Source organism: Triturus cristatus, chromosome 7 (assembly GCF_964204655.1).
Source record: "Triturus cristatus chromosome 7, aTriCri1.1, whole genome shotgun sequence".
In the NCBI taxonomy this organism is placed as follows: domain Eukaryota; kingdom Metazoa; phylum Chordata; class Amphibia; order Caudata; family Salamandridae; genus Triturus; species Triturus cristatus.
In genome coordinates this window covers 1,277,535,551-1,277,809,419 of record NC_140590.1, presented here as the reverse complement: position 1 = coordinate 1,277,809,419, position 273,869 = coordinate 1,277,535,551, and the positions used below count along the sequence as shown (strand labels likewise).

The 273,869-nt window shown below is 45.2% G+C and overlaps 1 protein-coding gene across 1 annotated transcript; it reads left to right on the top strand.

Moving 5' to 3' along the window:
• Positions 1 to 148,226: 148,226 nt before the first annotated feature.
• TLCD3B (TLC domain containing 3B) lies at positions 148,227 to 258,010 on the top strand. The gene is made up of 5 exons (XM_085618815.1): positions 148,227 to 149,059; positions 156,401 to 156,484; positions 229,202 to 229,415; positions 244,898 to 244,993; positions 245,834 to 258,010. Exons 1-5 carry the CDS (start codon positions 148,935 to 148,937, stop codon positions 246,194 to 246,196), a joined length of 882 nt encoding a protein of 293 aa, XP_085474941.1. The 5' UTR covers positions 148,227 to 148,934; the 3' UTR covers positions 246,197 to 258,010.
• The last annotated feature ends 15,859 nt before the right edge of the window (positions 258,011 to 273,869 follow it).

Here is a 273,869-nt window from a genome sequence, read left to right as displayed (position 1 = left end):
TGTTCATCTCCACTAAACTGTTTAAAAGCCAGTATCAGCCTTTCATAAAAAGCATGAACTGATTCTTTTGCTTCCTGATGTGTCCGATCTATCTTAACCCAGTCTGTTTCTTTAGGGGGTACGTTATTCTTCAGGAACACAATAACCTGCTCGTACTTCTTCATGACCTCCGGGTCTGGTGCTCCAGTTTTCTGATCTCTTGGATACTCCTTAGCAGGCCAATCTACAACTATTTTGCACTCTGCCCACAAGTCTGCTGGAACAATTATATCAAACAGACTATTCAGGTCAATCCACAGCACCTTTGACAATTTCACAAACCTGTCTACCTGCCTATACCACTCGACGGGCTTTTCTCTCAATCGAGGGAAATCATTCGTAAATGACAAAATATCCTGTCTAGTCCATGGGACATGTACATATCCTCCTCCAGGAATTTCTCTCATAGGATAAGCATCCACTGTTTTTTCCTTTTCTCTCATGGGAAATGCTGAATAAGTCCTGTCCACCGAGTCTTCCCTTTTCTTGTACCACCTATCCTTCCATTTTTCCACATCACCCCATTTTCGCAATAAGGAAATCATTTCCTTAATCTGCCCTGTTCTACCAACATCATTTAAATTCTCAATGTCTTTGTCAGAGAAGTCCACCCTGTAAGGCTTCTGCAAAGCTTTCACCTTATCCATATCAGCTCCCATTTCACTCGCTATTCCTTTCAACCTGTCATGTGTACTCTTAGCCCTCCAGGTAATACTCTTGCACATGAATAACAACTCTCCATCATGATGATTTTTCAACATCTCTGTAGGAATTGTCCCTGCTATGAGTTCCTCCAGTTCTATGCGTAACCTAGCTACATCCACTGCCTGTGAATCTTTATCCTTCTTTTGGAGAACTTTCAACCAATCATTCAAATCCTCAGCCGTTATTTCTGTAGATCTTTTCACTGTAGTCACTCGTTCTGCCATCCTCTGTGGTTCTAAAATTGATCTTTCTAAACAACCAGTATTCAATCCTGAATTAGGCTGTACATCTGACCCTCCACCACATGTGTCATGTCTCAGCTGTCTCAAATTATTTTCTTCCATTCTCATTCCTGACTCTCCCTAAGAACCAACCAAACCATTTCCTACATATGGAACTGTCAAACCATTTTCACCCATTCTTTGCTTATCAAAAATAGGCATAACCGGACCTATGGTTACAGGCACTGTAACAGCTTCTAGATTCTTCGTTAATTCTCTGATCTTTTCTGTCAACTCAGATGTTGTTCTTGCTAACTCCCTTGTTTTCTCATCCCCGATTGCACTCTCTCTCTCTCGCTCTCTCTCTCTCACTCTTTCCGTGAAAGAGCTACCACTTTTCAAATCAGGTGTCGCAACTTCTGTGTTAATGATCTGCAAAGTATCTCTTATTGGAGTAGCAACTGGTGTCCTCACTTCTGGTTCTGGTCTATATGGAGGTGGTCTCTTGTAAATCATGTCATCCAAGACTTCATCCTCATAATCATTAGCCCCATACCTTCTCAATTCTGCATCAGGTACCTTTCCTGCACCTTTCCTCCCTTCTGCTTCCTCAACAGTTCTCATAGGATATAATCCCTCTGACATACTAGCATCTCGCCATCTCCTCATTCGATCATGATGAGTTTCACGATCATATTTCCTCCCAAAAATATACCTATAATTGCCTCCACTCCTCTGCTTTTCTCGCTCATGCACCTCATCTTCCCATTCCACCAATGCCTCAAACTGTGTCGGCCTTGGTCTAGGCTCTAGACACATCATCTTTTCCCGTAAATTTCTCAACACGGCCAAATTAAATGAACCATGTTCCGGGAACGCTAAAACACCATCCTCTTTAGTGTACTTAGCCCAATTGTCTAACCAAATACAGGTATGATACCCATATTTCGCAACCATAAAGGATGCAGGAGTTCTTGTCGGAGGTAGCAATTCGCCTTCTCTAGTTATTATGTCCTTATCCTTGTCGAACCACTTTTTAATTTTACCGAACAAGGATTTCTTTTTCTTTTCCTCCGTTTGATAATACATTTTCACGTTTACTACAACCCTCTAGTCCTTTCCGCAACTGTACGATCTTTTGTCCAATAACAGCGCGACTCACACTAACGCACCAATCCTGGAGCGTCAACGTCACTCTGTACTCCTTCCAATCCCTGCGCGGCTCACACCAACGCACCAATCACAGCGCGAGCACTATTCTAATCCACTGTCCAATCACAGCGCGGTCTTGTCTGACGTCAGTAGTCGCTGCAGTCGCTTCTACTCTGTCTTCTGTCACTCGTCTACCCCTCCTTTACAAAGCCTTCTCAGTAGACTTCGTTTCAGATTCTACAAAATCTATTAGTTACAACATATAAACATCTCCATTGTCTGCTTCGCTAACCATAGAATAGTAAAGAAAAAATCTTTCTCACAAGAATCCTGCTTCTCTCTAGAACAGCGCTTACCTCTGCTCCACTACGGAATTATTACTCTCGTTGACACAGTAGCACATCCCTCTACTCTGCCCTTCTAACATGCATCCAATAACTGTTTCCTCTAGGAAGGCTCCAAAGAGTCTCACAATTAACTAAATGCTCATACATTCACGCACTTTCACACCAGAAAATGTAGCACATCCACACAGAATCCTGCCTTTCCCGAGAACAGCGAACAGTCTGTCCCACTACAGAATTATAACACACGTTAACCAAGCAGCTCTTACCTCTGCCCAGTTCTTCAAACAAGCTCAGAGAATACCTATTACTTCTCCAGCAGTAAGCTTTAACGGCAAACCTTACGGATCCCTGGGACTTAAGACCAGAGTTTCACAGATAACCTTCGCTACCATACACACTCCTCTTATACAGGAAATATGTCTCTAATAGTAACACACGGCGATGTCACTGATTCCGTACCCAGACAATGCGACGCACAACTTCAATTGTCACACGCTTTTCCCTGCATACGTACAGGGCCAACAATCCCGTCTTTCCCGAGAGCAGCACTCACTTCCCTCTGCCCTACTATGGAACCGTCACCAGCTCCCTACGTTCCAGAAGCCGTACACACTACATAGAACTCAATACGACGACTTCAACATATGATGTTAGTACATGAATCAACATCAATCAATAAATCAATAAATCCAAAAGCCTATGTACAAGCAATCTATCAGATCAAGACAATAATCAAAACCATCATACTGCTACCAGGAAACGGAAACTGCTGCAGATCGGAGCATACAAATTCTCCCTACTTCCACGGACAGAGTAATTCCACATCTTTGACTAGGCCAGATTGAACAATCTTAATTAAAAGAAACACAAAACAACGTTACCACATCGTAATGATTATACAGTGTTAATTCCCACTAATACCCTTATGTGTATGTAATTACCTAGCCATCTGCGACATAAAAAAGCATTAAAGCACGTTATTTTAAAGCGCAAACACGAAACAAATAGCACTTTAGTAACACTTATTTTATTAATTTGCTCACCAACTTAGTTCACGTATTAATAAAGCAACATAAATGCATCCCCACGTGTAATTCTTTCATTAGTAAGGTTTATTAGTCAAAACTTCAACAAAATTAATATCTAGTAATTTTAATTTATGACATATGCTGATAGTCGGGTTTTGACAGAAAACCCTGTTCCAGCAACAGCACCTGCCGACATGGCCGCTCGGAAGTGCAGGCGGTTCGAGCTAGTTTTCGGGCTTCTGCTTCTGGCAGTTTGTGCCCACCCCGGCCACCGATACAACAGGCGTCGCCTGCAGGCAGGATGACATTGAAAAATGTAGAGTAGGGCAAGGACTGCAGGAAGGCTAGCAGAGCTTCAATGCTACACGGCCGTCTTGGTTAGCAGCTTGTACCAAGTGACCGCATCTAGGTTTTCTCAGGATGGAATTCTCCCTCATGCATGCGCCCTTTCACAACTGCGCATACTGCTGAGTATTGGTGCTTAGTTCCTATGGCAGGCTGGGCAGACCCATCAGTTTATTTTGATGTAAACATAGTAATCTAGAGGCATTATTTCATTAGGCAGAGGATATTCTTGTTTGCACTGCAGAAATGCTTGTGTTTATAGTGTAGAGTTAAATCTGTAATCTGCATCTGTTGCGGTGAGTGGGCTAGCCCATTGTATCCATCGTGGATGTAATGCTTAAGCGTTTGGAACACTTGCCCCAGTGACTGCCTCTAAGGTCTGCACCGGGGTGACGACAATAATGCGTTTATCCTCAGCCAATGCTCTCTACCACACCACAGCAGTCTGTACCATCGTTAGAATTTTTTCTGTAGGTACAAAACACATTTCAGCATTGGTGTAGTAATGAGATTTATATGCAATTGGTACTGTGTCAACTACATTGAACATGACGTAAGTGTACCCTGATGCCCCTATGATGACACGGATCACCAGATTCGTTGTGTTTACACGTGTGTGTTAATGTTAGGAAGCTATCATTTCAGCTTGTATGTAATGTAAGATATTTGTGTGATTCCGAGTCCAGTGTGTATTGGAAAAGTCAGGATGCCTTGAGTCGTAGAATGGTTTTAACCATTTTGTGTAATCTGGCATGTATGGTCTGCGAAAATTGAGGTATCCCAATATGGATTGCAGCCTTTTCAACATAGCTGGAGGTTGTAGAAGCACACACTTCTCTAGGAAGTATATTGCACGGCTTTTGCCTTCACTTGACAACTTATATCCTAGAAAAAAGACATTGAGATGGGCAATTGTTTATTTTTTTAATGTTACATTTGTAGCCCTCATGAGCAAATCCCAGAATTATGCGATCTACTCTTGTCATCATCCGTTTGGTAAATGTAATCGACATAGGACAATGCCTGGTCATCAAAATTTTGTAAAAGTCCTGTTACCCTGACTGAAAACAGCCCTGGGCTGTTCTTATACCTTTTTGGAAAACGGCAGAACTGTCTTTGAGAACCGAACGCGCTGAATGTGGTCAAATATCTACTTCCAGGTGCTATATTTTGGCAGAAAAATCCATTTGAGATATCAAGTGCTGTTTTGTATTTTCTCTGCACTATGTTGTTCATTAGTATGGTGCTATGTGCATTTTGTACTGCAAATGGGCAAGTAGCTGTGCTTAAGTGTCTGTAGTCTAATACTTGATGATATGAATAGTCTGATTTTAATACGGGAAACAAAGGATTTTTCATGGATGAGGTGCAACTTTGTATTACACCTCGGTATTCAAATTGTTTTAGGATTTCCCTAACTTGTTTTTTAGCTTCACGGTTAATAGAGTATTGTCTTTGAGGTTATGGGGGCTGTCATCAGTGGTATATCATGAAAAGGGGAACCGTCATCCCACCCCACATGGTTGCGGTATAACGCAGGAGTTAGTGCTAACGCCCACTCCTTGGCATATTAATGTTTAACCGATTCTGGAACGAGGTCGGAATAGTCACGAAAAATTACTATTTCCTGTTTGAGTAAGGTAATCCATTATGAAATCAGGTGGCCAATACTTTTCAGCCAAAAGAATGTCTTCTACATGAGTTAAGTCCTCCCAAAAGAGAACACTGATGACCTGTGTATGTCCCACTCCAATTGGAGTTGCATTTCATATAACTGATATGGGACACTTATCTTAGTATCTGGCGTTGCCCCCGTGATATACTCACTCAGCGCTACTCCCATCAGACAATCCATCAGGTTCTGGTGAACTATTGTAACTTCTGCTGCATTGTCACTACCCATTCTCCGCTCAGAAGCTGAGCCCTCAAAATCCGTGGAATGCCTGACCTTAAGTCTGGCTAAGTTCTTCTTTTTGAATTGAGGTTTTGATGTTTTAGGTTTGTCTTCCTGTTTAATGTTGTAGTCAGATGAGCATTGTGAGTCCTTATTTGGTTTCACGTGCTCCTCCCATCTGCGCTCTGACCGTCCACCTCTCTCCTAACATTTGTCGGACGTCTCCTGAAAGGAAAAAAATAATGAACGTGTATCAGTATCCTGAAACCTGTCAGGCAATCTAATATCATCACGGGGTTCAGAGATTTTAACTTTTTTCAGTGGCTTCCTGTCGAGGAGACCCACTCTGTGATAAAAAAAATCTTTCTTTTTCCTATTATATCACTTCTTCTTCATAGAAGAACCGGGTGCTTGCTTAGAGTTATCCTTTTCAGAATTACTCTTTGATTGTGCTTCCAAATTATCTCTGCCCAGGGTAGCATAAGTTTCTTTGATAATTTTCAGTAATTTGTACTCCTTTTGTGCAGGAGCCAAATCCCCTATCCCCTTTATGTTACTTAACATGATGGTGGACACTGCGGCTAAATTGCCCATCAGTTTCCTTCCCACGTCCAGGGCAAGTGCTGCCCAGTACTCATTCTAGATCTGTTTCAGCACTTCAGGCAAAACAACCAGTGAAGGGGTACTGTGTGTTCTACAGTAAAGACTGCACCCCATGTTGTGCAGTCTTCCGCAGGGGGGAACCATCCCCATCGGCAAGCAAATTGTTAATATCCTGTGTTTTTATATGTGGGCCCATATGGTGGAACACCACTTCAGGCTGGCTTATTTTCTGTGCAATCCAGGACTGAATCTTCTCCTGCCTGGTGGGAACCTTGCCAAATATTGTATTCAGTGTTTGTGGGCTGATGACCAGTGTAGCCAATGGTGGCGGTGCAGCTTGAGCAGCCCGCGCAGGGTTAAGTGTTAATGTTTGCATAACAAACTGTGTCAAGCATCTGTATATTGTTACTAAATGTTTGTATAATGTTTGCACCTTAGCTGATGATAAATTATCAACATTAGGATGCAGTGTGTATCTGGCTAAGACTGGCCAAGATGGTCCCTCATTGCTGAGGGGACCTAGTCTAACGTTTTCTGTTGTGTGTGGGAGGTCATCATTAAACCAATTTATATGTTCTTGGTAAGTTAGAGTTATTTCTATTTCTTTATATGGTGTATAATTATCTGGAATTTCGTCTTCTTTGTAGGTGTTAAATAATTGTGTTACGTTATCTGCAGCTGGGAATGTAACCCATGATTAGAACACCTCTGTCCTACTGCTTAATGGGCCTCAACCACAAAGGAGACATCTCCACCCCTATGTGTGAGACAATATTGTAGTACCCTCTCAGTAACTGCATGTCTGCAGTCCTCAGCAATGATGAGTGCTGCAGTCTCTTCATCTCCAGACACTATTGTAAATGATTTTCAGAGAGGGTAACACAATGGTAATTAGATCCGTTTAAGAGTCCAAGCTTTTACAACCTACAGCCAATACATAGGATTTACCACTCAGCTGACGAGGATATTCCCTACTACCACAGACGTCTCCAGTTAGGAGGTAAGAAGGGGTCTCTGAGAAGGCTTGATTGAACTACTAAGGTGATCCATAAAAATAAGAACCCAACCAAGTTAGACGGTGCCATGTCGTGTAGTTTCCACTCTACAGTAGGAACTGCACATTTGTGGATGGCATAAACGTTGGGATGGTGCCAGACTGATTTCAAGCACTCCCCCAGGATATGTTGTGCTATAGGCCAGCTAGCTCACAGTGCCACTGTAAGCACCCCTAAACCTAGATAAGTAGTAAATGGTTCTGGCAACCACTGAACATAACAACCCTGATTACCCTTGAATCTGGGTAACAGATCTAGAGCCCTTTTGCTCAGTCACTCATGCTCTCTTTCGCTCAGAGAAATATACAAAGAATACACAGAGGGGCATTTTCAATATGTATTGAACCGCCGTGATTCTTGTATATTAATTATATGTGCGGCCATGATCAATAGACACAAGCAAATGAGAATGATTAGAAGTATGAGGACAGTGAACAGAATGAAAAGTTCCACCAACATGCTAAAACAATGTTTACATGCAAGCATATAAAACAATATAGAAATCTGGCATACTCTTACCATGTGTCCCTTAAGCTAAGCATCTAGGGTGTGTGTGTGTTCTGCCAAGAATCCCCTTATTGGACGAACCGACCACCATTAGCTGAAGGGAAAGAATGTATGACCCTGTCTGGGTCACGAACTGGACATTCCTTGCAGAGGGATCAGCAAGCAGCTGGGCTGAGTGTTTCACGTGTGAGACCTCGCAATATAAGCAAGCGCTCCTCTGCCAAAACCAATAAATGCTTGTTTATTTATAACTGAAAGCATCCTTGCCTTCAGCCGAGATTCTAGTCAGGCTGCCATTGTTTATGTACTATAGATAGCTATGTCGCCGCATGAAGGAAAACAAGCAATCACATTTGCACAATATATGTGTAGACCTTGTACACAATGTTCAAGGTAGCATGATAATGTTCTTTGCGAAGTTGATTTTTTAAGCAAGTATAGTTTCTTGGAATCATCTAATCCCCAATGTCATGGATGCAATTGTGTATCAAAAATCATTGTGTGATTGAGAAGGCAACTTACAAAAATTGTGTGCAAGGAGAAATGGCAGTGTTTCCCTCTAGGTACAACAGGGACACATGACAATACTGTAGTTGCGGGATCGACATCAGGTCCAAGTTGGTAATGTAGTAGACAAATGAATAGCTAAGTATGTGATGCTGCAGAGGACCTCGACTCGGTCATCTGACAGTTTCGCCCATGTTGTCTCAAGCCCGATGCAATGAAAATGATTGGACAGGCATCAGCATCAATATTGATCTTCTCAGGCCAGTACCGGAGGACAAATTCATAGGACTAAAGTGCTGCTGGCCATCCAGTTTCATATACCTCCTCTCTTGTTGTTGTTTGTTCCTTAAGGTGAGTATGGTGCCCTATAAGTTTCTGATGAACTCTACAGTGACAGCCTTTTCAAGGCAAGGAATTCCACCTTGGGCATTTCAGAAATCTTTGCGCTGTGGCAGCCATCGACTGCCAAAGGCAGAAGGACCTACAGCTTACATTTCTCCTTGATACAACTCTGCTAACAATAATTTGCAATTGGCATCAATATGCTTGAGGTAGAGTTAACTAGGATCTATGAAAGACAGAACTAGTGTTGTTCACAACTTATATCGCAAGGTGAAGAAGGACTCTTCACTACTAGATGACTTTAAAGAGTGTTCTTACCTTGCATTGGCCTGGTGGAGTATTTTTCTGTTTGTTTTACTGTGTTCATGGTTACTTCAGTTCGGTAAGTAGGCTGCAGATTTTGGAAAATCCAGGGAACAACATAGTGCTGTCTGAAGTCCATGAAGTTATGCAGCTCTTTCAGAGTTGTTGAGAAGGTCCTAACTACTGAGTGTTTCCACCTTTGTTTAGCCCACATCTATATCATGATTGAACGCACTGTGGCTGACATCTGATAATGGGATGAAGTACTGGCATTTGGCCCATGCCAGTTGAGTGCTTGCTCCTTCCTTCAAGTAGTTGGGAACCTTCTGTAACCCCTGCTCACATCCATCCAGTGTTCTATCAAAGACCATTATGTAATTAAGGTACACCAACCCTTCCAGAAAGTTCACGTGAACTATTATAATTATCCATGTTCATCGGAAAGGCTTGCAGAGGCCCAGCAGGCAGCTGGTCTTTCTTCAAGACTGTCTTACAATAGCCGCTCCTCAAATATTATCCTGAAATACAGCAAAATCAATCCACATTTTAGAGTGTGTCGTGCAAATGTTGCATGGTCACTACTGGGAACGGACCTGCTCCTCATTATTCTATAGTTCATGCAAACTTTAAACCTGTTGTTTTTCTTATGGTCCATGCTGTCTTCACATCACTATGTCCTTCACATCTGCTGGGGCCTGGCTTGTAGATCAGTCTCTGATTACAGCATTTTTGTTCAACCAAATGTTATGCTTGACCCCAGTGGCCTCTGCAAGTTAACTTTTGCATTGTGTTCTATTGTATTGTATTGCATTGTAATGCTGATATATCACTTCATACTCTGAGGAGGCTGCAAAGCCCAGATTGAGAAAAGATCAGCTCTCTGGACCAGCTCTTGTAAAGACTTTCCTTTATAGATTATAGCATTAAGGTTTCACCAAAGTTGAATTGATCGAGTTGAACTTTGGTAATCATTCAATCAATACATTTATAGAGCGCATCTTGCCACCCGAGAGGGTGTCCAGGCGCCTTGTGAGAAGTAGCTGCTATATGAGCCACCATGACAATCTAGTTCAGGTTTGCCAGTCAGGTCTCATTGGGCAGTGTTTTGGATCTCTTGGTGAGTTTTAGTTATGTATTTATTAAGAGAGCTTGTATGGTGCAACAGCTTCCCAACACGGGGTTTCCCGGAGTGTAGGCAACAAATAAGACCAATCAGTCCAGAGGATCAGAAAATCCATGTTTTCAGTTGTCTGTGGAAGGAGAGCAAAGAGGTGAAAGATCTGAGATGTTCAGAAAGGGTATTCCAGAGTTTAGGGCCTAGATACCCAAAAGGGCGATAACCCATGCACAACAGTTTGATTCTGGGAACAGTACACAGAGAAAGGAACGCCGGCAACAAGCAAGTTGGTAAGCAGTTATCAGACTGGTAATTTGGTGAGGAGCAATTCCTGTCCTTGCTTTAAAACCATAAAATAACACCTTAAAATGTGGCTATGGGCACTGTGGCAGTGGTCTGTGGTCTATGGAACATGGTGTCTAGATGCCTGTTGGAAGTTCATCCATCCCTGGAGTCTCCTGCAGAATGGCGAGCTTGTAGCCACTTCACATCTGAGATACTGCTCTATGATCATATAGCACACCTTATCAGGAAGTATGATTGGCTGTCCTTTTGGTATGACTTTACCCTGAGTCCAGATACTGGTGCTGCCCACTTCGCCTCCCTCCAGAGGTCTGCTCACCAGCGTATAGGAAACATATACAGATATTTGATTTAGTGCAGTCCGGTCAGTTATCTTCACAGTGATCTTGTCCAAAAATGATGTATTAGGCCTAATTAAGCACTGGTCTTTTTCCTAATCTCCTTTCTAGTTGCAGATAGGCGACAACGGACCTCATATACAAAGCAATTTTATGATTGCAAAGGTAAAATCAGAGCCTTTTTGACTGCAAAATGGCACGTTTAAATGTACAACACCGGAATTGCATTTCAATAACACATTACCAAATCTCAATTTGGGTTTGCCAGTAAATATCTAATCAGTATTTGTAAGTGGCTGTAAAGGGCGTCCCTTCCAAATACCGATTCCTTAAGTTATGTATTAATGTTTTGCAACAAAAATACAGTTGCAAAACATTAATATTTTACTACCAAATCATAGCTGGGGGTAGCCTTTCTCAAATGGGAATGGGTCACCAAGTGATCCCTCCACCTTTGTGCAGTGGAGAATAGTGACTTGTGTATTTTTAGTGCTACAACATCCCAGTCTGGTCTGTGACAGACAGCACTAGAAACATGTAAGTTATAATTTAAAACATGCATTACTCACAGTATAAGATAGGCTGCTACAAAATATACAAAATGTTTTAGGATAAAAAATTGCTTGTAGAGGGGTGAAAGTGACGCAGAATAAAAATTCCAGAATAGCTGCATGACACCATTTGGCCCCTATCCAGTGTGCCGTGCTCAACCCTGCTGGTATTGACTCCTCCGCAAGTAACTTCATGACAGGACCTCGTTGGTCAAAGTTCTATAAAGGAGGCATTTTTAAGGTGAACCCGAAAGCCTTTCTACTGTCAACAGCATAGGACAGCAAAGAGTGACAGGAAAGGGGTCACAGAGCAAGCCAAAGCTTGGACTTAGTGAGCAAAGAGTGAGAGAAAAGCAGTCATAAAGCTCAACCAAATGTAGAGCAAAATATAAGAGAGCAAGAGTTACAGGAAACTGGTCACAGGAAGTTAAAAAGAGTGTAAACTTGACATTAAAATGTGGGCAATTCATGGGTAACAAGCAACGGTCATGGCAAATTGATTCAGAAATATCACCCACCTTAATAAATAGTACACAAGGGAGCAGCATGTGCAGAGTAACGCAATTGGAGGCTGCACTGAGAAGTAGCAGTCAAACACAGAATAACATAAAATCGCATGAAGCAGAGAGCGTAAAGAGATGTCATATAAAGAGTTTGCAGGTGTGAAATTGAGAATTTCACAGATGGCAAAGAAGTGCTATGGATCTGCAGGGGGCTCAGAGGAGTACTGGGGTGAAGGTGGCTTAAAGGGACCACAGGGGATACAGAAGGGTGAGAGGAGGACTGAGCCTGGGTGGGTTCGTAGAGTCCTGGCAGAGGGTAGGAATGATGAGGCATCGGGGATGGGGGCGGATAGAGGGGCCTGACGCTGTATTGGGTGGGTGCTACCAGTTAATACCGGGGTGAGAGGAACATCAAGGAGTACTGGGTGTACCACTGCAACTGCAGTTGTTGCAGAGGAATCATAGGCTGGTTGCTACATGGGGGTGATAGAGGTCAGAGGTAGCAAGACAAGACATATACTGACCCAAATCAGCATCCGCGAAGTTCGTCTTCAACTCTGCCTCTCACGTTTGAAGCAACTGATGGGAAACAGCTTCATAGACATAGAAAGGCGACTCTTCGTTACCTAATGAAAGTGATTATTTCAAGCTAGTGGCAGACTCAGCTGAAAGTGCTTTTAAGGTTTCGCCTGACCCAGCACATGCGCTGGCGAGACTTTTTGTGTGGGCTCAAAAAAATGCTACAATGGCCAACCTAGAGCTACAGTGCAGGTGCGCGGGCGCGCGCTTAGGAGCAGAGGCTGGCAAACCTCGTCATGCTCATTAAGCGCCCGCGATCACTTTCACCCGCGATCACTTTCGCGGCGCCCCTTTGATGTTCTCGTTCAAAGAACATCAAACATCAAAGAACATGTTGTTGTGTTAATGCTTTGCTGTGCCCGTTTGACTTACAATGTGCTTTCTCTTTCCACAAACTCGATGTTTGTGTTCCTTTATTTTGAGATGCTTTTAGTATTACTGTCACACACACAACCACACGCACAACCACACAACCACGCACACACACATGCACACACACAACCACAACCACACACGCACAACCACACATACAACCACACACACACACAACCACACACACACACACACAACCACACACACACACAACCACACCCACAACCACACACACACAACAACCACACAACCACACACACAACCACACACACAAAACCACACACACAACCACAACCACACACACAACCACACGCACAACCACACAACCACACCCACAACCACACACACAACCACACACACACAGCCCCACACACACACACAACCACACCCAACTACACACACAACCACACACAGAACCACACACACACAACCACACACTCACAACCACACACACAACCACACACACAAACACACACACAACCACACACACAACCACACACACACAACCACACACAACCACACACACAACCACACACACAACCACACCAAGCATTGGCACAGCCAATAGGTCTCACCTTTGGGACCTTATAAGTGTTTAGCCACGCAACAGTTGATATGATTGCACCAAGGATATTGTGCTGCATAACTAAATACTTAGAAGGTCCCAAAAGCGAGACCTATTGGCTATGCCAATGCTTGTTCTTTCATGGCGGCCGTCTTGGAAAGGTGCAGTCACACAGTGAAAAAGAATGCCACCGTAGTAACCTACACCACTGTACTCCTGTCTCCCATAACAATTAGCGCATTTCTATGAGTCTTTGCCCGACAGACTGTTTTATAGCCGTTAATTCAGGCTTTGTTTGTCACTGTCGCTTGGTGGACTTCTTAATAAGTTCAGCACGGCTAGAACTCATGTATGCATTTTAAAATTTTGATTAATTCTAAACAGGCTGAAACACAACCACCAAGTAAAAATAAATGATCTAGAAAGTGTTAAAGAAACGAAAAACAATAGTAATCATCAGTGGAGAGCGGGGTGACCCGCAGGAGCGAGGGAGGAAGTCGGGCAGAGCAGCGAATGCTGCAGTAGGAGGAGTGAGGAAGTGTTGCCGCCTGTTTAATGCATTCCTTAATCTGTATATACTTAAATTGGTTTCTATTATCTTTCCGTAGCTTTGTACTAAGCCTGTAAATGAGAAAGTCTCTACGTTGTTGTACAGGTCTGCTATCCTATCAATTCCGTCTTGTGCCCAGTTTTCACCCATTGCGTCATAAAATGCAACCGGAAAGAGGGACGAATGCCATAAAGGTGTATATCTGTTGTACCTTGAGATTTTCAGCAGTCTGCCAACCTTCGTATAAATCTTCCATGCTGCCTTTATGTACTTGAAACGGCTCTTCTTATAATAACAGGGTTTTAATTGTCTGAGGAAGACCCTCTGTGCCTCTTTTCCAATAGCTAAATGATAAATGGAGGGTAGATCTAAGTTGTTAATAGTAGAACTATCCGGTATAAGCAAAGTACCCCTCTCTTGTAGTGCAGTAGCCAAATAATAAAACAAGTTCGAGCCAGCCCATCCCCCCTCTTTCCTGAGAGGGCGTCAGAGTTTTCAGCTCCTGTCGGGTTTTTTGGTAATTCCATATAAAATTGGAAACATAGCATTCAGCTTTTTCGTGGTTGTATCTACTAATTCTAGGGGAATTGAGCGAAACAAATACAACAATTTAGGGAAGATTAACATTTTTAATACATTGGATCTCCCTGTATTGTTAGATGCAGCTTATCTAAGCGTCTTAATTCCGTACTTATATCATCGAGTACCAGATCTAGATTAATGGGCCACATCGCGTCCATGGTAAAACTTATCTTCACCCCCAGATAAGTGGCTGTTTCAAATTTCTGAGGATCTTGAACATTGCATTGCCGCGAGCAGACTATTTGAGTCTTTCCTTTATTCAAGAGGTACCCGGATTTGTTCCCGAAATTCTCCGCCATTCTTTCGACCTTTTTAATTGTCTGCTAAGGTTCTGTTATAATAATAGCGATATCATCCACATACACCAAGACCTTGGTGTCACACTTGTTAGTTGTTACTGGTTTAATTTACTTGATTTTGTAAAATCTGGTTGATAAATAGGTCTATATACATAGCGAAGAGAATTGGGGAGCCTTGGTATCCCTGCCTCGTCCCTCTAGCTACCTCAATTTTCCCCGATGTGTTACCCATCATTTGTAGTCGAGCATAGGGTTTATAGGACATTGCTTGGATAGCAGTGATAAGTCGGGGACCAAACCCCCTTTATGGCAAAACTCCCCAAAGATACTGCCATGACACCCGATCAAAAACTTTTTTGGCATCTAGGAGGATCACAGCCATATCACCACCAGTTGCTTCAGCTATATCCAATAATGAGATAACTCGCCTGATATGGTCTGTGGTCCCCGGTACAAAACCATGCTGCCACGGTGAGACCAGCGTGCCTATAATCCTTAGCGGCCAATTGGCTAAAACTTTTGAGTATATTTTGGCATCAGAGTTTATCAAAGAGATAGGAGGATGGTATGAGACAGGTAATTCCCCACTTTAACAAACGTCACAATATCCGTTCCCTGCCATGAGGAAGGTGAGATCCGATTATACTGTACATCTAAAAAAAGATTATATATTTTCAGAGCTAATTCATGTTGGTGCAGCTCATATAACTCTAGGGGTACTTTGTTCGGAACAGCAACCTTCCCAGAAGTTAAGGAGCCAAGAGCATCCATAATCTCTTTTAGTGCAAGCTCTTCCTCCATCTCCTGATACACTGCCTCATCGATTCTTTTAGGTTTCTGCCATCTAACATCTTCAGCCCTTATATTAGAGCTAGGAGGGTCAGCCTGGTACAGTTTCTTATAAAATTGCTCAAAAACGCACATCATCTCCGCTGGCCTCGTCTCACATCGACCATCACTGTATAATTTTAGTTATATTATTTCTGACAGCTCTCTGTCTTGTGAGTAGGGCCAGCAACCTTCCCTCTGACTCCCCATATTCATTCATCTCTCTTTCATGCGCTTGATATGTTTGGCCCACTTTTTCCTGAAAATAGCTATTAATCACTGTCTTTATTATAACTAATTTCACTGTGTACTCCCTTAGTTCATCCTCCTTCCCCCCCTTGCTAATCAAGTTCATATGTTCTATTTCTGAATATGTCAGCCTTTCTATCAATGAATTAACCTCATCCTTCTGCTGCTTTCGTTGCTGGCCCACAAAACTGATGACCTCCCCCCTCAGTCCTGCTTTAAAGGAATACCATACTACCCTATGTGAGGCACTGTATTGGTTCATATAAAAACATTTGGTTACCCAATGCTTAATATATACAAGAAAGTCTTCATTGGTTAGCAGCTTCCTATCAAATGACCAGTTGCTCTGCATCACACCTACTCCTTTCCCTGTCATTTCTAGAAGTAGCAGATTATGATCTGAAAAAAGTTTTGGAAATGTTATAATCTCGATCTCAATGAGCATGTTAATTGAAGTCAAAAAGTAGTCTAAGTGAACAATTTTTTTGTGGGGGTGGGAGAAGTAAGTGTAACTGGGATCAGGGGAGTTCTCAGCTATCCAGACATCAGCCAAACCATGACTTTCCTTAAAGGCAGTCAATGCCCAATATACTTGGGGCTTCCTCCCACTATATTTTTGTGTTCTTACATTAGTAACTTCAAGATGTATATTCAAGTCACCACAAATTTTCAGGGGGTCTGGCCAGGAGGCTAACTCCATCTCTAGATCTTCCCAGATTTTTGGCTCATCCTGGCTCGACCCATATACAGTCCCTATTGTCAATCCAGTAATGAATGAGACTAATGCCCAGCGCCCCCACTTATCTGCTAATGTACGCTTTGCTACTCCAGTATTGTGTTTAATATGTATGGCTACCCCTCTTATCGTGGAGGTCTGTGTAGAGCATATTGCCAGCTCATATCCCCTTATACAAACGGAGTCCTTGTTACACAAAGGAATGCGTGTCTCTTGTAGGCAGATTATGTCTGGGTTGATAGCTTTTAGCATCTCATATACTTTGATTCTTTTATTCTTGTAATTCAGCCCCCCCACGTTCACCGAGCAGATCCTAGGTTTAGCCATGTTTATATAGGAAAAACATCCACCTAAACCATATTACTCTAGCATTCCTTGCTTGGTCATCTTTTTTTGCTTTCTCTTTCTGTTTTTCCCCTTTTATTCTGCACCCACCCCCCCTCCTCGACCACCCCGACTGCTCCCCAGCCCCCAAACCCTCCACCCCGAGCTTCCCCTCCTCTTGCGCTCAATTGGAAGCTACCAGACCTTGAGGTCTGTGAGGGTGATGAAGATGCACTACAGCAAGACCAGTGAGACCCCCTTCATATAAGCCCAATTTGAGCTATTCCTAAATCCCCCCTGCAGCATGTTTGTTGAAATGAAAAAAGAGAGAAACATAGAGAGAAGAAAAACACACATTAGTAAGCTCCATTATTACCCTTCTTAAATACCCACTTGAGTACTAATCCTAAATCTTAGCCTGCTAGACAATTTGCCTTGTTCGGGCTACCGTCTCTCCTATCCACTAAGTTCAGCCCAATATTCCTTTGCTTTAATCTCTGATGTGAAAAAGTGAGTCCGGTTGCCAATTATCACTTTCAGCTGTGCTGGGTTCATCAGATAAACCTGCGCCCCCTTTGCCTGAAATGGGTTAATCATCTGCCATAGTTGCCAGTGTCTCTCGACAGTTACGTAGCAAAAGTCAGGTCGGGCAAAGAATGCAATGCCAGCCACCTTGCGCTTGTTTTCCGGTCTTACTTTCTCGAAAATATTCTGCCTAAGAAGGTAGTTTCCAAAAAAGACTAAGACAGACCTGGGCTTTGTATCAGGTCCGGCTGGCTGGTTCAGGGTAGGAGGGACCCAGTAGGCACGCTGAATCTCCTGAGCCCAGTTCCATCCTTCCAGATCTGGAAATGCCCTTCTCAATAAATCGACCATATAGAGGTGCATACCCTCCTTGTTCTCAGGAATACCTAGAAACCACAAGTTGTTCCAATGTTGACGATTTTCCTGGTCTTCAAGTTTCCATCGTATGTCAACCAGTCTGGCCTCATGCGACTCTGTCTGGCCCTGGGCACCCGCTAGGTCCACCTCCAGGGCTCCGGTTCAAGACTCCAAGTCTAATAGCCACTCCCTGATATTACTGCATACCTTTGCAACTTTCCATACAGTGCCTTCCACCTTGTGGATAGCAGTTTGAGAACGGCGGCTATAGTGCCTTGTTTCTTCACAGTGTGACATAATACATTGTAGGATGGCATCTAATGTTGAAGTGGCACTGCCCTCAGAGTCAAAAGCTTTACCCCCAGCAATTCCCACAAGCTGATTAGTTGGAGAGTAATCCCAATTCAGATCTTTTTCTTTCTTTTTGGTTTTGCCTGATCGCCCTGTCTTCCAATCAGCTTTGCGCAGGGTAGCAGCAGAATACATCCCGCTTGTGTCAGGTATTGCTTTTAAACGTGCCAGTAATGTAGACTGGTAAAACAATGATACTATATTATCAAGTGCCCAGTTTAGAAGCAGTGAGTGAAGAGACTGTGGAAGTGTAGCTGGTTTCTCAATCGCTTTATAGCTAGGACGGTCAGCAATGTTATGACCTATGGATAGTTTGCACTGTACAAATCCTGTTTCATTCATTCATTCATTTGTTTACTGTGCAAATAATACGAGAGGCAAGCGAGTGGCTGAATAGCACCAGCACTGGCTGAAAAGTGGCTGGGCATTCCAAAACTAAATAAATTAAAACATTGTGAAGCAAACTAATGAAATGGGACCTAAGAAAAGTCTTAGAGAAACTAATCAACCAGTGCCTCACTAACCACATCAGCAGCCACTAGCTCCTCAACACCACACAGACCGGATTCAGGCCCAACCACAGTACAGACACAGCACTCATAATCGCCACAGACGACATCTGTGGGATCCTTGACAAAGGAGACATGGCAGCCCTAAATCTCCTGGACCTCTCTGGAGCATTTGACACGGTCTCACAGCCCATCCTCCTTAGACCCCTGCAAACCACTGGCATCCAAGGACCTGTTCTCCGCTGTATCTGCTCTTTCTTGATGGATAGAACACTAGATGTTGCCTGGCACCTTACTCCTTGGAAGCCTGCAAACTCATCTGACTAACCACTCCGACATCTCCACTGTGCAGGACTCCAACTTGCATACATCCCACGCATTTACAGAACCAGATCAAGAGGAGGGCATTCTCTTACATGGCTCCCAAAGCATGAAATGACTTCTCACTCCACACAGAGCATCCTCCTTCTTGATTTCCACAAGAAGCTGAAAACCTGGCTTTTTAATTAACCAAACTTCCTTAGCCACACATCACATAGTTACAAAGTAACGGTAGCACTTGCATTTGACAGGGGAGTGCAAACTGCCATTACCTCCCATGAAATACCTTCAGACCTGGCACTTATATTTTTCACAAATTAAGCCCACTCAATTAGGTCAATATCAGGGTACATGATTTCATTTTATGGGGTATGATTTAAAGATGCAGGTTAAGGAATGATCCCCTAAAATGTGCCCTGTGACTCATTCACCCACACTCCACTACTAATGTCTTCTCTGCATAAGCAAAGTGTCCTGAAAAGTAATAATGGAAACTTTTCCACTCTACATCATTTAAACTCAATTAAATCCATGTCAGTTCTGACTTCCTAGCTCCTATAATGTGTTGACACCTGGCCGTTTTTTTTTGCCAGCATGACTGGTATTTTTATGCCTCAGCAGGAAACAAGATAAGCAACATTTTCAAAATCCTGTATTTTATCCCCTTTAAATAGGAATTATAAGCAGAAAGCACTTCAAAATATGTTCTGGAGCTGCCTTGATGATCGCTGACCGATAATTAAAGGAAACAAAGAAAGTAAAGCCATGTTAAAAATTAGAGCTGGGCAAGCCGCTGAAATCTCGAGCGAGGCTCGAGCCTGAAGCCTGGCTCGGACTCTGGCTCAGCTTGAAGTTCCATTGAAACTTCAAGCCCATTGCGAGCCGAGCTTTCATGTGGCTTCTGCCTGCAACACCCGCTCTACCCTCATGACAAAGTAAAAACAAGCATTTGCAATGCAATAGGTCTCGCATTTACGCGAGTTTAAGCTATTGGCATTGTAAATGCCAATGCCTTTTATTTATGTTTTTAAAACCAAAACATTAACCCGTTGCGTGCTTCTGTCGGCCAACGGCCGTTGCGAGCACTACCTCCGTAGTGCTGCGAACGTCCGTTGGCCGACGCGGCCCCGCCCACGCAATCGAACGTCCGCACCGCGGCGGATTTTGAGGCGCGCTTAAGTGGTTAATAAAAGGCATTGTCATTTACAATGCCAATAGCTCAAACTCACGTAAATGCGAGACCTATTGCATTGCAAATGCTTGCTGTTGTCCAGTGTCTACCCAGCCTGTAGTTACTGTGCAGTAGGAGTGATGTTTTGCTATTTTAAGAAAATATCAAGTCATAGAAAGCGTTCATCTCCAAATGCATTTGATGTGCTTGTCTGGCTTTTGCTCCCCTATTCCCTCCTCCTTTCCCTCCCACCTTCCCCACCGAGGGACCCCTAATCTAGAGCCTTGTTTTCCAAGGAGGGCAAACATTCTTAAAAATACACACCCGACATATAGTCTGCGCATGCCTTTGTATTAATAATAATTCTGCTAAAGTTTGTGCCCTTATGTGTAGCGCTCAGACTGCTAACTGGCATAATCGACACTGAACAAAAATCTTAAATAAACACATAAAACGTTAACCGTAGCAGGCCTGCCTTTCACGACTTTAGTCCAATTGCCCATTAAATATATCGCCCTCTTCTTAGCTTTATTTGGATTAAATGCTTTTTATTTCAGTTTTTCAGTGCTGACTTTACATAGTTTATTTAAACAGTACGGATGCTGTGTTCTGAACCTCCCACTCCTTAAGAGAAGCCCGCGGTACCAAAGTTAGGCTCACCCTTACAGAAGCAGTGACGCCAGTACAGGCTGCTTTCATTCTGGCCCTGCAGTCGCCCTTTCTTTATTTTGTTTTTTAGTCTGAACTTCAGCCCAGTGTCATTGGCAGATGCAGCAAATCTGACTCCTGTGTTTTGCTTCTGTGTTGGGGAGTGGAGGAGGAGGGACAGTAGCAACCAGCTGTTATTTTGTAGTTTGCAGGTGCAAGTGGATGTGTTGAGGGGGAGGGCAGCATAGGTAGGCGGCAGTATTTTGTATTTGCTGAGGAAGCCATGTAGAGGTAGGGGAGGACAGCAGGACTCAAGTGGTATAACATGTTATCTAATTTTCTGACTCACACTTCTGTAGTTTAGTTGCGGTATGTGATGTCCAAATGCATCTAAGTTACGCATGCAAGGATGTGACCTGAGTGAGAATGTTACGTATAGTATGTGCACCTTCCACTTTTGTTAGTGAATCCTAGCTAGACCTATTGCATTGCAAATGCTTGTTAACACATTCATCGAGCAACCGCGAGGCCCTGTCCCGCTGGCACCCCAGAGGCAGACTCTAGTGCCAGTATGAACCCCAGCCTGAGGTTCGGTCCCAGTCCAACTCCAGCCACAGGGCCACTTCATTTGGAAGCACTCTTTAATCGCTTTAATAAATAAAGACACACTAAACCAAGTAAGCGGTGAAACCCTTTCCGTGCAGTCTGAAATGGTGATGCGAGATCCTTCTGTGGCAGGGCAGATCATGTGCCGAGGCAGTAAATCACCGTGACAGGCGCCTGTCACCCGAGGTCGCAGAGTTCTTTAAATACCCAGCCTTCTACACTGCAGAGGCATGTATGACACCCCAGGCTATTGTGCCAAGTCCAGCATGGTTCAGAACAAGCCATTTTGAATCTCGTAATCAATCACTGTCTGGAGGTCCTTGGGTTTAAAAAAATATATATATATTCAATCTTTAGAAGCGTGTAATGCAGCTGGCTGTATTTTACGTACATAATCCAAACGTATATGAATATGCATTGAAACCTACTGTGGCCTACACGCACTATTGTCTTATTCATGTGATATTGAACCACCGACATTTTTCAGCAGAGATCCGTGAGTCAGCTGACGGTATAATCTCATACTCTTGCGGCGGGTTCATCATCCTGCCAAGGTCGGTAACCCTTGGTGTGGATTCAGGTACTGGATCGCTGCTATGAAAAGGACTGGGAAATTGCGTAATCGGCTGCAGGAATACATTGCTTTAATTTTTTTTTTTAATTAAGCAGGACTGGCTGCTCCCCTTATGGCCTTTCCAAGAAACAACAAGGATCGGTGGTAGAGACAGCCCAGAGCTGGCAGTGCTAAAAGGTGGGGAGGGGGGTACTGGCCCTAGCAGAGAGCGGAAAATATGAATGAGACCGAAGGAAGAAAAGTCGAGTGTGGCCGCTGGGTGGCACCCTTGAGGTACAGGAAAAGCGCCGTACTCATTACAGCACTTTGATGCTGCTGAAAGACTTGTTGCCATTGACAGACGATTTTTTTTTACCTATTCACAAAAACAAGTTTGACCGACGTCACTTTTCAAAGCTCGATGTTTTGCTGCATTTGCTTAGCTGTGGCGCCGCAGAAAGCTAGCAGCAGATGATAATGTCATCTACTGCACTCGAACAATAAAGTTAGATTTAGTGCGCCGCCAGCACAGACCCTGACAAAACTCCCTGGTTATAAGAAGTGGTGTAAATACATAAAGGTACGTATGCTCACGTGCACGCACGCACACAGAGTGAATATTGAACACACATCTCCACATGTGGCACTGCTGCCTGCGCTGAAAGGTTTTTTTGTAAACGAGGAAGCATGCCCTGATGGCGGGGATGATGCGTGTCTGAACTACAACACCCAGAAGGCATTTTCAAACACAGAGGGAAGGAAGTTTTCACCTGATCCGGTATAAAAGTTAGTTAGCGGCCCTTATCACAGAGCAATTTAGATAACACCAATGACGGCACGTATTGCCTTATGGTCTACGTTTTCTATGCTGGTGAGCGCCGTTAATTACGTCAGTGCCCCTCAGTGGTTGAAAAGTTGCAGTCATATTTATGTTGTGAAATGTTCCGGTTTTTGTTTTAAAAATCTGTTCACCCCATCTCTCTGCGTGATATTTGATAGTGGGGGTGACAGGTCTTGCAAACTCGATATTCATTCTCTAGCAAAACAATGAACTGTCACTGCATCACGTCGTTCAATAAGCTAGGACCTTACCATCCTGAGAGTGGCTCTGTGTTGCTGCCGTGAGTGGGTTGAAGGGTTCCGCCTCCATCTCTGGTCAGCATGCGATGAAATACCACCAAAAAACAGAAAGTAGTTGGAAGAATTGTCGAGTCGCAAATGTTTGTTCTGTCGTCGAAAAGCGAGATACATACGTAACAAAAGGTTGAAATCCTAAGTTTAGATAAAATATGAGAGTAAAAAATCCAAGGAACTGCTGCAAACCAGGAACGGAAAAATAAAGTCTAATGGAAACTGAAACCAAGGCTGCCCTGCAAAATGCACTGACAACGGACCTTATCTTTAGGGAGGGCCATCTGTTTCTAATTAGAAACAGATGGCCCTTCCTAAAGATAAGAAAGTGCTTCACGACAGAAGGAAAGCAGGAGAGCCAGTCCGGGTGGGCCAGACAAAAAAGTCAAAATGAGGCACCACAGAAAGCTTATTTCCAATGGCAGCCCACCGTTTACCATAAACGGTGACGCAAGCCAATAGAAATAAGGGGCGGGGCTTCAAGCTCTTTTCTCAAACTCCTCATTAGCAATAAATCTCGCCGAGCGAGCTGCGCATGTGCGCAGAAACGCTAGGCGAGACCTAACGAGCATTAATAAATGAGGTAAATAATAAAAGACAGATATATACCCATTTAAAAGCTGATTTGCATACAGTGAAACCAGAAAACCTGCATTATTCGCAGCTTTCCCCACCTAACCAAATCATGCGATCTTAGACAAATATTTTATATTACCGATCCTACTTTTTATTTTCTATCACATATAAAACCACCATCAAATACGTACGTTCCAGAATACTAGCTGTACAAAAACCTATTGTGTTTGATTTATTAGACCATTGATGCTTAAACGTATGGCCCAGGGGCCACATGCAACCATCCTGACCTTTACATGTGGCGTCATGGTCAACAGCAGCAAGGGGCTGCTGTTCACTCGACTAAGCACTAACAATAACAATATGTTAAATAAAAATGGAAGCATTAATTTAAAGGTTAGTTGTTGCTAAAGAAAATAAGTAACTAGGGAGTCCTGCACCACTTAGTTTTAGCAGCACCTTCATTTTAAAGTCATCTTGCAGCTAAAGTGCAATAATATGACCAACTCTCTTCAAAATTCTAAAAGTGTATTTAATTAACATGCAGAATGTTTTCCCCTTAGCACAGCAGAATATATCAATGCATTGAGAAAAATACATTTAAAATCGGTAGTTTGTTTTCAGACATGAATTTAGAAACAATATTGCTTCCCCCCATCCTGACAACAATACCAATAGTGAACTAACGAAGCAAGTCTGTTGTTATGTGCACTCTTTGGGTGGCTTGGGTTCGTATTATATATGAACAAAATAATAGTTTATTAAATCAAAAACTGGAGAAGGTTTTGTACAGCAGACGTCCTAAAGTCACGTATTTCGAGGTTCTCTATATGCGATAACCCCAAAAAGCTTATTATGTCCCTCCTCAAGCAATCCACTATGTATTGCAGTACCCAGATCATATTTTATTCCTGTCATGCCAGCCAGAGCCTGGTATCTCTTGTTTCAGTTACAGTATCCAGAGTCCCCCTGCAGTGCATCTGTCTGTCGCCCTTGATATATGTCCCTTGGGTATGCTTACTTTGCAAAGGGACTGATTTGGAGGAAAGAGTGGTCCTCAGAGGAATAAACAGATCCTCCTCAAGAAGTAAATGGCCTTAGTAGGGATAAGTAAATAATTCAAATGAGGATGAACTCCAGAATGATATCGCCAGCCCATGGATCATGACTGAGGGACGAGAGAGGGTATTAAAGTCTTTGTAGCCCAATGGTTGTTTTGCCTGACAAAGGGCACACTCCTGGTTTGATCACCCAGGCCAACCTATTGCCATTCTGGGCTTGACAAAGGTCCACAAGAGCTGTCGAAAAAACACACATATTTCCAAGGCTCCAGCAGCCTTAGAAATCTTTTTCAATGTGAGTATTCGGCTGAAAGAGCAGGATAGAAAAGCTTTGTGAACTACTGTGAACTTCTGTCTGGACAAGTACTATGCCAGGGGAGGGATACAAAAGAGGACATATGAGGAAAAGGCCAGAGAGTGCTGCGAGTCCATGGCAGTCTTTCAGGATGAGAGCCACCCTAAGTCAGCGGCAGTGCGCTGTAAGGGGCTAGGATTTGTGTGCCACTTATGACCCTTCAACAAAAAAGACATATCACCCCTCACCACAAAGAGCATATCATTATATATGATATTTATTTCATTGTATGGAATATACATGAACTCTCTTTTAAGTATAAGCCAGGTTGTCAATGATTATATAACATCAGAGACTGAAACCTGTGGGGGTGGAGTGTTGACGCTGTGATAATTCTCCCGCCAGCAGGCCCACATTAACCAAATGTCATTACCCACACCATGTGGCAACCAGCCATTTTCAAATTATAGCAACATGAATTCAACAATGAATGCTACCGAGCAACAATCTTGCTGTTGAATTTTTATCATCCCCCAAAATATCTACATAGAGCATTTTGTATATAATAATCCAAAGCTATTTAATTGGGATCACCTTCTGGGCCAGGGGTTTCATATAATTCTGGCAACTCATTGTACCTTCCGGTCAAAAGTGCCTCGACATGACATTAGCACATGGCTTAAGGTCTGACCCAAAACAAAATTAAACGGACACAAAAGGCGAAATGCGTTGTGGATTCGTTGCTGGCTTTGATCATCATGCCCACGTATTCCGCTTTTCGGTGACTTACATTCTAAGAATTTTTGCAACTACTTAAAGAAAGACCCATTTGTCTACGTTTTAAGTACTGGAATGTTATTACTGGAGGCCAGGCAAGATGCAGATAGAATAATCTTTTTGAAACCTAGCACCCTATGTCACATATATGTAAATGTCATGAAGTTTTTCTGGTCTTCTTTTATTGGGCAGACAGAGGCATTGGCATCAAACCAAGTGTTTCTCTATCAACGGTGTGGCTAAAGACAGAGGTACATATAACAAGAATATCTTCCTATTTTACCGGGTTTATTTTAGCCCAACTGAGTTATAATCAGTTTATCAGACTTGGAAGGATGAATAGCTGAACGAGCCCTGGCAGGATTCAGACCTGTGTGCTGGAGGATATATGGAAGTCAGCAACGGGAATTTGACTCACTGTGTCATCTTATAGTTTACAGTGCTATTGCACGCTTTTGCATACTATTTCATAAAGTAGAAAATATAAAGTTAGAGGACCATATGCTCTTTGCCAAATTTCTAGGTGGCTATCTCAATGGTTGCCATATAGCAGTTGAAAATAAATTACACATCACCTAGTTTGAAGCTGTTCGATCTCTGTGCCCTTTTCTTTCTCAAGTTTGCAGTGTGCTTCTCTCTGTGTCTTGAACTTCTCTTCCATGGCTTGCTCTGCCCTAATCTCTTGGTCTTTCAATAGTTTTTCGAGTTCATGAACTCTGTAAATATCTTGTCATCAGGAAGCTCCAAGGCTTCCAGCAATTAGCGCCTCCCATGCAGCCTTTACATTTGCCAAGTAACCATTTACACACATTTGCATTTCTTTGGGGAAGCAGACACCCTGAGCTTATTTCTTTCAGCTGTCTGACCCTCCCTGCGGAATGCAGCACAGGAGACTCCCCTGCACTTCAGCTGGTAAATCTAAATTGTGGAAAATAACTTATGGTATTTATCTGACAAGCTAAAATTACGGACAAATGCTGTCCGTTAAGACATTCATCACGGACAACGGACAGAAGAGCTCATTTACGGACAGTCCGTGAAATTTACAGACGGTTGGTCACCCTACTTACGGCCAATACCTCCCAATCCTGCATGACATTCACCTAGCTGTCATCAATTAGGGCCACAGTCACATAACAGACTGATGTTTTTGGCCCCACAGAAAATGTTTCATTACCCGTGTAATAGACCATCAGGTTGCTCTGTCTATAAGAATCTAGGCCACATGTAGGGTTCAAATGACAACTGTCTTGCCTGTTCACTAATGGCGCTGTCACCAGGGTGTGGGCGGTTGCTTTTAATAAACACTTCTGGGTGCAGTACTATAATGTGACATATTACTGTCAAACCTTCTACATGTTAAAGAAATATACGTTTTTTTAAAAAAAAATCTGGAGACATAAGCATATTTTACATGATGTCTGTTGTGTGATTTTCATGCCCAACATTTTCATGGATTAGCTCGTGCACAGGCTCTACCAGCCAAGTCAGACCCTTAGTAGGGACAAGTAAATAATTCAGATGAGGATGAACTCCAGAATGGCATCGCCAGCCCATGGATTATGACTGAGGGACGAGAGAGGGAATTAAAGTCTTTGTAGCCCAATGGTTGTTCAGCTTCGGCTTGGCTCACCCTGTTAATTTATAGGCTCGCCCACCTCTATTAAAAATGAATACTCACGATTTTATGTTAAATTCTATTTGAGTACCATGTGCAGTATCTTGAAACATGAGCATCTGATCGGTATTGTTTACTGGGAAATGTTGCTCTTCTACTACTCTATTTGAATAATTGTTTAGCTTTTTATGGTGCCAAATACAGCCCAGAATCGCTTGAAGCACTGGGATAAGGGCCTATATTTTTTTGTTTCCTTGATGTCTTATGTTTGTCCTAGGAGCCTTGTTCCCTCATTTGCTTAGAAAGAGGCCCTGAGCTCCGTAGCTTGTTTCAGATGCAAATATCTTCTCCGCGGCGTCGGCTCCTCTCCAGCCTCCTGACACACACCTAAAGGTGATAAGTCCTGCGCCACTTCCTCTTCCCGCACTCTTTCGACCCCCTTCGACCATGCTCGCCCCTATTGCCATGGGCGCTCTCTTCTTCCCCGGGCTGTATGTCCTAACCCAGGCCTGTCTGACGGCATTACCCGGAAGCACGCGGGCGCAGGCCGCTACGGCCTCGTGCAGGTAAGCACGCAAGGAAGAGCAAGCTTCAGTTAACTGCCGCCGCGCGAGCTGCCTAACGTGACGTCATCCTTTTATATACCCCTATTAGCGTTAGAGGTCTAAAGGCATTTTTAACTCCTTAAGAGTGAATTGGCACGACTTTTAACGACAAAAGAATCAAAGAATGATGTTATAGGAAAACTGTATTTTAACAACCAAGGTAGTTTTAGAATTGTACTATTGCACTATCATTTTGGTTTCCCTAACCCAGAGGTCGAAGTGGGCGAGAAATATCGAGAATGGCTAATGGCTATTCCAAGATATTTTAATTTGTTTTGCATTTAGAGGTCTCAATATTTTTCTGAAAAAAGAACTATTCCAGAACGATTTTCACCCTGGCTCGACCTACTAAAAGCTGAGGGGAAATGGTGATGACCTATACAGTGTGATACATAGCTGCCAAGTTTTCACAGTGCTTATGTGTAACATTTTCAAGGTTTCATAGTACTAATGAGTGACAGTCAGCCACTAAATCTGTGACACTTAGAGTGACACTTTTTTGCAAGCCAAACCAGGCAATTTAGTCCATGGAAACAAATAAACACAATAAATTACACTAATTTGAGCAAGAACAAGCTTGGAACTGCTCCAAAGCGCCTGAATTAGAAAGGCACTATCCTACTGCCCTTTGCAAGATGATCCTACTGTTAAAGGTTGTATACCCACAATCTACTCGCATCCTACTTGATTTTTCACTTGTGATCCCTGCAGCTGTTCGCAGAACCACAGTCAAATTGCATGAACAGTGCAAAATTGCCAGACCATGTTCGGCTACGGAACACCGTATTGCTCGATCTGCAATTCAACTCCTTTCCTCATTGTAATCAGTAACTTCAGTGCTTAATTTGTAAAAAATTAAGTGCCAGGGCTCTCTTTAGGAGGTTACTGCAGCTTGCACCACAGACTGCCCCTGCCAGCGCTGCCAGTGATGATAACAACTCAACTATTAACCATCGCACTTCTACAAGTGTGACAATTTGGGCTATTTCAATCCCCCGAAGCTATAAGAATGACTTGGGTGGCAGGTAATAGTCATTTTTGATGTATAATGAATTAATACTTAACTGTTGTTGGGGGCATCTCTAAAATGGCCAGACACACCGCCACCTCGTGGTAAACTGTCACAAGCACCAGTGCTGACAATTAAGTGCCGGTGCCAAGCACTGGAAACCACGGTCTCAAATTAAGCACTGAACTTATTTCGTGATGTCTCCCTAAACACATACATCACTGACTCTAGGTCTTGCTCTGCAGGGTAACAGGCCACTTACCAACTCTGCTGGGAATATCCTGCCTTGAGCTGACGCCGTACTAGTAGTTTTTAAGCTGCAGTGGGGAACTTACGCTGCTGCCAGCTGCTCTGCTCAGCACTGCTCACAGACAGTGCTCTGCTCAAGTCAATGGGGCAGTCCCTAGACCTCGGTGCTCTGACCGGAGCAGAAAGGGCGAATGTTCTCAGCAGTAGACGTTGCACTGAGTGAGCTTGTCCGTGTCATGGTTTCTCAGACTGTGCTGTGTCTTTTAAAGACAGCGCTCACATTGACAGGAAACAAATCAAGTTGTTCATCTGATTCTGGGCTCTGCAATGTGTCGCAGTGATGTGTTCCAGGGGCCTGGCAGGTCTTATAAAAACCATCCTGCCTGGTGCTAGTCATGCGCCTACCATTTAACACCTGACTAGCACTGGCACCGAGACTGGATCGCACCGTGTGGAACAGACCTGCCACTCTGCAGGCACACCAAGGAAAACAAGCATTTGCAATGCAATAGGTCTCGCATTGGCGAGTGTTTGAGCTATTGGCATTTGTGACGGGATTGTGGTGACAGAGACGGACGACCAGGCTAGATAGGTATCGAGGGCTTTATTTCAGGATGTTGACTAGATAGTCCTGACCTCGTAAATACACAGAAAGAAAAGAGAGACCGATTTGTCCGGATGGCCAAGCACAGTTCTGGTTCAGCTGTCAGGGTCTGGTCTGGTACGGGAATCCGGAACGTAACGGGGCCAGGATCCTCAATCCGGTTTCACCATAAAATAAAGAAAAGAAACCAAGGGTTAGGACGGTCGCCTTATCAAGCGTGAACAAGGGCCGGGAGTGAGGGACACCGTGTGCAACTCTGTCAATTCTGCTGTTTTAGAAGACGTGCTGACGTGCTCAGGGAGGGGTGTATATACAGGCAGTGAGGAATATATACACAGGGGATGTCAGGGCACGCGGTGTCACAGAGACAGGGGGCTCCTTTTACCCACCCAGCCCGCAACTTTGCCCCGTACCTGCTCAAGCCATGCTCCTCCCCTGGGAACGTGGCGGGCGGTTCGTGGAAACGTTGGCCTCCTGGCTCGCCAAGCTCCTCTCCCGGTGTTTTCTCCTCGGGTGCTGCTGTCTCTCCTTCCGTCCACTCGTCGCGATTCGCCTTCCTCCTCCACTCTGGTTCTCTGTTCTCCTCCCGGGAAACGCCGTTCGTCGTCTTCTGGGTTTCCCTGTGCTTTGAAGGTCCATCCCCTGTGACGTCGTCCAGGGGAGGGGTTTCGGTCCACTGGAAGGCTGCATTAAAGGAACCTTGCCCTTTTTCTTGTATCCAGTCTTGCGGAGCGAAAGGGGTCCACTCGTCCGTCAGAAGGTTTTCCTCAGGTGGCTGTAAGGGGATAGAAGGGGGCAGATAAGCGTCGGGTGACCAGCAGTTCCACGATGTCCTTACCGCCTCGGGTATGTCACCTGCCCCGTCACAGCATTGTAAATACCAATCCCTTTTATTTATTGTAGGAGAGTAGGGTCTGCTATCCTATGGTCACCCCAAATTTTTGCTTTTTGCTTCACTGGTTTTTGACATATTGAGGCTGTGGGCCTGCTAATCAGACCCCCAGCCTGCTGTTCTCTCTAACTAAATTGACACTATCCACCCTAGGTGCATAACCAATTGGAAGTGGATCACCCTGTGAGCCCCTGTACCAGTGTACACTAGGTACCCAGGGCATTGGTGTATCTAAGGCCTGCCAGGGGCTGAAGCATGTATTATGCCACCCCAGGCTTGGCCTAACAAATTTGACAGAACTGGCTGATCACTCAGCTGGGGTAAGTTGGTGTAACCACCTCTTACTTAGGTGTAGTATACCTATACCTAACCTTAAATGGGACACATGTTAACCTATAAGTCACTCCTATGGCAGGCCTTAACAATCCTGAAGGCAGAGTGCTTGGTGCCATGTGAGTTGGTGCTCTGGCATGAGCTGAGCCTGTCTGCAGTGGTCGGAACCACTTCCTTCTACTGTTTCCAGATACCGTCATACCATATACTCTTAAGTGCATTATGAACCTCGCGGTTAAATGCTATCTTTGGTTTGGCTTTATCAAAACATGTCGAGTAAGGTGTCATACGAATTGGAATACTAACCCCTCGCCAATTCTGGCGACGGGGTTAGCATTCCACCCTTCTAGAGGGACACGACATGTACAGTACCTGAAACCCGGGTAAAATCAGACATAGCCTCAGCTCCACAAAATGGATGCTGCCACCACAGACACAAGTCTGCCCTCCTGCTGCTGGAAGTCCTTCCAGCTTGGGAGACGTGGACAAAGGGTTTCCTGCCAGGGGAGGTGCGAGCACCACCCCAGACAGGATTTTGTGTATTGGTCAGGTAGGGCTTGAATGGAATGAGACATGCCTGAGGCTCACAAGGAGCCTCGGTGCATATGCCAGTTCAAACCGGTCCTGGGGCACACCAGCCCCGGACCTGGGGCGAGCTGGACAAAGGATTGGGGGTGTAACCACCCCCCTTCCTGGTCCCACCCTTAGGGAGGGACCTAGCAGGTAGTCCGGCCCCTAGAATCCGCTTAAAGGTAGGAGCTGTGTCCTAAGACTTCAGACATCCTGGAATCAACTTAACCACAAGAAGAAGACGGGAACTTCGACGCTCTGCTGCACAGAGGACTGAAGGAAATCTCCCCTATGGTCAGGGAGTGACCATCTTGCTAACGCAAGCACCAACCAGCTATTGAACGTCTGCTTTGCCGCCGCCTCCTGCCGGAGCCCGAGCCCAGAGCCCGACAAGACCTGGACCTCCAGACCTCTCACCACCCGATCCACAGTCCCTGCAAAGAAGGAACCCGTGGAGGCACCGAGACACGTGGAGCCAGCCATCTTGAAAGACCGACGACAAGCTGCAAGCGCAACAACAGAGGCTCCCTCCAAGTTGTGCTTTGGGTCCTGAGAAGCCCAACCACCGAGCAGCATCTGCACCAAAGGTGAGCCCTCCAGCATCTCCATGATCTGCGTGGGGCCCCTCGGCACTTTGCATCTCGACGCGCCTGCCCGGTCCCTGGCCCGTTGGCTAGTGGCCATTTTGGCGACCTATTTTGAAATCAACGACACTGGTCTGGTTGCTCCAGACTGGCCCTAGCTGCTCTCCAAAAGAGCAGCCCCTCTGACCTTGCTGGTCAGAACAATCAGCTTTCTTGAACTTCCACGACTCCTGCCTTTGCCAAGGCTTGTTTGCTTCTTTCGAGTCGCCGACACCGCCGACAGCGAGAGCCTGCGTGGGACAGCTCGTGACTCGACTCCTGGACGTCGTCGACCTTCAGGGACCACGTGGCTGCGGAGACAAGCTACACTTCACCACCTGTTTGCACCCGACATCGCCTGGTACCTACCTGGTGCCACGCCGGTCACTGGCTAGTGACTGTGAACACTATCTCCTCTGCTTTCAGGTCTTCTACAACTCCGATCCACTCTTGGATCCACCGCATCTCTTCTGGACCGACCGCCTGCAGCATCTTTGTCATCAGGCTCCATTGAATCGATAGAAGATAGCTTTTGTCTAACTACTTACAGTATTTGAGGCTGTTTTGGATTTATTGACATGGAAAATAAAACTTGAAGAAAGAATAAAAACAACTTAAGAAACCAAACAAGAAGAATTGTTGTGAATTGTTGCTTCCCTGGATATCTCTGTTTTTTTGTTGTTTTTATGATTGTAAAAAAGTACTGGTGAGGACCAGTAACCAGGATACTTAGCACCGGGCAAAAATTCTGTTACCCAAATTGTGTAAGCACAGTGGCACATGAGCACATCCTCCTCTCTATTGCAAATCAGAAACAGCCATGCTGGACTGGTAACAAAACAAGCATTTACAATGCAATGGTCTCGGCATTGTTAAAGTTACAGCTATTGGCATTGCTCATGACATTATTTTTGTTTATGTTGGAGTGGTGGAGAATACTCCATGGTTCCTGATGGCGGAGAATACGCCATGGTCCCCAATATTCGCAACCCCGCAAACACAGAGGAGAGTGCCTACCAGTGGTGTCTCCTTGTCGTTATCTCAGGATCAACTGTCAACACGAAGCGCCCCGGCTGGAGTTTCTATGGACAACAGGCAAGAGGGCCAGGGACTGACAACATCTCCCGGAGCCATAGGTTTGGTCTTCTGCCCAACCCGGCCCCCAGTCAGAGACTAAGAGACTTTGTTTGCTTGGCTAAAGTGTTGAGACTTTCATTCATTATGCCAATATTCTGAAATAAGGGAGGGTTAGAGTGCCACCCGGCCTCCACACTACAAAGTATCCACCACTGCACGCCGAAGGTCGGGCTCGGCCCGAGGTTATAAATATATGGACATTAGGTCCCTCGTGGTCTCTTGTCGATACCTTCATCCACAGTGCACGTCTGTGTTTGTTCGGAGGATATAGCCTAACAACGCGGCCAGGCACAGGCTCGCCCGCTACACACAGTAAATTCCCAATACTATTTTAAATTAATGCACTTCGACTGACGGTCAACACTGGCACGTGAGCTGCAATTAACATGCCCAAAAGCGCCTGTAGAGCTACAAAAAAAACCTAAAAAATGGGGAATTGGCCCATCTAGGACCACCCGATGCCCAGTTTCTACACCAAACGCTGCATAGGTTAATATTAAGGACACAATTCGGAAGTTATGCTGTCCATGTCGCACAATGCTTGGGTTGCCATTTCCATTAATTTTCAAAGACAGCTCAGCGAGATATTACGGTTTATAAAAGTGCCACGAGTACTGTTTGGTTCTTTTGTTGCGGACTTAAAAAAATAAAAATAAAGACCAGGACGTTTTAAAACACTAGAACTCTGTGATCGCAATGTGAATTGTGGGGTCTGTCTTCCATATCTTTTGAGTTAAGTCTTTCTTCCTCTGTCAATAGTAGTTTATTTATGGGGTGTACGTCTCTTTTCTATGTCTGTGACCACGCTCTTCGCCTGAACTTAACAGACACGTGGCTCGGTTCGAATTAGTTTCCCTCGTGCTCGTTTATCCAGCTTGCCGCTGTACACCGCCAGCAGTCGCGCGAGTGAGCCCAGGTACTGTGCCAGTCTACAGGAACACCCGCAGATACCTGTTACCGCTTGCCTCTCCGAATTGCCACCGCAGGCAGCGATCCCCCCCCTGTCTTTGACATCATGGTGAAGAACACGCCAAAAAAACAAGGCAAGAGAAAAAACCTAGACCCACCTGAAGAAATAAGAAATACACTCACACAAACTCAGACACACTAGGAAATATACACACACAAAAACAGACACACTAGGAAATACACACACACAGGAGCCCGAGCAAGCAACTGGAGCAAGGAGGTGGCCAGCCAGGGAGGAGGTTATGGAGGGCTGGAGTGGTGGAGCGAGGGGAAGAGTGTGTGCAGGAGGCAGCTGGGGAGGGAGAGACAGAAAAAGCAGCGGTGAAGGCGCGAGGTTATCGGGGTGTTTTGAGTTAGGGTGATGTTCATGACGCCATGAACACCACCGCCTTTCTCCGAGGTCAAGCAGAAATGCCTCGGAGAAACGCAGCGGCATTTTCAGATTAGGGGCGTGTTTTTCTTTCTCTCCTCTTGCCATTGGCTGGAATGTTTACATTCCAGAGGAGAGAAAGAAAGTAAAAAACACGCGCCCGAATCCGAAAAAGACGGGGCTTAAATGGACAGATGCCCCTCTCCTCCAATGGCTGGCCTCCGTTTAGGAAGCCAGCCAATGAAGAAGAGGGGCGGGTTCAAGCCCCATACCTAAAAACATTAAATTAAAGCACACTGTGGAGGTAGGCAGCTCGAACATTCGTTACTTCAGCGGTTAAAAATGCAAGCAATAAAGAACATGGGTGCACAGCTATTTTGCTGATCAGAAGTGCATAGAGTAGCGCAAATATAGGATTCTTAGAAGACTGCAATACGTGCACGAATGAGAAACAGCTGAGACCAGATAGTAGCGTGAGATGAGTGAAGGACCTCAAAACCCGCAGTGACAGAGATAGTGCGCGACCATCTGTTGGCACAGACGTCTGCCTGCGAAAAATGCTAAGAGCACAGACAAATACGAACGACGGCCGTGTGTCTCACCTGCTGCCGTGGAATCCGCGCTGCAACGGGTGGGTGCGGTGGCATGAGGAGAGTTGGCAGTCAAAATCACTAACATCAAATAACAGTGTCCCGCCGCCACCCTCCTCGCTGGTGCTTCCCCGGCGCTGAGACATCAGCGGAAAAGGCTCTTCTGGTGCCAGAAACTTCTCGTACAACGCCTCCGACATCTCGTACCCTGGCTGGTATGCAATCTGGGCCACCTACAGCCAGGGCTCAAGACAGGCTCCTCCGGCACAGGAATGACAGAGCCGGTCGCCGATGTAAACAGAAGAAAGATGGCGAAATTGGGCTCTGCGCTAGTGAGTGTGCGCGAGTAGCGCTCTTCCCGGCCCCGCCTTTTCCGGCGCATTTAAAGGGGTGCCCAGTGCAAAGCCTTGGCCTGTCATTGCTGAAAGAAGTCTTTGTCATCATGCTTCAAGAGGCAGCGGGCATATCTTATACAATCATCGCCATTAAAGTTAGGGTGATGTTCATGACGCCATGAACACCACCGCCATTCTCCGAGGTCAAGCAGAAATTCCTCGGAGAAACGCAGCGGCATTTTTGGATTGGGGGGCATGTTTTTCTTTCTCTCCTCTTCCCATTGGCTGGAATATTTACATTCCAGAGGAGAGAAAGAAAGTAAAAAAAACGCCCCCGAATCCGAAAAAGACGGGTCTTAAACGGACAGACGCCCCTCTCCTCTAATGGCTGGCCTCCGTTTAGGAAGCCAGTCAATGGAGAAGAGGGGCGGGTCAAGACCCGTACTAAAAAACGTTAAATCTCACGAGCGAGACTGCGCAAGCGCAGCCTTCGCTAGCCGAGACCTAAAAAGGGATGGCACGTGGAGTACATCTTCACGGCCATCATTAAGCTGAGAAAATATATCCATTGCAGTGAGGTATGGACTGCATCTCTAGACCTAGCAACGGAAAACCTGAATTAAAATCCAGCCTTCAGCAATACAAAAAATACACGACACTAGGCAAATCATTTCACTCTCTCTAAACAAAACTGCCAGTATGCAAAAAACAGCTGTACTGCCGATGAAATGCGACAGGCTGGAAGACAACGCAGTTTACCTTGGAACCGGATATTTAGGTGATATTTTTACTTGAAACACTTGAAGAAATTACCCTGATTCTGGAGAAATTACTTCACCCCCCTACATAACAAATTCATCTGAAATAAGTACTACCAGGATTCCATGGGTGCAGTGTTTTAAACGGAGGTAATCTGGTATTGTACGACAAAAAAAAGCATAGCATTGGAGCTCCCAGGACAGACAGTTAACATATAATGGCTGTAAACAACTATGAAGTGTACATTAAAAACATAAGCAAAAGCTGACAAGGACTGTTAGAGTCGGTCTACCACATGGCAGCATACAAGTGTGATCCCCTTTTCGTCACAAACTTGAGTTGACTCTTCACAAATAAATGAAAAGCAAAGGACCATACAGTGAGGCTTCTATGTAGCTCCAGAAAGCCGTGGACATACTTTAGGAGCAGGAAGAAAGTGCAACTCTGGTGCACCTTAGATCCTAGAGAGCCGAGTTAAAATCCCAGCCTTTGAATGGATTATTGCAGCCAAACTCCATCTAACCTGCTCCATATTGTAAAAAAATAGCAGCAGAACAATTAAGCATCTGGCGAGGCAGACCATAGACATGGGGCATAAAAGATTCAGGAAGCCACTCGGATAGGTGAAAGGGAGAGACTTGAAACTTTCTACCTACAGTACAAGAAAAACAGACAGAAACCATAGCGTAAGACCGGTCACTTATGCCACCGGGGTCTTGTCTATGCTTTGTAGGACTATAAACATACAGAAAGAACAGCTCTTCGACTCCCAAAATGACACTCTCAAAGGTAGGATAGTACAAGTGGAATTAAACGCTGTACTGCAGTGCTAAACAATGGTGCAGCCTACTTACCGAGATAGAGAACCAGCCATGCGCACCCTTTAGTGAGTGAGGCAAACTTGGACAGCTGGCAGAGCATTCCTCCTCTGAGAGGCTGCAGGACCCGCAGACAGACAAAGGGAGACCGCATTTATATGCGCCAGCAGCAGAGCAGGGAATGGGAGCCAGTGACGGCAAAGAAAGAAAGAATACTTTTAGAAGGGACGGCGAAAACAAAAAGTAATTGATTTTTTAAAATAATACATATAGTAATTTCCAAATTGGCATCTGATAAACGGTATCTATCTAGTTAGGCCTACTTTTAAAGCCCAAACACAATTCTTTTCGACAGAGGAAAAAATGTCTCTAAGCCCCTCTTGCCTCTGCTGTTCTACAGAGCGCGCCACGATTACATGACATATCTATACATATGTATTACTTTGATGATCACAGCCAGAAAGATTAGTCACTGGAAAAACAGACCCAGGCACCGCAGGACCCAGAAACGCAAGGCCTGGAAAAACACAAACCTCGAAATAGCTAGGGTGGCTCCGGCAAACACTAACAGCAGTATCTGCAGCGCCCGCTCTGGCTAGCATCAAGCACGGAAAACAAGAGCATTCCTCCGGCATTACTGGACCAACGCAGGGTTGTCCTGCTGCCACGAACCTGCCTCGTTCTCGGGGCCCGGAAGAGATAGCAGCCTCTTCCTGACCCACCTACATTGGTCGACATTTCATAAATCATTGCACCACAATCCTCGTAAAAATGGCGCCAAGCTAAACTGCAGGCCGAGAGGTCTACACAGTGGTGTAACAAAACTTAAAATAAAAGGAAAGCGGCAAGTTAACAAAGCGAATGCGGGGAGTTATAGAAAGTGAAAGCACACTATGCGCGCGTTCTGTTATGACGCTGTCATTTCACCCGTACAACATACGCGTGCACATGACCTGTCCAGCGCGTGCACATGCCCTGTCTGGGCAGGCACGCTGAAGGAAGACAGGGAGAGAACCAAACATGCTTCCCTCCCAATAGAAAGCACAGATTTGGCAGGCGTGCCAATAAGAAGCATGGGTGGAGCTTCCACCCTCGCTTCGCACGCCAAAGCGGCGACAATAAGATCTTACCAGGAGCGGGCAGCGCATGCGCTGCGTCGCTAGGCGAGACCTAACAAAGCTGTTGACCACCCACAGTTAGCACACATAGAAGATGTTGTTTTTTTATGTGGGACGCGCCGCTGTGATGGGTCACGTGAGGCCTCCGGGCTGAGTGGTGACATGATTCAGTGCAGCCCTGAGGCTGCAGCGGTGCTATAATTTTGTGAGCGAGTATGTAGCAGCCATGGCCTCTGAATTTGCGAATCAACTGTGTATGCACGATCAGTCTCAGGCCACTGTACCACAGTGAGCACTCTGACAGCAGCACACTTGTGCTGCTAATTCAGCCCTTCTCATCGGTCACTGCGCAGACGACTGATACACTCATGCATGGTCTGTCAGAGCTGCCCCTGCTGCAACGCACTGCTGCGTGAGGACTGGGAGCCGGCTGCCAGCCCTAACTGCCTACCGGTATGCAAACACTCATGGCATGCTCCTGACAGCCCTGTCACAGCCGCCTGGCTACCACAGCGCAGGCTCTGGCCTCTACCTGACACTGTGCAGCCCTCCCTGGCTACCCCAACATTGATGCTGTCTCACAGTGAGTGTCTCGGACCACGTTGCAGTGCAGTGCGACCGCCGCACAGTAGTAACTTTATGCTACCTGCTATTAGTTTACCCAGGCTCAGCGCAAGTAGATGGTCCAGGAGCTAAAATTGTTTGATAATGCATTTTAATGCAGTGATGCTGACCACCACATTAAAATGCATTAGTCTAATGCCTGATGCATGGCATTTTGCAGGCCTGGTGATAGAAAAGTAGTACACAGAGAGGTAAAGAAGCAACTAAGCCGCTGCAACCAGAGCATTTCTGAAATTACAGTACCTGAAATACTGTTCACTACCTAGGTATGTCCTCTGATTTCAAGTAGGCTAAAACTGCCCTGGAGATAAAAGCAATTTGCAACAAACCTGAACCAAACAAGCATTGGCAAAGCCATTAGTTCTCCCCTATGCAAGAGCGATTGGCTTTGCCATGTTGTACACCAGTGTGGCTGCTGTTTATTGTGGCTAAAAGTTGGTGGAATAGAGAAGAGTGGCATGGGGTGTCATACAGTGGAATGGCGAAAAGTGTTGTATATTGGCGTGGCTTAGAGTAGAGTGGACTGGTGAAGAGTGCATTGACATAGAGTTGCAGAGTATAGTGGCATAGAGTGCAGCGGCATAGAAATCAGTGGAATACAATGCAGAATTGTAGAATGCAATGGCACAGAGTAGAGTGCTGCCTAGTAGAGTGCAGTGGTTAAGTCTATTGACGTAGACTGTTGAAGAGTATAGTGGCTTTGAGTGCAGCAGCAAAGAATTCATCAGCATACAATGCAGCATAGTAGAATACCATGGTGTAGATTACAGTGGTGCATAGTACAGTATAGTAGAGTATAGTGGTGCAGAGTAGAGTAGAGTGGCATTGAGTTTAATGGTATAGAATGCAGTGGCGTAGAGTGGCGTAGGGTAGAGTGGCATAGAGTGCAGTGATGTAGAGTGGTGCAGAGTAGAGTATAGTGGCATGCAATGGTGCAGAGTCAAGTGCTGCAGAGTTCAGGGCAACATAGAGTGGCATAGAGTGCACTGGCGCAGAGTAGAGAGCAGTAGTGTAAACCACAGTGGTGCAGAGTAGAGTGCAGTGGCGAGTGGTGCAGAGTGAAGTAGAGTGGCATAGAGTAGATTGTTTCAGAGTAGAGTGAAGTGGAACAGGTACAGTGAAGTGGCGTAGAGTGGAGTGGTGCATGGTAGAGTGCAGTGGCATAGAGTAATGGTTTAATATGGCGTAAAGTGCAGTGAGATGGAGTGCAGTGGTGCAGAGTAGAGTGCAAGGACATTGAGTGGAGTCACATTGAGTGATGTGGGAAAGAGTGCAGTGTTACAGAGTGGAGTAGAGTGCAGTTGTGCAGAGTAGAGTGGAGTGGCCTTGTCTGGAGTGGTGTAGATTGCAGTGGCGTAGAGTGTATTTTCATAGAGTAGAGTGGCACCCAGTGGAGTAGAGTGGCGTAGAGTCAAGTGGCTTAGAGTGAAGTGGCGTAGAGTGGAGTGTTGCAGAGTGGAGTAGAGTGCAGTGGCACAGTGTAAAGTGGAGTAGTGAAGAGTACAGTGCAGTGGCTTGGAGTAGTGCAGAGTAGAGTGGAGTGGCGTAGAGTGGAGTATGCATTGTGTGGCAGCACACTGACATTACGGACAACGCATTTTCATTTGAAATAACCATTACATTTGCACAGACATACAGTTTTACTAATAAAACGAAACCACGCACAAATGATAATATGTGGAAATGGTATCGCCTAGTGTATTGATTTGTTTTGATCATATTAAATTATTTGTGTCCAACACACTTCAGAAAGAACAAAAAAATTGCTATATTTGTGCTTTGCTAATTCTGATATATTCTGAAATGCTTGCACAGTTCATTTAAGTGTTGTTGTGTGCTAGAAAAACAACCTTTTCCTCTACTCCCAGTATCCAGGAAGATTGTCACATAAATCCTCTCACTTTGAAGTCAGAGAAAGAAAAGTAAACACCAAGCTCCCTCAGAAGACTGAGACTGACATTTGACCTCTGTCTTTGAATGCACAGCAAATGTGACAAGATAAAAACAAGATTTACAGGCCTGTTTACAGAAAGGAGCACTTGTGGAAGATTAGAAGGAGAGGTAGTGTAAATAAGGTTTGCTCCTTGGGAGGGACGAACTGAACCTGGACAGCCTGAAACACATGCAAAAAGAACAATTAATGGACAGAAAGTTGAACAATGTGAAACATTCACCCCAGTCCAGAGATCTGGACCTAATCTATCGTTTCTTTTTTCTCCCCATGCCATTCCAGTTTAAACCCAGCCATATGCAAATCAGTCTTGAGCCTGTTCCCCATGGGAACAGTCCAGCCTGAAATGCCAGGCCAGGTTTTGCCTGGACTGGAAAACAAGCTTCCTATGACCTGTTTCAGGGTTTCACCCCTCATCAGCCAGGTTAGCTTGACTCCAGTGGCATGGAGAGCACAGGACCGACGTCTGGGCATACACATCCCACTCGAGGAAGACAAATGGAAAAAAAACAGTTTATGGACTGAATGTTGAACAATGTCAAACATTCACCCCGGTACAGAGATCTGGGCATAAGCCATAGTTTTATTTGCTCTCCATGCCATTCCAGTTTAAACCCAGCCATATGCAAATCAGTCTTGGCCCTGTCCCCCATGGGAACAGTCAAGTCCGAACTGCCAGATTCTCCCTGGACTGAAAAACAAGCATCCTAGGACCGGTTTCAGGGTTTCACCCCTTATCAGTCAGGCTAGCTTGACTCCAGTGGCATGGAGAGCACTGGACCCACGTCTGGTCATACCCATCCCACTCAGGTGAAAAATGCAAAAAGATAAATTGATGGACAGAATGTTGAACATTGTCAAACATTCACCCCAGTACAGAGATCTGGGCCTAATCCATATTTTTTTTGCTCCCCATGCCATGGCTGGGTCTGAACTGGGGTGGCGAAGTGAGCAAAAGAACGATGATGGATTCAACCCAGATTTGTGACTGGGGGTGGGTGTCTGAAAGGTTTCAGCACTCCGTCCATCATCTCCTTGTGTTTGCTTTGTTCACCCTTAGTTTGCACGGTATACCCAGACTTGGGTCCCTTGCTCACTTTGCCACTGACTTCAAGCTAGCCTGGCTGATGAAGGGTGTTACTCCAAAAGCGGTCCCAGGATGCTTGTTTACAGTCCAGGGAAGACCTGGCTTGGCAGTTCGTGCTGGACTGTTCCCAAGAGGAAGAGGGTTAAGACTTATTTGCGTATGGCTGTATCTGAACTGGGGTGGCGGTGTGAGCTAAAGAACGATGATGAATTCAACCCAGATCTGTAACTAGAGGTGAGTGTCTGAAAAGTTTCAGCGCTCCGCCCATCATCTCTTTGTGTTTGCTTTCTTTGCACTAAGTTGGCAGGGTATTCCCAGATGTGGGTCGCTTGCTCACTTTGTCACTGTATTCAAGCTAGCCTGGCTGATGAGGGGTGTTCCCCGAGGCCGGTCTCAGGATGCTTGTTTCTGGTCCATGGAAGACCAAGCTTGGCAGTTCAGGCTGGACTGCTCCCGTGAGGAAGAGGGTCAAGACTGATTTGCATATGCTGGGTCTTAACTAGGGTGGCGATGTGAGTTAAAGCACGATGATGGATTCAACCCAGATCTGTAACGGGGGTGAGTGTCTGAAAAGTTTCAGCGCACTGTTCATCATCTCCTTGTGTTTGCTTCAGATTAAAACAAAGCCAGCAAATAGAAAGCCTGAAATTGTGAGTTAAAAACCACATAGCCATTGGTAGGCAACGGGCAGAATGCATTCCCAGGGAAGCTTTCTGAATGTTCCTGATATGGCTTTAGAAAACCAGATAGGCTTTGACCTAAAAAGGAGACAGAAAATCAAAGAAATAGGGAAAAATATGCAGAAATTATTCAAAAGAGGGCACATGAAAGGTGAAATAGAAACACAGAACAAAGGCCACAGAAAAAGTAATGAAATTGAACAGAAACTAGTAGAGTAGGATGAAAAGAGAATTAATAAAAAAAGAGAAATTAGCAACCAAAAACCTAAGGAAGAGGGATTAAAGTATTGAAAGATAAAAATGACCTACATAAGACTGCAAAACAGTACAAAATAAAGACCTTTTTAATGGCCCATAATTTGCAGGTCAGTGTGAGGTAGTTTAGAAGGTTGATAGTCTGCAGAGAGCCTATGTTGTCAGTAGGCTACAGATTATACTTACATTCACAAAACACACTGGGTGAATGTACCTACTGCACGGATCTATGTGTACCCCACAACCAGACAGATTGTGATGCCAACAAGAAAGCTCAGAGGGATTACGCACCCACTGAAGACGTGTGTGTCGTTCATTGTTCACAGGTTCCAATCATAATGAGATAGGTCACTGGGTTACCGCACCTACAGGAACAACCTGTGTGTAACCTACATGTTAATGGTTCCAATCCTAGTAAGCTAACTCCCTTCCAGCAACACACTGACAGTGTTCATTCTGTGACTAGTGGATAAACTAAGTTTGTAGTCGGACCAAATCAGCAGTTACGTGAACAGTGAAAGGTCAGGAAAACATGATAATTTGCTTCTTTCATTTAAGCCTACAGCCCCGCCTCAACATCCAACGACCCCACTCCACCCAAAGCTTCTCTAATTGCCCTCAAGATCACAGTTCCTTTACTTTAAGCCCCCCAGACACTGTCCTAATCACCTAGCATTCCGTTTGTAGCATTCCGTTTGTAGACTCGGTGGTGGTTGTGATTTGAAATTGACACACATGTTCACCTTTGTTTTGCACTTTTATTACTCCATACTGTTAAAATGTAATGCACATTTGAAGCTGGGAAGGTTGATTGTGTGTCGTCATTATGCCTGGACTATGTCACTATGTGGATATTTCTTATATCGAAATAAAGCCTATGATGATGATGATGAAAATGTGTAGATAACATTCACAGTAGGATGGGGGCATTGTCTAAAAGGGCAGCAGTTCTTAACCTTTTGACTTCTGTGGACTCCCATGAATCACTACTGGAAGCCGAGTACTGCTGCCTAAACCATTTGTATGATTTGAACCTAAAAAATACACAAAATTACAGAAACAAGTGTACATCAAACCAGTGCAGAAATTATGAAATATTTTATTTAGATCCCACACAAAAAGGTATGCAAAAATCAAAAATGGTATTTGTAATTGGAATATTGAAGCCTTTCAAAATGTACTTTCAAGTCTAAGAGATGAAGTATTCTGCTAGACTCTAGCATATTACTTTTTTATTTGCTCCCGATGCATGCGCTCGTTGTGTCGATGCATACCAGTGCCTCTTTTTAGGCCACCAATCATCCACACTAGATTCAGTTTGCTCTAATTGCACTGCTCCTGTGAATGAAGATAAGGAAAACAGCAGTATGTTGCAGTCTCCAATTTCACATGTTTTCACATTTACCGAGCGTTTTAAAATGTTACATTTTTAGTTTTGCTTATGTATGTATAAATATACTTTATTAATCTGATAATACTATTACATTTTCTAAGCAGCGCAGGCCCCCTGACCAGTTATCGTGGACACCCAGGGGTCCACGGACGACAGGTTAAGAACCTCTGTAATAGATCATTAATGTTTTTCATTACAGATAGATGCACATGCAAAATGTAGCGTCATCCCCCTTATGTTGTACATTTGATGATGTTCCTGACTGACGGTGTTGTAAAGAGTGAAATTAATGCATTTATCTGTCCACTGCACCCTGCTACCAACTGAAGCACACGTGGAGTGTAGAATGCTTGTGTAAGGATTGTACTATTATCGTTGTGTGCTATTACAGAATAAGGGATTATTTAGGGATAGAGATGCTGTAATCTGTTTCACAAGGCAGCAGAGAGGCATGTACTCAGCTGCCCAGGTAGACTACATCCCGCCATATTTATAGCTTTCCCCCTGTTTGGCAGATATACCTATGCTAAATGAACTCTTGATGGACAGAATAGACGTGGGTCCCGTGCTCACTACGCCACTGGAGTCAAGCTATCCTGGCCGAAGAGGAGTGAAACCCCGAAACCGGTCCTAGGATGCTTGATTCCGGTCCAGGGAAGACATGGCTTGGCAGTTCGGGCTGGACTGTTCCCATGAGGCAAAGGGTCAAGACTGATTTGCATATGGCCATGTCAGAACTGGGGTGGCGTGGTGAGCAAAATAACAATGGATTAAACCCAGATCTGTGACTGGGGGTGAATGTTTTGCGAATGTGCAACATTCCGTCCTTCATCTTGTGTGTTTTGCTGTTCGCCCTATGTGGGAAGGGTATGCCCAGACGTGGGTCCCGTGCTCACTATGCCACTGGAGTCAAGCTATCCTGGCCGAAGAGGAGTGAAACCCCGAAACCGGTCCTAGGATGCATGATTCCGGTCCAGGGAAGACATGGCTTGGCAGTTCGGGCTGGACTGTTCCCATGAGGCAAAGGGTCAAGACTGATTTGCATATGGCCATGTTAGAACTGGGGTGGCGTGGTGAGCAAAATAATGATGGATTAAACCCAGATCTGTGACTGGGGGTGAATGTTTTGTCAATGTGCAACATTCCGTCCATCATCTTGTGTGTTTTGATATACCTATGCTGTCAGAGGTGCTGTCACCCCAGCGGCTCCTCTCAAGGCAGTGAACGTTTGTTCAGCGGCCACCTTGTTTCATGCGGCCGCTCAGCAAACTTTATTATTTGTCAAAAATAAATTCCCAAAAGAGGAGTTTCTTTCTGAAAAACAAAATACTAATGACACTGACACCCCGGATGTTTTCAACTGGGGTGCAGGTATCATTTATGTTTTTTTCTGCTGGGGATAGTGAGGCTTTTCCTGGTGGACCCGAAAGAAAAAAGTACAACTGGAAGTCCGCCATAAGTTGGACTGATATTTGGAGGTCCTTACACTCAACGCCCAAGTTCCTTGGGATGTTGGTGTAAGTCTGGCTGTGCCGCCCGGCAGAAACAAGACTGTCTGTCTAACTGTAAATAGAGCAGGCCGGCAGTTTGGTGGACAGGGCGCTCCTACATGTTTGTGGTGGAGAAGCCTCTCTGCAAAACTCTAAATGAGACCCTAATTTATAGGCAAATTATAGAGTGTGAGACTGTGGCCAACAACGTCTCATTGAGCCCTGGTTCAAGAAGCAGTAGGTCTCTTTTGTTGTTTTGAAATTCAAGATCGTTCAGAATATCATAAGACAAGGCGCTGGGCTGATCGAGTGGTTCTTCCACAGTCACAGCCCTCCTATCCCACTTACTGAATGAACCACGTGTCTCTGTAATTCATTTTTAGTCCAGTGTTTCAATCCACTTATAGGATAATTCACTGTCAAGTGTAAAGTGTGAAAACAGATGGCCATTTTTGCAATTGCGCTGATTATATGACTTATGCGCATATTAGAATTGATTTCATTTTGATCAATCCCGCCACAATAAAATGTCTGTGCTTGTTTTAACACCAGGGTCTGTATGGCCTCTTTACTGTCTGCATGATGCTTCTATATGGCCTACTCTGCCTAGTGCATAGCCACTCACTGTCTGTGCAGTTCACCACTCTTGCTCTTTAGACAGTATGTCACTGCCACTCTCTTATTGGTGGGCAGGCCTGCAATTCTTGGCCCTAAGTTAGGGGTCAGCCTTGGCCTTAGCAGCCAAAGCATGAGCTGGGCCATCCCAAGATTTGGCATGTAAATCAAGCTACAAATGTCATGTAAAAGTTTGATTAAAACTCTTTGAAATGTCCTCAAACATATTGTGTTAATATATGCAAGTGCTACAGTCTCATGCCTTAGATTATATCAGTGCATTTATGGCATTTATTGAAACTATTTTTTATTCTATAAATATACGTCAAGAATACCTCTGTGCTCTGACGACATTGCTATAAATCTGCCAAGGAAATGATCTGCACAGATTAGGCGTCCAATAGTGTTATATATGAAGCAATAATATTACTTCATGAAATAAATTACTTCAACGTGCTCTCAAATTTGACTCTCCAGAAAAATGAGGCCCTGTGAAGTAAAAAGGCTATCCTAGGATCACACAATTTGGCCACATGGAGAACATAGAATTTGAGCCCATGTTTCCTGGTAACAAATTATGCTGTTCAGCCTCTGCCTGGATATGTCCTTCAATTTCAATGTCAGCATTCAGCAGATTAGTACAATATGTTCAATAAATACAAACATCACATTACATCAGTCTGCCACTAGAATAAAAAGAAGCCTTTTGTAGAAAAAAGTACAATATTTTAGGAAAACATGAAATTGTGTTGTTAAGCTAATATTGTTGGCTTCCGCTCACTTAACTAACAGATTGATTTCAGTCGAGGATCAGCAAGTCAATGATGACAGATAAATCGGTTAGCAAAATCAGCGGCCTTGGAGATCCCACAGAGAGTGATCTTCTATAAGTCTTCATTAGGCCTGGGCGAAAATTTCGTCCGTTCGCGGAAATTGCGATAATTTGACATTTTCGCGTTCCGCGGAGAGCGCGAAAATGTCAAAAATTCCGGTTTCCGCAGCTTGGCGATAATTTGTTTCTTGCTCGCGCTGTAAAATAATACATTCTCACGCGCGCGCGATCGCCTTACCTGAATCCCTGCGTTCGCCAACAAGCTTTCTTGATCCGGTCGCGTTCTCCATGAGATGTTGTATTGTTTTTAGCCATTTGCGCTGTCTCGCGACAGTTCGCGCCCGCAGTGACGTCATGCGTCGCGCGATCATGTCTTTCTTCTCGTGATCTTGCACCGCGAGACAACTCAAAACAACATGGCCTCGCCCGCAAGCAACCACATGGGTAAGTTGGCGACCCGCAACCATGCAGAAAATCTCGCGAACATGCCAGAAAAAAACTTCCGCATCTTCGCGATATTTCCGCTTGTTTGCGATAATTTTAAACATTTTCGCAGTAATTTGCGAAAGTTAATTTCGCAAATTCCGCCCACCCCTAGTCTTCATACAGGTGAAGTGCAGCTGGGCACGAAGAGAGATTCATTTACATGTTCTACTTTTAGACCAAGCAGCAAAGCAGATTTTACATTACCGCTCAGTTGTCCTTCCATTATCATGTTTTGTGTTTTAAAAACACCATCAGGGAGACCATGGCATAGTGCCTGGGGTACCCAGCTCTATTTTAATGCCATTCACCATGGGACAAAAGGCAGACACCGGGCCGAGCATTTGGTTCGAACCAGGCTGCAGCCTTGCTTGGCTATCTTTGCTCTCAGTACCTGCACAGTGCTTCACTCTCAAGGGGTGGAAGGAAGAAGAGGGGCAAGGGAGTAGCCAAAAAATTAAAATACCCCACACTTCAAACCAAAGTTTTTACAGCACCAAGCAAACAAAGCAAGTCATCACGACCCTCCTCAGAAGAGCTGTCTTGTCTTTCATCCAAGAATCTATCCATTCATTCTTCCATTCACCTGCTGCTATTCACATTTTCACCTTTAAATTCTGTCAACCATTCATTTATTCATCTTTCATTCAGTCTTTCACCATCCATCACCAAAATTATCCATCCAATCTTTCACTTACACATCTCTCCATCCACCCTTTCACTCACTCATCCATCCATCACCCTTTCATCTATTCATCCTCTCTTTTATTCACTCATTCTTTCACTCGTCCATCCACCCTTTCATCCGTCCATCTACCCTTTCACTCACATGCTTATCCATCCGCTCTTTCACTCACTCAACCAACTAACCATCCACCCGTTCACGTTATGTATGAGCCGTTTTCTGCGGGGTTGCAGGCAGAAGAGGCCCATCAAGAAACTCACCCCCGCTGTAGCTGCTAAAGCAGGGGGGTCACTACGCTCCTGGTGGTAAGTAATTTAAACACGAATGTGAAAACTTGCAGTAAGCAGGCTTACAGCACATACCTCAATAAAGGCTATATCAGGGGTTATGCCACTGAGCCCAACAGAGTAACTTAAATAAGCAGTGTCATATTGCCTACAATACCCACACTAGTCTAAACCAGAGCCTTAGAGCTATAAAATATACAGTTAGCACTAATGTGGAAAATGAAGAAAAGCTTTCGCCCTGTTTTCATTGTGTAAAGTTCATCTGACCAGATTTACTGTGGTGTTATTCATTAGGTTTTATCCAAGATTACAGCAGAGCCCGTTTAACAGCTGAACTGGTGGTGCTCTGGAGGCCAGACAACCAATACTGAGTGACCTTTAACCCAGGTGCCAAGTGTGAACAGCAATAAATTACTTTTATGGTTTCATTCAAAGCGTCAGAGAGCTGCTTACATTGAAGCTTTCACTGTTGTCTCTGGCTGCAGCCAATGGGAATCTGAAATATGTTACGACACCCAGTGCCACATACCTAGGAAAGGAGCCCTAGGGGTTGCAATCCTACACAGGCCACTCACAAATAGCAAAAATAAGCCAGTAGACTACAGACCCCAAGGAGCCAATCAATCAATCAGGGAATTGTGAAGCGCGCCACTCACCTGTGGGGGTCTCAAGGCGCCTTGGGATGCAGCTGTGAGTCAGCCGTAGAGCCAGGTCTTGAGGCTCTTCCTGAAGGTGTGCAGAGTGGGGGTGCATCTGATGTTGATCGGGAGCTTGCTTCAGGCCTTTGCAGCGATGTAGGAGAAGGCTCTTTCACCCGGATGCACGGGTTTCAGCGAGGGCGAGGTCGCGAGAGCAGAGGTCTCTCTTGGGTACGTGGATGGAAACTCTGTGCCTCGTGCATACAGTTATCACATTTAAATTGAACTGGTGAGTTTAACTCCCTGCAAACTAATCTTTGCAGGGAGTTAAACTCCCTGCATAGGGTCCACCTACGCCAACCCCACTCCAGCTGATAAAGTGGGGGGTTGGCGACGCTGCTGAAGACAGGCATTCTCATACATCGCTCCTAAAGCATAGAACAGCCTCCCACTCCACATCAGAGCCTCATCCTCTCTTCTTGAATTCTGCAAGAAGCAGAAGATCTGGCTTTTCAATTAACCATCCTACCATAGGCTAGGGACACACACCTGCTCAGAGCCAGGATACCCTCGCTGGTTATATTGTGCTTTACAAATACACATAACATAAGAAGGACAAAGAATGACAAAACAGACACAGAAAATCCGAAGTGCCCTGGAAGTATTGCCCAAGCGGCCCACCCCAGCGGGAGAAGCAAGGTATTGGCCTGTGCAGGCAAGAACAGCCAGGTGAAAGGGTCAAGGGGTCATCTGGTGCAGCTGTGGAAATATGGATTTTTCTGGTCAGTTATGTCCCCTATCTTGGACCCCAACGGTTCTATGTGCATGTTACAAGTACATGTATATCCCCTCCAGTTCCAGTCATGAAGACGCAAACACATGTGCGTCCACCGTCAACATGTCCTCTGTCAGATCCGCCATGAATAGGCCGGATATTCCATTCCTAAGTATGAAAAGCCACCGGCTTTATATGGTTCACCTATGCCATTTTACAGTCCAGGCAAGTAGGCCCTGATTCTGTCATCAAGCTTTTCTTGCCTTCTGCCTCTGAAACCTCCAGTCTGAGCCTGCATCTGTGACCATGAACTTTGTCTCATTCTCTGCGCGGCTCACGAAGCCTGACATCAGCCTATTCTCTGCCAAGAACTGTATTTCACCTTCGAGTTATCTGCTCCCCCCTCAGCCGATGCATTCCTGTCTAGTAGTTTAAGTAAACATTCTTCCAGCTACCGAGCAAAAGGCCCGGCTTCTCTGTCTTTATACAAGTAATTCATAGCCCTGTTACTATGGAAGATTCCTGCCTCCGCATTTAGTGTAGACACTTAGACGCTTGTACACGCACACACAGTCAGTATAGAATAGATTCTGTCCGAGAGTCCTTCTTTTTTGGATAACATAGTTCTTTAAACATAGGATGTTAGATATGATTTGGGATTAGGTTGACTTGACCCCCCAGACTTCTTGTCTCCACATGTAGAGCTAAATGTCAAGTCCCCTTCACCCCCTAGTTGCACGTCAATCACACGTCATGCTGCTGCGCGCGCATCTATGCCAAGTATTATCTTATAGATCCACCTATATATGACATCATAACCAATTATGTTCCTTTTTACTCCTTATTACACCCATTTTCGGTTACGCATATAAATCGTCATTTTCCTTATCAATTGTTACGCCTACTGGATTCGCTTCATTGTAATGTATGTACTATAAAAGTCATTTCTTGTCAATAATGTATGTACTTCACTTCCTGAACCTCCGTGGTGATGGAACTTGGAGCAACCGATTATAATCGTTCATTGGAATAAAGCCCATTCCGAACCTCTAATACCACGGATTCTGCCTCTCATTTTACTGAGCTGTTTTATTATGTTTCCGTATCAAATTAAGTCCCGGTAAAGGAAAATTATTTACCACATGAATGGCGCCCGAATAGGGACACTTTCTCATCTCACGCGCCGGCGGTGAGTTGCAGGCCCGGTCTCCTGCCACAGCTGGACGGACAATAACGCGTACCAGCAGGATTTCCTGTATCTCCCTCCGGTCAAGCGGGGGCGACTGAGGCTGCGATCAACACCCAGACGAGGCGGTGAGAAGTGCGAAGTATCCCGACCAGAGCCTAGCTGAGAGAGCAAGATCCGAGGTATACAGAGGCCCACCAGTTTCCGAAGTCCCAAGTCGCGTCCAGTTTTCGACGAGTCGAGTCGAGTCCAGTCCGGTCCAAGTCCAGTTTCCGAGGCCTTCCGTTTCCGAAGCTACCCGGTGAGTACCATTGCTGGGGAGGCATTTCTGACGTGCACATAGGTTGTGCCGGTCAAGACGGGTTTGGGTACACAAATCCGGTCTGCACTGTTTTAGCAGTGTATATGTACTGTTTAGCAGTATATCAAGTATTCCGAAGTATCTAGTTATTGTCAAAAATTATGCTTGGTGATTAGTTATGCAGACGATCATCATTGTTGGTTATTTTAAAGGTTAAAAAATGTTTAATGTTTAATGTTTAATGTGTTAAACGTCCTGCATATTGTGGTATGAATGGTTGTTCATTATAGTGCTTTTGTACTAAGTGTGTTCAAGATTAAGTATCAGATCAGTTCTCAATATGCCGCTCTTTTCAAAATTAAGACAGATCACAACAAGAAAAGGGGTACTCGAAGAAGCCGTTCCTATTCCTCCTAGGGACACTCCGGGGTACTTCATGTATCATAAACATGGCTTAGATGCTATATTATTTCTTGATTTATGGGTAGACTACACCAAGGAATTACCAGAAAGTCAGAGGTGGCCCACAGCGGGAACCTGGGATGCAGAGTGCATCATGAAAGTCGAGGAAGAGTTATGGAAAAGGAAAGTCAGACAATCACAGAAAGATGCCGTTGAGTTATGGCGTAAAGAATCTCATAGACGTACAGAAAAAGCACGTAGACAGGAAGAGAAGAGTAAAGAGAATTCCAATGAAGTCCGAGAAAATCTATTAATTGAGGAAGGTATCCGAGTGAAAACAGAACAAGTAGACAGACAAAGGAATGCCCTTATGAATGGTATGTATCCCCTTCTGGCCGAAGGATTACCTAAAGCTACTCCAGAAATACCGAAAGACTTGCCGCCCCCATTATTTCCAATAAAGGTACATCCTAAGGGGCATCCTAGAACCGCAGAAGATGTTTTTCTTTCTTCATATTTAGATGACGCAGCTCCCGAGTATGCTAATTCCGCCCCACATAGACCACCTATCAGGGAGGTTCAACGCCAAGATCCGGTACCCGTATCTCTACAGCAACGAGTTCCGGCAAGCACATCTGTTTCTACATCTGTTCCCACAGCTGCTTCTATAGCTGTGTCCACACCTATAATTGCTGTGTCACGTTCGACGAATCCTTTCACGCCCGACACCCCAGATGGGGCTACGGGAGGTGCTAGCAACATCTTTTCTACGCCACCCAGAATAAATAAACTTACTTTTCAAGAGTCAGCACATTCACGTACACCCAAACTCATAAATGCCCGTACGCTTAAGGAACTTCTGATAGATTGTAGATATGACCCTGTGCCCGGAAAAGAGGACGAAATGACCCTGGCATCATTACGTATCAGACGAGCCGCAGTGTACTTAGGGAAGTTACCAGGAATGACTGCGCATCTAGATAAAATATACCATTTTGTCCAAACAGGGCGAGATCCAGAATGTATTAACAGAGCTATGGAATACCAGAAAGTGGAGATACAGGGGGAACTGTTACGTTTCCTCATAAATTGTGTAATCAGAAATGAAGACCGACCGGGGGTAGACCCGGAAGCAATGCAAATTCTTACCAGATGGAGCCAGAATATATCAGAAGGTAGACATGATAAACAAAATTGTATAATAGCCATGTGCCGAAAGATCCGTAAGGAAATAGAACGCCTACACGAAGAAAGATTAGCGGTAGATGAGTTCGAACAAAACGAGGAGGAAGGATCAGGACTGCCCACAGGACAGTCAGACACTATAGCCTATGTAGGTAGAGGAAGATCTTGTAATAGTAATAGATGTCCTATTGACCCGATACGTCCGATATGTCCAGACAATAACAGGGGTTTCCCAACACCCATAGTCCATATAAGGTCTAACGAGCATTCGTTCCAAGTCGCCGACAAACTACTCCGAGAACGAAGGGGTTATCATTTCCTCGATTCTATGGATGAACAAGATTTAGCTAGGGCAGCTGTCCATTGGGTGGACAGTCCCGGAAAATATAGTGATGATACAGTAGCACGCACGTTTTTGAATCTCACCCCAGATGAACAGCGGTTAGCTGGGATTTATATGATTCAACAACTCATTATACTATATCAGAGTCAGCATTCGGACCCTGGTCCCTTACCTGACATATTGACTGAATTGCTTATGAATAAATGGAGAGGTTCAGGTACTAAATTAATTAAAGAAATTCTAGAATCAAGAAAGCAGTATATTCTTTTTGTATGTTCAGAACATGTTTCATTACCCGTCAAGGAAAGAACCACGTATTACATGGATAGACAGAATCCTTTACGAGAAGTACACCCAATAAAAGGCGAGGACAATGAGTTTAAACGCGTATTTGTATATACGCCCATATCGAAAATAGAATTGTTAGAAATGAAGAAAGTGGTACCCAGTCATGACAAAGACCCAGCGGGTTTTCACCGAGAAATTAAAGACATGTTACTCATGGGAGAGTATACCTATCCCGACATTATGACAATATTAAAGGTATTGATGCCTGCTGGCATTTATGAGAAACTCAAGGAAAAAGAGTGGGAGGTAGGAGACCAAAAGATAGAATGGTCAGTATTGGAAGCAGAAGAAAAGGCCCGAACTGCAGGAGCAGGACTTGGGGATAAAACTAAAGCACTACCAGGTTTATTAGTACAGGTACTGCCACGTTTATTAACTATGAAAAAGGAAGATTGGGGTACAATTTCAGCCTGTAAACAGAAGCAAGATGAAGACACTAGTGATTACTATGCCCGATTTGAAAAATGTTTTGGTATAAATAGTGGCCTAAAAGCAAGTAGCGAATCATACCCACATCTGTTTGTAACAAAATTAGTAGAAAATGCTCTACCCCAAGTAAAGAATAGAGTATTAAAATTCGAGAGTACCTGGCAAGGTAACACTCCATCACAAATGTTACAAATGTTACAATACCATCACAATAGAATTAGAGAGGAACAAGAACATGAACACAGACGCATGAAAGACACGAAAATGAAAATGCTAGTTTCTCAGACAGTTCCAGCTGAAGGACATAAGAAGGGTATGACACATTCCGGTGATTCAGCAGGACCTGTAAAAGGGACATGCAATTATTGTAAAAAGCCAGGTCATTACGTACACGATTGTCCAGTTTTGAAACATAATATCGCCATAGGTAAAACACAAGAGAGACCACGGCCACCTAGACAGGACCAGAATGAACAAGGAGCTCCGCAGCATGCACAGTCCATGCCAGCCGCACAACAGCCAATACAGTTTGTGCCAGCTGCACCACCGTTGCCTGTTGCTGCCACACAGACAACAACACGACAAATGTATCAGACCGCACAGTATGAATATCCTGAGTACCAGCGTTACGCATGAAAAAGCCTAGAGAGGGAAGTTGACTTACCCCTTATTGAAATCCCAGTAGATCAAGAAGGACCTTATATACATAGTGAATTATTAGGCCAAGACAGAAAATTTTTACTCGATACAGGGGCAAGTCGAACGACCATAAAACGTAGTGAAGTTCCAGGGGCACCCCTCTCAGGCTCACAGAATATTTCCCTTGGTTTTTCAGGAAAACCTATTGTTAATGAAGTGTCACAGCCTCTCCCACTTACGATAGGACCTTTGACCCGAACTACCGATTTACTGCTTACTAAATCATGTCCCGAAAATCTGTTAGGAATAAAAACGCTGAAAGCTCTAGGAGCCATAATATGTTGTTCTCCGGAAGGAGTAAGATTGTTTTTACGTGATTTTAACCCCTTCGGTGCTCATGACGGAACGGTTCCGTCATGAGCCACGGTTGAGCTGTGCTCATGACGGAACCGTTCCGTCATGACCACGCCCGCGCAAGATTCCGTCAGCACAGCGGCGGAATCTGCGCAGCATGGAAGGGGTTAAAGGTCATTATGTGTCTAGAGACATGGATCCCCGATTGCAGACTTTACCTACACATCTATGGGCACAAGGCCCCACTGATGTCGGATGCATGAATATTACACCATATCGAGTCACATTAAAGGCAGGAGTGGTACTACCACGAATGCGACAATACAAGTTACCACCAGATGCTGTAGTGGCTTTACTACAAATCATTGACGAGCTCATTGCCCAAGGAGTGGTTGTGGAAACAGACTCCAATGTATGTAATTCACCGATAATTCCGATTCTTAAACGAACAGATCCAAAGGCCCCGCCAGTATATCGATTGGTTATTGATCTGCGCGAATTAAACAAATGCATTGTGCCACAATTTCCTGTGGTCCCAGATATCTCGTCATTACTGACAGCCATTGATTCCGAAGCAACATTCTTTACTGTAATTGATCTCAAAAATGCCTTTTTCAGCGTCCCAATAGATCCGGAAAGCCAATATTTGTTCGGATTTAGTTTAAATGGGCGTAGCTTTAAATTCTCACGCGCACCTCAAGGATTTACAGAAAGCCCCAGCATCTATAGCCAAGCACTGAAACGAGAACTTGACAGTATCCACATGCCAGTTAACACTGCTCTGCTTCAATACGTCGATGATCTGTTGATCACCGCGAGAAGTGAATCGGAATGTGAGAAAGCATCACTGACAGTTTTACAATTTCTAGCCGAAAAGGGGCACAAGGTGTCCCCTTCTAAGCTGCAATTCTGTGTCCAGCGAGTTATTTATCTTGGACACTCGCTGTCCAAGGAGGGAAGGCAGCTTACACCCGACCGCATTCAGTTAATAGCTAACATGCCAATACTCAAGACACAAAAGGAAGTACGGGCTTTCATAGGCCTCACTTCCTACTGTAGACAGTGGATCCCGCAATACGCATTTCTAGCAAAACCACTCATTCAGTTGACAACACAGGAGGCAGCCACATCGACTGTTCTCCCTTGGACCCAGGAACATACACAAGCTTTTGAAAGCCTAAAGAAAGCTTTATGTCAAGCACCTGTTTTAGCAACACCATGTTACAGAAAACAGTTTACACTCTTTGTTACAGAACGCGAAGGTACTGCCTTGTCAGTACTCACACAGGAACAAGCAGGAGCACACAAACCATGTGCTTATTTTTCTAGTACATTAGATCCCGTAGCTCAGGCTTTGCCTGCATGCCTAAAATCAGTGGCAGCGACAGCTTTAGCAATCAGACAAAGCGATGCCATAGTGTTAGGACATCCATTGACAGTTCAAGTACCACATGCAGTAGAGGTTCTTGTAAATAGAACGCAAACACAACACTTGACTATAGCGCGACTTACAGGGTACGAACTTACATTGTTCCAGCCACATATAGAAATCAGACGCTGTAACACATTGAATCCTGCCACACTTTTGCCAGTAACCGGAACAGACCCACTAGCCCATGACTGTATTGAAGTTATTACTATAACGACGAAACCCAGACAAGACTTAACCGATGTCCCATTGTCAGACCCAGACCTGACATTGTATGTAGATGGTTCATGTATGAGAACAAATACAGGAGAATTAGTGGCTGCTTACGCAGTCACAACAGATACTGAAGTCATTGAAACTAATCGTATAAATACTTTGTCAGCTCAAGCCGCAGAGCTCATCGCTCTGACACAAGCCTGTATTCAAGCCACAAATAAAAAAGTCAACATATACACTGATTCACGTTATGCATTCGGAGTTGTACATGACTTCGGCGTGCTGTGGCGAGAGAGAGGTTATTTAACTTCCCACGGTGCCCACATTCAGCACGGACCCCTCATTCATGCCTTATTAGATGCAATACATCTACCGACTGCAATATCAATTATGAAATGTAAAGCTCATACGAAAGTTACTGATATCATTTCTCAAGGCAATGATCTAGCCGACAGAACAGCTAAACAGACTGCTCAAACCCAAACATCCGACATGACAAAGACAATAGTCCCGATGCCGACACATTGTATGACAGTTAAAGATCCTACCCTTGACGTAATTGACATACAGACACATGCTACACCAGACGAAATAAAGAAATGGACTGAATTAGGAGGGATCCAAACGGACCAAGGATGGATGATGAAGGAAAAGTCCGTGTGGTTCCTTCCGGATTCAATGGTCCAAGTTATAGTTAACACTATACATAGTCCAGCACACCTAGGAGAAAAAGCTATGCTAGATAGCATTCAACACATTTGGTTCAATAAACATTTACGAGCAGCAGCCAAACAAAAGGTCCGCACCTGTATGATCTGTTGCCAGTTCAACCCAGGAAAAAGTGTTCCCGTAGAACAAGGTGGATTTCATCCTCCTAATCACCCTTTTGAAGTCCTCCAGATGGATTATATCCAGATGGAACGATGTCGAGGATTCAAATATGTTCTCGTAGTTGTATGTGCTCTGTCCCGCTGGACGGAGGCGTACCCGGTTTCAGATTACACTGCCCCGACTACTGCCAAACAGTTGGTTCGAGAATTCTTCCCACGATACGGTTTACCACGTGTTGTTCACTCAGATAACGGCCAGCCGTTCTCATCCGAATTAATGAAACATGTTTCACTTCTGTTAGGTTATCAGTGGAAATTCCACTGTGTCCGACACCCCGAAGCAGCAGGTCTCGTAGAAAGACATAATCAGACACTGAAAATTAGATTGTCCAAAATATGCAGGGAGAAAGGTGTCGACTGGGTAGTAGCACTACCAGTTGCACTCTTTTTCACAAGAATGGTCGCACACTCTCGAACAGGGCTATCGCCGTATGAGGTGATCTTCGGCAGACCACCAAATATGTGGGGGACGCCTATACCACGCAAAATAACTGATATTGACTGTAATATGCTGACAGATTACTTGGCTTCCTTGATGTCTGCACTACAATCTTGTCGTTCACAGGTAGCTGCAGCCTTTCCCGACAATACTGAGGTGAAACCCCATGATGTAATTCCGGGGGACCTCGTCTTTGTGAGGAATTTCGACCGAAAGACTCAGCTGGAGCCCAGGTGGAAGACACCCAAGTTGGTTTTACTGACCACAAGGACAGCCGTGAAGATCGAGGGCAAGAAAGGATGGATTCATTCAAGCCATATCAAGAAATTTCATGGACTTTCTGCAGATGTAAACAGCCCACTTCGTGTGTCTTCACCCATTGACTCAAAACTTCCTCTTGTTGAACAGAGCAACTCTGAACACTATAAACTAAAGCTTAGGCCCAACCAGTCGAGCAATTTGATTGTTTAAGTCCTCTCCAAGGTGAAGCGGTTGAATTGTCTCTGACATGTATACCTTGGACCTGAGTAGAGAAAGCACCCGGAAAATGTTGAAACGACAGGCGTATTGTAAATCACTGCGTAGCCATTGCATAGTGACATTATTAATCTTGTTTTTCTTGAGTCTTTTAATAATTACTGCAAGTATATTGTTGCACATATATTACCCTATTGCCAGAAATGTTTACAATGTTACTGCTGAACATTCTTTTAGTGACTTACCTCCGCATGAATTGTCTTATAGACTTGCGCTGCGCAATAACACTTTCATTAGTATGTTACATCATTCCCATCAGACTAGTAATGCAACTAATTGTTGGGTGTGTGGCCGGCTCCCTCCCTATCAGAATTATGAAGGAGTCTTGCCTTTCTTTCCACATCCGTTTACACATAATGGCTCCTGTGGAGCATGGTTTAGTTTAATCAATTCCATAGACTCAGACACAGCAGTTTACCAAGATCATTGGGTATGGGGAAACCTGAACCTAGTATTACTCAAGGTCTGCTACCCTGACAAGGAGGGTCGCCCCAAAAGAACAGGAACTGATCTAGAAAATGAAGTATATGGATTAGGTAACTTCACACCTAATCTCATGATTCTGAATGTTGAATCCGAAGTTGAACTAATTTTGCCCACCAAGTCAGTATTCCCAGCGAAAGGTGAATTGTGTGTAAGAAAAGTTGGTTCCATACATATGGGCCATAGTAAATGCACTACTACAGTAGAATTCAGTGATCAAGGCAAATCTTCATTTAGAGCTTATCGCCACTCCTACTTTATATGTGGTCAGACTGCATATATACGTCTACCTCTAGATTGGGATGGTACCTGCTACATTGCATTCCTTTTGCCACCTGTTTTCCTAGCTCCTCCTGATTATTATAGAAATATTCATTTAGTACACAACAGAGAGCGGAGAGATCTCCCAATTGTCGATTACACTGAAACAGCATGGGAAAAATACACAGATTTCAATAAAGGCATCTTTCCCTATATAGGTACTGTTACTAATAGTAAGCTGATACGTAGATTAACTAGAACCCTTGAAGCAGTAGTGAACGAAACTATTTCCGCCTTAGGCAATTTAACAGAAGAGCAGTCTGCTATGCGGATTGTTGTGCTTCAAAATCGTCTTGTCCTTGACGTCATCCTGGCTGATAGGGGCGGAGCTTGTAGGGTCATCGGATCAAGCTGCTGCGTATTCATACCAGAAAATTCGCCATCTGTATATAAAGCTATAACTCGCCTTCACAAGATTGTAAGCCAGATACACCAGAATCCAGGCACCTGGACTTGGTCCGGTTGGTTTTGGAGTGTGATATCAGCCTGGGGATGGAGAGTTCTATCCTTCCTAGGTATTGGCCTTCTCATACTATTCAGTTGCTGTCTATGTCTACAATGTGGACCAGCGATCTGTGGCCTGTGTGCCACATCGTGTATTCCACCACCAAGATCTCATTCGTCACGGAAGAAGAAAGAAGAACAAATGATGTTATACGAACAGATCAATGGATTAATGAAGATTGATATCTCTTGACGGGCAAGTAGGGGACAAGGAGGGAATGTGGAAATATGGATTTTTCTGGTCAGTTATGTCCCCTATCTTGGACCCCAACGGTTCTATGTGCATGTTACAAGTACATGTATATCCCCTCCAGTTCCAGTCATGAAGACGCAAACACATGTGCGTCCACCGTCAACATGTCCTCTGTCAGATCCGCCATGAATAGGCCGGATATTCCATTCCTAAGTATGAAAAGCCACCGGCTTTATATGGTTCACCTATGCCATTTTACAGTCCAGGCAAGTAGGCCCTGATTCTGTCATCAAGCTTTTCTTGCCTTCTGCCTCTGAAACCTCCAGTCTGAGCCTGCATCTGTGACCATGAACTTTGTCTCATTCTCTGCGCGGCTCACGAAGCCTGACATCAGCCTATTCTCTGCCAAGAACTGTATTTCACCTTCGAGTTATCTGCTCCCCCCTCAGCCGATGCATTCCTGTCTAGTAGTTTAAGTAAACATTCTTCCAGCTACCGAGCAAAAGGCCCGGCTTCTCTGTCTTTATACAAGTAATTCATAGCCCTGTTACTATGGAAGATTCCTGCCTCCGCATTTAGTGTAGACACTTAGACGCTTGTACACGCACACACAGTCAGTATAGAATAGATTCTGTCCGAGAGTCCTTCTTTTTTGGATAACATAGTTCTTTAAACATAGGATGTTAGATATGATTTGGGATTAGGTTGACTTGACCCCCCAGACTTCTTGTCTCCACATGTAGAGCTAAATGTCAAGTCCCCTTCACCCCCTAGTTGCACGTCAATCACACGTCATGCTGCTGCGCGCGCTTCTATGCCAAGTATTATCTTATAGATCCACCTATATATGACATCATAACCAATTATGTTCCTTTTTACTCCTTATTACACCCATTTTCGGTTACGCATATAAATCGTCATTTTCCTTATCAATTGTTACGCCTACTGGATTCGCTTCATTGTAATGTATGTACTATAAAAGTCATTTCTTGTCAATAATGTATGTACTTCACTTCCTGAACCTCCGTGGTGATGGAACTTGGAGCAACCGATTATAATCGTTCATTGGAATAAAGCCCATTCCGAACCTCTAATACCACGGATTCTGCCTCTCATTTTACTGAGCTGTTTTATTATGTTTCCGTATCAAATTAAGTCCCGGTAAAGGAAAATTATTTACCACACAGCTTGCAGATTTGAGTTTAGCTGCAAGCTGCCTAGCTTGCTTACTGACATTGTTTTCACCTTTTGTACTACTTCAATATCATCTTTTAATCAGCATTCATATTTGCTGTTACCCTACTTACTTTGAGAGGTCCCAAGGTACCTTGGATGAGGTGTTTGCTGTCTCCACTCAGCACATAGTGGTCTATGCTTTCCCCAGCAACAAGCCCCTTAGAGATTGATCAGGTCAAGAATATACATGCTGGTAAAAGCGACTGAACCCATAGCTTACACTATGTGGAAGGGACAATAAAGACAGAGGTGACAGAAGTAGCAGAGATAACGAAGAGAATTGGCAAATCGATGGAGGGTGATCAACATCCCATAACCTTCCTTCCGACCATATTTCAGCATAATTTATTCACTTAATAAACTGAGTCACAGCAAGGAATACATTTACCTTCTTTGACACCTACATTGTTAATTAATCCAAAAACAATTGCTCTAAAGAAAATTAGGGCCCATTTACAAATTTAAAGGAAGCCTGCCATAAAGGCCAGCCTAATAGCTAAAATCTTTGAAATTAATAGTTATGACAAAAGCCAAGTAAAACCAATACTACCCAAGGAAATAAACAAACTCAGCAAAGGAGGCATCAGAGATCCAAAAGCGGTCATCCCGTTTAGACTCATCGAGAGCCCAAGACAAATCAAATCAAAGCCTGTGATTGTGTCCTAGCAGAGGTGCACAAAGTCCTGCCTAACCCAAAACAGTATATTTATTTTCCTCTAAATAGATTCTCACGCAAGATGCAAGGTAGGATGCTGAGTTTTATCACCACCAAGCATTACTTACACAGTGGTTCTCTATTCGAGTCTAGGAACGTGGAACAAATTCAGAGAGTTAATAAAGAAAATTCTCCCTTTCACTTAGATGAGGAAGAAATGGCACTGATGGAAACCTGCCTCTCCCTTTCCCTGCCCCCCCTTCCCCAATATTAAAAAGGAGCAGTCATTTATACAAGATCAGACCAACAAAATAAGCAAACTGCCAAAGCCATGCTCTTGCTCATGAAATAGAAATGGACACAATTGCTGGGTTCTTTTTTGTATTTCAATTATTTATTGTCATTTTAGCATAAGCCAACATTCCAACAGGAGATAATGCACCATATATCGTTACACAGTATCAGAGATGGAACTTCAGAAATGATAGAAGAGGGGAGGAGGATAAGGGCTGCCACCAATGTGGCATCTAACCAAGCCCAACCAGTTGGTGGATATCTAAAACAATAATATAAAAGTTGTCTGGCAGAAATGTATTGCAAGCTTCCCATGACAAACTTACCCCACTCATAGCATGTCCTGGTACTCAGCGCACAAGAGGACATAATATCAGCAATCCAACACGGGCACTATCTACGCTAGAAACCTGCCCCACTCTTCATCAAACTGTTGCATTTGGTCATTCAATCTGTAGATGATCTTTGCGTACAAGGCCACTGCGTGCATGTTTGTCAACGTGTGCGATAAAGCAGTATAACATTGAGATTCCAGTGTCGTAAAATCCTTACTTTAGCCACCAGCAGGGCAGTTACAACCTACTAACAGGTATGATGGGGCATTGGGGGGCGGATGCACGTGTCGTGTAAGATAGCTATTCTCTCCATCAGTGAGATAGAACCCCTAAATTAATTTTAATTGCGTCCTACAGTTTCCTTTAAAAATGTGAGAGCATTGAGCATTCACAAACAACATATACTATATCGCAGTGTGGCTTATGACACCTCCAGCAGTTAGAATCCTTAGACATGTGTGCCTAAGACCTCGTGCTGGAAACCAATGCCATTGATGTAAGACTTTATAATAGCTAAGTTTAAGATGTGCTCCTCTCAGTGTCTTGCCATGGTTCTCCAGGATGTGAGATCATTTCTTGCCTATGCCCTCAAGCTGTGCGCTGCTGATGGAGAGAAGCCACATTTTGTAAAGTTCATCAATCAGGGTTGAATACAAACCAGATCAAATCCCTCTGTGATCTTATGAGTGTGTGATGTATTGTCGAATAGGATCTGTGGAAACAGCAGATGGTCAGTCCACTAAATCCAATGTTGGGAACATGGGAAATTTTGTTTTTGCACATGGGTCTGAAATGCAAATATGTCCCCAATTGCAGGTATCTTAACAACCCCCCCCCCCCCCCAAGTCCACGATGAATGAGCAGATCACGATCTGCACCAAATTACAGGCCATGTAGTTAGCATCGACAAGAGAATTGGCAAAGTGGAGGAAATTGTTGCAAATTCTCTAGTAAATTTATTGACTAAACCTAAAATCTGGAACTGCTCAGCCATCTTAACAGAACTACCAAAAGTAATCAATACAATGCTAGAAAACTGCAGGGGGGCATCAAGAAATTCCAAAGGACCTTTAGCCCACCACTTATCAACACCACACCCAATATGTCCCCAGAAGATACAGCGAAGAGAAGCCGCTTAAAAAACATTAACTAAGAGCAGCAGAAAACCTGCCAAGAAGATGAGTTTTACACCTCCTGTAGCACGAAACCCTGGAAGAAAAAATGCTTGTATAAAACAAAACTTGAAATACTGGCGAGGAGTGTAAAACACAGGAGCTCAACAAGAAGTTAAGGAAAAAGATTACAGCATCCCTGCCCGCAAACCCTGATGATTAGGATGGAAAATGGGAAGCAATGGTAACATTTTAGTGAACATTTTCTGGGCTGCTGTGGGACACAATATGTCAGCTGCACACACTCATTAAAAGGATCCTGACTGGCCCTAGGGGAGATACCACCATGCCCCATAAGTTCAAGAAAATAAGTAATGAGCAAGGAAAGTCTCTGGCTTCTGTCCCAAACTTTGGCAGAACCTGCAAACTACCTCTTGCAGAATAAATCACACAGCTACGTAAAACTCCAGGTGAACTGTCTAGCACAGCAGATACTCAGCATCACAGTACGCAACCCAGAAGAAGAATGCTTGAATGCAGGCTTTCGGAGAGCAGACACCATAGGTGATCACAACTTTAAAGGCTAGAAGCTGAGAATTTCCCCCCAATTGCATCAAACTTTAAAAGCTAAGGCAACACACAATTTACTAAGCAGCATGAGGGGAACTCTGGTGCCCAGAATGGGGCAGGGGCGTCGAAATTTAACCTTACAAATACAAATTTCCCCCTCTCTAAAGAGGGGTCCGCGGATCATCACGGGCCCAAAATGGACCAGGTCAACAAGACAAAGGTTGTTTATATACAAGCCATAATTATATTATGGAGGGAAAAGAAGCTATGAAAGACTGAAAAAATGCCATTATTTTCACGCCTCTTTATCTCCCTAGAGGTCCCTTGACATTCTCAACAGGGGTAACATGTCGATATTAATCAGATCCCTGCTTGCTTTGTAAGGTGAAACCTCAGACGACATCATGTCAGTAGGGTTCCTGGAAAAACGACTGCCAGAAGGGTAGCATCATCTGAGACCCTTTGGTCAAAATGATACTGTCTCATGAACAGACTTTGTAGAACTGGGGTATAAAACCAGCCCGAATATAAATGAACAATTTCCCATTGTACTAGAACAACCAGAGAAACGGATAGGGCACATAAAAACGAGGTTGCTTACAGGTTCACATGGGACTCTAGCTCAAATGTAGCAATTATGGAAGATTTGGCGAACATTAAGGTAGAACTGCGCCTTGGAAACGGGGAGAAGGGAATTGTAGCCCCAGGCAAACCATATAGTCTCATAACCAAGCCTTACACACACACAAATTAAATACACATTTGTAACAAGTAGTATCCAGGTCACAAAGTCCATTTGTATTAAATATCCGTTCTTTATTGGTCCTGTGCTTTCAGCCAACACGTGTGTCATCGATGGGCGTCTTGCCCCATGACTTCATCAAGACTCATAATTCAGGCACGTAGCTTCCTTGTGTCCTGTAACTCTCAGAACCGAGACACATTCATGTGTCCAGTAAAGTATCCAAATATCCTTGGTGTAAGTATACCACAATGAAAACCCCACTCTGGCCGTGCATGAAATCCAGCACATACACTCGATTGCAATATCGAAAAGGGCCATATCGCATGTAAGCCGCACTCAGTACATGCAGGCAGCCTCAGCGTGTGCACCTCGGAAAATGGCGCCGCTTCCATTCTCTACATGACTTTCATAGATCTGAAGGCAGCATTTTACTTGGTCACCATAACTCATCTGATCACCCCTGCGCAAACCATAACTCCCTGATGATCTATGTGCTATCTTCACCACAATACAACAGTCAGATACAGAAAAAGGAGCAATGCACAACCAATTTTCCATTCAAAGTGGGCATTTGCGAGGGGTGTGTGGTGGCACCATGGTTATGCAGTCTGTACATAAAGGATGTGGTTCATTACCTGCTCTACTTGAACTTCGACGCCCAAAAGTAGAAAGCAAAAAAACACAGAATGTCCTGTTCACCATCAACGCAGTGCTTATACCACAGATGGAGCTGGCCGTGCACCAACTCCTGCAAAAAGTTACCTCAACCTCAAAAAACGTACTGGCCATGCAAGCAAAACGAAGTCTACCATCATGAATCAAAACAATGCCCGGGGAGAATAGCCGGACTCAATCCAATTCCTCTGGAGCAAGTTCACTCAGATATAGGAGGTAACCACAAGTGAACATTTGATTAAACAAAGGGGAACAAAGATGTCTTCTGAGCCAGAATGTGGGAGCTGTACTACAATCTATGAACAAAATCAGAGGAACATCATTGAAAACAATTTAAGAAACCTACAGGATTAAAACAGCAGCATTGACTCTGTATGTTCCAGATATCGTGGGCTTACAGAAGTAGCGGAGCTTCAAAAGATAGAAAAACGCTTTCCAAGCGCTGTTCGACTTCTGGGCCCAGGCCCACCGAAAGGACACCTTATGTTTTGAACTAGGATGTCAGGTTCTCAAATCCTCAGAGACGTACGATGCTCTATGGGTTCCACCTCCTGATAGCTCAAAAGGCCTGATTGGTATACACAGACACTATCGAGAGATCAGGTGAGGGAAGGAAAGGAAGGGGACAGCAGGGAGGGAGATCTGTGAAAACAAAACATATGCAGTTCAATACCTAACCAATCTCCTCTGAGCACAGTGCAGTCAATGTCCCTTATCTTATCATAGACTTGTGCCCCCTTATACCTGTAAAGGAAAAGAACGTTGCCATTGAGATGAATAACCTCTGAGAAGCCACGGGCCTGTCTTGTTCTATAATTGGAAGAGCACAGTTACAACAGGTTCCACACAGAGATAATGATACAGAGGAGATCGGGGAGGAGTGGTGCAACCAGGCTTGGTTACTATCGGGGCATACCTAGCACTCCACAGCCACCGCCCTCTGGGGTAAGGAGCTAACTTCCACGGAGCTCTACCGGACCCTGAGATGCAAGACGAGAAGTAAAACAGGACGTTAGCGATACCCTCTGTAGATTTTGAGAGCACCCACTGGACTGTAGCGTATCAAAGAACCATTCCACTGAGACTACTCCTTTTATAGCATGTATAAGTTCGGAACTCTCAGATTCACCCTTAGCACCACCCGGTGCTAGCATCCAAAGGCAATATATAAGGCACATAAAATGAGGCAATGTACCGGTTGTCTGGGGCCAAACGGCATTGGAAGCATACAGCTCAGCACTCCAGAAAACCTATCTTTATGTAAGTCACGATACTGGTTCTGCCACAGCGGAGGGGACCTTCCTGGTCCACAGCAAGGGGTAGTAAGTAGCAAGCCTGCATGAGTCGACTACGACTCGTCCAACAGGCCCGCACCGCTTCCCCCCTGGCTTCAACAAAGTGTTTCACTTCCACCCCTGTCGACCAAGGGCAGTGTCAGGCTAGCAAAAGGGAGGAGAAATCTCCCGTGCAACAGCGTCAGTTTCACAATTAAGAGGAATGACTTCCTTCCCCCGTATAATCACATACAGTTATTACGAGAATCACAGGCTCAATTAACAGGTCGATATTCTGGTGCAACCGCACCCCTACCAGTACTCGGCGTTTCGTCCGTCCGACTGGAATCAGCAGCGCCGCTCTTCGGGAACCCGGAAGCATTTCTGGATTCCCCGGCGAGCGTCCTGACGTCAGCGCTGGCGTCCGGACAGTGGGAATCATGGGAAATGTAGTTTTTCTAGGTTCTCCGACGCGCTGGGGCTACGGAAGTCGTCAGTGGTCTTGGACGGCTACGGTGGCTCCTGACAGTACATCCCTCCCCCGCAGAACACTGACAGAGACAAGGTTTCGTAGGGAATCTTTTGTGGAATAAATTAGTGTACCTTGGTGCGTGTACTCCTGATGCCGGCTCCCAAGAGTCCTCCTCGGAGCCATAACCCTTCCATGCCACCAGATACCACAGCTTAACCCTGTGAATTTTTGAGTCCAAGATACCTCGTACCTCATATTCAGGTTCTTCATTGATTAATACAGGAACGGTTCCCTTCTTGGGTGCTGTTTGGGAGGGTTTTAGGAGTGACACATGAAAAGCGGGGTGGATACGGAGAGAAGAGGGTAAGGCTAATTTAACCACAACGGGATTGATTAATTTAACCACTCGGTAGGGCCCGATGTATTTAGGATTGAATATACTATATCGTTTGAATCTGATATGTTTCGTAGACAGCCAGACGTAGTCCCCTATTTTATACACCGGCCCTGGTCTTCTACGCTTATCTGCATAGGCCTTGTATGTGATTTTAGCTGCACTAAGTTATTTTTGTACTTCCCTAAGTGTCTTTTGTATACTGGATATTCTATCCTGGACTGCGGGCACTACGTTAGTCTCTAATGGCATCACTAAGGGGGTGAACCTGGGATGAAAACCGTATGAGCAAAAAAACGGGAAGTGCTTTGTGGAACTATGTATGGCGCTATTATTGGCTGCCTCTGCCACCCACAGTTTATCCACCCACTCTTCTGTTGTGACTTGAACATAGCAGCGGAGGTATTGTTTTAGGTCTTGATTTACCCGCTCTGTTTGCCCATCTGTCTGGGGGTGGAAGCTGGTAGAGATGTTCTGGACTATACCCAGCGCTGAACACCATGTCCTCCAAAAGTGGGCTGTGAATTGGGACCCCCTGTCTGACACTATGTACCTGGGCAACCCGTGTAATCGTACTACATGTATCAAGAGTAAGTGTGCCAAAGTACCGGCCGAGGGTATGGTTTTACAGTCGACAAAATGGGCCATTTTCGTAAGGTAGTCCACTACTACCATTATCACTGTGTGTCCTTTGTCCTCCGGCATTCCTACGATAAAATCTACGGAGATGTTGTCCCAAGGTTGTACAGGAGTAGGAAGGGGATGTAACAACCCGGCTTGCTTGGCGTGACTGATCTTCATCTGATTACAGACCTCGCGGGCTTTTATCCACTTTGTAATGTCTGTTCTTAAAGAAGGCCACCAGAATTGTCTGAGGATTCTGTCGAGGGTTTTGGTCACTCCATTATGCCCGGCACAGGGAAGGGAATGGCACCACTCAAACGCTCGTTTGCGAAGTGCTACAATTGGCAGCAGTAGTTGCTTCCCCCGAATAGGTAAACCTTCCTTTACCTACAAATCTGGGTTTTTCTTTAGCCAGGCAATCCATTTTCCAGTGTGGAAGTTTTTCGCCACACTCCGCAGAAATGCATCAGTATAGGTAACCCCAATCAGATTATGAGATGGTATGATGGCTCTTTTGGGGTTGATCGCAGCGGAAGATGCTGTGGTTTGCCGGGTTAAGGCATCAGCCTTTTTGTTATCCTTTCCAGGTCTGTATGTCACCACAAAATTGAAGCCAGCAAAAAACAGAGTCCATCGCAATTGTCTGTGGCTGAGGTGTCTGGCAGCCGTCATGAATTGGAGATTCCGGTGATCGGTGTAAACAGTAACAAGGTGTCGAGCCCCTTGTAAGTGGTGTCTCCAATCCATGAACGCTTCCTTGATGGCAAGCAGTTCTTTCTCCGCAATGGTATAATTGCATTCGGCGCTGTTCAGCTTTTTGGACATAAAGGCCACCGGATGTAGCTGTCCCGTCTCCTTATGCCTTTGAGAGAGCACTGCTCCCACCGCAGTATCCGAGGCATCTGCTTCCACCGTGAATGGTCTGTCAGGATCCGCATGCACGAGTACGGGGGCCGACGCAAATGCTCGCTTCAGGGCCTCAAACCCTTTCTGTGCGGCGTCTGTCCATTGAAAGGCTGACTTCTTTCTTAGAAGTTGTGTCAGGGGGGATGCCAGGTCTGAAAAGCGATCGATGAACCGCCGGTAAAAATTGGCAAATCCAATAAAGCATTGTATGTCCCGGATGTTCATGGGACGGGGCCATTCCAATACTGCCTTCACCTTTCTTTCCGACATTTCCTGTCCTTCGGGGGTCAACATTACTCCAAGGAATTCAACAGATGTTACGGTAAATTCGCATTTGCTGATCTTGCAGTATAAGCTGTGCCTTCAAGATGGTCTTTACATGGTGAGCATGGATCTCTCGTCTGGATGAATAGATCAGGATATCATCGATATAAACCACCACGTATTTATCCAGATGTTCCTTTAAGACGTCATTCAAGAAATATTGGAACGCAGCTGGAGCGTTGCACACCCCGAAGGGCATAACTAGGTATTCATATAGACCGAACCTGGTCTTAAACGCGGTCTTCCATTCGTCTCCGCTTCGCATGCGGACCAAATGGTACGCTCCTTTTAGGTCCAACCGCGTGTAGATCACTGCCTCCTTCACTTGTTCCAGCAATACGTTTATGAGGGGCAACGGGTATCGGTTCTTGATGGTTACTGCGTTTAAGGAGCGATAGTCCACACACGCGCGGAGCTCGCCGTTTGCCTTCGGTATAAAAAATAACGGTGAGGCCGCTGGCGACTTGGAATCCCGTATAAACCCTAATTTCAGGTACTTATCCAAGTACTCGCGAAGGTGCTGTGTCTCGGGTTCGGTTAATGCATACACTCTCCCGGTGGGAACGACGGCCCCGGGTTCAAGGTCTATATGGCAGTCGTAAGACCGATGCGGGGGTAGTATCTCTGCCTCTTTCTCGTCGAATACCCCTGCATACTCCTGGTATTCATCTGGAAGACTTACTTCATGCTCTTCTGCGGTGGCAATGTGGTGGCATCGCACCAGTGATGTCGCTGGATTGTCTTGATGAGGCGTACAATGTTTTTAGCAATATTGAGAAGCGAAACGAAGGGTTCTGGTCTCCCAATCTATTACAGATTGTGAGTACGTAGCGAGGGCAATCCGAGTATCACCCCATATTGTGGGGCTTGGATGATGTTAAAATTCAAGCGTTCTACGTGGGTAGTTCCGGTCCTCACCCTGAGGTCCCCGGTGTGCCGACTGATGGGTCCCGATGATAACGGTCTCCCATCGACCGCAAACACGGCTTCGGGCGTGTCTTGCTCTAGCAAGGTGATCCCCATAGAGTCCGCCTGACATTGGTCCATAAACAGCCTGTAGCTCCAGAATCTATCATGGCTTGGACAAGGTGCCATCTGTCTTGTAGTTCCACGCCTATCTTTAGATAGAGATGGTTGTTTTTTCCCACGGAATTGTTGTCAAGAGAAGGGATGACGACATGGCTTGAAGGGATCCCTTCTGTCTTCTTCAAGCATGGTAGTTTTCCGACGGTGGCCTCGCAATGGTTGCCGCAGTCTTTCGATATTCCTCCCTCATGGGTCTCGAACGAAGAGAGCATTCCTTGAGGAAATGCCCCTTCTTGCCGCAGTAGAGGCACAGCCCTTTCTTCCTTCTATAATCGCGCTCCTCTGACGTCAAAGGTGCCCGAACTGCTCCTATTTCCATGGGCTCCGGCTTAGACCCCGAAGAGCTGTATGATGGGCGAGCTGAGTCTCCCCGATAACCTGGTCTATCTCTTTTCTTTTGGTCTCCTTTTCGTTCGCTCAACCTGTGGTCTAATCTTAATACCAACTGGATAAGTTCTTCGCAGGAGTGAGGTTGGGGGTCAATTTGGGCCAACACATCCTTCATGTCTTCTTTTAGGCCCTGATGAAATATGGCCGCTTGTTTAGCTTCAGGCCACTCCGTCTCCGTGACCAGGCGTCGGAAATCATTAAGATAGGCTATCAGCTCTGGGTTGCCTTGCTTTAAACTTAACAGTTCTCGGTCTGCGGAGAGAGTGGCCGCTCTGCGATTGAAGGTTCTTTCAAATGCCGCCAGAAACGCCTCCCAATCGTACATCAGCGGATCGTCCCTTTTTACTAATGGAACTGCCCATTGTGCGGCGTCTCCTATTAAATAAGAAATTAGAAAGACTACCCGGGACTGGTTAGAGCCAAAGGCCTTGGGCCTACACGAGAAGTGTAGTAAGATTTGTGTCAGGAATACTTGTACCTTCTCCGGGTCCCCATTAAAGCGTTCAGGAGAGGCCAAAGGAATCGGGGTAGGGACTTCCACAACCACCGAAGGGAGGGCCGAACCTGAAGGAGTCCCTATGCTAAATGGGTTTCTCTGCATCCGATCTACTTGTGCCTGAAGCGCTGCTGTCTCTGCCCTAGAGGCGCTTAACTCGCTTTGCACGACGGCCAAGGCGGCCATCACATCGTCTAAGGTGGCCATGGCACCGTACGTCCGGGAGGATGTGTTTAATCTTGGGCTGCTGATTCTGTCAGGTCCTCAAATCCTCGGAGACGTACGATGCTATATGGGTTCCACCTCCTGATAGCTCAAAAGGCCTGATTGGTATACACAGACACTATCGAGAGATCAGGTGAGGGAAGGAAAGGAAGGGGACAGCAGGGAGGGAGATCTGTGAAAACAAAACATATGCAGTTCAATACCTAACCAATCTCCTCTGAGCACAGTGCAGTCAATGTCCCTTATCTTATCATAGACTTGTGCCCCCTTATACCTGTAAAGGAAAAGAACGTTGCCATTGAGATGAATAACCTCTGAGAAGCCACGGGCCTGTCTTGTTCTATAATTGGAAGAGCACAGTTACAACAGGTTCCACACAGAGATAATGATACAGAGGAGATCGGGGAGGAGTGGTGCAACCAGGCTTGGTTACTATCGGGGCATACCTAGCACTCCACAGCCACCGCCCTCTGGGGTAAGGAGCTAACTTCCACGGAGCTCTACCAGACCCTGAGATGCAAGACGAGAAGTAAAACAGGACGTTAGCGATACCCTCTGTAGATTTTGAGAGCACCCACTGGCATGTAGCGTATCAAAGAACCATTCCACTGAGACTACTCCTTTTATAGCATGTATAAGTTCGGAACTCTCAGATTCACCCTTAGCACCACCCGGTGCTAGCATCCAAAGGCAATATATAAGGCACATAAAATGAGGCAATGTACCGGTTGTCTGGGGCCAAATGGCATTGGAAGCATACAGCTCAGCACTCCAGAAAACCTATCTTTATGTAAGTCACGATACTGGTTCTGCCACAGCGGAGGGGACGTTCCTGGTCCACAGCAAGGGGTAGTAAGTAGCAAGCCTGCATGAGTCGACTACGACTCGTCCAACAGGCCCGCACCGCTTCCCCCCTGGCTTCAACAAAGTGTTTCACTTCCACCCCTGTCGACCAAGGGCAGTGTCAGGCTAGCAAAAGGGAGGAGAAATCTCCCGTGCAACAGCGTCAGTTTCACAACTAAGAGGAATTACTTCCTTCCCCCGTATAATCACATACAGTTATTACGAGAATCACAGGCTCAATTAACAGGTCGATATTCTGGTGCAACCGCACCCCTACCAGTACTCGGCGTTTCGTCCGTCCGACTGGAATCAGCAGCGCCGCTCTTCGGGAACCCGGAAGCATTTCTGGATTCCCCAGCGAGCGTCCTGACGTCAGCGCTGGCGTCCGGACAGCGGGAATCATGGGAAATGTAGTTTGTCTAGGTTCTCCGACGCGCTGGGGCTACGGAAGTCGTCAGTGGTCTTGGACGGCTACGGTGGCTCCTGACATAGGACTAAACAGCCTGCAAGAACTATTTATTACTAACTGAGTGGCAAGAGAAACTATTGGTGCTCGCCTCTTGAGTCTGTTATTATCAGTAATTGTTCCAAAGTAATAACTAGTATTTGCAATGCAATAGGTCTCGCATTTACCAGAGTTTCGTAAATGCGACACCTGTTGCATTACAAATGCTAGTTTGTAAAAACCCTCATGCGACACTTTAACTTTATTGTCTGCCGCGCCTCTTTCTTCAGACGAGCCCTGTCTAAAGAAAGGGGCTTGGCCGCCATTAAAGTGAAAGCGTGGTATGGGGCACTTTTACAAAAAAAAGCATTTGTTTGGCAAGTTATTGTGTCTATTGTAATGCACAGGGTAGAGTCAGTCACTATATATGTAAAGTCTTAATACTATCTCAGTGAAATAGGTGCCCCAGCACCTACGCTAATCGCAACAATGGATACCATGTCTCACTCAAAGTACACATATATTATTATAAGTTGTATACTCGTTCAAACCCTAGCTTCAATTCAGGTCAGTATATCTCCAATATTTCTAAAAGTGATGTGTTAGGGGCCTATCACCTTACTCAGGTAAAACATCTCTAAAAGCCAGGGTGTGGTAGCATGAACAGAAGTCTAATTTAGGAGGGCAACAGTAATGATCACCCTTGCTGAGACATTATCCGGAAAAGAAACACATTGTAGCACAGTTGAGATTTCAGATTGCAGAATAAATAAGAACATCAACCAGTGAAACAAGAACAGCCACTTTGCAGAAATAAACAAAATAGATAAATATATTAGAAATGTTGAGGCCAAAGGGTATCAATGACCATTAAGACCTAATATGTTTTTATAAATGTAGCCTTTGAGGTTTTGATGAAAATGATTTGTAAGTAAAAAAGAATCTGTGATTAATTGGGAATATATGCCATAGACCATTGTTGGGCTGCTCCCCTCCGTCTTGTTTTTAATCATTGTTCTGTGCCCTTAAGAAGGTGTGTGGTCACCTGACCACTCGACACCGAGGCGCGCGTTGGCACCTGCGCTACAGTTGTACTGACACCAGAAGAAGCCTATACTGTATTTATGTGATGTGCTCTTCCCCTTATTCTTATGATTGACGGATGATCCATAGGTAAACTTTGTGTACAGGAACGTATGTCCTCCTGGGTACGCAGATCCATTAGTCTAGGTTGCGCGCATATATAAATACGTCATCTGATGTTATACAAAGATATTGTACTGACTTGAGCATCTCTAGAGGGTGTCTATATGATTTAATATGGTGCTGTACAATGCTCGTTATACATGTGTTTCAATGTTTTTCTTTTTAAATATGATATGGAAAGTATGAGTGTTATGTATGCAGTTTGATAGTGTGAAGCGAATTATCGCTCTCTTGGTGGATTGGGGGTTGTGGCAGTCAGAATATATAAAAGTGTATGATTAAATTATTATTCAATATCTGTATACAAGTTTTAAATAACTAACAGAAATAGAGATTTTTTCTACTGTATCAAGTTGTTGTGATGTTCCATTTAACTTATGACTCGATTTGACAGCGTCCTTTGGAGGCAGGTTGTTTTGTTTCTCTTCTGGTGTAAATATGCACCATCCTTAGTGTTGGGCGGTTTACCAAAAATATTTGTTTTTGAGGGTTTATAGCATATTGCATGATACATTACATATGTTTTCCTGCGTACAATGGAGATTTGATCCCAGAAATATTATATAGGCTCGAATCAGAACAGCCATATGCAAATTAGTCTTTGACTTTTCCAATTGTAGCAGGGCCAATTCTGATTTGCAAATGTCTGGACTCTTTCTGGAGTGGTATATTGGGTGAAAAAATGATGTATTGGAATGTGGCCCATATGATCGTCTTTGGCTGAGATCGGTTCATGCATTCTTTCCATCACTTAGTTCTTTGTTGTAGTAGATGCCCTAAGGTGATGAGTATTCTCAGACATGGGGCCTGTGTTATATGTGACACAGGACGTGAGCTATAAATCACTGATGAAGTGAATGAAAACCAATCTGGGGTTGCTTGTCTTCCTATCTACATAGAACCTTGCCTTATAGTTCGGGCTTCATTGCTCCTTTTGGAGAAGGCTTAAGACTAATTGGTTTATGGCTTGTCGCTGGAGTGGCATAGTGGGGAAAAATGATGGATTGGAATGCGGTCTTCAGGGATTGAGAGTGACAGGTTAGTTCAAGCATTGCTTAACTTACTTTCCTCTCTATTACTGTAGACTCCCTAAGTGTGATGGATATGCCTAGACACAAGTCACTTTCTCACTGTGCCACAGGACTTTAGGTGTTCTTCACATTTACAAGGCCTATGTTTGGAGGTGCTTGTCCTCCTGACTACAGGGTACCTGGTCTTGGGCTGCTTGTCTTCCCGACTGGCAGGCCTGGCAGTTTGAGCTGGTGTGTTACTGTTGGAGCTGATCCAACACTTATTTGCATATGGCTGGTCTCTGGAATGGCATAGAGGTGAAGGACAATGGATTATAGTTAGGGCTCCCAGTTTTATAGTATTTATTTTTTTGACATTTCCATCTGTATTTATCCATATTTATTTTTTGCTACTTTTATCTGTATTTATCCAAATGTGTTTTAGATTTTGCTGTGAAAAAATGAAGCTCAAATTAGTATATTTCCACATTAATTTAACTGATAAACATGCATTTGTGCTTGAATGCCTGCTTCAATGCTATGAACACCTGCAGAAGATAAATCAATGCACTTTCAGTATCGACCTTGCACGTATCCTCTGCTGTTTAAGCCTCTTTACTAAAATTATTTTCTTTTTTAACCCCCTTACCTATCAATCTCCACAGCTAGTGGCCTGGACGTCATATTTAGAATTATCAAAAAGCAATCCAATTTCCATTTTTATCTGCATTTAAAAATAAATACAGACAAGAAAATAAATGTTTTTCTGTCTGTATTAATCTATGGAAATCAGTAAAAACGGAAAACAGGGAGCCCTAATTATAATGTGACCCCATGCCATTGCCTATGACTCAGATTAAATCAAGCATTCCTTCCATCACGTTCTTTTTTGTTGTGGAACACATATTCAAAGAGTCCACGATGAATCCATGTCTGCACTAGCAGATTCAAGAGGAACATATGGAATCATCTCATCTGTCCAACTGCTAAACCTTAGGTGAAAGTGCATCATGCAGACGGACATTGATCAAAAATCAAATCTAAAATACGCTTGATTCGATTTAAAAACAATTAAATCATAAAAGCACATCATAAAAACACAGACTTAAAAACATGATGTATCAATCCATGTAAGAACATCAAAAATAGAATACAGATTTCTTTAAACACCCCTAACGTGAATAAAATCGAAAATCAGTTACGCTGGGCGCTGATTACATTGAGTTTCTAGATTTAACCACCCCTTTTAAAAATATAGCTATATGGCCAGTACTGATTTCATCATTCAAATATTGCAGTTTAATGAATGCAGGTTGACACTGTCTCAGACCATGTGATTTTAAAATGGGTATGATCCATCTCTTCCTGATAATGATGTAAAACTTACAGAAAAATATGACATGTATTGTCGACTGTGAGGAGATGTCATCGCACGGGCATGGGCACAAAAGGGTGAACAACCATTACAACGCAACTTTTACAACGCACTACCATTACAACGAAACTGTTACAACGCAAATGCTGTGACAACGCATGCCATTACAACGCAAGTCTTTACATCGACTTGCACTAGATGGCGTGCTAACATTAAAAATAGTGTAGTTTACTATCCAAACACCTTCCCTACTGCAACGTGGACTGGAGTTAGAATAGTAAATTACCCTTTTTTAATGTTAGCACGCCATCTACTGCAAGTCGATGTAAAGACTTGCGTTGTAAAGACTTGCGTTGTCACAGCATTTGCGTTGTAAAAAATTCGTTGTAACAGCATGCGTTGTAAAAGCATGCGTTGTAACATCATACATCCGCACAAAAGATGTGACCAATCATTAATTTGGGGGAATGAAACCATGTTATGAAAATTGCCTAGACGCAAACGCGTCAAAAGCATCCTAGCGTATATACTCAAATTAAAAGACAGATAAGGTTGTAACCCTGGTTCGGTCTGGATCAGTTGATTAGCACTGACCGTTGATTTCATAATGTTAGAGGAAAATCTAAGCCTCTGCAGATGACTAAAGCATAGGGACTTTAACTCCTTTCTCGTAATTGAAGTCAAACGGTCAGGTTTATCAAAAAACTCGGGATGACCCATGTCATACAGGCTTTTTTTGACATATACCAACCAGGGAATACGTAAAACCCCTTGTAAATTCAGACAGTCGTTTATCACATCCCGGTTGAGACTGGTGGAAATACCATTCCAGACTTTATGCCACAATAATATTGGCTGTATTTTTATTAAGTCGGACACATATGGTAGTCCCAGTTCGGCGTGACAAACATACGTAGCGGTGCTGGCTGGGACAGCTAAAAGACATTTTAAAAAACTGTTCTCGATTTTCAGAATAGACTCTACACTTGCATAGCCCCAAATGCCAGCTCCATACAGTGCAGTTGAAATGCATTTGGCCTTGTAAATTGTCAGTAGATCCTTAATGGGACGCTTGCCTAGCTTCCTAGCAAAATTTAAAAGAGCTCCCACGGCTTTGGCAAGGAGCAATTTTCTGGAATTGATAGATGGAGCCCACGAACCACTATTTTCAAACACAATACCCAAATAAGAGAAGGACTTGGCAAATTCCAACCTGTTGTTACCAATAAAAATATCACGGCACTTGGTAGAAGGCTTAGTGCATTTCATTGTAAAAGTTTTGGCGATATTTACATTTAGGTCTAAATTAGACATATACAACACAAAACTCGTGACTAGTCTCTGCAGGCCTAGTGGTGTACGAGCTATTAAAACTGCGTCATCAGCATATAAAAGTACGCCAATAGACCGTTTCCCAACAATGGGTATATCTAGACAATCCCTAGATAGGGTATCCCCCAGGCTATTTATATAGAGGGTAAACAGGAATGGTGCTAGTACGCACCCCTGCCTTACCCCCTTTCTGACAGGGAAATTATCACTGAGTTCTCCTGTTCTCCCATAGCGAACCCTACCCCGGGCATCAAGGTATGATTGTTTTAAGAAATTAATTAAAGGGGTTTCCACCCCCATGGCCTCCAGTATGCTCCACAACTTCTGATGGTTAACACCATCAAAAGCCGAACTCAAATCGACAAAACACAGGTATAAACTCCCCTTTTTTGCCTGTGTATATTTCCCCAATAGGAGGCATACGTTCAAACTCTGCTCCACAGTGCCAAGACCTTGGCGAAAGCCGTACTGAAGCTCAGAAATTACACCGGCATTCTCTGCCCACATTTGCAGTCTATTTAAAATAACGCGCCCGGCTACCTTCACTAGAGAATCTAGCAATGAAATAGGTCTATAACAAGCCGGGTCGTTACTAACGCCCTTCTTAAATATCGGGACAAGAATTGATCCCGTCCAGGTTGGAGGGAGGCCGCAAGTACAACAGGCCCGTAGGACCAGAGTAAGCAGTGGGCCCCACAACAGGGGGCAAGATTTAAATAAGTCCACAGGTATACTATCTGGTCCTGGGGCTGTTCCGCCCTTGCTTGCATTAATGGCCAAGATTACCTCCTCCGTGTTAAAATCAATATCGATTGGGAGGAAGTTAGACAGAGCAGGTCCGGGATAATCACCCTGGGGGTGTCATCATGATTACAATATAATCTAGAGAAATGAGACACCCATTGATCCTCCCCAATCGAAATTTCAATGCTGGGTAATTTTTGTGTAGCAAGAAACGGAGCGTTGACCGCCCTCCAGAACCCTTTTGTATCCTTGATGGCTGAAGCTTGCTTTAGCGCCTGCCATAGGTCATTCCTTATGACCTCCTTTCGCTCTTTTAGGGACTTTTTATACGCCTCCCTGGCCCTTTTGATGGCTTCCTGATCTTTCATGGGCTGGTGTAGGAAGGCTATCAAGGCTGCATGCGCCTTACTACACCAATGGTCAAACCAGCCTGGCCTATCTTTAAAAGATCTTTGAGGATCTGATCTTAAGTTAGTTTGTATGGCCTGTGTAATTTTACAGAAGGAGTTAATGATACTGAAGTCCAAGGCGGTCTCATCTTGACAGACAAAAAAATCTGTTTTACAACTAGTCAAAAGTGACTTAGTTAACTGAAGTGAATCTATTCCTGCCCATTTAATAGTGTAGCTATTAACCCTATTGATGGCAATATCTTGTGAGGCCTGTGTTTTTTAGATAGCACGTTAGCTGGCAAATCCAAAATAACTCTCAGAGGATAATGGTCACTGAAGGCAACTGGATAAATTTTAAAATTAGATATCCTACCAGCATGTCTGTTTGATATTAATAAAAAAATCTATGGTTGAGCACAACCTACGGCCGTTGAAAGTATGACTAAATGGGGAGGCAGGTGAACATAGATCATTGGCAAAACCCAAATCCTGGGTAAACTTAATTAAATTTAAATGATCCCCAAACGGAGTATGCAGGAAATGGGAGATATCTTTCTCATCGCCAGACAATAAACCACAATTACCGTCTGCTGCATGTGGACAAGGTCCCAAATTAAAGTCACCAACCCACATTATACAAAAATCCTTGTTATTACCCCTTTGTGCTTTATCCAAGGCCTTCTGTAGCTGATTTAATACTACCTCAGATGCCGAGTTAGGTATATTATTGTAAAAATTAACAAGAACAATACAATGTGTGCTATCAATGCTCAACTTCAGGACCTGAAAATAGGTATTAGATTCGGAGAGATCTATCTTGCTCAAATTCATCCTATGGGATAAAGATATACTTAAGCCTCCCCTATTCCTCCCACGATTAGAAGGTACGGCCGGCGTAAAAAAAGATTTGAACCCATTGATGTGCTGTACCACGTCCATCCAAGTTTCTTGGAAACATAAGATATCAAAGTTATATATGAAGTCTAACCAGGCGGGATCAGCTAGTTCAGTAGCTAGTCCCGCCAGGTTCCAAGAAAGAATATTCACTAGGCTAGGCCTAGGCTCACCCTGAGCAACAGACTCAGTACAGACAGCTATATTATTAGTAGCATTGGGTGAAGGGGCCAAACTAAAAAATAAAGATGGATGTAACGTGTTCACATTACACAGCTGTGTTCCCTTGGTGATATTACCAGCGACATCACTAGATGACGGCACCAATCGATAACCCCAGTCCACCATAAGAATAAGTATCGGGAATAGCAGACCTCGGGCTAAGGATGTCATGAACAGGTAAATGAGTCAGTCTATACCATCCAGGGATGGCAGGATATCAAATCTATTGTGCTGAAGTACTGGGTTTTTCAGAACCAACCCAGCGGTGCCAGGGGACACACCCGAAGACTTCGAGTTCTTCCTGTTTCGGACCACAGAAACACAGAGTCTTCTAGGTGAAGTCAAAGATCGTATTTATTGGCTGCAGACCAATCACAGGTATCCGAGAAGTACAACACGGTGTATGTTCTCAGGAGACTGCTCCCAACCAAAAACCAGTCTGTTCTTATATACAGAATATTACGCTCTGGGCAACACCGCCCCTATTTTACAAGTGGTCGTTCACATATTTTCGCTTCAAAGAAAGAGCACAGTCATGATGATAATCCCACATTTCAGCTCGGTCAGCACATAATTATTTACCCAGCGAGGCTCAGAACCCTCATCAGATTTCAGCAGACCCCAATAAAACGGACACCTCTTCCTCGTAAAACAAGCCATAAAGTAGGAAACAGAGTCAGGTGTGAAAGGGATTAGTCAAAAGTCGTGTGGGATACACGACTTTATGATGTGTTGGGCCCTGATGCTAATCCCATAAGGCCGCAGTAAAAGAAACCGGCCGGGCAGGACTGACCTCGGGCAGCGGAGTCAGTTTGCATAGGTCACAAAGAAGTCAAAGAAAGATTGTATGTCCTTTAGGCCTAGGCATGGCCTCAATGCAGCCTATGTGAGGGCAACCACAAAATGGTTACCCTTTTTAAAATGGAACCCGAGGGTTCGACATGTAATATCGTATACACGGTGAATTCATCGGTGACATATGACGAAGACACTCATACATACCGCATTAGTCATTTGCGGTTCGCTGATACCAAAATCGGCAGGGTAGGACCATGCTACCAACATGGTTCCGAAATTTACAGTACCACAGACCCTCCTTTTGCCCTTACATAGGCAATAACTATATTCATACTAATCTGAGTCCAGGTCTATATTCATGAAGTCATGAAGATGTTGCTGTAGCATCCTCCTATTGCTTAGTTCGTCCCTTGATACAGGTCTCCTTACACATGATGTAACACAGAGGCTACACATTACAGGAGCACACTGTACACATAGACAGAACAGGAAAAGAATGGCTAAGATCGTCCCAGTGACTATTAGAATCTTCCATCCCCAAGCTGATATCAGTCCCCAGAACCACCCCATCATCGACCAATCTCCTTTATCCACATGGATGGATTCGGAAATCTTATGCAGTTTGGAGATGGCTTGATAGACTGTCGGAGCGTTATCTGGTATGAAAATACAACAGCTTGATTGGATAACCTTACATACCCCACCACGGTCTGCAAGTATGACATCTAGAACCATACAGTTCTGCAACGTCATGAGGCGATCTGCTTGGAGCTCAGCTGTCAAGTTACCAAGGGTACCAGCCGTTACATTAACAGTGGTTTCAACTACACGAGTCAGTTGTCTCAGGTTCCTACTATTGACCATTGGTCCCCAAAACGGCAGGAAACCCAGGAAAAAGTCTCCCGCTTCCTGACCGGCAGTATCCTCCTTACTAACAACGCCTCTCACAACTCTGGTCTTGTGATAATCAGAGGCGGCAGTAAATGACGGCGGTAGCAAATTTGCAACATAACACGTGCCCGAGAAATCAGGGGGCAACCATGTATATGCTCGATCATTACAAACAAAGTATGTACCTTGGCAGCCAAAAACGCAGGGGAAAACTGTGATGGGAAAATGTATGTTTCAGCACAGTCACTCTTCCCTAATTGAGCTCTTGGATTCTGACCATTACCTTGTAAACAGAACCGACCTATGTGGGGTACGACCCAAATCGGGGATGAACTTTTATGCTGTTTCTCGCCCAGACTAATGCTATACCCCGTCGCGTTCCAACACACATAAGCTCGCAACTCATCCTTGGGAATAGATGAATATGCATTGATATCTCTGCTCATATCAGCAACTCCTTTCATCAAGGCCTTATTGTTCGTGCTAGGTCTAGTGGAACGCGGTGGTCGCGGGGAGTAGGTTTCAAGCGCAAAAAGAAACATAGTCTGGTATGCCCATGATGACCCATTATAGCTAAACGGCAACACTAGATATGGGATACCCCTATTAATGGTATGCGGCATCAAACCACACACCCAGCAATTTGTCGTATTCATAACTATTTGATGCTGGTGCAGAAGTTGAATAAATGAATTGTTTACGAACTCAGAACGTCTAGCTTGTTCGTGTTCAGGCAGAGGGTGGAAAGAGTGTGAGGAAACAGTAGGAGGAGGTATGGGCTGTATAGTAGGTGCAAACGGCACTTGAAAAGACAATAATACATAACCTACAGAAAACATCATCATGCTAAATAGGACAAACAGACATAATATTACAAAACGTTTGCTATTCGTTACTTTACATATTCTGCTCTTAAAATTTATTTCCTCAGCGGGTCTCTTTATCTCAAAAAACTCCATCCTCTAATCGTGCTGTTCGTGGCGGGTGAGTGTCTTCTGCTAAGGAGTACACCTGTCAGTCCAGGGAACGCCCTAGACCAACCAGACCATTGACCTAACGTCTCCGGCTTGTACCCCAAAGTCTTGGCACCGGGACCCTGCAGCTGAACCCGGATGGCGGTTAGAAAAAGCAAAAATAAGAACGTTTTTCAGATGGAAGAGAGAGCCGCACTTCTCAAAAAATATCAAAGAAAAATAATTTTTATTTGTCCATAGTTCTCGGCCTCAGATTGTAGCGACTTCTTGTAGGTACTGTTTGGTCTTGAAACAAGAGGTCAGGGTCTGTAGTGTCCAATTGAATTGACGGTGTCACAGTGTCTTGCAAGAGTTCATCGCTTTCCTTCTCAGAAAGTGTTCCTTTTACTCGTGCATCGCTAAACGGCAGAAAACGAGGCACAATCTCAGTCTCTGAGTCAGCGATCCCTTCCTGGACCCACTGGTCGTAAGGCAAAGGCAAAGGGACCCTCTTACAGTGAACGCCGTGTATCCAGTTATTTTTCCCTTTTACTCGAACAGCCGATCTCGTAGAAAGAAGGACGAGATGGGGGCCGGTCCATCGGGGCTCGTCATTTTTCGTCCGCTGAAAGTTTTTGACCAGCACCCATGACCCAGGATTAATGGGATGTCCTGGAGCTTCAGAGACCTGAGGCAGAGTATCATGCACCTGTTGGTGTAAAACACGCAATTTAGCCGTCAATTCATACAAATAATCAAGCAGTACTGGGTGTTCGATCTCACTGAATTATGTAGGCCTTGGCACTCCCCATATATTGGCCGGGCGGCCAAACACGATTTCGTAGGGACTAAGTCCCACTCGTGAATGCACAGTCATTCTTGTCGATAGGAGTGCTAAGGGCAGAGCGTCAGGCCATTTAAGACCAGAACTCGCTTGGATCTTGGCTAATTTGAGCTTCAATGTGCCATTGTAACACTCTACTAGTCCAGCTGATTGGGGGTGATTTGCAGCGTGGAATTTCTGCTTTATACCTAGTCCCTCACATACATTCTTCATCACTCGTCCCACAAATTCACTCCCATTATCACTCCATATCATTCTTGGCATTCCAAACCTAGGGAAGAATTCTTTGACAAGGGCTTTAGCTGTGGATAAGGCAGTATTGTCTTTTAGGGGATATGCTTCTATCCACCTTGAAAAAGCGCAGACAACAACAAGTACATATTTCAAATTGTTGCACCTTTCCATGTGGATGAAATCTAGCTGCAAAACCTCAAACGGATACGTTGGAGGCGCAAAATGACCAGCTGGAGTTGGGGTTCCCCTACCAGGATTGTATTTCAAACATACCATGCAATTTTTGACCACATTCTCTGCACACTTGGGAATTCCAGCATTCTGCCATACTGGAGCTAGCAACTTACAAATCCCTTTCACACTGATATGCGCCATTCCATGTGCCATTGTGACCACTGGAAGCACATATGCATCAGGTAACAACCATCGCCGGTGTTCTGACAAATCAATCCAACAACCATTTTCATCCAATTTACCCTTACTTTCTTTCCACATGCTCAATTCTTTCTCTGTGGCTTCAGCTTGGCGGGACTTCACACTCTCTATCGTGTCTTCACACATTCCAACATCACCAACCCATCTTGCAGGGCCTGCAACATACATTCGATTCGTCACATCTTTTGCTGTTTCTTTCGCGATTTCGTCAGCAAATGCATTACCACGACCAACATCATCAATAACCTTCTTGTGTGCACTGCATTTCACTATCGCAACTTGTAATGGTAAGGTCAACGACTCAAGGAGATCATTCACCAACTGACCATTCTGAATCTTAGTTCCATGCGAAGTCAGGAACCCACGTTCTTTCCACAAGCGCCCAAAACTATGGGCCACGCCAAAGGCATACTGACTGTCAGGATATATGTTCACTTTCATTCCTTTCGACAACACGAATGCTCTTGTAAGTGCAATTAATTCTGCTGCTTGAGCCGAATTATGTGGTATACGTGCAGTTTCAACAATCGTGTGCAAAGTCGTGACAGCATATGCAGCAGTCATATCACCATTCGGAAGCTTGAAACACGAGCCATCCACCCATAAGGTACCATCACACTCAACCAGGGGAGTATCTTTAAGATCCACTCTCCCTTTTGTTTCGTCTTCTGTTCTGAACAGACAATCATGCTGTTCAATCTCATCTGTGTCTGCTGAAATCGGCAGTAAAGTAGCTGGATTCAACGTGTTGCACCTCTTTATGTGCACATGACTCGCTAGCAGTATCAACTCATAACCTGACAATCGAGCACTAGTTAAGTGCTGTGTCTTGGTCCTGTTTAATAACGTGTCCACTGCGTGTGGCACCATCACAATCAACGTGTTGTTCATTACTAACCCAGCAGACTGTCGCATAGAAACAGCTGCTGCCGCTGTGGCTCTCAAACAACTTGGCAATGCCTTGGCTACCAGATCCAAAGTCAACGAAAAATACGCGCATGGACGCTGTCTGTCTCCAAAAGACTGTGTCAGCACTGACAACGCACAACCTTCTTTCTCGTGAACATACAATGTAAAAGGTTTACTGTAGTCGGGGGTACCCAATACAGGAGCCGAACATAATGCCTTACGTAATTCCGAAAAACTTTTCTGACACTCTTCAGACCATGGGACGGGATTCGGTGTATCTTTACATGTTAATGCTATCAAAGGTTTTGCCAGCAAAGAAAAACTCGGGATCCACTGCCTACAGTATGAAGTAATACCCAAGAAAGCACGCACTTCTCTCTGTGTTCTTGGCACGCTCAATTGTGCAATGGCCTGAATTCTTTCTGGGGTCAGTTTCCTTCCCTCCTTCGACAAGAGATGACCTAAGTAGGTCACTTCTTGTCGACAATATTGCAGTTTTGAGAGAGACACTTTGTGATGAAAGGCAGACAAATGACGCAACAATGACAATGTAGCTTCTTTACAAATCTCCTCAGTATCCGCGGCGATTAGTAAATCGTCAACATACTGAATAAGGGTAGCACCACTAGGTAAGACAATTGTATCAAGCTGCGCCTTTAAAGCCTGACTGTATATTGATGGACTTTCACAGTAGCCCTGCGGAGCGCGTTTAAAGCGGAAGCTGCGACCTCCTAAACTAAAACCAAAAATATCCCTGCTTTCCTCTGCAATCGGAATGCTAAAGAAAGCATTCTTTAAATCAATCACTGAGAACCAAGCAGCGGAAGCTGGGATCATAGTTAACAAGGCAGTTATATCAGGGACAACTGGAAACTGTGGCACAACTATCTTATTGACCTCTCTAAGATCGATCACAAATCTGTAAACAGGTGGCTGAGAAGTGTCAGTGCGTTTTAAAACAGGCAGAACCGGACTATTGCAAACGTTGCCTCTTGTCTCTTCGATTACATCCTTTTCAATCAAGTCATAGATGATCGCTAACAACGCTTTCTCACCTTCATTAGAGATCTTGTACTGGGGAATGCGTGGCAATGTAACATTGGCTTTCAGAGTGACCACATATGGCGGTATTTCCAAGAGACCCACATCGTTAGGACCAGTAGCCCAAAGGACATCCGGAAGAGACGACAATTCAGCTGGCAGTTTATTCTTCGACAAATACATTGGAGAAATCACTTCCCTACCCAGTGTAAGTTGTACTCCCGAGGGGGAACAATATAATGTCGCATGTAATCTCTTTAACAAATCCAATCCTAACAGATTTTCACCACAACCTGTCGTTAGGATAAGGGGTGATTTCAGCTCACGAGGTCCAACAGAAAGGGGCATAGGACTAGAGATCGGGTTCCTAACCGGGGCGCCAGAAAAACCTACTGAAACATTCATTTCGCCAGACAAAGGCGCGCCAGGGAGTTTTGAGTGCATAATTGAACTCTCTGCAGCACCAGTATCCAATAGAAAAGGCTCTGATACACCCGCTGTAGTCACCTTGACATACGGTCCACTCTGGTCCACTGGCACTGAAACAACTCCCTCTCTCTGTCTATGGCTGTCCTAGTAATCATTACCTTCCGCATTTCCATCTTCTGCATAATAGTCGTTATTATAGTACTGAGCTGTCCCACTAGTTACATTGGCCTGCTGATCAAAACTGTTCATCGTATTTTGAGGCGGAAGAGGACGCGCGTTCTGGGGAACATTCCCACGCACTCTACCTCTAGGAGCTTGCTGACCACCTCTACCTCTCGCGCCATAAGCATTATTCGTGCGCTGCAACAATATAGGACAACTATACTTAAAATGACCTTCTTGTTTGCAATACGAACATTGATTGGGACCCACAGGAACACGCAGTTGGGAATACCCGAACCTTTGCGAGTTACTCTGAAACTGTTGGGGTTGTTGATAGTTACTCTGACCTTGCTTATAGTTATTCTGATCTCCACGTGGCGGGTAAGCCTGCTGTAAAAGAACCTTCGTCTTTAATTCTTTTGTTTTCTTGTCTGCTCTATCCTTCTCATCTTTATCCCTATTTTCGTAATACTGTGCAGTAGCCAGTATTTGCGCTGATGAGGAAACAGCCCAAGAACTCTCTGAATCTTTTAATTTCTTACACAACTCGGGAAGCAAATTATGCACAAATTTGTCAACAAATAACCGTTGACCACTTTCCGTACTCATGTCTTGACCACTGTGGTCGATAAATGTTTCTTCAAACCTGGTGAAGAAATCAGACACTGTTTCGTCTTTCTTTTGTTTGCATGCGGATAATTTATCCCAATTCACACGCATCGCTGGCATTAAAGTCTTCATGTAGGTAATAATTCTACCAGGGAGTTCTGCTACTAAGGGCTCAGGTTTCGCACCACCAACTTGTCTAGTGTCTGTAGCAGTGATATTAGCCCATGTGCCACATAGTTCTGCAGCATGATCTGCATTACGAATCAACCCCCACAAAGGCTGCGGAACAACATTCCCGAACAACATATCTATGTCAGCTAGGTTCATGACACACGATTCTGCAGTCTGTGATAACTCCTTATAATATCCTGCGGGGTTTTTACGGGGGTCAGGTAATGTCTGCTTAAGGGCTAAAACTTCTGATCGCTTCCAAGGAACATGTACCCAAACACGCTGGAAATGAGCTGGCATAGCAGCAATACCGTTAGCGGCATCAGCCGCAACCGCGTCCTTCCATACCGGAGGGACTTCTCTCATAGGGTATTGTCTAACCTTCCTATCAGAGGAGTCACGTTCAAACAGTGACTGAGAAGGATCCTCGATCCTGAAAGACAATAATGTCGCAACTGCTTTCCCAACATCGGGACCCACAATCGTACCTTTTCCAAATTCAAACCGTACATGACACAATTCCTGCGGACTTAAGTCCAAACCATGATCTTCCAATTCCTCACAGAGGAATACACACATTTTCTCGAAAACGTATCTCTGTTTTGGTGCTTCCCATTGAGAAAAACATTTACAACAGACTCTACATCATATCTTGAAGGAAAAACAATCCATTTATATGCCATGCGGTCTAATACTTCTTTCTCTTCAGAACCTGGCAGCTGACTACGCAACTGCGTACGTTGTGAACCAGGGGTCGTACTAGATGACCCAAAGAGAGGCGATATAAAACTGGTGACCGCACTAGCTATTCATTGTCGTGTAGAAGGAGAAGTTGAGGCAAGAACAGGGGGAAAGTCAGAGGGAAGAAAAACAGGTGCAGATACAGGTACAGGGGTCGTATCAGGAAGAGCGCCGAGGGAGGCAGCTGATGTACTAGGTAAAGTCGCAGGAAGCGCGGAAGAGATAGGCAGCGAAACCGGCAGCCCTTGAGAGGGCTGCGCCGTAGGCATAGGAGCCGGATGAGGGGGAGCTGGCGGCTGCGGGAAAGCTTGCGGCAAATTAACTAGAGGCCGTACATTTAAAGGCTGCGGAGGCGCTGTAGCACTCTGCGCATACGGGGGTGGCGAACTCAGCAAATGTGACATTAGGGGATCTTTCTCCTTTTCTTCTGACGCATCTTGCTGAAGGGGCGGCAAAACTGGGTAGCATTTATCAATCACTAATTTATGTTGCCTGTGCAGCTGCTCATTCATCTGTTCTTCTTCATTATCTTTGAACTGTAAGGCTGCTTGCATTATCGACATACCTTTCTCTCTTTTATTTTTCTTGGCTAATTTAATTTCTTTCTGTTTGGCTTCCTTTCGCCATAGGCGGAAAGAATCAAACATCGCCGGCCAGGCTTTCTTTTCAAATAATTTAACTTCTAAGTTATCTAGGATTTCTGTGTCGAAACTACCATTCTGGGGCCATTTTAAAACACCATCCTTCCTGGTGTATCGGATCCATACTTCATTATACGCAATGGGGCCTACGCCATGTTTCACATAAAGCTCATACGTTGGAGTTCCAATTGGAGGAACCGGACACGAATCCTCTAATCGGGAGTCCCTATTACAACCCTAAAAAAAATTTTTGCCAAATATACTAGAACCAGGCATCGTCGCTCACTAGTCTAGTTTCAAACTTCAAAGGATTATCGAATACGATAGTCTCGTGAATACACGAGTCCTTCGGCTTTGGCACTTGCAAGTTCCAAATCAAAGCGATCCCGAAGGGATACCAAACCAAACTAAAGACTGGGAGACGCTCCACTTATACTTAACTGAGGTATCGATGACGTCACCAGAAGACTCGTTAAATCGTTTCGCTCTACCAAATCATCAAGGGTCCAAAACAGGGCGATAGTCAGGGCAGCAGTACTTTGTAGCCGTCGGGACGCGGAGAACCTCGCAGTAAAGACTTTCGGACCACGTCGACATGCAGGGGTCGATGAAGTGGCGGCCTTCCTCCAGAATTTTCACACGAAGCTCCTCACGAACCTCTGGCTTGGACCGGTACCGCTGAAATCGTCCCGAGTTGGGCGCCAACTGAAGTACTGGGTTTTTCAGAACCAACCCAGCGGTGCCAGGGGACACACCCGAAGACTTCGAGTTCTTCCTGTTTCGGACCACAGAAACACAGAGTCTTCTAGGTGAAGTCAAAGATCGTATTTATTGGCTGCAGACCAATCACAGGTATCCGAGAAGTACAATACGGTGTATGTTCTCAGGAGACTGCTCCCAACCAAAAAACAGTCTTTTCTTATATACAGAATATTACGCTCTGAGCAACACCGCCCCTATTTTACAAGTGGTCGTTCACATATTTTCGCTTCAGAGAAAGAGCACAGTCATGATGATAATCCCACATTTCAGCTCGGTCAGCACATAATTATTTACCCAGCGAGGCTCAGAACCCTCATCAGATATCAGCAGACCCCAATAAAACGGACACCTCTTCCTCGTAAAACAAGCCATAAAGTAGGAAACAGAGTCAGGTGTGAAAGGGATTAGTCAAAAGTCGCGTGGGATACACGACTTTATGATGTGTTGGGCCCTGATGCTAATCCCATAAGGCCGCAGTAAAAGAAACCGGCCGGGCAGGACTGACCTCAGGCAGCGGAGTCAGTTTGCATAGGTCACAAAGAAGTCAAAGAAAGATTGCGTGTCCTTTAGGCCTAGGCATGGCCTCAATGCAGCCTATGTGAGGGCAACCACAAAATGGTTACCCTTTTTAAAATGGAACCCGAGGGTTCGACATGTAATATCATATACACGGTGAATTCATCGGTGACATATGACGAAGACACTCATACATACCGCATTAGTCATTTGCGGTTCGCTGATACCAAAATCGGCAGGGTAGGACCATGCTACCAACATGGTTCTGAAATTTACAGTACCACAGTGCAAAGGTACCATAAAACCTTCATGTGTGTTAGAATTGTTAGGCCTCTGCCTTCGGGAGGGATTGACATAATTCATTGGGGGATAAAAGAAACCAAGGGGCAATACATTTATGCCATTATCGACAATAAAAACATTACCAAGTCTACGTAGAATCTCCTGACATTGATCAAAAGCACGTTTGTTTACAACTGAATGACTGAAAAAGAAAAGAATCAGGTATTAGGCATGGCCAAGTCAAAGTCCGAACCTCAGCTGTGTTAAGATGTTATCCAAAGGAAGCTGTGCATTTGCAATTCTCCTCAAACTTCACTGAGCTGAAGCAGTTTTGGAAGCGTGGGGCAGAATTCCTCCCAGAATATGTGAGAGACTAGGAAACTCTTCCAGTAACGGTTTACTTCAAAGTTATTACTGCTGAAGGGGTTACTGAATCATGGGGTGCTCTTTTTTCACACATAAGTCGTGTACATTCTCTGACTTTTTTATGTAATAAATAATCGCAAAATTAATTGTATGTGTTATTTGTCACAGGAGGTTAGATGTATCCCCTGTTAAAACTTAGTGCTGAACAAATATTTTAATTTCTAAAATCATGGGATCATAAAAAGGTGTACTAACATTTTCACACTACAGTACATACCATCCAGAACTAGCTAACCTAACCATACCATGCCCACAGTAAATTAACATTGCATCAAAACCATACAATTGAGTAAAGATGCCTCAAAATACAATATAAGAAAAACTGTACAATCAAGCAGAACAAGACACACTTTATTGCCCTTCACACATATTAATGAACATAATATTCCACAGAGACCCAGGACAGGGTCTAGCTGGCCACTAGCCACTAGAATTCACTAAACAGTGAACTAGTCAGTTCTAATCTTGCAGATCATTGTGTGATAGTCAGTGGCGGCTCCTCCGCTATGGTGGAGGAGCATCGCCTCACTGCTTTTAAGCAGTGCGAAGAAGAAGCATAAAATGATAATAAATTTAAGTTATAAGTGCACAGTGACTGTTTGGTTGGCCCTCTTGGGCCACCCAAACCAGTCATGCGCACTTTCCACGTTCTCCATGCAGACTGCATTACAACCTGCGTGAAGAACAAGCCCAGGATGCTCACAACTAATCACAACGAGAGGGGAAGCGGGATTCGGCGCAAAGGTACGTTTATTCTTTAAAAAAAAAAAAAAAATAGTTTGCTGGACCCCCTTTCGTGCCACCCGCAAGCCATGCCGGCCGCCACTGGGGAAAGTATTCACCCCTCAACAGCATGGACATCAGTTATGCCCCTTGGAACTGCTTTTGCAACCCCAGGATCAGAGGTGGTGAAATCAGTACCAAAACATGCCTTGAAAAATGCACTTGCCCCCTCGCTATGAGCTGACCCAGAACGCAAACCACGTATATTATACCTGCCCTACAACAGTTTGCCTAATTCAAGGTGAAAATCTCCTGTAAAACGAAATGGACAAGACCCAAGGGAGACAAAGAACAGCTATTCTGATTGGCTGGTTGATGCTCCATCTCAAACTTCAGAGACCGCATTGAAATCAGCCAATCACAGGGCTGCTTCCACTGTGTTTTCCAAGCACTATCTGCATATCTGTGTATTGCTCCTTCCCACTGGCTGATTCATCCAGTGAGGGTGGGACACGCAGCTCTGGAAGCACACAAGCAACTTCCAGCTGTTGCTCCATGCAGCGCCTCCCTGCTCAGCTCAGCTCAGCACTCTGGTTATGGTGGCAATGTCATGCTGCGGCTGGGATCCGGCTTATGAAGAACCTGCAGCGCATGCACCTTACATCAGCTGGCAGACTCCTCCCACCCAAGCACCTGACAGCCTTGATACCTACAGGCCCCAGGTAAACTGAAAGCGTGGTACGAGAATTTAAAACAAAGTGTGTGCTGGGTGCGTGGGAGACCACCTTCATGCCTGACAGACCCTGTCCCTTCTTGCTGCCAGCGATCTACCTGCATAGATTATCGCAAGAGTATATAAGGAGCGGTGACCAAATGGGCCTTATGCTTCGGCCGTCCATGAAAACTGCTTATTTGTTTCTGTGCCTATTATTGTATGCGGTGACCTTTTTTTTTTCCTCAATATCCTACTGATCAATGGTGAGCTCGCAAGTATTTTTAGCTATTTCAGTGACATCACTTGAGGCTTGATTTTATGTTTGTTATCTGTGGAAGAATAAGACTAACTCATAGCTGAGTCAGCAATGAAACTGTAGGAAGTCTGGGTCGGCGCCCCACGGTGTCTATGCAGAGCCATTTCCTGGGTGTAGGCACAACTACTTTGAAAAGTGCGAGTGAATAAAAAAGCATCACAGGGAAGACACTTTGGGCCATATGTAGGTAGCTAAATACCGGTCGGTAACGGCCGAAATTTGGTAAATCTCACATTACCGACCGGTATTTAGGCGATTGAGATGTAGGAGGCCAAAAAGTAGGATTCGGTAATTATGAATTGGTAAATACCGATTCATCTTTACCGAATTCTAAATTACCGAATCGGAATTACCAAATTCTTATTTACCGAATCGGTAAATAGGAAATGGTAAAACGAGAAAAGAGATGTAGGTAAATTCGGTATTACCGAATTTCATGAAATTCGGTATTTAAGAGTCGGTATTTAACACTGAGTGAAAGCAGGTGGTAATCAGCTACAGTGCATATAAGCAATCCCAAAATGCAACAGCGTGATCACCATGGCGGCTCTCTATGTGATTGCAAGGCGCCTACGTCTACAGGCAGCAGGTGTGAGGATTTGGAGACGGGAGGAGCGCATTTACAGACAGCGCATCACACTCTTCCAACAGACTGAGGCTGAGATACATGAAAGGTACAGGCTACACCCCCAAACCATCATGGACCTGATAAGGGACTTGCACCCACTCCTGGACCATCCAACAACAAGGGCGCACGCCATACCACCACATGTGCAGGTGCTGTGTAGCCTCCATCTACTCGCATCTGGCAGTTACCAGGGGGTGATAGCTGCGGTAGGCGGGGTATCCCAGAGTTGCCTGTCCCGTTTCTTCAGGAAGTTCCTGGATGCCATGATGCAGAGAATGCAACACTACATTAGCTTCCCAAACACACAGGCTGAACTGCTGAAAACCAAGACAGACTTCTACCAGATGGCACAGACATTCCAATCTGCATCGATGGCACACACATTCCAATCTGCCCACCAGCAGCCACTGAGTATATCTACAGGAACAGAAAGTCCACCCACTCCATCTGCGATGCTGCCAACATAATTACTGACATCGTAGCCAAATTTCCTGGGAGCACCCACGACTCATACATCTTCCAGAACAGTGGGATCTACACACGCCTGGTTGCGGGAGAATTTGGAGAAGGATACCTGCTAGGGAAATCACTGTGACACTCCGTTATACTTACCGCAGATGAATGTGTATTGGTGTATGTGACTAATGGCACCCTCTTTCTCACCTAGGCGATAGTGCATATGCCGTGCGGTCATTTATCCTCACTCCCTACCTACACCCATCAACCCTGAGTGAGAGACGATACAATGTGGCACACAAATCAACACGCAACGTGGTGGAGCGCACGTTTGGACTATTGAAAAGCAGGTTCCGCTGCCTCCACAAGAGCGGAGGCGCACGCCAGTACACACCCATCATCTGCTGCAAGATCATTGCTACTTGTGCAATGCTGCACAACCTTGCCACAAAGAAAGGTACAGAAGTGGAAATAACAGATTTTGAGGAGAATGATGATGATTTTGCACAGCCAGAGCCCAACGCAGCAGGAGTGCCAGCAGCAACAGATGGGAGAGAGAGACGGGCAGAGATCACATGCAACTATTTCTAAGTAAGTAAGGAGACACAGCCAGTTGTTGGATGCAATGACGTAGTTTTAATTTGTGGGCACTACGCCACAACACAAACAGCCAAATTGGGCTATCAAATTGGTGACATCCATTGTAGGAAGTCATGGGTTACTTCACCCAACTCTGTCCTGACAGTGTGTGCTGCATCAGCGTCTGCGGCCACGCACTACAGTGCGGGATGCCAGTGACTGATTGTCCTAACTGGCTGTGGGACCAGTGGCAGCCCCATGCCGTCTGCTGCTCCTCCGTGTGTCTGTGACAGGGGGAGTAATGCTGCTCCGACTGGTCGTGTCCTCGCTGTCCACAACATCCACAGCACCAGTATTGGCAGACTGGCTCGTCAGCAGCACCTCAAGAGCAGTGGTCACCTTAACCAGCCCCCTAGAAACATCAGTGCTGCAGTGCGCAAGCCCCTCCTGCATGGCCACGGAGCGCCTGCAGAGCAGAGAAGTGACAGTAGCTAGTCGGTTCACTGCCCTCGTATGGTGCTCCATTTTCTGCCTCTCCCTTCGCCGTGTTGCTCTGTCCTCATCCATTTTACTGCACAGCAGCATCACAGACTGGGACATGTCCCGCATGCCCGCAGCCATCTCCCTCATGCCCTCAGCCATTGAGGAAATGCCCCTGTCAATGTTCCTCATTTTATCATTGAGGCACTTCATTTGTCGTTGTACCGACTGTATTGCCTTGCCTTGTAGGCGCTGCACCTTCACCATGTTTGCCTCCAGCCCTCCGAAGACACCATGGCTCTCACCCTGTGGAGGTGGACTGCTCCCATGAGCCCTGCGGCGGCGTCTGGCACCTGTGTGTGCTCTCTCAATGGTGGACAGCACACCAGCATTGCTATCATCCAGTGGCACAGTGGTTGATTCATCCCCCCTCGAGTCTTCTGAGGAGGACTCGGACACATGCAGTCTGGCAACAGCACGCCTCCTAGGTCTCACCACTGCAGGTGGTGTTGATGCTGGTGAGGCTAGCAGTAGTGGCGATGCTGGCTGTGGTGGCGTGGCTGGCTGTGGTGGTGAGGATGGCTGTGGTGGTGAGGCTGGCTGTGGTGGTGAGGCTGGCTGTGGTGGTGTTGTGTGCCCTGCACTCGTGGTGGCCTTCTCGGTGATGTGCTTCCGGGGTGCCCTCTCTCCCTTCTCCTGAGCAGTCCTGCGCGATGTCTCGCCTGTGGACAGAAACTATACATTAGCTCAGTGTACCTGCAGCCCTGCATTGCTCACATCATAATACATTTCTGCAACACTATCTGATTGTCCTTTGCCTGATTATCGCAGATGTGTGTCACATGCCTTGTTGTTCGGTGCGATTCCTGTCATGATAGGGGTTTCCCTGACTACATCACCCATAATGCATTGCTAGTCTGAACAAAAACCAGTACTGGAGTGGGAATCACATTGCCCAATTGGGGATTTGGGATAGGGGAAGGGGAGGCACAATGCTGCGCATGCTTCTTACCTTTTATGTTAGAAGCTCTGGCTGAGCTGTCTGCATCCCCAATCCCAACGACACTTTCAGGCTCTATCGTGGACTCCACGAGCTGCTCAAGTTCTGTCAGGGCAGGTGCCCTCTTCCTTCCTCCTCCTGTCTGGCTGGCCTGTTTTTTTCAGATCAGCCATCTTCCTCTTGGTGATGATCCAGATGTCATACCACCGCTTCTTCAGCACATCAATGTCCCGGGGGGTCACTCCAATGGCATTTACCTGCGACTGGATTCCTTGCCAGATCCTTCGTTTTTCCGATTCTGCAACTTGCAGGGACTGCTTTCCAAAAAGCTTATTGTGCTGTTTCACCACCTCCTCCACAAGTACCTGCAGTTCCTTCAGGCTGAATTTCATTTTCCTCTTCCTTTCACCTCCATCTGTGTCCTGGCTGGCCATTGTGCAGGATCAGTTGACAATGTTCAGGCACTGGCTCTGTTGCACTCCTCAGCACTCCCAGCCTCTTCAGAGGGTTCTGATTGTGTGCACCTGCCTGGGTGTGGCCACTGCCTGGTTGGGAGGGGTGTGGGTTGCACATGATTGGCTGATTCCTCAATTGATGTGTTTTTGAAAATCCGATTCGGTAAATTCCGAATCGGTAAATACAGATTCGGTAAATACCGAATCGGTATATACCGATTCGGTAAATACCGATTCTGGAATACCGGTCGGTATTGTGGAATCGGTAACCATTTTCCGAATTTTACCGAATCGGTAACATTTCCCGAACAATTAGGTACATTTCTAAATACCGATTCGGTAAAATTCGGTATTTATGAATCGGTAAATTTAACTTACCTACATATGGCCCTTAATGTTTTAAAGTCCAGAGTGTGAAACTATACTCAGACGTGTCAACATGCACAAAGCATGTTACCTATCAGAAAAAAAGTATTAATGCACAAAGAGCATAAGAACACACACATAGTAACGTAAATACACTTGGTATATAGAACCACAATTATAATTAAGGCTCCCGGATTTCCGTTTAAACGGATTTTTAGACATAAATACAGACGGAAAAATATTTTTGTTCCGTCTGTATTTATAAATAGAAATGGAAAAATACGACCAAACTGAAATCAGAGAATTGTTTGGCCATCTGTGCTCCAGCCAAGTGGTTACCTCGCAGCGCCGCTCTTCCTGATTTCAGTTTCTGACTGCCCACATTAACACCTGCTGGGCCATTAATCTTTGGTTATGCGCGGGAAATTTGTTCCAATGAGGGTCTTGTATTGACCTCTGGCCTGACCTCCATAGCCCTTTTGTTTCACTGTTTGCTCTTTATTTAGGCTGGGGACGCGCTAAGTAGCTAATGCAAGACCAGTAGAGATGAGTTGATTGCAGGATAGATTGTGAGGATCGGTAGGGTGACAAAGCATTAAAAAACTCGTTCAATCCAATCTCTTACCTGTGGCTTCAGTTATTTTCTTCTTTTTTTTTTAAACTGCTTATTGGAAGTGTGGCAATAATAAGTAATTAACCAAATGGTCACTGGGTCTCGAAAACTTATTTATTAAAAGCAATACACAACATAGAAGTTAACACCTATAAACAATATTTACACAAAAGATTGTAAATTAAATTATGTTCATATTCATAGCATTGTTCTGTAAGTCCGTGGCTTCCCACACTAAAATAAACAATGTTTATGCTTGAGCCCATACAATGAAGAAACTGATACGTAAGGATTTGTTCAAGTTGACAGAGTGGAAGCCTGCGAACAAAACATACAATTATTTGGCATGGCATTAGTTCTTAAAGATTCTGAAACTGTCATTTTGAAAATGAATTTCATATTCTACCAATACCCCTCAGTAAAGCTTTTCCAATGGCTGCTCCTTAAAAGGACAAAAAATACTTTCTGCACACAGAGTGCTTCTGCCAAAGTAACAACCATAAGAACTTCCATTTTCCTGTAGAAGCTGCGCGTGTGGTTTTGCGACCCTTTTATCCTTAGACATGTTTGGATTTTCACAGATTCATCTGTGTTTTTCTAAATGTTCGTTGGTAATAGTCAGTTGATTAAGTCTTGCTCTGTAGTAACCATTTACGTTACGGCACGGTATGGGCCTGTAAAATCCGATTTTTTTTCCCCATGTAAAACGTGTCTCATTGCCATTTGGATCCCTCCTTGCAAGTAATATTAAGAGCTGGATAACATGGAGCATATGCTGTATAATTTGCGCATTTAAATGGTTCTTGTGTTGTGTAACTTATTTCCGGATCTTTGCAAATATATTGTCCAAGCCTGGGCTCCTCGCACTTAAAGGACTCTGTAGTTGCAACGGGCGCTACAATGAAACTGAAAAAGCATTAGAATTTTAACACTGGCCACATCCAGGCGATCACCATGACGTACTGTGCTAGGTATGCAAGCACCACCAATCTCCATTCAGTTTCTGGTCGGTCAGCCACAAAGTGCCATTCCAAAGACGCCTTCTGACGGAAAAGCTTATGGAGGGTGCAGTCTGTGTGCTGAGCCACAGTACGCGGGGGTGGAGGGGAAAAAATAAATCGATGAAGCCTTAGATGCACTCTAGTTGTTGTCGGAAACGGATGATACTACTATCTCGCTTCAGGGCAGAGTCGAGGTCTGGTGACTGAGAGGCAGCGTCGGTGCAGAGCTTTCGATTACCTCTCATGCTCCTATGGAAGACTGGGAAGTGCTACAGGCAAATTCCTGACCAGTGGCCCTGAGTCACTTTGAAAAACAAAAATACATCTTTTGAATGTGACTCAAAAAGGGCTAAAAGACCGGCAGCATAAACACAGTAGGCGGAGAAAAGACAAAGGTGTTGGCATGATACTTTATAGATCCTTGGTGGTCAGAAATAAGAGCCCGCTGCCTCAAAGGAGTATGTTCGCTCGCTCAGCTCTGGACAGCAACTTGCACCACAGAGCATGCTGTAGAGAGGCGCATGGAACTGGCAATAAGAGCAAGGAGGCACCCATAATATCTCAATTATCATGAAAACTGTCAGCTCTTTCATGCCTTCTTTGGCCAGGTCACTGACAGTGCACAGGTGCACTCGTCTAAAGTCTAAGGGGCAGATTTATGAGGCCCTTGCGCCTCATTTACGCCGCCGTTGCGTCACTTTTCTGACGCAGCGGCGGCGCAAATCCTGCGCCATGGTGCGGGGTATTCATAACGTGACGCATCTGGGAGATGCGTCACGTTGTGAAGCTCTGCGCCACATATAGGCGTTCCGGCGCGGGGGGGGGGGCGTTCCGGCGCAGGAACGCCTCCTAAAAGTGGCTGAGTGAAATCTACAAGATTTCACTCAGTCACTGTTGAGCCCATGCTGCGTCAAAACCCGGCGCCTGCTTGAAGCAGGCGTAAGGATTGACGCAGCATTAGCAAGAGAGGGCCCCCCAGACCATTGCTGCAGCTGCGTCGCGCCTGCGACGCACCTCCAGCAATGCGCCACTTTTACGGCACAGATGCGTGACGCATCTGTGCCACTTTTGCCCCATGGTGCGCCGCATTATAAATGCGGCGCATCCATGATGGCGGAGCTGGGGCGCAAAATAACTGGCGCATCCCTGCTGATATGCAGGGATGCGTCAGTTATTATAAATCTGCCCCTAAATGTGTTTACATCTAATAAGAATTGCTAGTGACCTAGTGTTTTCATTATTGTAACACAGCAGCAGCTCACGAATGTATCGTATTCACTTAAATTGGCTTATATATAAATATAGCTAAACCTATAACAACCGTGTGCACGGTCTATTTAAATAAACGTGGAAAAATACTAGCTCCAGAGTCTTATCTTGCTTGCACCAAAAATAAATGCGGATATATACAGATAAAATGACAAAAAAATAAATATGGATAAATACAGACGGAAATGTTAAAAAAATAAATACCATAAAACCGGGAGCTCTAATTATAATGAATAGGTCTCTTTTGTATTCACCCTATGCTACAAGTGAAATACTTCACAAACCTAAGGAATTAAGGAGTAGAAAGACTGGTTGCCACCAAGGTTATCTTATATTTGTCAAGCAATACTACATTAAACTTTCTCCAGACGCGATCAGAAGAGAAGGTCCAGATCCATGCACACTTTTCAAGTTAATCTGGACTCATCACTTAAATTCCATTTAGAATAATTGAATGTAAATGTCAGGGGTGGTTGCTATCAGGGAAAAGTGCTGGGGCAGCGCGGGGGACAATAACAAAAAAGAAAAGAAAACTTACCTGCAGCCTTGGTGCTCTTGTGCTTCTGGTGCACAGGCTCCCATACTCCCCTGGCCAAATCCAGACACTGCTCCCATACTGGTAATACTATTATCCAGCATGAGAGAAGCGGCAGAATAGGTCTGAGTGGTCTGGTTTTGCGTTTCCACAGGGACTGGGAGCCTGTGCCAGCTCAGGTTGGAGTTTGAAGTAAACTAAGGGAGCATGTCTATTTGGCCGTCCTAAGACAGCTGGCCAAACCAACATGTGCACTTGCAGTACCCACCACTCCTCCTCCATGCTTGTTGATGTCCTCATGATGGCCCCGCCCCCAAGAGTCGGCTCCAGCTCAGTGATGGAAAAATAAAAGGATTAATAAAATTGTTTTATGATCATTTCATTTTTCATGCTTTCACCTGCTGACTCCAGCGGTGGGGCGCCGCTCCTCTGCCATAACGGAGGAGCCACAGCTGGTAAATGGACGTCGGAATTGGTTCTGACCATTTTAGGCCTAGCTTGGACACCCAAGGTTATTATGGACAACTGATATCTGTGATGTGAGCATATCCTGACTTGAACCTTGCAGGGACTCCTGTAGCAGCATCTGAATTGTCTGCTGCCTGTTTCTTGGCAGCAGCCCTGTAAGTTTATTGAATGCAAGAAAAGCCAACTCCTTTAAATAATCCTTGTATTCAGTCTGCAGAGCTTTCCTTTGTCTATAGGGTGCGTGCTGGTAACTCCTTTTGCAGCGTTGATTCCCCCATAAGTAACAGCCCTGCAGGCCCCATGCACATCAGACACGCAACTTGACAAGGATTCCCATGTTAGCACTACTCAGTCTCTTTGTCGAATTGTTAGGAAAGTAGTTCACAGATCACTCGCAAAGGGTGCATGAAACTAGGAGGTACTCTCTGTCCCAATATTGCACTTAATATTCCAGAACCAGATTGTCATTAACCAGCACATGATATAATGGTGCAGCACTACCTAAATAGACTCTCTGCCTATACAGAGGCTGCATTATTGAAAGAAAGGGAAGCCTCACAGAGCACTGAAACTTTTAAAGACCACTGCTGCAGACGCACGGCTATGATCCATTCATACGAGGAGGATTCCTGTCTTTCAATGCAAAATGTATACATTGTCTCACTGGTCCACAAAAGGAAATTTCCCTTTCTGCTTTTTAATTTGAAAAAACATTCGCTTTTGGGTACACAACAATCATTTGTGACAGGGACTGAATCATCTCAAGCGGGTATGCTAATTAGCAAGATGACTTGAGAACATGATCTTACTTCTTATACAACCCAAACCTAGGTGCGGAGCAATGGAGCACTGTAAATTCAGTGTTGCATCAGTCATTGCACACAAACCCAACAGATATCTAAAATAAGCCAGACCCAAATGTTATGATATGTGTATTTGCATAGCACAAAACTCACTCGGGACGGTATCCTGGTTCTGAAGTTGAAGCTGTAAGTGCTGAACCAGAGTCAGGGCTAGGTGAAGAGCCGGGCCTTTAGTTTCTTGTAGAATTCAAGAAGGAGGTGGTTCTGATGTGCAGGCACAGGTAGTTCCAGGCTCTAGGAGCAAGGTATTAGGAGGCACGACCGCCGGATCTGGTTCTGAGCATGTGGGAGATGTGTGCGAGTAGGAGTCTGGTTGAGCAGAGGTGTCTAGTATGTTAGTGAAAATTTAGATGGGTGTTGAGGTATGTGGGTGAATGTTGTGTAAGGTTTTTATGTGTGCATGAGGAGTTTGAAGAGTGCTCGTTTGTGGAACAGGAGCCAGTGGAGGTTTTTGAGGTGCAAGGTGATGCGAGTACAGGCTGGAAGGCTGAACCTGACCACTGAGTTTTGTATGGTCTGGAGTCTTCTGGTCAGTTGAGGGTTGATTCCAACATAGAGTGGATTGCCATAGTCCTCATTGCTAGTGATGAGGGCTTGGGTGACAGGTCTGTGAGTGTTGGCAGGGAGCCATTTTAAGATCTTTTACGAGATTGTGAATTAAACATTACTAATGTCTGTGGTTGCTAGAGTGTCTGAGTCACTCAATTTCTTCCCTTCAACAGATTTTGCCTTGCAGCCTATAACTTTGTTAGCCATTTCCCTACCCATCTTTCTGAAATCCTCCCTCTGCATATCTCACCCACCATCTTTTCTCTTCAGCAAATCCATTGGCACATATGTGATAATCGCTCTGTGAGCTCTAAATAGAGGCCAGGGACTGGATAAGCATACAATTTGAACACTTTTAGGACCCACTGACAGGCACTGTGAGAAACTTGCACATTCCTCAGCTTCAACACTTTTGTTGTCAGTTGTGCCTCGTAATGGACACCCACCCACAATCGGACCTCACCCAGATTCCTGGAGACGGCTCACTTCAAAGTATGAACTACACAAACAACATGTGCCATACAACAAAACGACAGAAATATAGTTGGTGAAAGCAAATATACCCTTAGGGAATTCAAGATGAAGTAAAACTTTTGAAATCTAAATAGGCACTCTTAAAAAATAAGTCAGTCTTTTGCCAATTTATTACATTAATATAAGGTCCTGTAGGGACCATTTCAGAGTTCCTTTTACACTATTTCTGTTTGCAATTAATATAGTGGACTACAGCTTGTTGGAAATAGCTTGGCTGCTAATATATATATATATTTTTAAATGTCTGAGACCAGATCATGTGTCACCTGCATTACAGTTGGATCAAGTAGATAATTCAAGTCACTAGACCTCTTGCACAGCAACATTTTTAAGATTTATCGAGGCATGCAAGAACAAGTGGACGCCTCACCTTTGTGACCTCTTTGTTTTCTGCCCATTTTGATCATATTGGTTGTGAATGTTAGTGTTATTCACTATTAGTGAAATACAAATTGGAGCACCAGGAACTGGAATGGGACATTTGCTGGCATCTGAGGTAAGTAAAATAAAATGTTTTTAAATGCATTCTGTTTGTATGTAGGTGAGTGAGTGTGTTTGTGCCACAGAGAGCTATGTATGTGTGAGCTTGGGCGATTCAGTGCATGACAGATAGCGAATGAGACTAAGTGAGATGAGTGTGTGTCAGAGTCAGTGAAAAAAAATTAGAGTATGAAGGGAGTAAGAGTGAACATAAGGGATTGAGCAAGTAAAAGTGAATATGAGTGTGAATCAATGAGCCAGTGAGTGAGAATGAGTGAGAAAAAGTGCTAGTGAGGGATAATGAGTGAGTGCAAGGGTAAGTAAGAATGAATGACAGCAGGTAAGTGTGAGTGGGAATGAGTGTGAATGAGCAATCTGAGCAGGAATGAGCATCTGGTGATAAACTTGTGAGTCTGCATTTCATCCTGCCGTACAATTCTTGGCTTACAAATGCACTCATAGCAAATGATGGTGATGGCATACTGGAGGCAGCTGTACGCAGGCTCCTGTGGCAAAATACTCATACAGGCATCTGGGGACAACTATGGCAAAATGCTGGCATACTGGTGGTAATTCTTGGCATACGACACCTGCGAAAAGACACTGGTGCTGTCATACTGGAGGAAATTATTGCCATGGAGGCACCCTTGGCAAAATGATGGCATTGGTATATTGGTGATAATTCTTTTTTTTAACAGATTTTATTGATTTTTATCAACAGTACAGTGAGATTTTCACTATTTGAAAATTACTTTGTACATTACAAGCTCTTTAATAAAGAAACTATTTCTGCTATATTGTCTTATTTTTTGTCCTCATTCACCTCAGGCTTTGATGACTTTTTTCCTAGCCAGTCCTCTGCAAAGGAGGAGACCACAGACCCCCGCCATGGGTACAGAAAAGAAAGGCGCTGGGTCAAAAACACCATCCTCCTTCTGGTATATCTCTCTCAGACAGCGTCCGATTTTTCGGCGGCTGCATAAAGTGTACTGGGAGGCCCTTGCAGCTGAATCGGAGAGTTCTGTTAGCATAATCATAGGACAGGGGATACTTCTTATTATCTTCTTACTATCCTTAAGCCACTCATTGGCTTCGGTTAGCCCCTGCCCAATTTTGCAATATATCCCAGAATCTTTTCTTCTTTTTGGGCCCATTTCCCAACAAGTCCATTCTTGACATATAAAACATGGACTCTAACCGTTCTGCATGCTGTGGCGGTGTTTCGTTTATCCAGTTACAACAGATCTCCCTTCTGGCAAGCAATAAAGCAAAGAAAAAAAAGTTCCTAGTTACTCCTGAGACACCTTCCTTCACCCCAAAGATAATTTGTGTGAGGCTTACCTTATTTGTATTCCCAAAATACCTGTGAGCGTTGATTTAACTTCAAGCCAAAAACTTTGTATTTGCATGCATTGAAAAAACATATGTACATCTGTCGCTGTTTCCAGTCCACACTTTGCACAGGGAACCGGTTTTCCTTTCCCCATTTTGGACAGCTTCGCAGGTGTTATATATGCGCTACGAAGTGAGAAAAAATGGTTCTTTTAAAAAAAGCAGACTTGACAATAGTATAAAGTGTACGCATCGATACTTCCCAAATATGTTGTAAATTGCAGCTCGGCAAGCATCTTCCCTATAGATCTTCTACCAGGGTGAATTCTCAGTTGATGGTGTCCTGTAAATCCCAGTACCAGAAGGAGACTTCTTTCACACCTGGGGGTTTGCTGGCAAAATGTTCCTCCAGATCGTTGGCTACACCCAATGGTGTTTTTCGAGCCTGCGCCTAGCTCTTGGGTTGCACATACTTAAATGTTGTCCTTCATAAGAACTTTTATCTAACTCCATACGATTGGCTATCCGTCCTGTGTAATCTCACCCCAGACAAGTACACCCGTCTCACTCATTGATAAAGCCAACTTATCCTTAAGGCATTCAGGTGTCCCTGGAGAATCCCAGATTGGGGCAGAGAGGGAATAGTAATCTACTTTGAGCCGCCTTCTTATCATATACCACATTGTAGTAAGTGCTTGTGGTGCTTTTAGCTTAATCTTCTTGAAAATGTTTGGGTCCCCAAACTTTAAAAGAAAACCACTGGTATCCCCTTCAACTAGCTTTTATCGTTGCAGTGAAGTTAACTCCGACATGGGTATCATCTGGTGTTCTAAAAAGTATTCAAGAGTTGGTAATTTGGAAAGCCCATGCGTATAACTGGATATCCGGTAATGATAGTCCCCATTTCTCTCTCCGTCTCCGCAACTTTTTCCAAGATATCCGGACCCCTTTATATGCCCAGATAAAAGAGTTTATTGCCTGTTGGATTTTGTCTATTGTTAATTTGTCAAAATGAAGAGGTATGGTGTTGAATAGATAAGTGATTTTTGGCAAAATCACCATCTTGACAAAGTTAACTCGTCTGAAAATCATAAGGGGAAGATGTATCCAGCTCTTCAATAACTGCACTATTTCCCTATAAATTCTCAGTAGGTTAATTTCCGGGATTTTATTTATATCTTCCACAATTCTAATCCCTAAGTATTTCATATCCTTTTTAACCAACGGGTTATATACCCTCTGATTCCAAACCATAATATCTGCTTTGGCCTCCTTTACGTGGTAGCCTGAAATTCTACCAAACCCCATGGCTATTTGTAAAGTGGGAGATAATGCGGCCGCTAGGTCAGAAGTGAAAATTACCAGATCGTCCGCATATAAAGCAACTTTCTTCTCTCCCAAGTCCCCCAACAGAATGCGGGGGTGTTAGTTGTCATCCTTAATTTCTGGGCAAAGGGCTCTATGTATAGATTAAATAACAGAGGGGACAAAGGGCATCCCTGCCTTATGCCCCTTGAGATTTTGAAAGGGGCAGTTAGATTCCCGTTTACTAGAACTCTCACCGTGGGGTTTTGATATATTAATTGTACCGACCTACATAATTTATCCCCTAGCTCCAGTCTCTTCAGGACCACTAGCAGATAAGACCACCTGACCCTGTTGAAGGCCTTGGAGGCGTCTAGCATAATAACAGCGAGGGGGGCATAATAAACTGTGGCCATATAGATTACCCCAATGAGCCCATATGTTAATTCATGAATGTGCCTCCCCTTAATAAATCCCTTCTGGTCATTATGGATTATCCCCCCAGCAACCTTGCGTAGTCTCCCCGCCAGGATGGTGGTAAAGATTTTATAGTCCGCGTTCAATAGGGATATCGGCCTACATGATTCACTGTTAGCGGGGTCCTTGCCAGGTTTTAGGATAAGGGAAATTGTCGCTTCATTCCATGATCTTGGAAGTTGCATCCCATTATCTAAGATCTCTCTAATTACCTCTGTCATAAAGGGAATTAAGACTACCCCCACCCCCCCAGGACTTCATAAAATTCCCCTGGTATCCCATCCGGTCCAGCGGCTTTCCCACCCTTAGATGTTTGTATGGCCTTCCTCACTTCTGCATCTGTTACATCTTGGTTAAGACTCTCTTTTTGCTCTTGATCCAAAGGCTTCTCAGACTCTGCTAACCAAGCTACCGCCTCTTCCTCTGAGACCTCCTCCTCTTCAGAGTAAAGATCTCAGAAATATTCAAAGAAGGCCTCTTCCACTTCAGAGCCATTTGTTAACATTACGTTGGACTGCCCCAGCTTAATTCCACTGATGTTTCTATTTTGCTCAGTCTTAATTTTCCAGGCTAATAGCTTCCCTTCTCCCTCCCTGTACTCAAAGTGGGCTAGCTTGCTTGCATCCCATCTTTTCTTAATCCTGGTTTGTAGGGTTTCTTCCACTTGGTTTTTAAGTACTATCAATCTCTCTTCCCTTTGGGTATTACTGCCCGTGTTCATAATTCTATCTGTTTCTGTTGTTCTTATTTCAGCCTCTAATTTGCTCAACTCTTGTCTGTATTGTCTATTCCTATGGCTGAGTATGCTTGTAATCCTACCTCTAATAAAGGCTTTCATCGCATTCCACACTATTCCCATTGGGGCGGAACCGCAATTAATCTGAAAGAACTCACCTACATCTATCTTTAGGGCATCCATTGTTTCTGTTTCTGAAAAAATGGTGCAATCTAAAGTCCACCTTTTAGCTTTGTGTCGACTATCCTTCCTGAATATTAGTAATATTGCTGAGTGGTGAGATAAAAGTGCGGGAAGATATTTGATGTCTAACGCCTCTTGTTTGAGATTCGCTTCTACCAGAAAATAGTTGATCCTTGATCTATGCCAGTATTTTTTACTATGGAATGATGAGCCTTGGGTTTTCCCTCCATAAGTCGCTAAGAGCGTGCTGCCTCATTATAGATCTCAAAAAAACCTGGGATTTCGGAGTGGGTATAGCCTTACTATTACAGGATTTATCCAACTTTGGATCCATGATGATATTAAAATCTCTTGCCATTATTACAGGGCCTGGGAAGTCTAGTAAGTTCATAAATACTGATTTGAAAGGTTCACAGTCATCCTGGTTTGTGCCATAATATCCTACTAAGGTTAGTGGATGGCCACTATAATCCATCTGCCGGATTTATCCACCTGTGTACTTAATAACCTCACGCACCCTCCTTGTTTTTTAACGACTATTACTACCCTGCTTATGTTAGCTGTCTGTTCTGTGTACCCTACCTGCTGTACCCTTCTCTGTTTTTTTAAACAACTTCATACATTCTTCTTTGACTAAATGGGTTTCCTGTAAAATTAGAATTTGTGCTGGGGAATCTTTAAGGTATTGTAGGATCCTATCTCTTCTACCCCTTGTGCGAAGCCCGTTTTTTCCCACATGCTCCCCACCCAGTGCTCTCTACCCCCCCAGAGAACCCCTCCCTACTTCCTACTGGACCTAACACAGTTCCCATTTTCTTCCGAGCCCCTTGTTGCACACCACCGCCTATAATTACACAAATTAAAACACCATCCCTATACCCCCTCACTTTATCTCCTACTCCTACATTTCTTGTGTTATATGTCAGTCTCTGTGTACCTCCCCCCTTCTTAATGACTTCAAGGATATCATTGTCCTCTCTAACAGTTTTCAGAAAGTGCATTTTGTTTTTATGCATGACTCTGAGGGCAGCTGGAAATGTCAGCTGTGCTGAGGCTCCTGTTTTCCAGACGTCCTTGAGACGCTTTCCGAGTTCCCACTGTCTGTCCAGGGTAACCCGGGCCAGGTCTGACCTCATTTCAAAGGAGAAATCCTTCCCTCTTAGGGTTTTCATTTTCAGTGAACCCAGGAGTATTTTTTCTTTCAGGATGTACATTTGGAAATTGAGGAGGTTGTTCCGTGGCTTCGCTCTATTCTGGTTTCCCCTAAATGGATCGATGTGTATTCACTGAATGTCCTGTTCTATTGCTGCCTCGCTTTCTTCTATCTGGAGAGTGTCCTTTATTAATGATGCCACAAATGATTTCAAGTTGTCCCCCTCTCGTCGCTTGGGAACATTCAGTATATGCAAGTTGTTTTTCCAATAATTATTTTCCAAATGTTCCACCTTCTCCTGCAGTGCCTGCTCCACCCTCTGCAGTGCTACTATCTCCTTCTTACTGTCATTTAGGTCTGCCCTTAGTTCGCCAACACTAATTTCCAGTGTCTGTGTTCTCGCTGACAAGGAGTCTATTTTTTTCTCTAGAACCTTGCAAAAGTTCCGTAACTCGCTCTGGTTTACCTCAGATACCGCAAAACCTTTTCTAATGACTCCAGAGAGTGAGGCAAACATATCCTCTAGCGAACCACCCCCAGCCCGGGCACCAGTGGTACCAGCGTCTTTTTCCTGGTTGCCACGGTTTTTGGGGGACCCTTCTGAAGAGGGAGTACCCCTGTCACTATCCAACGCATTTCCATCCTTACGGGCCTCCCCTCTCTCACCTTTCGCACCTGCCACCCCCTCCTGATGTGCTTTCTATTCGAGGCTTCATCAAATGGGCAGTCTCCCCCTGGTCAAGCATTTCTGGATTCCTAGGTTGCCTCTCCATGTCCTTTTCCTTACCTTTAAGGGCAACTACAGGTGGGAGAACCTTAAAAAAGGCCTGCAGGGAGGGGGTAACTTCAATTTTGCGACTTAGAATCTCACTCCTGCTTTTTCCACCCATCCGTACTTTCTGGGAATCCTGGTCCACTGCTCTCTTAGTTCTGGGTCCCTCTGTGCTATCTTTGAGAGAAAGAGGCATAATATAACCTTAGTCAAGAGAGGGGGGCCACTTGCTTCTGGTTTCAAAGCTCTCTCCGTTGGAGTAACAATAGGCCCTTCTACCGACCTACACCCTTGCTCCTGCTACATCCCCACTAGCACATTAGGCCTTGAGGACTCCAGACAGTCTTCCCCTGTGGCAGCCTTACCAGATTTCTCTTCAGCTTTCCTCCTGCTACCGCAGGGACCCACTCCCCCACTCCTTTTGTCCCACGAAGCAGTCTCTGCGGGGAATCCTGTTGCACCCAGATCCCAGATTGCCGCCTGGGGAGCAGCGCTTGTGCTGACGCTGCTCCCACTACACCGAGAAGACCTTGCGACGCAGCCCTGCGGCTCTTCCGCAGCTCCAGGACGGCGCGAGATCAGCGGCTTCCCCCGCTCTGCCTCCGCAGCGAGATACCCCTCCACGACGCCTCCGGGATCGGACTCTGAACAGGTGACTCCATGAAGCACATACGATACAGATAGGTGGGGGGTCATTAAATGAAGGCGGTGGCTGTGGCGGTGGCAGGGGTGGTGCGCTTCAGCGGGACCTCGCGACCGACAAAACTAGCGGTCGCCATGTTCTCCCATAGAATCCCCACTCGGAGTCAAGAGCCACAAAACCTTGCGAGTTTCCGATGCGCCCATGTCTGCTATATTGTCAATGCAATATGAGGAGTAGGACCTCTGACCTCTGATCTGAGATCTGCTCTCTCCCCAGCAGCACCGCTGTGCCTTGCCTCGCCACTGACTATGTTTTCACCTCCCCTGCCTGGGGTTCGAGGCCGCTGCACTCCCCCCCCCATTCTGCATGTTCATATTAATCTGAATAATCAACTAATAGTAATCTTATTAATTTGTTTGTAGTGAAAGACTTACCAATTATATTAACAAAAGAATTACACATGGGAATTGCACTTTGCATGGCTAAACTAATTGTATACTAACATATGTATGCATACTAATAGTAGAAAATTAGAATATTGCATGATATATGTTGCTTATGTGATATAATTTTAAGTTGCGCATCATTTAGTGAGTATAAACGCTTTGAATGTTGCAATACTGCTAGATAAATACTTACACATAAGGGAATTAGTGAGGGTTTAACATTTTATTAGCCATTTCTATGTTTTAATTACGTTTTTGTGTTTGTTTTGCTTAAGTTGACCATTTCGGCCTAATCCAGGATGGCTGAATGAGACGTTTAACGTGACTGCTCCTGACACACGAGGTTCTGGGTGAAATGCGCATGCGTCACTGCCAGCAACAATGGCCTAGTCCTGACCCCAGGAGATGATGTTCTTGTCAAGGACACTCTGGGAGCTTCGCCAACAATAATACAATGAACTGTCTTAAAACCGGAACCAGCAAGTGCGATGACTTCATTTTGCGGACTATGTGAGAACTTTACCGCTTGACCCCATGTCCACCAATGAGGACTTTCTAAAACCCCAATCTTGATACATTTTTACATTAATTTCATTATAAAAGTAGGTAGGGAAATGAACTAAAAAGCTCTTCCATCTTTGACGAACTCGATTTCCTGACGTTATGCTGACGGAGAGGACGGTGACACTGCTGGACAGCTGTTATCCTGAATCTTTGAGAGACTGAATTGCGGCCTGACTTTGATGAATCCAAAGGTTTTTTCCCGACTTGACTGACTTAGAGGACGACTATTAGCCAGATTAGGTAAATATGATGTTCCATGGTTTGGATGATGATTTCTAACAATTTGCAATTTTCTTAGATAAATGATATTTGATAAATTGATAAATGTGTTGTGTTAATTATTTGAAGAAGAAAACTAGAATAAAGAGTAGAGTATAGATAACTGAATGGTTCCACTAAACTACAAAACAACTAAATGATTCATCTCCTAATGAGGGGAATATCACAAGGTTGGAGTTAATAGTATTCAATGCATTTAGGGTTTTAGGTAAAGATATTCCTTTCATGTCAGCGTTTGGAAACTTATTCCTCTAGGGAAGCAGATCAATGAAGTATGAGTGTTGGTGTTATGGGCCCCACCAATGAATGTCATTGAGTGAATTTGTTATTGTGGTATTTGGTCTGTGACGAAGGGGGGATTTGATGTTCCATGCTGCAACAGTTTTTCTGGTAGCAGAGTTATGGTTTTTATTGTTTTGGTTTGGTGACTATAGCTTGTAAATTGCTTATTGATTATTGGTTAATGGTTTATGTACTAACACTCTATGTTGAGTCGCGTCAAGTTTTATGTTGTTTGCATGGCTTCTGGGATGTAGGAAGTCGGAAGTTTGTAATGGTTCCGTAGTAGAGCAGAGGTAAGCGCTGCTCTCGGGAAAGACGGAATTGTTGTTGCCCTGTAGGTAAACAGGGAGAAACGTGTAACGATTGAAGTTGCATGACGCATTGTCTGGGTTCGATTCGGTGACATCATCGTGTGTTGCCATTAGAGACATTTTCTGTGTGAGAGAAGTGTATATGATAGCGAAGGTCACCTGTGAAATTTTGGTCTTAGGTACCAGGAGTCCAAATGGCATTCCGATAACGCTTATCATTGGAAAGGTAACAGGTGTTCTCTGAGCTTGCTAGAAGGACAAAGTAGAGGGAAGCGCTGCTTTGTTAACGTATGTTATAATTCTGTAGTAGGACAGACTGTTCGCTGTTCTCGGGAAAGACAGGATTCTGTGTGAATGTACTACATTTTCTAGTGTGAAAGTGCGTGAATGTAATGGCATTCAGGTTAATTGTGAAACTCTTGTTTTATTTCTCAGGAGCATTGGGTCTCCAACTATGTGTCTTAATTCTGGAGAAATGGTTAGGTAATGCTTGTTAGAAGGGTAAGGTAGAGGGATGTGCTACTTTATCAACGGAAGCAACGATTCCGTAGTAGGGTAGAGGTAAGCGCTGCTCTTGGGAAAGGCGGAATTCTCGTGAGAAAGGTCTATTGCTATTTCTTGGTTAGCGAAGCGGACAATGGTGGTGTTTTGATGTTGTTACTAACAGAATTGTAAATTTGAAACAAAAACTTACCGAGTGGATTTTGTAAAGGAGGGGTAGACAGGAGCAGGAGCTGCGGCAGCGGCTGCTGACGTCGGAACGACCGCGCTGGGATTGGACAGTCGGTCAGAAATTTAAAACGCTCTGGATTGGTGCGTTAGTGTGCGCCGCGCTAGGATTGGAGAATTGTAAAAGTGACGTAGACGCTCCGTATTGGTGCGTTAGTGTGATTCGCGTTGCAATTGGACAGAATAGCGGTACAGTTGTAAAGAGAGATTAGTGATGCATGGAAAGAAAGGAAAATGTATTACGATCCACCAGAAAAGGAGAAAAAGTCTTGGTTTGGTAGAATTAGAAAGTGGTTTAAGAAGGACAAACCGATTGTAACTAGGGAAGAACAGTTACTTCCTCCACCGAAAACCCCTGCATCCATGGTTGCGAAATATGGATATCACACCTGTATTTGGTTAGATAATTGGGTCAAGTATACCGAAAAGGACGGAGTGTTGGCTTTTCCAGAACATGGTTCATTTAATTTGGCAGTTTTGAGAAATTTGAGAGAGAAAATGATGAATTTAGATCCAAGACCTAGACCGACACAATTTGAAGCATTGACGGAGTGGGAAGACGAGATGCATAACCGAGAAAGACAGAGAAATGGTAGAGGATATAGATATATGTTTGGCAGGTCATACAGACATGAGACGCATGATGATCGAATGAGAAGGTGGCGGAATGCGAGTATGACTGAGGGTTTGTTTCCCATAAGAACTGCAGGAGAGAATGAAGGAAGAAAGTGTGTAGAAAAGAGGCATAATGTGGAATCGAGAGGGTATGGAATGAATGAGTCAGAGGATGATGTTCTTGATGACATGTTCTATAAAAATCCACCCCCATATCGACCAGAACCAGAAATATTAACCCCAAGTGCCCCAATGAAAGAAACAGTACGAATCATAAAATCGGAACCAGAGTTCCAAGATTTGGGAAGAAACAATTCCATTAGAGAGGTAGAGAAGAAGTCCGGAGGTAAAATAAATGAAGAAAATTCAGCAGAACTAGCAAAAACGACCCTAGAATTAACAGAGAAAATAAGAGAATTGACTAAAAATCTGGAAGCGGTAACAGTTCCAGTAACGATAGGTCCAGTAATGCCTATTTTTGATAAACAGAAAGATAGTGAACACTGTTTGACGGTCCCTTATAAAAGTAATAAACCGTTTGAACAACCAAGAATGAGTCAGAATGAGAATCCATGGAGACAGACTATGAGTATGATTGAACCAAATTTTTCAAATAACCCGTTTGTAGGCCAAAACTGTGCAGAAAGGCGTATGACAATAGTGGAGTCCATATCAGAAACACAAAAGGATTTTGGACAAGGAAATGTAGAGAAGTCAGTAGGACCATCTACAGAGGAATTGAGTGAATGGTTGAGAAGCTTGCAGAAGAAAGACAAAGAATCTCAGTCAATAGATGTGGCCAAACTACAAATGGTACTGGAAGAATTAATAGTAGGAACTATCCCTACGGAAAAGTTAAAGACTTACCAAGATGAGGAGTTGTTATTTCTGTGTAAAAGCGTAACATGGAGAGCAAAAAGTCTTCATGAAAGATTAGAAGAAGTGGCAAATGAAATGGGTATTGATATTGAAAAGGTAAAAGCTCTACAGAAACCATATCGGGTAGATTTCACTGATAAAGACATTGAAAACATGAATATCACAGGACGAAAAGGTCAGATTAAGGAGATAATTATTTTGTTGAGAAAATGGGGAGATGTGGACAAATGGAAAAGTAGATGGTATCGTAAACGAGATGAAGTTTCAGACAAAACTTTTTCAGCTTTCCCTGTCAGAGAAAAAGAGAAGGTTGTGACAGAATGCCCTAAGAGAGAGATTCCAGATGTGGGAGGTGGATCCGGCAAGTGGCACGAGAGGCTTTGCTGTACACGTAGTTATGGTAGCTACTTGCGACAAGCTTGGGTGGGTCGTTAGGGTGGGGGGATATGTTGGGGGGGTTGCTGGGGGCAGGGGCGGGGGGCATATTGGTTATGTCACACACTGGTAGTGGATTAATCCTGTGGATGGGCTACCTCGCAGCACAGATGCTGATGGGGTGACTGCTGTACTGTTGTGGTTAGTTTGCTGGACTGGTTACTACCCTACGCACTGACTTGGCTGGAGGGCTGGGTAACGGGTAAGGGGATTGACTGTATTATGTTTTGCAACTCAATAAAAGTCTGTTTTAAAAACAAAATGAGAGAGATTCCAGGAGGAGGATATGTATACGTCCCATGGACTAGGCAAGATATTTTGTCATTTACGAATGACTTCCCTCGACTACGTGAAAAACCCGTCGAGTGGTACAGACAGGTGGACAGATTTGTAAAATTATCCAAAGTATTGTGGATTGATCTAAATAGTTTGTTTGACATAATAGTAACAGTAGATCTATGGACAGAGTGCAAAATCATGATAGATTGGCCGACGCAGGAATACCCAAGGGATCCAAAAACAGGGGCTCCAGACCCCGAGGTAATGAAAAAATACGAACAGGTCATGACATTTTTGAAAAACAAGGTACCTCCTAAAGAGACAGACTGGGTAAAAATTGATAGAACACATCAGGAAAGCAAAGAGTCAATACATGCCTATTATGAGAGATTAATTTTGGCCTTTAAACAATTTAGTGGAGATGAAAATCTAAGTGAAAAGGGTTTGAGTCATTTTGTATACGGATTCGTATATGGTCTTCGTCCAGAAATTAGTGAGATGATAAAGCAGCATACTGTAGACTGGCAAAATAAGAAAATAGACGAAGTACTGAGACATGCTAAATATTTCAGTGATGAAATTGAAGCAAAACAGCGAAAATTGAAAAAAAAGGCTATGTGGGCACAAGTAAAGGTAGCATATAGACAGGAAGCTCAATTAGCAGAACAAGCAGGGTCAAGACCAAAATTTAATCCTGGGAAAGGTAAAGGAAATATCGAGGAAGCTAAAAAGAAATTTCCGTGTCATAATTGCGGTAGGATAGGGCATTGGAAATCCGAGTGTAAATGTCCTCCAAGTACTAACGATGAAAATGCATCATTGAATCCACAGGTGCAGAATGAGGTGAGTGGTCAACAGCAACGACAACAGCAGGTTGTAACACAACAGAATCAGGTGCCAAAACCACCTTTTCCACAGAACAAAAATTGCCAGAAGTATAGTAAAGAGAATGGATTCTACAACGAAGAACAGGTAAATAAGCCGCCACGCGCTAGCGCTGCTTCGCAGTATTGGCTGCAACGCGATGAAAGTGATTCAGAAGAGTGTTATTGACGGTGCCGAAGGGAGGAAAAGGAGTGCGTGCTTGGCGCAACTCTAGAAGTAGACCAGACAGGCCCATTTGTAGATGGAAAAGTTAATAATGAAAAAATTACTTTCCTAGTTGATACTGGTGCTACTCGATCAACTGTTAGATCAGCTGATGTTAAGAATCTTCCTCTCTCGGATGAAACGATCCAAGTAGTTGGTGTATCCAACAGACAGATTAAAACTTACCTTACAGAACCAGTGAAAGTTAGCATAGGGAAATTCTCTGAAATGCACCGATTTGTCGTGTGCGACACCAGTCTTGTGAACTTGTTAGGTAGAGATTTATTGTGCAAGATGAACTGCACTATATTTTGTACTCCAGATGGAATAGCCTTTGAAACACTAGATGATGGTGTGCTGTATAAAATGACAATGGCAAACAGGGAGAAAGAGGTTACTGGAACCTATGCTGTATTTAACCCTGACGAATTACCAAAAGAATTAAAACAATCTGTAAAAGCAGAAGTTTGGGATTTCACCGGAGAAGACGTAGGATTGATGAGAAATGTTGACCCAGTAAAAATAACAGTAAAAGAAGGAATAAGTTATCCAAATGTCCCACAATATAAATTGACACCTGAAATAATTGAAGGAGTTAGTCCTGTGATTGAGAATATGATAAAACAAGGAATTTTGAGAGAAATAATGAGTAGCCCATGCAATTCACCAATAATGGGATTGAAAAAGCCTAGTGGGAAGTTTAGGATAGTACAAGATCTGAGAAAGATAAACAAAATTGTTGTACCATGTTGTCCCATTGTACCGAATCCATCTGTGATTTTGTATCAGATCCCTCATGATGCAGAATGGTATACAGTGATTGATCTGTGCCGTGCTTTCTTTTCCATCCCTTTGCATCATGACAGTCAGCAAATTTTTGCATTTCGTTTCGGGGAGCGTATTTTGGCATGGTGCCTAATTCCACAGGGGTATACAGAAAGCCCCTCAATATTTAATCAGCTATTGAAGAAGTCTTTGGAAAGTCTAGAAATGCCCGATAATTCTGTATTGGTTCAATACATCGATGACCTACTTGTGGCATCGGAAACCCGTGAAGCTTGTGAGGTAGACACGGTAGCATTGCTGAATCATTTGGCAGATGGAGGACTAAAAGTGTCACCATCGAAATTACAATTTTGTAAAAAGGATGTACAGTATTTAGGACATAACATTGAATAAGGACTGAGAAGAATAACCATAGACAGAATCAGGATCATAAAAAGAATGAGTCCACCAATGACCCAAAGAGAAGTGAGAATGTTTCTGGGAATGGTTGGATATTGTCGTCAGTGGATTAGCAATTTTTCATTGATCGCAAAACCTATGGTACGACTGACAAGAAGTGATGTGAGAGATCCAATTGATTTGAACAAAGAGAAATTGGCAGCATTCAAAAGACTGAGAGAAGGATTGCGTGAAGCACCTGCATTAGGAATGCCTGATTATGAAAAGGAGTTCGAGTTGTATTGCACTGAGAGAAATGGATGTGCACTCTCTGTTCTAGTACAGAAGCATTGAAAACTGAGGAAACCAATTGCATATGTTTCATCCATGTTAGACCCAGTAGCTGTAGCCCTTCCTGGGTGTTTGAAAGCAGTAGCTGCTACATGTCGAAGTTTGGAACAGAGTGAAGGAATTGTGATGGGATATCCTGTGAAAGTGTTTGTACCTCATGATGTGGCGATCCTTTTAACAAGGAGTGGTACTCAGTATATGACACACAGTCGGCTGACTAAGTATGAAAAGGTCATATTGGGTGCTACAAATGTGAGTCTTGTGAGATGTGTGAATGTGAATCTTTCAACATTGTTGCCAGAAGCAGAGAATGTGGAAGTAAGAGATGAAGCAGATCATGACTGTTTGGATGTACTTGATTTCTGTACAAACCCACGACCTGATATAAAAGATGAACCCTTACCAGAAAGTGATTTTGTCATGTTTGTTGATGGATCTTGTTTGAGAACAGATGATGGAGTGTTGAGTGCAGCATATGCGGTATGTACAGTTGCAGCAGTAATGGAAGCATCCTATTTAAAAGGAGTAAAATCAGCCCAAGTAGCTGAACTCGTTGCCTTGACGAGAGCATGCAAGATTGGGAAAAGTGTGAGAGTGACTGTGATAACTGATAGCCAGTATTGCTATGGGGTAGTCCATGACTTCGGCCAAATATGGCTGCAGAGAGGTTTCCTAACTTCGAGTGGAACTCCCATTAAGAATACTGAAGTGGTTGGAAAGTTGCTTGAGGTGATACAGCTGCCTAGGCAATTGGCTGTGGTAAAATGTGCTGCCCATAGTTGCAGTGGTGATTATATTGCCACTGGTAACAAATTCGCAAATGACATGGTGCAATACTGTGCACGAAATCAGAATTCAATCAATCGGGCAAAGGAAAAGGAGTTGATTTCTTGTTTCCCAATGTTTACTAACACGGTGGGAACATGGGAAGAAGTAAGACAATTGCAGGAAGAAGCAGGAGAGGAAGAAATAAAACAGTGGGTAAAAGCAGGATGTGCACCAAGAGAGAAAGATCATGTGTGGGTCTATCGAGATGGAAGACCTGTTATGCCTGATAGCATGATGTCTGCCATGGCACGGATGTATCATGGACAGGGACACATAGGGAGAGACGCTATGATTAGGTCCTTTAAACAGACTTGGTATAATGCACAATTCAGACTTGTAGCAGAAAGTCTTTGTCAGAGATGCCTAATTTGTCAGCAATACAATCCAGGAAGAAAAACAGCAGTGAGTCTAGGAACAATAGGTCGAGAAGGAGGGCCTTTTACTAAAATGCAAATGGATTTCATTGAAATGCCTCCCTGTAACAGGCTGAGGTATGTTTTGGTCATGGTATGTCTATTTTCCAGGTGGGTAGAGGCGTTCCCAACAAGAAGAAATGATGGAATGACAGTGGCAAAATTACTTTTGAGGGAATTTATCCCTAGATTTGGGTTCCCAGTGACAATTGAATCAGACCGAGGAGGACACTTCCATAATGAGATCATAAAACTGATTTGTGAAGCATTGAATGTACGACAGAAACTGCATTGTGCCTATCGACCAGAGGCTTCTGGTGTAGTAGAACAAATGAATGGCACTATCAAAAGCAGAATAGGGAAAATGTGTTTAGCCACAGGTATGAAATGGCCTGATGTCTTGCTTCTAGTACTCATGACTATTAGATCAATTCCAGACAGAACCACAGGGTTGAGTCCACATGAAATCATCATGGGACGAGCCATGCGCCACATTTTTATACCAGTCAACAAGCTGATGACTATAACTGATGACATGGTGTTGGAATACTGTAAAAGCCTGGCTGACGCAGTTCATTCTGTGTTTCATCAGGTTGGAGCGGATGCCACCACCCTTGAAAAGAAGCCAGCCCATGATCTAAGCCCAGGGGACTGGGTAAGGATAAAAGTCCACAGAAGAAGAAACTGTTTGGTTCCCAGGTGGGGAAAACCAAGACAAGTCATCTTAACTACAACGACAGCTGTGAAGTGTGCTGGATTGAAGAACTGTATCCATGCAAGCCATACTTTGAGAATTCCAAATCCAGTTGACAGCAAAGAAAAGGAGTATTTTAATGAATCAGAATCCAGTACTGAGTCGGATGACGGAGAGCCAAAAGACAAAGAAAACCCTGAAAAGGGGGGAAACAGAGCAGAGTCTAACTTTTGTCCACAGAAGTAATTCCCTGAGGAGAAGTTTACAGATTTCTGATACCAGTTCAGACTCAGAGACAGAACAAAGAGCACATTCTTCCAGGAAAGAACAAGGGAATAACAAAGACAAGGACAGTGGATAGACGATAAAAGAGATTCATGAGAAAGAAGTGCCAGATGGAAGATTGAGAGATATTCCACCTGAAATAACACACTTAGATGAACAGGTGCCAGATACAGAGAGAGAGGGAAAGATTATTGCGGAAGACCCCCGAGGAGGTGTAGGGAACTCCAACATCCAGTTAGAAGCAGGGACAAGTGTCAGCAGGAAGATTGCGTGCCGGAGATTCGAGGAGGGACAGAAGTAGGGAAAACAAAAGAAGTGGTGGAAAAAGAAACTGTTGAGAGTAAAAAGCAAGTTGAAACAGAGTCAGAAGAAAGCGAAGATGAAGTACCAGAAGGCTGAGTTCTGAGAAAGAGAGCTTGGAAGACTGAAAAGAACGATAAAGGGAGAACATTGAAAAGAGCGGCAAAAGACGACGTTTGGCCGAATAAAATAAAAAGATTGAGATATCGACTGACACGTTTAAATTCGCCAAGGGCTGAACAGGTGAATGAAGTAACAAGTCAGGAGAAATCAAAAGAAGAAGAAACAATTGTGATTAAAGCTAGCAAAAGAACAAGGAAACCTAACCAGAAGTATAAATCACCGGAATGGACATATGTGGCCCTGCCTGAAGTAAAAGAAGAGGCGGAGAGCCAAGGAAAACCGGAGGTGGTTGTACCGGAAGTGGTTGAGGAAGACGAAGAATCGGAAATCCTGAGAGTTATCTTGTCCGATATTGGAGAAGAAGCGGATGTTCAGGACATTCAGTGTACTGAAAACGAAGGAAAAGTGAAAGATGATGAAATGCCAAACTGAATGATACAAGAAAACTACTGATGGAAAGACAATAAAATACTGAAAAAGACAAAAACTGGTAGAACCACGTAGGTGCTTAGAGCCTTGGGTTAGAAAACTAGTTGTGAAGTAGAAGAGGCTAAGTCAAAAGACACGGTCCATTTTAGGGAAGATGGCAAACATAGATAGTAGCAAAGGTAGATGTACCTTCTTTAGAAGATGGTGTAAAATGTGTTGTTGTTGTACAGGATTATTAATGCTTCTTTGGAGTATACTTGCTCTACTAATCTCATTTCACGGTACTATAGATACCTTAGAAGGACATAGTGATAACATAACTAATATAGGGAAGATTTAAAAGGTAGTTCCCGACTAGAATAGATAAAAACTATTTGCATAAAGACAGGTCTATAACAGATTTTTCTAATAATGTGTTTTCAAAATTATTGTATGAATATGTAAAAACAATGGACGTAAGGGATTGCTACGTATGTATGCAGTTACCTGCATCTGTATCTGAAGGAGTGACTTACCATCATCTTCCAGTAACATATGGAATAACATGTAGTGTAATAGCTAGTTTATTTTATCAAACAGGTAAATTAGAGTATTATTTTTCAGATGTAGATACTATATTTTCACAAGTACCGGCAATTAACAAACTAAACAAGGTAAAACCTGCAAAGGTATTAGGTGAATTTTTCTTAGAGACTAAAGAACTAACATTAGAATACATATTTAGAAATAACTTCACTTGCAGTTTAAAGAAAGAGGAGAAGACATTTTTAGATATGTTGAAGAAAGGAGATTGAATATGCAAAGAAAGGCTTCAGAAGGGAAAGTGGAGAAAACAGTTTGGGATGTAGAAATGGAGAAACACTCAAAAGGGGAAACGAGTCCAACTATGGCTTTAGATTGGCCTCAGAAAGGGAAATTGTGTATAAGAAGGAATCAAACAGCGTATGATAATTATTTTGTAGGGAATAGTGAGTGCCATGATACATACCGAATCATGGGAGGATGGGGATTTAAAGGTGGAAAAGATCCAGTTTTTCCAGGACTGTATTTCATTTGTGGGAACAGGGCATATTATCGTTTGCCAGACCATTGGTATGGCACATGTTATGTTGGCATGGTTTTTCCAAAGCATTTTTCATATGGATAGAGGAGAAGATGGTGTGCATAGTTTAGGTAGTTATTTAGCACGTAGTAAGAGAGAATCTTGGACAGAAATTGTGGGTGATATTTTTGGAGCACTGATACCCGCAGTGGGAATATCTCTGAATGCAAACAAAATTAGAAGACTTTCAACAGTAGTGGATCGCTTGTCAACAAGCACCGCTGGAGGATTCTTACCCTTGATCTTTTATTGGCAAAAGAGGGTGGAGTCTGTGGAATGCTGAAAGTTCAACATTGTTGTACTTACATTCCTGACAAAAGTAGAGATTTGAAAATTTATATTAAGAATATTACAGATGCGTCCATGTCTGCTATATTGTCAATGCAATATGAGGAGTAGGACCTCTGACCTCTGGTCTGAGATCTGCTCTCTCCCCAGCAGCACCGCTGTGCCTTGCCTCGCCACTGACTATGTTTTCACCTCCCCTGCCTGGGGTTCGAGGCCGCTGCACTCCCCCCCCCCATTCTGCATGTTCATATTAATCTGAATAATCAACTAATAGTAATCTTATTAATTTGGTTGTAGTGAAAGACTTACCAATTATATTAACAAAAGAATTACACGTGGGAATTGCACTTTGCATGGCTAAACTAATTGTATACTAACATATGTACGCATACTAATAGTAGAAAATTAGAATATTGCATGATATATGTTGCCTATGTCATTTAGTGAGTATAAACGCTTTGAATGTTGCAATTCTGCTAGATAAATACTTATACATAAGGGAATTAGTGAGGGTTTAACATTTTATTAGCCATTTCTATGTTTTAATTACGTTTTTGTGTTTGTTTTGCTTAAGTTGACCATTTCGGCCTAATCCAAGATGGCTGAACGAGACGTTTAACGTGACTGCTCCTGACACACGAGGTTCTGGGTGAAGTGCGCATGCGTCACTGCCAGCAACAATGGCCTAGTCCTGACCCCAGGAGATGATGTTCTTGTCAAGGACACTCTGGGAGCTTCGCGAACGATAATACAATGAACTGTCTTAAAACCGGAACCAGCAAGTGCAATGACTTCATTTTGCGGACTATGTGAGAACTTTACCGCTTGACCCCATGTCCACCAATGAGGACTTTCTAAAACCCCAATCTTGATACATTTTTACATTAATTTCATTATAAAAGTAGGTAGGGAAATGAACTAAAAAACTCTTCCTTCTTTGACGAACTCGATTTCCTGACGTTATGCTGACGGAGAGGACGGTGACACTGCTGGACAGCTGTTATCCTGAATCTTTGAGAGACTGAATTGCGGCCTGACTTTGATGAATTCAAAGGTTTTTTCCCGACTTGACTGACTTAGAGGACGACTATTAGCCAGATTAGGTAAATATGATGTTCTATGGTTTGGATGATGATTTCTAACAATTTGCAATTTTCTTAGATAAATGATATTTGATTAATTGATAAATGTATTGTGTTAATTATTTGAAGAAGAAAACTAGAATAAAGAGTAGAGTATAGAGAACTGAATGGTTCCACTAAACTACAAAACAACTAAATGATTCATCTCCTAATGAGGGGAATATCACAAGGTTGGAATTAATAGTATTCAATGCATTTAGGGTTTTAGGTAAACATATTCCTTTCATGTCAGCGTTTGGAAACTTATTCCTCTAGGGAAGCAGATCAATGAAGTATGAGTGTTGGTGTTATGGGCCCCACCAATGAATGTAATTGAGTGAATTTGTTATTGTGGTATTTGGTCTGTGACAAAGGGGGAATTTGATGTTCCACGCTGCAATGCTATGTTTTCACCACCCCTGCCTGGGGTTCAAGGCCGCTGCAGTCCGCTCCTTGCGGTGCCGGCCCCAGCCTGCCAGCTCGTTCCAGCCTGGTCAGTGCCTCTCGCTGCGTCCTGCGCTGTTGTTTGCCGCTTTAATACTTTAATTGTGCCACTCTTTTTGTTTGTTTGCATAGTTGTTTGACTCTGTGCCCTGTGCCTAGTTTCATTCTGTTCCACGTTGCCCAGCTCTCTCCCTGCTGCTGCTGCCCCTGCGGCCCCTCCCCCTGCCCACGCCGGTACCCGCCTCCCAGCGGCTCATCCCTCCCCCTCCCCTACTTAATGGCGGCCGCTGTGGGGGAGTGCGAGCAAGACTTCTGACCTCTGGTCTGAGATATGCTCTCTCCCCAGCAGCTCCGCTGTGCCTTGCCTTGCCGCTGACTCCGTTTTCACCTCCCCTGCCGGGGGTTCGAGGCTGCTGCAGGTCGCTCCTTGCATTGCACGCCCCAGCGTGACAGCTTGTTCCAACAAGGTCAGTGCCCCTCACTGCGTCCTGGGCTGTTGTTTGCCACTTTAATACAGTAATTGTGCCACTCTTTTTGTTTGTTTGTCTAGTTGCTTGACTCTGTGCCTAGTTTCGTTCTGTTCTGTTTTGCCCGGCTCTCTCCCTGCCGCTGCTGCCCCTGCGGCCCTGCCCACACCCGTTCCCGCCTCGCAGCTGCTCATCCCTCTCCCCTCCCCTACTTAATGGCGGCCGCTGCGGGGGAGCGTGAGCATGACCTCTGACCTCTGGTCTGAGATCTGCCTGCCAGCCTGTCAGCTCGTTCCAGCCTGGTCAGTGCCCCTTGCTCTGTCCTGCGCTGTTGTTTGCCGCTTTAATACTATTATTGTGCCACTCTTTTTGTTTGTTTGTCTAGTTGGTTGACTCTGTGCCCTGTGCCTAGTTTTGTTCTGTTCCGCATTCCCCGGCTCTCTCTCTGCCGCTGCTGCCCCTGCGGCCCCTTCCCACCTACCAGCTGTTCATGGCTCCCCCTCCCCTACTTAATGGCAGCTGCCGAAGGCGCGCCAGAGGCAAAGCCATCTGCGCCCGTCTGCGACCCGCCCAAGGCCAGCACCAGGAACCCTGGATCTCCGACCATCCACCGCTACGACTCAGCCACCCTCCTCGCACTCAACTCCGGAATGAAAAACAACTGCCAGTAGTCCACACTGAACCCGACCCACGGCCAGTTCTACTGCTGCCACTGTCGCCAGACCTTCACCACCGCTCCGGCCACCAACCCCACCAACACCCTAAGATGTATCCTCCTCAACGTGCGCTCCTTGCACAGACACGCTGTGGAAATCTGGAACCTCCTGGACACCCTCTCCCCTGACGTTGCCTTCTTTATAGAAACATTGACCAACGCCTCCTCCGCACCGGACGTCGCTATCGCCATCCCGGGGAAGGTCTGCCCCAACCACCCGGGAGGAGGTCTCGCCATCCCACACAAAAACTCCCTCCACCTCTCAACCTCCAGCGATACCTTCCCCGCCGCCGAACACCTGCACTTCCAGGTCCATACCAGCCCCAACTTCACACTCCGAGGCACCGTTTCCTACTGACCCCTCGGCCCGGGGGCCCTCTTTGCCAACTCTATCACTGACCTCATCACACCCCACGCCATCGCCTCCATGGACAAAATACTCATCGGTGACCTGAACTTCTACCTCAACAACCCCATTGACCCCCAACTCCACCACCCTACGAGACAACCTTGCCAACATCGGACCGAAACAACTTGTCACCACGCCCACCCACAAGGCAGGACACACCCTTGACCCCATCTTCGCAGGAGGAAACAGCATCCATTTCAGTCACACCACGCAGTCTCTGTGGACCGACCACCACTGCGTACACTTCCACGTCGATAAACCCACGCCACCCAAACCTGCACCACGAGGGAAATGGAGCAAAATCACTGAAGAGCAGCTCAACTCCACCCTCAACCGCAACACCCCCACCGCGGCAACTGACGCCAACCTCGCAGCCATGGAATTCAACACATGGATCTCCAACTGCACGAACGAACTTGCGCCACTACCCAACCCCGACAAACAACGCCCAAGGAAAGCCACCTGGTTCACCACGACCTCCAATAAGCCAGGCGCAAATGCAGCCGCCTGGGGAAGAACTGGAGAAACAACAAGACACCTGCAAACTACACCACCTACAAGAACGCCATGACAGAATACCACCAACTCATCAGAACCAACAAAAGATCCTTCACTCACAACAAAATCCTCGCCAACTCCAGCAACTCCTAGGAACTCTTCAGCGTCATACAAGAGTTAACCAAACCCCCCAGCGAAGCCACGGACATCACTCCCTCCCAGGACCTCTGCGACAAGCTCGGATCCTACTTCCACCTGAAGATCAAAAACCTCTACGACAACTTCAACGACCATACACCTGACCCCTATACCGCCAGTCGTCAACGACACCCAGCCCACCACTTCCACGTCGATAAACCCACGCCACCCAAACCTGCACCACGAGGGAAATGGAGCAAAATCACTGAAGAGCAGCTCAACTCCACCCTCAACCGCAACACCCCCACCGCGGCAACTGACGCCAACCTCGCAGCCAGGGAATTCCACACATGGATCTCCAACTGCACGAACGAACTTGCGCCACTACCCAACCCCGACAAACAACGCCCAAGGAAAGCCACCTGGTTCACCACGACCTCCAATAAGCCAGGCGCAAATGCAGCCGCCTGGGGAAGAACTGGAGAAACAACAAGACACCTGCAAACTACACCACCTACAAGAACGCCATGACAGAATACCACCAACTCATCAGAACCAACAAAAGGTCCTTCATTCACAACAAAATCCTCGCCAACTCCAGCAACTCCAAGGAACTCTTCAGCGTCATACAAGAGTTAACCAAACCCCCCAGCGAAGCCACGGACATCACTCCCTCCCAGGACCTCTGCGACAATCTCGGATCCTACTTCCACCTGAAGATCAAAAACCTCTACGACAACTTCAACGACCATACACCTGACCCCTATACCGCCAGTCGTCAACGACACCCAGCCCACCAGCTCCTCCTGTACACCGATCACTACCGAAGACACTGCCTCGACCATTAAAGGCATTGTTACAATGATGAAGTCCAGGTCCAATAAATTTAAAATAGATTTATTTTAAGCAGCACAGCAACCCAAGGTGACTGATCAGCATAATCCAGACAGAGATAACTGCCCAGAGCATCACAGTCCCTTAAGGTTCCAAATAGAACAAGAACTGTTTCTCATAAGATGCTACTATGCCATAACATAACCATGTTGAACAACAACCATTGAAAATGCAAATGTAACAGGCATCCACTCGGGGGCCCCCACAGACTTCTGCCCACCACACATCTACCACAGAGCCGCCGTCGCCATAGAACCAGAATTATGACACACCATCAAATCCACCTTCCAGACCCGCACCTTCCCTAACGACTGGAAACGCGCGGAAGTCAGGCCCCTGCTCAAGAAGCCCTCAGCAGGTCTGATGGACCTCAAGAACTACCGCCCCCATCTCGCTCCTTACTTTGCAACGAAAGTCACAGAGAAGACCATCAAAGCAGAACTGACAAGGTTCATGGCTTCCATGGCTACAACATGTGCGCAGTTGGTTTTACAAACTAGGCCTAAGGAGCATCTGGGATGATCCTCAATCATTAACTCACCACTCAAAAGAATTTTGAAAAACATCTACTGGTCGTACTGCCAGGATAGTATACATTCTAGTCCTAAATCAGGAAGGTTGGCCATGCAGTTTTTAATCATAAAACCGGACCCCTTGTTTGAGGTCTTTATGGATGAAATACATCCCCCACTAGCAAAGTCCCTATACATGAAGTTTTGCTTCGATGTCTTGCAGACCAATTTAAATACATCGAAATGGCTGCGTAACAACACAGACGACAAGGATGCCATCTGCACCGAATGCACACAGAATGCTGTAGAAAATGATCCCCACGTATTATTCTTCTGTCCAGCTTACATTATTCCCTGGAAAAAGTGGATCAAACCGATTTGTATTAACATTGGACTCAGGTTCCATCTACAAGCATTTCGTATTTTATAAATAGACACATCCCAGAAATGGATTGAAATTTTAAAATATTAATAATAATCATCAACGTCGATTTTTAGTATTGTGTATTCTGACTGCAATCCACGAAAGTACACTTTATGTATCTGCAATTCATTAACAAGTGATTGATGCACTTGCACTTTATCATAGTTTGTGAATGTTTATGCACTTTATTGGCCCTATAATAGGCAGGCATCTGGTATACTGTGCTCAGAAGAAATGCCCTCAGGTAAGGAAAAATATGACAAATGCATTTGCACTTTATTAGTCTCAGGTTTGTTTTAATATTAATATTCTTTTTAACTAAGTGTGCCGATGGTGGCATTCTAAATGTTATTACCTGTATCTAAAACTGATTTGATCAAATGTTACATAGATGGCATACAATAACATTGTACCCAATATGTGAGGGCTTAGATAATTAAGTTGCATTATATAAACTATTTCAGATTTTTACCCGATACATATGTACTGTATAAAGCTGTATCTTTTATGGTTTTATAAATCGAATAAAGATTAAAGAATGAATGGTTCATCGAGGACAACACCATCCTTGACCCTTCTCAATCCGGTTTCCGAAGCAACCACAGCACTGAGACCTCCGTACTCACCGCTACAGACGACATCCGCACCCTTCTCGACCAAGGCCACACCGCAGCCCTGATCCTACTCGACCTATCAGCAGCATTCAACACCATCTCCCTCCGCACACTCGCTGCCAGACTACAGGACACTGGCATACAAGGAACTGCCCTCGACTGGATCCGATCGATCCTCACCGGCAGAAGCCAAAGGATCAAACTGCCACCTTTCCTCTCCGAACCCACGGAAATCAATTGCGGAGTGCCCCAGGGATCATCGCTCAGCCAAACCCTCTTCAACATCTACATTGCCCCCCTCGCCGCCATCGTCCGTCACTATGGCCTCAGCATAATATCCTACGCCGACGACATCCAGCTCATCCTCTCCGTCACCAAGGACCCCACCACCACCAGACTCAACTTCCAGGAGGGAATGCAGGACGTAGCAACCTGGATGAGCAATAGATGCCTGAAGCTCAACTCTGAAAAGACAGAAGTCCTCATCCTCGGAACCACCCCACCGGCTTGGAACAACACCTGGTGGTCCCCCGACCCCCACGGACCTCGCTAGAAACCTCTGCATCGTACTCGACTGCTACCTCTCCATGAACCAACAGGTCAATGCCGTTACCTCCAGCTGTTCCAACACCCTCTGCATCATCCGTAAGACTTTCAAATGGATCCCCCCCGAATCAAGGAATACAGTCAACCACGCACTCATTACCAGCAGACTGGACTACGGAAACGCCCTCTACACCGGCATAAACAAGTCACTACTCCGCAAGCTCCACACGATACAGAACACCATCGTCAAACTCGTCCTCGGTATCCCGCGACACAACCACATCAGCCAACACCTACGGAATGTCCACTGGCTCCCCATCAAGAAGAGAATCACTTTCAAGATACTCACCCATACCTACAAAAGCCTACACAACACCGGACCCCAATACCTCAACGACAGAATTACCTTTTAGGTACCCAAAAGGAACCTCCGATCCGCCAACCTCGCCCTATCAGAAACCCCATGCATCTGCAGAGTCAAAACAAGGGGAAGAGCCTTCTCCTACATCGTGGCAAAGACCTGGAACGAGCTTCAGATTGACATCAGACCTCCCTGAACACCTTCAAGAAGGCACTCAAGACCTGGCTCTTCGGTTAAACAGAACTGCTGACCCCACCCCCCAGCAACTTGAGACCCTCATGGGTGAGTAGCGCACTTACAGTTCCCCTGATTGATTGATTGATTGATTGAGGTGTCTTCTAAATTTGTAACTGTAACCTCCCCTACCCCCATTCAATGTTGTGATAACTTAAGTACAGTGTACATGAGTAGTATGTTAATTGTCTATGTTAAATGTATGTAAAGGGCTGCGCTATGTGAAGTTATTACAGGATCCTGCTAGTTTCAGATCATGGGGGTCTACGAGGGAAGTCCAACTAGTGGCGAGGTGCCCTTCTCAGAGGGCGCTCATTCAAGTTCCCCAGGCATTCCTTCCAGGGTCTCCGAGTCTGGGTGTGTTAAGTCATGCAATAGAGCTCCGAGGATCTGGCCACCTCTATGTTTCACAGCCCTCTCTTAGCTTCTTTGAGTAGTATTCATCCCTCGCCCCCCCAGGAGGAAAATCTAGGGCCTCCTGCTGATTTCCAGTTCCTTGTTATTTCGCGCAGAACGAGTGCCAGGTCTTGAAATTAACTTGTGACTTTGGTCTTTGATGTGTGGGGAACCGTTTAACAGGCAGTGAGAAGGGGTGTAAGGGAGCTCCTTATAAATGATCTCACCTACTAGGTGAAAAACCCCCTCCCAATATTCACGCAGTTTAGGGCAGGCCTAAAACATGTGTAGTATATGTGCTCTTTCTTCGCCGCACCAGGCCACTCCTTCTATTTGAAAGTATCTGCTTATGCGTTTGGGAGCCAAGTAGAATCTGTGCAGGGCATAATAATTTGTTAGTTTGAAGCGCGCATTTCTGGATACTCTAGGCACTCCAGCTAGTATGTTGTCCCAGTCCTTCGCTGGGATCGGGGTGGCCAAATCCATTTCCCATTGAAGGTGTAGCTTCTCCAGTGGACGTTGTTCATCTGTGTGTGGCGCTGTATACAGGCAGGACACTGCCTTTACAGTTCTTGTCAATAGGTTCATATAATAACAGAGTGATACCAAAGGGGATGTTGGACGGAGCGTTTGAGAAAATCAAACACTCACCTCCAGTCAACTGATCTGGGTTTAATCCATCATCATTCTTTAGCTCACTCCACCACCCCAGTTCAGACATGGCCATTTTCAAATCAGTCTGACCCTGTGCCTCATGGGAACAGTCCAGCCCAAACTGCCTAGCCAGGTCTTCCCTGGCTTTTCTGGGAGGCCCTTATCATGCCCTTAAGGGTTTTGTTGAACCTTTCAACCAACCCATTGCATTGTGGGTGATAGGGTGTGGTGAATGTGTAGTTCACCCCACACTCCTTCCACATTGCAGTCATGTAACTTGACATGAAGTTGGTACCTCTGTCAGTTAAGACCTCCTTAGGGAACCCCACTCTGGAAATAAATCCCAGGAGAGCCCTGGCCACCACAGGAGCTGTGGTAGTCCTAAGGGATATGGCCTCTGGATACCTAATAGCATGGTCTACCACCACTAGAATATAACTGTGTCCAGATGCTGTATGAGGGTCCATGGGACTAATGATATCAATCCCAACCCTCTCAAAGGGAACCCCCACCACAGGCAGTGGTATAAGGGGGGCCGTTGTGATACCACGTGACTTACCACTGGCTTGACAGGTGGTGCAGGAGCGACAAAACTCCTTTGTGTCCTCTGACATGTGAGGCCAGTGAAAGTGAGGAACAAGCCTGTCCTGAGTCTTACTTTGGCCTAGGTGTCCTGCTAAGGGTATGTCATGTGCTAGGGGGAGTAGGAAGCCCCTAAAATTCAGAGGTATTACCAACCTCCGGGTGGCACGGGGCTTGGGGTCTCTACCCTCTGAGTATAGGAGTCCCTCATCCCAATAGATCTTGTGAGACCCACTGACACTCCTAGCAGCCTCAGCAGCAGCTTGCTGTCTGAGGGGTTCAAGAAAGGGGCAGGCTTTCTGTTTCAAACTCAAGTCTGCCCTGGAAGGGCGCCCTGTCCCCAAGAACTCTATCTGATCAGGTTCCAGTTTCTCTGAGACAGTTCATTCACAGGGACTGAGATTATCCCCCTCAAGAGATTGATCCTCACACTGAGTCTGGGGGAAGACACAGCCTTACCCCTCTTCCTGCTCTTTCTCTTGGAAGGCCTTTGGTCCATTGTTCCAGTATGATTTGGTCAGGTCCCACACGATTCTCTGTCACCATAGGGACAATTGCACCTGTGTCCCTGTATGCCATGGCCTCCTTACCATTGATCAAAGGCTGTTGTCTGTATTTTTCTAGGTTACTCGGGCTGACAAATAAGGTGGCAACATCCATGCCACCACCAAAGACTAGTACAGCCTGAGCTGGAGTTCTGACTAAGCCAGAACCCATCTCAGAACCCTAGGTTAACCCAACAAATCCCTTGTTCCCTGTCCCATCACCTGTACTTGTGCTAGGGGGCGCAGTTGCGTTAGGGGCAGTGGTAGTGTGAGAAAGTGCCATCTTTCTTGCATGGTATGCCCCCACTTTTTTGCTGAATTGCTGATGTACTTTGATTGAGTGTGCCCTGGGCTCCTGCCAATCAGGTACCCAGAGCCTATCTTCCTTCCCTAAAACTGTGTTGAAGCCTGAACCCAATTGGCATCTCTTGCCACATGTCAGCCCCTGGTAAATGGTACACCAGGTACCCAGGGTCTTGTGACCAGAGAAGGCCCCTAAGGGCTGCAGCACTTATTGTGCCACCCTTAGAGGCCCTGTACCCTGACACACACACACTGCCCTTGCAGAACAAAACAGAGAGTCGACATGGCACACATCCCTGTGTGCCATGCCCACAACACACACTGCCCTGGCATACATCAGCCACCCCTCTAGCTGGGTGCCCTATGCCAGTGGTGTGGGTACAGGTGCATGAGCCCTGTGCCCCTACAGTACCCAGGTCCATTCCTAGGCACTGTAAGTGCAGTGCTGCCATCGAAGAGTATATGGTGCTGGGAGATCGTCAACACGAACTCCACAGCACCATGATGGCAACACTGAAGACTGAGAAGTTTGGTATCAAACTTCTCAGCACGTTAAACCCGCATTGATGCCAGTGTGGGATTTAATGTACAAAGCATGACAGAGGGCATCTTAGAGATGCCCCCTGAACCTAACCTACAATCCACTTCTTGGCTGAGGGGCTGCCTAGGCTGCCACACAGCAGACATGTTGCTGGACCCCTGGGTAGAGAGCCATCCACTCTCCTGGGCCTGCAACAAAGCACATCCTGGGCGAGGTGCTAGGTCTCCTCCCCCAGGATGGGCAGGGGAAGCTTCAAAGGCATGCCGCCTTTGTGAGCTTCTCCAGGCCACTTGCTGTACTCAGCAACTGGCCCCTACCGGTTCTGACCCCCACTCTGGCGGGAAGACTGGGAGGAAACCCCAAGGAAGGAAAGGGGGTGTGTCAGCCTCTGCCAACCCCACCCCTCAGGTGGGGGAGATGAGGTGAAGCACATCTCCGGGCTCTTGCCATCTTGAAAATGGGAAGCCCTGCCCAATCAGGACTAGGCTACTGCCCCCCTCCCACAGGAGAGTGGCAGGATAGGGGGTGTACCCACCCCAGGGTAGGGACCCATTGGTCCCTGTCCTTTACCTACCTGTAACACCCTTATATTTAGTATTTAGGGGTACCCTGAACCTTCCTTCCTCAGATCCAGATTCCGAAACAAGAAAGAAGATCAAGGAACAAGAAGACCTGCCGTGCAGCTGCTAACAAGAGGAAGACACCAACTGATTTTGCCCCAGCCCTTCCGGCCTGTCAACCCTCGAACCTGCTCCTGCTAAACCCCGGCATTTCCAGTGGTCAGCAAACTCAAAAACCCCAGAGGACCTGACTGCCTTGTGACTCTAACTACCTGGGACTCCCACGAGCAGTGGTACTGCTCAAAGCAAGTAACTGACCCCTGGCATCAGCCAGGAACCGCAAACCCTGCACACTCTGCACCCGCCAAGCCTGGCCTGTGCTGGAGTGAACAAAGACCACGAGGACGTCCCCCTGGCGACTGTGACCCCGAATCCAGCACTCAAGGACCCACCTCGACGCTCCTGATGACGCCTGCAGCCTCAGAACCAGGGACCCCTCCAACCGCAACCAGGAGAGGGTAAGATTTTCCCGACACCAAAAGGCACCCCTGCACCCGGCGCCCTGCGGCTCCCTGTGCCCAACTCCTGGGTGCCTACCTATCCTCCAACTACCCAACTTGCCTCTCAAAGTGGTGGTCGCACCTGAAGAATCTTCGTCCCGAGCTTGCAGCCTTTGTTCGTTCTTGAGCTTCTCCATTGAAATCCATTCAGCGCCCGACGGCTCAAAAGTACCGTGCACCCAGCCGCCCGAGTGCCCCTGGCAGTGCAACTTCTACTCTGATCTACTTCCCCATTTGCCCTGAGCAAGTGACCAGGAGCCCAGCTCCCACAGCCGTGTGGTGTGCTAGCCAGCAGCCACCAACCAAAGGCCCCCTGCCTCCCATAGGATAACATTGGGCCTAACTCACTCTGCACCCAACTGCCCCTGTGCCGCCGAGGGTGTAACAACTATACTTACCTGACCCTGGGAGACCCCTGAGTCTATGCCCAGAACCTTAACCAGTCGAGTACTTACCCAAAAGCCGATAACTCACTTTTCTTCCCTCGGGTAACATTGACTGGTTTCACTTGGAAATTCTTTTGTGTCGAGTTTTGAAACTTTAAAATATTCATCTAAAATCAGCCGAATTACGAAAACGAATTTACTCACCTGTTAGCAGGAGAGATCCCAGTGCTGGATCTTGGAGCCCAGCACTGACCCTGAAAAGTAATTACAACCGTACTTACCTTTAACTTGATTTTCCTCCATAGGATAACATTGCCTGGTTTTCACCAGAAATTTGTGTCGATTTTGCAAACTTACAAATATTCGTTAAAAATCGCCTGTATGACATACTCACATTCTTTCAACTGTTTACAGGAGATACCCCAGTGCTGGATCCAGGATCCAACACTCAGTTAGAAAAAGTAACCATAACCCCACTTACCTGCTAAGTGAATTTCCTCCCATAGGATAACATTGGTGATTCTATGTGGAAAAGTTTCTGTCAACGTTTAAAATACAATAATATTCCTTAAAAATCACTACTGTAACCAAAACCTTTTTACTCAACTGTTTACAGGAACTGTCCCAGGACTGAATCTAGGATCCAGTCCTGTGGTAAGAAAAGTAATCCAAAAAGTAATCAATTGCATTTAACTAGAAATTCCCATTGAGCTCAATGCTATATTGTGTTTGAAATTGTGTTGCCTATTGCAACAACTGTATCTATTGCATTCAAAAGTCTATTGCATATTGAAATTATTTATCTAAAGCATCTCATTCTGAGAAAGTATATTTTGATACCTATTGTTGGTTCTAAAATAAAACAACCATATATTTTTATACAAAAACCATTGGCCTAGAGCTCAGTTCTTGAGTGTGTGAGACCATTTGCTGACTGAGTGTGTACAACAAATGCTTTACACTGTCCTCTGATACTGCCTTACTGCTCGACCAAGCTACCACTTTAGAGAGTAAGGTTATATATAACTTTAGCCCCTGCCAAACCTCTGGGGACTGTGGACTCTGTGCACACTGTACCTATTCGGGAACAGTATATACAGAGCCACTTTCTTACAGGTAGTAGGAGGATTTTCCTTGGCTTTTGGACAGTCAACATCTTTTGTCCGATGGGTTTACCTTACACAAGTAACACCAAGGTTTCTTTTTGCCTTTACCTTTGTTGGATTGTGACCCCCCCCCCCCCTAACTTTACTACTCCTAAACTGAGAAAAATCCTAACTTTAAGACTTTCGGTATTCACAGAAGGCATTTAGGAGTCCTAAAATTAGGACTCCTAACTTCTGTGAATACCGAAATTAGTAAGTGCCTTCTGTGAATACCAAAATGAGTAAGTGCCTTCTGTGAATACCAAAAGGGTAGTAAGTTTAGGATTTTGTCTTAAGTTAGTTCAGTGAATCGGGCCCACTGTTTCTGCCACCGTGGGACTTTAGTCCCAACTTTTTTCCAGCTCTCTGGACTTCTAGGGAATCTTTGTCAAAGGCCAATTGCTCTTGCCTGAGCCTAAGCTTAGCTTTCTCAAGTTCAAGAAATTGGTATACCCTATCAAAGGAGGAGTCCCTCTTGCTAGATACAGACTGTCCTGAGTGATTTGACTCTGCAGAGGAAAATCTAGATCTCCTTGGTAAACTCTGCACTCTTCCAGGAGGAGTTAAGAGGGGGCATTCCTGGCCTTGTACATCACCTCCCTGAAGATCTGAGATATCCCACCCACTCTGTCCTGTTTATCTGAACCAGGATTCTTCCTTAGATCATCTAACAGTAACATTTCTATTAGACGTTGAGTGTTGGCGCTTCTCCCTGTCTTCAGCTATCTAGAGGCACACAGGGCTTTCAATTCTTGGAATGAAAGCTCACTGTATCTAGAGGGCAGAGATCCACTGGTATCTCATTTAGTAGACATACTGAGTGTGGTGAGGTGTTGCACCTACCTAACCTAGTGGGAACTAAACTCTCTGCGGTTGGAGAAAGCGTGTGCTAGACCCTTGACTTACCCAACCCTAAGTTCAGTAGAACTTACTTATTCTAAGCTAGTATTATATGTACCTAGTACTTAGTGGTTTTCAGTTAATAAATACAAATATTTATTGTGTAAAACAATGCAGGCTTGAATCCCAACCGCTGCACACCAATGTGAGAAGTTGGCTTGGTATATGCTGTCCATTAATTAAAGTGGGCACCCTATATCAGTTCAAACAACCCTTATGGTGATTTAAGAGGTCAAAGATAACTTTTGAAAGCTATCCAAGTTGTAGTTGTGGAGAGCAGCCATCAGGCTTAGTCTTGAAGGAATGTTAAGCAGCTTGCTTTACCAGAATGCAATTGTATAGTATTGGCTAAATGAAAGGAGAACCACACAGTAGATATAAAAATATGTCTTTATTGTTATAACACACTCTAAGTACGAAAAAGTATCTTCTTGCAAAGATACTCACAAAGCACACAATACTGTAGCACATAAATAATTGTAAGTAGCATAATACACAGTGGGCTCCAGGGGAAGACCAAACTATATACTAAAATAGTGGTATAAGGACCACGACTCAAGTCAAGACAGTGTTTAGAGAAGTGGCCTTACCTCTTTGCAGTTCTGGCCAAATTGTGCTTCGGCCTGGGATTCATGGGCTGGGTGTGTCTTTTGTACTCGGAACCCCTGGCGAAGGTGGTAGTCAACAATAAACAGTCCGGGACTTTTGGCCTGAGTCGGGGACCCGCCAAGGGTGCCCTCTTTCGCCTCTCCTTTTCGCCCTGTCCCTAGAGCCACCGGGGGTCTGGGTCCGCTGGAGTCCCTCTATTCGAGGGCTCAATTGGACGGAGGGCTGGGAGGACCGCATTTCCCTCTATGCAGATGACATCGTCCTATTTTTAGCCTCCCCAGGCTCCTCCATACGGGTGGTACTTGATATCTTCACTGTTTTTGGGAGGTACTCGGGTTACAGAATAAACTGGAGCAAGTCCCTACTCTACGTCCTTCACGGGGATCCTCCACTCTTGCCCCGTGACTGCCCTATGCAGGTGGCGAGCGGGGGATTTCGATACCTGGGCATATATATCGCTGCAGATCCTAGGCTTCGTTATGAGCATAAACCTTCTTCCCCCCTTGATGAGGCTTAAACAAGACGTCGAGGTGTGGAGACAGCTCTCGCTCTCGCTCCTGGGTAGGGCAGCACTATTCAAAATGATGTTGTTGCCCCGCTTTCTATACGCTCTGCAGAATTCCCTTGACCTGGTCCCGACCAGTTATTTCAAAGAAATAGAAGCCCTGCAGAGAACCTTACTGTGGGAGGGTAGGCCTCGGATAGCACTCCAAAAACTGATTTTGGGTTGGTATGATGGAGGTATTGGATTACCGGACATACAGAGGTACTATTGGGCCGCACATCTGGCGGCCATCAACCACTGTGTATATAAACCTGAGGACGACCCTGCCAAAAGGATGGATAAATGATTGCTTCCTGGGGGCACAGACCTAGCTGATATCAACTCACGGGCCCAACCACACACTCGGTGACGGTGTGGCATACGGTGAGCAAAAGCCTTGGGTGGGATGGGATACTTTCTCTGGTGACCCCCTATGGGAATCGGAGAAGCTGGGCACACTCAGCTCCACCAAAGGTTTCGAAAAATTGGATATTATTGGGATCTCAACCATTGGTGACCTGTGGAAGGGGGGATGAATGGTGTCATTTGCAGACTTGCAGCATGGCCACGACCTTGCGGATTCAGAGCACTTCCGCTATCTACAAACCCGACATGCACTACAATCAAATATCACTGTGGGTACTACCCCGCCGGAAGCCTCGCCGTTAGAGGACAGGCTGCTGGATGGTTATTTACCAGATAGGGTCATACCCTGGACATATAAGAAGTTGGTCAACAATGCACCTGACCCCCTAGCACTCCTGAGACAGCACTGGGCAAATGATGGGTTCGAGATAGACGATGAGGAATGGCAGGAGGCCCTGGCCTACCCGAAGGAAGTGGCCATCTCTTCTAGATTGCGTCTTGTACAATTAAAGGTTCTACATTGGATTTATATCACAGGCCCAACACTGGTTAAAATGGGCAGGGTGGAAGAGGGTGAGTGTCGGCGTGACTGTGGACAGACCGGCTCCTTTATGCATATAATCTGGGAGTGTCCCCTCATTCAATCTTACTGGTCCAGGGTGCTTGAATGTATGAGTCGGGTAACAGGTGTAGCTGCCCACTCAGAAGTGAAGCAATGCCTCTTGAATATCTGGGGGCCTACAGACCTTAACAGCAGAGATAAATTGTGGGTCACTTTGGGCCAGATGATAGCTAAGCGGAACATAGCACAGTTATGGGGGGCGAGGGAACCACCCGGGGTGATTTCCTGGAAGAACGATATGGACTGGTGCATGTTTAGGGAAAAAACTGTGTATATCTCCCGTGGGTGCCCCAGAAAATGGTCCTCCATTTGGGACAAATGGAACAACTATCGAGGGGTTATTTGTGCTCCCCCCTGAATCCTGACACTGATGACCAACTTACACCTTAACATCCTATTGTATTGCTCTGTAAAATATATGATTGTACCTGAGATTACCACAAGTTTCGAAGCTGATGTATTTGCATTTCTTAAAGGTGTGTTCTGTCAACACTGTTGTAAGTTTAATTTACAAAAAGAAGACAGTGTCTAGAGGATGTAGAATCGCTGGGACCCCAAGGAACCACCCAAGGTGAGTAAGTAGGGACTCCAAGGAGGACGGTGCAGTGTGGGAACACGACCGCGTGCTGCGTACAATTCTATGGGAGAATCGCGGTTGAAGTTTTAAAGTTTAAGGACCCTTCTGAGTGGACTTTCGAAGAAACCCCATGGAAGTTAGGAGGTTGCAGAGCCATCCCACCTGTGGATACCATAGTACCAGAGTTACCTTGTGAGAAGTTGGCCTGGTATATGCTGTCCACTAGTTAAAGTGGGCACCTTGCACCAGTCCAAACGACCCTTATGGTGATTAGGTTAAAGACAACCTTTATGAAAGCTATCCTAGTGGTAGCTATGGAGAGCAGCCTTCAGGCTTAATCTTGAAGAACTGTAAAGCAGCTTGTTTTACCAGATCAGAACCTCCTAAGTGACCAAATGAAAGGAGAACCACACAAGCGTTATAAAAAATATATGTATTTATAACTAAACACTCTCTACTAATCTCTATATGAGATTAGAGCACAAAGCACACATTACTTAATCAATAGAACGACAGTAAATAGCACAATACACAGCGGGCTCCAGGGGGAGACCGAACCATATACTAAAAAAATGGTATAACAACAATGACTTCAATAGACACAGGGCCTAGAGCCTGTAGAATCGCTGGGACCCCAAGGAACCACCCAAAGGAGTGACACAGGGAGCCCACGGAGGATGGGTGCAGTGTGGGAACACAGAAGCGTGCTCCGTACAACTCTATGGGAAAGTCGCAGTTGGAAAATTACAGTTTAAGGACACTTCGGAGAAGACTTCAAGCAAACCCTTTGGAACATAGAAGGTTCTAAGGCCAGCACCCTTGTGAGTACCGAGGTACCCATGTTACCGATCCCAGAGGAGCCGGGTGCATAGGGTCAAGTGGTGTCGGAAACCCTAGTCGTTTTCAAAGGCGTGATGCAAAGAAGTGCTGCTGCCGGGAAGATAAAAAGTGTCCAGTGGAATCTAAGCCTGGATCCGAGGTGAGAAGAACCTAAAAGCAGAGGGGACAGAGTCTGGGTCACTTCAGGGTGACCAGGGCCTCGATAGACGAATGCCCACCAATGTCGGGTGCTTCAGGTGTGAAGATAGGATGCTTGACTCTGCAGCCACGGGGACCAGGAGATGTCGATGATGACCAAAGTCTGGAGGTGAGCTGTCCCACAAACGATGTCAAGTACTGAGGGGTCAGTGTCTGAATTGAACACCAACAAGCCTTGGCAAAGGCAACCCACGCGGGCAGAGGAAACAAGTTACGGTGAGGACCAGCAAGGTCCTGGGGACTCTCCAAGCTATGGGGAGTCAGGGCACGTCTGGAGCAACCAGGGAAGCCCAAGGAAATTCAAAGTGACCCTCGCCAGGACCCACGGGCCAATGGACCAGGGATCGCAAAGGGACCTCAAGCAGAATCACAAAGCACCAGCCCACAGAGCACTCGTGGAGTGGAGGCCAGAGATCTTCAGTAGAAATGCTGCTCGGGGTCGGGACTACACGTAGTCCAATGTACAGCCTCAGGGATTGCCAAAAAGCATATGCTGCTGCAAAAGTACACGGTGCACAGGGGTTCGGGATGCACGGTCCCCACGAGAGATACTGGTCTCAGGATTGCTGAGAGAGCAGATCGACCTCAGAGACACTTTAGAACCCACCTCCTGTTTTGCAGAAATCTTCGGAGTCCTCAGGAGCTCGGGAGATGCAAACTGGTCAGATGCGTTTAGGTGCCTGCTGCTGCATGGGAGTAACTCCTTTACTCAAAAGGAGATTCTTCTGTCGTCCAGCGAAGTGTAGACCGTCAAAGTACTTGGTTTCTGCTTGCAGAGTTTAGTCCAGGTAAAATCCAAAGTCCTATAGTCAGGTTTCCCACTTTATACCCAGGGAAGGGGTTGGACTAACTCTGGGGACCCGCCTTGGGGAGGGTCAGGACAGAGGGGTGGCTACACCCATGTCCTTTGTCCAGTTTCACGCCAGAGCAGGAGCAAATGGCTCCTGCAACTGGTTGGAGCTGCACTATGCATAGGGACACCAAATGTGCCCCCAGTGCAGACTTTCTGGCACTCTAAGAGTCCACCCACCCAGACCCAATACACTAAAGCCTGTCTGGGAGGTGGTCACACCTCCCTGTGACAGGAAAACTATTGTTAGGCATTCCTCTGCTCGAGCTTGGCTCAGCAGCAGGAGGGCAGACTCATGCCTGTGGCTGGCAGGGATGTATGACGTTACAAGGCATGCTGTTACAACGCATGCTGTTACAACAAAACTGTTACAATGCAAGTGGATTTACAACGCATGCCATTACAACGCAAGTCTTTACATCGACTTGCGCTAGATGGCGTGCTAACATTAGAAAAGTGTAATTTACTATTCCAACTCCAGTCCACTTAACAGTAGGGAAGGTGTTGGGATAGTAAACTACACTATTTGTAAAGTTAGCACGCCATCTAGCGCAAGTCGATGTAAAGACTTGCGTTGTAATGGCATGCGTTGTAAAGCCACTTGCGTTGTAACAGTTTCGTTGTAATGGTAGTGCGTTGTAAAAGTTGCGTTGTAAAGGTTGTTCCCCGGCTGGCAGCATCCATTTTCTGATGCCCAGGTCGAGAAAGCTGGTACCGGGTGTACCGGTGTTTCACATAAGTCCCTCTAGAAGGGTTGAATCATACCTTCCCTGCCAGTTACTGGCGGGAGGTATGATTCCAAGGTGTTTGACACCAAACACGACATGTTTCTAAGCAGCGGTTTTAAAGTTAGCATTTACCTCGAGGTTATAATGCACTTAAATATATATGGTTGGCTTCATCACAGACAACCCCAGAAAATAGGTTTCGAAGGCTGCAGAGGGGCTCTGCTCATGCAGGGGCACCCTCTCACATTAAACCCAGCACCCTGCCTTCAGGATTGATAAGGCCTGCCATAGGGGTGACTGACAGGTTTATATATGCAGTGATTTAGAATAGATATAGGGATCCTATATCTAAGTACGGGGTGCATGCACCACCTTACACAGGCTGCAGTAGCAGACCTATGGTGTCATTTTGAATGGCCTCTCAGGGGTGGCACAATACATTCTTCAGCCCCTGGGAGGCCTCTGGGGTACCTATGCCCTGGGTACATGGTGTACCATATACTAGGTACTGATAAGGGTACCCCAGAATCCAATCTGGAGTATACCTAAAGTACATGCAATCAATTTAGAGGAGAAAGCAGATAGACTGGGGTCCTGAATAGCAGGATCCCAGTCAGTCTAAGTCGAAAACATTGATACATCAGCAAAAAAAGGAGGTAACCATAAGAGGCAGATCCTACTCTCCTACATACCTATCCCAGGGAACCCGGGTGCAATGGGCAGAAGTGATGGCGGAAACCGCCGTCCATCTCTATGGAGGACCTTGATGAAGAGCCACCGCTGGGAAAAAGAAAAGTGTCCATCGGTATCCAAAGGTGGATTCTTGTTGAAGAGTACCTGAGAGCAGAGGGGACAGAGTCTGGGTCACTCAGGAATGATCAGGGGCTCGGTAGATGAATGCCCACCGATGTTAGGTGCTTCAGGTTCATTGAGGGGGTTCTTGACTCTGCAGTCACCGGGACCAGGAGACATCGAGGACAACCAGGAGCCAGATACGAGCTGTCCCACAAAGGTTATCGAGTGCTGAGGGGTCGGTGTCCGGCTAGAGCACCAACAAGCCTTGGTAGCCAGCAACCCACGAAGATGGTCAAGAAAGGTTACGGTTCGGACAAGCAAGGTTCAGGAGACTCACCAAACACAGAAGAGTCAGGGCAAGCCTGGAGCAACCAGGGGAGCCCAAGAAAAGCAAAGCTGACCCTCAAGAGGACACACAGGCCAGAGGCACAGGAGTCGTGAGCAGTTTCACAAAGCAGCATCCCACAGAGAACTTAGTGCAGAGAGGCCAAAGTACTTTGGAGAAAATTATGCCAGAGGGTGGGGCTTTTCAGCGCCCAGTGCACTTGTTTTGGAAACGTCAACAAGCATATGCACTTGCAAAAGTACGCAGTGCACAGGGGTATGGGTATTGCAGCCTCCACGAGGGATTCTGACCTCAATCTTGGTGAGAGGGCAGCTCGGACCTTGAGGAACTTGGAAACCCATCTCCTGTGTTGTTGGAGCCTTCGAAGTCAGTAGGAGTGCAGGAGCAGCAGACTGGTCAATCGTGATGTGGTACCTGCGGTTGCAGGGGAGTGACTCTTTCACTCGAAAGGAGATGTCTTTGGTTGTCCTTGATGCTCCACAGGTCCTGCACCAAGCCTGTATGGTGCATGGGCACAGACGATGCTTTGGATTGAGTGGGAGACGAAGTCGGGCCCAAACGAAGTCCAACGAAGTCCAGAGTGTCCAGAAGGTCAAAGTTCAGTGGTTACTGGTTCGGAATCTTGTCCATGTCGAAACTAGGGTCCTACAGCCAGGTAAGCCCATCTGTACCCACGGGAGATGGTTGGACAAATTCGAGGGACCCTCCCAGGGGAGGGTCTGGACGGTGGAGATGTTACTCCCATGTCCTTTCTCCAGCTTCATGCCAGAACAGGAGCCAAAGGCTCCCAGGACTGGTTTGAACTGGACAATGCACAAGGACACCAAATGTACCCCTCATGCAGACTTTCGGTCGCTGGCAATCGCACCCACCCAGACCCAATACACTAAAGCCTGTCTGGGAGGTGGTCACACCTCCCTGTAACAGGAAACCTCTTGTCAGGCCTTCCTCTGCTCGAGCTTGGCTCAGCAGCAGGCGGTCAGACTCGTGCCTGTAGCTGGCACCATCCATTTTGTGATGCCCAGGTCGAGCAAGCTGGTACTGGGTGTGCCGGTGTTTCACATAAGTCCCTCTAGAAGGGTGGAATCATACCTCCTCCGCCAGGTACTGGCGGGAGATATAATTCCAAGGTGTTTGACACCAAAAACGACATGTTTCTAAGCAGCCTTTTTAGAGTTAGCATTTACCGCGAGGTTATAATGCACTTAAATATATATGGTTGGCTGCATCACAGACAACCCCAGAAAATAGGTTCCGAAGACTGCAGAGGGGCTCTGCTCATGCAGGGGCACCCTCTCACATAAAACTCAGCACCCTGCCTTCAGGATTGATAAGGCCTACCATAGGGGTGACTGACAGGTTGATAAGTGCAGTGATTTAGAATAGATATAGGGAACCTATATCTAAGTAAGGGGTGCATGCACCACCTTACCCAGGCTGCAGTAGCAGACCTGTGGTGTCATTTTGAATGGCCTCTCAGGGGTGGCACAATACATGCTTCAGCCCCTGGAAGCCTCTGGGGTACCTATGCCCTGGGTACATGGTGTACCATATACTAGGTATTGATAAGGGTACCCAAGAATCCAATCTGGAGTGTACCTAAAGTACATGCAATCAATTTAGAGGAGAAAGCAGATAGACTGGGGTCCTGAATAGCAGGATCCCAATCAGTCTAAGTCGAATACATTGATACATCAGCAAAAAGAGGGGGTAACCATAAGAGGCAGATCCTACTCTCCTACATACCTATCCCAGGGAAGCTGGGTGCAATGGGCAGAAGTGGCGGCGGAAACCGCTGTCCATCTCTGTGGAGGACCTTGAAGAAGAGCCACTACTGGGAAAAAGAGAAGTGTCAGTCGGAATCCAAAGATGGATTCTTGTTGAAGAGTACCTGAGAGCAGAGGGGACAGAATCTGGGTCACTCAGGGGTGACCAGGGGCTCGGTAGATGAAAGCCCACCGATGTTGGGTGCTTCAGGTGCGTTGCGGGGGTTCTTGACTTTGCAGCCACCGAGACCAGGAGACATCGAGGACAACCAGGAGCTGTACCACAAAGGATTTCGAGTGTTGAGGGGTCGGTGTCCAGCTAGATCACCAACAAGCCTTGGCAGCAGCAAACCACGAAGATGGTCAAGAAAGGTTACGGTTCAGACAAGCAAGGTTCAGGAGACTCACCAAACACAGAAGAGTCAGGGCAAGCCTGGAGCAACCAGGGAAGCCCAAGAAAAGCAAAGATTACCCTCAAGAGGACCCACAGGCCGGAGGCACAGGAGTCGTGAGGGGACCTCAAGCAGTTTCACAAGGCAACATCCCACGGAGAACTCAGTGCAGGGAGGCCAAAGTTCTTTGGTGAAAATGATGCCAGAGTTTGCGGCTACTCAGAGCCCAGTGCACTTGTTTTGGAAACGTCAACAAGCATATGCACTTGCAAAAGTACGCAGTGCACAGGGGTATGGGTATTGCAGCCTCTACGAGGGATTCTGACCTCAATCTTGGTGAGAGGGCAGCTCGGACCTTGAGAAACTTGGAAACCCATCTCCTGTGTTGTTGGAGCCTTCGAAGTCAGTAGGAGCGCAGGAGCATCAGACTGGTCAATCGTGATGTGGTACCTGCGGTTGCAGGGGAGTGACTCTTTCACTCGAAAGGAGATGTCTTTGGTTGTCCTTGATGCTCCACAGGTCCTGCACCAAGCCTGTATGGTGCATGGGCACAGACGATGCTTTGGATTGAGTGGGAGACGAAGTCGGGCCCAAACGAAGTCCAACGAAGTCCAGAGTGTCCAGACGGTCAAAGCTTAGTGGTTTTTGGTTTAGAATCTTGTCCACGTCGAAACTAGGGTCCTACAGCCAGGTAAGCCCTTTTGTACCCATGGGAGAGGGTTGGACAGATTCGGGCCCCTAACAGGGGAGGGTCTGGACGGTGGAGAGGTTACTCCCATGTCCTTTGTTCAGTTTCGTGCCAGAGCAGGAGCCAACGGCTCCCAGGACTGGTTTGAACTGGACTATGCACAGGGACACCAAATGTGCCCCTCATACAGACTTTCGGTCGCTGGCAATCGCATCCACCCAGGCCTAATACACTAAATCCTGTCTGGGAGGTGGTCACATCTCCCTGTGACAGGATTCCTATTTTTCTGCCTTCCCCTGCTCGAGCTTGGCTCAGCAGCAAGAGGGCGGAAACATGTCTCTGGTCGGCATCAACCATTTTGGGCTGCCCGGGACTAGAAGGCTGATACCGGAAACACTAGGGACCTCACAAAGCTCGTTTCTGAGGGGTGGAATCACACCTCCTACACCGGTTACCGGTGTGGGGTATGATTCCACAATGTTTGATACCAAACACGATAGGGTTACTTTCAGCCATTTTAGAGTTGGTCATCACGCGGTCGCATAATGCCACTCTATATGTCGTAGATGGCTGCAGCACTAAGAACCCGGGAGAATGGGCTACGTAGGCTGCAGGGGTGTCCTGCTCATGCTGTGGCACCCTCTCACTTAGAGCCAAGCACCATGCCTTTAGGATTGCCCAGTCCTGCTATGGGGGGACTTATAGGTTTTAAGTGTAGTGACCCTTAGATATAGGAAACCTATATCTTAAGTAAGAGGTGCATGCACCAACTTACACAGGCTGCAATGGCAAGCCTGTAGGTTCCGTTTTGCATGGCCTCTCATGGGTGGCATAATACATGCTTCAGCCCATAATAGGGCTCTGGGCTAGGCTACCTTTGCCCTGGGTACATGCGTACCATATACTAGGGACTGACAAGGGTACCCCAGTGTCCAATCTGGAGTGTACCTAAGTACATAACATAACAGTTTAGGTTGAAAGCAGATAGACTGGGGTCCTTATTAGCAGGATCCCAGTCAGACTAATCAAAAACAGTGTAACATGAAGCAAAAAGTTGGGGTAACCATAAGAAGCAGATCCTACTTTCCTACACTGACTGCATACTGTTACGGATTAATGCACTTGGGAAATTTAAGATATTGTCTGGTACCTAGTATGTTGAGTTGTCTACTGTTGTGATGCCTTAAGTTCTGGAAGAGAGTGCAAAAAAATAAAATAGGGACAAGATATTGAAAATGGCAGTGGAACCTTGTAGATGGAGTGAACATCCCCAAAGTGTTTATTTCTCCTCAGTAGGGAGCGAAAGTATGCTTTGTGTAACATATCTCAGCCATCAGGGAGAGAGCACTGAAGATATAGGAGAGCATTTACTGCTGTAACGTTGCCATTATTGATCAAACAAAGCAAACAAGGGATGGGTGGAACGCAAGTCTATTGTTCTTTTGCCCACCGTGCCACCTCAAACAGGAACCAGCCATATGCAGCTAAGCCCTGGTCTTGCTCCAGTAGCAGCAGTCTAGTCTGGTCTGACAGGCCAGGTCCCCACTGAAATGGAACACAAACAACCCCAGACAATGTTCAGCCTATTGGGGACTCTTCAGCAGGAGGTAGATTGAGTCCTATGGCACAGAGTGCAATGGAACCAAATCTGGGCATACTCTTTGCTTTAGGGCGCAACATTAAAGTAAGGTAGAACGTGGCGGCTAGAATGCTTGAATTAATCGCAGTCATTACTTGAGCTGCATCCCAGTCCTTTGTTCTTTTTTTCCACCATGCCACCACAGACAGAACCCGCCCATATGCAAATGAGTTGCAGTCCTGCCTGAACCGGAGCACAACAACCTAAGACCGGTTTCACCCTGACTAGGGCTCATCAAGTTGGGGATAGCTTGGTTCCAGTGAGACAGTGAGCACAGACCCACGTTTGTGCATAAGGGTCGCTCTTAGGGTGTCACCTGCAACAAGGTGATGGATGGAGTAGAAGGAACGCTTGAATTCACCTGCATGGCGGGCAAAAAAACTGACTGCAATGCAGCCTGGGTAATTACTAGTGGCTGATATTAACCCCTTCGCTGCGGCGGAAATTCCGCCGCAGCGCTGGGGGGTGCGGGGGAGCAGCGCGGTGGCCCGGTGCTCATGACGGAGCCACGCCGTCATGAGCCACGGTTGGGCTGTGCTCATGACGGAGTGGTTCCGTCATGACTCCGCCCACAGCGCTAATCGCCCGCACAGGCGGGGAATTAGCGCCGCGTGGGCGACACGGCCGCCAACGGCCGCAGCATGACGGAACCACTCCGTCATGAGCACACGGCAACCGTGGCTCATGACGGCGTGGTTCCGTCATGAGCACGGAAGGAGTTAATTCAAGCATTCCATCCATCACTTTTTTGTTTTTCTCAGTGCAAAGAACGGAATTGCACAGCATTGCTGAGTAATCCCCATTTGAAACATATAATACGTACCTTTGAACTGAACTGTTGTCATTGTAGGCTGTCCAAGATTAGTGCATATGGGAAGTATACTATATCTGTGCCTAGTTTTTGCAGTTATATTACGGCACGATGATACAGGCGCAAATACCAAGTTCAGAATGTGCCAGTGCCTTTTATTGCTGTAACTGCACTTCGTTACGAAGCACGTGCATGTAATTTTAACGTTCTGCATCCAGGTTAGTAAACTATCCTTTCTGGTGCCTTATTTGCCTTTGTTTCCAATAATGGCCGGTCTGTCAACGCGCACGTCTCTTCATTTTATTTCACTAACAAAAAAAATACAAATTACACGGGCCATTTTCGGAAGGGGAGGGGTTGGACCACGGTATGCACGTGCGGATTCATTGGCCTGACAGCAGTGCACACTGCAGTGCAGTGCCGGGGTCCCTTGCAGTGCCATCGCTCAAAGCCCCGCCCAGCTCCCTCCTCTCGGTGGTCCTCCTCTTCCTCTCCTCCTCCTGCATCCCAGCTCTGGTACCCTGCCCATCCCTCGCAGTTCTGTGGCCGGGCGGAGGCTCGGCTCCCGCGTCCGTCTCCTCGCCCGGTGCTTCTCTCCGTCTCCAGCGCCCTCGCACGCCTTCCCAGCCCTGTGCAGGCGGTCGCCGGCCCGGGGGCGCGCTGGGCGCTGTAAAGAAAGGCGCGCCCCCTCCCGCCCCCTGCACCTGACCGAGGGTGCCCGAGATCCGGAGGGGCTGAGGAGGAGGCAGAGGTGCAGGGGGCTGAGGGGCGCGGGACAGCAGAGCTAGCACTCCGTGTCTGGGACTGCGACACCCTCCGACTCTACCCAGGCTCCCTCTCCTCCGTTCTATCTCATTCCCCCACTCTCCTCTTCACCTCATTCCATTCCCCTCTCCTTTCACACCCCTCTTCTCCATTGCACATTTTCACTCTTCCTCTCCTCTTACCCCTTCACCCCCTTTCCCTTCCCCCTCCCACTTCCTATCTCTGCTCTAATCTTTTTATCCCCTCTCTCTCCTCCCCCTCCTGTGTTTCTATAGCCCTCTGCTCCCATTCTTCTACATCTCCTAAGTCACCCTCTCAATTACTCCCATCTCCAGTACCCACCTCGCCCACCTTTGCCCCCTGCCCCCCGCCTCCTTCCGGCTGGTGCGGCAACCATGGTGCTGGTGTTGGCGGCGGGGGGAGTCTTCTTCCCAGGGCTTTTCCTTCTCTCCCGGCGGGGGCTCCGGGAGCTGCCAGGGCTACGATGGGACGAGCCGGACGCGGTCATTGTGTCAGCCAGGTACGGTCCTTCCCCCGTCCTTGAATGCCGCAGACGTCCCTTGCAAGCCACCCTGACCCTTGCTGACTCCCCGCAACCCTCAGACCCACCCAGCCTACCACTGTAGCACCACGCCTCCGAGCAACCCACCCGTGACCCCTTGTCCAGCAACCACGCACCCCACCCACAGCCTATGCGGAACCACAGCCTCTGCCCAGTATCCCCTTAAGAACCAGGGGCGTGGCTACCATTGGTGCAGCAGGTGCAGTGGCACCAGGGCTCAGAGTCCCGAAGGGCCCACTGTGCCTGACAATTCCTGTATTTTACTGCCCTGACAGCTGTCACAAGGGTCATCTTTTCTTGTTTGCACCAGGGCCCATGGCGTCCTTGGTACGCTACTGCCTTGAACTGTGGCCTTTGATAGAAGCAAGCGAAAAGAAACAAACTCACTAATGGTATCCCGGCACCGCACCCACCCCACCTCACCTCTCTGTGACAGCCTCAACCCACCCCCATGCCAGCGGCAACAGCCACGGTTATGGTTATCTCCGGGTAAATGCTCATAAGGGCCAGTCCATCTTTCCGTTACACTGGAGGGGAATCATGCCTAGGTGTGCACGGCCCTCCTGAGAGGCCCCCTTCCCTCAGGCGGTAGCCTCATCCCAGCGACTAACCCCCAAACCTCCCTCTCGCCGCCCCCCCCCCCCCCCCCCCCCTCCGCCCTCCGCTGTAGAAACGCCGCGCGCGTGGGGGAGGCGGGAGACGTTGGCTGTGCACGCGCCGGTAAGCCGCAGTATGCGGCACGGTCTGGTGTGCTTTGTGTGCCGCGTCAGGAGAGGGGAGGGGTGGAGGGAAATGTGCGTAATCCCCCAACTCTAGCTCGAGATACTTCCGTCAGACACCGTCCGCCACCACCCCACATACACACACACATACCTCCGCAGCTTCTCGTTTTGCATGAGGTTGGATTCTTGATAATGCGCGCCCTCGCAGCTGGCATGGGAGATTGGTTTAAGGGGACGAGGAGATGCATAGAGAAAGTGGGGCGCATACGGAGACACGGGATTTGGGTGACTAGTCACGCAACATCGTGATTGGACACTAAATCCTTTGCGGCGAAGTAGAGTCAGTTGCAGCTGGTGCAGTGCGTGAGTGGCCGAGATGTGGTGCCATGTCCGGAGTCACTCAGTGCCCCTGCTTTCACTAAAAACGTGGAGTGTGTGTGAGCCCCAGCGAGCGACTGAAGGGTGTAGGGAGGACGGAGATGAGGGTATCTAGAGCCCGAAAGGCTCCATAGGACTCCGAAGGGTGCAGACGGGTGGTGGGAAATGCAGAAATATATTGGGTATTTCATACCTGCTAGGGGGGCTTGTGTAAGACGTGACACATGCTTCCTAGAGGATTCATAAGATTACTGAATTTTCTTTTGGTTTTCAAAATGGTTTGTGAAGGTGACTGAAGGGGTTGTGAGGGCATTAAAGCTCTCTGAGGAGTGCTGAAGGTTTTATAAGGGATACTGAAAGACTTTGAGGGTTGCTGGTGGACATTCTAGCCCCTCTCCCACAACTAGGGTTTAGAGTTGATGGAGGGCAGGAGAGAGATATTTTTTGTAGGTAGAAAGGTTTTAGGAAATGAACTGTCTCAGGCCTTCTTGATAAAACTCGTGCCTCGTGGCATGGACTTTGAGTGCAGCCCTTAGGCGGGATATGGATTTGAGATGGATTCTGCCATCCCCTTGAAAGGAGGCCCTGAGGAAGTTCAGCCACTGGGTCCTGTAATGATTCAGGGTGCAGTCTCAGGATAACTGATACAAAACTGGATTTCTGTGTGCCCAGGAATGTATGTTGGGTGCAGCATCTGATGGGAGAGGAATAACTAGAAATGGTTTTATGTGTCACCGGTAAAGTTCATAGGAAGAACGTTTGGAGGAGAGCCCTGGGGAGAGCTGACTCCAGGACTGGACAGTGGGTGTCTGCTCTGGAAGGAGAAGAAGCTGAATTAGGTTTTGTGTCTGGTTGAAAGAGCTTGACATGCTGCTGGTAAAAATTGAAAATCAAGTCGAGTGTTTCTGACCCTCCAGAATATCCTTGGTGCAGTACTTAGAGGAGCACATGAACTGGAACTAGATTTCTGTGCATCAGAAGGAGACCCTGAGCCCTGCCTCTGAAGGAGCTGACTAGAGCTGGATTTCTGGACTAGCGTAACTGGATTACTGTGGCTTCTGGAAGGAGTCTCTTGGACCTGTAATTTAGAGCTTGTGCTCTTTCGGTGGCACTGCTGTCTTGTACTGTGATTGCATAGCTCTGGCTAATCACTTCCAAGCTTACCTTCTGACCTTTGCGGTGCATAAAGGAAGGAAAAGTATCCCACTGCCGCCACCAAAATGTGAAACGCAGTGGTGTGCCAATCCCATGCATAGTCCCCTATAGAAACATTACGCTGGGGAAACTATGAAAAAAGGGTCATGTTCAGTTTCATTCAATTGCAGTTTTTAGCCTCTTCCTTTATTCAATCGATTGCATTGCTAGGACATATTTGTTGTGCAGTTTTCAGTTTTATCCGTTGCATACTTCTGATTTCAACTTTTTGTTTCCATTCCCACTACTGGGAAGGGTACTTGTTGAAACCACAGTGTGATAGATGGTGTCGAAGTTGCATCATCCTACAGTTCGCATGCAATATGCATGTTGACAATGGATGAGAGACACTGCCTTTTTTCTCTGGTACCATCTTTATGCTGGTGCCTGCAGGGTTCATTATGCATTTGCACGGCCAAGGGCTACACAGTTTTGCACAGATTTAAAGTGTCTTGACAGGTCCTGTCTAATGCACTCATAATTTTAATTGTACTCCTTTAGTGCACCCCTGATTCAGCATTTAAAACTGTTCACCTCCCACATGCCGTTCTCCCCCCCCCACCCCCAGTTCTTCTCTTTAAACCCAGTGATATCAGGGGTCTCTGAGTCACACTGACTCATTTACACCTAGCTGCCACCCCTCCTTTAGTGTTCTTCTGTGCATGAGTTCCACAGTAGCTAGACAACCAAATTATTTTCTTCAAAATCTGAAATCCATATCAGCCTTTTAAGCTCTTGCATTTATGCAAGACTCAAATCCCACACACACCTGACAACCCACTTCCTTTCTTCACTACTTGAACCCTACATACGGACTGCTTGAACCTGATAGCCAGGTAATCTCCTTGTAGGTTGCTGTTTTTTCCAAAACATTTCTATTTGTGGTTACTCGTGAATGACTAAATGCAGGCTCTGTCCTATTGAACCGACCCTTCCTTTAGCGTGAGTGAATAGTGGGATATTAATTATATCGCATCTCTTTAACAGAAGTAGCATCATTGGATTAGCTATCTATCCATCTTATTGGTTGGTGGGAGTTTATTAATATTTTACGTAATTTGTAGGACACCTGTAAAGCTGATGTTTTGTGCTCCTAGGAATATTTGGAGAAGACCCACGAAATATGGCATTGCTGGTTAAATTAAAATCTAACAGCACAAAATACCAATTGATGGTTGCCTTACTGAGTCTCATTCTGACTGGTTGACCTCACTGAAGTTTAGCTATTACTTCAATTGAATGAGTTGATCTGCCTTTTGGTGCTCGAGAGACATCATTTTCAGAAGAGCCCTCTCCCAGCTTCTCCACATTCACTTATAGGGGCCAGAGAGCCCATTACAAATGGCAGAGAAGTTTCATGCTGAGTTTTGAGGAGTCACTCAATCCTGATTATTTTAAAAACTTAGACTTGTTATATAATGAGACTTTCCAAATTCTTTCAATTAGAATTACATACATTTTAAAAATGTAGTGGTCCATGAATAACCATTTGCATTTGAATATGGTTTTGTGCAATATACATAACCATATTTCTCCTATGTTACTTAATTTCGTTTTTTATGACAGAAGTGAAATTTGTGTACTTGGAACACATGTTGCCGAAATTTGTTTGAAGGATCTATTGGAAAGAATTTGATCCGGATAATGTCATTTGATGTATTTTTTGGAATGTTTCACATTCCCAGAGACATTTTGGAATATACAAATGATTTGTAATAATCAGGATTGAGTGCCAACCCCTAAAACAGAGCATTAAAGTATACTGATACGCCATAGAGGGTATCATGTGAAGTGGGTTCACCTTTATTAGTGACTGGCAGACTTTTCCCTATAAAAAACCCTAAAGATTTTTAAATAGCAGGGAGGTTCCTTTATTCATCCCACCTTGAGAGACAGTCACTCAGCAGATTCTTGCATCCTAGACTACATCTTCAGATAAGCCACAGCTTGTAGAGCATCTGTATGTGGGAGACCCTGTACCTCCATCTTTTCCAGAAGGTAGCGCCTCCCTCTAAATCGAGGCACTGATTATAAATGAGTGGCGACTTTTAGAATTTGTTTATGCATATTTACAAAACTTTGTACTGGGTAAGGACACTTAATAAAAAACACATAATCAGTGACCCAGTTCTGCTCTCTTAGCAGATGGAGTCCCTACCTCCCTGAGTTGGTGCCATCTGATTTTAACATTCTGATGGATTAAAGGGACCAGGTTGCTCATTCTGTGAGGATTTCTTGCAGCAAATCTGCCTGAAGTTGTGGACATATTGCTGCAGTTAAGGAGTCGACAGTCTTATTTCACTACAATCTTGTCTGAAATGATATTTGAGGCAAGTTTTTCTGGTGCTGTGACTATGAGACCAGAGGTGGTTATTCGAGAAGAAGTGCGTGCTTTTGGCAGTACAACACCAGATGAGACATTTGATCGCCCACTTTGCTGTGAACGTGGCATACATCTCGCCTGCGGCCTGCCCCAATAGCACATCATGCTTTTTGTTTCTTGGTGTGCTTCATATATCTTGGAGAAACTCTAAGAGACTTTCAGTCGAAGGTCCAAGCTCAGGGCTTCTTGCCAGATCACTGTCCTCTGTGTCACCAAGTGCCTGGAGCCCATGATGAGCGAAGAAGCATATGTGATGCATTGGGTGGAACCACAAACTCATGCTTCGGTCTCTAGCTCTTTTTAACAATAATGAGTTTCAGGACCCAAGCTGGATACTGACTTTCATCTTTTGGAAGAGTCCACAAGATCTTGTACATAAGCATCAGGGCTCATGAGCAGTACTGCACAGTTTGAGACCGGAAAAAATGTCTTTTTAAAAAAAAAAGTAATTACCTTTCAGATATATCATTCCCAATTCAGTGGCGTAACGAGAGCTCAGGGGGCCCTCCTGCATGGTACATGGGGGGGCCCCCACGCCGGATTTAATCCGGAGCTCTAAGGCCTTAGTACTGGGCTGAGGGGGTCCCCTGCAGCTCACGGGCCCCCCGCACGGCGGGGGAGGCGGGGGCCTGTGTTACGCATCACAAAAGAATGGGGATCAAAGCATAGATGCCTGCACCAGTCTTAACATCCCTATAGTTTGAACACAAAACAAGGTGCAAAACCGCCTGGGACATAATCCCCTAGGTCCCAATATAAAGAAACCAGATCAGACCTAACTGGTTCCTCTAGTACCATACAACAAAAAAGCTCAGCACACTTGTAAATATTAAGTATGGACAATCCACAATAAAGTATGTCTATAGCACAGTTGTTTTCCCAAAAAAGAGTCGATATGTTCTGTTGGTATTGAAATTCATCCTTTATTCACATATTTTTTTTGCAACCGCCAACGCGTTTCGTCCACAATCGGACTTCTTCAGGGCTCACAGTATAGACTTTCTCTGTTTTCAAGTATCCATTTCCAATGTGTTTAACCAATTGATTTGAAAGCAAGTATATCCAGACACTGTACATCTATAGTTTCCAGAGAACTAAAAGTATATCAGTGATTATGTACACCCGTCTTCGCTCGGTCGTCAGGTTCGAAAAAGAGTTACGCCCCTGTCCCAATTATTGATAGCTTTACTTTGTAACCAGATCCATACAGATCACACAACACCTCAACCCCTTATTAGAGCTTTAGCTTCATGGCTTGGCAATGCTACCATACCCGAACCAGCAAAGCTAGGAGTCTCTGTAGCCTACTCAGTGGTAGTAGTCAGACAGTAAGGTTGGTAGGAGCTGGGTTACTTAGTCCATATTACTCACTACAAACCGGTGAACGCCCAACCCTGTAAGCCAAAGTCCTCACCCTTGTGACAGTAACTAGCGGGACTCTGCCGCACGAATAGGTAGTTTCTTTATTTACATTGGTTGTACATACCTGGACAGGTACAGGACACATCACATTAGCCAGCTGCCTATATGTATACACCTCCATAATACGCCACCAGGAGCAGAGTGTTCCCTGTTCAGCCCCTGGGCCCAGCTGGTATAGCTGTCAAGCCAGCACTCCAAGTGCCACAACAACCTTCTATGCAGCATTTTATTTACAGAGGTGCCAGGGAACATGGCACACAGGGAAAACAAAATGGAATACACCTTTCTTGGAGCATGTGATCCTCAGACCAGCATGATGAGTCACTTCCTGTCTTTAATAACTTAGTCTCACCAGCCCCATCCCCATCCCCATCCCCAGCACTGTGCTCCAATACCCCTTTTTTGAGCTCTTTGCTGCCCGACCTACATATCACACAATTTTACACCGCACCAAATCATATGCCACCCAGGGATTTCTTCTATGCTCCAGTCTGCCACTCAACCTGTACCACATGTGCCTGCCTTGAGCTTTGCACCACCCACGCTGTTTCCCGTCCACGCAGTCTCTCTGCTGCGCATTACTCAAGTGTAATACCACCCTAACATTTGTAGCACTAGGTAGTGTACTGCCAAAGCTCTGCTGCTCGGTCCAGGCTGTGTGCCACCCAAGCTGTGCTATCATGATATGTATGCTACCTTGAGCAGTGTGCCACCATGAGCAGAGTGCCACCATGAGCAGAGTGCCAGCCAAGTTGTGTGCCCCCAAGTTTTGTGCAATGAGCTTTAGGCACTTGAATTGTGGGACCCTCTGAGCATTCTGACTCCAGAGAATTGCCACCCATCAGCAGTGCCCCCACCCCGAGCGTGTATCCCTGAGCACTTTCCCCCTTAAGAAGTGTATTGTTCTCAGCAGTGTGCAGTCTAAACCACAAAATCTATATGTTAAACCACGCCCATAGTTGTGTTCATCGTCCTGCACTTGGTTCCAGAAAGCTGTTTAATAATTCACAAAGCCTCCCCGTGGTGTTGCAAGTCATGCTTTCAATAATCGCACTCATTAATTTTTCAACACATATCCATATTTTCTTTCCACCTGTTAGCTAAATTCAGGTGAGCAGTGTGCCCTCCAGCCCCACCCCACCTGTCTCCCATGAGCTCCCTTGACTTCCGGAATCACTGCATCTCTTTTTTCCTTTGCAGGCTGGTCTCCTCCGTGCAAGCCATCTTGGCCTCCACCGCTGGCTACGTGGTGGCCTCAACGTGCAAGGACATCATCGAGGACCGGTGAGTGTCCTGCTTTATCACTGATGCACTTAAGAGGGTGTCAGACCCCAGGGCTGAGAGGGAAGTCACACTCCCCAGGGCTGTGGCTCATTCCTGCTTTCATATGACACATGCATAGTAAAGATCACAGCATATAGAGTATAAAATACAAGTCAAGTGTTTATGTTACCTTACTAATGTATTTCTTCATCATCGTATTTTTTATTCGGTTTGTGTTTAAAACCATAAAGGACAACAACAAACTATAAAAAGAGTACATAAAACTAGATTCATAAAAGTCTGTCATTAAAAATGTACTTAAAAAGAAGAGAAAGGCGGAAAATGTGACTGGGTTGTGACCTGTAGGCAGTGATCCTTCAGAGTCACTCAAACTGTAAGCTTTGAGCTTACTGTTGAGAGGTAGGAATGGACAGTGGCGGCCGGCATGACTCGCTTGTGGCAGGGTGAGGACAGACACAGGGGGGAGGGGGCACGGGGATTGCCCAATGAGAAAAAAAATATATATATATATATACATTTACCTTGCGGCCGGGTCCAGTGTCTCTGCTCCTGCTCTCCTCATGGGACAGGAAGCCAGGAAGAACAACCAGGCTCCCCTGACCAATCACAATGCTGCAATGCAGTGTTGTGATTAGTTTTGAGCATCCTGATTTGACACTCAACGAGGCAATGGGGGCCTGAGCATGTTCTCCATGCAGGCTGTAATGCAGCCTGCATGGAGAACAGGGAAAGTGCACATGACTGTTTAGGGCTTAACAAACAGTCGTTGCGCACTTAGGAGTGGGCAAACCACTCCTCCCCTGCACTGCTCCGAGAGCAGAGTAGCCCCGCCCACACACCTGCACGCAAAGGAAGCATAAAATGATATTAACTCAAAGTTATCATCATTTTATTTTTCCTTTCCTTTGCACTGCTCAAAAGCAGTGGGGCGACGCTCCTCCGCCGCAGTGGAGGAGCCGCCACTGGGAATGGAGGCCAAAGAGAGGTTGCTTGTTCATGTCTTCGCCTCACCCTCTATTGACAGTCAGCAGTGATTGTCCATGTCCTCTTCATCACTGGAGCAAGTCGAGGCACTCTTCTCTGTTGGTAAGGGTTAGAAGCAGCGTCGCCACCAAGCTCTGTGGATATGATCTGTCCGCAGCACAGTCAAGGCCTTGTGCAGCTCACCAATAAGTTCCCTTTCTTAATATTTTCGATGCATTTGTGAAAGAAACTGCCTAACCAACACCCACGTCCTACCTCTTTCTCTGTAGAAGCGTATCACGTGACTTTTAAAACTGGATGTCAGTGTGGCTGCTGTCAGAACAGTCAACAGTCAGAAGGGTCTCTCACCCTTCAGCTCTGGAAATTGAAAACAAAGTATGTGACCATCGTTCAGTGGTGAGGAAAAGGAAGAGGGGACCTCAGCTAGCTGACATATGCCCCAATCATCCGACAATCCTGTGTCACCTACCACACTCATATCAGGCTAAATAAGCAACCCTTAAACCCATGGGAACCTGGGTATAAACAAATATTAGGCAATAGTGGTTCACGTTCGTATCATTTACAAAATAATTAGATAATCAATGAACTAAATAGTCTTATATGAGCAATAGAACAAATAACGCATTTGTAAATTAGATCACAAACAACCGCCTCTGGTAAGTAGATTTATCTATACTTGATCAAGCATGAAAAAAAAAAAAAATTTAAATTACATTACCAAGCAAACACTTAGTGCAAGGTGTCCCCACTGTAAAAGCCAAGGTTTTTGTGTGACTACCATGCAGAAATGCGTAAAGGCTTGTATGACAGAAACAGACAGCTGTTAACAGTACCACCAAAAAATGTTATAAGTGAAACAGACACATTTCCTGTTTGTCTGGTGCAATAGCCGCATGTCAGCGAAGTTTCGACCCCTTGTTAGAATGATGGGGCCTCGTCAAGACAATGGAAATGAAGGGACATCCTGGAAGTAATCATGACATCAGAGTACGTAAGAGCTCGAGCTGCGTGCAAGCCAATAAGCATGCTCCCCTTAGTGCTACAATAGATAATGATACCTTTCTCAGGGAATATCCATAAGTAAGGTGAAACCCCATGTTCCAGGACGATGCCACAATGCAATACAGGGAGTGCAGAGCCGCTTAATCCTAAGGCCTCGGTGGGCAAAGGGAATTATTTGAAACTGGCATCAATGGGGACATTACCAATAGAGTGCAGCTCGCTGTCGCTGTAAGGCTTGGGAGGCTGACTCAAGTGAGCAGCGAGTTATCGCATGAATCGGGGTAAGAATCCTCTAAAGACGCGCAAGTGCAGGATACGATCACTGTCTCTGGCGGACACACTCAAGCACAGCACACGATTAATGGTGTATTCAACTTGCTCCACTAAAATTCGTATACTATTCAAAGTAAAATAAAAATTCGTAAATATCAAATCCATAACACAGTCCATTGTAGAAAGATCCCGCTGTCAAGCTAAATAGGCAGCCAGCCTAGCTATGATGGAAGGGATCAATACTGAAGAACAATGATGAGAAATAAAAATTAGAGCTGCAGAGAAAGTGGATTTCAGCGTCTACATTCGAAGAGTATGAACATGTGAAGAACTGAACATGTGAAGAACGGGGCGCTTTATCCCAATGACCCTGCCCCTGGGATACATCATGGGGAGCAGGAGGGATTGTGATTTACCACTGGATTTGTGGGAGCAGTGCAGAGGTAGGCTGGCAGCTCTGCGTCTACCATGACGGTGTTCATGAGTGCCTTTTGGGCTCCTTGTGTGGGTTTGTCGAGGGGCACTTGGGACAGATTCTTAGTTGCTGTGTGATAGCATATTTAGGGATATGGAAAAGACTCAGAAGCAACCCTTGTAATAACCTTTTGAAGGGCGAACCAGCCCCACTAGAATGGGAACTTTAACTACCAGTTGATCAAGAGAAAAGAGGATCGAAGAGCCCAATGGTCCTCGACCACTGCCCTGAATTATCGGCACACTCGGAATTAGATTGCCCAAGGGTCCTGGTAATATTGACGTATATTGGATAATCCTCAGTCCTAGCGAAGGTCCACTCTGGCTATAACGGCATTTGTAAATTCCCTACTGAGCAGTGGCATTCCGAAATACTACCCAGAGCCGGCTCTAGGGTGGTGCGACCGGTGCCACCGCCCCGGGTGTGGACTCTTCCAGGGGGCGCCACGTTTGGAAGTATTTTATGGCTTTAAAAGCACCTGCAACTGCATTGCTGGCCTCCACAATTTTCATACAAAAATAAAAATGGCAAGATAACACTGTGATTAATGTTCTTCCTGGAGAGAGAAGGAGTTTTGTCATGTGGAAGGTTTAACTCATTTTATGGTAGCACAGAGTGTTAATGTGTCTGCTGCAAAGAATGTGTACCATGCAGATCATAAAGTGCATATACTTTAAATAGGTCAGTGCTTAGAGAGATCCTTTTCTTACTAGCAGTGCAGATGTTAAATTCCTAACATGGAACAGTGAACTAATAACTCATCAAAGAGTTACATGCAAACTGTAAGGTATAGATTGGAGCATTATGATGTTTACCACCGTCTTTCATTCTTCTAATGTTTCAAAAAGGGTTCATTTCGGTTAAAAAAAAATCCTTGTTATTAAATGTAACCCCCAACCATGGGGTTATGTTTTATATTCTGAGTCCGTGCTTCTCCTGACTAAGCTCTCTTAAACTATACTATCTACCAGTATGGGTGACATGTGATTCACCTTGTAGTCTTCTGGCTTATGTAACATTTGCTATACACTAATTTACACACACATAATTGATTGTCTCTGTGTAATATGTGTGTGATGTAAAGTGCTTAGACACCCTACACCGGTGTAGGTGGCGCTATATAACTAATTAAATACATCTGAGAGAGAGTCGTTATGGAGAGTTGAGGGGGCACTGTTAAAGGGTGGTAGTGAGGGAGCCTGTGGGGGGCGCCAACCAACACTGTCGCACAGGGCGCCACCAGCGCTAAAGCCGGCCCCGATACTACCAATAATCAATCGGGTTTACGAGGGTTCGAGCTGCAAGAAGATCACAGATTGCAGAAATCCTCCAGAATAACACTTATAAAATATTATTTGACGCTTATCAAGGAAGTGAAAAGTCTGGAAGGCAGAGGCAGGCTGAGTGCAAGGAAAAGAAAAGTGTTAAATCGTGTTTTCACAATAAGAAATCTGGTCTGCTGATTCAGTACCGTTGAGAGATATTGTTAGGGTTCGATGCTGAAAATGACCCATGCTTGGACAATGGTGAGCAGGGAGAAGAGTGAAGTTGTTCTTTTTGTTGATCACTTCAGAATCACTAAAACCTCTCTTTGTCAAATTCAAGACGTGGCTTTACGGGGTGTGAGTTATACGTGATTGATTATTGATAAATGCCAGTAGTGCGGTGGCCGTTTCTTTTTGTTGTCAGAGAGTCGTTGCTGCAGTGCCCATCGCTCCCTGCCAACATGCATCTCTAAGGTGGAAGCTGACCTGATCCTTTGCCATGGACAACAGAAGGGAGCACACTCCCTCTGTTTTCAACCTCACATGGCTGACAGCAGTCTCCAGAAGTGCGGCAGTGGTGCCACTGTGCTGTTACTGCACCTGATGCAAAACAGAGCTTTAAAGAATTCCAACCATATGAGATTGGGGTGAGCGATCCCATATCTAAGCACTGGACAATGGTAGGCAAGCCTTGGCCTGAAAGATTATCTGTCGAAAGTTGAATAATTTATTGCCAAGTGCGGTTGGCGGAAATACGCTGTATGGGCTCAGTTGCAGTGCTGACACTTCTTAAAATGTTTGAGGTAAGTGCCTCCCAGCTGAGTAAGGGAATATCTGAGTACGGTGATCCATGTGCTTTCTCTTAGGGCCTTGGCCATCTACAACAAAACGATTTTCTATATTGTCCACACTGACTGACTTTTAAGGATGTATTTCTTGCACTAAGCTATCAGGACATCTAGATTTTGCCAGAGGGTATTGACTATTTGTCAAAAGAATGGAATTATTGCTATAAGGCAGAAAAGATATTTTACGGACTTTTATCATATGATGACATGTACATATACATTTCAGCTACGTAAAGACGAATGAGCATGGTCATGGAACAGATCACATGCCAGTGAGATATCCATGAGGGTTGTGTTAGTAGCAAAGAAATCAGAGTCAGATATTTGAAAAGAATGAAGACCTTGTTGATTGCTTGTAGGCCAACTTTGAAGACTCCTTGGGAAAAATGGAAAATATTTTCCTCCTCCATCCGATCCTAAAGTTTGTGACTGAGATGTCTAGCGCAGATTTTTTTTCAGGGTTTAGCAAATTTATGTGACCTATGGATTTGGAGTTAAGAAAGTGGGTATTTCTTATGAGGCTTTTTTGCAAACAATCTTTCAAAGAATGTTAAGAGCACCCTGGCACACCCATTTAGGGCAGGGAGACCGCTATCTACGCAGACTAACAATACTACAAGCTTTGACTGAAGGACTCATTCATTATGATACCAATTCAGCAAAGTTGCAGGTTTGGCTAAACAGCGGTGGGCAAATCTTTGCAGGAAAGTCCAACGCCAAGCTCAGTGTCCCAGTGACTCCTGTTCTTTGTCAATGAATGCGTGAGCTGTTAGGTGTAGGATATGCAAAGGGGACCTGAGGAAAGCTGTATGAAGGTACTGGTATCCAGACATGAGGTCACTGAAAGGCTGTTGAGAGGGGTAAACAACGTTTACCACAAATCTTTTTCCCCGCTGGGAATCACAACACGGTCGTTACAACGATTGCGTTGTGATTCCGCATACCATTACTCCGCAAGTCAGAACAACGACTTGCGGAGGGGGGGGGGGGAGAGGTGTTGGATTTAAAATCCAACATCTTCCCTATTGTCCGCACAGACTGGAGTTGGAATAGTAAATTATACTATTCCAACATCCAGCGCCCCCCCTCCGCAAGTCGTTGTTCCGACTTGCAGAGTAATGGTATGCGGAATCACAACGCAGTCGTTGTAACGACCGCGTTGTGATTCCCTGCGGGGAAAAAGACTGCGGGATAACAACATACATTCGTTGGGAGGTGCTGGGCTGGGAGTTGTGTGAAGAGATAGAAATGTTGACATCAGGGCTCAAATGCTAGCTGAACTGGTGTATTGAAGGACAACAGAGACACTCCATGTTTCAGCTATTTTCAGCTTCTTTTCTAAACAGTCAGTAATGCTCAAAATAAATACAGTGAGAGCCATTTATTGCACTTTTTCCAATTATTACAAAATTGAGATATGTACAATTAGTAAGGTATTTAACCGTAGTTTCTGCTGATTCCTTTTCCTGCAGAAATATTAAAATATTTCAGCTGCATCTTTACATGTTTCTGTAAATATAGACTATCTACTCTCGAGTCATTGTTCCACTCTCTGTTCGTTGTAGTTAGTCAGTTCTGTATTGACTGAAGCATGATCCTTACTCAGTTTGATTTCACTATGAACATTGTAACACTGTCTTTCAAGAATAATTAACAGTGTGTGTGTGTGTGTGTTTGTGTCAATCACCTGTCACATGAAGGAAGGAGTCTTAACTCACATTATATAAAGAGATGTTTTGGTTTCAGGCATGTTTAACACTTTTAAATTAATGGTTGCTGTTAGAAGGTTGTTATCATTTCATTTCAAATCACTTTATTTCAGACACCAGGACCATAAAAGTACAATCTATTTACAGTAAATATAATATAAAACATAGTTACAAATCCATCACAAAATAGATCATATAGGAGAATACATCAAGTATTACATAAGATATATACATATAAAAATATACACAGTTGGTTGTCAAATGGGGGAGTGCCATTAAAACAGAATAATGGTATGGCAGCAATAATACATAACAAATACAGTGCAGTTAAATAAAGAAATAATATAAGGGGGCAGCGAAGAGCTTTACTGCGGAGCACCCACTTGGCAACCAGGAATTTTGCAGTGGAAATACCCATTACTGGGCGGGAATCTGATCTAAGAATACGAAGGGCTTCCTGATGGTTCCGCACACCTATCAACCTGAATATAGGCGCAAGACAGGTAGGCCGAGGGGATGAATGATCTGGGCATGCAAACAAAACATGGTAGACACTTTATCTTGGGGAGTCAGAGATGGGGCAAGATGTACCTCCTTTCCTTGCCCATCCTGTTGTAAACATTCTAAGGGGGTAAGGTGCCAATATGGAACTGAAAATATAGTTTTCTATGGAGTGGAGAAGACACTAAGGGGTGATTACGATGTCGGTCGGAAAGCATCCGAAAGGCAGTCAGATTCCCCTAGACCGTTTCGGAACCCATCCACCGTGTCGGTCAAAGACGAATCGTACAGCTCTAAGGACAGCGTTTCTGACCGACAGATTATGATGTCGGATTCTGACAACTTTTCAGATTTGGTCTGTCCGACAGGCTGTTGGAAAGTGACTTTGGGGGCCCTAGCAGGCCCCCATTCATTCCGGTTGGGCCTCCTGGGGGTACCCAAGGGACCCCCCTGTAAACCATGCACAGTGTGGCAGGTACCATGGGGTGCCTACAACAGGGTGCAAGGATTTCCGCAACAATCCCTTTTTTCAATGGGAACCTGTGTTGTCGGACAGAACACAGGCTCCCTTTGAAGTCAATGGGAGACATTACGTATGGTGTTCGGAAGCATCATAATCGGTCGTGCGGACACGCCAAACGTGAGTAGGTTGGGACCGAGTCTTATGAAGTTTGCTTTCTGACCGACATCGTAATGAGGCCCTGTATGTCCATGAAATCATTGGTCAACTTACTGGTGGCTGCTTTCCATGATTCCTCTGCCATCACAAGTGACCAGTATTTATTTTTCACCACAGCCTTAAGTGGGAAAGCAGATACATTCAGATGATCCCACAGGTCATGGAGCCCTAACGAGTTCATAGCTGACTTCATATTTGTAAGCCATGAGACTTTATTAAATTGGTCGGCCTTCATGACATCTTTTAGGCTTGAGGCGTAGTGGACAAGTTCAGGAGTGGTCCACGCATGTATCCAATACAACAGGGGCCGCAAGCGGATTTTATCCGAGACGTTAGTGACACCCAGGTCACTTAACAATGGATAGCGCAGAGTACTAACTGCAAGATTCCTTAGGAACTTGTTCTCTGTTCTTATGAGGTTGTCGTGTTTGAGAACCCCCACAGTTCAGCCCCATACAGGGCTGACCCCAGTCCCTTGGCCTCATAAATCTTAATCACAGGAGAAATAGGTTTGTTGTGAGATGTCGATAGCTTCTTAACTTTTACACTTTAAATCTGCTTAAGCTTAGTAGTTGCCTAGTTGATATGGAGATGCCAAGACAAACCCTCAGCAAATGTAACCCCCAAGTATGCAAAATAATCAACCTTCTCTAGGGGAACTCCCCCTGAAACTAGACTACCTTTAAAGGATCTGTGCTGGTTAAAAAACATCACCTTAGTTTTAAGGGTGTTGATTTCTAAGCCCCGATCATCAGAGAACTCATTAAAACAAATCAAGAGTTTCTGGAGCCCTGGCGAAGTCTTGGAAATCAACAGGGTGTCATCCGCGTACAGGGCCGGACTGGCCGTAGAGGGCATCGGGCATTTCCCAGGTGGGCCACCAGGGTGGGGGGCCAGTTCTGTGCCCCTGTGGGGCCGTTTTTGTTACAGGGCTGTTTTTGCAGCATAGCTGCAATATCGGCCCCTGTAACAAAACCGGCCGAAACCAGCCCTTGCAAACAGCTCAGCAGCCCCCCCAAATCCCTGGGGGGGGTGGGGGGGCGGCCGAGCACTTTGCCAGGGCCTGTTTTGGTTCCAAGTCCGGCCCTGTCCGCGAATAAAAAAATCAAGGTTTTGAGACCAGCCAGAGATGGGGCATCTGCTTTCAAATGTGAAAACCGGGTGAGAGCCAGGACACAGCCCTGGCGTACATCTTTACACACTGGTACCATTTCCGCCAGCTGGGACTGATCCCCTCCCCACAGCGTATATGCACAGAGTTATCTTTGTGCAAGCTAATTAAAAGAGATAAATATTCAAGGGGCATTCCTAAGGGTGCCAGGACAGTCCAAAGTCTGGGTCCTGGAATCAAATCAAAAATCACTTTTAGGTCAATAAAAGTGATATAAAGGCTACCCTCACTAATCAAAACAGTTCTCCAATAGATTAGTACAAAACAAAAGGCCTGGTCAATGGTGGAGACCCTGGAGTGAAAGCCTGCTCGAGATGGCCTAAGAATGTTGCTCTCCTTAATCCAGTTTTGTATTTTATAGAGGAGACAGCGACTAAAGATCTTCTCAATGTAATCTATAAAGCTTATTGGCCTATAGTTGGATGGCAATAATCGATCATTTTTTTTATATATGGATAGAACTATGGCACCTTTCCATGATTCAGGGATGAGAGCCCCCACTGCGATTGCATTGGCCAAAGCTAGAATGTTTTGCTAAAATGGATTAAAAAAATATCTGCTCGAATACCATCAGGACCAGCCACTTGCCCACGTCAAACAACGTTCAGGGACTGTAGAATATCTGCAGTCCCAAACATCGGCGTGGGACTGGTGTTTGTCTGGGGTGCTAAGATATCTATTGATACTATCGGGTCATCAGGATTACCAGAGTATAAGTATGCCAAAATAGGGTGCTGAGACAAAATACAGAATGGCAAATATTGATGTATAAGAATATAGGATTTAAAATATCGTGACATGGAAATTTCGATGTCAAGAATATTGATTTGAAGGTAAGCAATATCGAATTTTAAAATATAGAAGTCATTAATATTGTTTGCAAAAATATAGTTGTTCGAAATATCGTTTTTTATTAGTGTTATGTATTTTAGTATTTATTTTAAATGTATGTGATGTAATTTTTTTGTATACTTGTTGGTTATGTTTTTTAATATATGTGTTACATTTTTAGTAGTTATTAAATTGAATTTAAATAAATGTTGCTTTTTTTGTTCCGAAGTGGGTTGTGGGTTTATAGGGGAATAGGGTGGAAAACGATTTGATAATAATATATTAATGATTACTTTTTGTTTATTAATATTTTTTTAATTGATATTTAATTATGTTAATTGTGCTTTTAATTTTTGGGGGGTAAATTTTATGTGTGGATTGTGGGGTTTATAGGGGTAAAGAGTGGGAAGTAATATATTTGTAATTAATATATAATTTGTTGTTAATTACTATTAAGTAATTAATTTATAATTAATTATATTATTTATGTATTTTTTTTAGGTTTGGATTGTGGCGTTATAGGGGTAAAGCGTGGGAAGTAATTTATTTTTAATTAATAATTAGTTGATAAGTAATATTAATTAATTGATCAATATTTATGGTAATTCCGTAATTTTTTAGATGCGGGTTGTTAAGTTATAAGGGTAAAGGTTGGAAAATAATGTATTTTTAATTAATAATTAGTTGTTAAATAATATATTTAATAAACTGATAATTTATTACGTTAATTGTGTAATTTTTTAGGTGCTGGTTGTTGGGTTAGAGGAGTAATGGGTGGGAAGTAATTTATTTTTAATAATTAATAATTAGTTGATCATCAATATAAATTAATTAATTGATAATAAATGTTGTTAATTGTTTAACTACAATTTTTATGTGCAGGTTTTGGGTTTATAGAGGTAAAGGGTGGGGAGTAAATTATTTTTAATTACTTTATAATTAGATGTTTAATACTATTTGTTATGTATTTGAAAATTTATTTTAATGTGTAATTCATTTTTTTAAAGTTCAATTTTAGGTGCGGGTTGTGGCGATTATAGGGGTAAAGAGTGGGAAGTTAATTGAGTTTAATGATTATAATTTATTTCCTAATTAATAATATTTGTTTAATTGATAATCAATTATGTTAATTGGGCAAATACATGTATTTATGTTTTTTAGATTTTAGATGTGGGTTGAGGGTCTTGTTGGGGTATGGGGTTGGAAGTAAATTAATGTTAAGCAATTATAAATTAATATTTTAATGAATAATAAATATTGATTTAATAATTAATTATGTTAATTGTGTAAACTTATTTTTGCATTCTATTTATAATAATATTTGTAGGTATTTGTGATACGTGTTTAAGATTGTGATATGTTTTTATTTTATCCGTTTTTTTATATTAAATATATTTTTATTTCTTTTTTCAACATATTTATATTTTTTATTAACTTTTTTTTAAATAATTTTATTTTGTTGAGGATATTTTGTTTGTTTTTAATATTGAACAGCCTTGAGTGGGAATAATAAATGTTACCCAACCGTTATCCAACACTTTCCCTACTGTTGCACTTATTGGAGTGGGAATAGTAAATTTAACCCCTCCGCCATTCAACACTTTCCCTACTGTTGTATTGACTGGAGTGGGAGTAGTACATTTTACCCCTCCGCTTTCCAACACTCTCCCTACTTTTGCACTTATTGTAGTGGGAATAGTAAATTTTACCCCTCTGCAATCCAACTCTTTCCCTACTGTTGTATTGACTGGAGTGGGAAAAGTAAATTTTACCCCTCCGCTATCCAATTCTTTCCCTACTGTTGCACTTATTGAAGTGGGAATAGTACATTTCACCCCTCCACAATTCAACACTTTCCATACTGTTGTACTGACTGGAGTGGGAATAGTAAAAGTTACCCCTCCGCTATTAAACACTTTCTCTACTGTTTCACTCATTGGGGTGGGAATAGTAAGTGGTACCCTTCCGCAATACAACAATTTCCCTACTGTTGTACTGACTGGAGTGGAAATAGTAAATGTTACTTCTCCACTATCCAACACTTACCCTACTGTTGCACTTATAGGAATGTGAATAGTACATTTTACCGCTCTGCAATCCAATACTTTCACTACTTTTGTACTGGCTGGAGTGGGATTACTAAATGTTACCCCTACACTATACAACTGTTTCCCTACTGTTACACTCAGTGGGTGGTAATAGTAAATTTTACGCCTCCGCAATCTAACACATTCGCTACTGTTGTAGTGATTGGACTGGAAATAGTAAATGTATCCCTTCTCACTCCAACAGTTGTGTTACTGTTGTACTGGCTGGAATGGGTGCAGTAAATATTACTTATCCGCAATCAAACGCTTTTACGACTGTTGCATTTATTGGAGGGAGATTTGTAAATTTTAACCAGTTTTATTTTTGTGATGTGAGAGTAGTACTTTTTTTTAAATTAATTTTAATAGTATGCGTAGTTTGGTATAAATTGTAGTGGGAACAGTATATGTATTAAATTCTATATTTTATCATTTATTTTATGTTGTTATGATTTATTTTGTTATGTTTTTGGTTATTTGAAATTATAATATTTGTAATTATTAATATTTTTAATGTGTACAATAAATTTTTGCTACATTTAAAGAAGTGTAAGTTGTTTCATTTTTATTTAATGATAACAGTTGTTTTTTAAAGATTTTATGTTAATGTTATATATATATGTGTGTGTATGTTTTTATGTTATTTATATATATATATATATATATATTTTATACTTTTTTTGTAAGTACCGATATGTAAATATATTTGTATTATTATATATGGGTGTTTAAATTTTTTCATTGAGTTAATTTGTTATATTTGTTTAGATATATATATTTATTTTATCGAATTTACTATTTATTATTTTATATCGATATTTTATACAACTATATTAATTACATCAATTTTTTTGTTGTTGTTATTTTTGTACTTACCATTACAAGTATAGGATGTCGATATTTTTTACGTCGATATTTTGGTCATGATGTTTTTGTATGGGGATATTTTGACCACATTAATGGCCGTAACTTGGGAGGCTTTGGAACGGTCCAGAAATCAGAACAATCACCAATAGAACACGGTCCAAAAGGCCCTCCACCTCTGTTCATCCCAATCTTTTTGGCATGCAAAATAGCCTTTTTGTATGCTTTCCTTAGGAGTGGTATACGGGCCATATATTTTGTTTTTATGGCATGTTAGAAGGTTTTAATTAAATTTGGTGAGTGTTCATGTATTTCTGTGTGTAACAGTGCTATGATAGGACCTTGCTATTATGGATATTCTTCACCATTTGTAAGAAGCACTTAGATCATGAGCTTTCTAACAACCAAGGATCCTGTTGCATTCACTTAGTAAAACCAAGAGGTGCCTTGTGGATCACTGTGTCATTCGCAGATAATAGGACAGGAGTTTTCAGACCTGCAAGGGGACACTGGCTAAAACATTTGTCAATCAGACGCCTCCATCATTGATAGGAAAATGAAATATTGTGGTGCCATCACGGATTCATGTCTAACGCACTGTTTGATGGAGAATGGGCATCCGGCCTTTGTGCATAGTTATTCTTATGGAAAGCCTTCATAGCTTGTATCTTTCAAGAGTTTTGTCACCTGAGTCCTTCGATTTCTTACACTCATTGTCCAGGTTCTGCATGGTTCTAGTCATCATATGTATTGATGCTCATGTTGGCTGCCATGTCCATTGGCTTTATAACGGAATGAATAGGTTCCAACTTCCCAGAGACTCTGTAATGCATATATTCAAGTAACAGCTCCAGATTGACACTTGGTTGCAGACCGTGTGGTTTGTGACAAAGGAGTTCCGGAAATTGATTTTACGACACTTTATTCAATGTTTGTAAGGGACACGGGTTTCCTCTCCTGGTTGTGGCTGGGCACAGGAGGGAGGATACTGGTTATCGGTACCATGGGTTACGAGTGATTGAAGCACAGATTGGGAGAGGATTGTACGTTGAAATCTCTTAGCTTGTGATGAAGACCAGATTCTTTGTGCCCAGCCTTGTTTATGTGACTTTGGATAAATCCATGTGTGGGTGCCTTGCTTCTTTGCCCTAATGACATAAGGCCTGAAGATACCCAGATGGAGACTTTTCTCTGATAAGGATTGGGCAAATAAGGCCAAGTTTGCAATATCCAGGGTTCCTTTAGATGTGATGAAATGGTTATTGTTAGTGTGGTGGGAGCGTGTGTGTGTGCGTGCGTGTGTGTGTGTTTGTTTATGTAAGCAAAGAAATACATTGATGTCATGTGGTTTATTGTTATCAACTGTTGTGAAATACCTGTAACATGAAGACTTATTGTTATAAGAGGAGGGACAAGCACACCTCTCAAATTGTTTCCCTGCAAACTTTATCTACAAAGGCAGCAAATACTCTTTCAAGCCCATACCTCTCAGAATAGTCCAAATTCGCCAGTGCACTGCACAAGGGGGTTAACCTATTGGCAGCAACACTGTAGCTGTGGGTTTCATTTCAAAGACGCAAGGAAAAGTCAGATCACACAGTTAAATGTAGCAACATGTAACCCACAGGAGCAACATCCAAAAATAAAAGGCTACTATCAACCACAGATAGAGTACTCAACAGAGTCACTGAATATTTCATCACCCGTAGAAGTATGTGTCAATGTGATGCAATTTGTATCTGTGTGTGGTTGGTGAGCTTGAATGCATCACACTGCTCCCTTTCACTGTGTATTGTTATGGCTACAACTCAAAATGAGTGCATGTGATCACACACTAACAGCTTACTGCCTAGGACAGTTCTGTTCGAAGAATCTGGGCCTTTGTTGCTGCTCCAAAACTGCCAATTTCCCCAAAACGGCTACAGCCAGCCAGCAAAAGAAAGATTGTTAGCATGTCTGCACCCAGTGAATTACTGAATGGAAAGTAACAAGTTGTTGAGTTTAAGTTTATTGCATGATTAATTTAAACCATTAAAAAATAAGTAAAAATCAAACAAGCCATTTACCATTGCCGAAGTTACAGAAAGCAAAATAATATTAGTCAAGGAGAGAGGCAAACCATTTCATTGAAATTTAAAAGGAATAAAAGTTATAAACTAAACTACAGAGTATGATGTTGGTCAGACCACTAGGTTTGATGGATCAAATACTCCTAGGAATGCCTGCCTCTGAACCAGGACAGTTGAGGCCCAAGTGGTGGGATTCTCTGGTGCACACTCAAACCAAAGACCAGCTGATTGAAACACTGAGTGCATAAAAAAAGGCCATAGGAGCTTATTGAAACACTAACTGCATAGCAAGAGGCCCTAGGAGCTGATTTAAACGCTGACTGCATAGCATGAGGTCCTATGAGCTGAATCGAAGACTGAGTGCATAGCAAGAGTTCCTATGAGCTGATTGAAACACTGACTGTATAGCAAGAGGCCCTACCAGCTGATTGGAACACTGAGTGCATAGCAAGAGGCCCTAGGTGATTTAAACGCTGACTGCATAGCATGAGGTCCTATGAGCTGAATCGAAGACTGAGTGCATAGCAAGAGGTCCTATGAGCTGATTGAAACACTGACTGTATAGCAAGAGGCCCTACCAGCTGATTGAAACACTGAGTGCATAGCAAGAGGTCCTATGAGCTGATTGAAACACTGACTGTATAGCAAGAGGCCCTACCAGCTGATTGAAACACTGAGTGCATAGCAAGAGGCCCTAGGAGCTGATTTAAACGCTGACTGCATAGCATGAGGTCCTATGAGCTGAATCGAAGACTGAGTGCATAGCGAGAGGTCCTATGAGCTGATTGATACACTGACTGTATAGCAAGAGGCTCTAGGAGCAGACTGAAACACTGAGTGCATAGCAAGAGGCCCTAGGAGCAGACTGAAACACTGAGTGCATATCAGGAGGTCCTATGAGCTGATTGAAAGACAACGTGCATAGCAAGAGGCCCTAGGAGCAGCTGATTAAAACACTAACTGTATAGAAAGAGGCCCTACCAGCTGATTGAAACACTGAGTGCATAGCAAGAGGCCCTAGGAGCAGACTGAAACACTGAGTGCATATCAGGAGGTCCTTTTAGCTGATTGAAAGGCTGAGTGCATAGCAAGAGGCCCTAGGAGCAGACTGAAACACTGAGTGCATATCAGGAGGTCCTATGAGCTGATTGAAAGGCTGAGTGCATAGCAAGAGGCCCTAGGAGCTGATTGTCAGAGATTTGTTAGAACCTAATCCCAGGACACCAGCCTGACTCCCCAAGCTGCTGAGGCGATCACACCTGGACAGCTCGCCACTGGAGCTGTACTAGGGGTCGGTTCTGCACAACTGCAGACCCTGCGGCAGCAGCTTAAAAGCTGCTGACTGTAGCTCCCACCTTCTAGCGGCAACAGACAGAGATAGAGAAATATGTGATCTTTCAACCTCTGGCCCAGAGAGAGCTCAAGAGTGACCAACTCTTCAGACCATAATGACTCAGGAGTAAAATAAGCAAGGGTGTCAGCTGGCTGAGCAAAAAGAACCGCATGCTGATCAGAGGCAAACAAAGCCTTGTTAAGCAAATCTAGTGGTGGAGCAACTAGGGCCACAACGACGTCACCCTCTCAAACAGTGGTGAGCAGGAACTCAGGCGCGCTTCCTTTCAGCAGAGATGCATTATGTTAAGAATGAATATCCTTAACCCTACTAGCTCGCAGGGTGTAAAAACGTAAAGATGCGGGGGCAGCTGGGTCACTGAGCTCAGTGCTTGTGCAAATGGAGCGACGCCATCACGGAGCAGAACATGAGTGAGCAGAACATGTACAAACAAATGTGTTATCTGGAGAGACGGGCGAGGAACATTGTCATTCAGACATTTAAGAATGCTGGACAAAGAGCCGGTGTCTTGTGAAGTCTTGGCGAAGGCATTCACCAGTCGAAGGGGACACGGTGCCCACGTCCACGGTATTAAGAGCGTCTCTTGGGGGCCAGTTTCCCAGAACTGCGTCAGCATCTTGCGGAATCACAGCGGCCGGACTGACGCAGCACAAGTGCACAGCGCATTAATACCTAATGTAACTGCATCGGAGCGAGTGTGCCTTGTGCAGACGTGTGTAGGCGATTAGAGAAGCGCATCCGTAAACGGGATTTGGGGTGGTTTGCAGATGCGGGTGCCTGGATGTAGAAACAGCAGTTCCTCTAAGTGCTGCTTTCATGAATCCCCAGAGGGGCCATTGGAGCGAAGCTCGGGGATAGGTGCAAGAGCTCCTGGTTCATACATGAGAAATGGAGGCTCTAGGCCTGATCCTTGGGAAATCCTAAAGCTTAAGGAAGAATGCAGGCCCTGAAAGAAGGTGTCCTGTGGGACTCAGGGAATGAGTCTGTAACATGAAGTCATGCGCAGACATCAGGAGCCCTGCCCCAGCCAGACTCAGACCCTTGAGTTGGATTAGTCGTGTTGGGAGGAAGAGTTTCTTCAAGATGACTCTATGAACCCCTGGCAGAGACCACGTGGAGGCTTCCCGAGCCTCATAGCGTTCCGGTTGTTACCACCCTGTTAGTAGTGGAGTGCCGTACAAAATAAGGGGTATCCAGGGATTCCACATCCGCCTTACGGGGAATCAGCAGGGTACAAGTTGGACTGCCGACCCATAGGTGGACACACCGTGTGCTGACCCCTTACCATAGAGGGCAACATCCCACGTGCAACCCCTTGTTATACCATCCTCCTGTGTGGGGCAGCAGGGCCACCAGCCACCACTGTTGTTGTGGTGAACTTTAGATCTACTATAGTGATGTGCAATCTAGGAGTGGCCAAGAGGCCCAATAGCATATGCTGGCTCGACACGAGAGCACATGCCCTCTTACCTGAGGAAAGAAAAGCACTGTGGCTTTGTCCGAGGCTGTGACCGCTGTCAGGCATAGCTACAGATTGTGAATATTGGCACATCCCCGCTCTATCAGCCTGTTGCACAGATTGCAGCTGAAGGACAGGTCTCCAGAAGAGTGTAACCAGAGGAAACCGGGGTTGGAAGAAAGGAATGGGGGGTCTCACGGCTGTGGGTAATTGTAAGAGACATGTCCTCAGTCTGGACTCTTCTCAGGAGCCCCTCCGTGTGGTTTTCATCTCTACTCCAATAAATGTTTGCGTTGACACCCTAGGTTGTCCACCTGTTCCATGTCATGTGAATGAAATAGTTCTTCGGGACACCATCTTGAACATTCATGCCACAAAGAGTGTATGTAGCTTTCGTGTTGTAGTTTAGGAAGGTGTACCTCAGTACCAATGTACTGAGTTTGAGCTTGTTCACATTGCTTCCTCCTCTCTTAACTGCTTGTGAGCAGTGAGTTAAGACGATAAACTATATATATATATTTGATTCTTCTCAAGACGATGTGCTGCTTGTTGGACTAAGAGTAACAGAGTCAATAAACAGACCAAAAGACGATGGTTCCCTTGTCAGGTAGGAGGGGTCTATCTGAGGACACAGTCTCGTGTGTTCATTCAGACACCAGATCGCTGTACAGGTTGATGCAAATGAAATGTAATAAAAGCTACTGTGATATGAGGTCCCATTGTAGGGTCTCCATTTTAAAGTAGAGAACTAGACATCATTCTCCCATAGGAACATGGGTAAAAAATGTTTAAGGTTTGCACTATTTGAAAATTGAGCTTTGCCCGGGGTAGACAGGCTGCCATCATTGAATAAATCTGGGAATGGCGTGTTTGAGGTAGAAAGTTTTAAACTTAACTGCGCTACATTTTCCTGGAACCTTTTCTATTTAATGGTCCCCTTGTTAAACAACCCAAGACAGACACGACATTGTGCAGTTCCAATAGGTCGAGTGACTTTCCCTATTTTCTCATGTATTCCTGTACTTAGGCTAGTACAGGCTTTAACATGTGACTTAAGGTCTCAGCCTAGGATCACATCAAAAACTGTGCCGCGCGGTTCAAGAATTGACTTGTGTCTCCTTGTGTATTGCTAATTATATACAAGCCTTTGTTTCTTTTCTTCAGATAGGCATTGCTATGTGTCTCGAAATTAATCGATGCCCATCTATTTGTAGTTCACTCGTTCCATTTTATTGAATCAAAAGAAGGACATGATGAAATATATGCAGTGTCCTTTTTTTAAAACTTTAGATCACTTAATTGCATGTTTCATCGGTGAAAACCTATTTTTATTAAGTATCATTTTGTGGGTGACATAGTACATACTTGTGGATGTGTGGTATGCCCCTCATGGGGGGCTCTGCTACATGAAACTAAACCTTCACTATTAAAATCACTGAACTCCCTGCAGCAAACGAGTAATCTATGAAATGCACTGTTGTGCGAATTATAAACACCAACATCTTTGTGTGTTCTGGGCGAGGCTATGACGAAACCCTTTCCATGCAGTGTATCTCCCCGCAGTGCCCCACAAGGCGCATTTGTGCTGCTGTAGTCAGCATTTGGCCAGCACCGTTTTGTCTCAGTCCTGCATTATTCGATACCAGGAGGATGCCCAAGGGCGGGCGCACCTGTGTGTGCGTCCGTAGGGCACCCTAAGCCTTCCTTTACTGTCGTACAATTGTTCCATGCAGGTGTATATACCTGTGTGAATGCTTACTGTCGATGTATGACACCTCCCCGTTTGCTATAATTATAATAAATCTTGTTGGTGGGAGGCAGGCGGGCAACTAGAGCCAAATTTCGGGGGGGGGCTGAAAAAGATTTCGGGGGGGGCTAAGTCTTCCAGCCATATGCAGAGTGGCTGTAAGAAGGGGCGAAAACCGCAACAAAAGCCTCATTAACGTGTAAATGGTCTTTTAAAGACCCGTGAACTTCGTTAAGTACTCAGGTGCGGCTGTAATTAGACGGACGCCAGCCCGCGAGGCTGTCTCAGCCGGGCTGACACACATGACGGGGGGGGGGGGGGGGGGGGGGGCTGAAGCCCGGTGAGCCCAATGGGTGTTGCGCGCCTGGTGGGAGGCACACATTTCAAAGCACTTTTAGCAAGGACCTACGACCCCAAGAAAGGCCTCCTTTACCGTGGTGTCACCTTCTGACCACACGTCTGTGTGCTCATGTCCCACATCCGTTGCAGCCATACAGGCCTGCTGAGATGGCGCGGGACGACCTCTGCGCCCTATAAGAATACGCCACCCTGCCTCGACCGACAGCCGGGCCATCCACCCGTCCTGCCCACATGCCATTGGGTACATCTACCCCCCTGGGTACCACAGGGTCATTCAATGACCTGGAGCTTTCGTGCTCTGCCTCCCGCCGGGCCCTGTGATCACGCGCCTGCAGGTAACCCTCGGAGGAGGAGGCTTGGAGGGTGCAGCGTCGCAACAAGGAGTACAGGGCTGCGCCCTTTTAATACTCCCACCCACCCCCTCCTCCGACTGCTGGGTGCTCCATCAGCAGTGTGACCCACGAGGCGCTGTAAAGAGTAACAGGCGCTACAAGCACTCACACCTTTGGGCTTCATGATGTCCATGGGTTCTTTTCGATTATCACACCGAAGGACGGTGTTGGTGTACTTCAGGCAGTCAATAGTTTTATTTCAGCACCCTGGACAGAGCAGCATCGGTCAGTTGCTGAAAGACTAATGTCTGTATTGACAAATATTTACTGCTAGAATAAACTACGGACTTTCGAACTGCTCCAGAATTCCAGCAATAAAACGCATATACTCAAGTAAAAAAGTTGGGAAACGGGGCGCTTAAATTGTACTGCGTATGATAGCCATTGATTTATCGACCTCAAAAGTGAATGGCGGCGGTTGGGAATCCTTGTGTGCCAAGGCAAACCTTGTTGGCCAGGAAGAGGCAACTCGGACAGACGCATCTTTGTGCTAATAATCCTCCATTGTGGCTCCTCACTGCTGGAACCTGTCAACAGTCACATGAACACGTATTGTTATTAGGCGTGTGCGCCTGTCTAGGAAAAGTAATAGTGAAAATTGTGAAAAGACGTCTGTCCCAACCCTTGCATTATAACGAGCTGTAAGGATAAGTGGAGTGTGCGTGTATGGTTCACTTTGGCCTCTGCTGCCAGCCCACACTGGATTGAAAATATTTCACTCATTGCCATGTGCCCCCGGTTACAGGAAGCTAAGTCGTCCCTGGCACATGTGGGATAGCTGCCACCCCTCCCCCTGGCACCATCTGGACATGGCTGGAGGGCCATTGTGGCTGTCTGCGGGCGGCGTCACCAGCTGACACCAGCCGGGGTCGCTGCTGCAGCTGGGACAGCTCGGCCTGGAGGCCCTTGTGGAAAAACCCAGCAGTAAGCATGGCCGCCGCACCGTGGCCGTGGGGAGGGAGGGGGCTCATTCCAGATGCATGAGCTCCCTCCCCCACGGCCAGAAGGAGGTGGGCTGTCGTTGTGTGTCATGGGCACGCTGGCAGCGCTTTGAGCAGCTCCCTCGCAGTGCCAGGAAGGCGCGGCGTGCACCTGCTCATGGCCCGCAGCCTTTTGTGGGTCACGAGAACATGGCTGCCATCCAGCTGCCTGGGATGACTTGCACGCTTCAGATATATACACAAACACAACAAATATCCCCACCAGTGGTGGCAGTGCATTAAAAAAGGATGAGAACTGTGATGCTGTGCGCACTGGGGCGGGGTGAGTGAGCGTGGGGCGGGGTCAAAGGCGTGGCTAAAGAAACAACATATTCTGTACCTTTTTTCGTCTTTCACCTTCAGGTAACCACATATAACATTAGGCAGAGCGTAAATGAAAAATAAATGCAAGTTAATCAGTGGGAAATGCACTATCCTACATTATGAAACCTCTGTTACTTAATGCACTGCAGAGGTCTGTGTCTGTAAACACAGAGCCACAGAATGTAATCCTGGTTGGTCTAGTGGAGAATAGTGACTTGTGTATGTTTAGTGCTACGAGGTCCTAGACTATGACCGAAAGCACTGTAAATATGTGAGTATTTTAAATGTGAATGACACACAGTATAGGCTGCTACAAAATGCGCAAGTATGTTTAAGATAAAAAGTGCTCCAAAATATCGATTTTAGTAATACCCAGACTGTATATAGTGCCCTTTTTATAACTGTCCTTTAAAAGCACATACTTCACAGCTCAGCTGCTAATTCCCTTGCAATATCACTCAAAAGAATACATCGGTGCCATCAGGAAACTTCAAGTGAGTCCATCCATTAAAATCAATACCGCTTCCAAGCACCCTTTACATTTGCACGTTAAACAGTTGTGCATATTTATATTTCTTTCAGGCAAGCAGGCGCCCTGGCTAGAAGGCGTATTTTGCTGTCTGCCCCTCCCACGGTTGCACAGCACATCTGAAGCATTCCAACTCTCGGAATTAACTGTTGTCTTTTTTTTAAATAGGGGAACAGTTTTTCTTCTCGTCTATCTCCGATCCCATCAGAGGTGCCCAGCACGGGTGGGGTGGGCATGGGTGGGGGGCTCACTGCTTAAAAAAAAATACATACTTTGCCGCCTGGTTCAGCGTCTTCTCTTCTGCTCGCCTGTGTCAGACTCCAAGTAGGAACAGGAAGCTGGCAGCCAGGCTCCCACCCCTAAGCCAATCACAACGCTGCAATGCATTGTTGTAATTGGTCTGAGCGCCGTGACACAGCGCTCAGCCAGGGACTGGAGGGGTGGGCATGTTCTCCATGCAGACTGTAATGCAGCCTGCATGGAGAACAGGGAAGTGCGCATGACTGTTTTGGGCAGCCCAAGAGGGACGACCAAACAGTCATTGCGCACAGGAGTGTTCTACCACTCCTCCCCTACAGGTCCGCCCCACCCCCTCACGCCCTGCCGCAGCAGGAGAACAAAATAAAACGATAACTTTCTGTTCTCATTTTTTTTTCTCCTTTCTTTGCTGCTCCTGGTAGTGGGGCGACGCTCCTCCGCCTTAGCAGGTGAGCCTCCACTGGATCCAACCCACTTCAACCACTGACCCCCAAACATTTTCTGTGTTGGTCCGCTCTCACTGTGGAGCTGGCGTAGAATTGCTAATTGGGAGATGCTGTGAGATTGCTGGATTTGGGCGGTGTGACGATAGAGTGATGTGAGAGACCTGTGAGAGAAGGGAGTGTGCGTTAAAAAAGTAAATTTCTAGGCAATAATTATGTATAACATTTCTTATTTTGTGTGCCTTATAAAGTAATTTAGTGTAACAACAAAGTAATTAAAAAATACAAAAGTTTATTCTTCACGGTCAATGTTCGATTTTAGGATACACAATTTAAAAACACAATGTAATATATCAATATACAGTTTATTTCATCGTCATTTATAAATAAAACATTTAATTACTGTAGAAAAATTATCTAAAAGAGGCAATCTTGTGGCAAAATAATTAATCTTCAAAGATGAATTATTCTGCCACGAGATTGCCTCTTTTAGATCATTTTTCTACAGTAATGACATTTTTTTTATTTATAAATGACGATGAAACAAACTGTATATTGATATATTACATTGTGTTTTTAAATTGGGTACTCTAAAATCGAACATTGACCGTGAAGAATAAACTTTTGTATTTTTTAAGTTACTCTATAAGACACACAAAATAAGAAATGTTATATATAATTATTGCCTAGGAATTTACTTTTCATTGTGTATTGCCCTGTCCTAGGAATTTCATTTCCATTGTATCATGGGGTCCTTGTTACTCACAAGAGAAGGGAGTGTGGGCAGGTATAAGAATTCTGAATGTGGGGATGCATAATCGAGCTGTAAGGATGGTCTGAAAGTTGACAGTGCTGCTGCGGGGTTGCTATGAGACTGCTGGTGAGGGCTCGTAGGAAAGTACTGGATGTGAGGAACGTGTGAGTGCTGGCTGAGAACGGTATCAGGGGCTTGTCTGTGAGCGCTGTCATGAGCCCACTGGCTGTGAAGGACAGTATGATGCCACTGGCTGTGAAGGACAGTATGATGCCACTGGCTGTGAAGGACAGTATGATGCCACTGGCTGTATTGGTGTTGAAACACTGTGTTTCTGCAGGGGCTCTGGCTGTGTGGGCATGGCTCCGCATGTCCTGACCCCCGGCTGTTATTGACTGATGTTCTGGTCCACTGCTGTTATTGATTGATCGGTGAGAGCTTTCTGTCTGCTTCCTATCGAAACTCGGTTCTATAAGTTTCCAGCTTCTCTCTTATTTTCCGTAGAGTGGGGGTACAGGGGTTGGGGGGATGTACACTCAGCAGCACTCAGCCTGCTGTATCGACAGTGCACCAAGAGGTACGAGGACAGATCAGAGTAGACTGAGGAGAAAGGTTTAAGGGGTACCGTCAGATAGGTCTAGACGAGAGGGCCACATCGGAGGCACGCTTTGAGGGAGGCACCACGATCTGAGGGCCCAAGCCGAACGCCTGGGCTGAAATAAACGTGGTAGCAGGGGGCGGGGTTGAGCACAGCACAAGGAAGGGTCCGGCTGAGACCCTGAAACACCGGAAGCGGAACTAAGGTAGCCGCGTGGTGAGGGTTCAACTCGGGGCCATGTACGAGGTGTCATAGCCAGGCCGTGTTCAAAGGAGAAGGTTAGACCTAGTGGAGTTATTAGGGACGAGGGTGAGGGGATTGATGGCGCTTCGGGTGTCAGAACGAAACTGGGCCAGCGAGCGGCTGAGTGCTCACTCTCCATTGGTCTCTTCCCAATCCCGCCCCCATCGTTATCTCTCAGCCGTTGTCCCACGGCCACCGCGCCTTCCTCTCCCGCCCCATCTCTCTGCCTTGCCACCTCCAGCTCCCACCCGCCTTCATTTCTATCCCCTTCGCACACCACCCCTCCTCCCACTGGAGCTCTGGAAGGTGAGCCCCGCGCTAATCCCTTCTATTTATTTCTCTACAGTAATTGGGGATAGTCCGGATTAGCCCGCCCGCCCTCTCTCCTCGCTGCCCCGCCCCCCCCCCCGAGCAGATGGGGAGAGGTTTATAATCATTTTGCGGGACATCTATCGGGCTCGGTGTGTTTGGGGGGAGGGCGACCCGTGGTGGGGAGGGGGAGGGGGGTGTTGTGACCCTCAACACCGATTGAATAAACCTCTCTGTTGTACCTTCCATGTCAGGGGTGCATCCCAATACTGCAGCACGTGCAGTGGCACCGGATCCCATGGGAGTGACTGCCCTCTGCACTCAAGTTATGGTAATTTTTAATTATTAAAGCATGGCAAACTGGGCCATTTTCTGTGCTGCCATCAGGGTCCCAGCACCCCTGTCGTGACACCGTTCCTTGGGGCTTGCATACAATTTGTTTTTTACTTTGTAAAGCAAGCATGTGTTTATTTGCATATGTCGTAGACTGTGGTGTTGTTCGGGGCAGTTACCATGGGCCTCTAGTGCACCGGCCCTTGCACTTGGACAATGAGACACCGGACACCAAGATGTGCTTGCTCCGTCACTGCTGCCGTGGCTCTTCTGCCTACGTGCACGCGTGACGTCATATTTATTGGGGATCGATACACGTGACCTGACGCGCACGCCATTGTGTGTCACGTCAGTACTATTATCGCAACACTACATTCCTCCCCAACACACGAAAACAATAATAACAACCCAAAACATGTGACTGCATTTTAAACATGAACGGCAGGTATCTTAATAGTCATCAGCCCTGCGCTAGACATTTGCAATTCTAAACCCCCTCAAACAAAAAAAACCAAAACAGTCTTACTTGACGTAGTCTCGTAAACGACAGGAGGGCTCAGGGTGCGGCCTCAGGTCATATCGCGATCCCCCACAGTCCGGCACGATACCCCGGCCCCTACTCACAGAGTCACCATCTGCGTCACCATCTCCAACCTCTCGCGCGCCAGCTACCTCGGGTGGCGTAGCCTCTGGCTGGTGGCCTCGCTGCGGTGCAGCAAATCCATGACTCAGGGAGTCCGCTCCTCCGCTCGCATGGTCCGCATGCTCAGCAAGTTCTAAGAATCTCTCCTCTCGCGGCGCGTGCCTCGGGAGACTGTCTTGGCGTCGTTCATCCGTTCCAGGGGGCACTGGGATTTTCTTGAAATATGAAATGTTCCTCGTTATCTTCTCGGTACCTTTCCTGGCTGTCACGCACGTGCCCCTGACCTTCTCCACTGTCCATGGTTGTGGTTCAAAGTTCAAACGAAACTTGCCCCCTGGCATCCGATTTCGGATCAGTACACTGTCACCTGGGGCTAGGTGTGAGGACACAGCCCGCCGTCGGGCGTCGACTTGAGCAAAGGCTCCGCGTCGGTGCTCATCAATGGCACTGTCGTTGGGAGCTTCGGGCTTCCATTCTGGGTGGTGTGGTATGGTGTCGGTGACAACCCGCCCCATCAGCAGGTGTGCCGGTGCTACTCCCGTGGTAGAGTGGGGCGTCTGGCGATAGCTGCGGAGAAATGTAAAAATTGCAAGTTCCACAGATTGGTTCTTCTCGTGGGCAATCCGTATCACTTTGTTGAGTGTCCTCATGAAGCGTTCAGCCTCTCCGTTCGCTTGAGGCCATCGGGGGGTGATTCGCCGGTGATGAACTCCTAGAGCCTGTAGGTATGCCGCGAAGTCCTGGCTCTGAAAAGGTGACCCATTGTCGGTTCTGATCTCCTTGACTATGCCGTGTGTTGCCATGATCTTTTCGAGCTTCGGGATTACTTCCTGGGCACTCAAAACAGTCAGTATTTCCACTTCGGGATACTTGGAGTGATCATCTATGGCAACCAGAGTGTGCCGTCCGTCCGGCAGGCTGCCAAAATCGACGCTTATCTTCGACCAGGGCCTCCTAGGGCGAGGCTCCATCACGACAGGGGCTGGCCGTGGCGCTTCCCCCGTTACCTGACACGCATGGCATTCTCGAACGGTGGCCTCCACTATCTCGTCCATGAGAGGGAACCACACTTTGGTTCGGAGCCTTGACTTGGTCTTGACCATACCTTGGTGACCAATGTGGGCCAAATCCACCACTCTCTGGGTGAGGGACGTCGGGATGACCAACCTGTGGCCTCTCAACAAACATCCTGTGTCGTCTTCCGTCAGCTCAGTTCTTACATTGTACAGGCTCTCCATTATTTGTTTCGCCCGAGGCGTCAAACTTTTCCACTCCTCTCTGGCGCGGGTCCAGCTGTTGTTTTGGACCGCCACTCTCGCTCTTTGTAGGCACTCATCTTCGCTGGTGGCCTGCGACAGGCTGGTCATGGACACTGGCCTGGGACACGACCGCGCAGTGATGCAGCGGACGTACTCTTCTGTTTCTGCCGCTTCCTTCATCTCTTGTGGAGTTGCTTTGCGAGGGTGGCGAGATAGGTAGTCTGCCGGGTTCCGGGCGCCCGGTTGGTACTCGATCTTGCAGTTATAATTTTGCAGTTGCAACATCCATTTCTCGATTCTTGGCGGCGGCTTGGTGGACGTGCCCGCAAACAGGGATACCAGTGGCTTGTGGTCTGTGGTCACAACAAATGGTTTGCCGTAGACATACAGGTGGAAGTGATGACACCCCCAATGAATGGCGATCGCCTCTTTTTCTATTTGTGAGTATCTCTGCTCAGTTTCTGTAAGTGACCGGCTGGCAAATGCCACCGGGGCCCATTCCTCGGCACTTGTCTTCCGTTGTAGCAGGACTGCGCCCAACCCGACTGGACCGGCGTCGACGGCAATTTGTGTCAGCTTGGCCGGATCGAAGAATGCCAACGTCGTGGCTTCTGAGAGCGCCTGTTTGATTTCCTCGAACGCTCGATCCTGGTCACTGTTCCATGTCCAGGGGGTGGAATCTTTGGTGAGCTCTCTTAGTGGCGCCGTGAGGTTCGCCAGGTCCTTGATAAACCTGCCACAGTAGTTCACCATCCCTAAAAAGCTCCGCACCTCCGTGATGTTTGCGGGGGCGGCCGCTTCCTTGATGTCCTTTACCTTGTCCAGATCCGGGTTGACACCATCTGCCGAGAAGGTGTAGCCGAAGAACTGGATCTTCCTACACAGAAACTCGCACTTCTCCCGATGCAGTGTAAGGCCTGCGTCTCGTATGCGTCGTAGCACCTGCACCAGCCTCTCATTGTGTTCCGCCACGGTCGTGGCATGCACCATGATGTCATCGCTGACGTTGATCGCTCCGGGGATTCCTGCGATGAGTTCTTGTATTACGTTCTGGAACACTTCAGCAGCGCTCGACACTCCGAAGCTCAGCCGCGTGCACCGCCTTAGACCTACATGCGTGGAGAACGTGGTGATGTTCCGGGACGCTTCGTCCAGTACTAGTTGGTGATACCCAGAGCGTAAGTCCAATTTTGAGAACCATTTGGCGCCTGCCATTTCCCCGACGATGTCATCGATGGTCGGAGTGATGTGTCGCTCCCTTTTGATGGCAGCGTTGGGGAGCCGCATGTCCACGCATATTCTGACAGCGCCTGGTTGCTTGGGTTTCTTCGCTACAACGATTGGCGACACCCACGGGGTCGGTCCGGACACTTTCTCGATGATTCCCGCCGCCTCTAGCTTCTTCAGCTCGGCTTCCACCAGCGGCCTGAGGTGAAACGCTATGCGGCGATGCCGGAGTGCTATCGGCTGAACAGTGGGGTCGATGTGTAGGTGGACCTCTTTGCCTCGGAACTTGCCTATTCCGTGAAAGATTTCCTCAAACTCCTCCAAGGTATGGTGTATTGACTCTTGGTGTACCCCAAATGCGAACGTTACCACTCCCAGATCTTCTGCCGCTCTGCAGCCCAGGAGCATGCCTTGCCCGTCTTCGGTAACATAGATATTTGACGTGATTGACCGCGTCCCATGGGATATCACAGTCCTGAACTTTCCCCGTACTTTTAACGGTTCCTCCTGACCGTATGCGAACACCGTGATCGTCGATGGATGGAGTGCTGGCTGTGGGTGCATGGATCTGTGCATCGCAGCGGCCATGATATTGATGCTGGCTCCTGTGTCTACGACCGTCGTGACCTCCTGTGACCCTACTCGGATGCTGCATTGCGGCAGCCTCCTAGTCCTGCGTACCGCCGTGCCTATCATGTGTACTCTGTGTATTACCTTTTCTTCCTCTTCATCATCGTCCATGTCACTGGCCCCCGGGCCTCCTTCCTCAACCGTGTTGACGGCTTGGCGGGGCTTTCGGAGTTTCTTTGACCGGCACACTTTCTCAAAGTGGTTGAAGCGTCCACATCCCCTGCACTTACTCCCTCGTGCTGGGCACTCTGTTGGGGCGTGGGGCGAGCCACCGCAATACCCACAGGACTTGGGTTGCTCTTGAGCGGCCGGGCCTGGTCCTCGTCGGGGCCACCTCTGTTTTGGCTTGACTGCCACTGCGTTGACCGGCTCGGTCTTCACTGGCGCTTGTAGGGCTGCTTCCATGTGCGCAACCCGCAGGTGGCCGCTAGGTTCTTTATACGAGCGTAGAATTTGTCGAGCGACTCCTCCGGCAATTGGCGTGCTTGGCAGAATATGAATCGTTCATAGTCGTGGTTTGCCATTGGTTCGAAGTACTCGTTGAGCGCCGCTATTAACGTCGTGTGCGTCTTGGGGGTGTTTTCTGCAAGCGTCTTCACTATGTTGTGAATCTCCTTACCGCCAAGGTGAATTATCATTGCGCGTTTTTGGTCTCTTTGGACCTTCGTGGCCTCAAAGAAAATGCGCACTCTATCTTCCCAGTCTCTCCATCGGGCTGCTACCGCTGATGGGGACCCCTCGACGGAGAATGGCTCAATTGGCGGGATGTTTGCCATGTCGCACGTGCGCGGCTTGCGCTGGGCGAGACCTCCTGCTCACGTGCGCTGCTTGCGCCGGGCGAGACCTCCTCCAACCCTTGACAGTGATGGCTCCCAGATATGGCTCCCACGTGGGTGGCAGGACCTTCTCCCCGGCTGTGTGTGACCGTCCCCCGGTGATCTCCGGTATGTCAGGGATATGAGGATCATTCAGCGCTTTGCCCTTCTTAAACTGGAGCCTCTCACACAGGCTGGGCGTGGCGATCTTCCTTACCCCTCAGGCAGCACTCGAATCAGGCCCTCCACGCGACCACACGACGTGCTGGCGGCGAGAAGTAAGGCTCACCAGCATTCCAGGCAGCTTCAGGCAGGAGGCAGGGTGTGGAAGACGCTCCGCGCGCTACAGGCCAGCGGGGGCGGGGCGCACGTGTTCACAGTAGAGCGCTGGGGCGCCGATGCAGCAGACGTCCCCCACGCGTTCACACCGCCGACCGGGAGCGCTCCGATGCTTCCGCGCTCTTCCGCCACAGGCCAGGGGGCGCGGGGACAGCAGCGCGTTGCAGCGGGGCACGAGCACCGCGAGCGGGGACCGCTCACCGGCCGCCACTCCAACTGAACGCAGGTAGCAAAGAGCGAGGGCACGCCCACCCTCGTCGCCACTTTGTGGTGTTGTTCGGGGCAGTTACCACGGGCCTCTAGTGCACCGGCCCTTGCACTTGGACAATGAGACACCGGACACCAAGATGTGCTTGCTCCGTCACTGCTGCCGTGGCTCTTCTGCCTACGTGCACGCGTGACGTCATATTTATTGGGGATCGATACACGTGACCTGACGTGCACGCCATTGCTTGTCACGTCAGTACTATTATCGCGACACTACAGTAGACAACCTCTTGAATGCTTTTTTTTACCTTTACCTCAGCAAGAATGTAAAATGATAAACTATCCAACAGTTGTAGTCAGAGAAAGGAACAGTAAACACCGCTTTCATGAGCATCAAGTCACAGTTTGTAATTTGAGGGCAGAGTAAATGCTCCAAGGCCTCTTTATTGATCATTTTCCATCTGAAGTCCATGAAGGACATCTGGGGGTGCTGCAGAATCCCCTGCACCCCTTCTTCCAGCGCCACTGCTGGTTATATTGTTTAAGAACTACTTTATGCTCTGCCTGGTCACCGTAACTATGACTTCATTCGACCATGTATCCATCATCTAGCTGAGTTTCCTTTAAAAACACTATAAGGACCCAAGTCAGCCATCTGTATGTTAGTCAAGTGAGACAAAAGGGGGTGGTGATGGACGGAGCATCAGAACCAATCAAACACTCACACCCAGTCAACAGATCTGGGTTTGATCCATCACCGTTCTTTAGCCCACTCTGCCACCCCAGTTCAGACATGGCCATATGCATACACTCACACCCAGTCTCCGTCCATCACCACCCCCTTTTGTACCGCTTTGTTTGCCATAAGTTGGCAGGGTATGCTCAGACGTGAGTCCCTTGCTCACTTTGCCACTGGATTCAAGCAAGCCTGGCTGAAGACGGCTGAAATGCCAGAAACCGGTCCTAAGAAGCTTGTTTCTGGTCCAGGGAAGGCATGGCTTGGCAGTTCGGGCTGGACTGTTCCCATGAGGCACAGGGTCAGACTGATTTGCATATGGCCATGTCTGAACTGGGGTGGCAGAGTGGGCTAAAGAACGGTGATGGATCAAACCTAGATCTGTTGACTGGGTGTGAGTGTTTGATTGGTTCTGATGCTCCGTCCATCACCACCCCCTTTTGTACCGCTTTGTTAGTCAAGTGAGCACAGTGCCTCCATCTTGAGCAATGGAACCCCTCAACGTTAAGTGTAAAATGGAAGACTGTCATAACTTGCCTAAATAGAATGATTTATCGATAATTTCTGGTACAGATCTCAGGTACATAAACATACGCATGTTAAATAACTGGTCTATCATGACCTTCCCTGCTTTGGAATATAGAGCACTGAAAATATGCATTGAAGTCCTTCCCCTTTTCTTCGAACCCCATTTACTGCCAAGATAATTTCTTAATGTCCTTATGATAAAAGTATGGACTGAAAACGGATGCACTCTGTTCCCTAATGAGAGTTGACATCCACACAACTTGACTAAGTGCCAGACAGATAGCTTTGAGAGCAGTTCATGCTTCCTGTCATGGCCCGAAGTAGTTTACATTCCTGCTTCCTGGTTGCAGGCCTTGGAATGGATAACCTTCAATACTGACCCAAGGACTTTCTCACCACAACCCCCAGTCAGATGCGTCAGCAGGAGCTCCAAGCTTGTAGGCTCCTCTTCGTGGTGGTGCTTCCTCCAGCGTCACACATTTCATCTGAGACTAGCGGAACCTGCAGCCAGTCTTCCAAAGATGCCATCTACCTGGCAGAGTCATGTCTGAACATGGACTGCCCTATATACCCAACCTGGACGACGGTAACAAAGTTATACTAAAGACATATGCCCAGTTGGATTAATTCATAGGTACATATCAACGCAATATGCCTAATGAACCGATACCATACTTACCTGCTCCTCATCAATCAAATCAAATGCAGGAGTTCTGGAAAATCATGAGACGTCTCTTTTCAGAGTATATGTGGTCTATTCAACAATGAATAAATGAATAGAGTGCAGATGGCACAGTTCTCATGGTGATGTGAAACCTTTTTTACATTGTCATCAAAGCATAGAAGCATCATCTGGTGTCTTTTTAATACAATAGAGAGATGAGTCAATTATATTAGCCACGATCTCAAAATGATCCAAATCCAATTATAACCAGAGATGTGCGTCAACGTTTCGACCCAGCTCTCGCTGTGCGGTTCTCATCGTAATAGAAAGACGTCTGACTCTAGAGTACTCTATGAATGGGTATGATGAGTAGGTGTGGCACTCTATTAGTAAGGATCAGTGGGCAAATTAAGATGCTTCATAATTGATCCGATGGCTGTTCAATCTTGTCCGCCTTTGTGTTGTGCGTTGGCTGTCTGTTTCTCAAACAATGAATAAATGAGCCCAAAACGGTGCGCAAACTTGAAGAGATTCGATTAGTGCCCCGCTCACAGTGCCATCAGAAATGTATATTTTGTTGTACGTATAGTTTCTCCAGTCACAACACCTGTGAACCTGGATTTTAATCCTGAGGAGATGATCGCCAGTTGTCTGCTTTAAAATCAGGCAGTGTTGTTTTACAACTGCGTTCAGTCAGTGAGGTAGTGTGAGGTGTATCTCCTTCACGCTTCATATTCCACCTACCCCACAGAACTGCTCCCCGTACCGGCCCTGAGGCTAGCCAGGAACCCGCAGTCTCCCATCCGACAATGGGCGAAGGGTAAAAGTAGTACATGTTATTTAGGCATGGCACAGAATGCTGTTTTGGCCATTCCTCTCTAGCATGGCACAGGAGGTATGGTCTAGTGACCTACCTTCAGAACTTCCTTGAAGCCGGCGTTCTAATCCTGCTTCAGCTCTTGATCATAAATTGTGAAATTCTGAGGAAATCAATTTCTTTCCTTTTGTCTCAAACTGAAAAGATGTATAATGCCTTGCAAAGCGATGTCACGTTAAAACATAGAGTGCTCAGAGCCTGTCTAGTACAGACACAATGGCATGGTCACACCCCCACCTTCCCATCACATCCTGGTTTCTGTAATCTGCTTTCTACAGGACCATATGCACCATTTTGTTTTGTATGCGCAGTTTGTGTTTCAAATGCTCCTGCTGTAACAAATATGTTCTCAATAAATCACTCCACTGCACATAGGAGTGAGCTCGCCCTGCATCATATACGTTTAATAAAATATGAATGTTTTATTTTATTAGCCAGATTGTTTCCTTAAGTAGCATAGCGTCTTCCCCTTAGCAGGCCAATTCAATGCTCTTAGTGGCCTACTTATTCTGCTATGACAAGTATCTAAACAATTTAACATTATAACCGTTCAGAACAAAATCATCAATAAATTAAAATGAATGATCAATAAAAGTAAGCACAAAGCTAAGGTGCAAACTGCACAGAATAAAGCTATTACAACCCAGGAGATTGATAAGAGCATCAGAAATTACCCATACAACTACAATAAGAATGCTGTGGTATTTAAAAATATCAAAAATGGGAATTTTACAAACTTTTCGGAACGATGCCCAGACAGAAACATTCTGATTCCAACAGGAAGTGTACTGCCTCACTAATGGGCATTGTCAGAAAAATACCGGAGAGGAATAAGTGTATTTTTATCTTTGAGAGATTTTGGTTTCTCATTTTAAAAGGGTGTCTGTGGACCTGGAGTCGATGGACGTACCTTCCCCTATCAGTGGACTATGCTAATTTGGACAGCCCAGCACCATCAGGTGTGGAGCATCTTACTAAGTCTCTCACATTAGACCTTCAGCACTCACTCCTTCTCCTGTCTCTTCCTTTCTTGGCTTTTTTTTGAGGCCAGAAAGCCTCCTAAGTGTCAATGGATTCTACTTAGGGCCATCAGCAAAAAAAACAAGTTGAAGCTCTGGTTGTTGGAACTGAGCAATCAGTCTGTGGTGGTACCAAAAGAGATTGGTGGGGCAAAAATGCCTTCCGCTTTTCTTAACTTCAGAGGAGAAGAGGCGTACATGATCTTCCTTACCCATTGCCATGGCAAGCATTTCACCCGGAGTAGTGTGTGGCTGAAATATTATGGCAAAACCTTTGACGACAAGAATATTGAGAAGGTAAGTGCAAATGGGTGAGTATAGATTTGCTATTCTTAGCAATGCATCTACGTACCTTGAAGATATATATACATATCATTACGGTACATATATGTGGAGTTAAGCATTGTAAAACTTTCCTCTCTCATAGAACCATACCTTCACAACACTCTTGTCTTTGATATTCTTACCTCGATATTTTGGAACACAATATTTTACGTTCAATTTTTAAGTCAATCTCTTTCGCCAACTTGTAGTGGGTTTGCTTACATTTTGTCCCACAGATTAACACTTGACAGAATAATTTTTAGCAAAGAGAGGGTATAAATCAATGTTCTGAAGGTGAATTTGACCCATAGGCAGAACTGCTGGAATTACGTGACAGTATTTACTAAACTATGTAGCCTGAAAAACAAGCATTTGCAATGCAATAGGTCTCGCATTTACAAGAGTTTAAGCTATTGTCATTTACAATGGCAATAGATCAAACTCTTGTAAATGCGAGACCTATTTCACTTCAAAGAAGCGGCCGCCTTTGTCCGGGGCTGCTTGAAAGTGAAGGCGCGCATGGAGAGGAAAGTATGTCGGACCTGCAGTAGGAGAAACCCATTAAAGAAAAGAGTGCTTACAGACTTAATAAGACATACCGTGTCTCAACAGAAGTAAAAGGGTCAGTCGCCATGGGAGGTTACAAATGCAGACAAGGCGGTACCAAGGAGCAACTAACAAGCCTAACAACGACTCGCAAGCCAGCATTTACGAACGACAATGACGCAAGCCAATGACAAATATGGGCGGGGCTTTAAAGCTATACTCCAATACTGCATGCGCTGCCCAGGCTTGACCTAAAAACAAAGTATGCAGCTTTCTGTTGGGTGTACTACCAGTTTAACACACGTTTAAAAAAAAAAGAAAAGTCTACACATTAATGAGATCCATTAGAAAATGATATTGATCGGCAAATGACTATTTGTTTTGTCTGGAAACTTGGGAACACTTGCTAAGACTAAAATAGTGTGTAACAAGTAGTGAGCGCCGGTAGTTTGTGTTCTGTCGAGTCTAGCATCACTGCTGCAGCCAGCAGAAAACAAGCCTACATGCCCCCTCTCTATAATTGAAGGTGTGCTTCTTTTATTCTGCCAGTGCCTATCAACATTTTGTCTTAGAACAGGCATTTGTTTTGGGTTTACCTTTCGTTCTTTTTTGGAACTTATGTGGAACTTTCGAAGAACCTCTTTACTTTAAGAAAGAATCTTACTGAACGGTCTTTATGTTACTTCTGTGTAATATAAATACCTCTCCGAGAGGCACTGTAAGATTGACTTGAAAAAACAAGTGAAATAATAGCATATATTAGTAAAAAAAAAACACTTTCATCCTTTGGAGATCTTGGAGTTAAATAACAGATGTTTATTATTATGCAAGGTACTTGTTTTATTGGCCTTGCAAAGATGAAAGGCTGAGCGCACTCACCCGGATCTGAACCTGAGACCAAGAGGTCAAACACAGACTCCTGGAGTGGGTGCATTAGTCTACTACTGTGTAGGATTTCTTCTGTACTCTGGTTATCCTCTTGAAGTAACTTCTGCCCAGAGGACAGTGTCTCTCTGCTGTAACCTTTATTTGCATCAGTAATGAAAGAAAACATTGTAATTTCATTTAACCATGTAAGGATGCTGCAAGTAAAAGCCCATCCCCAGTCCATCGAATGGAGATATTGAGAACCTTTGGGAAACAGTTTAATTTCATTCGTACTAGTTTAACACCGGAAGACAGTGATCAACAGTTGACATTACACCAGTTAACTTGTACAAAAGAATCAAGCATGGCGCTGCAACATGAATATGGTGTTTGTTTTAGCAACGTTTGATCCGTTTGAACTAGAAACAACTTTTTTTTTTTAAACTGCAAATTATGCTGCAGTTAGTACAACTGTGATAAACATGCCACATGACTGCGAGTGTCGGCAAGAGGTGGTGCTGGGCCTCTATGAAGTCAACCCACCATACAAAGGTCTGTCAATCAAATGACCCAGAGAAATCCATTGAAAGCCAGCAAAGGTTAAAAAAAAGGCCTGCCAGAACCTTTAAAAAACACCACAGAGACTTCAGACTCGAGTACAGCTATGTGTGGTAACTATTCCCAATTCTGACCTGTCAAACTCAGATTTGTGGTAAAAATGTCCCGAGGAAAAACTGGAAGTTGCTGTCTGGTATTTTCCCCAGAGCAAATTGGCCTGTGATCTTCGAATGAGGACATAAGTGTTCTAACCTGAGGCATAACTACACGCTGGAGGAATTCCAGCCGCTGGTCATGTGTGTGGGCTGCTTGCAAGAGAAACAGGCTTTATACGAGTCAACAAGTCAGTACTGGCCATGGTCCTGGAACACAGACATATCCCATCCCATCTTCACATGCTCTGGGAGTTGGAAAATGTAGATATAATTAAGCAAATGCAACACATCGCTATGTGGGTTTCACCTATTTAAAGCAGGGAGGCCACAAGCCAGCGAAGGTGACATTATGCCTGGATTTAAGGCTCCTTGATAACCATCAGAGGACGGTGCTGTACCACGGCACAGAGCGGGGACTGGAGTAGGTAATGAGGTCGGGCGCTCCTTTTGACGAATGTGTGACTATAAAGGACCCCACCTGTGGCCATGATGCTGGTATCTCCTATAATCTAGGGTTGCTAATTTCAACTTAATCACTAACAGGTAGGAGAGTGTTGTAGGACCAAAGTTAGGAATCCTCCTTGACCTAAAACCTAATTAGTCTGAATAGAAGAGTATTTAGGAATATTTCACCCATAGGGACCCACACGCCTGACGAATGCCCCAGACCTTGCAGGCTATTAATGATGGGCTGAAACATGTTGGCAAGTAGTTGGGTGTGAGCCATTGTACTCGATTAACCAACTGATTTTGATTTTTAACCATACCTAGTGTTCCACTAAATAAAGGTATATTTTCCCCAGGCACACTAAGGTATTTTTAAATATTCAGCTGGATCCCCTGTTATACAGTGTTGTCCAGTAAGATTTATGCAAGAACTGTCTCCTATCTAGTTAGTCTTCGAGGCGGTTGAGTCCGCCCTGGTGGTATTGTCCTACCCGGGTGGGGAGAGGACTCCGATGATGAGGCATGGCACTAAAAAGTGTGTGAGATTTCCTCTTCCATTAAGGATGACTTTCTCAAGATAGGGAATCCAAGGTTTAAGTCTTGCACAGTCCACATACGTGTCCGAGCCAATCATTTTGGGGTACTGAGTACAGGTTTTTTTGAATCACTGTCACCATACAATTATGTTGTGTTACCTGCTTTATCCCAACCATGAGACCTCCCAATAATGCATCCTTCCAACCACACACAAAATCAAGAATTAAACAGAGCAGAAAAGCTATTCAAGCTGGACATAAGGCGGTGTACCATCAACTGAAGGTTCGAGAGAAGTCTATTGTACATCTCAGTGCTTGCGTCCACGCGGGCCTGCAGAGGTAACAGTGTCCCTGGTCCGTGCGCGATTTATCTTTCGGACCAAGATTTTTCTTTGCGTTTTGGAAAATGTAGCCGTTATTTTATAATGGGATCCAAAAACTGCAAATCACAAAATGAAGTGAAAGAACATGGACTGGATGAATCAGTGGGAACCCTGAGAGAGCTGCAACGGAGGGCCCAAGGGGGCAGTTCCCATTGCACGCATTATTCCCCCGGCACCTCTGTATTCCACTGCTCTCTTCATAGCGAACTGAGCAGGTAGAAACGCAGCAAACACCGTTTCAGAAAAGCGCACAAATAAATAAAAATGCAATTTTGCTAGTTAGGTAATAGCTAATTTCAAACGACATAAATAACGTATTTTGCACCGTGCTGCGTGAATTATCAATATTATTATGATATACAGCCGTTTTATAATTTGTGGGCTGCATCTGCCTGCATGCTCCAGTCAGAGGAGGAAATCGGAGGCCTGGCGCTGCATTTCTCGTCAGCGGTTTTCCACTATCCCGTGCTGAGTCAGGGGAGGGGGCGGGGGAGCGCAGAAGCGCCATCGATTTCTTTGCGGTCAGACCGCACTGGGCCCAAAATGGAGCCTTCACCTTGGGATCGTCCTTGGTTAATGCACCACCAAGCGGCGGAGGGGGCAGCGCCGCGGGCGACACCGAGGAGTGGACCGAGGGAGAATGTGCAGAGCGGCACCTGCTGGGGCGACGGAAGCGCGGGAACCTCTATGGTTATTTATGCCTCTCAAAATTCGTGAGGAATGTGTAAAACAACAAAGCATTGGTGATTCCGCGGCGTGAGAGCAGCTGATGCAGAGGACAACACGAGAGACCGTCTTAGGGGAGGGGTAGAGCGCTCTTCGAGGTGAGGGGGAGGGCTGAGGAGAATATGGTGGGGGAGAGGGCCGCGTTGAAAGCAGAGAGTGCCGCACGGGGAGCCGACGTCACGGCTCAGAGCTGCACACACAGCAGCTGCGGCAGGCTCTGCAGATATCCGGCCACCCACACACAGCTGTCTCTCCATCATAAGCTGCCCCCCCCAGCCGTGCCCACCAGTAACACCAGCGTGATCCCCGCAAGGCCTCAACCGACAGCTGCTCGTGTCAATCTGAGGCAGGGGTCCCGGGCCCGAGCTCCGTGGGGGTTGGGCTAACATTTATAGGGGGGGGGGGGGGGGGGGGGTTCCCGCTCTTGTGTCACATAAACGGTTACCCCTCGACCCACGCTTACTTGCAGGATATCATGCCACACTCTTTCAATGATTTTCACCCTCCCAAAAACCAACATGCCTTAATGTGCTTCTGTAGCATCACCCCCTCATCTTCTCCTCCTCCTCGCAGGCCTAGTGTGCCTGCATTCAGAGTGGTGCCTAATGAGGAGTCCTAGGTGGCTGTTTTTTATTTTTTATTTCAGGTTGACAGTGAATGCCGGTTAATTTTCTCTATAATTAATTCTTCATTTTCTTAGTTAGTCTCGCTAGAGTTCCACTTCTCCCCCTCACCTCTCCTCACCCACGCCCCCTTTCACTTCCAATTTACCATTTGTATTGGTGTTTCAGGTGAAGCAGGAGGTTTGGGTTCATGGGCCAGTCACTGTTGAGGTAATCAGCCAGGGTCTGACCTGTAAACACAAAAGCCATCCACACTAAAATCACCACCAGCAGCAGCAAGAAGGAATAATGGTGGGTAGAGAAGGTCAGTAGCATCATTGCTCCATTTCTCCCCCAGGTTCGCTCCACGACATCCTCTGCTGGGGTTCTTCTCATAAAGTTAGTGGACCAGCTAGAACAGCATCAATTAATATTTTACTCATGAATTTATTATATTTCTAAAAGCACACGGTTACCCTCAGGAGGGTTTCCTATCGCTAGGCAAACATAATGTGGTCAGCACACAAAAGTGTCATACGGCAGCACAAGGTTTTCTCATTCCAACAGAAGACGTAGCACAAAAGTAACATTAATTTATGTGTTTTAGTGATGGCTCTTATATATTGTTTACAAACGGCAGAAGCGTACTGGTGGTGGTGTGGACTATGGGAGGGTGGATTAGGAGGGGTGCCAAATCAATAGTAAAGTACTCCTACAACTGATCAACCAATTTTGAGTGTACCCATTAGATGTAATAATTTAAGCCCCACTGCAAATCAATCAGTCATACATAAAGTTCTCTCTTGGAATATAGCTGGCTTATCCAGCAAGCTTGATTGCCCCTTGTGGGGTTCCTTTATAGATTTACATCATATATGCTGTTTCCAAGAGACTTGGGCAAGACAAGATTGTCACCGCTTGGGTTTAGCTTCTTTTTCCATCCCGGCTGTGTGGAGTGGTAGAGGTCGCCCTTCGGGTGGCTTATCCATTTGGGTTGCCACCCACTTGGGTTGCACTGCAACGACCATGGAAACTGGGTCAGAAGATGTTCTTTGCGTGATACTGGATTGGTGCTTAGGCGTAAAATTAGCAGTGATTAATGTGTATTCCAGGCCCATGAATGTGTGTGCGGAATCCAGTGTGATTGACGTTTTATCTAATGTTTTAAACAAGATCCCTGAGGGCATAATGTTTATTGTTGCTGGTGATTTCAACTCCAATTTTGAACCACTTCTGGGGTTGGTGGACCAAACAAACCATGATGAGGATGAAATATGGCACATTCCACAGGTTGTTGGTCCAGTGGTTAGGTCTTGGGCCCCTTTGGCCATTCAAATTACCTCTTTGGCAATGACCCACTCAATTAGGGCCTGCAATGGCCGAACAGCTTCTGATAATCCCTCAAGGCCGACGTTTAATAAACCAGGGCGGGAGGCTAGACTTGACTATATTTTTGTCCAGTGTAAGGAGTGGCATAGAGTTTGTGATTTTGAGGTCCTCTCGAGGGGTGAGAGTGACCATAATCCCTTGGTGTTGGAAGTATCCCTAATGGGTCTTTGTCCCGGGGACCCATACTTAGTACCCAACTCTTCAACACTGAATAAAATTACATTGACCAATAACAAACGTAGACTCAAATGGGCGAAATTGGTTGGTAACCAAGGAGAACTCGCTCAAGTCTATGTGAGGGCTGGCCATGCATTGGACGATGTAGTAAAGCTTATGGACCACCCCACTTCCCTTGACTATTGTGGAAAACTGGCTGAGGTCAATAAAGAATTATTTTCCACTCTTGCTGATATATTTAATCCACCCACTCGGTGTATTAAAAAGATACATGGTCGGCCCAGATGGTATAACAGGGCGTGTAGATTAGCTAAAACTGAGTTGTTGGCAGCAATAAAAAAGAATGTCAATAGGGAAGAAATTCAACAGAAGAGACGTAATTATAAGACCCTAATACATTACGACAAACTTGAGTGGGCATCAGAAAACTGGGATCAATTAACTTCTGCTCTCCAGTCTAGAGACTCACGTAGATTTTGGTTGATTGTTTCTACTGGTTCTATTGAGCCCGTCTCTGCAGTGTTTCCAAACATTGCCCCCGAAGTTTGGGAGGAACATTTTAGTGCCCTATACAGGGGGGTTCACTCTTCACCTTTATCTATTCGGAGTGCTGTTGCCCATATTAACTTCACTTTGAGTGAGGTTCAATCTGCTATACTGATGCTCCCCGCGGGTAAAGCTCCAGGTTTGGATGGTGTCCCAGGCGATTTGTATAAACATGAACCAAGAGTCTGGGGACCGTATCTCACTGCATTATTTAATGCAATTCTTAGGGGTATGCCAGTTCCCCCTACTTGGTTGGGCGCAGAAGTTGTCCCTATTTTTAAAAAGGGATCCCCCTTGCTCCCTGGTAATTACAGGCCTATCAGCCTGATAGATGTGGCTCAGAAACTCTTCTCAAGGCTGATCCTAAACCATCTTCTTGATTGGATGGAAGAGTTTGAGATCCTGAGCCCCTATCAGGCTGGATTCAGAAAGAGCGTTTCAACAACTGACCAGATCTTCAGACTATGCATGCTCTTCTGGAAGACAGTCAGGGTGGAGGGGGGCTCCCTCTATACTGTCTTTGTCGATTTGCGTGCGGCTTTTGATTTGGTCCCACGCACGAAACTTTGGGCTGTGTTGCAGGACTTGGGTCTCCCCGCACCTCTTTTGCAGATTATAGTGCGTCTCCACACTAATAACTTTGCAAAGGTTAGATGCGGGAGAGAAGGAGGTTTATCAGCTAGCTTCCCTGTTGAAAGGGGGGTAAGGCAGGGCTGTGTTTTGGCACCTACCCTGTTTTGCCTCTATGTAAATGAACTCATCTCCCACCTGAATGAAGTTCCAAACAGAGACGCCCCACGACTCGCTGGTATAGGTGTCTCAGCTATCATGTTTGCTGATGACACCTTGTTACTCGCTAAGACTCCTATGGGTGCCCAGCGAGTCCTGGATGGCTTTGTCTCATTTTGTGATGACCGGGGGCTAGAGATCAACACTGATAAAACAAAATTCATGATTTTTAATCCTCCTAGGTCAACCCGTCCCAACCCTGTTATTCATGGTATCAGTTTAGAAAGAGTCCATACGTTTGAGTACCTGAGACTGACTTTGAATGAGAAGATGTCATGGTCCCATCACCAGATTAAATCAAACCTAAAGTTGACTCAAAAGGTGGGGGGTATTCTGAACCTATGGAAAGAATCCATGATACATCCTATTGGTTCACCACTAGAAATCTATAAAATGCAGGCACGGGGGGCAGTACTATATGGTGGTGTATTGTGGGGCAACAACTGTGCCCCCGATCTTGTCACAACGGAAAACAAGTTCCTACGGAATTTGGCAGCTCTTCCATCGAGCACACCACTTCTCCCTCTTAGGCTTGATATGGGTATAAGATCAATTAAGGAAGAACTAGGAGTGAAGCCCCTAACCTTTTGGAGGCGACTCTGGACAACCCCCGAACTTCGGAGTTATCGCTGTGAATTTATGGAGTTATACCAACATACAGCTTTACGTAAAATTCCATGGCTTAAGTATATAAAAGAGGAGCTAACGGCGATGGGCCTACTGCCTCTGTGGACAAATCCACAAGAGGCATGCAGCACTATATCTCGCAAAAATTTGGTTGCCCTGTATCATTACCGCAATTTGACTCTTTTATTAACAACTACCACATTGGGGCCTATGTCTACCACCTTCCTAACAGTGAAGGACTACTATAAACTGGAGACAGTACTGGATGACATAAACCCCATTGGTCTTAGGAAATTATTCCTACAATGGAGATACAATGCATTACCTATTAGAGCCCTTACTAGCAGCTGGCACCTATCTACTCCTAAAAATTGTCCAGCCTGTACAAATGAGCTTGAGAGTGACATTAATTTTATGTTTTTTTGTTCATCTTACATGAAACCCAGGAAAAAATGGATCATTCCAATCTGCAGAAATTGGGGTTTTAGGAATTATTTGGATGCATATCGTTTGTTAAAATCTGACCTATCCCCTTCGACTGTATTTGCTGTCAGCAAGTTTTTATCTGCTGCTTGGAATATTAGAAGAACCTTTTTGACGATATGAAATATTAACTGTATTATATGAAGTTCATTTTTTGGTTATATACTTCTAGCAGTTGATGTAACTTTTTTTATTGGGTGTTTGTTTATTCTGTACATTTGACTGTATATGTTTTGTTTTCTCTTTTATGACTTAACGAAGTCGAAATAAAGATCAAAGAAAGAATAAAACAGATTTATTACCATTTTATTTTTCGGGCTGGCAGCAGTCAAGTCTGAGGGCGGGGTAGCAGCAGGGAGGAATAGGGTGCATTTCAGTTTAAAGTGCGCATGTCACTGGCCGGCTGTCTTGCAACGGTCAGCCTGACATGCACACTTTAAACACTCCAACCCGAGCTTTCTTAGATGGGTGGAGAGAATTCACAGGCCTCCAGTGCTTCAAGCAGCTTCGAACCAGCACGCTCTAGCTAATCCTGGTGCTACTCTCATACTAACACAAGGAAATGATGAACGGAGCGCTGAAACTTTTGAAACACTCACCCCCAGTCACAGATCTGGGTTAAATCCATCAACTTTCTTTAGCTCATTTCGCCACCCTAGTTCAGACCCAGCCATATACAAATCAATCTTGACCCTGTACCTCATGGGAACAGTGCAGCCCGAACTGCCAAGCCCGGTCTTTCCTGGACCGGAAACAAGCATCATGGGACCAGTTTTGGGGTAACACCCCTCATCGGCCAGGCTAGCTTGAATTCAGTGGCAAAGTGAGCAAGGGACCCACGTCTGCCATCTTAGCAGGAACAAAGCGAACACAAGAAGATGATGGACAGGGCGCTGAAACTTTTAAGACACACCCCCAATCTCAGATCTGGGTTAAATTCATCATCGTTCTTTAGCTCACTTCGGAGGACCTGGCCTGGCAGTTCAGGCTGAACTGTTCCCATGAGGCACAGGGTTAAGTCTGATTTGCATATGGCTGGGTTCAAATTGGGGTGGCATAATGAGCAAAAGAACAATGGATTATACCCAGGTCTCTAGACTGGGGGTGAGTGATTGAAAAGTTTCAGCACTCCGTCCATCATCTGGTTGTGTTGCTATATTCGCCCTAAGTGGCCATGGCTTGCTCGCATTGGCACTGGATTCAAGCTAGCCTGGCTGATGAGGGGTGAAACTCTGAAACCGGTCTCAGGATGCTTGTTTTCAGCCCAGGGAGGACCTGGCCTGGCAGTTCGGGCTGAACTGTTCCCATGAGGTACAGATTGAAGGTTCTAATACTTTTATGGAGGAAAGGGCCATGAAACTTAAAAACATATGTCATGGTGTGCAGCACAGGAAATATTAAGAAAAGGATTCACTATCGAAAAGGCAAAAAATAGCAGAAGTCAACAATTTAATATATCTGGTTCTCCATTTTTCAAATAAGAACGTGTGAATCCCTCATCTAAAATAGCTAACATGAAATTGAACAGTAATGCAGGAGCAATTTTTTGATTTGCCGGAAAATGGGGAAACAAACCAATCCCATTCATATAAGATAGTATTTACAGTAGTACACTTCTGACCTGCCATGAAATTTGGGCTAAGACAGGAACGAAATTCACCAAAGACATCATTAGGGACTGCCTGACTTTAGATGGCAGGTATACAATCCCTTGGTTCATCCTTGTGAAACATCTTTTAAAAATGGTAGATACCAACCTCACTCTCAATGACCCATATAGTATATTAAATATAGCAAAAAAGAGCTAAAGATGATTATTATGGGCCAGAGAGAAGTATTAAGGAAAATTAGGTAATGCACCAAATCTTCTATAATGCAGTATCTTGATTGTTGCTATGTGCCGGATGCTACTCAGAATTTCCTAAAAAATATAATATGCATATAGGATAGGTTTTATCTTTTTAGTCTTTGGCTATGCACTCTGCACTTTATAGTAAGCTTTTCCACATATGGGGTCATGGGCAAAGAATTTGTCGAACTGCCCCTGCAATGGCAAATTCGCACAGTCCTACCAAAATTTCATCCTTTATGTGAATGTTATCATGATCTTACAAAACTATTTTGAAAATTATTATTTATAGATTGATCCATTTTAAATATGCTTTTAAATGTATAGTCTAGATAATGTGGAAGTGAGCTATGCAGTAATACAATTTATCAAATGTGCTCTAAAACGAAGGAAGACACTTACCTATTTAGAAAATCTGATGTATGAGAGAGAGAGTAGCAAATTATCCTGACGTGAATAGCATGGAATCAACATTTTATTGGCAATAGAGAAATTTGATTTTATATGAGCTTGTTGATGTATATGACATTGTGTCTTCTATGGATTTCTTTTAACCGAATAAAGATCATTTTGAATTGAATTGAGTAAATAGATGGCAGAGTGTATAGATGGAAGATAGAGTGGATGGGTGAATGATAGATGGATGGATTGATGGCAGGATGGATGGATGGCAGAGTTGATAAATGGATGGATGGATGGCAGAATGGATGGATGGATGCAGAATGAATGGATGGATGGCAGAGTGAATGAATACATGGATGGATGGAAGGCAGAGTGGAGTTATGCATGGCAGAATGGATGATCTGATGGATGGATGAAAGAGTGGAGGGATTGATGGATGAATGGCAGAGTAGATGGAAGGTAGAGGGGATGGATGGATTATTGGATGCATGGGTGAGTGGATGGATGATTGGCAGAGTAGATGAAAGATGGAACCATGGATGGATAGATAGCAGAGTAGAAGGTGCTGGTTGGATGCATGGTTGAGTGGATGGATGGATGCCAGAGTGTTTATGGATGGCAGAGTGGCTGAGTTGATGGATGGATGTCAGAGTGGATTTATAGATGTAGAGTGGATAGGTGGATGGATGGCAGGGTTATTGGGTGAGTGAATGGCAGAGTGGATGGATGGATGAGTGGATAGCAGAATGGATGAATGGATGCCAGAGTGTCTAGATGGATGGATTCCAGAGTGGATGGATGGGTGGATAGCTGAGTGGATGGATGGATGGCAGAGTGTTCAGTTTAGTTTTCTTTGGTTTTGCATAAAAATATAAAAGGCAGTACAATACATAATTACCCGTATAAAACATAGTAAAAACAATCACATTCTTCCTGGCAGAGTGGATGGATTGATGGTTGACAGAGTGGATGGATTGCAGAGTGCATGGACGGATGGCTGGATGGATGTATCGAAGAAAGATTAAATGATGGATGAAAGAAAAAATGGATGACAGAATGTAAAAGTGAAATACTGGACATCAGCAGGTGGGTGGAATGGTGAGAGAATGAATGCATAGTTGCATTGATGGAAGAGATAAAGAAGCTAGTGTAGAGAGGGGTTGGCCTTCTTGTTTCAGTTGTTTGATGGCATCAGAGCTTTAGTTCAAAGTGGGATCAATTTTAATTTTCTGGCTACTCTCTTGGTTGCAGAGCCATGTTTGGCACCAAAAACTGACTTAGCAATCAGGATAGTAAAGCCCAGGCACAAAAATGACTATCTGGAAGTTGGGGCAAGGTTAGGTTCTATCCTCAGTGGGAGGAGTGCTTTATGAACAGATAGGTTTTGGAGATAATCAAAAGCAGCTATCAAATCCCTCTACCTCAATGCACCACCTCCAGACCGATTTCTTTCTACCCCCCTTGTCCAGATAATATTCGTCAACAGGTAATGATACAAGGCGTCCAAGCCTTAGTAGATAAAAGAGCAGTTATTCTGATTCCTTTGAATAAAAGAGGAAGAGGTTTTAATCAGTTCTATTTTTGGTTCCCAAAGCCAACATGAGACTATGTCCCGTGTTTGAACCTTAAAGTACTCAACTAATATGTTTTGGTGGAACATTTCAAGATGATTTTAATTCAGTCTATTCTTCTGCTGTTGGCAAGAGGCGATTTCCTTGTCACTTTGGACTTCCAGGACGCCTACTTTCACATCCCAATTCATCCAGCCAGTCCAAAGTTATTTCAGTTAGCTGTTGCAGTTTGCTGTTGGCAACCACTATTTCAGTTCCAGGCCTTGCCTTTCAGCTGGTCGACATCTCCCATGGTATTTACAAAGGTACTTGCATTTATAGAGCATTTCTTTATTTACATACCTTGACTACTGGTTATTATCTGCTTCTTTTTTGAAGGCTCAGGATAATGTGCAGCCGATGATTGTGACTCTCCAGAGACTGGGCTTCATGATCAACTTTCCAAAGTCTCAGCTGCACACATCGCCAGAAGCTGTGCATTGGCGCTCAGTTCAATACCCTCTTGGGTCGAGTGTTCTCAGCTCAAGGATTGCTGCTCTCCAATCCGCAGTCAACCATCTCATTCACCAAACCAGTCTGACAGAAAGAGCATGGCTCAAGGCGCAAGGACTTTTGGGAGCCACAATAATTGTGGTTCCCTGGGCAAGGTTCCACCTCAAGCCTATAGTGAACCATGTCTTGCTTCGTTTGCCCCTAAATTCCCAAAATTATGATCACTTAATTCCAGTGATGCCTCGTATTCTCCATCATCTGGCTTAGTGGCTAGTGATCAGCAATTTGTCAAAATGCATTCCTTTGCAACTCCCTTCTCTGACACAGCTCACTATGGATGCCAGTTTTTGGGGGTGAGGAGCAACCCTGGGGGATCAGGAATAAAAAAAGGTCCCTGGTCAGCATGGGAAGCCAGTCAGTTGTTCAATTGGAGAGAACTAAATGCAGTGTGGCAAGCCCTTCAGGATTTTGCTCCACAATTGGAAGGCATGACTATGATTGTGAAGACAGACAACAAGGTGACAAAGTGCTACTTGAATTGGCAAGGCGTACAAAGAGTTGTAAGCCTAATCAGCTTGCAAGCCACATTTTTTCCAGGGCATAGAATTACTTTCTAGTCTTGTCGGCAGTGTACCTCCAGGGGTCCCTGAATTTCAGGGCAGACAGTTTCAGTCGGAGTATGCCTTCTTCCATCATGCATCACCAGTCAGTGAGGGTGTGCAGTGTTCAGGACTCCCTGGATTGACCTGTTCACACCACCCCACGACACGATGCTTCCCAGGTTCTATTTGGAGACTTGTTTTTCCCAGGCTTGGGTAATCTATGCATTTTTGATACCTTGGCCTCCAGAGAGACATTATGCATGTCTTCCTATTCCTCTCCTCCTGAAGGTGCTACAGAAGATACAGGAGGAGAAGAGCACTGTTACCTTGTTAGCCCCTTTTCGATTACGTCGGCGGTGGTTTCCGTTCCTTATGAGCCTTTCCAAAGGGGAATATGTCTCCATCTCTCCCTTCAACCTCCACCGCTTCAATTCCCTGCTCTTCCATCCCTCCAATTATGACACCTCAAATTGACGGTTTGGAATTTGAAAGAGTACGCTTGGAGCAAGCAGGCTGCTCGAAGTTGGTCGCTCTGGACATTCAGGCATCACATAAACCATCTACATTAACTTCATAGAAGAAGCACTGCGGTTCTTGTCTTCGATGGTGCACTGCCAGCTGTGTCTCGATCTCATGACCATTAATCCCTTCCAGAGCTTAGAATTTCTGAGGGATGGGTTTTTACTGGGACTTTGTCCACCCATCTTGTCTTCTCAGAGGGTGGCCATCAGGGCTCTTAATATTCAACTGGATTCTTCATACATCTCCCTTTTGGTCTCCAGATTACTGAGAAGTTTCTGGCTGAAATGTCCAATGACTGCACATCCAGTCCCTTCATGGGATCTCTCAGTTGTTTTAAGAGGTTTGCAGTTAGAACCTTTTGAGCTTCTGGAATCATCGGATCTGGCATGGTTATCGGCCAAGACAGCTTTTTTAGTGGCCATTACTTCTGCTAAGAGGTTAGGGGAGTTAGGTGCCTTAATTGTCCATTTTCCCTATCCACAGCTTTCCAGACAGAGTGGTCCTGAGATTGGATCCCAAATTAATTCCTGAGATCCATTCGTCTTGTCATCTAGCACAAGAGGTTGTCCTTTCTGTTTTCCCTTCGGAATCAGATAGTGAAGTTCCCTCTTCTTTGGATGTAAAAAGGGCTTTAACCATTTATTTGGGATGGACAAAAGAGTTCAGGTCATTCAAATCCCTCTTTGTGTCATATGTGTCCGCCAACAAGGGTAACAAGGTATCAACTCAGACACTTAGCAGGTGGGGTCACCAAGCTATAACCCAGGCTTATAAGTCTCTTGGGGAAACCATTCCATTGAATGTCCGGGGTCAGTCCACTAGGGCAGTGGCAGCTTCTTGGGTAAAAGTAAGAAGAGCGCGTGTACATGAGATATGTTGTGCTGCCACTTGGTCTTCCCATCAAACTTTTTTTAAACACTACAGGTTGGATTGCTTAAGTTCGTGGGGTCTTTTGGAGCAACAGTCTTGGCAATAGAAAGTATGTAATTGTTGGGCAGATAAGTTTTGTTGGAGCATCACTTGTTGGCTGTGCATTTTTTGGCTCGCTTGGTATGTCCTCACTATTTAGGTCTGGGACGAGGAGGATTAAGATGATTTCATAATGACTATTACTTACCGGTAATCTTCATTACCCCAATTCGTAGTCCTCCTTGTCCTAGACCACAACTCTCCCTCCCTCCCATTCTGCACTTCCAATGAAGTGCAATTTGGAATTACAGGAGGAGGGAGAGGGAGCAATTTATGCTAGTGATAAAAATAAAGGAAGTCTGCATGCAGACAAGGTCTTTGACCCAGGGCCTAGTATACACCTCTGTCGGAGGCAGAGTCACCTCACTGTTTAGGTCTAACACAAGGGGGGTTACGAATCGGGGTAATGAAGATTACGTAATAGCGTCATTGACATTTATTCTGGCTTGCACTACCCTCCTAAAATAGTTTCTCCTTCGTCTGTGGTGTAGCCAGTGTATCATTGGCTCTATTCCAAGGAAGGAAATTGGAGTTTACAACAGCAAGGCCCTCAGGTTTTCAAGTGTAGGGCAGATTTTAAACAGGTCCACAAATTGAATGCAAAGACAATCTCTCTCTCCACTCGCTGACAGTAGAGGCCTTCATTTATCCCAGTTAAGTGTCTGAGTAGATTAATTATGCCCTCTGGTGCTTTTTAACCTAACGCATTGTAGGCTGAGGACTGAAAGTACCAGAATGCAAAAATACACTGGATGAGATAAGATACGCAGTGAACTAGGACACTTGAGGGCTCACACACATACGTAACTGAAAAGTGATCCCATGTAGTCTATGACAGGCAGTCGACCCTGTTTTTTAGTCCAAAGCCATTACTGGAATTGTTAAGCCCATGTTTACAATTTTTAAAGTGACGCTGCAATGCCAGAGGTTTTCCAGACCCACAAACAATTTTATCATTGTATCCCCATAGCTGTCAGCTGACCCCATATCATGCGGGTGACTTTCTGGCACTCTTGGTTGTCAGCTGACCCCATATCATGCGGGTGACTTTCTGGCACTCTTGGAATACAGCCCTAGCTTGCTCAGCCCTGCAGAGACGTTTTAAGGCAAGGGCAAAGTGGGCTTTCACCCAGGGCCCCAGCCTTTCAGGGGTCCCCCTGATAGGGCCAGCTCTGTTCTGTAGAGAGTTTTGTGCTGATGACCTTCAATAATAATTAAACAGATTGTTTTAAATACTGTTTCCCTCTTATTTATTTTCAGGTGAGTTACAATCTCTGAATATTAGATTCAACAACTTTAGAATTTGGACGAGTGTGCTTGGGCACTGTCGGTGACCTGCATGATAGAGCTGAAATTGTATCATAAATTCAAAGCTGTTCTGAACAGTAGCCCCCAAAATATGTTCAGCCCGGTCCCCCAAAACCATTAAGATAGCCCTGATGACCTGTGATCCTATTCTTATAAGGAAATGTGAGACTACAATTCCCAGCATGTTTAAAAGTGCGTTTGTCTACAAAACCGTGATTAAAATGGAAAAGTTAACCCCATGACAAAGGGCCCATTGAATATGATTCTCTCAAGTTTCACGATTGCATGCATGAGTAGCTAGCTCACCCAGCCCAGGTTCCCCCTTACATTCTGATATTTGTAGTTCTGCTGATCCAGTTTTACAAATGAGGACTATAGCTCCCAGAATGAAAAGGGTAAAACCAGGTTGGGATGAGATAGTTCACTTCATGGAGCTGGTAAACTTGAGAACTGTGTGCAGCTTAAGTGTAGCTCGTAGCACCTCTTCAAATCCAGTGGTGTTCTGCAGGCACAGCTCTAAGTCCTAGCTCACACTATCCTGCTAGCGCAGGGAGGAGCCCTTCACACGGTTCTGCCAATCCCAGCTCACAGGCCTACATTACATTTTGGTTCCGGGGCACGGTTCAAGCTCTGCAGGTGCAGCTCCCCCCACGGATAGTTCATAGTTCCGCCTGCTGCCTCTATCCCCTCCACCGCACCTCTGCTGCCCGTGTCTGTGCGTCGAGGATCGGTTTCTACGCAGGGCACTCAGAGGAAGCAGATGGGGCGGAAATTACAGGATCTTCCTTCCTCAGGGGGAGAAGGCCGGATCCCTGGAGGAGAGCACGAAAGATCTGCAATAATTGAATTATCTAATTATCCGATCTGGCATCTTTCCACCCGGCTGCGTCGGCGCAGAGTAGCCTAGCGACCACAGTAGGGGAATGTCTGGCAAGGTCGGGGGGCCTTGGGATGGGTGGAAAGGTCTTCAACTAATTATAATCCTCATAATTCGTTTTAGATAAGTGCTTGCTGAATGCTGACACAGTTGCGTGGTTTCAAGTGGGGCGTAAATAACGGTTACCGTAGGAAGTGCTTTCGATGTAGACTTCGGCGAATTAAAACAAGCATTTGGCATAGCCAATAGGTCTCGCTTTTGGCACCTTATAAGTATTTAGTTATGCAGCACAATATCCTTGGTGCAACAACATCAACTGTTGCATGGCTAAAAACTTATAAGGTCCCAAAGGCGAGACCTATTGGCTATGCCAATGCTTGTTTTTTCACCCTGGGGATGAGGGCAAACATGGAGAGCCCTATAGCGACCCGTTTCACCACCGGCAGCTTCCGGCCCACTTAAAGGCCTGCTTCTGATGGACAGCGACAGCTTTCTGTAGCAGGAGTGGGGGAGTGCACTTCCCTTTAAACGGCGGCAGGAGTGGGGGAGGAAGGAACCTAGCACTTAAGGGGATATAGTGTATGCTAATATGAGGAACAGCTTAGATCACGGTGTCGTGGAGAGCAATTGACTGAACATAGCAAAAACGTCGCGCGTTCCGGTCACACTTAAGAGAATTAAATCCAAAAATATCACAGCTTAGTGCCTCCTATTTAAAAGTGGTGCACCTGCAAAGAATACAAAGAAAACCCATCCAGACTGATGAGCATGGAAACATGCCTCACTGCCCTGCTGGTTTCTCGCTACAGATTGGTGTGGCTATAATGTGGGCCACTGAATCCAGTGAGATTTCTGGGAGACAGGGGACACCAATATTGTATTACCACTAATTACTATGATGACATGTTTCATTGGAACAGAATCCCGGGAGGCTTGTGTGTTACTTTCAAGATACCGGGTCAGAGCTGCATACAGAATAATATGTATCCCCTACATCGTGTATACATGAAAACACCTCACCCATGTTATACTCCATGAGATGCCGAACAGCTTCTGAAGAGAGCCCTTACGTGCAAATTCCGATTTTGTTATGTGCTTATTTAATCTTCTCTGCCCAACATATAACCTTCTCTTGCCTGTAATCCTCACCTGTACTCTTGGATTTCACAAGGCACTCCGTGTCGCCGTCCAATTGTCCTCGGGGTCGCACGATGCTGTAAGGGGTCCACCTCCCGATAGCCCCTAGGTCTGGTATATAAATATGACAGACACAGAAGGGTGATCAGGCGAGGGAAGGAAAGGAAGGGGACTCCAGGGAGGGAGACCTGAAAGAGAAATAAACAGTGCGCTGTGGTTAGAACAACCCCTAGGTCCCTTGTCACATTGTTTTCCCCTAACTCCCCTGCTGCACCTGTAAAGGAAATAAAGAACTCCTGAACTGGGAGACCTGGATAACCGGGGAGCTGCTATTCGTGAATCCTATAGAGAAGGCACTGATTAGACTGCGTGTCAACACCCTCTATAATCCCACACTCGTATTAGCTCCCTTGGCTAAGGTACCTACCACCAATCCTGGGTTTCTGTCGGTACAGGGGGGGGAGGACGTATGCCAGTAGTCACCTCACCGCCCCTGTATGAAGTACAAATAAACAAATGAAGTGCAGCGGGGCTTAGAACCTCGTAGATCCCAATAACCCTTGTCACGGGTTCTGTACGAACCCCTTTCACCGCTCCAATGAGTCTTGGGCAGTGCCAACAATGAACATGATACGAGCCCAAAATGTCTCGGTGAAGTCTCTCTATCACAATGTTCTGATAGTAATCAACGAGGGCTCTTGAAGACCTCACTCGGACTTTACGAATAAGACACAGCCCTGTAAACGGTCTTTAGCTGGCTCACGCAAAGGTATACCTCAAGAAACGGTCACACGGAACTCGCGACCCCGCAATGCCTAGGAAGGCGTCCAACGCGATCAAATACTTTCCACTTCTCTAAACCGTGTATGGCCTAGGTAGTTGGCCAGACCGGAGAATCAAAGACTACAGCATGAAATAAAGTCAGCGAGGAAATGTAAGTCGGTGCTGTGCACCCCTACCAGAACGCCGCACTCCTTCTCACACGGACCAGGAAACCAAAATAACCGGCACCCGATTGACGCCGGATGTTCCTTTTCTTCGTGGTTGCGCCGGGCGCGCTGACGTCATGCGCGTCTGCCCGCATTGCGCCTTGGGAACTGTAGTTCCCATTACTCCCGTCTACCGCGGGTGTTTCGCCCTGTGACATGCAGTGCTCTTCTGCGCCATCTGTGGGCCGCAACACTCCGTTGCTAGGGCCCAGCTTTATAATACATACATCTACGTACATACATTCATACATGGACAGTGAAATACTCAATACACACACTCAAAGATGAGCTCCAAAGCCTCCACATAATTGACCTGCTAGTGACTTTTGACTTTTAGATGTTACTCTGGACTTTCACAACCTCAAGCAAAATCTCCCCTGAGACCTGATGTAAAGCATGAATGTATTTACTTATAGCTTGTGCAGAGTAAGTCAGGCATTGGCAATGCACCTGGCTATGGGACCTCAGTTCTCTCCCTTGTCAGAAAATAGGTGTATTTGTGAGGTGAAAACTAGGGGACACCTTAAGAGTTGGCAGTAGGCGGATGGTGCTGGGTTACAAATGATCTACAGCAGAGGCATGTAAATAGGCAGGTAGATGCTACCTTCTCACTGGGGCAATATGGAAATATCAGACGCGTGAGCTAGAGGGTTGACCAGGATGCTAATACGTTTCCGTTAGACTGTTATATTTTTATTACCACGTATACTCAAATGATTTTATTGGGTTTACATTTGCAATAAACATTCCACTGTTATAAAAAAAATATGTAGTTTTGGTAGGAGAGGAAAGGGCCTGCGCACATGGCAGATACGCACCATGCAGCAGTAGGTACGTAATTTGCATATAAGATTAATGATGTAGATCAGTATATGGCAAAATGTCATCTGGCATCTGAAATTAAGTTGTGAACCATAAATGAGTTTCAACCCGGTTTTCATCGCTTCTCGATCGTGCCTACGTTGTAAGGTAAAGTAACAATATTTGTATTGAGGTCAAAAGATCTCTGAACTATGCACTGAACAAACGTTCAAGTGTCAGAGTGCTTTATAGCAAGTGGGTGCACACACATCTTAACTTTAGACAGCAAAATTGTAATGTAATTGTACAATGGCTATTTTAGCTCAAAAAGACAGAGGATTCCAATGGTTCAGGATAGACGCTGTAAAGTTATCCTGTCCCTTTTGTGTTACCATTGCAAAACAGGTATTCTTATTGGTTGACAGAGGACACCAATGTATGTAGCATACTGTACTCTGGCCTTGCATGAACACCGTTTCCGTGGTAACATGTGCCATTATCTTGGGAAGAACAGTAGCAAAAACACAAGAAAATTGATAATTAAAGACCATCTATTAAGACTAACAACAATGGGTTCGTGTTACAATGCTGTCATATGGCAGCCTCTCCTTGCCTTTAGTCTGTTTTGTGCAGCGCGGCTCGTTGTGAACTTTAAAAGGGGTGCGGGTAGAAATAACACGCAAGTGGTGACGCGATGCTGAATAAGACAAGCCTGGGAGTTGTGTGTGCGCACGCGCGCTAAACCGAAATTAAAAAAAAAAACACGTGAGTGGTGACACGATCGGGGGAGGGGGAGGGAATTGAAGCTCAAGCAAACCCACATGGCGGCTGCGCGCGTGCACGCTTGCGTGAACGCAAACTTGAGGCCAGCAAAAGCCTCTGGTAGCACTTTCAAAAGCCACTCACTAAATTTCTCGCAGTGCAGCGCATGCGCTGGCTCAGCGAGACCTAAAAAGGTGACACCACAGAAGATAGTTCAGATTACCACCACCAGGCCCATTCATATGGTGTACAGATCAAATGCTGAAAATGTTTGCTCGCCTCCAGCACTTCTACATTTATTTAGGATTTTTGTTTAATGCTAAGTCACTTTACATTCCCCTAGTGATATACTAAGAATATTTTATGGTTTATTTACGTAAATATTATTGCAGCTGGAATGGAGGCTTCTTGTTGTTTGCTGCACAGCAAAACATCAACCCAGCAAAGATGTTAAATTAGGACAAACAGTTGCTCCCTATTTACGCCGTCTAAGGCATTAAACATTGGCCTGATTACTTCTGGAACTTTATGAGTTCCCGAGTAGTGTGCTACTCGCTGAAAAAGCGCTTCAACACCTCATTAGGGGTAGCAAGCGCTATATAAATGCAAACCTTTTTCCCTCTTCTATCCCTCCACTATACTTCTCAATCCAAATAACTAACTAACATATCCACCATTCAAATTACTTTCATATTCCACAATACTAATTCACCAGTAATCCTTTATGGGTTCCGGAGTAGCGTGCTACTTGCCGAAAAAGCACTTTGACGCCTCGTCCGGGGTAGTAAGCACTATATAAATGCAATTACAATACTCTTCATTATTTCTAGTCCTACTGGTCTTCATCCCAGCCATTACATATGAGGTAAATCTCACCTCATCATGACAGGAAAACTCCAGGAAATGCTAAAAATTAAAGGCCCGCTCAAACCTCCCTGATGCCATAAAGAGTCCTATATTCCCAATATCCTGCTGACAAAGGCTGTACGCTCAAGGGAAGGAGGGAGGTTCTTCACTTTAAACAGCATGGCAGTATAATGAGACGCTATTGTGCAGATTGATGCAACCCTTACAGCAGTGACCAACAAAACATCTTCAGTTGATGCTGTTCAGGCATAGAACTCTCTTCCGCTCGCTCTTCAGACGGACTTTAATATAAACTTGTTAAGGAAAGCGCTGAAAACGTAGCTGTTTTAATTTTATTTGTTTCTTTATTAGATGAAGCTCTCAGTGGGTTTTAAAGCGCCTTGATGCCTTGACTAATCAAGACTTATAATTATAGATCACAGACGCACTAGTGGGTAGCAAATGAGACTGGCTCCCTTATAGCATCCATGAATATTGAGAAGTAAACATGCAAGTTCGATACGTGGTGCAGTGCTGCCAACACGTGAATATCTACAAAACTGAATCAATCCCACATATGTTCATGTATTTCTATCAAAATGCCAATAAGACTGATTAAAAAAGTTTAAAGCTATTGGGGTGGGAAGGGACGAAAGTTTAGTACCTCGCAAGCTTTTTCAAGATACACCACTTAATAAAGGAGACCGTACATTACTTGTTTCCCTGTGTGTTGTCTGTGGCCTCTGGCAATGTGGTCCTGCACCCTATCCGTCAGTCCAGTGCTGTTGTTGGCACCTGTGGTGATTTCTGCTTCTGGTAGGCTGGCAAGCAAAAAGTGCCAATGTCCTGAGACCTCAATGTTGCCTTCGTACAAGGATGACTGGACCTGCAGCTTATAAATAGAGATGAGTTTTATTTCCATGAATCAGGAGAATCATCACATGAAGTCTCCCCGCAACTGCTCCAGACTACCAGCCTCAACTGACAGCCTAGAACAACCATAGAGCAACACCATGCAACAGAGCATTGAATTACAGCATTCTAACAATTAAAGAGATAAACCTCAAAGTACAATATTCAATACCACAAGCCCATAACACACCTCCCTTCCCTTAACAAAACAAATGAAAGTCAATAAAGCTCCTAACAAAATATACCAGTAAATGTGACACAAAAAAAAATGCATGGCAAGATAACAAACATTACAAAAGAACACAGTCATTTAGATATTTGGGCATGCCCCACCAGCAATACCACTTCCAGCACCCCTTTGCTGCAAATCATAGTCGCCCATGGCAAGTTGCTCAGAAACCAGGTACCCATCACCACATCCCAAACCTGTCTCACCCATAGACTGAATCTCATTAGGGTGCCCAGGGCACACATCACTGCCAACCAAGGAAACATCCCCGTAAAGGCATGCGTCCCCCTCCCGGTCCCTCACCCAAGCACTGGTGAGATTTGACTACCAAGACCTACAGGAGAATCCCACTGGTCAGCTACTCCAAACGTTTGGCCCTTTTGCACCATGGCCACCTTCCTCTTACTCCACTGCTTACCATTTACTACCCTGTCTGCATGCTTAGAAACTTGAATGACCGCTGTCTTGAGATAAAATTTGGAAGATGATTTTGTAGTACCCTTAAGTCTCTTAACCCTTACCTTTTCTCCCACATGAAAATCATATCTGACCCTACTTCTGTCTTGAGATTTCCTCTCATTAACTTTTATCTGATCAACACTAGGAACACTCTTGATGTTAGTTTCATTCACAACCCATTTCTCAAATGCCTCCCACGCAACAACACAAAAGGGGCCACCCAAGTGGTCAAATGAGGTGTGTTATGATCACACCAAACCCTATCGGCCACTTTCTCTTGCACATCCATACCCGTAGTGTCGGCCAATTGAATTGTTTCCTTGATCATACAGTTTACCTTCTCAACCATGCCATTCCTTTGTGGGCTATACAACACAGTGGTGAGGTGCCTAACACCCAACTTCCTCAAGAAAGAATTCATCTGATAAGAAATAAACTGGTCACCGTTGTCCCTGACCAGGAAGCCCGGAACCCTCTCACTATGAAACAACTCCTGAAGAAAGGCAATTACATTAGATATGTTAGGTTCTCTCATGAACTTGTACAAAATCCACTTAGAGTGATACCCAACCACTGTCAAGACAAAACTCTTGCCCTCATTCAAACCAGAAATTGTACCAATTATATTGATCCTTAACTTCTCCCAAGGACTCTCAGGATTCTCTACGGAACAAAGCAGTACATTGTGTGTGCACAGAGACTTGTCTACCACCATGCACTCCCCACACATACTCACCAAATGCCTGGCCATCAGTATTACAACCTCAATAATTTCTTCATACTTTTAACACCTACATGATCTTGATGGGCCAAACTCATCAACCTGCTCCTGAAATCATTTGGTGTATTCAAAAAATTAGCTCTCAGAATCAAACCATCCTCAATACTTAATTCATCCTTGAATAATGTCTCAACTCACTAGCAATTGCAGTTTCCCTGGGCCAACTTTGACTTAAAGTTTTCCTGAGCATATTTTGACAATTGTCCATTTCCACACAATCGTTTCAAATCTGTTGCATAATCACCTCTTCTCACACACCATCTACTATCCCAATCACTATTTCTTCTTCACCAAGCTTGTCACCATCCTGAGCAGGCACTGATGGCATCTGGACATAAAATCAGCCCTGCAGCAATTTGTTTTACTCTAACATTTAGCACCTACATCTTGGAGAGTAGCTGAGTGGACTGGCATTCCCTGGCCCCTTATCATCAAAAGGAATACTATTGACTTGTGATCTGTGATCAGAGTAAACTCTCTGCCTCATATATGTGGCAAAATGATGCACACCCCAAACACAGGCCAAAGCTTCCCTTTCTATTATGCTTTAGTCCTTCTCAGCTGCAGATAACGATCTGGATGAAAAAGCAATGGTATTCTCTTTGCCTTCCACCAACTGACTGAGTACAGCACCAGCGCCTAATCCACTGGCATCCACAGTAACTATGGAAGGCAATTCATCACAAAATGGTTGTAACGCAGGTGTTCTGATAATTAGAGTGTTTAGCATGTCAAATGATTCAATTTGTTCCTGCTCCCACACAAATCTCGCCCCACTCCTTAACAATTTCATTAAAGGTTCTGTTTGAGGGCAAAATTCTCAATAAACTGTGAATAATATTCACACAAGCCCAGGAATTATCTAATTTGTCCGTATCTGCTGGAGAGGGACAGCCTAGGCCTCAACAGAAGCAGGAATTCCAAGGAATTTGTCAGGGTCCACCATTTTCAACATCTTCTCAGGAGACAGATGTAATTCCGTCAATAGAGGAGAGGCTGTCCCTTCAGTATCTCCATGGAAAGGGATCCTGTGTTATAAACCAGTACTGCTCCCATTCTTGTCCTCACCAAAATGAGGCATCTTCCACGCTGGGAAAGGTGTAAATCTTTCAGTACATACAAAGAGCTCCTCAGACACCCTTCTGACACAGTCTATCTTCCATCACCCGCATTCCCTGTTCCCCAGACACCAGCCCTACTCCTCACCACCAGCTGCCACAGAAAGCATGAACCATAAAAAAAAGATGGAATCCCTTTTTTGAGCACAAGACAATTCAGGGGGCATCTAGGTCAGCGGGAGCTGTGCATTGCAGTGATAATCCACACTATTTAGTATATAATAATTACAGCTGCCTCTAGCAGAGTTCTGTGAACGTTGTTTGACAGCTAGTCCAAGCCTCCCATCACAGTGCATTCATTTATGGAACCATGCATGAGGTGGTGGGCACAGGTTTCATGCATCCTTTACATATAAACGTGTTCATGCTGGAAACAGTCTTCATGAGTTTAAAGGTCCTTCTTCCATTGGTGAAGATCATGGTGGTGGTGACTCAAACCAACAGTACCAGGAAGCAGTGGGACACGCATTCCCATCCAAACCACAGTTGCCAATCTAATTGTGGAAAAGGGCCCCATCAAAGGATATATACCTACTGGTTTGGAACATCAGCTGGGAGCTCTCAGTCTGTGGGCAGACAACCCAAGTATATACTTACCCTCCCTTCGTATGGAAAAAAACATGCAGTCTTCAACTTTATCTTTGAAACTTGGATCATAGCAGACACCAGTGCACGCACTAGTTGGGAAGATGCCTATATGCCAAGGGAGTCCAACTTAATCCAAGAGGGCCAGATCTTTGCCAGAACTTCAAGATTTCAACACAAAATACATTTATATGCTTTAAAGCTAGGAGGAATTCTGTTACATATTCAACAGTTATCCTACAAATCTGGCATGGATCCAAGCTTTTTTGACCTACATTGTACAACCCTGCTATAGGCATTCTCCCCATATCATCAGTCAAGGTTTATATTCATCCTGATGACTCCAGCCTGGTCCTGCCAAGGCTCGTTCACAAACAAAGAAGGCATTTTAAACAGGGAAAAGGAAATGAACATATATGAAACATAAAAAAATTAAAGAGTGACACCAGGCCGACAGAAACAAACCAAGAGGAAATGCAAAAGAAGGCTAAAGGCTATAAAAACGAAAGTAACGAAAAACTAAGGTGGTTATAATTTAGAAGAAACGAAATGGGAAAACTGAAAGTAAGACAAGTGGCAAGATGTTATAAAAAAAAATAGGTAAACGTGAAAAGAAACACTGAAATTACTACAGTAAAAGTTTACAACGGAAAACATAAACAGCTAAATAAAATATAATGCAAATTGTTTAGTTTAATAAACGTCAATGAATTCAGACAAGAAAAAAGGAAATATGAAGAGTACAAAACTTCAGCAATACGAACATGATTATCTGTGTCAGGGTATCACTGCCGAAGCTCATTGGTAGCGTGACATAGGAAGGGATGCCACTGTTTCAAGCCAAAATGATTCCTAGCCCAGAAAGGAGTGTGCTTGACATGTTGCATAGAAGACTGGAACAGAAAGTGCAACAAGCATTGACATAGCCAATAGGTCTTGCCTTTGGGGCGTTATAAGTGTTTAGACAGAGCTATTGGCTTTGTTAACGTTTTTAATATGTGTTGTAGAGCATTGTGAATGTTGTGCAGCATGTTGAAAATGTATAAGTTATAAGAAACAAAGTGTTATAACTATTTCTGTCACCTTATATCTAACCGAAAAAACATTATAGACAATTGTATTGTACTAAAAACCAAAATTAATACAAAAAATGTGTTCTAGTTTATTTGTTTATGTAATATTCTCAATTTTTCCTTGCTTGTTGTGATTAATTTTTGTTATAGTTTTTATTGTTAGGTGTGGGATATAAACAATGGGAGGGTGAATGTTGTGAAATAGTATTTAATTACAAAGGAGTAGTGGAGAGTTATTTGTGGAGAATTAATAGATGTCAAATTTTTATGCCAAACTGAAGTGGTGTGGAGTGAATGCTGAGGTGGTTGTGAGTAGTGGCGGAGGTGATGCTCAGGTGATCCGGAATGATATTGAGGTGATGCGGAAGTGGAGGTGTGCTGGTTCCGAGGTGATGCTTATGTGATGCAGAATGATACATAGGCGGTACTGAGTGATGGTGTGGTGATGAGTCATGACGATGTTGTGTAGCTGAACTGGTGCTTATGTGGTGCCAAGTGATGTTGTTTTTGTTCTGTGTTGAGGTGTTGCTGAAGTGGTGCTGCGTTGGTTCTGAACTGCTGCTGGTGTGGGGCTGTGCAGGTGCTGAGCTGGTGTTGCACTGGTGGTGGTGCACTGATGTGGAGGTGGAGGTGGTGCTGTGCTAATGCTGAGATTGTGCTGTGTTGATAATGAGGTGTTGCTGCAGTGCATCTGAGGTAGTGCTGTGCTGATGGTGACTTGTTGCTGCACTGGTGGTGGTGGTGCACTGATGAGGAGGTGTTACTGTGTTGATGCTAATATTGTTATGTGGTGATAGGTGCTTAGGTGGTGCTGTGCTGGTGCTTAGGTAGTGCTGAGTGATGCAGTGGTGCTGCTTAGTGATGCTGTTGTGGTGCTGAGTGATGCTGTGGTGGTAGTGAATGATACTGTGTTTAAGTGGTGCTTAGTAATGTTAGTCTGGTGTTGCGCTGGTGCAGAGGTGATGCTGCACTTGTGTTGATGTGGTGCTGTCTTAATGCTGAAATGGTGCTGCATTAGGGATTATTTGCTGCTGAGGTGGTGCTGTGCTGGTTCTGAGCTGGTGTTGTGCTAATTCCGTGGTGGGGTGAGTTGGTACTGCATTGCTGCTATACTGATGCTGGGCTGGTGCTGTACTGGAGCTGAATTGGTACTGTTTGATACTGAGGTGGTGGTGTGCTTGTGGAAGGAGGAAGGTGGTGCTTGTTGGTGCTGAGTGATACTGATGTGGTGCCGAGTGATATTGAGGTGGTGTTGTGTGATGCTGAGGTGGTGCTGATTGATGGTGAGGTGGTGTTGAGTGATGCTGGGGTGGTTCTGACTGATGCTGGGTGGTGCTGAGTGATGCTGAGGTGGTGCTCAGTGATGTTTTGGTGATTTTAGGTGATGCTGCACTGGTGATGCGTTTGTGCTGAGTTGCAGCTGAGGTGGTGTTGTGTTGATGCTGTGGTGGGGCTGTGCTGGTGCTGAGTTGGTGCTGCACTAATACGGAGGTAGTGCTGTGTTGAGGGGGTGGTGTTGATTGATGATTAGGTAATGCTGTGCTGGTAGGTAGGTGGTGCTGAGTGATGCTGTGGTAGCACTGAGTGATGCTGTGCTGGTGCTGTTCCGATGCTAAGGTGGTGGTGCTGCACCGATACTGAGGTAGTGCGGTGGTGCTGCAGTGGTGCAGAGGTGGTGTTGAGGTAGTGTTTTGGTGCTGAGGTGGTCTGCGCTGGTGCTGAGGTATGAGGTGGTGCTGCACTTGGACTGAGTGATCCTGAGGTTTGTGTTGTGGGAGTGCAGTTGCGTGCAGTGGTTTTGCATAGATGACTGGCTTTAAAACAGCACATTGTGACATCAATGTTTAAAGCATGGGGACACGTTTGGAAGCCAGATACAGAGAGGTTTGCCACTGAATAAAACTGCCTGAAACTACTTTCATTGTAAAGCTTCCACAGGCATCTAGTCAATGGCATCACTTCTAGCTTCAGGTTTTTATAATGGCGTCATTTAGTTTACTATAATGGAATTAAGATGTAATCAGGGGCATTCCATCCACTTTCAGGGTCACATAGTCTGTTAATCCATGATTTTAATTATGTCAGGCTTGCACTTTTCCTTACTAACATCACTTTTTGTGGTGTTTGCCCAAAATATAGTAGAAAATATATTATGTGGACAAAATATTGTGTCATAAATATCAAGGACAAAAATATTGTGAAGGCAAGTTTCTATGGGGAAGCAAACTATACTTAACTCCACATCTATATGATATATGTATATATATATATATATATATATATATATATATATATATATATATATATATATTCACTGAAAAAAACATAGGTTTCACACACGTTATAGTTAGGAATTAGCATTTAAAAAACCTTGCAAATTCACTGAAAAAACCATAGGTTTCACACATGTTATAGTTAGCGGAAATTTTACTGATAAAAAACCAGTGAAATTCCCCCGTTATAGTTAGTGCAGGCAACTATAACTCACGCGACCGCAATCCTCTGCTGATGCTAATACTGTATTTAGACACTTATTTGCCCATGTCTTCTTCCATACATTTTTAGCTATACATATATTACAAATATTTTTTTTTCATAAAGACACATATGTCATCAGCAGAAGATTGCGGTCGCGCGAGTTATAGTTGCCTGCACTAACTATAACGGGGGAATTTCACTGGTTTTTTATCAGTAAAATTTCCGCTAACTATAACATGTGTGAAACCTATGGTTTTTTCAGTGAATTTGCAAGGTTTTTTAAATGCTAATTCCTAACTATAACGTGTGTGAAACCTATGGTTTTTTCAGTGAATTTGTACGGTTTTTTAAATGCTAAGTTACTTTACGCCATTCGTGGCGTGCGCGCCCACTTAACGCAGTTCGTTCCGTGCGTTTCGCGCACCGCGTGCCCACGTTACGCTAGATGGGCCATGTACGCACGATGCGCTTCGCGCACCGTGCGCACATGGAGGACATATGATGCACTTCGTTTTGAAAGGTAATATTTTACTTTTTCGTAATTTTTATAAGCCATGCACAAATGGTGCCCTTCGGGCACCATTTGCACACGGGGTGGAGAGAGTGTGGATAATTTTTTCTTTTATTATTTTTGTTTAAAATATTATAGTTTATCACACCTCTTATAAGCCATGCACAATTGGTGGCCTGCGGCTACCTATGGCACACGGGGTAGGGAGAGTATGGATAGTTTTTTTTTTTTTATAATTTTTTACCGTACGCGTACGGTAAGCGTAATCGGCGAAATTAGCGAAAAAATTAAAATTGCATTTTTGGCCTTGGGGGATCTTTGGGGACTCCCTCAACATGGCTATGTGTGTGGGAGCTGTCTAAACAGCCCCTTTACATGTTTTTTGGCTTTATTTTAAAACCTAACTCTCAGTGCGAGAGAGAAAATGGCGGCCGCCGCTTCCTGGTTTCGGCCGATTCGAATGTTTACTAAGATCTAAGAGCCAATCAGAATCGCGCTCGCGCACGCCACCGTACGCGTACGGTAAGCGTACCGTAAGCGCACCGTAAGCTGGCTCAGATATATATATTGATTTAAAGGCTATTTTCTCAGAATCTACTGAACAGATTTACACCAAACCTACAAAAGGCACTTCCTTGACCTGAGGACTACCTCTCTGCCAAATTTCTAGTAATTCTGTTCAGCCGTTCGGGCTGTAGCCCTGTCTAAAGGTCCTATGGAAAAATGCATGGGAAAAACGCGTTTTGGGACCCCCCTTTTATCTCAGCCCCCGCTTGACGAATCCCCCCGAGACTTTCAGGGTAGGAGCGGAGCGTAGCGCCCCACCTATTTTGAAAAATTCGCGAGGATTCGTCGACCGGCGCCAAAGTTATTCAAAATAGAATGTTGAGGATTTCCTATGGAAACGTGGTCCTAACTATAACTACCTACTGGCGACCGCCAGTAGGTAATATATATATATATATATATATATATATATATATATATATATATATATATATATATATATATTCACTGAAAAAACCATAGGTTTCACACATGTTATAGTTAGCGGAAATTTTACTGATAAAAAACCAATGAAATTGCCCCGTTATAGTTAGTGCTGGCAACTATAACTCACGCGACCGCAATCCTCTGCTGATGCTAATACTGTATTTAGACAATTATTTGCCCATGTCTTCTTCCATACATTTTTAGCTATACATATATTACAAATATTTTTTTTTATAAAGACACATATGTCATCAGCAGAAGATTGCGGTCGCGTGAGTTATAGTTGCCAGCACTAACTATAACGGGGCAATTTCATTGGTTTTTTATCAGTAAAATTTCCGCTAACTATAACATGTGTGAAACCTATGGTTTTTTCAGTGAATTTGCAAGGTTTTTTAAATGCTAATTCCTAACTATAACGTGTGTGAAACCTATGGTTTTTTCAGTGAATTTGTACGTTTTTTTAAATGCTAAGTTACTTTACGCCATTCGAGGCGTGCGCGCCCACTTAACGCAGTGCGTTCCGTGCACGGTTTTTATCAACTTTAATAAGCCCTGTACATTTGGTGGCCTTCGGCCACCAAAAGCACAGGGGGTGGGGTCAATGTGGATAGTGTTTTTTTTATTTCGATTTTATAATTTCATGTTGCCAAAATATAGTTTTTTTACTGGTGATAATAAGCCCTGTACATTTGGTGGCCTACGGCCACCAAATGCACAGGGGGTGGGGTAAGTGTGGATAGTGTTTTTTTTATTTCTATTTTTTACCGTACGCTTACGGTAAGCGTACGGTAAGCGTACTCGGCGAAATTGCCGAAAAAAAAATAAAACCGTTTTTGCTCTTGGGGGATGTTTGGGGACTCCCTCAACATGACTATGTGGGAGGGAGTTGTCAAAACAGCCCCGTAACATGTTTTTGGGCATCATGTTTGATAAATAACACTCAGTGCGAGAGACAAAATGGCGGACGCCGCTTCCTGGTTTCGGCCGATTCGAATGTTTACTAAGATCTAAGAGCCAATCAGAATCGCGCTCGCGCACGCCACCGTACGCGTACGGTAAGCGTACGGTAAGCGTACCGTAAGCGGGCTCAGATATATATATTGATTTAAAGGCTATTTTCTCAGAATCTACTGAACAGATTTACACCAAACCTACAAAAGGCACTTCCTTGACATAGGGACTACCTCTCTGCCAAATTTCTAGTAATTCTGTTCAGCCGTTCGGGCTGTAGCTCGTTCTAAAGGTCCTATGGAAAAATGCATGGGAAAAACGCGTTTTGGGACCCCCCTTTTATCTCAGCCCCCGCTTGACGAATCCCCCCGAGACTTTCAGGGTAGGAGCGGAGCGTAGCGCCCCACCTATTTTGAGAAATTCGCGAGGATTCATCGACCGGCGCCAAAGTTATTCAAAATAGAATGTTGCGGATTTCCTATGGAAAAGGGGTCCTAACTATAACTACCTACTGGCGACCGCCAGTAGGTAATGTATATATATATATCCAAAACACAGTATTCCACCTAGGGCCAGCCGAACTCGCGGCGGGTGCAACCGGGAAGTGGTGGTGGAAACCACTTATTACACAGCAAAAACAAGGAGTTCATGGTACTCCCAAGGTCCGGTGCACTCACGGGGTATTTGTCGGCTATAAAACATCCGCAGACGCGTTTCTGGCTCTTGCCGTCATCAGTGCGGAAAAGCCGTCAATAAAAACATCCCCTCGCCTGCCGCTGTTAGAACGAAAACTCTGTGAGTGTCCCACATATGGTGAAGCACTCTAGCTTTGTATAAGCCACAACCTGAATAGGTCAACAGAGTCCGTAAGCGGCGGTTCAGCAGCCCAAATTGAATCCAAAACACAGTATTCCACCTAGGGCCAGCCGAACTCGCGGCGGGTGCAAACGGGAAGTGGTGGTGGAAACCACTTATTACACAGCAAAAACAAGGAGTTCATGGTACTTCCAAGGTCCAGTGCACTCACGGGGTATTTGTCGGCTATAAAACATCCGCAGACGCGTTTCTGGCTCTTGCTGTCATCAGTGCGGAAAAGCCGTCAATAAAAACATCCCCTCGCCTGCCGCTGTTAGAACGAAAACTCTGTGAGTGTCCCACATATGGTGAAGCACTCTAGCTTTGTATAAGCCACAACCTGAATAGGTCAACAGAGTCCGTAAGCGGCGGTTCAGCAGCCCAAATTGAATCCAAAACACAGTATTCCACCTAGGGCCAGCCGAACTCGCGGCGGGTGCAACCGGGAAGTGGTGGTGGAAACCACTTATTACACAGCAAAAACAAGGAGTTCATGGTACTCCCAAGGTCCGGTGCACTCACGGGGTATTTGTCGGCTATAAAACATCCACAGACGCGTTTCTGGCTCTTGCCGTCATCAGTGCGGAAAAGCCGTCAATAAAAACATCCCCTCGCCTGCTGCTGTTAGAACGAAAACTCTGTGAGTGTCCCACATATGGTGAAGCACTCTAGCTTTGTATAAGCCACAACCTGAATAGGTCAACAGAGTCCGTAAGCGGCGGTTCAGCAGCCCAAATTGAATCCAAAACACAGTATTCCACCTAGGGCCAGCCGAACTCGCGGCGGGTGCAACCGGGAAGTGGTGGTGGAAACCACTTATTACACAGCAAAAACAAGGAGTTCATGGTACTCCCAAGGTCCGGTGCACTCACGGGGTATTTGTCGGCTATAAAACATCCGCAGGCGCGTTTCTGGCTCTTGCCGTCATCAGTGCGGAAAAGCCGTCAATAAAAACTTCCCCTCGCCTGCCGCTGTTAGAACGAAAACTCTGTGAGTGTCCCACATATGGTGAAGCACTCTAGCTTTGTATAAGCCACAACCTGAATAGGTCAACAGAGTCCGTAAGCGGCGGTTCAGCAGCCCAAATTGAATCCAAAACACAGTATTCCACCTAGGGCCAGCCGAACTCGCGGCGGGTGCAACCGGGAAGTGGTGGTGGAAACCACTTATTACACAGCAAAAACAAGGAGTTCATGGTACTCCCAAGGTCCGGTGCACTCACGGGGTATTTTTCGGCTATAAAACATCCGCAGACGCGTTTCTGGCTCTTGCCGTCATCAGTGCGGAAAAGCCGTCAATAAAAACATCCCCTCGCCTGCCGCTGTTAGAACGAAAACTCTGTGAGTGTCCCACATATGGTGAAGCACTCTAGCTTTGTATAAGCCACAACCTGAATAGGTCAACAGAGTCCGTAAGCGGCGGTTCAGCAGCCCAAATTGAATCCAAAACACAGTATTCCACCTAGGGCCAGCCGAACTCGCGGCGGGTGCAACCGGGAAGTGGTGGTGGAAACCACTTATTACACAGCAAAAACAAGGAGTTCATGGTACTCCCAAGGTCCGGTGCACTCACGGGGTATTTGTCGGCTATAAAACATCCGCAGACGCGTTTCTGGCTCTTGCCGTCATCAGTGCGGAAAAGCCGTCAATAAAAACATCCCCTCGCCTGCCGCTGTTAGAACGAAAACTCTGTGAGTGTCCCACATATGGTGAAGCACTCTAGCTTTGTATAAGCCATAACCTGAATAGGTCAACAGAGTCCGTAAGCGGCGGTTCAGCAGCCCAAATTGAATCCAAAACACAGTATTCCACCTAGGGCCAGCCGAACTCGCGGCGGGTGCAACCGGGAAGTGGTGGTGGAAACCACTTATTACACAGCAAAAACAAGGAGTTCATGGTACTCCCAAGGTCCGGTGCACTCACGGGGTATTTGTCGGCTATAAAACATCCGCAGACGCGTTTCTGGCTCTTGCCGTCATCAGTGCGGAAAAGCCGTCAATAAAAACATCCCCTCGCCTGCCGCTGTTAGAACGAAAACTCTGTGAGTGTCCCACATATGGTGAAGCACTCTAGCTTTGTATAAGCCACAACCTGAATAGGTCAACAGAGTCCGTAAGCGGCGGTTCAGCAGCCCAAATTGAATCCAAAACACAGTATTCCACCTAGGGCCAGCCGAACTCGCGGCGGGTGCAACCGGGAAGTGGTGGTGGAAACCACTTATTACACAGCAAAAACAAGGAGTTCATGGTACTCCCAAGGTCCGGTGCACTCACGGGGTATTTGTCGGCTATAAAACATCCGCAGACGCGTTTCTGGCTCTTGCCGTCATCAGTGCGGAAAAGCCGTCAATAAAAACATCCCCTCGCCTGCCGCTGTTAGAACGAAAACTCTGTGAGTGTCCCACATATGGTGAAGCACTCTAGCTTTGTATAAGCCACAACCTGAATAGGTCAACAGAGTCCGTAAGCGGCGGTTCAGCAGCCCAAATTGAATCCAAAACACAGTATTCCACCTAGGGCCAGCCGAACTCGCGGCGGGTGCAACCGGGAAGTGGTGGTGGAAACCACTTATTACACAGCAAAAACAAGGAGTTCATGGTACTCCCAAGGTCCGGTGCACTCACGGGGTATTTGTCGGCTATAAAACATCCGCAGACGCGTTTCTGGCTCTTGCCGTCATCAGTGCGGAAAAGCCGTCAATAAAAACATCCCCTCGCCTGCCGTTGTTAGAACGAAAACTCTGTGAGTGTCCCACATATGGTGAAGCACTCTAGCTTTGTATAAGCCACAACCTGAATAGGTCAACAGAGTCCGTAAGCGGCGGTTCAGCAGCCCAAATTGAATCCAAAACACAGTATTCCACCTAGGGCCAGCCGAACTCGCGGCGGGTGCAACCGGGAAGTGGTGGTGGAAACCACTTATTACACATCAAAAACAAGGAGTTCATGGTACTCCCAAGGTCCGGTGCACTCACGGGGTATTTGTCGGCTGTAAAACATCCGCAGACGCGTTTCTGGCTCTTGCCGTCATCAGTGCGGAAAAGCCGTCAATAAAAACATCCCCTCGCCTGCCGCTGTTAGAACGAAAACTCTGTGAGTGTCCCACATATGGTGAAGCACTCTAGCTTTGTATAAGCCACAACCTGAATAGGTCAACAGAGTCCGTAAGCGGCGGTTCAGCAGCCCAAATTGAATCCAAAACACAGTATTCCACCTAGGGCCAGCCGAACTCGCGGCGGGTGCAACCGGGAAGTGGTGGTGGAAACCACTTATTACACAGCAAAAACAAGGAGTTCATGGTACTCCCAAGGTCCGGTGCACTCACGGGGTATTTGTCGGCTATAAAACATCCGCAGACGCGTTTCTGGCTCTTGCCGTCATCAGTGCGGAAAAGCCGTCAATAAAAACATCCCCTCGCCTGCCGCTGTTAGAACGAAAACTCTGTGAGTGTCCCACATATGGTGAAGCACTCTAGCTTTGTATAAGCCACAACCTGAATAGGTCAACAGAGTCCGTAAGCGGCGGTTCAGCAGCCCAAATTGAATCCAAAACACAGTATTCCACCTAGGGCCAGCCGAACTCGCGGCGGGTGCAACCGGGAAGTGGTGGTGGAAACCACTTATTACACAGCAAAAACAAGGAGTTCATGGTACTCCCAAGGTCCGGTGCACTCACGGGGTATTTGTCGGCTATAAAACATCCGCAGACGCGTTTCTGGCTCTTGCCGTCATCAGTGCGGAAAAGCCGTCAATAAAAACATCCCCTCGCCTGCCGCTGTTAGAACGAAAACTCTGTGAGTGTCCCACATATGGTGAAGCACTCTAGCTTTATATAAGCCACAACCTGAATAGGTCAACAGAGTCCTTAAGCGGCGGTTCAGCAGCCCAAATTGAATCCAAAACACAGTATTCCACCTAGGGCCAGCCGAACTCGCGGCGGGTGCAACCGGGAAGTGGTGGTGGAAACCACTTATTACACAGCAAAAACAAGGAGTTCATGGTACTCCCAAGGTCCGGTGCACTCACGAGGTATTTTTCGGCTATAAAACATCCGCAGACGCGTTTCTGGCTCTTGCCGTCATCAGTGCGGAAAAGCCGTCAATAAAAACATCCCCTCGCCTGCCGCTGTTTGAACGAAAACTCTGTGAGTGTCCCACATATGGTGAAGCACTCTAGCTTTGTATAAGCCACAACCTGAATAGGTCAACAGAGTCCGTAAGCGGCGGTTCAGCAGCCCAAATTGAATCCAAAACACAGTATTCCACCTAGGGCCAGCCGAACTCGCGGCGGGTGCAACCGGGAAGTGGTGGTGGAAACCACTTATTACACAGCAAAAACAAGGAGTTCATGGTGCTCCCAAGGTCCGGTGCACTCACGGGGTATTTGTCGGCTATAAAACATCCGCAGACGCGTTTCTGGCTCTTGCCGTCATCAGTGCGGAAAAGCCGTCAATAAAAACATCCCCTCGCCTGCCGCTATTAGAACGAAAACTCTGTGAGTGTCCCACATATGGTGAAGCACTCTAGCTTTGTATAAGCCACAACCTGAATAGGTCAACAGAGTCCGTAAGCGGCGGTTCAGCAGCCCAAATTGAATCCAAAACACAGTATTCCACCTAGGGCCAGCCGAACTCGCGGCCCTAGAATTTAAGGCGGGACTTTGTACATATTATGGGAGCTAGCCCACGACAGCACGAACTTTCCACACATCCCCTGACGAAGAGGAAACTCGAAACGCGTAGGGAGCAAGGAAAGCTGCATAACTTACCTACATGGGATACTTGTCCGCACCTGTGAAATAAAGGCTGGTAACCTTACGTCTGAGCCCGAGTGCGTCTCTATCTTGAGCTACCGTGTGTTTATCCATATATATATATATATATATATATATATTTTTTTTTTTTTTTTTTTTTTTTCCAAGGTACATAGATGTGGAGGTAAGAATAGTACATCTATACTTATCTCATTGCACTTACCGTCTCAATATTTTGGTCCTCCACATATTTTTTTTTAACTCTTTTTATTGCAGTAAATACAACAGTGTAGGAATGGCAGTTGTTTTCTGCATATAAAATGGTAAAGTATAGTATAGCAGTAGTCGGGTCTCTTGCATTTATTGTACACTCCGGTTTGCCGGACGCTCTAAACAAGTTCACAGTGGCAGGATTTACCACACAACCGCTCTCATTCCAATTCCAACGGATTCCTTCTGCTAACGGGTGCGCACAGCATTCCCCTGCTTTCATTCCATTGGTCCACAATATCGTTTACATTTCTGTCCATACAATATTTGTTTCCTCGACATTCTGTCAGATAACCACTTTTTGCATTACAGGAAACTTGTGCTAAGCAAAAGTGGGATCGCTTTCACTGAACTCTTTGGGTCGTTGTGGATAGGGTGGTGGTGCTTACTAGCTCTACTTTAGGTGTGAAAAATCATGAGCACTATTGATAACTACCAGTAGACTTCTAGAAATTAGGAGATGCAATTTTTCAAAACATAAACTGACATTTAAATACAAAAAAATATGTTCTACAGGCTGGGCATCTTTTCCTTTTAGGATGAGTTTTTAAATCACAATTCAGCGATTTTCTGAACCTCCAAAGCATTAATCAGTGTAATACATTATGAAACGTGAACAAATCTGAGTTTGGCACAACAGCAAATAAATGCTAATTCTGCCTTTCATCTTGTCTATCACAGGCACTGGCTGGCGGCCACCTACACGCGGTTTGCTGTACCATACTTCATCTACGACATCTACGCAATGTTCCTTTGCCACTGGCACAAATACCGGGTGAAGGGACATGAGGGTTCCCAAGGCACACTGACCCTCGCCAAGTGCTACTTGAAGAAGGAGTTCCTCATGGTGCTCCACCATGTCTTCATGGTGGCCGTCTGCTTCCCCATGTCTGTCGTAAGTATGTCCCGGCATAGAGAGTAAAAACATGAGTCTTGAGTGTGTGTGTGTCATTATAATGTGATGTCCTCCCATGGAACAGCCTGAGACTTCCATGGAGTGACAAACCAGATATTGGTATGTGGTGCATCCACTGTAAGTGAGGCTCTCTGTGGAGGTGCTCGGGCCTGGTAAATACAACTGAAGCAGACATATGCTCTCTGTTTGTGTGGCGTGTGTGTATGTGTGCTAGATCGTGTTTGAAGGGATAGCATGTTTATAAATTCTGGAACATAACATTCGGCAGGGCACAGTCTTACAGTTTTACAATATCTTGGGTGATGTTACATATTGAATTTTTGCTCCCCCCTTCACACACAATCTGAAAGCCTGTGTAATTTTGCTGATTGGCTGATCCCATATCCACCTTTGTCATTATCTTTGCCTCTCCCTCAGCCCTGATGTGTGGAATGTCATATCCATCTACTATCGGTGTGTCTTGAAGCTCAGTGCTATTCTATTTGCCTTTGTTGTCATCCCTCTGATACAAAGAGCTCTTGCGATGGGCCCGCAATTATGGTTGCTCTTCTTGAATCTATTCAAGAAGGGGATATTTCTCTAGTCCATGAGTTCACCTCTCCTTACATGCACCATTTCTTGAGCTTCGCCTATGAAGGATGTTATTATCAAAGGTTGTTCTTAGGGTAGCATGCACAGCTTCCCCGCGGCATGACGGTCCCAGACAATAGTGTGATTCTCTGCATGGTCTGCGCAGTTGCAACGGCTTGACTTATTGATGGCCTTTCTACAGTTGTCTATCTCAGCACTTGCACGGATTGGAGGTGACCATGTCAGATGACATGGAAAACGTCATGGAAATTGCGTGGCCTAACAGTTGGGTCATAGGTGCACACCCTTTGGTGGCTTGTGAGCTGTTCTGATAATTACGCAGTAGTCTAGAGGTTGTCAGTTCAATGTCTGTTCTTGTCCTTTGTCAAAGCACAATATGTTCTTGATTATCCTCATGAAACTTACCTCTTCTCCATTGGCTTACAGCCACATGAACGTGAAAGTGCGCATTAGGGTCAAGGTTTTGCAGATACTCTTGGAATTCTCTCACGTGGAACCAGGGACCATCACTTGTTTTAATCTCTTTTTGGAAGCATCTGTGGGCAGTTATTTTCCAGGGTTGGCACTACTGCTTTTGCTGATCTTAGGTTTCAGATGTCTATTTCTGGAGAGCTCATCTTCCCTTATGAGCAGTGGCTAGCCATCTTGTGCGCTGCAGAGGTCTGCGTTTACTTTGTCAATGGTGTCCCAATTTGTTCTCCTGATGGGAACGAGATGGTTTTTCTCTGAGATTGACACTTGACACTGGAGACATCAGGTGTTATCTTTCATTACTAAGCAATCCACTCGTGCGAGTCATGTGAACCGCACCAAGTCACTTATTTCAACATTCGTCCTCACCATTCCCTGATGTCCAGGATGTGGTAGCTGAACCGGTCTCTTTTATAGCAAGTCAGCATGGCTATTTGTATTCTACCAAGCAGTAATCCTCCAATGACAATGCCAGCTCCTGTTGAATGTAGGTGAGACCTTTCAACATTTTAGCCAGCCAAGGACTTCTGCAACAGCTTGCTTCCACAAGATCTCTCCATCTGTTTTCTTGGTGATTGATGATGTTCATCTTTGGGCATTTATTTCATAACACAACGTGTATTTGTGGAGCACATGTTCACCACTTGGGGTTCTTGGCTCTAAAATAACATTTTTATTCTTACCCATATCAATGGTACTCTTTTTATCCACCTCAGAAGAAAAAAAGGCTGAGCGCACCGACCAGGATTCAAACTTGTGACTATGAGGTCAAACACAGATCCCTGCAGTGGATAGATTAGCCCACTCGGCTCTCAGTTTCCTGTGCTAAGCCTGAGTGTTTCGTGGATTTAGGGGTAAAACTTTTTATGGTGAAGTTTGCATGCATATGTTCAGTCTTCTTGATGTCTGGAACATCTATTTTAGATTTTATAATAAGTAGTCAGCCAAGTAGTCGGTCGATGGACAGTATTCAGTTCGGGACCGCTGGTCCAGTAACTAGAATCCATTTTCCAGTTCAAGGCTGACACCTGGCAGCTGAGCTTTGGAGATACATTGGTAGGAGCTCGAGGTTAGTCACTACTTTGAACGTGTCTACATACCTATGGCTAGAGATGCTACACCCAGATGGTACTGTTGCTTCCCCCTTTCGTATTTGGTGTAACACTGCTGGTGGAGGTAAAGGCTCACCGGTTATTCCATCCATTGTCATCTTGCATCAGGGCAGCATACAGCCCCAATGGCTGGGTTCAATCTCAGCTCAGTGGTGTCTGTGGATCCGAGTGTATCTCGGTGGTGTCTGCATGATGTACATCTTTGATGGCCTGGAAGGCTGAGACCGTATTGTGGAAATACAACTTTAGTCTGTTTGGCTAAGTAGTGGTTTTGCATACTTTCTGTTAATATGGATAAAATGGGTAAGAATCACTAACAGTTTATACAAGAATCTACTTATTTCATAGACAATCTGTAGGGTCACAGTTTATTCATTAGCGCCTACTTTTTTTCCAATAATGAGATACTCTATTTGCCACAAACACTAAACCAACAAGCTGTTGGGACCTTCTAAGGTATTTAGTTATGCAGCACAATATCCTTGGTGCAACCACAGCAACTGTTGCATGGCTAAACACTTATAAGGTCCCAAAGGCGAGACCTATTGGCTATGCCAATGCTTGGTGTGGTTGTGTGTGGTTGTGTGTGTGATTGTGTGTGTTTATGTGTATTTTTGTGTGTGGTTGTGTGTGTGTGGTTGTGTGTGTGTGGTTGTGTGTGTTTGTGGTTGTGTGGTTGTGTGTCTGTGTGTGTGGTTTGTGGTTGTGTGTGTGGTTGTGTGTGTGTTTGTGTGTGTGTTTGGGTGTGTTTGTGTGTGTGGTTGTGTGGTTGTGTGTGTGTCTGTGGTTGTGTGTGTGTGTGGTTGTGTGTGTGTGGTTGTGTGTGTGGTTGTGTGTGTGTGTGGTTGTGTGTGTGTGTGTGTGTGTGTGCGTGGGTGTGAGTGTGGTTGTGGGTGTGTGTGCGGTTGTGGGTGTGTGTGCGGTTGTGGTTGTGTGCGGTTGTGGTTGTGTGTGTTTTTGTGTGTGATTGTGTGTGTGGTTGTGTGTGAGTGTGGTTGTGGGTGTGTGTGCGGTTGTGGCTGTGTGTGCGGTTGTGGTTGTGTGCGGTTGTGGTTGTGTGTGTTTTTGTGTGTGATTGTGTGTGTGGTTGTGTGTGTGTGTGGTTGTGTGTGTGGTTGTGTGTGTGTGGTTGTGTGGTTGTGTGTGGTTGTGTGTGTGTTTGTGTGTGTTGGTGTGTGTGGTTGTGTGGTTGTGTGTGTGTGTGTGGTTGTGTGTGTGTGGTTGTGTGTGTGTGTGTGTTTGTGTGGGTGTGGGTGTGCGTGTGTGTGTGTGGGTGTGTATGTGTGTGTGGTTGTGGGTGTGTGTGCGGTTGTGGGTGTGTGTGCGGTTGTGGTTGTGTGCAGTTGTGGTTGTGTGTGTGTGGTTGTGTGTGTGTGGTTGTGTGTGTGTGGTTGTATGTGTGGTTGTTTGTGTGTGGTTGTATGTGTGTGTGTGGTTGTGTGTGTGTGGTTGTGTGTGTGGTTGTGTGTGTGTGGTTGTGTGTGTGGGTGTGGTTGTGTGTGGGGGTGGTTGTGTGTGTGTGGTTGTGTGTGTGTGTGTGGTCGTGTGTGTGTGGTCGTGTGTGTGTGGTTGTGGTTGTGTGTGTGTGTGGTTGTGTGTGTGTGGTTGTGGGTGTGGTTGTGTGTGGTTGTGTGTGTGTGGTTGTGGTTGTGTGTGTGTGGTTGTGTGTGTGGTTGTGTGTGTGGTTGTGTGTGGTTGTGTGTGTGTTTGGTTGTGTGTGGTTGTGTGTGTGGTTGTGTGTGTGTGTGGTTGTGTGTGGGGTTTTGTGTGTGGTTGTGTGGTTGTACGTGTGTGTGTGGTTGTGGTTGTGTGTGTGATTGTGTGTGTGGTTGTGTGTGTGGGGTTGTGTGTTGTGTGTGTGGTTGTGTGTGGTTGTTTGTGTGTGGGTGTGTGTGGTTGTTTGTGTGTGGGTGTGTGTGTGGTTGTGTGTATGTGTGTGGTTGTGGGTGTGTGGTTGTGTGTACGTGAGTGGTTGTGTGTGTGGTTGTGCATGTGGTTGTGTGTGTGGTTGTGGTTGTGTGTGTGTGGTTGTGGTTGTGTGTGTGACAGTAATACTAAAAAGTATCTCAAAATATAGGAACACAAGCATCGAATTTGTGGAAAGACAAAGCACGTTGTAAGTCAAACGGGTGCAGCAAAGCATTAACACAACAACAAAACAAACAAGATCACTTAGCGAAGACTGAGTGCTGATAATGGATTCACATAGCCCATCATCTTAAGAGTTCGATTGCAGCCAATGTGCACTCAAACCTGCCCCCTCCTTGTGAGTTGCACTCCATATTTCATGAGTTGTAACTGCTGCACCCACCATAGCGCTTTGAGATCTAAAGCGCTACATAGGTCAAATCGATTAACCAGTCGCCAACATGCTGTGCTTTTAAAGAGAATGTGCCAAAAGTTTCCAGCTTCCTCATCAGGTCCTCATGAAAGCGCCAACGAAAGGACTCCCTGAATGGTGCAATGGACATGAAGCAGCCGCTGCGATCAGAAATAAACACTGTGAATGTTGTCCAGTTTCACAGTAACATTTCCTTAATGTTCTTTAAGTCACAAAACAGTAATACTAAAAGCATCTCAAAATAAAGGAACACAAACATCGAGTTTGTGGAAAGAGAAAGCACATTGTAAGTCAAACGGGCGCAGCAAAGCATTAACACAACATGTTATTTGATGTTTGATGTTCTTTGAACGAGAACATCAAAGGGGCGCCGCGAAAGTGATCGCGGGCGAAAGTGATCGCGGGCGCTTAATGAGCATGACGAGGTTTGCCAGCCTCTGCTCCTAAGCACGCGCCCGCGCACATGCACTGTAGCTCTAGGCTGGCCATGGTAGCATTTTTTGAGCCCTCACAAAAAGTCTCGCCAGATCAGCGCATGCGCTGGGTCAGGCGAGACCTAAAAAGCTTGATGCTAGTTTGAGGAATAAACTTCTTTTTAAGGCGCTGTGACACGCAGGGCTCGAGTCGGAGTACCATGCGGGTGGACAGCGTCCCCCCTCTTATTTTACCGGGTGCTCGATAACTGGAGCAAATGGAGCCACACATTCACTCTTTGGCCTCTCTGGGGCGAGATCGGAGCTCATTCAGAATGCTGCTCACACACTGGCTTCTCTGATGCAATCGCATCTAAGGGGTGAGCAAGGGGAGGCAATTAGTTTGATGGTGCCAGCCACCTTTCGTGACGTCACTTCCTGTAGTGACATCAGCAGCCCCCCACTTCTTTTTTTAGGACTTGTGCCCTGGTGGCACGTCCCAGAGTCTCCTGAGACGTCACCGTTCTGTTGTGGTGTGAATGAAGACAGAAATGCTTTCATTCTTGTTGCAGGGAGGGATCTACCAGTATGTCATGAATGGCATTTTAAAACACTTCGGCAGCTAATGACATGACGAATCTCAGAGGTTTGTGTCTCAACATATCAGTGTGGGTGGAGAAGGTTGTGGTGCATGGTGGGCCTGATAGAGCTGGAGTTACCACTAGCCTGCATTCACGTCCACCTGGGATTTCCACTTGGCATTCTTGAGAATTGCAGTGACAATCTATGGTGGGAAAAATGTGCAGTACTCCTTTTACTGACTTATTTGAGAGCCTTATGTCCACACACATACATGACATTTTTCGCTGGTTTTGCTTTTCTTGTACCAACTAATGAGGGTTCACAGTTTTTCTTTCATGCTAATCTTCTGCAGCGTTATGAGTTCCTTCTCAGCCTAAAACCATATGTGAAATGGATGTGACAGTACTGAAACCACAGATAGTACTGAGAAGTCCATACCACGTTTTACATTTTTGTTTCAGAATGGCTGCTAACAGAGATTGAAGCAGTAGTTCTGTTCTCTCCCGTTCACACAAAGCTATGCAGATCAGAAACTTCTTGTCGACCTCTGAGGCGGAAGCCGGAGGATTGTTTGTATTTCTGTGTTTTTTAAAAAAAAAAGCTTATCACCTTCACTGTTTTTAAAACTCACTCACCTGCACCTAAAGCGCTCGCTACTAGCGCCTAGCAGGCTTCCTGAAATCCCCCTGACACAGCCCATTGACCGCTGAGACAGGAAAACTCCCCTCCACCCGCCATCGCGGCTCGAAGGGTAGACACGCCCACTTCGAGGCCACGCCCATCCCCCTCCTCCTTAAATGTGTCGGCCATACCAGCGCAGCGGACGAGCGCAGCGGACGAGCGCAGCGGGAGCGCCGTCTGCGCGCCAAAGGCGCGCCTAAGGCAAGCCCGTCTGCGCCCGTCCGCGCACGACCGGGCCTAGGGCCAGACTCTATGCCGGACCCTACCGCCACAAGGGTAAGCTACTCTCGTCGAGATCTTCTTAGTCTCAGACCCACTATAAACAGCACATGTCACGTAATGCACGATCCCAATGGTCATTTTACTAGCTGTAATATCTGTAAACCAGAAAAACTACTCCTTCACAAACTTTCTGTCCCACCCCCAGGCCTTAAAATATCGACACTTAATTGCAGATCGCTTCCCAAGCACGCCCTGCTCATTAATCATCTTATTGTCGACCTTGATCTGGACATACTTTTCCTTACCGAAACGTGGATCACTGGGCATTCTAACTCGGACATAGTTTTGGCTTTACCCCCGGGCTTCCTTATTATGTCCCAACCCCGCCCCTTAGGTAGAGGAGGTGGATTAGCCATCATCTATCGGGACCACTTCGCCTGTCGAACCAGTGAGATTCAGAGCCAGGAGTCAGAAAGCTGCCTCTTCACGATCCAGCTATCCCCGACTAGCTCCCTGTCAGGCCTCCTGGTGTATCGGCCCCCCGGGCATTTCGGCCCCTTTTCTGCCGCCCTTCTGGAAGCCGTCTCATCCTCGGCCCATCTGACACCCAACTTCTTAATAACAGGAGACCTAAACATACACTTCGATGACCCACTAGACACAGGGGCATCCGACCTAATCTGCGACCTGGCGGCCCATGGCCTCCTCCTTGCTAATACCGGAGCCACGCATACGAAAGGGCACCTGCTTGATCCGGTGTTTTCCAACATTCCTTCTCTCCAATTCATAAACGCCCTACCTCTTCCGTGGACGGACCATTTCCTGGTCACGACCCACCTACCAGGGGCATTTAGGAAACCCCAAAAGCCTACTACTTACACTAGGGACAGATCGTGGGCCAGACTCTCGGCGGTGGACTGGTCCAAAGCCCTGGACTCCACGACCCCCACTCTCACGGACGATCCTTCCACCGCTGATATTCAGTTTAGAGATTGGATCTCTTCTTCCCTCGATAGTATTATTCCCATAAAACAACGTGAGAACAAAAATAGGACAAGGGGCCATGCCCCATGGTACAATACTGAACTCAGAGCTCTCCGCAAAGAGTGTAAAAAGGCTGAGAGACTGTGGAGAAAAGACTGGCTCCATAGTAAGAAGGACATGTACCACAGCTCGGTAAGACGCTACAAATCTGCCCTAAAGCTAGCTAAAGCCGTATTGTATGACAATAGAATAAAAAATGCCACTAATTCGTCAAAAGAATCATACCTTATAGTTAAAGAACTACTCAATATCCCAATGGCACCCTCTTCTCACTCCCCCCCTCCGGATAGAAGTAAGGACCTGGCCACCTATTTCGACTCCAAAATCTCACGGATACTGGACTCCCTTCCAACTACCAGCCCACATAATCACACGGATATAGAGGCATGCACTAACAGCCCACTGCTGTCCACTTTTAGAGCAGTTTCCCTTACCGATGTAATTTCCACTTTGGCCAAAATGAAAAGCGGATCCCCCCTTGACCCGGCCCCGGTTAGAGTCTTGAAAACCGTGTCTCCCAGCATAGCCCCCACCATCAGGGATCTCATCAATACCTCTCTCTCCCAAGGCACGGTGCCTCCCAACTGGAAGAATGCTGTTGTCAAGGCTCTGCTGAAAAAGCCCCAACTGAACCCGGACGACATGGCCAACTACAGACCCATCTCGCTTCTTCCATGTATCAGCAAGATGGCTGAGAAATTGGTGAATGCGCAATTATCCCAATTTCTTGAGGCGAACAAACTTCTACGTCCATCCCAAACAGGATTCCGTCCCGGCCATGGCACGGACACCGCCCTCCTCTCCGTCATCGAGGAGGCAAGGTGTATCCTGGATTCAGGAGGATCAGTGGCAGTGATCCTCCTGGATCTCAGTGCCGCCTTCGATACGGTGAACCACCGTGTCCTTCTACATCGCCTGGCCAGGGCAGGAATTGTGGGAACTGCACGCGCACGGTTCGACTCCTTCTTATCCGGCCGTTCATTTCAGGTGTGGGACGGCAACTCACGTTCGGACCCACTACCACTCACGAGTGGTGTTCCCCAGGGGTCATCGCTTAGTCCCACCCTGTTTAATGTTTACATGACCCCCCTTGAAGATGTCGTGACCCCGTACGGGATAAAAATAGTAAATTATGCAGACGACACTCAACTCGTTGTCTCTCTTTCCCACCTGGATAACCACCCAGACAGCCTATTGAACTGTCTCCAGGATATTCACACCTGGATGTGCGAATCCTCCCTGAAGCTGAATGGTGCAAAAACCGAATTCATGCTCTTGGGCAATAAATGGACTTCGATCCCATCATCAGTCTGGCCGGACGCTTTTGGTGAAATCCCTACACCAAAAAAAGAAATTAAAACACTAGGAGTATGGCTGGAACCTGACCTCACTATGAAGACTCAGGCAGCCAAAACAGCTGGAACATGCTTTGGCCTCCTGCGATCTATTCGCAAGATCCTCCCACTCCTTCCCCCCCTATCCAGGAAACTACTGGTTCAGGGGCTCATCTTAGCCCGGCTCGACTACAGCAACGCCGTCTACCTCGGCGCACCTGAATTCACCTTGGCAAAACTCCAACGCACCCAAAATGCGGTGGCGAGGCTCATTATGAACCTTCCACCCAGAGCCTCAGCCAGGCCTGCTCTTAAGGCTCTGCACTGACTTCCTGTTCGCCAGAGAGTAGAGTTTAAGGCCCTGTGCACCACCCATAAACTCGTCAACGGTGTTGGCCCAGCCGCCCTGAAAGCCATGGTCATCCCCTACAAAGCCCCCAGACCCCTTCGCTCTGACGGCGAACATCTGGCCACGGTCCCTAAGTTCAGGAAGGCTCGCACCGGTGGTCGACGCTTCTCGGTGAAAGCTTCCGCAGGATGGAACTCACTTCCACGCAGCTTGCGTATGGAACCCTGTCACGCCCTCTTTCGAAAAAAACTAAAAACCTTCCTTTTCCCCAAATAGCTTTTCCCCTCTCCCCCTCTCTCGATCTCCACAGATTTACAGCGCGGGGATGCCTACGGGTCACCAGGCGCTTTACAAATCGCAAAATAAATAAATAAACTTGGCGCTCTGCATCGCGTGATTTCTGTGTAAATCTGGGCCTAATTGTGCCTTTGTTTCCAACAAGTGCCTGTAGCGTGCTTTGCACTCAATGAGTTCACACAGAACCATGACCTGTGTGTGGACCACACAGAAAGACATGAGTGACTGCGAGGAAACAAAGCGAGCTGAGACACTGGGGAACAGGGTGCCACTGGCAAAGATCACGCCAGGGGGGCCCTAGAAGAAATGGCATTGATTTCATTTGAAATGTACGAAATGTCGTAATGATGGTCTTGCCATCGCATTGCCCACTGTAGTGGAGGAGGGAGGGGTGGTTTAAGATTTGAACTAGAGTGGACAGAAGGAACATTTTGGTCTCGATAGTCCATGAGGGCCTCGATCTAAGCCAGAGCCTGGCAACTGCCTCAAGCCTTCCGCTGCTCACCTGCCTCTTTATTTCTGTTCATCTTATGCTGACTTGTAGTCTAGTTGTGGCTCTCTCAAAATGCAATGTGGTCATCAAATTAGCTGAGGCCACGGTGTCTGTTAGTGGGATAATTTTCAGCGGATGAATTGTGGCCTTGCACCCAAGGTGTGACTCGTGCTCACCAGTGAAACTTAAACGCTTCTCTTTCTCGGTGTTGTACTCATTTGAGTTTGGTGACAATGTTTCTTTGCTGTTATTGTCACTTTCTTTAGCTGCTGAGGCTTGGCTTGGGCCTGTCCCTTCGACGTCGCCAAGTGGTAATCCCGCACACTTTGGCATTGTTGTTTAGATTTCTGTGCAGAGAGCATGTGTATCCTTTCTGCAGATCTTGTTCGTACACACTTGACCAAAATGCATCCTCTTTTTAGTTGAATGGACTGGGTGACACGACTGTCAGCCCAGAGCAAAGAGGACGAGCCGCTGTGCATGGTTTAATTTCTGAAACAATTATTTAGTCTAATTATTTAACATAACAGAATAAGTAGAGAGTAGACCGCTTCCCTCATAGTCCAGTGTTGAAACATCACATTCATTTTGTCATCGAGTTGGAAAGAAGGGGAAAAACAAAATTGAGAGACACCTAATCAAGTGCAACACTCCAAAAAGTGCAATGGTAGAATACTTCTTGAGTAGTCCCAGATGTCCATTCCTATGTGTGCCAGGGTTCAGTTTGGTGCTCCGCGTCTATAATGATTGATCTCAGGAAAAGTATTCAGAAGCGTCTTCGACCAAACCTTTAAAATGGCATTCCCATTGGAACAAGTCTGTGAGCCGAGGCACTTCAAAACCTTTACATTCCTCCAGCGGTGCTTAGATAGGGGAGACTATGACCTGCTCTCTGGAGTTATCAATATAGATGACAACATTTTGATACAATCCAGGGAGGAAAAAGGGCTTTACAAGTGACTGAAGCTAAGTACCTATAGTGTGAATTATGGCACTACCGCCCTGTGACATGAGAGAGCTCCACTTTCCAATGAATTAGATCTATCACTTGTGCCTTGTGTTGTGAATTCCACTATCAGGTATCTAATGTTAATCATCCAGTGTGAATTAAAGCTCTACTTGCAAGTGAAAACTGTCACTAGTGTTCTGAGATTTAAATCTGGACCAGTGAAATTAATTTTAGCATAAGTAACCTCATCTAAATCCTCATACAGGTGCAGTTACTGTGGAGTAAATTATGGCTCCATTGTCTTATGTTATCTATAGCTTTCGTCTTATGTAATTTGAATTCTGGCACTGGAGATCCGGTGTGGTGGTGTAATGTAATGTAAATCTTTGTTTCAGTTAATTAAAACCTTTACAAAAAGATTTTTAAAAAAATACAAAACTAAGATTAAAAATAAAAAGATATCACGTTTACACATATAAGAGCTAATAGACTAATATTTTGGCGGCGAATAACGTAGTCAACACCGTGGTTTGGTGGTGAAGTATAGTGCTATCAGTGTATATATTATATAGCAGTTTCGCTGGTGTTCTGTAGTCTAATTTATAGCTATGGTGTTCTGTGGTGCGTTTATTATGTTTAGTCCTAATGCCCTGTGTATGAATTCTCACTAATACCCTTTGGTTTGTTTATTTTAACACTCATGCCGAAGGGCCGAAATTAGAGTTTGGAGACCATGGTACTCACAACATAACGTTGTGTCCTGTCCATCATACGAATGGTCTGCCCACCCAATTTAGAGTCAGGACGACCTTCTAAAGATGTTCCAAGACCAGCATAAAAGACATTGCATAGAGGTGGGCTGCAATCCGGAAACCATACCTGGTTTGGCTTTGCGCCACTCCCTGTTTGTTTGAGCCACCTTCATACTCCCTTCTCAATGTTCATAGTTTTTATTTCTGATTGTTGTGTTTTGCTTGCTCCTATTTAGGACCGGCTTGAAAGCAAGGCTGACCTTATGTGCTCATTTGAAAAAAGAGCTTTAAGAAGTTGTACTGAAAGAGGGAGTTAGAACAAGTTTTCTTTCCTTCCTCCATGCGCATCCCATGAAAACATGCATAGGTTTCCTTTTGGGAAAGCTTATACTCAATATAATAGGCCTAAGTTGGTGATGGTTGCCACCAATAGAAAAGTATTTCTTGTGTCATGTGTCTGATTTGTTTATTATGAAAAGCTAGAAAGGCTGACGTAGTTAATTGTGAAAAACATATGCTAAAAGCTTTTAAGGGTGGATTTTTATTACAATGCATTGAAGCCTGTAGATAGATGCTTTTTGTTATTTGCGTTATGAGGGTCTGTAGTATTTCCCCATCTGAGCCCACTTTGGTTCTTCCTTGGTTGCTTATGTTAGCAGCTTTAGGCTGCCTTGGCTTCGAACAGCCACATATAATATCATGTCATAAAAACAAGTTTATTATGTATGACTGTGTCCCACGTTGGCTCCATGTTGCAGTGAATCTGTTTGGAAACAAACCTGTGCCTTGGGAGAAGGGGACATCAGAATGTAGGGGCAGAGTCTCTATACTACAGCAATACCTGTAGGCCCAAATCCGACAGTGCATCACCTGAATTCCTAACTTTCCAGAGTAGCAGGGGATTTCGGCAAACCTAGATCATGAACCTCTAGTCCCCAAGGGAATTGTGGAACCAAATTATCACCTTTTGTTCTCACTCGTGCATGTCCATAGTAAACAAACAAAAAGACACAAAGGAAGTTTCCAATATATTTATTGAAACTATTGTAGTATATTTTGAAGAAAGTGTGCTGCAATTAGTAGACAAATACAACTGAGCAGTGTTATCAATATAACTAGCAGACAGTATACAATGAAAAGCCCAACCATGGCAACTAATCTATCTAACTAGGCCTGCCTTCACTATGTGAGGACAGGGATATATTAGTGATCTCTGGGATTAGCACCAGACCCCATATCTGATGTGTGTGCTCCCTTGAGCCAGCAAGCTGATGAGCTTTGGAGATGCATCTGTGTGCCTGTGAGTGGTACTGTGACCTGAGAGGAACTTGGCAGCATTTCCAGCAACCCCAGATAATTTTTCTTTGCTCTCTAATACTGCTGCTCTCTACTAATGACGGGCTCAACCCAGAAACACGTGTCTAAAGATATACAGCAATGTTTGCACCAACTTTGGTGAAAAACCCCAGCTAATTTTGAAGTTTGAACTGTGTAGTGCATTTACCAGGATGCAAAGGGGCAAACTGTGCTGGGACTGTGAGGCAGTGTGCTCTCAACCCCATTCTGATGTGTGTAGTTAGGTGGTCCATATCATAGGTGTAAACACGGTTGATGCAAGGCGGCTGCCTCCGTTCCAAGACTGATCTCTCTGCTGGAATTCCTCCCTCTACTCTCCAAGGGGCTGAGACACGGTTTATATGATAAGTACTATTATTGTGTTAAACAACTGCAGCTGTGCTACTGTTTAGTGTATCAAAACTATAGGAGATGTCACTGACCGGGGCCAAGAAAACAGTACACCATGTTGTTAAGTCATGTACGAAATGGAAAGGCTGAATCTCAAAAAGAGTTACTGCATAACAAATAATGTGTACATGCGTATTTCTAAAATAATATCATGTCACAAAAACAAATGTATTATGTGTGGCTGTGCGAAGCAAAGGCAGGCTAAAGCTGCTAATACGAGCAACCAATGGAGAACCAAAGTGGGCCCCAGAAGGGGAAATACTACAGGTCAGACCATGCGTGGACCCAGATTTCTGACTACTTTTGCCAAGTTCCATAGTGTAGGGCAAGAATGGTCATAAGGGTCTCTGCCTAACACTATTTCTATTTTTTTGGCATTTGATTTTAGTTGTTTTAGATACCTTTGAGCCTTGACTACTCTTAAGCATTCGCGTAGGTTATTGAATTAGTCTCTCGGGTGTGGTTTATTTTTTGGATGACCCATGTTGTTGTTTTATTTTGGTTTAGCAGAGCGGTCCAGGATTTGATTGGCAAATGGTGTGTCATATAGGTGTTTAATCTAGTTGTTTTGCAATGGGTGTGGCTGTGCTTTTATCGGTCTAGTTTGCGTAGTGTCTTGTATTGTTATGTCTGGGAGTGAATTGCAGTCTGGTGGAGTTGTCGGTGGATGCATTGTTTTGATTGATGTTCTGGGATTCTAATTTGCCTGGTTTGCTGGTGTGAATGAATGTGATTTGGCCCTTATTGTGAGTGGTGTTGGTGTGAAGGCGTTTGCATGTTAGATTATGTCACATGAACTATAGTTGTATTTTCCTACACTATCAACCTATGGTTTGTAATATAGCCCTTCTGGTGATTTGAGGTTTGATTTGTAGTACCAGAGTCATGCTCTGTTAAATACATTTCCAGTATGATGCTTGAATTTTTGGACTAGTGATGAGTGCGTGAATTCTACCACTAGTGTCCTGTGGTGTTAGTTCTATAACTAGTGGCCGGGTGCAAATCATAGATTTAGTAGTGCGGTATGATGTCAATTCTAGCCTCAGTAGCAGTCTACGTTATAGTGATCTGTGGGGTGAATTCTGTTAATAGCTATTGAGAGATCAAAAATTGCATTGGTGATTTAAGGGTCGATCCTTGGAAGTGCTTTGTCAGTATGAAGTATGGCATTAGTGCAATCTTCACAACAATGTAATATAGAATGAAGCCTGTCTTCTGTGCCTTGTGTTATGAATCCACAGGACCAAAAATGTTCACACAGAGGTAATTCATCTAAGAAAAAATTACTTGGTATAACGCTAGCATTTTATGGTGTTATTTTATAACATTTAAACAAGATTAGTGTTCAACCATAGATTGATCACATGTATTTAAAACAAATTCTCATTCTTGCAAAAAAATATATTTCTTAAGAATGAAAACTGTGTTTTACTCTACAAGGAACATGTGGCACATCGCCCTGTAGATATTATCAACACAATTGTGTAAAACAACAGCCCTTGAAATGTTTTTTCGAGAAAGCAACACACTGACGGGCCGTGTTACAGTTTCATGTAAGAGGAAATTCTTTAGAGAGTGTATGCATTTCAAACTAAATGTTTAGCAATATCCTAAACATGCAAATTAACACACCTTCCACTTAGGCCTCTTAAGCATTCATCACTTTAAAATTTTATAAAACCCAATATAAAAGTAATCACAGTGAATAATGACTATCCTTAGATCGTTTCTCGTTGGGAACATTTTGGATTCTGTTTATTTCTCCACTGCCCAGTTCCCAGGTGGTTAGGGTCCCTTATGACCCTCGAGTTATGAATCCTGCACACACACATGTTTAAATGACTTTGGGCCTGCTTTAGAGTTTAGTGAATGCGCCATAGGATATAATGCACTTGTAATAAAGCAGACAAGATATCCTTCACTTTTACGATCGAGTAGCCTGTCTGCCGAACTGTATATCAGGCATTTTGTCTCTTTTGTGTATTTGCCCCTGGAACTTCCTTAGTAAGGTAGGCACAGGTGTTGTGGATGAACACACTTGCGGTGTACTTCATGTCTGACCCTATTCTCTGTCTACTTTTTAGCTGTGGAGAGAGGGAAAGGGAGATTTCTTCCTGGGCTGCATGCTGATGGCAGAGCTGAGCACGCCCTTCGTCTGCCTGGGGAAGGTGCTCATCCAGGTGAGTGTGTGTAAGGCACAGTTAACAGGGCAGCACGCACCGCCTTTGGAGTAGTGTTTATTACTGTTTTCGTAGTAATAGCCATTGGCTGGGGGGCGGGGGGGGGGGCAGATGTAGCTAAAGCCTCTGCCTTGGCCAGGAATGGAATAGTGAGGTAGTAATACAACCTGTGGGGGGCGGATGGGGGAAGAAAGGGGTGCAAGTGTTACTTTTACAATAAGGCAGCCCGGCTGGAGCAGGAAGTGCCACTGGAGTAACAGCCCTCAGAGAGGCAAAAGCCAACAACTTTTCTTGTATTGAAAGCAGAAGCTATGGGTAGGTCACTGTGCACTGTTGAGAAAACACAGCTCCCAGGGTGGCGGTGAAATACTACCATTGCAGTAATACCTGGTAGGAGTGCTCCTACAGCAATGTTTCTTTAGGGAAGACAGAGACAAGTGCTGCTCTTACAATGACACCTGCTGGTCAGGGCAGGGAGTGCTTCTAAAGTAACACAGAAGAGATCTGGGATAAGCAATTTGTGAGAGGAATGTTGCTGAAACAGTAAATCCCTCGGGGAGGCATAGACAAGTGTTGGCCAGTGGTATACCCGCTGACCATGACTGTAAGTACTTTTGAAGTGACGCTTCCCACGGGCAGGGAGAGAACCAGTGCTGTTCTTATATTGACACCTACTGGCTTGGACTGGTAGCGCTGATTAAATAACAAAGCCTTAAGGGTGGAAGAAACAAGTTTTGTTTTTACAGTGGCACCTGCTGGCCATGGTTTGTAGCGTACGTATGACTCTGAAATCGAAGCCATAATTCTTCTCTTCTCTTGTGTCCCATTTCTCGCCCACAGTACAAGAAACAGCACACGATGCTCCATAAAGTGAATGGCTTCCTGATGCTCAGCACATTCTTCGCCTGCCGCATCCTCCTCTTCCCATACATGTACTGGGCCTATGGGCAGCGGGTGGGCCTGTCCCTGCACCAGGTACCCTTATCCATCCCCATGGAGTACAACCTTGGATCTGCAATTCTCATGGCCCCACAGGTCTACTGGTTCTTCCTCATTTGCCGTGGTGCTTACAGGCTCTTCATGCACCCCAAGCCGGCCAAGCAGGAGCCAACCCTCAAGAACGGGCACACCGCTGACAGCACGGCTACCACCACGGCCAACGACAGCATGCCCGACAGCATAGACCCCAGACCAATAGACTGAGAGTACAGGGAGCAAAGGAACACTATGCCTTTCTCGGCCCTGTTCTCGCCACATCCCCTGCAACTACTACTTTCTTTCCCCTTCCCTTTCACATCTATGGAATCCCTCTTTCCAATACTGAACTCAAAGGGACAGACTCGTCTGACCACAGAGAGGAACCTGCACGTTGAAATCTACATTTAAAAGGAGGGGCCGATACTTTTGCCCCAGTTCTTCAGACAGAATGGCGTTTTATCTCAACACCTAACCCCCTTGCTTTCTTTCCTTTATTTATTTATTTATTTATGTATGTATGTATTTATTTATTTATTTAGTTGCGAGTTATAGGTCGATGAAAAGGGGTCTTGGGGAACCATAAAGAGGAGTTTGTGCCAGGGAGTGTACGTTCAACATGAGAGCCGAGGCCACCGCCTCCCTCCTGTTCAAGGGAATGTACTCTATGGGATTCTCATACACACCACCAAATCCCAGAAGGATGATGAAGAGGAGACAGCAGAGAACTGAGGTTGGCAGAGCGTAAGTGGTTTACTTAAAGAGCCCAACTAAACTGGGTTTTGGAGAGGGGTGGAGATTGTGACAGGAAATTCTGCTGTGTTTTCCACTATATTGCCCCCCTTATGTTTTTTAAAATACCTACAATTTTGTTTTGTGTTAACACCAGTCAGCGAGTGTTTAGCTTCTACACCAGAGGTCTTCAAACTGTGGACAGTGCCTGAATTGATCTCAGGGGTGCGGGGGGGTTGATAGTTTGTAGCCAAGAGAATTATCATGGTGAAAACAGTGCTATGTTTTTGTGGGGAAAAACAGATAGTGATCCTCTCTGTAATGGGCCATCGGTAACACCTTTTGTCACTCATGTCTTGGTCGGAAATTGGTGTCAAAGGGGAAGGTGCTCCAGATAATCCTCAGAGGGCCTCCTTACCCCATTTTGATAAACACTTCTTTGTAGAAGACCAGGCTGCCCATAGCTTATTGGCAATCATCTATTTGATTGCATTTTTAAAAGGAATAACTGAACATAACTGCAATGTTTGACTTGTTAAACATATTTAGAGGTACCAATTTCAAGAACAATTGAGGGAAAAAAAAGTTTCCATTCTGGGAGCCCAGATGGCATGTTTTTACTTGGAAGCTGCAACATTAAAAAGTTTGAAGACAGTTACACTGTCCCTGACATTGCTAGGTGGGGGTTGGGTAAAGGGCAACACTGGACAGGTGCTAGATCTGCTCCACGTGCTTGAGACCAGAAATAAGGGGTATTTCAGCTCCCCAAGTAAACTCCAGCATTTTTCAGCAACTCATTAAACATGGTGCAGGAATTATACGCCCTGACATTCCCTTAACAATTTCTTTTTGCACCTCCTCTGCTTAGACTGTGGGCATCCCACACCTTCCACAAACATCTCATCTGCTTTGGCTGGGGGCTAATTCCCTTTTAATACCTCTGCTCCACTGATTGTGGGTTCAAATACTTTATGATTTCCCTAACAGCTCCTCTGCAGTGGCTGAATCCTGTCATCCGCTTAACACTTGCTCTGGTCGGCTAGAAGGAGTTTTGTGGAGGCACAGTGGAGAAGATGAAAATCTATGCTTCTACCCAATCTCAAATGTAGGAACCTATATATCTCTTCTTTTCGTGATCACATGGTTAAACCTAATGCGCCCTCACTCACCCAAATTCAGGATACCGGCCAGGGACTATCTTTATTTTCCCGACTACAAATGTAGGAACAAATAGGAGTATTTCTTACTCTGATTACAAAAGTAGGGGCAAGTTTGAGCCTTTTCTCCTCTAGTTACAGCTGTAAGTGTAACCAAGCCAATAGTGACACTTAATCAAGGCTACCGAAGGCATGGATTATTTTATTCCACAGTGTCAAAAGATAGGAAACCCTCAGGAGAGAAGAGCAACCATACATATGGGACTGAAAAGCTGTAGAGGTTTGGACGAAGTAGGGTACTAAGCAAGATAGAAGCAATGAGAAAGAGCAGTCACAACAGTACACGGTTAGCAGGGGTTGCAGGAAGATACTAGTATGTTGATGGAAATGGAAGAGAGACTAGAGTGTCAGAATCTGAAGAAGCCAAACAACCAAGAAGCTTGTAACTGTAGACCTTGTGGAATGGACAGTGAGGGGCCATGGAAACTGAAAGGAAAACGACATTGTCTCATGTCCTTTACTGATAGTGGATTGAATTATGAAAACAACCCAGATTATTAAAAATTAAGAAATGCCAAATTAGCTCCCATGCTGTAAACTCTGTGGCATTTCAATCTAAGAGAAGAAGCGATAGTTTCCCAAATGAAGAGAAGTGTCAAGTGAAGACTGAGCCAAAGCACTCTGGGGATTCCATCAACTCAAGTGACAAACACAGTTTAAGAAAAAGTTGGAACATATCAGGCAAGCAATGTAAGAGAGAAACCATGGAGAGGCGTTGAATGCAGCCAGGGCGCGAGTGGCAGCTGCAGTAAGGGCAGGAAATGTTTACAGACAGCACAGCGAGGCACAGTAAGCAGCTGTTTGACAACAGATAAGGGTTAGCCCATGGGAAAGACTCAGGGGCTCGGTTACTGCCAGTTCAACCCAGATATGGACCGAGAAACGGGCACAGCTTGCACATGAAATGAACAGGGGCACAGGAGGCAGGTATTGTCCGGTGAGTACAGCAAAAATGCACTGACTTGCTGGCACCTGAAGGGGTGCAAATGGCAGATCCTTTTTTTGATACACAATTTTTATTGAAGTTTTCAATGTCAAAACATAAACATCCCCATAACACACTCTGACGCCCCGCACCCATAGTAGATCATCAATTATTATGTCTCGCATTACAGGCTGAGACAGTAGGATTCCTACCACTTCCCCCAAATCCGAGCATGTTTCTGGGGATATCCCCTGGCTTTATAGGTGGGTTTTTCACGTTTCGCAGACCAGTCTATTCCCCTCCGCTAGTGTAGGCGGGTCAGCCGCCCTCCTTTGGGGATCAGAGTAGCCATCCCAATCTATACCTATCACCTCTGGTGTCCACCAGGTCATCGATAAACTCTACAAATGACAGTTCTTGACCAGCACTGAGTATGGGCAAGAACAGGTAGTATCCAGTGAGCACAAACAGTAACGGGACAAAGGAGGGTGTTTGCACCTGGCAGCAGTGGTGGGTGAGCCAACAAATTCACGGGGAGTGCCGATCCAGAGCCGACCCAAGGGCTCTAAGAGCCCGTGCACGAGCCGAGCATTTAAATAAGATAAATACTCTTGAAATTTTAAAGAAGGGTATCTCTTTAACATGCAGACGCGTTTCAAGTCAACTACATCAGATTATATCACTGCGCTGAGAGGCATTTAATAAAGGGTGATAGTTTTTTAATATGAACTTAACATAACCGCCCTGCCACGAGGCCAATGACATTAGTAATTTGAGGCAAGTCAGCTGTCATGTGCACCCTATATGTATGTGGCATAGAGTCTTACATGGAACAGCATTATAGTCAATTTAAATCAGACATGAGAGATGTTTATATAGTACGCATCCTGGACTCCCGTATTTCAAATTACTGTCAAATGCATTCATGGGGAAAAAAGAAGCATTGTAAAAAAAAAATCAAAAGTGCTTAGGATCACACTCGATTAATTTGACAAACCAGGATAAATCTCAGGATTTCTGGTTTTCTAATGCGCCATTTGGCTAATAGATTTGCACCCCTTTCCCTCTAATGTTTTACACCAAAGGTTAATACTTGTTCTTTAATTCTTGGAGCATTAGGTTGGAGCATGGGTGGCAGGCAGAAGCCACATGGAATCTCAGCTCTTTTTGGAATCGGGGTCCTAGAGGACCTCGAGCTGAGCCAGGCACCTGGCTCGAGCTTTTAGAGGGACGGCCACCTCTGCCTGCAGACATCAACAGAGTGACCATAACACACAGACACGAAGCAGTGCCCCGCTTGCACCTGAAAGCGACAGAAACGGGAAGTGCCTCGTGGGCACTGCACTCAGGGCAATGCTTAGATCGCACGAGAAATGAGCAGTACCTAGCAACTAATGTAACAAGTCCCAGCAGTCGCACGAGACAGGTGGAAAAGGCAATGTGTAGCGAGCAGGAGAAAAAAGCACAAACAAGCAGTGATCACCTGCAGAATTATTCAGCCCAGGAGCTCCCAGGATCTCTAGCTGAAGGAAGTCTAAGGGTCCAGCTGACTACCAGAGAAGACGGACAGGACAGATGAGGACCAGAAAAGCAGGTCTACGGAGAGCAGATGTGGCCAAAAGAAAACAGGTCCATGAGTAACATTATAGCAATTTATTTAAAAAAAACCCTTGTGATGGGCGCTCCGTCGATGGTCATAGAGGCGCCTCTAGAGGCTGTCCAAGGGAGCACCAGCGCCTCTGATCCACAGATATTGGGATACCACTATCTGTTACAATTTCACCCACCAAAAACCTTCGATTCATTCAAATAGACGTGCTCACCCATCTGACAGTACAGCTCCATCAAACCGAACGATTGCTTAAGAAGGGCCTTCCTGTGAAACCCCCGAGACAGCCTCACATGCTGGTTGCAGCCGTGAGTTCACAAAATGAGCACTTATTTCCATGACAACCAAAGTAGAGGCCAAAGTAAGTGTTGACCCCACTCACTTACAAAACTACCGCACGAGGAGCAAACAGGAAGCATTCTCCCTGATCACAGATTCATTAACAGGGAGGCATCTTTACCAGACAAAGTATGGGTCAATGGAAGCCCTTAGTTTTCTGATGTTTATAGGTGCAGCATCTAACAATAAACCTTCCAGTTTAGTTATTGCTATTGAACACAACAAAAAAAAACACCCCTTCCTCTCAATTTCAGATTCTGGAACCTTTTAGTGTGTATCACACACCTGTACATCATGTCGGCCAGAGTGAGATCGAGTCAGCTTTCTGCGGATTGCAGTGTAGCATTTGTGCAGGTCTTCCTACCTCTGTTGGGGACGCCAAGTGCTTTCTGCACGGCTGGGTTAGTGGGTATCCCAAGAATTGTGTGAATTGTTTATATTGTGGCCTGGGTGGAAAATATGACGTGTCGTGTGTGAGGTTCGAAAGCTTTCTCCTATAGGGTTGCTGTTAACATGTAGTTGCCCTTAAGCATGGAACATTGTAGACAGGTGTAAGGCACATAGAGTTGTGTTTGCTGACATGTACCAACGTCTTGGCTGAAATACGCGCAGTGGTTCATATGTAGGACCGGCCTGAAGGTTACGGGAACCTGGAACTCAAGGTGGTTGTGGGGCATCCTGATTTCTGTCAGGAATGAGCCCCAGAGGCTGCCACTTGGAGAATGAAGTATCACCAGTGCAAGACCTATGGAAAGGAAGGGTAGCAGGAGGGACCCTGGCAGGATCAGAGCATCCTTTGGCAGGAGGTGCCAGGTTTGAGTTGAAGGGTGATCACTCCAGTGCCGCAGTTGGCCCTGTGGACGATGCAGAGAGCCTTGAATAGGAAGCCTCTTGCCACAGGCATCCATCAAAGAGTTTAAAAGGCTGTGGTGATGTGGTCACATGTGCTCTGGTGCAGACTGTTGTATGTCAGAATATTGTTGGTAAAAATATCATCCGGCATTAATATTGCGTTCCAAATATTATTCTCAAAAATTGTCCCATTGGGGGTACATTTTCTTTTATTTACTCCATTGGGGTACTACTATTGTAATCGATATTTAAGACATAATATTTATGTAAGACAATATTCTGACAATGATATTCTGGTACCATTCCAAGTAGGCATTGTTTGGTGGACACAACTGGATTCACCAGTGTCTTCTAGGTAGGTTGAGAGGGGAGTGTTGTATCACAATATCGAGGTTGAACTATCGATCTGTATTGTGACCATATTATGGACTCCCAAAAGCTCATACTACATTTACTGAGAAAATATTATTATGGCCACAATAACTCTGCAGGTTGAAATTTCGACTGCAATATCGTGAAATATAACCAGCGAGTGGCCCCAACATAGACCTTGTTACCATAATTTTGGGGCAGCAGGACAAAGGCACTGATGGCGTGTGCCATGTGAGGGGAGCTCTAGAAATGGAAATGGGCGGCCTAGAGTTTGCCCTGCTGTAGGAGGTGCTTCTGGTCACCTTGTTTACCTGTGCTGCAAAGGCAAAGTTGGAGTCCTTGATCACGCCCAAGTTTCTAAGATCTGTTGAGGTGGGTGCAGTGCTTAATTTGTAAAAACAAAAAATGAGTGCCAAGGCCCTCGTCTGGAGGTCACTGCATCTTACACAAACCTCTACCCCTACCAGCTCTGCTTATGACAGCACCAACACAAGTATGCACCAGCACACCCTTACAACTGTGAGAATTCAGACTATTCCATGCCTCCAAAGCTATAAGAATGATTGCAAGACAGGTATTAATCCTTTTAATGCATATCGAATTCATAAACTACTGTTGTTGTACTTATCTCTAGATTAAAAAAACATCGCCACCATGTGGCAAACTCTCATAAGTGCCGGTGTTGAGAATTAAGTGCCAGTGCCAAGGACCAGAAACGACTGGCTCAAATTAAGCACTGGGTGAATGATGGGGGATTCGGTTACTGAGGACAGAATGTTGCAAGGGTATTCTTTAACTAGGTTCCATGTGTGAGGCACTTAGTATTTGCTGAGTCACGCATGACGTGATTGCATAGCATTTATTGTCCATATACTTGAAGGCATTGGCCTAGAGCATGGTTGTCCAGCTCCGATGGTTTATCCACCTTTATCGTAATCTGGTTGTCATCAGTATATTTGTGGTAGGCAAGATTGAAGGTTTGATGAGGTCTGGGAGCTTGCTGTCATATTGTAATGAAGCGGTGAGGAGCAATGGTGGAAGTTTCTGGAACACTGGTGACAAAGGCAACACATGTAAAAGAAGAAAGCAGATAACATGGGATCTTTAATCCAGGCAGGAAGAGATCCAGTCCAAATACAGAGTTCTCTCAGTCTCTCTCATGTGGATGCTGTACTATGTCAAAGGCAGATAAAGAGTCCCAATGTCAGGAGGGTGGCAACTCTGTATTGACAGTGGTCACAAAGTCATCCCAGATGGTGATTTAGGAGGATTGTGGATCCCAGGGCTATTCTCAGTCTGCTTTCCCTGTTTGTAGATTCCATGGTCAGTGTAAGCCTTCTATCCTTGTTTGTATCTGTGTGTTGGTATTTGTCGAGCATAAACCTAGCTCAAGTGCAAGAGAACTCTGAAGAGGGGGCATGGCTCAAGGAAAGATACAGTCAGTGACTGTTGGGTTAGGAGGAGTGCGTCTTGAAGGGTGTGCCTTCAGCTTTTTTCGGAATTACAGGAGAGTCGGTACTAAGCTGATGTTGATAGGGATGCTGTCCCAGATCCTGGGAGCATGAATGGAGAGGGCTTGCCTGCTAGTTGTTTCCTTTATGCACAACTTTGAATGCAGTTTGACAATATCAAGGCTCCTGGAATAGGATTGTACCCCAGACATGGCTAGCTTGTTTGCCTGGTAAGCTGGATCTTGTCAGTGAGGTTTTATGAGTGATGCAGCAGGTCCTGAATGTGATCTGAGCAAGAAGGGAGAACCAGTGTAGGCCTTTCAGCGAGAAAATAATGAGGTCAAATATCTTTAAGCCCTCGACGGGGCATGCTGCTGTGTGTTGGATAACTTTCAGAAGGGCAAGGAGGATATGGGAGAGACCACTGATCAGGACTTTGTCTCCGTCCCTCTGGGAGTGAACTAAGGCTTTTATGAGTGTTCTGAAGTCATCTTCCGAGAGAAACAGCTTCACTTTCCGCAAGAGAGACATCTGCAACAATAGCTGCCTTCTCGTAACATGTTGCTTGAATGAGAGATCATTAATAAGGGTGACTCCCAAGGATTTTGCATGGTCTGTCAGCTAGGTAGCGAAGCCTGGGAGTTTTAAGTTGTAGATCCAGACTTAAATATCACGTAGGGGGTCATGAGGGTAGGAACTGCTGTGACTTGCCCCCCAGCCCAGACTCCTAGGTGTTTGTATTTCCTTTTAGGATGAAGCCAGTGAGTCTACCCATTTCCCCTGGATCCTCTGTGTGCACTACACTCCTATATTCCGAGGCATGCAGACACTCAGATAGCCTTTGTCCTGGCTACCACCTGCTACTTGCCATTTAAATATTGAGTTGTGGTGAGCCTACCATGGAGCCAAAGGCATGGAGCATGGGGATTGGGATTTTAAGATTGGAGCCCAGCTTGTGACCCCATCCTGCAGTACAGATCTGGCTTGCATTTCTAACCCCACCCTCCATATACCACATCAGAAGCTCCAAGATGCCAGCAGCAGGTACTCCACCACAAAACCAATACACCACCACCAGGCATGGCATACGAAGCTCGAGTCGCTGAGGTCCCCCCACCAACCACTGCACCAGGAGGCGTTAGGCAGTTAGGGCCCACCATCAGGCACCGCACCAGACGCTTTAAGGTGGTGAGGACCCTTAATCAGGCACTAAAACACATGCTACTTGGTTCCACCACCGTACATCACACCGTGGCTCACAAGACCTGAACAACAGGTATTGTACTAGAGGGTAGAGGCCATGAGGCTTCAACCTCTTGGCAACCTACTAGAAAGCCTTCCCATCCAACAGATCTCCTACCCCAACATAATAACGCCACTCCCGAGGCACAGACTTGTTTTTTAAATAAGGTTAGAAGAGAACAGACCAGATGACAGTGAAGAAGAGTGAATAGGAGTGTAAAAAGGGGAGATGGAGAAAGACAGAAAAGGCAGAATAGACGACAGAATGAGTGATAAAAAGGAGAGGGAGAAAGTGAAAGTGAAACAGGACAACATATAGATAAATAATGGGAAGAAGAGTTTGCAAGACAGAGGGGGGTACAATGACAGGGGTAGTGAAAGATTAAGAAAGGTTAAAGAGAAGAGAAAAAAAGTCACAAAGATTGAGAAGGGTCGGCATGAAAGTTGCAGGCACATCAAGAAAAGTAAAAACTACGGAAATGATGGTGGTGGGGGAGGGGGTGTTTTAGTGGTACAGGCTTCAACTAATGTATGTGCATTCAGCCTCATCAACTCTGAGGCAGTAACCTACTTAAGACGATAAAATAGAAAAAGAGATACGGAAAGCTATTGAAAGTGAGAGATGCAAAAAACAGTTGGCGTGGAGTAATGCACTATACATAGAAGTTTAGGGTTAGTGCATTATACCTGAGACAGGTTTGCTGCATTACTGAAACTAATAGAATAATTCATAATATCCAGAGTAAAGTATGAATTCTGAAAATCCACGATGCAGCACCAGGTATTAGCGATAGACATCATGCACTCTTTGACCCTGAATGACATCACATCTTCTACTCCTTGCCATACGATTATCCCATCGGTAGTGTGATTGATTTCCATGCTCATTTCAGAAACGGGCCTCATTTATGAAAAGTGTTGCATCGCTACGTGAAAACAGTGATGCAACACTATTCAGTGCGCTCTCCTTGCGACACTATGTAGCCGCTGTATTTACTGTACGGTGCTCCATGTCGCAAGGATTTACAGATACGTCAGCATTCCTGACGTATCTGTAGGTGCAAAAGTGACGCATTGCTGTGGTGTGTCTGAAAACAGATAGAACTCCATCAATGTGTCCTTTCACTTGGGGCAAGCCCCCTGTGAAAGGGCCTGCGTCAGACTTATTCCTGCTGTGAGGCAGGCATAAGGATTTGAAGCAGTGGCGTCCTAGAAGTGTTGCAGTGAAAAGTCATAGATTTCACTGCAACACTTCTACGAGCCTTTTTTGCAGGGGAATGCCCACCCTGCATATATTATACCTGACACAGGTATAATGTAGCGCAGGGGTTTACAAAGTGACCGCATCTGCTTAGATGCATCACTTTGTATATTGCAGTGTGGCGCATATTTTACACCGCCAATGCGTCACAAAAAGTGACACAATGGCGGCGCAAGGAGCTCATAAAATAAGCCCCTGTGATCGTAAATCTTCCACTGGTCACACATAGGAGAGAACTTTTCAAAACTGAATATATTTTTAGACACTATTTCATGCAGCCTCCTTGAAAATTACAGCACCGCACCAACCGGTACTGAATATTTTTTTTTTAAAACTGTTTTTTAACCACTAGGGAACATGCACTTTGAATACTGTGTTTTCATCTGTATGCCAGTGATATCACCATACTCTCAAAATCCATCCTATTTAAAAAAAAGAAAAACAAATTACATAAATCATTGATAAACCAAACAAATATTTCCCTTAGTCCTCTAAAGACAACTCATACCTGGGTTTGATGAGACAACATGTCTGGGAACTGGCCCTGGAAATAAAAGGCTATTACTATAACAAAAAATATATAACTTTAAACATTTAACATTTCATATCATATGACATATGCCAATACAAAAAGTTGGAGAATCCTTTTAAAAATGTCTTTTATGTCCAAATAGCCACGAAAAATAATCTGCATTTCAGTTTGCCTGCCATGATGTGTTAACATTTTGAGGTAATTTATGATTTTATTTATGCAGGAATTTATTTATTTGGCTTCTTCATAATCATAAAAGTCCGACGCGAAAAATATTGTTATTGGCTGGGCAAAGATGTAAGAGAGGGTATGCAAAAACAACAGTGGGGAATGGACAAGTGGAGGTGGCTGACTACAAAAAAGTTGTAGGACGTGTAGGGCATGGGTTTTAGATTAATAGTACATGGAGGTGTGGGAAAGGGGGAGTCTGGAGAATAACTACATAAATACGATATGCAGAACACTTAGAGTGGTTTCGAGGTCAAATATATTGTGCGGTAGACATGGGAATCGCTGAAGAGAAGGAGCGATGTACATCCGGAAATAGATTACCATGTACAGAACATAGAGGCCAGCCAGTATTCCAAATGACGTGTGAAGTGGGAGGGAGCAACCAGAGACCACGTGGGATCTTCAGACCATAGCAGAGGGCAAAAGGCAGCCTAGATATAATAGGAATGAAGTGAAAACTGGTAACTATGTGAAAAGTGTAAATCTTGAGACGCAGCAAAATAAAAAGTTGGAGGCCAAAAATAATGTGCACGGTAAATGCTTGTGATTGAAAAGGCTGTACGTGACAGAAAGGGGTGGGGGAAATCATAGAGGGAGATCTGGAGACCATATCCCTGTTATAACCGAGTCCTCTTTCCAAATCTCGAGAATCCCTCTAAATATCCTCAGTGTTCTTTCCAAATTTCTCCAACGTTCCTATAAAATTTAGTATTTCCACCAAATCCCCAAATGTACTTACGTTCCACTAAAAATGTCCCCAGTTCTTCCAAAATCCCCACAGTCCTTCTTAGTGTAATATTGAAGCCTTCTCACCTTTCCACCTAAGACTCCCTGATGTTCATTGAAATATTCTCAGTGGCAGTTTCTGTATCTCCTCAGGCCAGACTTTTTTTGCAGATGAGCAAGAGACATTGAAAGAGATCTTTGGATTTTCAAGATCTAGCTGGAAGTTCACTGGCAGCCCAAAGAACCTTCGCCATGGACTAAACAACCCATTTCCAATTTTATGTAGAAGCAATGCATTTTCCCTTTTATTTTGGGGTTTACATTTTTGCAGATTTTTCTATTTCTTTCTGTTTCCTTTCTTCATCACTTGTGTACTTCAAGTTCAAGACTGACAAACCTGTTAAACTGGTAGACAAAGGCGGGTTTTCTTTCATTTCCATACCCTTTTTTATTTTCAAGGACTGTAAATATTTTGAATATACGCCGAGCATCACTAATAGTGTATTGACTGCATTTATAATTGTATCTAAATATTAAAAAAAATATGACACTCGTTTCTGTGTGAGTTAATCTCTTTCCAGTCCCTACACTCTGACACATTCAGGAATGTACATGCCACCAAAACTGTGATTCTATCATGGGTGCGCTATTACCTGGCAGGAGAAAGAGGGGGTGATTACACTGGTATTTAATATTGTGCCATTTTGTGTGAATTATGATGGGTCTGAAGTGCTTTAAAATGAAATAGACTAATGGTTCATGTACCTCTTCCTTCCAAAATTCATAGCACCCAGAATATCTATATAAGGGATTATTCCACAGCTAGGTCTATTTTTGTTTGGGTTACAACTGTTCACGTTTTCAAAGTGCACAGCTTTGGCATATCCATCTTACCAGAGGAGGGAGTTGAGGGCAAAGAGAGGAAGAATATGCTCATTAATGCTTAATCTGCAGATACCATGCATTAGATATCTCAGGCCTCATCACCTATCATAAATGTGAGGCTCTATTCATTACAGAAACATGGTTCATCCCCACATCATCATACGTCTCAAAAATCCTTCTTCCCACAAGCTACAGCATGCATTGTACGAACCATGCACATAGAAAAGGAGGAGGCCTTGATGTCATCTTCAAGTCCTCCTGGTCCTGGATTAAAGGTAAGCATGTGACACTCAACTCCATGAAGCTGCTGACATGCCACTTCACACTTTCTACAAATCAGACTGCCACCTTTCATCTCATCTACAGGCTTCTTAGGTAGAACAAGAAATTCTCAGATCTCCGCGCCACCTCCCCCATCCAACAAACCCACACCACACTCTTTGGTGGCTGCAACCTTCCAGAGCAGCTCAAGCTCAATACAAGAGACACACACCTCGGCCTCATAGATGCGCTCAGTGTGGTGCAGCACAACACCTAGCCAACACACTCAAAAGGCCACATACTCCTCTATGTCCTCAAGCATCACCAGCAATCCAATGCAGTTCCCCATACTCCTGAACTGGACTGGCCACCTTGTCATCCCTATTTCTCTGCTTAGCATCCTACTAACAAGCCGAGGTCAACCCAAAAGAGAACATAAAAACTTTAGGTCCTTTAAAGTCTTCTCCGTCCACAACATAATGCATGAACTCATCCCTCATCCTGCCAACTCTATGTCCAGTGCCAAATACCTTCTAAACGACTTAAACCATTTATTGAAAAACTATGTGAACATCATCCCTCCAATGAAAAGACACAAATGCCAATGAAAATCTTCAGCACCATGGTACTCTAAAGATGTCATTGACAATAAACGTTACCTCTGCAGGAAGCAAATATATTGGAAGAAAAACCATAAATCCCAGTGGCCTCATGATACGCAAGTCACACTGCGCAACAATTAGACAGCTCATCACATCAGCCAAAGCAAAGTGACCCTCAATTAAGCCACTAATAGAAGCAGAACACTTTTCAAAACAGTTAATTTCTGCATCAATCCCCTGTCTGACCTACTTGTCCCACACTCCACACAAAAGAGCAATGCTATCAACTTCTTCTACAGTGAGAAAATAAGGATGATCCACCAGCACATCAACTACAGCAAGTCAGCTTCTCCTCTAGCACCCACCCCTTCTCGTAGAATACCACAATGATCATTCTTCACAGCCACATGCTCCCAGATCTTGATGACATACTCAACTCCATCAAAGCAACTTCCTCTGAACATGTTGTCCTAGCCTTGTCCTTCATCAAAGGTGTCTCTCCGGAAAAGCTCTCTAACCCCAACTCACCATTGTCAATGTCTCCCCAACCCAAAGTTTCTTTCCAGAAGCTCTCAAGACAGGCTAGATCCTCCCCCTATTAAAGAAAGAGCCTGATGACCTTGCCAACAATCAGCCCGACTCTCAACTACTCTTCATCAGCAAGATCATTGAAAAAGCAGTTTATGCTGAACCTAAATATCGCATCAAAGCTAACCATTTTGTTTATTTATTTGTAATATTTATAGAGCACCCACGTACCGCCAAAGAGATACCCGCCATGCTAGACAGGGTTCTGACCTAAGAAAAAAGGACACAATCAGGAAGAGGCACCACATCAAAGAAAAGCAGCTTCTAAAGAGGGAACATCGAAGCTTTTAATAGTTTCAGAAATGTTATTAAATCAGAAGCAAGGCACAATTTAAGAGGGAGGCCATTCTACTGGGTGGCCGCCAAATAGGTGAACGAGCGTCCACCCATGAGAACCCTACTAATGCGTCTCCCCATAGTGATAGCTTGATTGGCTGACCTAAGTGCTCCAGAAGGCTTATAGAAGGAGATTATATTTCATGCGGCCATAGCCCCAGTAGAATAGACTGCCCGACCATATGTCAGAACAGTTTGAAAATGTCTCTCTTCTGCACGGAAAAGCAGTGAAGGTAAGTCATACTAGCCGATATGGAGGTCATAGTAGGAAGATTACAGATCATTCGTGAAGCCATATTTTGGATGCTTTGCAATTGAGTGAAGAGATAGTCCGCCATCCCTACAATCAAAGAATTACCATGAATGAGTGCCCGTATCATAATTTTACGCCAGTGCTTCAAAACTCTCACACACACTGTGTTAACCTGGTCTTTCATAGAAAGGGAATCATCAATCAAAAAGCATTAATTCATAATAACTTTTTTTAGACTTCAGGGAAGTTCCTAAAGAGGCTAGCCACCACAAAGTATTACAAATACTATTAGCTCTCCCAAATAATAAGATCTCAATTTTCTCTCCATTGAGCTTTAGACAATAAGACTGCATTCAGTCCATCACTTCGGTGAGACACTTCACAAGATTACCACGTGTTGCTTCACAGCTCTCGTCAATGGAGAAAATTAACTGGATGTCATGTGCATACAAACTAATGTCAAATCCCCGCACTTTGACAATGCCGACCAGAGGAGTCATCTCGTGCATGACTATCAATCTAGCTTCAGATTGTGCTGCAACATGGAGACTGCTATTGTACAAATACCATACAATACCATCCTAACCATTTATAAAAATAACCACTGCCTCCTGATAATGGTGGACTCCTCAGCTGCCTTTGACAGTTAACCATCCAACCCTCATCCACACCCCTGAGTCTCAAATGGGATTCACCTTCAATGTCCTTCACTGGATCGCCTCCTACTTTTTCAGTTGGCACCAGATGTTCACATGGACACGTCTTGGTCTCAAAAGATTCCTGCCACCTGCAGAATCCTCCAGGGGTCCATGCTTTCTTATTTCATCTTCACCTTCTATGTGGATCCCCTTAGAGATCTACTCAGAGATAACAGCACTAAGATTTACCAATACGCAGATGGTACACAATTCTACCTTGAAGTCTTCCCAACTCCAGAACCAATGCCTTAAACACTGCCTATACTTCATCTAGACCTGCATGTCCAGCGCCTACTTCAAACATAACACAACCAAAACAGAATTCCTGTTATTTGCCTAGCATAACAAGCACAAAATAGTACAAACCTGGCTCAAAGACATTAAACTTGATGGGTTTGGACTACAACTTTCACTGAATTCCAAGTCACTTAGATTCACCCTTTGACATCATCACCCCCAAGGAACCAAAAAAACAAAGACAGCCGAGTACTAGCCCCCTCCCTTGTAGAGAAAATTGAGACTATTTCTTCCGGAAAGCAATCAATCAATCAATCAAAGCATTTATATAGCGCACTACTCACCCAGAGGGTCTCAAGGCGCTAGGGGAGGGGGGTCCGCTACTGCTCGAACAGCCAGGTCTTGAGTTGTTTCCTGAAGGCGAGGTGGTCCTGGGTCAGGCGGAGGTGGGTCGGGAGGGAGTTCCATGTCTTGGCGGCGAGGTAGGAGAAGGATCGTCCCCCTGTGGTGACTCTTCGAATGCGGGGGACGGTGGCGAGGGCGTGGCCGGTCGATCGAAGCTGGCGTTTGGGAGCGTAGAAGTTGAGGCGGCTGTTGAGGTATCCTGGTCCTTGGTTGTGTAGGGCTTTGTGTGCATGGGTGAGGAGTCGGAAGGTGATTCTTTTGTTGACCGGGAGCCAGTGCAGGTCTCTCAGGTGTCCGGAGATGTGGCTGCGGCGGGGGATGTCCAGGATGAGTCGTGCTGAGGCGTTCTGGATCCGCTGAAGTCTTTTCTGGAGTTTGGCGGTGGTGCCGGCGTAGAGGGAGTTGCCGTAGTCCAGACGGCTGGTGACGAGGGCCTGGGTGACCGTCTTCCTGGTCTCGGTGGGGATCCACCGGAAGATCTTTCGTAGCATGCGCAGGATGTTGAAGCACGATGAGGAGACGGCGTTGACTTGTCTGGTCATGGAGAGGGAGGAGTCCAGGATGAAGCCCAGGTTGCGTGCGTGGTCTGTTGGTTTGGGTGCGTTGCCTAGGGCGGGGGGCCACCAGGAGTCGTCCCAGGCGGAGGGTGAGGCTCCCAGGATGAGGACTTCCGTCTTGTCCGAATTCAGTTTCAGGCGGCTGTTCTTCATCCATTCGGCTACCTCTTTCATCCCTTCGTGGAGGTTGGCTCTGGCGGTGGCGGGGTCGTTGGTGAGGGAGAGAATCAGCTGGGTGTCGTCGGCATAGATGATGTTGAGGTTGTGCTGGTGTGCGATGTATGCGAGGGGGCTCATGTACACGTTGAAGAGGGTAGGGCTGAGCGAGGAGCCTTGAGGAACGCCGCAGATGACTTCGGTGGCTTCAGATCTGAACGGGGGGAGGCGGACTCTCTGTGTCCTGCCGGCGAGGAAGGAGATGATCCACTCCAGTGCCTTCTCCTGGATTCCGACGTTGCTGAGTCGCTGCACTAGTGTACGGTGGCAGACAGTGTCGAAGGCCGCGGAGAGGTCTAGGAGGATGAGGGCCGCTGTTTCTCCGTTGTCAAGCAGAGCTCGGATGTCATCGGTGGCTGCGATCAGGGCGGTCTCTGTGCTGTGGTTGGCCCGGAAGCCGGACTGCGAGAGGTCGAGGGATCCGTTCGTCTCGAGGAAGGCGGCCAGCTGTTTGTTGACGGTCTTCTCGATGACTTTTGCAGGAAACGGGAGCAGCGAGATGGGGCGGTAGTTCTTGAGGTCGGTGGGGTCGGCTGATGGCTTCTTTAGTAGAGCGCTGAGTTCGGCGTGCTTCCAGCTCTCCGGGAAGGTAGTGGTGTCGAAGGAGGTGTTGATGATGTCCCGCAGGTGGGGTGCGATGACAGCGTCGGCCTTGTTGAAGACGTGGTGAGGGCAGAACTGGTGGACAGGACCTTGTACTCTTTCTTCTAGATAGTAGTAAAGCCCACTCAAAGGCCTTCCAGGATCCACACTGGCTCCCTTTAAAGGCATCCTACACACTGTAGTATACCTCCTCCAGGGTTGAAATAAATATGATCGAATGATGCCCATTCTGATGAAACTCGGCTCACCTTGACGGCTTGGACTATCTTCAAAATCAGCTGTTTAATTTACAAAGAACATCATGACTTGCATCCTACTTATCTTGTGGACAAGCTAATTAACTGTGGTGGCTCTGCTGACACCGTTTGCCATGCCACCATCAGATTGGAGATTAAGGGCCATATGTAGGTAATTTCTATTTACCGATTCCTAAATACCGAATTTTACCGATTCGGTATTTAAGAATCGGTAAATAGACTGTAGGTAAACAATCGGTATATTTTACAGATTCGGTAATATTCGTTATTACCGATTCGGTATTTACCGAATCGGTAATAAGGAATACCTTCCCATTCATTCCTATGGGCCCGGAGGCCCATAGGTATGAATGGGAAGCCATTCACTATTACCAATTCGGTAAATACCAAATCGGTAATAGGGGGAGCATATTCAAGGGTGGCAGGGTGTCACATTGACACCCTGTTGCACCCCTGAATCGCGCATGTGTGCACATGTGGCGCACATACATGCCCTAAGGGCATGTATGTCCGCCACATGGCACTTTTAACAAAGCACAAAATTGCTTTTGGAAAGGTATTCGGTATTTACCACCAACTTGTAGTTGGTGGTAAATAACGAATCCTTAAACCAAAAATGCACTCACTTGAGTGCTCCCTACATAGGATTTAAAGATTCGGTAATTTACCGATTCCTTAAATTATGGAATCGGCATTTTACCGATTCCTTAAAATAACTAATCGGTAAATTACTGAATCCTTAAATCCAGCCTCCTACATCGCAAAGGGCTAAATACCGGTCGGTAACAGGAAATGTACAGATTTTCGTCCGTTACTGACCGGTATTAGCCCACCTACATATGGCCCTAAGAGCCTGATAATGAATGCCTTGTTATATTCTGACCAGTGCATGAATCCCTGTTTACACTCGAGTCGGAATTACAAGTTAAAAGGTATTTAACATATATGATGATTTTCATATGCATTAAATACCTCAAGGCTCATTAAATTTCAACAGGTCAACCCTGCCCAAATTTAACAGGGGAAAAGTGTAGGAAGCTGGCTCTTTATATAGTGGACCAAAGCAATATACACTGTGTAAAGAGTCCAGGCAACCCTTATTAGTTTATAGACGCAAAAATTGTAACACTAAATGCTCTCTTTTGACGTAGTGTGGGCAAGCAGTTTAGGCTTACCAGAAGGTAGAGCTAAGCATTTGTGGTACTCACAGAGGCAATAAATGAGACACACGCTCAAGAATATTACTCCGAGAGCAATTTAGAAAATGAGTCATATATTTATTTGCATTTTGATTATCAGGTAAATACTTGTTTAAACATTGAATTTCACAGGTTATTAAACCGTTCACTCAAATGCCCCTTTATGCAGCAATGCTTCCCTATGGGAGAAAAGGCATATGTTGCATACAGTAATTTATGGTCGGTTTCTGGGGGTCTCCATCGAGACTTAGGGTTATAGGGGCCATGGTCCAAAGTACCACAAGCAGTTACTCATTACTTGCCCTGGTGCTGGTCAGGTTGGTAGCTGGGCTCGCTATGCCAGCAGAAAACGGGGGACCACCTAGCAATAAGCTGCAGAGGGGTACTTGGGGACAAGTCCAGGAGCTCCCTAAGGAAGTCACAAGGGTCCTGGGAACAAGGGAGCACAGCTGGTTTGTCGGTATCTGGGCTGGGACGCTCGGGTGCAGAGTGAAAAGATCAGCAGGGCTCTGTGCTTTTGATGGCCTTGTGGTTGTCGGTCTCACCAGCTGAGGGTGCGAAATCAGGACAGCTAGTATGGATTGGACTCTCATGGGCTCTGTTTGCTGCAAGGGGTCTGGTACCCTGGGTATTGTCCTTTGCGGCTCCGGTTGGTCCTCATGTCCTCTCAATGAGGGGACAGAACTAACCTTCTGGCGCACGGGTACCTGTTTGTGGGGGGCTGCTGCGTTGGGCTGGTCAGGGAGCAGCAGCTCGGTGAACCGGACTTTGCATCTTCGGTGACTGTGGACTGCAGGGGAGTAGCTCCTCTACTCCAAGGGAGATTGCTGGCAATTTGCACAGGGCTGGCAGTCTCCAGAGGTTCTTGGAAGATGTTCTGCTGTAGGATGATTTGCTGGTCGCGGTTGTCTAGAGTGGTGCAGGCAGGCAGGGACTGACGCCGAACGTCTACAGTCTTGAGTTCTCGCTATTCTCACAGCACTTCTTTCTCCTCTTCTTCTGGATCCATCGAATCTAAGTTCCTGGTGCCAGGGTTGCCACCTAAATACTCAATTTAAGGGCATTAAGAGGAGTGACAGGTAGTAGCCAATGGGTTACTTACCTTTAAGGGGACTATACTCTCTATAGGACCACTTCCTTTGGGACCCAGAGAGGCGAATTCCGCCAAAACTAACATGGTGGAATTCAAAAACTCATGCTCACATCAGGTATTCCACCCTAGGGGTGGATCTAGCCTGAGGGGTGAGCACGTCTCCTGAGGGGTGAGCACACCTCCTGACTAGCTATTTTTCCAACCTGCACTGGTTCCAAAAGAGCCCGCGACGGAGAGTGGCATTTTCCCTGTCTAGAGAAGCCTTGGGTCGCATATCAAAGGCAGCAGTGGCCTTTAAAGCCTGCCTTGATATGCTGATCACTTAGCCATCCTGCTTGGAGGAGGTGACAACACCACGGCCCAGAGCAGGCACTGTTTCTGCCCTCAGAGGGTGTGGGTTCTCACTTGCATGGGGTCATTAACCTGTCTGTGACGGCAGGCTGGTCTACACCAGTCAGGCAGTACCCTAGTTGTCACTAGGTTTTCAGGGGCACGTATAAGGTGCCCTCTGGGTGCATGTATTAATAAATTCATCACTGGAATCAGTGTGGGTTTATTAGTACAAAATGTTTGATACCAAACATCTCTAGTTTCAGTGAAGCTATCATGTAGCTGGGAAAATGGCTTCCCTGTTCACTTGTTATATCTAAGAATCTACATAGACGTCACAGAGCAATATCTGCTCATGCAGATATGTCCACACATGTAGTGTAGTGCACCCTGCCATATGGCTGTAAGGCCTGCTGCAAGGATGGCTTACCTATGCTGCATGCAGTGGCTGCAGGCATGGCACAAAGGGGATGTGCCATGTCGTGTCTTCACTTTTCTCTGCACCATGGTATACAGCCTGCAATGGCAGTTTGCATGTTGGTGCTGAGGAGTCCCTTAGAGTAGCATAATGCATGCTGTAGCCCTTAGGGACCTTCCTTGCCCTAGGTACCAGAGATACCATTTACTAGGGACTTTTCAGGGGATGCTAAAGATTTTGCCAATTGGGGGAACAATTGTACAATTTTCGAGAAAGAGATCTGGCACTGGGGACCTGACTAGCAGGACCCTAGTGCACTTTGGTCAAAATAGCATCAGATACCAAGCAAAAAGTGGGGGTGACCATGTCAAAAAAGGACACCTTCCTACAAAAAACATACAGTATTTACTGTATCATGTGGATTTTGGTATGTTAAATACCCAAATTCACATGTTATTACCCATAAACTTGTAATAGGTGCTACTTATCGCACCTGACAAATAACGTACCCCTTGATATTGTTATTTATCTGTTGCTCTAAAAAGCACCTGCGCTCAGAATCAGGGCCTTGGACATGTAACAAAGTTAAAAGCAAGGCAGCAGGCATTTTCCATGTATGCTCTCAGGATCTGGAATATCCTTAAGGATCCCCCCAAAAGCTGCTACAATTTATGAAAGAGTTGGAAGACATACCTCTGTAAAGAGAATTACCTCAATCACAAATTCAATAACCAGCTACCTCTTATAGCCCTTGTTGACTTTATGCTTGCCAAGTGCTCTACTGCCTTTCTGGCTAGGTTCAACTGTACATATGCCACATGCATAAAATGTTTTCTTTTTAAGCGGCAGTCACATCTTTGCTAATTAGAAAGGCACAGATGTCTGTGTATGCAGTTACAAAAGGGACAGTGTTTACTCCCAGCTTGGAGGCCTTCTTTAGCTGTCCCGCCCTTAACCATCTACCAGACCGCTCTTTGCCTTTCATTGTAATGCTACAGCAGCTGGGCACTCAGTGCCCGGCCATTTGGCACTAATCCCTGGCGAATGAAAAAGAGTCATGGGCCATTGCAAGCAGCCTTCTTGATCTTTCAATCAGGAGATGCGTTGCTCATCCTACGTTGGTGTATTGGCTGAGAAGGCCAAATGGTTAACATTCAGTACTCCCATACTCATCAGTACAAGCCTTCTAATATTTTGATGCTCTTAGTTAAATGAAACAGATTTCTGCCATTTGTTTTATTAATATGTATTTGTTCGATCAGACCATGTGACCCATCAATACAACAAAATACAACCTTGTTACAAAACATTCAATACATTCCAAACATTAGAGTAAAAAATAAAAACATCTAGTAAACATCACTAGGTTACAATTTTCCCTTTAATTTGCCAAGCAGAGTCTAGAAATTTAGAGAAAGTAACAGAGGGACTTGTATCTGATTTGCAGGTCCTCAATGAACATCGACGATCGCTCATCCGTAAGAGTCTGCAAAGGGGGGCATTCCACTCACGCCTAGGTTTACAATACGCATATGTTCCTGAGTCTCTAGGCAAGTATTACGAACTGGGCACTTAGCAGGCCAAAGGCAAGATGCCCAGCCTGAATTTGATGTAAAGTGCTAGTTGGTTTAATATAATCTGGGAAGGCTTCAAACCAAAAATCATTTTAATATAATGAAAATGCATTTTCAGAACCCTTGGTATCTAAGACACATTGGCAATCTCTTTTTGTAATATTTTTTGGCCATTATGGGAGATGCCGGCAGGATTCACCCAGAAGTCACTTAGGCCTAGCGTTGCACACCACTTTTTAACACAGGAGAACAAAGCTAATTTGTCAGCTTCAGATCTATGGATTATATAATGCCGAGCCACTCTGTACAGAATAAAGCTTGTCAATCACCCTTTATCGTGTCCAATAGATTAAAGTTTTTTAATATGTGCAGTGTGGAATATTGATGAAAGAGCGAGATCAAAGCAGCTCGCCAAGTTAGTGGCACTCCACAAGGACTTGAGAAATTTATTTTCACTCTTAAATAATGAAACTTCTATATGACTCTTGAATGAGGAGCCCCATAGTTCAGCCCAGTACAGTGCTGCGTCCACTATTTTGGCCCTGTACATTTCTACTGTAGGTGCCACTGGGTAATTGGATGATTGTTTTGAAAGTTTCAGTAGAGCTGAAGATTTGTGAGTCAAGATGAGCTCACCTCTAAAATTGGGGTGCTCCAGTTTGAATCTGAGAGGCTGATGCCTAAATAATCAAATTCACAGACTCTCGAGAGTAAAATGATTTCTTAAAATGTTCCCTTTATAAGACTTGTGGGGGTTAAAAACCAGAAACAATACATTTAGATTTGTCAGTAATCATTTCCAGACCATAGTCAACACAAAAGATGTTACATTTGTGAAGTAGAATTCTGGGAACCATTGGCATCTTAGAGAACAAAATGTGTCCTCTGCAAATAAAAGAGCAAGCACTTTGAAACCTGCTAGCTGGGGAATCCTTAGTACAATTTAATAGATGGTTTTTGCATCCGGCAATATACAGCAATAGAAGGGTCAGTGCAAGAACACACTCTTGGTGTACCCCTCTTTTAATGTCAATTTTCTCATTCATTCACCTTGTGGCCCCCAGCAAACGTCAGTGTAATGAGTTATGTGAAAATCAGCTAACAATGCTAGTAGTCCAGAGGGAACACCCTGGTTCCTCAATGATACCGACAGTTTTGACTGAGGTACAAGATCAAACCTTACCTTGAGGTCAACAAAAGAAACATACAGGCTGTCAAGCAGTATATCGACAGGTTACCACTTGACCAGAAGGATGTAAAAGAATTGATCAAATGTGCTCATTTTTCGCCTAAAACCTGCTTGGATGTGCGAAAGTATTTGCGTTTCCTCTATGAAAGTGTTCAACTTGTTTAGGACCTGCTTACAAAAAATCTTTTGTAAATTATCCAGCAAACGAATGGAATGATAATATCCTGGGATGAAGCATTGACCTTTTTTCTAAATCAACATAATCTCTGCACCTCTCCAGGTATCCAGGATTGGGGACCCGGAAGCTATGTTGTTAGACAATTTGTTTATGTGGGGTCCCATTTATCACCTTGGGAATTACTAAATCTCCCGAAATTATATCTAAGCCAATGGCCCTCCTTGCTTTCTCTGCATTAATATCTTTAAGCTTATCAGACAGTGAAAATTGAAAAGGTCCACCGTGATCATGCTCATCGGAACGAGGGGAGTGGCTATTAAATGAAATAAAAGGGGATGGATTCGACAACGTTTGTCCATAAAGGTCATTAAAATGCATGAGCCATTCATGCGGCTATATGTAGGTCCAAAAGTTCAAAAAAACGAGGGGAGTTACCCCAATGTGCACCACACAAAGGGACGGGGGTATATGCAGGAGAAATGAACAAACGTGTCCCTGTTCCAAGATATATCTCGAACAACATAAAGGTATACGCCAAAGGCTTGTCAAACACTGTCTAGATTACTAAGAACACTGTAAGCTATCTGCACAATTAAAGAGGCTTATTATCAAACGTGTCAATTAAAAACTGGTCATTTATTATAAATCATAAAAATTCTTAGCACCACACATTAAAAACATCTCTGTATACCTCCCTTAGTGGGTTACAATCTATAACTTGCTATCCAAGGGGATGGTCCAGTTCATTCTAAACACAAGGTTAAAAGTCGACGCAGCGTTTCGGTGTTAAAAGAAATATTTCCACCTTCTTCAGGACTAAAAATCGTTTTTTCCAAATCTACAATAAAAAGGAAAATTGACGATATGAACCTTAGTGTACAAACAGTGCTAATAAACAGTGTTCTCGTTTCTAAAGACAGCCTATGCTCAAATACTAAACATGGGTGTTATAGATTGACACCACCAATGTGATTAATAATACATGTTATTATTCTAACTCGCATGATTTATATAGCCATATTTCCAAATCCACAGGTAAAATCGCTTTGTTACAGGAAAAACATTAATCAAAACATTAAAGAACTTAAGAGAGACATTGCACTTAAGTAAAATGCTGCACTTCAGAGCAGACAAGAAATTGCATACCTCATCTTTTATAATTGATAAAGTTATGAATGGAGGATGACCTTTCCAAGTAGAAATGTAATTTTCAGCCTACAGGCTCTATTGCCTATGGTATAAGCAAAAATCGGTTTTAAATCAACAATTCAATTGCTCTCAGAGATAAAGTGTAGGGCGTAAGTTAGATAAAACAACAGGCCTACCTTAATGATAATCAAGTTTTTCTATCTATGTTCCGTGAAAGCCACCGTAATTGTTCTCTGTGCTGGAGAGTGAAATCCACTTTAAATCATTAGGAGTTTGTCTCTCTCTACGGAACAAATATTAACAGAGGCTCTATTAGCTGAGAAACCTCTCTAGAGTAATAGTTAATTATTAAATGATCCTACCATAGCTCACCGTAAAATTTAGTGGATAGAGGTAGTTGTAGTTCTATTCAATTTTCAACTTTTTATAAGAAACGCCGTAGTCTTGTCGACGTTTTCTTCCTTCTAAAATTACTTAGCGACCTGTATGGGAAACATAAGTTTCATATTCTATGTTGTTTCATATTTTCTTAGTTTAGTCACATGTCCCAGGATCCATGTCTATTGTCTATCTATTTATTACCTTTTCTTCACGAGTCAACACTCACGTGAAGAATTATTATTAGGCATCGAGCAAATCGGAACGGGGAACGCCTGTCCGACTTTAAGAGAATTAAGTGCTCGAATACAATAAAGTTTCTTTAATATAAGCATAGCGTTGTTATTAAACCCCCAGTGATGCATTAATCAATCTAAAAATAGTGCATCTGTTAGTGGCAAGTAACGAAGCTACGTGATGCCCAGGGGTCAGTTAATAATTCCGTCTGCGAGTTTGGTGGGGCTGGTTAAAACACGGCTCGACAGAACCCTCTCCTTGCTTACCGTTTTGGAAAAAATCGGCCTCCCTGCTCTCACGGAACGTCTTGGGCAGGTTCTGAAGGGTACTAAGCAGTACTTCCCTTTTTGAACCCGTGATCCCGGAAACGTTAATGACGTCATTTCCTGTATGTAAAAACGCGTTCACCTGGTTGATGTAACGCAAAGTGACCATGGCGGCCATCTTATAATGTGCAAACCTTCGAGAAACAGTGGTTTAAATTGGGTAAAATCAGCCACTGAAGTGTGCTAATTTTTTATATATATCTTATATCATTAACAGCCATACCAACCGGTAAAAAGTACTTTTCTTACTGTTAATTGATTTAGTATAGGTTAATCGTAGGGGGTCGCGTAACTAAGGAAACTTAAACAATCAAAATATGTAGACAGAAAGCGTAAGGCTGTCATCCTATCTACATGCGACACATCGGAAAGACTCTTTGTATTAAGTTTTCACAGTATTCTTCTTAATAATCACTATTTTTTATCCGATTACCATTGTAACATAACTTGTGTTGTAATACTATGAAGACTGGGCCTAGGTCCAGCCATATTGAATGAACGAATACGTCCCAAGGGTGGGTTGAATTAATATAATCCCATGTGTAGAATATAAGAAAAGGAAATGCATAGTTTTTAATACCAAATAGTTTATCTTCATCATCTTAACATTCTTATTTTACCCCAGGGTTGGAAAATAAAGGTGGATGAGCAATCCCATTATTAAAAATACACTAAATGACCCTAATCACCATACTATTTATTCCTAGACAATAGACATGGATCCTGGGACATGTGACTAAACTAAGAAAATATGAAACAACATAGAATATGAAACTTATGTTTCCCATACAGGTCGCTAAGTAATTTTAGAAGGAAGAAAACGTCGACAAGACTACGGCGTTTCTTATAAAAAGTTGAAAATTGAATAGAACTACAACTACCTCTATCCACTTAATTTTACGGTGAGCTATGGTAGGATCATTTAATAATTAACTATTACTCTAGAGAGGTTTCTCAGCTAATAGAGCCTCTGTTAATATTTGTTCCGTAGAGAGAGACAAACTCCTAATGATTTAAAGTGGATTTCACTCTCCAGCACAGAGAACAATTACGGTGGCTTTCACGGAACATAGATAGAAAAACTTGATTATCATTAAGGTAGGCCTGTTGATTTATCTAACTTACGCCCTACACTTTATCTCTGAGAGCAATTGAATTGTTGATTTAAAACCGATTTTTGCTTATACCATAGGCAATAGAGCCTGTAGGCTGAAAATTACATTTCTACTTGGAAAGGTCATCCTCCATTCATAACTTTATCAATTATAAAAGATGAGGTATGCAATTTCTTGTCTGCTCTGAAGTGCAGCATTTTACTTAAGTGCAATGTCTCTCTCAAGTTCTTTAATGTTTTGATTAATGTTTTTCCTGTAGCAAAGCGATTTTACCTGTGGATTTGGAAATATGGCTATATAAATCATGCGAGTTAGAATAATAACATGTATTATTAATCACATTGGTGGTGTCAATCTATAACACCCATGTTTAGTATTTGAGCATAGGCTGTCTTTAGAAACGAGAACACTGTTTATTAGCACTGTTTGTACACTAAGGTTCATATCGTCAATTTTCCTTTTTATTGTAGATTTGGAAAAAACGATTTTTAGTCCTGAAGAAGGTGGAAATATTTCTTTTAACACCGAAACGTTGCGTCGACTTTTAACCTTGTGTTTAGAATGAACTGGACCATCCCCTTGGATAGCAAGTTATAGATTGTAACCCACTAAGGGAGGTATACAGAGATGTTTTTAATGTGTGGTGCTAAGAATTTTTATGATTTATAATAAATGACCAGTTTTTAATTGACACGTTTGATAACAAGCCTCTTTAATTGTGCAGATAGCTTACAGTGTTCTTAGTAATCTAGACAGTGTTTGACAAGCCTTTGGCGTATACCTTTATGTTGTTCGAGATATATCTTGGAATAGGGACACGTTTGTTCATTTCTCCCGCTATATGTAGGTCTCCAGTTCCGTAAAGTAGCACCTTTCTACATGTGTAACAATATGCCAAAACTCCTTACCATCATTTTGTTTGAATGCATCTAGAAAACCAGCCCAGTATTTAGTTTCCCAATTTTTTGGGGTCTTATTGTAAATGCCGCTAGCTACTATAATTTCTGCTTTCCCTTGCTTTTAACAGCAGAAATTAAGGTCTCAATTTACAAAGGTTTTGCATCGGGTTGTGTCACTATTATGACACAACTCGATGCAAAATCCTTTTTGGCATTTAATATTCCACTCTAAGGCAGTTTTTGTGGCTTTGCATGGCTTTGTTAAACGGTATAAGTACACATTGACATACTTTGCATAGGTGAGACTTTCTATGGGTGCCACATGGGTGTTACCATGCATCCACCTATGGATTCAGAGGCAATCCCAAACTTACTAAGGTGGCTAAACCTGAGATTGAGCCAAAAAGCTACGCTTCCCTAAAGCAGGCA

Coding starts and splice junctions, on each gene's coding strand:
- TLCD3B (XM_085618815.1), top strand. CDS start 148,935: ATGGTGCTGGTGTTGGCGGCGGGGGGAGTCTTCTTCCCAGGGCTTTTC. Junction 149,060..156,400: donor GCGGTCATTGTGTCAGCCAG/GTACGGTCCTTC, acceptor TTTCCTTTGCAG/GCTGGTCTCCTCCGTGCAAG. Junction 156,485..229,201: donor AAGGACATCATCGAGGACCG/GTGAGTGTCCTG, acceptor TGTCTATCACAG/GCACTGGCTGGCGGCCACCT.